The sequence below is a fragment of the Carassius gibelio genome, chromosome A14, assembly GCF_023724105.1.
Source record: "Carassius gibelio isolate Cgi1373 ecotype wild population from Czech Republic chromosome A14, carGib1.2-hapl.c, whole genome shotgun sequence".
NCBI classification, from domain to species: Eukaryota; Metazoa; Chordata; class Actinopteri; order Cypriniformes; family Cyprinidae; genus Carassius; species Carassius gibelio.
Genome location: NC_068384.1, coordinates 23,045,914 through 23,334,271, shown reverse-complemented (window position 1 = coordinate 23,334,271; position 288,358 = coordinate 23,045,914). Strand labels below are relative to the sequence as shown.

At 39.2% G+C, this 288,358-nt stretch overlaps 11 protein-coding genes and 1 long non-coding RNA gene across 17 annotated transcripts; 7 read left to right on the top strand and 5 right to left on the bottom strand.

Annotated features, from left to right (window-relative positions):
• The first annotated feature begins 8,069 nt into the window (after window positions 1-8,069).
• Window positions 8,070-12,824, top strand: LOC128026909 (uncharacterized). The gene is made up of 3 exons (XR_008186561.1): window positions 8,070-8,284; window positions 9,579-9,743; window positions 12,367-12,824. It is a non-coding gene; the product is annotated as an uncharacterized LOC128026909 (long non-coding RNA).
• A 76,990-nt stretch (window positions 12,825-89,814) lies between these two features.
• Window positions 89,815-95,905, top strand: LOC128026887 (palmitoyltransferase ZDHHC15B). 2 transcript variants are annotated; one of them, XM_052614152.1, is made up of 12 exons: window positions 89,815-89,995; window positions 90,373-90,399; window positions 90,604-90,698; window positions 90,892-91,012; window positions 91,101-91,170; window positions 91,275-91,307; window positions 91,419-91,539; window positions 92,107-92,239; window positions 92,384-92,510; window positions 93,390-93,502; window positions 94,093-94,156; window positions 94,336-95,905. In XM_052614152.1, the coding sequence occupies exons 1-11, from the start codon at window positions 89,830-89,832 to the stop codon at window positions 94,131-94,133; spliced, it is 1,047 nt and encodes a 348-aa protein (XP_052470112.1). In that variant the 5' UTR covers window positions 89,815-89,829; the 3' UTR covers window positions 94,134-94,156; window positions 94,336-95,905. The 2 variants fall into 2 exon arrangements, with proteins under 2 accessions (XP_052470112.1, XP_052470111.1); XM_052614151.1 differs by lacking the exons at window positions 94,093-94,156; window positions 94,336-95,905 and having other exon boundaries at window positions 93,390-94,086.
• Window positions 95,906-103,341: 7,436 nt separating this feature from the next.
• On the top strand, window positions 103,342-132,542 carry LOC128026866 (iron-sulfur clusters transporter ABCB7, mitochondrial). The gene is made up of 16 exons (XM_052614114.1): window positions 103,342-103,558; window positions 104,769-104,849; window positions 105,371-105,445; window positions 107,691-107,810; window positions 110,568-110,700; window positions 112,285-112,553; window positions 115,703-115,791; window positions 115,873-115,960; window positions 117,473-117,647; window positions 118,672-118,829; window positions 119,754-119,917; window positions 121,296-121,425; window positions 121,615-121,786; window positions 121,880-121,983; window positions 125,103-125,210; window positions 131,985-132,542. The coding sequence occupies exons 1-16, from the start codon at window positions 103,409-103,411 to the stop codon at window positions 132,204-132,206; spliced, it is 2,238 nt and encodes a 745-aa protein (XP_052470074.1). The 5' UTR covers window positions 103,342-103,408; the 3' UTR covers window positions 132,207-132,542.
• A 4,138-nt stretch (window positions 132,543-136,680) lies between these two features.
• Window positions 136,681-280,799, top strand: LOC128026859 (neurite extension and migration factor-like). Its single transcript, XM_052614102.1, has 4 exons — window positions 136,681-137,170; window positions 180,411-180,517; window positions 186,055-191,983; window positions 280,670-280,799. The coding sequence occupies exon 3, from the start codon at window positions 186,260-186,262 to the stop codon at window positions 189,875-189,877; it is 3,618 nt and encodes a 1,205-aa protein (XP_052470062.1). The 5' UTR covers window positions 136,681-137,170; window positions 180,411-180,517; window positions 186,055-186,259; the 3' UTR covers window positions 189,878-191,983; window positions 280,670-280,799.
• LOC128026876 (nematocyst expressed protein 3-like) lies at window positions 172,615-175,940 on the bottom strand. Of its 3 annotated transcripts, none has more exons than XM_052614131.1 (2): window positions 174,540-175,940; window positions 172,615-174,047 (listed from the first exon to the last, which is right to left on the bottom strand). In XM_052614131.1, the coding sequence occupies exons 1-2, from the start codon at window positions 175,473-175,475 to the stop codon at window positions 173,391-173,393; spliced, it is 1,593 nt and encodes a 530-aa protein (XP_052470091.1). In that variant the 5' UTR covers window positions 175,476-175,940; the 3' UTR covers window positions 172,615-173,390. The 3 variants fall into 3 exon arrangements, with proteins under 3 accessions (XP_052470091.1, XP_052470093.1, XP_052470092.1); XM_052614133.1 differs by having other exon boundaries at window positions 172,615-173,837; XM_052614132.1 differs by having other exon boundaries at window positions 172,615-173,873; window positions 174,552-175,940.
• Window positions 197,382-207,181, top strand: LOC128026872 (E3 ubiquitin-protein ligase RLIM-like). The gene is made up of 4 exons (XM_052614125.1): window positions 197,382-197,546; window positions 198,278-198,456; window positions 203,945-204,049; window positions 204,145-207,181. The coding sequence occupies exons 2-4, from the start codon at window positions 198,303-198,305 to the stop codon at window positions 205,773-205,775; spliced, it is 1,890 nt and encodes a 629-aa protein (XP_052470085.1). The 5' UTR covers window positions 197,382-197,546; window positions 198,278-198,302; the 3' UTR covers window positions 205,776-207,181.
• LOC128026878 (cis-aconitate decarboxylase) lies at window positions 219,665-224,164 on the bottom strand. The gene is made up of 6 exons (XM_052614134.1): window positions 223,999-224,164; window positions 223,551-223,614; window positions 223,129-223,316; window positions 222,818-222,910; window positions 222,100-222,305; window positions 219,665-220,985 (listed from the first exon to the last, which is right to left on the bottom strand). The coding sequence occupies exons 1-6, from the start codon at window positions 224,014-224,016 to the stop codon at window positions 220,058-220,060; spliced, it is 1,497 nt and encodes a 498-aa protein (XP_052470094.1). The 5' UTR covers window positions 224,017-224,164; the 3' UTR covers window positions 219,665-220,057.
• LOC128026864 (uncharacterized) lies at window positions 224,443-232,284 on the top strand. Its single transcript, XM_052614112.1, has 11 exons — window positions 224,443-224,459; window positions 225,288-225,471; window positions 225,648-227,120; window positions 227,221-227,313; window positions 227,401-227,505; window positions 227,616-227,725; window positions 227,835-228,026; window positions 228,122-228,284; window positions 228,435-228,600; window positions 231,481-231,575; window positions 231,667-232,284. Exons 2-11 carry the CDS (start codon window positions 225,315-225,317, stop codon window positions 231,750-231,752), a joined length of 2,640 nt encoding a protein of 879 aa, XP_052470072.1. The 5' UTR covers window positions 224,443-224,459; window positions 225,288-225,314; the 3' UTR covers window positions 231,753-232,284.
• LOC128026865 (uncharacterized) lies at window positions 241,407-246,107 on the bottom strand. The gene is made up of 9 exons (XM_052614113.1): window positions 245,992-246,107; window positions 245,431-245,544; window positions 243,302-244,978; window positions 243,111-243,210; window positions 242,657-242,805; window positions 242,459-242,571; window positions 242,283-242,372; window positions 242,073-242,195; window positions 241,407-241,973 (listed from the first exon to the last, which is right to left on the bottom strand). The coding sequence occupies exons 1-9, from the start codon at window positions 246,050-246,052 to the stop codon at window positions 241,875-241,877; spliced, it is 2,526 nt and encodes an 841-aa protein (XP_052470073.1). The 5' UTR covers window positions 246,053-246,107; the 3' UTR covers window positions 241,407-241,874.
• On the top strand, window positions 246,887-250,064 carry LOC128026894 (glutamine amidotransferase-like class 1 domain-containing protein 3, mitochondrial). 2 transcript variants are annotated; one of them, XM_052614162.1, is made up of 5 exons: window positions 246,887-247,024; window positions 247,472-247,587; window positions 247,744-247,915; window positions 249,339-249,540; window positions 249,653-250,064. In XM_052614162.1, the coding sequence occupies exons 2-5, from the start codon at window positions 247,480-247,482 to the stop codon at window positions 249,843-249,845; spliced, it is 675 nt and encodes a 224-aa protein (XP_052470122.1). In that variant the 5' UTR covers window positions 246,887-247,024; window positions 247,472-247,479; the 3' UTR covers window positions 249,846-250,064. The 2 variants fall into 2 exon arrangements, with proteins under 2 accessions (XP_052470122.1, XP_052470120.1); XM_052614160.1 differs by having other exon boundaries at window positions 246,891-247,024; window positions 247,467-247,587.
• On the bottom strand, window positions 253,415-255,306 carry LOC128026891 (L-threonyl-[L-threonyl-carrier protein] 4-chlorinase-like). Its single transcript, XM_052614157.1, has 6 exons — window positions 254,711-255,306; window positions 254,354-254,627; window positions 254,179-254,270; window positions 253,957-254,096; window positions 253,735-253,839; window positions 253,415-253,633 (listed from the first exon to the last, which is right to left on the bottom strand). The coding sequence occupies exons 1-6, from the start codon at window positions 254,838-254,840 to the stop codon at window positions 253,541-253,543; spliced, it is 834 nt and encodes a 277-aa protein (XP_052470117.1). The 5' UTR covers window positions 254,841-255,306; the 3' UTR covers window positions 253,415-253,540.
• LOC128026886 (TNFAIP3-interacting protein 1-like) lies at window positions 261,388-269,691 on the bottom strand. Of its 2 annotated transcripts, XM_052614149.1 has the most exons (7): window positions 269,434-269,673; window positions 267,221-267,362; window positions 266,005-266,148; window positions 264,139-264,270; window positions 263,840-264,046; window positions 262,767-262,892; window positions 261,388-261,934 (listed from the first exon to the last, which is right to left on the bottom strand). In XM_052614149.1, exons 1-7 carry the CDS (start codon window positions 269,523-269,525, stop codon window positions 261,707-261,709), a joined length of 1,071 nt encoding a protein of 356 aa, XP_052470109.1. In that variant the 5' UTR covers window positions 269,526-269,673; the 3' UTR covers window positions 261,388-261,706. The 2 variants fall into 2 exon arrangements, with proteins under 2 accessions (XP_052470109.1, XP_052470110.1); XM_052614150.1 differs by lacking the exon at window positions 262,767-262,892 and having other exon boundaries at window positions 269,434-269,691.
• Window positions 280,800-288,358: the final 7,559 nt, after the last annotated feature.

The window sequence follows — 288,358 nt, the reverse complement described above, 5'->3', positions numbered from 1 at the left end:
TATACTGTGTTTGGACTCAATGATTGTGAAGTCTTATTTAGATCTGTCTGGCATTTCCGAGCGGTTTCCCTGTGTTTGTTCCTTCCGTGTCTGATCTTGGATTGTTTATACCGACTGTGATTCTCTGCTGCCTGCCCTGACCTCTGCTCGTTACTGGTTCTGATTTTGGATATCCCCTTACATACCTCACAATGTTCTCTGATCATTGTCTGTTTGACCATTCTGTTAATAAATTACTGCATATGGATCCGAACGTCTCTGACTCTATGTTACAGAAGACTTCACCAAACCAGGTATAGAGCCAGCTAAAAGTTAATTCAACCCCGTAAGTGTGCTCTGCTCCATTTTTCAAAATGGCCAACCCGTTGAGCTTTGTGTGGAGGAATTCCTTCGGCATTGCCACCTTATGCCAGGGGATTAAGTAAAGGACTGTTTCTGGAGTGGTCTTGATGCTAATATTAGCTTAAATTTACCAGAGAGAGACCCTAGCTGGATCCTGGAACAGTTTATTGACTTTGTTTTGAGTTTTGTGGCTCTCCCTTAACAGTTGAGGAGGTCACTACTCCGAGGTATCCAGCTCCTTTCCATTCTGTGGTCCCTGTACCAGAGCCACTGCACCAGATGGCTGCCAGCCCAGTGCTGCTACACAAGATGACCACCAGCCCAACGCCACTGCACAGGATGGCCACCAATCCAGCACCCCAGCATTCAATGGCAGCCACAGTTGATCTTCCAGAGTCATGTCAGGTCCCCATTGATCTTCCGGAGTCAAGCCGAGTCCTTTAACTTCCAAAATCAAGCCAAGTCACCATCGATCTTCCAGAATCAAAGTCCAGTCAAGTCACAGCTGACCGTCCAGAGTGAGGTAAAGTCACCATTAACCCCCATGAGTCAAGTAAAACCACAGTTGATCTTCATGAACAAGGTCAAGTCCCCATTGATCTTTGTGAGCAAAGTCAAGTCACTGTTGGTCTTCGTGAGCAAAGTCAAGTCGACACCAATCTTCATGAACTAAATCAAGTCACAGTTGATCTTTATGAGCCCAGTCAAATCACCACGGATCTTTCAAAGCTTTGTCACATCTCAGCAGATCTTCTAGAGATTCAACACGTCTCAACAGTTCTTCCAGAGCTTCATCATACCACAACAGATCATCCAGAGCCCAGTCATATCTTAGCTGATTATCCCAAGTCTCGTCACGTCTCTGCTGAACTTCCAGAGCATCGTCACGTCTCTGCTGAACTTCCAGAGCATCGTCACGTCTCAGCTGAACTTCTAAAGCCTCGTCACGTCTCAGCTGAACTTCCAGAGCATCGTCACATCTCAGCTGATCATCCAGAGCTTCGTCGCATCCTGTCTGTTGCTCCCAGCAGTGTTCTCTCAGCCTGTTGTGTCGCTGTCAAGGAGACTGTTAGTGCTGTAGAACCTCCAGAGGTGGCAGTAACTGCTGTAGAACCTCCAGAGGTGGCAGTAGTAACTGTCTATGAACTCATTGCCTACCCTGTCAGGGCCACAGAGGCCATCCATGAACTCTCGTCCTACCCTGTCACAGCACTGCATATGGATCCGAACATCTCTGACTCCATGTTAAACTTGCATTGGCTGAGTGAAAATGCCCTCTCCAAAGGACAAATGCAGTCCACTACTAGTGAAAGTGAAGTGAAGTGAAAGTGTCATTCAGCCAAGTATGGTCACCCATACTCAGAATTCGTGCTCTGCTTTTAACCCATCCGAAGTGCACACACAGAGCAGTGAACACACACACACACACTGTGAGCACACACCCGGAGCAGTGGGCAGCCATTTATGCTGCGGCGCCCGGGGAGCAGTTGGGGGTTCGATGCCTTGCTCAAGGACACCTAAGTCGTGGTACTGAAGGTGGAGAGAGAACTGTACATGCACTCCCCCCACCCACAATTCCTGCCGGCCCGGGACTAGAACTCACAACCCTTTGATTGTGAGTCAGACTCTCTAACCATTAGGCCACGACTTCCCCAAAGGCCTTCCCCGTTCCTACAAAAGGCCTCATGTACTTTCGTTTTCAAACAGTTAAATTTAAAAATAAAAGCATACATTTCCTTTATATTTTATCGTGACCAGGTTAGGTAATGACTGTCTGATGGCCAGAGGCCAGTGTGAAGAATATTCAGGACAGATCTGACACAGCTCCGAAAGGGTTATTCTCTGTCCTCACAAAACTTCATCACACGTCCTTAGGGCGGTGCAGTGTAACTGGTTTGGTCGCACTGGGCCTCATGCTTGAGGGTCCCCCGTGATCACATTATTAACAAAAATACATTTCTCTTGTTTTTTTTTCTCACTATGTACGGGATAGTTTTATGCTTTTATCAGCATGTTGAAGTAGATTCGTCTCTTGTCATTTCTGAGAGAATATGCACCGTCAGTTTTTGCTTGTTATACTTTCACTCTGTATAAATGACTGAGGTTAAGACGCTCACCAGCAACTCTTGCACAAAGTTTGCACACTGCTTAATATCAGCTTTTATGGTTTAAAACAGAAATATTTCCAATACTGCGATGTAAGTGAAATCGCCCCGCTATCACTCACGGATCGTCTAACTTCATCACGGGAGGTGATCGCGATTGGACCATGTTAAAGTCCTGTAACAAAACAATGTTGTTACGTATACTCGCACCTTCCAAAGACATAGTAATACATGGTTAAATAACCCAACATAATTCAAATGAATGTGTTTAGTAGTTGATACAATGATGAAATGTTGAGAAAACCCTTCTTAATCCTGAAATGTCTCAGTTTTCTGTGTAATTAAATCCACCTGACTAATGACTAGTGGTTGTGTGAATGTCCACAAAACTGCACGACTTTCTGAGAGTATATAAGCAGCAGGCCATTTTAGAAAGTAGAATTTAAAAGATGAGAGATAATGAAAAGATAATGCCACAGTGCTATGACTTATACTGTACATTATAGACAGGATATTTGAGATTCAGGAAACTTAGTATGCAGAGCAAAGGAAGCTTCAAAATTAAGCAAATACGTTGCATTTATTGTTTTTATGGAATATAAGAAAATAATGATACCTGCATTTATTGAAATCTAATTTATTTCAGCTTTCAGCGGTCTTTGCAACCCAGTAAAATACAACTTCGATATATGTAACAGGGCTGACCCCCACACACACAGTTTTTTATTTTATTTTTTTATTTACTTAATTTATTTTACATTTTCGTTTAGCAGGCCAATAACTCACATTCTGACTAACAGCCTTCAGAAAGACCAGCACTGGTGTTTTTTCACACACTCACAGTAAATACTGTGAATCATGTGAAGAAGAAGAAGAAGAAAAGAAAAACTCTGTATAGCTAATTTGAAAGCGTGTGTATTGTGAAAAGCGCTATACAGATTACTTGACTTAACTTGACCCAATAGCAGACAGGACCCAAAAGGACAAGACAGTTATACTGTAGTTGTATTGTCAATGTCAGATCTACCTTCCCCTTAACATCATGTAAAATGATAGAATAATTAATAATATGCACCAGTCTTCATGACTGCCAACTAGATTGTCACTTTCAACACAGTGAGTCTGCACTAAAGATGACCAGTGAATCAGATTTGACCTAAACCAAACAGACACAATAGTAAATGACACCTGCTATGATAAATGGCATATGATTTTCACTGGGGTCATCAAGGGCAATGAGTTACGTAAGAGTCCTCCCTCTCACTCCTGCTATAAAACACTACACAATTATGAATCACTATCCCAGCTGAAGATAGACAGGATTCTCTTTTGGCTCTGTCCATCCAGTAACTGAGGGTAACATGATCAGCCACGGCCTCCCCTCACTACGGATGATTTGGAAACAACAGAGAATGGCCTTTGTTTAAATGCCAAAGTGATTAACAGAATCCTGGAGAAAATTTCATTCCCATGTTTGAGGTGATGTTTATAAAATTCAGATGAAGATGCAATAAGAGATAAGATGATCCAGGGAACTGCAAGGAATGTCGCTGAATTTTCTCAGACATATGTTAAATGCAGTCTGTTCTCACAAAATGCAAAAATCACACACTGATCTCGCAAGGTATATTTACACATTTTTGTCAATCTTCTGTGCACACTATATGAAATTGCAGTCCAATTCAGAGATTCGTTTATATGTGCATTACACGTATTCTGAATGAAACTTAGAAATTCACTATGTTTGTGTTCAGAACTGGAGAAAGCAAACACAATAATATCTTCAGAGCTACACAGAGTACCATGATGATATATCTTAAGAGAAAGCTTAGAAAGTCAGAAAAGCTGTTTCTTGGTAAATAGTCATCCTCCTCCACTTCCAGTTTATAAAAGCTGAGATCTTAATAAACATGTAATGAAGTTTGTCAATCCAATTTGGAAAATAGTTCACTATGTAAGCAGTTGCATTCTTGTTTTTATTACTGATTGAGTGTGGTAGAGACTTTCTGCAGGCACTGGTTTCTCTTCAGCACTATCCAGTGTTATTACAAGCTCAAACATGCGCTAGTGTTACGTATTTGCGATTTCATTTTTCATTTTGTCAGATTGCGTGTAAAATGAAATATGTAGAGATCTCCACATCAAAAAAAAAAAAAAGGCTTTCTTTCCGTTGTTGACTGTTGAAACATCATATGATGTCTGTTGACTGTTGAGTTAGTCTATTTTTAAACCCAAGAACATGCAGTCATTAATCAACTATGATGAAAGGTTAATTTTCCATAATTTGCCAAGCAATGATGTATTCTATAATTAATATTCCATTTGCTTTTTGTCTGGTTTATTATTGCATGAATGCAGCATATTCCAGTCTGTTGTCTATTAATATCTCTTTCCGTGTGTGTAAGAAGCACTCATCAGTATGTCAGAAGCAAGCTTTCATGTGGCCATACCAGCAGTTTTTAAATGTTGTCGTCTATTATATGAGTCATGTTCAATTGAACTAACCCCCTCTCCCCCTTTTCTGTGAAGCCGTTGTCATTTTTCCACCTGTTACCAGTTTTTTTTCTTCTTCTTCCATCTGTTCATTCCATTTCATTTTGTTCTGAGAAACCCAGACCTGATGTTTTGAAGATGTTGGAATGGGGACCAAGTAAAGTTCACCTATTTAATTCACTCCAGGTCGATACAGGGTACGTGGAAACCCTCAGTGTTGAGATTTGCTGGCATATTTGGTACGCAACAATTTGTCAAAGACTCTCACGTCAGTTCCACAGCAAAGTGCAACACACATAAATAAACACAAAGCAGGATTCTCTAATGCCCTTCACCCTTCGTAAGTTCATCAACTCTGCCAAAAGTGCTGAAAATCATCCACTCCTGCAGCTCATAGCTGCGGCTTCACAGCTGTTTCAGAAAGGTGCTATAAATTAATAGGCCTCCGTTACAAAGTACACAATGGGAGCTGCCAGCCACCCCTGCGAGATCGCCGTCAGCCAGCTCTAACTCATGCTTGTCAAAGCTGGCTGACTTGATGGATGAAAAGGAGGAATGTTTATCATGGCCACACATGTATTTTTAGTAGGAGTGTGCTCTTGTCAGCTCGAGAGTTTCACACTGATGTTATTAATGATGTTCCTGACTCCACTGAAAGAGTAGCAGATTTAGTGCACTGCAGACGGTCACCACAAACCATCAGCCAAGCATGGCAGCTCTTCTCAGCTAAGCGCTGCTCTCCAGGAGCACGGTGCTGTAAGTGGCTCTGACAGTGTGCTTGGTACAGGCAGTTATATCAACCTTTCATTCTATTTCTCATATATAAAAGCCTGGTTTAGAATCAATGACACACGCTTTAGCTTAACGACCAATTCTCACAATTAATTAACTACCACTTTTTCCTCAATAAACTCCTAATTTGCTGCTTATTAATAATTAGTAAGGTAGTTGTTAAGTTTAGGTATGGGGTAGGATTAAGGGTTATAAAATATGCTCATGCAGAATAAGGAATTAATATGTGCTTTATAAGTACTGATAAACAGTCAACAAGCTAGTAATATGCATGCTAGTAAGCAACTAGTTTATAGTGAGAATTGGTCCTTAAAATAAAGTGATAATGAATATGTTTTTTCTCCTTACCTACAATGTAACTTTAATACTATGTAAAATCAGTATTTAAACATGAGATAGTTTGACCTTAAGTAATGAATGAGTCAAGGCTGTGACTCCCTGAAAATGCTTTTTTTGTAAATTGTACCGATTAAATTTCAACTTGTTGAAAATAGTATAAATGTTTTTTTAAATCATGTAAAATAAAAATGAATACAATATATATATATATATATATATATATATATATATATATATATATATATATATATATATATATATATATATATATAAATGTATTTCTTTATCATATTTTCCATTTATTTTGTATGTTTTCAATGCATATGCATATTTATTTTTATTGACCCTTTAATATTTATATGAAAGCATATATTTAATATACATGTGCATCACAGAGAAGATTAAACTCTTAGTTTTACTTATTGTACAACTATACCATCCTCTACAGTAATTAGTCGTTTAGTACACTGAAATGATGTTAAGAACACTATAATACAGATCAAGGGCACAATGGTGAGAAATACCCATCCATTCTGGTTTCCAGCACTGAGCATGAGCCACACCGCCACACCACCCCCTGTTCTCTAAATAACATTTCTGTTTTTTTAATGCTATGGCTCTCTTTCTTATTTTCTTCTTTCTGAAGTGTATCACAAACTTACAAGAATAAAGAGTGACTAACTGGTGTGAGCTGGATTGTCCTCAGTGCTCTGGGAAACAACTGTGTTTCTGCAGATCCACGAATGAGCTCACTTTTCCCAGCTGTATCATCTGCGAACGGTCTGGTGCAGATTTGCAGGGGAAATTTCCTTGAATGCCCATAGCAGGTGTCCATCTGAACTGTTCACCTTGAGCTAACATCACTCCTCTCTTATGGATCCAGCGCTATCATGGTTGCTTCAACTGTTGATGCAAGAGTTTTTCTTTGAATCTGCATCCATGTTGTTAACATCTGATAGGAATATTCTCCAGGTCTTCTCTATGGATGAGTGACACCAGGAGTTTGTGGTTTGTGGTCTGTCAGAAGTCTAGAACTTCTTAAGCCAAAATATTTCTCAAAATGTTCCCGAGCCCACACATGTGCATGCCGCTCTGCGTTGTGTTTGTGCATACCTTGTCTACACATCTGTCAGTAGTCTGGAGTAGTGTGAAACAGACGGCTGTGCTCTGCTCTCACTGCTCACGTCAAATGACGGCACGTAAAATGTCTTAGTAGTGATGAGTGACTGACTCTATACCTGATTTTTAGACGTGAATGTATAATAATTTATTGAGAACTTTGGAACCTTTAAACATTTCTCAGTTTGTTTCATAATTCATCCATTGGTGAGAATTTGAAGAGGGATCAGGTGTTTAACTGAAGATAGCAGATGGAGGTGCAGTCATTACAGTCAGTCATTATTTTGCAATTCAATTTGGTGAAGAAATTAGGGTTACACTTTAGTTTAATAGTGCTTTTTAGACATTCTATATAACTATAAGTAACTTTGGTAACACTTAAAGTATTTTGTTTATAATCCATTATAAAGGTATTTGTAATGTACATTTATATCTATAACAATAACCAAAGTTAAAATGCATTATGTTATTTGAAGGTTTGTTTGTTGTGTTTTTATGCTTATTTTAAAGCTGTATTATGAGCAGAATGTTAGTTTAGGATAAGGTTTATGGTTAGTAGAATAAGTTGACTTGTAGTTGCAAAGTTCCTTATAATCAGTTGAATGTCTGTTGGTGGAGCATCAAAATAAAGTTGTAGTAGATATTAAGCAGATGGTCTACTAATACTTGTTACCCTTTTAGTTTTCATCAACACCTTGTTTCTGTGTTTCTTCTGCTTTGTTTTAGTTCCTGTGTGCCCTTATTTGGTTATCCTCCTGGTCTTGTTTAGCTTGATTAGTTTACTTCCATCACCTGTGTTTAGTTAATGATCCTCATCTGTCAATGTATTTAAGTTGCTCCCTTTCAGTCACTCTCGGTTCCTTTACTGTTATAGTATGTTGTGGTTTCCCTTGGTTAGCTGTCTGAGTTTGAGGTCCGTTATTAAACAGAGTTTTTTTACCTGTTGTGTCGTTTGCCTTGCTTCTCAACACAACCCCTGACAGATGACCGAACCACGTAAAATGAACTGGCCTGCGGACAAGCTATTTAACATCCAGCAGGGTGGATGGCCTTTGGAGCTATATGTGGAGGAGTTCCTGAGTGTTTTCCATCTGGTGAGCTGGAGCGATCATAATGGTTAACGCTTGCTTCTGAATGGGACTCTGATAATTTGTTTTGAATCCTTTCTCCTGATGATCGTTATAGACCCATTTCAGATTGTATTTATTACGTCCTGGATTTAACAACTTATATTTCTCTGTAGATTTAGTTAATGAAGATTGTTGTTTGATTCTTCTCTGGAAGCATGTAGGTGCTCTCGCTCACCATAAACCAGCAACCTCCACATACCTCTTCCATGGTCGCTGTGATTTTACCAAATAAGACATGTTCCTGGATCAACATCTTTTGATGATCCTGGATCAACATTATAAATATATAGACTTAACCCAATCCCTACTCCTAAATGTAACCCTACCCATATTTCCTTCCTAAAATCAGTGGGAAATGATAGCTGATTAACAATGGTGTAGAAGCACTTAATCCTGATTGTAAGTATAAAACTGATATTTCCTGAAGAGTTATATCTAAAATCCGATTGGTTGATTGGAATGTTGTTCCAGGATCAACAAGGATGTTGATCCAGGAACATGTTGTACTTGGTGAAATCATGCTCACCCCACACTAATAGTTCCATCCATTCCTATCCATCCGTGTTTCCCTGGGCCAGGAAGGAGGTTTTGAACAGCCTTGACCTGGGCACAAAAGTGGCAGACCCAACATTAACAACTGTGATAACAAGTATGCCTCCCTTCCTCTGTGTCCACCTCTTCAGAGCTCGACCAGGAGCCTACTCATGCCTCAGAGCTCAACCGGGAGCCCAGCCCTCCTAAGTCTCCTGAATCTCAGTGGTTCTGTCCAGCTTTCCTGAGTCTCCTGAATCTATGTTTCTCCTTGCCAGCTTGAATGGGAGAGGGTGGTCTAACAATATCCCATTCCCAACTTCCATCCAGAACAGCATATCTGCACTTTATTCTTATTGACCACCAGTTCAGACTGCACTTGGACTTTCTTGGACTCTGCATCATGTATTTAATTTGCAGGATCTGTGCACAGCCTGTGCACAATGATGCTCGGAGCAGGCTGTAAATATATGGCCCTCAGACAGAACAGGCGGGATGTCAATGAGTGACGGAGCAGAATAAGGATAGAGCAAACAGCAAAGTGTGAATGCACTGTCCTTGAAAGAAGTTCAACTCGGTTTTATTTAGATTTTGCTTAGCCTATAATTTTAAGACCGATTTCATTTTTTTTTCTCTGTGACACTTTACTAATGTGTTAACAGATAGGCCATTGTACAACCCACCCCTTTTTTTTCTCTCTCTCTGCAACTTTTTTTGGTTGAGTCAGGAAACCTGGACAAGACAATGAAGGCACATCCTCCATGGCCCCCTGAAAGACCACCACCACCCTGGAGCCTTCCTGTCCTGTGTTGCTGCACCTAACAATCCTCCAGGGTGTCCACCCTCCTACTCCTCTGGTTGGTGTCTAGCGTGAGGACGTGCTTTATGAAAGGTATATCACCCTTTTAGTTTTCATGGACAACTTGTTGTTTGTGTTTTACCGTCTTGTTGTTTTAGTTCCTGTGTGCCCGTATTTGGTTATGTTTGGGGTTTTGTATGGCATGATTAGTTTACCTCCATCACCTGTGTTTAGTTAATGATCCTCATCAGTCTACTGTATGTATTGAAGTTGCTCCCTTTGTCACTTTTAGTTTGGTCACCATTATACAGGTGAATCTCAAAACATCATGGAAAAGGTATTTTATTTATTTTATTTTTTATAAAAAAACAAAACAAAAAAAACAAAACAGACATTTGTTATTTTACGTTAATTGCAGACAAACTGAAATATTTCAAGAGTTATTTGTTTTAATGCTGATGGTAATGTCTTACAGCTTTGAAAATGACAAATTCACTAATTGAACATTTCATTTTGAGCGTAATTATTTTGAATATAAATACTGGGTTCCTCTTGGGCTAGATTATAACATGCAACCACAATTGGGGGAAAGACTCCTGACTTGACCATTGTCCAGAAGACGATCATCAACACCCTCCACAAGGAGCGTAAGCCACAGAAGGTCACTGCTGAAAGGGCTGGCTGTTCACGGAGTGCTGTATCAAAGTATATTCATAGAAAATTGACTGGAAGGAAAAAAGTGTGCGTTACCTCATATTGAAGTAAATTTGGCTTTTAATTTGGAAATCAAGGTCTGGAGTCTGGAGGAAGACTGGAGAGGCACAGAATCCTAAGTCCAGTGCAAAGTTTCTGAAGTCCGAGATGATTTGGGAAGCTGTGACGTCTGCTGGTGTTGGTCCATTGTGTTTTTTCAAGTCTAAAGTCAATGCAGCCTTCTACCAGGAGATTTTGGAGCACTTTATGCTTCCATCGGCTGACAAGCTTTATGGAGATGCTGATTTCATTTTGCAGAAGGACTTTAGCACCTGCCCACAGTGCCAAAACCACTTCAACGTGGTTTTCTGACCATGATATTACCATGCTTGATTGGCCAGCCAACATGCCTGACCTGAACCTCATAAGTAATATTAGCAGTAATTAGTGCAAAAGGAGCCCCAACTAAGTATTGAGTGCATAATTAAACCTGTTTTGGAGATCTTGAACATTTCTTATTATTTTTTGGATTGATCTTTTGAGAAAATATTCAAATTGTTTTGAGATTCAAATTTTCCTAAGCTGTAAGTCATAACCATCAGAATAAAAAAAAATAATAATAATAAAAACTCTTGAAATATTTCAGTTCGTGTGCAATGAATCAAGAATAAGAAAGTTTGCTTTTTTAGTAAATTACTAAAAATAAAGAACTTTTCCATGATATTCTAATTTTATGAAATGCACTTGTACTATGTTGTGTTTTCCTTTGTTTATCTGTTTAAGGTCCGTTATTGAACTGAGATGGTAGATAGTAATTGAGATAGTTTTGCACTTTACCTGTTGTGTCCTTTGCCTTGATTCGCAACACAACCTGTGACAATACTCTGATGACGGCTAGTTGACATGGAACTATCTCTTGACATGATCATCATCATCATCATCTGTTTTTATTTGGGCATCAGAATTCCACAAAATCAACATAGTAACAACTAACAATCATCAACACAACACAACAGGCGAAACCAAAAAGGATACATGCGCAGATGATCAAGTACATTAAAACAAATAAATAAAACCGTGGATCTGATGCTCAAAAGGAGTAGGCAGAAGCTTAAGCTTATTGACGCCTACCCCATTTTTTTACATTTAAACCATAGGTATCTACTATAATCGATAAGACAGTTGCCACATATTAGTGTTGTCCTATTCCAGTGACAGTACAATCAACAATATTAACTCACAATCATTCTGCTAATTCCAAAAAGAAGAATCTTCAATAAGTACAAAAAAAAACACACACAAAAAAAAAACTCGCTAGTCACCAATCTTTTAATTTGATCTTTTGTTCCTTACTTGTTATGAGTTCAATACATTTACTGGCCACAATTGTTTATAATAATTATATTATCTTGATTAACTTATATTATCTTTTTAGTTTGTCAGTCAAAAAAAATACAACATAAATAGATTGCTCTGCAGCTAATTCCATTTCTACACCTAAGGACATTCTTCTGTCCTGTACTTAGACAGTATAACTTGTTTATACTTTGATTTAAATTGATAAATGAATGGGCACTGCTTGAGTTGGGCTCTCAGGTTATTCCAGAGCCTGGCACCACACACAGACACACACATACTTTAAAGCTACTTAGTGGAGCGTCTATAGTGCTAATGAAATTAGCCACTTCACCTTAACCATTGCTATAAACTTTGATTTCTACATATTTTCAGGTATAGTGTATTATACTGGCTTTGACTAAAAGCATTATAATGCACTATGAGATGGCTCTGAATTTTTCTAGCCTAAAAGGCAGATTTTGTTCTTGCTTTCCACCTCCAGATCTGCTGAATCCATCATCACTTTGTCCAATATGATTATCTTTTTGCTGAACCACTTCATTCAGCTCATGAAGTATCTTCGTTATCAAGCTTTGAAAGATTTCTGTTGCACTCTTCCAGCTGAAACCATATCTCCTGAATGACTTTATAAATATGGTTAATTTTGTTCTCTCTTTTCACAAAGGGATTTGTTAGAAACCACTGGCCAGATCTATGGATGTGAACATCATCACTCTTTTGAAAACATCTACTCCACTGTGGGAAAAACTAACTTCTCATGTCCTAAAGCCTGCATGGTGTTATTTTTTTCAGGTCAACCTTTCTGGAGTGGCCTGATGTCACTTTTATTAAAACAAGCTGAACAGAAAAAGCAATCATGTGAGCTTTATAGCCATTAACTGTAACCTTTCCATGCCTTAAGCTCATGTCTGCTCTCTGTCTCGCTGTTCTGGTCAGAATCGCATATACGACTTTGTTTTCATTCCCAGGTTTAGTCATTAATTTACTTCCTCACTTCTCAGACCTTGAGTTTGTTGCATTTAGAAGCTGCATATGATCTGAGGCAAACTGTAGATTTTATAATGCCACTCATTTGAAGTAATTCAGATTGTGATTTTAGTGCTCACATCAAGTTAATGTTGATATTTCTAATGGGGAAAGAAAAAATAAAATAAATATATATATATGTGTATGTAAAGAGCATTCTTTGCTAACATTGCCACTCTGCTAGGGTGACTTTGAGCTCTGCTTTCCCATGACATATTGCCATAATTCGGTCATTTGCATCATGTTCCACATTAACCTTGTGTCATTAGGTTAAGACAAATTCTTTGTCATTATAAAAAACAGTTCTTAATTCAGATTGAGAATTAATTGCACATCTTTGATGCACATTCTATAGCAATCCACCAAGCTGCTATACTGCTTGTCAACCAAAAAAGTATTCTTATAATAAACAAACCCCTTTACCATGGTACAGTCACTGTGAGTTAGCCATGACTAACCAGGATTTTCTTTTAGGCTGAAACCTGTGAAGGTTTGTTTTACACATCTGCAAGTTGTCATTTCTAAATAAAAATGTGTTGCTTTAATATACTGTAAACACAGGCTGAACTTCTTTCAGTAATTTCCAGCCTGATGTATATTCAGACTACAACAAAGTACTTGACATACTTTCTCAGCAACCTAAGATGAGTTTTTGCAGAAGTGGTTATTGTTTGGAACGGGTCCACACGTCTATTAACATCACAATGAGTCTGCAGTTTTGCTCAAGGGTGATTAAGATTCGCACTGGCGTGCAGGATCACAGAAATTCAGACTGAAGGTTCGTGTTTAGAAACGGTGTTGAGTGAAGTGTGAGGTGCATGTCTGTCTGTTGGCTAGAATGGCAGATAAGGCATGAAAGACAGAGCAGATGTTGAGAGCCATTTCCTAGTGAGCGCTCAATAGATTGTGCAGGTCTGGGCTTTACATGAACCCTCCCCAAACACTTCATCCCCTATTAGACTGTAGAGATACTAGATATTTCTAAATTACGATGTAGATTACAGATGTAGAAACGTTCATGACCTCAAGGTTAGATTATTGTAATGCTTTATTGGGTGGTTGTTCTGCACACTTAGTAAACTACAGCTAGTCCAAAATGCAGCAGCAAGAGTTCTTACTAGAACCAGGAAGTATGACCATATTAGCCCGGTCCTGTCATCGCTGCACTGGCTCTCTATCAAACATCGTATAGATTTTAAAATATTGCTTATTACTTATAAAGCCCTGAATGGTTTAGCTCCTCAGCATTCGAGAGCGCTCATATTGCATTATAGTCCTCCACCTCCGCTACGTTCTCAAAACTCAGGCAATTTGATAATACCTAGAATATCAAAATCAACTGCGGGTGGCAGATCCTTTTCCTATTTGGTGTCTAAACTCTGGAATAACTTACCTAACATTGTTCGGGAGGCAGACACACTCTTGCAGTTTAAATCTAGATTAAAGACCCATCTCTTTAACCTGGTTGACACATAACATACTATTGCATTTCTATAATTCAAATCCATTAAAGTATTTATAGGCTGCATTAATTAGGTCAACTGGAACCGGGAACACTTCCCATAACACCCGATGTACTTGCTATATCATTAGAAGAATGGCATCTACGCTAATATTAGTCTGTTTCATTCTTATTTAGAGGTCACCGTAGCCACCAGATCTGTTCATTATTCAGATCAGAGACAGATCCCCTGCAATGACCTCACCCAAATGAGCCTTTTTTTTTTTCATTTCCGTCACTGATGAAGTTTTGGATCTTTGACACTGTCACCTTTGGCTTGCTTAGTTGGGGACGCTTAATTTATGGCAATATTGTTGCGTTTTATTTTGCTCAGGTACTATTGGAAGAAAGCTGAACTGAATATCATAATCATACGACAGATCCCATAAGAAAAGAACATTTCTTTAATGACTATTGTTTCTCCTTGGTGGCATCCTGCATTGAGATCAAATGCAGTTTGAATCAAATTTTTGTTAAGTCTCCCAGAAGGTTTTTTTTTTTTCTAGAATTTTAGAACAAAAATGTCTCACGCTGTGTCTGCTATCAAAGAAAAGAGATATCAACATCTCTCTCAAAAATCAATTTATTTGAGCTATGATAATCATTTTTTGTATAGCTTTATGTTCTTGCTGTTATTTCATTTCTGTTTATATTTATTTCTATTAAGGAATTTTAAGAGACTTGTTTGAAAAAGCTGATACATAGCTTATAAATTCCCATTTAATTTCCTTTAATTTTCCTCCATTTCATTTCAGCAATATTTCGGGATCATAGTGCTTTTTTCTTGACATAAAATAAAGTTCTTTGATTTTTGCAGGATGAGAATAAACCATAATCGCAGGTATGTTTATTTATTTAAATATGTAAATTACTTGAAACATTGTTTAACCAATACTGAACATCTGTAATTTTTTCATGAAACATAAAAAGCGAACTTTTGAAGAATCCTCATGCAACTCTTTTCCACACAAAAGATCACACATAGTAGAAGTCCATACGTCCCTTGTGCTATATTCCTGTATTTCCATAGTCATATGATAGTCAAAGTCATCAAATAATCTCCCTTTCCATTTCAGCGTTAACATCTCATTCTCTATTCTGCAAACTCTGGCACGTGGTTACTAACTGTGTGAAAAGAGCTGCATGATGATCAGATTCTCTAAGATGTTTATGGTGGGGCACAGATTGTCAAATTTAATCATGTCTTCTATTCCATTCTTGCTCTTTTGTGACCTTTATATTAGAACTTAGCTCATTTGTACATCCTTTTGTTTCTTTGCCAACTTATGTTGTCACTGTCTCACCTGAGCTGACCTTCAGTCCTCCACCCAGCTCATAAAGGGATGTGATGACCACAGCCATTTGCTTTCTTTTACCTCAACCATTGTCAGCGTGTCTACAAGCTTGTTTTATAGTGTCTTCAATTTCCCAGGAAACAGTAAAATCCCTCGATAACGTTGCGATTGGGAAGTTGCACATAGATCAACTGATGCAAGAAAGATGCAAGGTTCTCTATGAGTAATAACTCACAAGTAAAAGAATCATAAGATCAAATGATGTCTAGAAAAACAAGAGTTCTGACAAAAATAAATGACATCATCATCAGGATTTCCCCTAATTTCCACTCTAATATTTATATGGCATTTTGCTCTTATCAGGTTTCATGCGAAGCCGCTAGATGAAGACCTTTTATAATCACTGAACTCGACTTTTTCAAAAGTCTCCACACCCTCCCCATGTTACGATCTTCTGCACATGTTGCTATTTTAACAGCACAATCAAATCAGATCCTGAACAATGATCAGTTGGGTTTTCTTGGCAAGGGATTCATGTGTTGGAAACACCTGTTAATGCTAATGGTTTTCCAAAATATGATCCAATAATGCCATCAGGAATAGATTTCAATGGCATTTGATTGCAAAAAGATCAATATTAGCCTTACTTGTTCTGTGGACCTGATCTGGAAAGAATGCTGAGTGTATTTATGTAATTGTGTGTCTTGTAGTCGATGGGATCCAAGATTATTTTTACATTGTGACATTATAAAATGATTATTTTTATATGTGGGACAAAGTTGTATTATTCTTTGGTCTATTTTATAAGCCAATATTCGGGCTGATGGTTGAAAAAGATATGGGCCTCCATTGTTTGGTTGACATAGAAACGTGCCTTTGTTTATGTGATGCGTGTCTGACATGAAAGTGCTCTTTTTCGTCTTGCATGAGTACTGAAATCCAACCAGTTTCCAACTCTTTGATTAGTGGGAAAATACTGAATAGCTAAAGCATGTAGTTTTTTTTTTTTTTTTTTGAGCTATTCTTGTAGCAATCATCCCTTGAAAGTATGATTTAGAAATTTTTATACAAATGAAAAAATGCTTCAAACTTTTGAAACATGCATTGAATAACACAGATTTGCTGCATGATTCAGTGCTCATCAGTAATGTAATGCATTCTGCACAGTTTGAGGTATCATTCATGCCCGTAGCACAAATTTAGGTTTTGTCATATCGCAACCCCTAAAGGGGCCATGAATTGGATTTTTTTAAATAATGTTCCCTGAGGTCCACTTACAATGTTGCTGATAGTTTTTACACCAAAAACATTCATAAGGTTTAAGTGCACAGTTCTTAACAACTAATAAAAAAAAAAAGAGAATTTTTTTATAATTTTTTTTTTTTACCAAGAAGCCACCAGCCAAGAGTTATTTGCATCACAGTGGATGTTCTGAGGGAGAGAGAAATAAAAGGCATGCTGGGAGAGTGTGTGTCAGCCTCGGTTTACTGCTTCCACTAGGATACAGCTTGTTATGTTCTGGCTTCTTTGCTTACTCAGTGTTTATACTGTCTCCTTAGCTTTCCAAGACAGGCCTAATATCGTCTGTCAGCGAGCCACTTGGAGGTGTTCTCTCACTGTTTTATCTCTTTTGTTCTCGTTTGACAGCTGATACAACTGAGGTTGGGAAAATATTCTTCAAGTCACTAAGAGAGTGTGTTGACAATGCCTTGGGCAAAGCAAGAGAAGGATTCAACTCAAGAACATCAGGCCTCTGGGTTCAAAAACCTGTTACGATGAGATGCTTCAGGGCAGTTTCAGGTAAATGAGCCAGACTGATGTACATCAGAAATACTCACAATCTCAAATGAACTTATTTTTACAGTTATACAGGCCATTACAGTTTTTATGACAGTTAATACAGGCCACATGTTGCAAATTATCAAAGCCGCATGCCAGCTACCTTAAAGTAGTCATGCCATGAAAGGTCTTTGAGCCATTAAAACTTCTTGGTAAAATGTTGTAAACAAAGCCTCTATGTAATATAGCTCCAAAAATGGTTTGTTTGGATATTGTGGGATATTTGTGATGTCACAAGGGCAAAAACATTTGCAAATGACCACCTCCACAGCAAGACATCAATAAACAGTTATACTTTATCACCTAGGGCCCTGCCACTGCCATTTAGCAGCTTAACGGCTGACACTTCCTTCACTGGATGTGAGTGTCACATCTCGTCAAAAGCAAACAGAACTCATTCTTATCACTGACTCGGTCAAGTCACCTTTATTTATATACCATGTTATACAATACAGACCTATAAAAATTAATCTTATTGTTTCTTGATTCTTGTTTGCTATGTAATGATAGTGTGTGCCCCCGGGCGTAGAATGTGAGGGGGATGTGTCCCACTGCACTTTTAATAAATTTTTTTAAATAGAGATTTACAAAGGCAAGTGTCAATAAATATAGATTTAAATGCTATTAGACCCTCTAGCCTTTCCATGACCTGACGTTTTATTTGTATCCAAAATGAGGGGATGTGAACATTACGGAGTTCTAAACACTCTCCTGCAGTGTGTGTTTCATTCATCCTGAAGCCAGAGGGCGCTCTCATGCAGAATGTACAAAATATACTCATAGAAGTAACTTGTTACGTGTTGGGAAACCCTCATATCAGAGATTGTCTTACTATGATGAGAGGGTCTTTATTACTTACTGTTGGAGAAAGTGTAACTGTCAACTTGGCTCACGTGTGCCTAAATATAACCTAAATATAATATATCACATTACAGCCTTGACGTCACTTAATTTCAGTCGTGCAAGTCTCAATCGCTGTTTATGTATACCATAGGAATGAATGAGAAGTGCCACAAGCTGTATTCCACCTGCCCTAAAAAGTCAGTGACTACTCTTATAAAACAGCATTTTTTTTTTTTTTTTTGGTGTAAAACATTCAATCCAAAAGTATTGTTTAGTGTAAAACTTTTTTGTAGATTAGCTGATAGGCTGTCGATTCATTAAACGATAAGCTGTTTCCTCTAAAAAGCTGTTTATTCAGTGTAAACAAGCCTCTGGTCTCTTTTCCCGTTACACTTTTTTGGATAAAGGTTGCAGGCTTGCCTTATAGTGACTTTGCTAATATGGACAAAGGTATCTAGCAATCGTGGCAGCTGAGATGAATATAAAGCAGAAACGTTGGTCTACCTTAAAAAAAAAGTAAGCCAATCTACATTTTCCTACTACATAGTTGCCTAATCACTGTTGTTTATTTGATGTGGTTTATGTGAGCTCTGAGCCAGACTATGACCAAGCACGGTTTTCAATACTGTCCACTATTTTACTACTATAAAATGGCAGAACGATATGCCTGATTGTAACACTGCTCTCATGAGAGGACGGGCAATGGGATTTATTTTATTCCATTTCCTAAACCCAAACAAAACAGAGCAAAATGTCCCTAGGCATTCAACCCAAATCCCAATGAAGATGGATGTCATACTCTCATTATAACCTAATTCAGATAACGAAATAGTTAGATGGGAGCTCGATCAATGCATGAACTGTGACAGGGTCCCTACTTAGAGTTCACTACTCTCTACTCTCTGAGCACAGGAAACCCTTTGAAGAATAATTCACTTTGGAACATTCATTAATTTGTGCTATGCCACTGCCTGCAGCTTCCTCAGACAGAGATGAAAGTTAGTCGATAAGTGTCAAATGTGACATAATATACCTCTATAAATAAATAACAGCTTGTCTTGCACACTTTAATGCACTTTGAATGGAACATATACACTCCCTTCAAACTGTAATCATAGGGAACATCATGTGAATTTCCACTTCACAGAGCACTTACGGTCGATTAGAACGAAAGTCTGAAGTGATAAGAGATACAAACAAAATGTGCAGTGGTAGGGGTCACCAGGACTGCAATTGAAAACCACTGCTCTAGAAAACTAGTTAGAATACATGGTATTATAAACTCCATCAAAGTACTGAAGTACTTATGAATCAAAACCTAATACCTGAATTAATTCGACCTTGTCAGAAAGCCTAAATTAGGCTATGGTTACAATAGATCTTCCAGCATGATAATGATCCAAAGCCCACCTCAAATCAACAACAACACGATTCAGTGACCACAAAATGAAGGTTTTCCGTGGAAAGCAGTCCCTGATCGAAACCCCACAGAAATCCAGGGAAATGAGCTGTGTGTTATCCTGAGCGGACGGCCAGACCATCGCAGGGCTGTTTCCTTTTGGGATGGGCTCCAGCATCTCAGCGACTCTTCATAAAACAAACAGTTGTAAGATATTCCCCCTAGTAATAATGTTATCTTGGTGCTCATCCCTGGGGCCTCTGGGACAGATTTGAAAGCCCCTGTTCTAAAACTAGGATATCTGAAGAGAGACAAGTTTTTATAAATGAAATAAAAAAATGATTTCCAACCCAGCATACAGGACCTTTAAACTTCCACCACGCACAAAATACAATGATGGTAGCATTTAACATCACATCATTAAGAGAGGTGGTGCAAAGAGTAACAATTCATGTCAAAAAGGCTTCCAACCCCTGGTGTAGAATATGGTCCTTTTAAAGTGTTTTAATCATACACAAATCTGCAGCAGTCATTAAAGGTTGTATATCAGTATAACATCACTCAGTTCCTCTGGACCGATGCCTTCTCATCCCACACACCTGCAGTATACATTACTGAGTGGATATACAGGAGCAAGAACTGTGTGTGAAAATGGAAAATCTTTCCAGACACAGTGAAGGAGCACATGAGAGTATAGTTGTGTTCAGTGCATTATTATCTGAGAGCCACAGCAAGCACAGCTTCCAGCTTACTGTCGCAGAGAAGCCTACTGCTGCTAATGCTGACCCATTGTTCCCACCCTTGAGCCATATATTTATGAATACCCAGCTGCCCTGCTGATTTCACAAAGGTACTAGTAGCACACATTAGGTTTAGTCAACTTTTCTGTCTGCGTGTTGCCAATGCAGGGCTGGAGTGACACATCCAAAAGTTAATTGACTCTTGACAGTAGCTGGGTGTATGCAGGCTCACTGCAAGGCTCTAAAATACTGTACCTACATGTTTGAATCACAGCAGTTTCCAGTTGAAATTAACACTAGAGGAAGTAAAACTCAGAAGTTAAAATATTAAAGTTATATTAAAGTTTCACCTTAAAACTGCCACGAAACGTGCAATAGGGTAAACAATATTGATGTTGCAGAAACATCGCCACAAGCACGTATTTTCAGTTAGTCTGGGATGAGCTGTGTCAACTGTGCTATGTTAAAGGGGTCATAAGATGCTAATTTAAAGATCTAACAGAATATGCAGATATGATTTAATGTTAAAAAAACACATTATTTTTCAAATACTGTACATTATTGTAGTTCTTCTGTGCTCCACCTCTTTCAAACTTTTCATTTTCTACAAGGCCCCTCCTTCTGACAAGCACAGTCTGCTCTGATTGGCCAGCTGACCCAGTGCATTGTGATTGGCCACTTCACTTCAAACGAAATCGAAGAAAGAAACGATATGACGTCATTTCGAACAAAATCAGACCGAAACAAAAATCGTTTTGAGTTTGTTTTGGCAGTTCGAAACAGCTGACCAAAGTGAACTTTCTGGGGGAGTTCGTTTCAGCTCCTAAACACCTTTGAGTTTCTATTGGTCTATGGCAGTTACACAATCAGTGGGTGTGTTCTGAAACTCCACCTTCTTTGACGTGCATTTTTTTTTTTCTGGTTCGTTTCTCATTCAAGGGTGGTCAGGCAAGAGAGAACATCATCTCCTAGTCACCAGCAACATGAATACACTGGAGTGTCGAATAGCTGAGCTGAACAGATATATCCGCACCTGTAAGATTGCTCGCGGAGAGACTTTAAAGATTCAAAGAAAGCATTAAATCCTAGAAAGAAATAGCAACAAAGCTTGGTGTTGACGACCCAGAGTTATGTAAAAATTGACGTAAAGAAACATCCGAGACAAGTTTTCCAAAGTCATGACAAGAATGAAAGGAAAGAGTAAAGATAAAAGGTAGCAAGTACCAAATACATGTGTTTCAAATAAATGTTACACCATAGTTTGGTCAAGTCAAGTCACCTTTTTTTTATATAGCGCTTTAAACAAAATACTTTGTGTCAAAGCAACTGAACAACATAGTGTGTCAATAATGCAAAATGACAGTTAAAGGCAGTTCATCATTGAATTCAGTGATGTAATTTCTGTTCAGATCTGTTTGGTGTGTTTCGGGGATACACGCGAGCGTCGCGAGTCATGTTTACATTAATCTACACCCTGCCTACAGCAGAGTGGGGGAGTCTGAATGTTCGGAAACAGTATACCGTCGCTCAGCCTTTTCAAACTTCTTTTTGCCCCCAAACGAAAAATGAAAACTAACTTTTTTGAATAATACCGGGGCCTTAACTGCGGTTACTGAATCCATGCCTTCTTTCTTTGCGTGAACATTTGGACGGCATTACACAAATGTTTCCACATCGTGAAGTAGACATGTTCGGGCATGTTTGAAAAAGGCATTTTAGCCCGGTCTGGATCAGCCCTCTCTTTTAGACAGAATAAATCCTTTTTTGGGAGACTTTGAGCTTTGTATGCCTGCAGATCTTATACATGCATAAATAGCTACATAACACACTAAAGAAAAGGAAAAATAAAAATTGCATCATATGACTCCTTTAATTGAAACCTCAGTACATAACCTGTGAGATAATGCTCTGAAATACTTAAAGCGAAAATGAACAGGTATGGCCTAAGGTAAGTAAGAGTTTTTTCTCCACCTTCTTTGAGGTAAACATGCCTCTTGTTGGATTCAGAAATACTGCGTGACCAAGGCTTGAGTGGAGTCTGAAAATAATTGTTCTTTTTGATGAATATGACGCTTCTGGATGCAACATAGTTACTTGTACAAGTTTTAAGCCATGGATAATAGACAAAAAAGTGATTAACACTGTTTATTAAAGGTTCCATACTTGAAGAAACCTAAAGTTAAGCACATCACGAAATAATTTAACAGATCAGTCCTTGCTGGGCACAAACCAACAGCCAGTTAGTACAGCAGATCAGGACGCAGCTACCTAACAGCTTATTAATTGTTTACATAAATCATCCAGTGATGTGGGACAGACATAAAATGGCAGAAATGAGTGGTACAATAAATGCTGACTTACCCCAAATTAAGCTTTTTTCCCAATCATTTTCTCCAGTTTCATTGAATGACCAAAATTCTCTTGACTTAATGTCACATCTGTGAAGCCCATCATATGAACCTATCCCATTTTTTCCAGGAGTTTCCTATCTGTTTATGAAAAGTCTATCACCATTCACGCTACTTAATCCCTAGGCTTTCATTATTCCTGGGAAGCTTGCAGTCACCATAGAAATCAAGAGAACAAAACAGTAAAACAAAACAAGAAAGGGACAATCATCATAGAAGGGAAAAAGTGGACAAAGCAAAAAAGAAACACAAAGAAGGGAACAATTGGGAACAATCTCCAAAGGTCAAAGTGTTGGTTCAAAGAAGAAAAAAAAGGCAACCATGAAAGTGTCAATGTGTAGTGGGTGACGCACTGCTGAAGCTGGGTTCGCCTGCTGTAGCAAATAGGTCTCAGGGGCTCTTTATTTCTGAAGCTTGACTGCGATTTGGAGAACGAATATAGAGGTCCCTCGCAGTGATGTGCCAAAGTTGACAGCCTTCTGAAGCAGTGATACAGGGGTGGACCTGAGTGCCCCATCCTATGAGTTGATCTCCAGAGGTGTACATCCAACCCGTGCTGCTTGATGTCGCCGCTGCCTGTGTTGGGGGCCCATCCGAGCTGTGTTTAATTGCAGCAACACTCTCTTTCCATCAGCTCAGCTCCGACAGCTGATTTATTCCCAGGCAGGGTCTGGTCCCCATTGATAGACCAGTAAATGCTTTGACAAGAAAAGTGTTTCTAATGAATTGTGGCCATAGAAACCAACAAATCAAAGCAAAGAATGAAAACAAATTGGTTTTGGGGGACATCAAAAAGGATCCAAAGTGCTGAGACAATTCCCCCCAATTGCTATGACTGTTTGGTGCGTAATATGAAACTATTTAACAGAATGGTACCGCAAAATCATAATCTGATTTTTGTAAAGTGTTAATGGGTGAAACACAGGGCAAAATGTGGCATGTTTATGAATCAGCCAACAGCCTTTGTTCCCTTACAGTCATAAACCTTAAGTGACTAAGTGAAAGAGCCACAATTACTCGTCTTTCAAATGTCATGTTGTGAAATGCAGAGCGCTGCTCTAATGAGATAAATGTGTATTTTGTATAAGTTGATTCTTCCCTGGTATCACACGTTCATCTAGTGAAACTAAATAATCTTTTGACCCTTTTGTTTTGAATAAAATGAGTGGAAGGTTACATAAAATAAAGTAAAATAATCACAAAAAGAAAAAAAAATATCACAAAAATAAAACAAGGAATTAAAAAACTTAAATAGGGTAAATAGTAATTTAAAACATGATTTAAAATGAATTTAAGACTGTGCAATCATTTCGGGTTGCATAGCATACAGTGCAATTCATAAAATAAAGTGCAATCAGTTCGGACATCGCTCATTCATTAAATAAACAATGAATGCACAGCTAAACAGATGAGTTTTGAGTCTAGATTAAAAGTGCAATGCAATGTTTTTAAGATGATAGTATGCTGATTTAGTTACTGCTTTGGCATGTCTACTGAAACTAAGGTCTTTTTAAAGAATCACACCAAGACTCTTGACTTGATTTTTAGTTGTTTGAACCCTAGAGTCAAGGAATGCATTCACCTTAAGAACTTCAACTTTGTTTCCAAATGCAATGACTTCAATTTTTTCCTTGTTTAACAAAACTAACACGATAAAAGCGGCCATTTGTTTACATTGTTAAATATTTAAATCCAAAAGCATCTATGTTTTACTAAAATAAGTGATATATTGATCGTAATTAATTAATTTATTAGGCATGAAAATTAGTCACAGAAATAAAGAGTCCATTTCTGTTTATTTGTAGTCACAGTAGCCTGTATACATCACATTTAGAAAGAATGATCATCTCTATATTTTTATAAAAGACACTTGCTGCTTGCTGACAATGAGTTTTGAGCTCAACTTATTTTTTTAAGTTTTTAATGCTGGTGTTATAGCTGTTAGCTTTATGAATTGATCCGCGGCGCTGACACTCTCCAGACGCGGAGAAACTCTGCCTTTGTTCATAACCACTCCTCCAGCCCTGGCTGGCCCACTTTGGTGCAAGATTTTCGTCTGGCCAAAAAACCCTGACCATTGGCCCTGAGGAAGCACCGACGAGTCACGATCAAGCCCTGGAAGTGACAGCGAAAATGTGACTGGCCCTGGCACACACTAGAACACTTTTGGCCTGTCAGTGGAAATGTGGCTAAAGGGGCTATAGTCCTTCGGAGACAAGGCTAGGTAAATCTGGGTATAATCAGCATAGCTGTGATAGGCAATTTGGTTCTTTGTCATTATTTGACTTAGTGGGAGCATATACAGGCTAAACAAGAGCGGTGCAAAAATTGAGCCTTGTGGCACTCCGCATGTCATGGACGTCCACTTAGACTTATGCTCTCCTATACTCACATAATAGCCTCTCCCTTCTAAGTATGACCTGAACCATTTGAGTACCATCCCAGAAAGCCCGACCCAGTTTTCCAGTCTCTCTAGTAGTATGTTATGATCGACAGTGTCAAACGCAGCACTGAGATCTAGCAATACCAGTCAAAATTTAAGCGAATATCATTTATTATCTTAATGAGCGTTGTCTCTGTGCTGTGATGCGGTCGGAAACCAGACTGAAAAATGTCCAGGTATCCATTTGAGTTTAAGTATTTGTTCAGTTGATTAAAAATTATATTTTCTATAATTTTGCCTATAAAATTGTTCCAAAAGGTGGTATCAAGATTGTTCTTTTTCATAAGGGGTTTAACAACTGCAGGGGGGGGGGGGGTTGTCAGTCTCTCAACAGTAGCAAAAAGAGTGCAATTGTTGTTTAAGTTACTGTTTATAAGGGTTGAGAAGAAACTCTGTCTAGCTGTGGATCGTTCCACCTTAAAATCATGAAGGCTGTCTTTATAGATGCTATATTGAATTTCAAATTTTGTCTTCCGCTTCATCCACTCAGCTTTTCTGCAATGTATTTTCACACTCTTGTACTGTTGTTGATTTTCTCAAAAAGCTGATTTCTCTTTGCCAGTCTTCTTACTGACAATTTCAGGAGCAATATCATCAATAACATTCTTAACTTTTGAGTTGAAGGAATCAGGGAGAATATCATCATCGTTGAGTCTGCAGAAATGCTTGGTGTTAAAGATATAGCCTTCATAAATAGTACACTTGTGTTCTCGTTTATGCATCTCCTTCTGACAGAGACAGATCTAGATTCAGTGGTAGCAGAGATCAATATATCAAAGAAAATACAGAAGTGATCAGATAGTGCTACGTCCTTAATAACAATGGATAAAATGTTTAGACCTCTACTGATGATTAAATCTAGCGTATGTCCCTTATTGTGTGTAGGTTTATGCACATGCTGAATCCGGTCAAAAGTGTTTAAAACATTTATTTTGTAGTTTTGTTTTCTGCATTATCTATGTGAATATTAAAATCCCCGGCAATAGCAAAATAGCAAAAGAAGTCAGTGATAACAGTTCTGTAAACTCTTCAACAAAGGCTGGAGAGTATTTTGGAGGCCTGTAAATAATGATAAACAGAATGCATGGAGCACCTTTCAACACAATCCTAAAAGTTAGGAGGGGTTGTTTCATTGAGGACTGTTGCACTGCAGCTGTCTTCTAGCCATGTTTCGTTTAGAAACATAAAATCCAGATTGTTTGTGATTAAGTCTATGATTAAAAATGATTTATTTTTTAGTGAGCAAATGTTTAAAAATGGTAACTTGATCGCAGTGCTTTGTGTCTTTAAGGCATTAGTTTGATGGCCTTAGACTTTCTATCAAGCGATGAAACAGACATAGAGAAAGTTACAGGCACACAGGTTCCCACTTGTTCTGTAAACATTTGTGAATGTTGCTGCTATTATAGCTGGATCCGACCCACATCACTGAGAGCTGTTATTAGTTGTTTTTGGTTTACCTACAGCAGATGGAGTGTTTGGGCCCTGGTGTTGTGGCAGAGGCCGGAGAGATCTCACAGGAGGAGTTGGAAGAGCTGGGCTCACAGGCTTTGGTGGTTGGGGGGCCTGTAGATAGTAGATATTGTCCTTATTAGCTGGCGATCCATCAACGTCGAGCAGTGGTGGCGGTTCCTGAGTCTCATGGTTGGGGTTAGCATCTGGGTGGACGAGTTTGAGTAGCGAAACATGAAGAGACGGAGAGATAAGATAATTAGCAGGAAGCTCTAACTGGTATGTGACCTCATTTATTCTTCTTAGAATCTTGAAAGGGCCAACAAACCAAATGATTATATTGGTCTAAATGAGCTACTCCACCAAACTACTGTTATAAGCATGACCCCCGTCAGACTGGTCGTGGCGGAGGTGTTGCAACAATATATAGTGATATTCTCAATGTTACCCAGAAAACAGGATACAGGTTTAACTCATTCGAAATACTTCTGCTTAATGTTAAACTGTCAGATATGCAAAATAAACATATTGTGTCTCTTGCTCTGGCTACTGTGTATACACCACCAGGGCCATATACAGAATTCCTAAAAGAATTTGCATATTTACAGTACAGTTACAGTTGATAAAGCACTAATCATGGGAGATTTTAATATTCACTTTGATAATACAAATGATGCATTAGGACTTGCGATTACTTACCTAATAAACTCTTTTGGAGTCAAGCAAAATGTCACCGGGCCCACTCATCGTTCTAATCATACACTAGATTTAATTATATCGCATGGAATCGATCTTACTGAGATAGATATCGTATCTCAAAGTGATGATGTTTCAGACCATTTCCTTGTATCGTGCATGCTGCGTATCACTGATATTAACTATATGTCTCAGCGTTACCGTCTCGGGCAGAACTATTGTTCCAGCCACCAAAGAAAGATTCGCAAATAACCTGCCTGATTTATCTCAACTGCTATTTTTTACCCAAAAATACACATGAACTAGACAAAATTACTGGCAACATGGGCACTATTTTCTCCAATGCATTAGTAGCTGTTGCCCCCATCAAATTGAAAAAGGTTAGACAAAATCGTATTGTGCCATGGTTTTACAGTAATACTCACTCTCTCAAGAAAGAAACTCGTAGTCTTGATTGCAAATGGAGAAAAACTTACTTGGAAGTTTTTAGAATTGCATGGAAAAACAGTATGTTCAGCTATAGACAGGCTCTAAAAACTGCCAGGGCCAAGCATATCCATAAACTCATTGAAAATAACCAACACAATCCAAGATTTTTATTTAGCACAATGGCTAAATTAACAAATAATCAGACACTATCTGATTCAAATATTCCATCAACATTTAATAGTAATGACTTTATGAATTTCTTCACTGATAAAGTAGATAACATTAGAAATACAATAGCGAATGTAGATTCTACAGCGTCTAACGCTTCAGTTTCATACATCACACCCAAAGATAAACAGGAAGATAGGACAGGGAGTGCTAAATAAACTTGTCACTGCATCTAAACCAACAACATGTTTTTTAGATCCTGTACCCACTAAATTACAGAAAGAGTTGTTACCTGTAGCTGAAGAACGGCTTCTCAATATTATTAACTCGTCGTTATCTTTAGGTCACGTTCCAAAACTATTTCAGCTGGTGGTTATTGAGCCTCTTATTAAGAAACCAAAACTAGATCCTAGTGAACTGGCAAATTCAATTTGTGAATTTGTTTTTTGAAAAAGTTGTGTCTGCCCAATTGAGCTCCTTCCTGCAAAAAAAAAGATCTGTATGAAGAATTTCAGTCAGGTTTCAGGCCCCACCATAGCACAGAAACTGCACTTGTTAAAATTACAAATGACCTGCTTCTTGCGTCAGATCAAGGCTACATCTCATTGCTAGTTTTACTTGATCTTAGCGCTGCGTTCGACACCATAGATCATGACATACTCATACATTGATTACAAAACTATACAGGTATTCAAGGGCAGGCTCTAAGACGGTTTAGATCCTACCTGTCGCATCGCTACCATTTTGTTTATTTAAATGGGGAGTCATCTCATTTATCACGAGTAAAATGTGGAGTGCCACAAGGATCCATCCTAGGTCCCCTTCTATTTTCAATATACATATTGCCCCTTGGTAATATTATTATAAAATACTGGATTAGTTTCCACTGTTATGCTGATGATACTCAGCTATATATCTCAACGAGACCAGATGAAACTTCTCTAAGCTAACAGAGTGTGTTAAAAATGTAAAAGATTGGATGAGCAATAATTTTCACCTATTAAATTCGGATAAGACAGAGATATTAATTATTGGACCAAAAAAAACAGTAAACAGAATCTAGTAGACCACAGTTTGCAACTGGACAGATGTAATGTTACTTCCTCTATAGTCAAAAATCTGGGTGTATATTAGACAGCAACTTGTCTTTTGAAAACCACATTTCCTTTATTACAAAAACTGCATTCTTCCATCTTAGAAACATTGCCAAACTACGAAACGTTACCTGTTTCTGATGCAGAAAAGCTAGTTAATGCATTCATGACCTCTAGACTGGACTATTGTTATGCACTTCTAGGTGGTTGTCCTGAATCTTCAATAAACAAGATACAGGTATTCTTATTCTTTAGCTTGGGTTAAACTAATTAATTTTACTTTGTTGGAACTGCAGCTATGCTAATGATGTGTCTATTTGTTTCTCTGGATCCAAAACACCTGAATAGAGATGATGCTGACACCCTCAGAGCACCCCAGACGATGCTAACCCTGAATCAACAAACAGAAATTGAGCATCGCGTTAGTTCAGTCAGGCCACGTTAGTCACGCTTGCATCAGCTGACAGTCAGCTGTTCCTGACGTGTACCAATCCAGTCTTGACACCTATCACCTGCGGCCTATTTAAATTCCCATTCTTCAGTGTCTCTTCCATCGCATCGCTGCTTGCAATTAACTCCCTCCTCCAACCCCAACTCCACCAACTGAACCTATAATCCGATCTAACTTTGTTCTTTCTTTACAGTCTCTTTATTGGAAGGAGTCTCTATCACATTTTGTTAACAACTCATGTAATTGTGAATTGTATGTTTATAATTGTTCTTTTCTGTACACCAGGGGGATTTGTCTTGCTGTTATCCCCGCTCTGTCCAAGCATGGCTGCATGGACAGGCATGTGGAGTGTTGCCCAGAACATAACCATACCGCCAACACTAACTGTATGCAATTATAATTTTCATAAATATACTTGACGGAAGTGGCCCTGATTTAACAAATATTGCTACAAGTGTGATTGCATCATATAATAATTGCTGTTAATAATGTTCATCATCTGGCTGACTACGTCTTGTATTAATTTTTCTGAAAAATCCTGTCATATGCACATAAACCGACTTTCATTACTTATAAGCTACTACTAAATATTGTAGAAACGTATTTCTGTAAAGTTGCATTGTAATGATTTGTATTGTAAAAAGCACTATACAAATAAACCTGAATTGAATTTAATCGAACATACCTTGGGATGAGCTTCCTGCTTGGTAGCCGCAACTTGAGGTCCCTCGTGGAGAGCCAGACCCGCTGTCCTGGTTGGTAGGGAGGGTGTGGCCTACGTTGCTGGTTGGCCTGGGGTTCCTGCACTCTCACAGCTCATTGAAGTCGTACATGTGCACTATCCCAAATCCTCTCACTACGCCGAATCCATTTGATGAGTGAGTCAGTTAGTTTTGCGCATATTCTGTCCATGGAAGGTATTCAGACCATCGATGCTGTTCTCGGCTACAGTAGGATCTTGGAAATCTGCCCAGCTCTTAATTTAGTCGTTCAACGTTCGCTTGTACGTTTGCTTGCGGATGATAACCTGACGTGAGGCTAACGTTGATATCAAGGTGCTTGCAGAATGCTCTTCAAACTTGGGATGAGAACTGGGTTCCTCGGTCACTGACGATATCCTCCGGGATGCCATAATTCGTGAAGACATGGTGGAACATTGCTTGTGCGGATTCCATGGTTGTGGGGAGTCCTTTTAAGGGGACCACACATACCAATTCCATACCAATTCTGCTTGTAGGTCAACGATGAGGCTTCTCTGGAACACAGGTTTAAGAGAAACATCATTCCATCAACTCTGAGCAGCGAGCATTCAGAACAAGATGGCACACTCAGCAGCTGTTCTGTTGCTTTGAGACAATTGCAAAAGTTGGGTTGATATATATTTTGTTTGATGGATATTGTTGCACATGCACTTTTTCTACTCCTAAGGTCGATTAAGGCTAGAGGATGAGTGACAACATTCAGTGAATACAACATTAATTCTGGTTTACAACCTCTGTGAGTTCAAAAGGCATTGAATACAAATCTTATAGACTTCTTTAAAATAACTTTTATGACACTCTTGTATTTTTAGAGCTTTACTTCCATAGTTATTTTCCACTTTCATTCCACTTGTTACACTTTATTTTGATAGTCCACTTTAGACATTCTACTAACTATAAGTAACTTTGTAACTACATGTCATCTACATGTCAACTACATATCAACTAAATCTCATTATTTGCAACTACATGTTGTAAAGACGCGGAGGCGGCGTTAGAATCCATGTGCAGTTTAATAACATCCACAGCAGACAAATCCAAACAGTAGGCAGAGAATCGTAATTGTAGAAGGCAGAGAATCATACACAGATAGGCTGTCCAATCCAAACAACAAGACAGTGGGCAAATCCAAAGGCAGAGACGAGGAAACCAGGCAAAGATCATACACAATAAGGCAAACTATGGCAATGGGAAAACGCTTGGTAAGGCAGACAGGCTGGCAATACTTCGCAACGTGATTGTGGTTGCAGCCATGCTTAAATGTCTATCAAACAGGAAGTACAAGAGAAGCAGAGGGAATGGAACACAGTCAGTACTCAGGCGAGGGCTCCCTCTGCTGGCGTGGCGTTACACATGTCTACTAACTCTCAGAGTAGACTGTAGGTTTAGGGTTAGTTGAATAAGTTGGCAAAGAAAGTGATAGAAGATATTAAGCAGACAGTGTACTAATACTTTACTAACTGCTAGTTGACGTAGTTGCAAAGTTACTTACTGACATTAGAATGTCGGTAGCACTTTATTTTACAGTCCTGTTCCTCATGTACATACTATGTACTTATTATAGTAATTACAATAACTATGTAATAACTAGGTACTAACCCTGAACCTACCCCTAAACCTAATCCTACCCCATGTAGTTACCTTGTGTTACCAGAACTTTCTTAGATAAATACACTGTAAGTACACTATAAGTACATGTTAGTACACGTACTGTAAAATAAAGTGCAACCAGAATGTCTAAAGTGGACTATCGAAATAAAGTGTTTCTGTTTTTATTCTTCTTTCAGCAGAGGTGCCATGGAAGCATAATCATAATTAATAATGTTTTACTATCTATTGTAGACGTTTTGACTATTTTAATGTATAAGTGAATTGTTCCTTTAAGGACACAGGTCCCACTTTATATTAGGTGGCCTTAACTACTATGTACTTACATAAAAGAAATAAGTACAATGTACTTATTGTGTTCATATTGTATTGTAAAACACTTTTGCTGCTATTGAGGTGGGATAGGGGTAAGGTAAGGGAAAGGGTTGGAGGTATGGGTAAGTTTAAGGGTGGGATAAGGTGTAAAGTATGGTTCAACAGTGTAATTATAAATGTAATTACAGAAATTAAATACAGATGTAATTACATGTCGTTTTTTTTTTTTTAAATATAAGTACAATGCAAAAACATGTATGTACACAATAAGTACATTGTACTAAATTATTAACTAAAATGTAAGTACATAGTAGTTAAGGCCACTTAATATAAAGTGGGTCCAGGACACATTCACTGAGAGTCTCCCAAACAACTGAAAGAAGTGCTAACAGTAAAGTAAAACACGTAAAGGCGAAAGTGCACACTGTAACACACAGTGGTCCTTTAAATACAGCTGGCCTCAAAACTACAGCTTTTATGTCCATCAAAGACATTATTAAGCTTAAGCTGAACAGAAAACACCCAAAAATATATAACATAACGAAAGCCTTTAAGTTTATGGTCTGTTTTAGTATTGCACATGACTCTAATGTATGACTGAGCCAATGTGAGTACTGCAGGCTCAGGAATTCAAATGAACTTTGAAGTAAACGCAAATGTAATAAATGTGGCCGTATGCCAGGCTGTTAAAATGTGGGAATTGTGGTCAGAAGCAAATTCATGAGGCCCATCAAGCCATCAGAGGTGTGTTCTGACTTATGTTCTGATTCTTAAAATGTTTAAACAGAGTCGGTGGTTGCTAGGTGTGGTTGCTAGGTAGCTGTTTGCTGACCTAGGTCTATAAACTCCCTAAGCCCAAATGGTAACCCTAACTGGGAGCAATGGTAATAGTGATGGTTAGTGTTGGATTATGTTGAAGCGTTGAGTTACAAGTTGTGTAACTTGTGATGTAATGTGTTGTTTTCATAAAAAAAAAAAAAGAAAAGAAAAGAAATTAGCCGCCTTCTGTCAAGTTATGATGTCTGTATCAGTACAGTTGTGTCTACTCCCTCCTCCATACCATAAAAGCATTAAATGGCTCCTAAAGCAGTTTGGACTCCTCTCTGCCTCTTACCCCATTACCAAAATAACGCTTTTTCAATCTGCACAACAGCTGCAGACCTAGTTTCATGAGAATATCTCTTTAGAAATGTGTTCCCGCTTCTTTGTATCAGAAATATAAAATACCCACCCACTTTTGTCATGTTCGATTCGTTCTCCTCCAAGTATGACATGATACACCTCATCTGGTTCTAGTTAGGGTGGGGTACCCTGCGGAGAAGAAATGTTATTACAAAACCTGATAAAGCCGGCACATGCAACAAACAGGCCATGCTGCAACATACCTGCTCAATATGCTGTTACATCAGTTGCAATCTAACAAACAAAAGCCTCCCTCTTTTGCCCACCTCTGTTGTTTCTGGTGTAAAACATATTGCACACATGTCCCCAAAATTGAAGAAAATTGAAAATTGAAGTACTTTTCATAGGCACTCGAATTAAGATAGCTGAGGATAAAGAGGTCCAAAAGGATCTAGCAAGCAGATCTCATAGAAAGATAATTAACAAATTAAATCTCCTTATATTGTTTATCTAGATGTAACTGGTCATTAAAATGATAACCAAATGGATCAGAAGTTCTGGCAGAAAATTTCTAAAAGGTACTTTATTTTGAAACCACTTGGTCCCTGTTGTTATTCCCACTCGTCATCAGAGGGCTCCATCAACTTTTCCCATCACCCAGACTACTTAAGCAGCTCCTGCAACCATGCTCAATGCTAAGTCTTGTTCTGCATTAGCTAACATTTCTCATGTTTATCCTTCTTTCTGGTTCATTGATCTTGGACTGTCTTCACCCGTCATGGATGCCACAGCAGCTGTCATAAACATTGCACCTGAAGCATTTAAGGCAGTACCCAGGAAGTCAAGACTGGTATCCAGTGTGGTGGATCCACTGAGAGATTCTTTTACCTTCCACTGCCCTTCTAATAATGGTGTTCGCCATTGTGTGTGTCAGAAACATTCACACTTCTGAAGCAGCAGGGTCTGGTACAGTCCATGAGTCAACTTCAGAGCCCGTTCCAGTCCATGAGATTGCTCCAGTACATGAATCAGCTTCAGAGATCACTCAAGCCTTAGAGTTCATTCCTGTGCTGGTGCCAGCCTGTGAGTTCCTTGACTGTTCTGTCTTGACCACAGAGGTAATTCAGGAACTGCCTGTCTGCTTCGGTGCAAACAGAGAAGGTTGTTTATGAAGTCTCTGCCAGCCTTGAGATAATCCCTGTTCAATTCTCTGTCTGTCTTGTCAGCCAAAGAGGCCATTCCTGAATCCCTTGTTTGCCCTGTCACAGCCATGGAGGCCATCTCTGAGCTCTCTGCCTGCCCTATCACGGCCAAGGATGCCATCCCTAAATACATTTCCAGTCCTGTTAGGGCCAAGGAGGCTGTCCTGTACCCTCAGCCTGCACTGTCAGGGCCAAAGATGCTGTCTCAGAACTCTCTGCCTACTATGTAGCAACCACAGAGGTAATCTATGAACTGTCTGCCTGTCCTGATACAGCCTAAGAGGCCAATGCAAACCTCTCTGTGCTGTGAGTTTTAGTTTCACCTGATCAGCCGTGATGGTCTCCAGGGCTCCACTCTGGGGCCCTTTGGTCCCGTTTCTTTGGTCCTGTCTGCTCTGCTGATCTGCTCCACCTTGGTGGTCTTTTGCCCTGTCTGCTATGCCATAGTGGTCTACACTGTTGTGGAGGTCTTCTTCTCCACCATGGGGATCTTAAGGTCTTCGTCTCTGCCGGCTCCACCCTGGGTTCCTGCTTCACCAGCACCGGTTCTTCCACTCCATGAACCTGGACCTCCACCCCACTCCCTGGACTGCCTCCCTCCTTAGCAAATGTTTAGGAATGTTTGGAAGCCATTCCTTAGAACTCCAACCACCTCCCCCTTGTCATAAATCTGATCCCTGTTGTTCTTCCCACTCACCATCAGAGGGATCTATTACCTTTTTCTCTTGGACTCCAATTCCCAAAATCTCCCATCTAGGAATGAATTACCCTTGCACGATTTTTCCCATCATCCTGACTAATTAAGCACCTCCTTTACCTTTACCCAATTGCATTACGGTGGCGTGATGAAGACCATTCCAATTCACAATGCATCCTCCGAAAAGCTGTATTCCAAGGCCGATTGCTTCACCGCTGCGCAACGCACAATGCCATAATTTGAACGCGACTTAAAATGCGCCCTTTGTTTCCCCAGCAAATAAAGGATACAAAAGATGGATCCTTCGCAGCCTGCCCTATCCCAGAATTCATAGAGCGCCGAAGGCGATTGGGACTTTTATTCAAACAAAATAGTTGGTGATGGTTCTGTGGCGGCCGACAAATACACTTATAAATGTAAGTATTATGTTTTCATTTACTCAAATAGCTAGCAAAATAAATGTTAAAAGTCAGATGTCTTGAAAATGTCAAGTTAAACTAACAATGTTAGCACTTCATAGATTAATTTGTTAGGTTGTCTGATCGGGGCATAAGTTCTTGTAATTATTAAATTAAAGGCTGAATATGATAATTCCTTGACTGGGGACAAAAACTCTGTCACTTTGGAGGTAAGCTTTTGCCCATTTGTTATATTTCCACTAGGACCATTTGTGTAGACAACAATTAGCCCTCACCCATACAAAGCCTACAACAATAAGACAAGTAGATACTTAAGTAGATAAGCCTTTCACTTGTATTTTTATTTTATTTTATTTTTATTATATTGTAGTGCTGTTATGCAAGATATGTCCACAAATGTTTTAGGCAAACTTGATGATCCAGATATGATTTTTGGACAATTTTATATGCATATCCTGCTGTGTCATATTTTCTAAAATTAAGATTGCAGCCCTGTCCTAAGTCTTTCCCTTTTCTCTACTTTTAGGAAAGTTCTGTAGAAAATGTGGCTGCTGGGAATCTTAAAAATAATATGAATGAAGTTATTATGTACATTAAATTTGTGATTTAAGTTATTTGTAAATGAAGCAAAGTAATTGTTGTGCATTATTTTATTTTTGTATTATAAATTGAAACTTGTAAATAAAAGACAAGTAGTAGTTCTGGAAATTGACAGAAATATTTCGATACTTTTTTTTAAATTAACATTTGTAAATGAAAAAATAATTCTATACTGAAAGTGCTTTTTTTTTTTTTTTTTTTTACAACTAATTACAAAATAATTTCAATTCAGCATCAGAAAAACATAAGAATTTAATTAATACATAAAGCAGATTGGAAAAAATATATTTCATCCAGCTGAGCAGGGAGACCCTGATGGTGCTGTGGGACCTGGACGGGCTGCTACAGTAGAGAGCCTGGTACAGCCTCTGCCAGTGGGACATCATTTGAGCCCGAATTTACAAAACATCTTAAGGCAAAGAAAATCTTGTAAATGTAGAACTCCTACATTTCTGATCTAAGAGTGTTTCACAAAAAAATGTAACACTAAAACTATCTCCTAAATATGTGAAACATTAGGAGTAGTGAAGAGGAATTTTAATTCATTAAGACCAAGCCACAAACTATCCTAAAATGGCTATTGCTGGCAATTTACCTCAGCATATAAACATTTTAGAAATATTTGACGATAATGAACTTTTAAAAAGGTATGACCTTTGGTTTTAGAGGTTTTCCCAACCTCAATTTTTCCTTTGATTATATCCTTGTTTTCATTAACCAGTTGGGCAAGAAGTAACAGCTCTTCTTGCGTCCAGTTCGGTTTTCTTTTTTGTTTGCATGCCTTGCTATCAGCCATGATTATTCTACTATTTTAATTAAAAGACTGGCAATTAGCTGAACATATACTTGTTTAATAAGTGACACATAGCCTGCATTTTAAAATCTTTATTTGAATGTGGCAACATAATATTGCGCTCTTCAATATTTCTATGAATAATGATGCCTTCACGTGCTGGCATAATTATCATAAATATGAGTTTCCTAATAAAAATTATACTGGAACACCTCTCAAGTCATATCTACTACTGGGAAATTTTGGAAATAATTTAGATAACAGAGCAAGTTGGGGGGATAATTATCTTTAAACATGGTGGATGGGAAAACCATTGCTGCTGTCAGTGCTGTTTTTACAACAACTACATTCCTTTTTTTGTTGCTAGTGTATTTATAGGCTAGATAGATCATTCAAAGCATATTATATGTTTTATAAGCAGTGAAATGAGCATGGATGTGACCAAAATTCCAGAAATGTCAGCAAACAGCATGTGTAGCGTGGTGAAATGTTCATGATCGTCAACATTAAGTCCGACTTTAAAGCATTTAATTATGACAAGCTCATAATCACAACTTCCTATGTGGGAAATAAGAAATTTCCAATAGCACGTGAAGGCAGCCTAAATCTCTGACTAAAAGTCAATCACTGTGTTCATAGTATATTAGCATGCTGGCATCATCCATAGCAACGAGGTCAACTCCACCCTTACTCTTAGCTTAAGACTTCACTCTATTCCATAGTAAAAGTTTGTCTAAGCAGCTTTGTGAATAGGTTTTAAGATAAAACTCTTAGCTAATAACTTTTACTACTACTTAGGAGAACTCTTAGTGGTAAGATAAAATGTTTTTGAGTGTTTGAGTAACATTTCCACTGTTCAGCATATTTATCCTGCAGTACAGGGCTCTGGTCTGATTTAAGGAAAGGATGAAAGGACTAATTGTGTAGAGCTATAAAGTAATTGGTGGAAGAAATATTGAGTTACTTTAGTAAATTACTTTCATGCATTTAAAACCTTAAGTAAAATCATTATCTTGCATACTGTAATGTACTTAATTCATGAAGAGTAAAAATAAAGGTATGATATGATGATCTGGCATTAATATTACTGCTGCACTACTTTGCAATTTGCATTTTACTTCTGTATATGTTGAATGTTGTTACATTTAAAATACATTGTGATGAGTGGGGCGGGGCCGAGAGCCGTGGGAACAGGAGCGAGGCCGGTGGAGTGATTGGAAATGAGCGACACCTGCTCGACCCACTGGTCTCGAGTCCCACGGAGGAGATGGAAGGATATAAAACAGGAGCGATGACAGTGACAGACGAGAGAGGACCAGGCCTGGATTTTAATTTTTGTTTGTGTTTTGTTTGTTTGCCCCTCACGGTTGACTGCCGCGGTGTTTTGTGTTTATTTTGATTATTAAAGCGTTATTTGATTGTCCGCCGGTTCCCGCCTCCTTCTTCCCGATGATTATGATGTTTTAATGCGTTACATTGGTGCCGAAGCCCGGGAGAAGGAGGGATGCGCTGCTGAAGATCCTTCGCCGCTGTGGAGCAGGCGGTACAATGCGGTACACACCGAAAAAGTTTTTTGTTGATTATAAAAACATAACAGAAAAAGAAAAGAGCAAGCTAGTGTTAGAGGCCCTTTTTTTGCATTTGTTAATTGTATAATAAAACAATTGTCACACTCAGGTGCACTCAAAACACTCACAAAGATGAAGGTAAAATTCTTTAATATCCCACACAGAAGGTAAATCCACAAGAGGTAGGCTTAGCACGTGAAAGCATAGATGAGATCTGAACAGATAGGAACTTAAATACACAGGCAAATTAAGAAACTAAACACAGGTGAACAGAATTAACCAATCAGACATGAGTAAAAAATTTAAAATATATAAAATCATGCCAAAACAGGAAAACAAGAGGAAAGACAAACAAAACATGATTGTGACACTATTCCCCCCTCTGGCTAGGCTTGATTTTCCAAAAGGAGGGATGGAGGTGACTTAGGAGTGGAGTTGGGATGGTAACAGGGGATAGCAAAGGGCAGGCAGGAAGGAAGAATAATGGTTCATTTTCTAAATGGAAGTGCCTGTAAAAAAAGGTATTAGAGGCGACATGTTAAAATAAGTCCGGTAATATTTTTCAGTAGAATGTATACAGCCAACTGCTTCTTCTACTAAAGTTAAACTTTTAAAGACTTGAGAGAGAGAGATTAAGAGATAGAAATATATAGATATATATACACAATATTGGTGGGCCGTTATCGGCGTTAACGTGCTGCGTTAATGGGAGACTCTTATCAGGCATTAAAAAAAATATCGCCCTTAATCTATTCTCAAAGTTGGGTTGGGAGCTGGCTATGATGACTTTCACCTTGATATTTTATATAAGCGACTGGCTGAGGCCACCCTAAAAAGATGCTCAGGACTGTTGACGGGCCACTGCTGTGCATCGTCATGAAAGCTTATATTTTTCACATGTTTTTAAGCCTTACCGCTTGTCGAATTAAACATTATTTGTAAAAGTATCCAAACACAAGTTGCGGAAAGGCTGTACAGAGCTGGTTACTCAGAGCCGCGTATCATGGACAGCGACACTGAACCGAGCTCTCTTCTGCGAAGTTCTCCTCGAAGTCCCTCCTGCACCTGAACGAACAAATACAAATTGCAGTTTGAACAAACAAAAAGATGTGAAAGAGCCCAATTCAGTACTCGCGGTGTTCTGGTGTTCAGGGCTCACGCAGAAAAAGGCGTCTCAAAACACTTGAACATCGAATTTGCTTATTTTTGCCCTTGTGCAGACAATTGCATACAAAATATTTCAAAATATCCACCTTGGAAATTATGCTCGAAAAAACTGTCAGTTATTTCTTAAGTGAAAGTAAACAGTTGAGGAAAAAAATGGGATGTGTGTTATATTGGATGCATTCATCGTCTCTTAAAGTGACCACGCCTAATTTAGCTACTGGCTGCTGTAATGTTAATCCAAGAAAATGAAAATGAAAATCACTCACTGCTCTTGACTGAATTACGTTGTAGTTTTAACAGTCAAACCAAAAATTATTCAGACACCAGATATAATTATATATATATATATATATATATATATATATATATATATATATATATATATATATATATATGTGTATGTATATATATATATATATATATATATATATATATATATATAGCAAATCTGTAATAATGTGAGAAATGTTGAAGGCCTCTGAATAAATGTAGGTTTGATTGTATATTTCATCTTTACATTGAAGACTATCCAGTGCTATTTTACATTTAAATATTTGGTTTCTGTACCTTGACACCTACTAACTTGAAAAAAACTTAAACATTGTGTAAATAGCACAAATAAATACAAATAAACGAAAAATACAAATTAAACAATTTCAAACAGGGCCCACTGGTACAACCTTCACCGGGCCCCCGCTGACCCCAGTTACGGCCCTCACGCCTGTTTGACACATACTCCGTCTGCAGTGCGTATGCAGTCTGTGTGCGTTATATGCAGAGGTGTCAAGTAACGAAGTACAAATACTTCGTTACTGTACTTAAGTAGAAATTTGGGGTATCTATACTTTACTTGAGTGATTATTTTTCAGCCGACTTTTTACTTCTACTCCTTACATTTTCAGGCAAGTATCTGTACTTTATACTCCTTACATTTTAAAAATAGCTTCGTTACTGATATTTCATTTCGGCTTGTTTTCATTCCGGCTTGTTATCATTCAAAAAAAAAAAAAAAAAAAAAAAAAAAAAACCTATCCAGATAAATCGCGCCATCCAGATGGAGTGAATTTGATTGTGGTTGGATGATAAGTATAAACATATACCATTCCGACACCCTATTGGTCTGTACGCGATCCATCGCACCTGCACGTGACACAAATCACATCACAGTCCAGCCAGGACATAGACAGTTTTGGGTTCGTTTATCAAAAAATATATATCTTAAAAGTAGGGTTGGGTATGGAACCGGTATCCGATCGCCTCAGAGTCAGTCCCCTTAAATTTCACATGAAACCAGCGTCAGACCGGTCTCCTCCCGTCTTTCAGCTCTTCAATCCGCAGAGCGCGAACGGAGCAGCGCATGCGCACTTAAACAAATAGAGGACACAAGGTATGTGTTTATCGATAGATTGTTAGAATATCCATATCTGTGCAGTTCTTTGTCATAAATACAGTTTACAAAAGGTCACGAGGTAGCAGTCGGTTTCTCATCTGTAAAGTTTTCGCTCATCACACCACAGCCAGTTTCCTCCAGCGAAAATCTAGCCCTTAACACATATGAACGAACAAATACTTTAATTAAACTTATTTAAATATACTTAATTTAATCATATGTACTTTATACATATACTACTGTGCAAAAGTCTTAGACACGTTAGTATTTTCACTTAAAAGAATGGTGTTCGGACAGTTATTTATATATTTTGCTGTAGTGTGTCAGTATAAAATATCAGTTTACATTTCCAAACATTCATTTTGATGTTGTCAAACTGCTTGTGCATTCAACATCGCACTAGATTATTATTAAAATTAATGGCAAACTGATATTTCCTACTGACACACTACAGATATAAATAACTGGCTTAAAACCCTTTTTGGGGAGAAAATACTATTTTTTCCATAAGACTTTTGCACAGTACTGTATTTTAAAAACGACATTGTTGCTACTTTATAAAGAATGCATTAATGACCATACAGTAATTCACAGAACTGATTTAAGACAGTGACAGACAGTGCTGTTAACTAAATATCAGAGTGAGTGACAGAGATACAGTAGAAACATTATGTGTGGTTTTGTATTAAATAATGACCCAGATTGTGAAATACATTTATTAGCCTTAGATTAAGGGAAGCACAACTTGCACAACAAGCTATGGATTTATTTTAAATATTTGTAATGTTCTTTAAAGTTATCCATAGTTTTTTTGTGGTTCTTTTTTTTAAAGTATCGGTTCAGGTACCGTTTAGGAGCCGGTACCGTTTTAAAAGTATTGAAAAGGCACTGGACCCTACTTATTATTAGTTATTATTAGTTAGTTATTATTTCTCACTGGCTCATTTACCAAATGGGTCCTTTCTCTTTGTCCTCCACAAATTAAGCTACTGTACGTAGTTCGGTAGCGAGACGTTTTAATAAATTAGCGTTTTCGATTGACGATGCGATTGACAATGTTGTGATAAGTAGGCTATACCAACTTTGTAACTCGTTACCCCCCGAACACTGGACATAGCAGATGTATGTACCAAATACAAGAAGCTATCAATCAAGAAAGTATCAGGATTATGATTTTTTTTTCAGTTTTAGTTTTGATTAATCACTTGGATTAATAATTCATTTTGACAGCACTATAATGTTTATTGTAAATAGACAACCGTACAAGTGTAATTGTTACTAAGCCTGCACCAATGTTCTTGTCCATTGCCCTCGCAGATTCCTGCAGCTAATCTTGGATGTACATTCCATTAAAAGTTATTGATGACAAGCCTCTGAAGTTTGACTTTTTGCACCATAACAATACTTATTGGCAACTAATCATCATATCTCTAGTCCTTTAATGTATTTGCATTGTACTAAAGTGCGTTCATTTTCAATGGGCATATATGCGGCTGAGGAAGACCTGAAGGTCGAAATGTTGCTTGATTAAATTCCTCTGGAGCAGTAGTTTTCAGTGTTCAGACTTCACTTCTTTATTTGTCTATATCATTTAGTTGTCTTGCACCTGCGTCCTAATTGGATGTTTGGGATGTGCACACCATTTTTGTATATTCATATATGCGGCTGAAACAGGAAGCCTAGTGCATCCCAAATTTTTCAACATGAACATTTTAATATAACATTATAGTCATTATGGCCTATGGCCTTTAGAAAAATGTTTTTTGAGGTGGTGGGGTAGTGCACAATAGGCCCCTGTGGTGCGGCCTAAGCTTTTGTTCTTAATGGCATTTTTTTCCCCTTACATTACTTTTACTTTTATACTTTAAGTAGTTTTTTAAACCAGTACTTTTACACTTTTACTTGAGTAAAAATCTTGAGTTGATACTTCAACTTCTACAAAAGTCTTTTTAAACCCTAGTATCTATACTTCTACTTGAGTAATGAATGCCAGTACTTTTGACACCACTGGGTGGTGCAGCACGGACTCGATATGTTTTCACACAGGATGCGTTTGCAACTCGCTTCTCTGTACGTAAACGATCGCTGCACTGCTGCAGACGCACCGCTCCTGGAACGCAACTGGAATCCGTTAACATGGGTGCGTAAAAAAATATGCAACGTATACGCACTGCAGACGGAGTATGTGTGAAACACGCATAAGGTGGAATTAGTTTACAGCTTTTTCAAGCACTTTGTGATGCATTTTGGAAACAGGAGATGAGCCCCTTTTCTAATGCACCACCTGGCTCGATAAACCCCTTCTCAAAGACTTACTGTTTGTCAATTTTATTTGGGTAGCATACATATTCTGAATGCCTTCGGCAGAATTCGAATGAGCAATTTTAATCTAGATTAATCTAGATTAATTTCAAGATCACAGTGAGATTAATCTAGATTGACAAAATTAATCTATGCCCACCACTAATACACACACACATATACATACATGCGTCATAAATATGTAATTGTTAAATTTAAATTGTGAAAAGTCTTTCAGGCTTTATCTAGATATTTGCCTTTTAATTAAGTTAACTAAGGAGGGGTCGAGAAATTAAGATCCTTTTAAGTGAAAAATCCACAAAGATATACATCCCCAAAACAAGAAGGAACCAAGAAAGTATCAGCAGAAACACAGAAGGTAACACTTTTCAACCTATCACACTGACAATGGGCTAGGTGCACAAGATGGCGCCGGTGAGCTTCAGCGACGCGAGTGTGGGCATACTTATTTCCGGTCCTGCGACTCTCGCATTTACTGTAAGGGAAACTTAAATACGAAACTTGGTTAGATGGATATAATTAATGTTTTTCAAATTTAACAGTGAATAGTTGTATATCAAAGACACAAGGAAACATCCTCCCTACATTTTTTGCATACCTCTGTGTGGAAATTCAGCAAGATACAACGCGGAGATTGCTTTATTCGTCTGTTGAATATGCCGATCAGCATCAGGTCAGGTCCACAGGGATTTCTTCATTCAAACACAAACCACTCAAATATGCAATACTTTACATTTTCAGAGAGCTGATTTTGTTCTGACTGTTATCTATAAGATCATGAGGTTCCTGACTGTCAAACGAGATAAAGTATGTATGTTTTTTACTTTATTTTATGTTTATAACTGTGTACAATTTAACGTAATGCTAGGTTTGCATTAATTAAAAGATCGCTGTTTGCATTCATGTGTTTTTTTAACAATGTTCATCTGTTTTGTAAAATATCTACAGCATAAATAATTTTGTCTATAAGCAGCGCATGTATTTTGTTACGAATTCTGCAAAGTTGACTGTCAAATAATAAAATATATTGTGAAAATGATGATGAAACAAACTAATGTATGTGCACAATTGATAAATGTGAAGATAAATCACAGCCCATGTCTCACAAGGTGAATATTTCATTAAACAAAAAAATAATAATCAATGTAGTACAAATATTTACGAGAAATAAGTAATTGTTACATTTACATAATTGGTAAGGTAAAAATAAATTATGTATCTGTGTGTACACACCATGAGTTTAATTTTCATTTCTTTAACAGTAGGGAACATTAGTGTATTTAATTCATTCACCGGACCCAAACATACACAGTTTCAAATGCACTGGCTCAGTTAACATTTATAGAATAGTAATAATACGGTGTGGGATTTCACATATGTTACCCAGCCACCATAAAGGAGTGGATGGGGAGACTTTCCAACTTAACCACTCTCCATCTAAAGGGGAGTGAGGTAGGGCTTGCACAAACGTTCTGGACAATGGCAGTGGGGATGGGGTATAATGATAAGGCCCTGAAGGACCTATTCAATGACTGCCTGAATGACCCTTTGCCTGGGTGGGAGATGAAGGGGCTGGAGATACTGGACTTTTGGGGTTTCGCCAGTTACTTACAGCATCGATCTCGGTGGGATGACTCAGCCACACCTGTTTCTCTCGGTGAGATGGCCGACTCTAGACCGGGGTCTACAGACAGTAGGACCGCCAGCCCAGCGCCACAGCACAAGGTGGTCTCCAGCCCAGCGGTCCGGAGTCATGGCACAAGATGGCCGCTTGTCCTCTATACGGGATGACAGCCCAAGTTGACGCTCCAGAGTCGAATCAGGTTCCCGTTGACCCTCCAGGGTCGAGGCAGGTTCCCGTCGACCCTAAAGGGTCGAGTCAGGTTCCCGTTGACCCTCCAGAGTCGAGTCAGGTTCCCATTAGCCGCATTTCCACTGTCGGGCCAGTGCAAGCCAGGGCTTAAAGCGGCCCGGGCGGGCCTCATAGCCTCGGGCCAGTAGCACCGAGGCCAGAATAGCGTAGGGTTTCCACAGTGGAGCTTGAAGCACCGCTGCACGTCACTAAAACACGCCTCTCAGAACAACGTCATGCAACCTCATTATTTCACTAACAAAGAGAAGTTATCAGAAAACTAAGAAATAAGTCACTGGAACATGCGCGATCACAAAATGAACATGATAAAAGCGGCCGTTTGTTTGCATGCTTTGTTATATATTCAAATTCAAAAGCATCGATGTTTTAACTATAAGTGATACATTGATCATATTGATTTAATTTATCAAGACTCAAAATTAATCACACATAAATATATTTTCTATTTTATTTATTTATTTTTTACGCTTATGAAAATAGCCTGCTTATTCAGTCGAGTCTGTTTCTGTTTATTTGTAGTCAAAGTGGCCTATACGTCACATTAAGAATGAATGATAATATCTTTATTTTTATAAAGGCTCCCGAACAAAATAATTATTATTACATTTTTATGATAGGCTACGCGGAGCTAAACTCTCGAGACGAGGCTTGTGACAGATGATATAAGTTACTAAATAAATACACGATTGTGATAGAGAATAAGAAGCTGTCGTCTGAATTCTTCAAGCGGTCATATTTACCATGTTTAATGTTAATGCCCAGCGTGCATAGTCTTTTACATCGCTTATAAATATTTCTGCCTTGTATGGTGATTATAATCCACATTGAATCAAGTTATTTCAAACACTCGCTGCTGACTGAAAATGAGTTTTGAGCTCGATTTATTTAAAAAAGTGTTTAATGCTGGTGTTATAGCGGTTATCTTTCTGAAATGATCCGTGCTGACGCTCTCCAGACGCTGAGAAACTCCGCCTTTGTTCATAACCCCTCCTCTAGCCCCAGCTGGCCCTCTTTGACCCAAGGATTTCGTCGGGCCGAAAAAATCTGGCCGTTAGGCACGATCATGCCCCGGAAGTGACAGTCGAAACGCGACTGGCCCTGGCACACATTAGCACGCCCGGTTTAAGCTCGGCAGTGGAAACATGGCTATTGACCCTCCATAGTCAAGTCAGGTTCCTGTTGACCCTCCAGGGTCAGTGCAGGTCACCGTTGACCCTCCAGAGTCAGGTCAAGTCACCGTTGACCCTCCAGAGTCAGGTCAAGTCACCATTGACACTCCAGAGTCAGGTCAAGTCACCGTTGACACTCCAGAGTCCGGTCAAGTCACCGTTGACACTCCAGAGTTAAGCACTACCACAGTTAGACCTCAGGAGTCAAGTCAAGTCACTGGTGATCTTCAAAGACAGAGTCAAGTCACCGGTGTTCTTCATGGGCAAATTAAAGTCATCATTGATCTTCATGAACAAAGTCAAGTCATCAATGATCTTCATGGGCAAAATCAAGTCACCAGTGTTCTTAATGGGCAAGGTCAAGTCAACGACAATCTTCATGGGCAAAGGCAAGTCACCATTGATTTTCATGAGCAAATAAATGCAAGTCACCTTTGATCTTCATGAGCAGAGCCAGGTCACCAATGATCTTCATGAGCAGAGTCAGGTAACCATTGATCTTCCTGAATCCAGTATAAACTCTGCAGAACTACCAGAGCTTCTCCACATCTCTGCTAAACTACCAAGGCCTCTCCACATCTCTGCTGAACTACCAGAGCCTCTCCACGTCTCGGCCAAACTCTCTGAGTGCTCTACTGATCCTGTCGTGGCCAGGGAGGCCACCCTTAACTTGTTCATGTTCTCTGTTTCAGACTTGCCTATCCAGACTTGCTCTCATGTATCATCGATCCCACTGTGGTGGTCTTCTGCACAGCCCTGGTGGGCTTGTGTCTCGACCCTACGGCTGTGGTGGTCTTCTGCGCCGCCCTGGTGGGCTTCTGTCTTGACCGCACGGATGGTCTTCTGCGCCGCCCTGGTTAGTAGCAGATGGGTTAAGGCGAGAATGAAACACATGCTTGACCCGAGAAACATGAAAGACTGGGTGGACCCGACCAAGTATGGGAGGTAACTTGAGCTTTACTGCCACTGGACTCAATACTTTGGTGATCTGATATGGCCCCATGAACCTGGGGGCTAACTTGTGAGAAGCCACCCAGAGAGGAAGGTCCTTGATTGACAGCCATATTCTCTGACCACATATGTAGCGGGGAGCAGGAATATGGTGACGGTCAGCCGCTGCTTTGGTTCGTCTGGAAACCCGAGCCAAGGTTTCCTCAGCCCTCCTCCAGGTGCGGCAACACCTGGGCACGAAGGCTAAGGCAGACGGAACAGCAGCATCGGGCTCCTGTGAGGGGAACATAGGAGGTTGAAATCCAATGGAGCACTGGAATGGAGACATACCTGTGGCTGCCCCTGGGAAGGAGTTATGGGCATTTTCAATCCAGGATAACTGTTGGCTCCAAGAACTCGGATTATGGGACGACAGACAGCGGAGAGCTTGTTCCAGAACCTGGTTTGCCCGCTCAGACTGCCCATTAGTCTGAGGGTGAAAACCTGACGACAGACTCGTAGAGGCCCCGATCTGTCGACAGAACTCCTTCCAGAACTGGGAGACAAACTGTTGCCCCCTATCAGAAACCACGTCCCCTGGAAGGCCATGAATCCGGAAGATGTGGTAAACCACCACTTGAGCTGTCTCCTTAGCTAAAGGCAGTTTGGGAAGGGGGATGAAATGGGCTGCCTTTGAGAAGCGATCAACCACCGTCATTACTACGGTGTTACCCCTCGATGGTGGAAGACCAGTGACAAAGCCAAGGGCTATGTGTGACCAGAGGCGGGAGGGGATGGGTAAGGGGTGTAGCAGACCAACAGGAGGCTGATTAGAACTCTTGTTCTGGGCGCAAATTGGACAGGCAAACACAAACTGCCTGACGTCCTGGGCTATGGATGGCCACCAAAATCGCTGGCGGATGGCAGCAAGAGATCTCCGAACCCCAGGATGACAGACTAACTTGGATGAATTCCCCCACTGGAGGACTTCAGGGCGCAGCACAGCTGGCACGAAAAGTCTACCCTCTGGGCACCCCCTTGGCACCTCTCTCTCTCGTAAGGCTTCCAGCACTCTCCTCTCCACATCCCAGAAGAGGGACCCCACCCTAATTTCTCTAGGAATAATGGTTTCAGTTGATGCACCGGTTGTCTTAGTATCCCTGTAAAGATGGGAGTGGGCATCAGGTTTTACATTTTTGGAGCCTGGGCGATACGAGAGAGAGAAGTTGAACTGGCCAAAGCAGAGTGCCCATCGGGCCTGGCGTGAACTCACCCTCTTGGCTGAACGGACGTATTCCAAATTCTCATGGTCCGTCCAAACCAAGAAGGGCTGCGCTGACCCCTCCAACCAGTGACGCCACTCACCCAAGGCCAGTCTGACTGCCAACAGCTCCCGGTTCCCTACGTCATGATTCCGTTCTGCTGGGCTCAGGCGGTAAAAGTAGTAGGCACAGGGATGTACCTTCCCATCTCTGGGGGACCTCTGAGAAAGGACTGCACCTACTCCATTCTCAGAAGCATCCACCTCCACAATAAACTGATGTTCAGGATCTGGAAACGAAAGAACAGGAGCAGAAATGAATTGGGACTTTAGGTCATTAAAGGCCTCCTGAGCCTTCAAATTCCACCTAAACGGTACCATAGTGGAGGTAAGAGCTGTCAAGAGTGCAGCAACCTGACTAAAGTTTCTGATGAAGCACCTGTAGAAGTTGGCGAATCCCAGAAACCGCTGCAGTGCCTTGCGTAAGTCTGGAGGTGGCCACTCGGCTACGGCCCTTACCTTAGCGGGATCTGCTTTGATTCCCTCCGCCGAAATGATATAGCCCAGGAAGGGAACTGACTTGGAGTGGAAAACGCACTTTTCCGCTTTAACATATAGCTGGTTCTCCAGCAGCCGTTGTAGAACCTGGCGCACATGTTGAGTGTGTACCTGAAGTGAAGGAGACAAAATAAGAATGTCATCAAGGTACAAAAAGACAAACTTGTTAACCATGTCTCACAACACGTCATTAACCAGGGCCTAGAAGACAGCTGGGGCATTTGTCAGGCCAAAGGGCAGCACCTGGTACTCATAATGTCCCGAAGGAGTGATGAATGCTGTCTTCCACTCATCCCCCTCTCGAATCCGAACCAGGTGACAAGCATTACTGAGGTCCAACTTACTGAAGACATTGGCTCCCTGCAAAAGTTCAAAGGCAGATGACATTAAGGGCAGGGGGTACCTATTCTTAATGGTAATATCATTCAAACCTCTGTAATCAATTCATGAGAAGTGCCTGGGAGGAGGTTGATGGCACAATCATAAGGCCGGTGAGGAGGCAGGGACACAGCCCGGGACTTGCTGAAGACCTGCAGCAGATCGCAGTACTCCTCCGGCATCCCAGACAGATTAGCATCCTCCACCTGCACGACAGGAAACACAGCACCAGGAAAAGAGACAGAACCCAAACAAGACTCAATACATGACTGCTTCCAAGACAAAACTGAGTTTCTGGCCCATCCACATGAGGGCCGTGCTGCACCAACCACGGGTGTCCCAGAACCAGGGGGGCACTCGGGGAGTCAAGAAGGTACAGCTCGGTTATCTCATGGTGATTGCCCGAAACGATAAGACTTACAGGAGGGGTGAGGTGAGTGATGGTGGTGATAGGGGAATCATCAAGAGACTGAACAGAGATAGGAGTAGAGAGGAGAATTGCAGGAATTCCCCACTGCTTGGCCAGTGCCGTGTCCATGAAACTACCACCAGCCCCAGAATCCACCAGGGCTGAACAGGAGTGACTGGAACCTCCAAACTGGACACCCACGGGATGTAGTGTGCGGGAAGAGTGGGGGAAATTAAGAGGAGATGTGCCCACCAGAATCCCCCTGGCTACTGATGGGCCCTGGCTTTTAGTGGGCATTTTCCGATGAAGTGTCTGACCCTCCCACAGTAGAAACATAAACATAAACATAAGTGAGTCTCTTTTGCTTCTGCTGAGGAGTGAGACGCAGACGTCCCACCTGCATAGGTTCAGGGTCAGCAGGAGATGGCAGAGGGTTGGATTCGCTGGTCAATTCTCCCACCCTCCAAGAAGTGCGAGCAGTCAATTGTTGTTGACGAAGGCGGCTCTCTAGATGGATGGCCAAGTCAACCAGATTATCAAAACTGTGTGGAAGCTCCTGGGTGGCGATCTTGTCTTGGATCCCCTAATCTATTCCAGCACGGAACACAGCTCTGCAAGACCCCTCATTCAAGTCACAGGCCACTGCTAAGGTCTTGAATTCAATGGCAAACTCAGTCACTGAACGGCCTCCTTGCAGTAGCCATGCCAGCTGGGCTGCTGCCTCATTACCCCGAGCAGAACGATCGAATAACTTGACCATCTCCTGTCGAAAGTCCTCAAAAGAAGCACAAAAGGGAGCCCAGGCCTCCCACACTGAAGTTCCCCAGTCACAGGCCCTGCCTGTGAGGAGGGTTAAAACATAAGCCACCTTAGTCTCTTCCTGGGCATACCAGCGGGGCTGGAGGGCAAAGACTAGGGAGCACTGAGACAGGAAGGCTCTGCAGGAGTTAGGGTTCCCATCATAGGGAGGTGGGTTGTTGGCATTAGGCTCAGGGTCATGACGTTTAGAGGAAAGGCTAGTGGGGTCCTCCGATCTGGCAGATGTCTGTCTTCGAAGTTCCTGGAGCTGGGCAGTCAGCTTCGACAACTGGGCATTAAGGAACTCAACCTCCCAGCACGTGGATGTTCGCGGGGAGGCATGCTGGCCCAAGAGAATGCCCTGCTGGGTGACGGCTGATCTGAGGGGATCCATGGTGGTCAGATCGTTCTGTCAAAGCGAGACTGGGACTCAGTTGCAGGTGCTCAAAAAGGTCAGTTTATTAGATGGGCTTTAATTTCAAAGGACAGAAAAAAAAATTAACAAACAAAAACTATCCAGGAACAAGGCAGTCTGGAGCAGATCCAAAAGAGCCTCCTGGACGAATTCCACTTGGAAATCCACTGATACAATGCCCAGATAAACTGCCAGGGAGGCGGGGGCACTGTTGAGGCGGGGAACTGGTGGCGCGCTGCGGCGCGGCGAAGAAGAGGAGTGACAGCGATAGGTGATCGCGAGCACGAAAGGCTGAAGAGTAGTGCTGCCTGAAAGCAGGAGGAAAAGGAAAAAAAAAACCCTAAAGGATGAAAACAAAACGGGCACGATCTCTGTGCAGGCTAAACAAGAGATGTGGACAAAGCTGAGACATGAATGAGAACACACGACAATCTGACAACAGACAGCACACATGAGGAGACTAAATAGAGAAGGAGTGATTATCATGATGCAGAGCAGGTGATGGTGACCAATAACAAGATAATAATAAAACAAGAGGGCGGAAACGAGCACCACGGTGACACAGAAGCACATGGTAAGTGTAAACAACCACACACACTATAGGAAAAACAGACAGATCAGCCCGGGGACATGACAGTAACGAAGTTTATTTAAAGGGTTACAATGAGTACCTTAATGTGGGTGCATGATGAAAACTGCTGGATCCCTTGTTTTGGTGAGTGGTTCTGTTATAAAAGAGCAGAAGTAGGCAGCAGGTCCAAATGCAGCTTAAGATCCTTTCAATGAAAATTCACAAAGATTTACATCCCAAATGCAAGACAGAATCAAGGAAAGATCACCGGTAACCAGTGTTTGGAATAAAGGCGTTTAAAAGAACGGCGTTAGGTAACGACTTTATTTTTTCAGTAACGGGGTAATCTAACTAATTACTTTTCCCGTCATTACAACGCCGTTAATGTTACTGAACGTTAAAAGCGGGGCGTTACTATGCATTGATTTAATAAACTATACATTCCGAACGCACCCCTGGCTCACACAGCGAGTGAGCAGGTGGGTTAATGATGAGATGCGATTATGATTGGCTAAGGCAGAGTCATGTGTTTCATGGTAGCCAATCAGAGCCAGTGTTTATACACACATGCCGGCACATGCCGCTGCGCCAGCGGCGCCAAACACTCACAAACACATGCAACAGCTACACATAGATTCACAGCAGCAGCAGAAATGGCGAGTCATGAGCAATCCGATGAAAAGTTGGCATTTTCAAGGTGGAGATATAAGCACTACTTCAACTTCATTGTGGTCAAAGGCAAGAAAGTGCATGTAATGTGTACATGTGATGTGTGACACGCATCTACAAAGCTAGTGGCCAAAAACACTTTTCTTACAAAGATAATACTTAAAGTGCAGAATAAAACTCTTGTTGACGTGCAATAAATAACGAAAGTTATGTACGAACACCTGTCTGTTCTACTCATTTCAACTGACTTGTGAAAACTGCAAAAAAAATAAATAATACAAATTCTCTGAAAAGGGGGAGAAGACTGAAATAAACTCTGGGTTTAACAAAGAAAACCTGTTCCCGACCAGGTTAGGTTCACAGGGAAATTTGCCATGGTAATTGACTCTGAGTATAAGTTACCTCTCTTTCAGGAACTGGTTTGACTTACCCTGCTTTATTGGGTTTGACAAACCTTACATTCTGAAACGAAAAACCTAAAGTTTCACTCATTCCAGGGTTAACATACTCAGGGTGTTCACTTAACTTCCTTTCTGAAACGGGCCTCAGGTCACTTGCATATGATGCTGGTATCCCAGTCAGGCTCCTTAATTAACTTAACAAGCAAAACTTCCCTGTTCTAGCAGAAATACAGGACTTTTCACACTGTGTTTATCCTCACATTTTCATTGTTATAAAGCTCACTTTTAAAGCACACAATAAAGCAATGTATGATATAATCACAGCACTGCCTCGGTTCATTTAATGTTAGTTTTAATGAACAATAATAGCCATTATTAAAGTATAAGAAGTTTTTACAATAGGTAAGAAAGACAAGGAAACAATACAAATAATAGTTAATGAGATCAAGAATTGCCTGCTAGATATACCAAAAATGAAAGATACAGACAAAATATCTAGCCAATATAAGGCTGCTCTTAACCAGCCAAGTGATTATCATTCGGACCTCACAACTCTGAAAACATTAGAGCATATATTCTAATAAGCATTATTTTAGATTGACCAAAGATTTTAAGTTTAAACCAGTGTTTCTCAAACTTTTTCAGCCCAAGGACCACTTTATCTTCCATTTTTTTTCTGAGGACCACCAAACAGAATCCCACTCTAACACGCCCCCAAAAACCAACAAAATAGGAAGGATAAGCTAAATTTAAGTTTAATATGCAACTGTTTCAAGTCAAAAACTAATTATTCAAACACAAATGCAATGATATGATCAGAAATTATTATATACATTTTTATTTAATTTGAAAAAGTAAATGTGAAATGAGTTGCAGCTTAATATGAACAACAAACTGCACATGTGAAAAAAAAGCCATTCCAAAGAGCCATTAGTTTAAAACTGAGGTGGTGGGTATAGGAAGTCTTTGGTTGTAACTATGGTAACAATAAAATGCTGAAAAGAATGTTCCCCTTAATGTCCAATATCACTGAAATTACTGGGATTTTACACATGAAACAAAAACTAGTACATTACAAAACTAAAAGATCTGTGGATTTTAGATTTTGAGACTTCCATCTAAAACTTAGCGTGAATATCAATGAGACGGGTGGTGCTGCTTATCACACATCAGTTTCTGAATGTCTGGCTCCAAAGAGGAGAGTTTCAGTCTCATACTAGGCTCCAAGTTTAGTCTGTTGCGCTGTTTTGTTTTCAAACCAACCAGTGTGGAAAACCCAACTTCACAGTTGTATGTAGTTGGCAAGGGCATGAGCACTTTGAGGGCAGATTCTGCAAGCTTTGGATGTTCAGCAAGGAGCTGAGCGCAGAAGTCTGTTAAGGGCTGTTGTTTGAATGACATTTTGAGACCTCCATCTGATGCAGTGTCCACAAGACTATTGCCTTCCTGTATTGAGAGCTTGGTACATTGCTCAATGATGTCGCCAAACGGATTTCTGATCCACTCAAAGTCCACATCTAGCTCTGGAAAGTATTTCCCCAGCTGCATGTGAAGGCCTTGTAGATGTTCCCTTATGGCTGTGACGGTGTCGTCACCCAGGGTCTTTTCAGTTTCGAGAAGAAAGTCCGCTAGAGTGGGAAAACAGTCAAATTCACGGCGATCAATACGTGCGCACCAGAGATCTAATTTGGTGCAGGCCCCTTTAATTTTGTCCTGTACAGTGAAGACTGTGACCGTTTTTCCTTGCAGTGCTAAGTTGAGCGTATTGAGCATGCTGAAAATATCTGCAAGATATGCTAGTTTTGAAAGCCACATAAAGTCGATCATACAGTTCATCAGCTTGGTGCAGAAATAATTTTACTCCATCGCGCAGTTCAAAGAGACGAGACAGGACCTTGCCACGGGACAACCAGCGCACTTCAGTGTGGAACAGAAGTTTTGTGTGCTCACTCCCCATTTCTTCACACAGGACTTTAAAAAGACGCGAGTTGAGGGCCTTGCCTTTGATTGAGCTGACTATTTTAACTGCCTCTTCTAAAACAGTTTTAAGGCAATTTGGAATCTTTTTCACCGCGAGCTGTTCTCTGTGAATGCAGCAATGAGTTGACACAGAGGATGGAGCAACATTACGCACACGTGTTACCAGGCCCTTGTGTTTGGCTGTCATCGCAGTTGCACCATCAGTGCAAACTCCAACACAACATTTCTAGTCAATTTTATTATGCACAATGAAGGCATTTAGTGCATCAAAGATCGCTTCTCCTGTGGTGTTCGTTGGAAGGGATTTACAGATGAGAAAATCCTCGTGGACTGAGCGCGCATGGATGTATCTCACAAAACACAGAAGATTTGCCTCGTTACCAATGTCCGTGGACTCGTCCAGCTGAAGAGAAAAGAAGGGACTCTGGTGTAATCGTGTGAGTTTCGGACATTGAAGTTATGCATCGCTGGACAGTGTCATTGGACAGAGGTACTTTGTGCATGTCATCACTAGCTTTCTTCCCTAACATTACGTTTGCCATAACTTCTGCAGCAGGCTTAACTAGAGTCTCTCCAATTGAATGGGGTTTTCCCGTTTTTGCAATGAGTAGAGACACTCTGTATGATGCCTCAGTAGCCTTTGCATTTTCACCGGGCATAAAAAACTGTGAGGTGTTTTTACTCATGTGTCGCTCAAGCTCATCACGTTTTCTCTCAAAAAATGACACTGGTTTATCTGTACAATCTTTGTGCTTGGACTCAAAGTGATGCTTGAGTTTCGATGGTTTCATTGCTTCATTAGCCAATATTTCATAACACAGAACACAGTGAGGTCTAGGATCCTCAAGATCCCCAGTCCAGAAAAATCCAAACTTCATGTACTCATTGTGATATTTTCGCTTAACTTTCTCACATGGTTTTCCACGTTGCGCTAGCTCTGTGGTATGCGGGAGTGTTGTGGCCAATGGCCGTGACTCGGTATCTTCGGTTCCGGCTTCAGTGGGCCTTTGTGGTGCTGTAGTTTTGCTACATTTAGTGGACGCTTGATCTTTTCTTTTGACTCCTCTTTGGTTTAGCCACCGATCCATTTTTACTTTATTAAAACAGAATGGCAAGAACTATTTCGCAAGTACATTAAAAATCTACTTAAATAAGTGAAAATTATATAAACACTTGCCTTGTTTAGGTCATCTTTTCGCGGACCACTAGGGGTCGATGGCGGACCACTAGTGGTCCGTGGACCACACTTTAAGAATTACTGGTTTAAACAATCACATTATATCCTATAAAAAAATTTACATTCAAATACGTTAACAGATCTTTGGTTAATTTGTGAAGCTAGAAACCTTTTTCTGAGATTTTAGATTTTTGGTCGAATGATTTAACTACAGCTGAAATAAAGTCTTTGACTATGTTTACATGGACATCAGTTATCTAATTATTTACCTATCTAAATAATCATTGATCATTGTGGACTTCAAACTGCACTTTCCACATGTACAGCTTAAAAAAAAAAAAAAAAAAAAAAGACGACAAAGTGGAACTTAGTCATTTTCCAAAACCGCTAAGCAAATATATACAGTTTCAGTACATACCACATAGAGAAGCCTTTGCTGATGTTGCTCTTGTTAAATTTCAGCCTCTGGATCTGTGTCACAGCTTCCAGACTCGCTCAACACAAAATCCTACTCGTGCTCGTGATTCTTTAGCTCCGCCCACACGTCACGCCTCTAGGCGCTCGTGTTTTTCCGGGAAAAATCGGTACAGACTATCTTTCTCTTATGAATATAATAAAACTAAAGGCTTTTTGGAGTTATGAAGGATGCAGTACTACTCTATAGGTACTCAAGATTAACAGGATATTGAGTGAAAACGAGCATTTCACCCCCCCTTTAAGAAAGTTCACCTGAGTCCCAATTCTACAGCTTTACCATTGAGAGCATACTCACAAATTGCATCTCAGTATGGTACAGGAATTGCTCTGTATCTGACCACAAAGCACTCCATTGGGTGGTGAAAACTGTTCAACGGACCACAGGCACCCAGTTAACTTCCATTGAGAAACATTTATCATAAGCGCTGCCTGGGCAGGGTAAGAAACCTCATCAAGGATGCCTCTCACCCTAACCATGGACTTTTCACCCTCTTTCCATCCGGCAGGCTTTACAGGAGCCTACTCTCTCGCACTACTAGGCTCAGGAAGAGCTTCTTCCCCGAGGCTGTGACACTTCTGAACATCACACCACCAATCTAACCTCCACCTGCTCTTTTACTGCACTGGTCACAGTACTATACATACATGTATTTGCACTACTCATATTTTGCACAGACTGCACATTGTAAACTGTCTAAAGTTGTTACTGTACAAAGCACAGTAAACTATTTCTATAAAATAGCATTGCACTACTGTTATTTTGCATAGAAAACATTGTTTAATAATACTATTGCACACTCATACAGCAGTTTTTATTACCACTGTTCTCATGTTGCTGCTGTTCATAATGTGTATATATAATCCTACATTGCATTCCTATTTATATTCTGGATATACTCTGCTCAATACTGTATATAGCAACTCCACTGTAAATCATAGCTTCACTTACTCTGCACTTATATGTATATAAAACACTATATTCTTGCACTTCTGGTTAGATGCAACTGCATTTCATTAGCTCTGTACTTGTTCTCTGCATAATGACAATAAAGTTGAATCTATCTATCTATCTATCTATCTTTCTATCTATCTATCTATCTATCTATCTATCTATCTATCTATCTATCTATCTATCTATCTATCTATCTATCTATCTAAAAGCCAATATTGTGATTATGATGTTTACATTATAGTTACATTATGGAGTTGCTTTAAGAATATTCCTTTCAATATTTATGTTCCCGTTTTACATGTTATAGTACATAGTTTGATTAATAGCACACGTCATTACGTCCCCAAGTGATGCCATCCAACGTCCCCTCCAGAATTTCACATATAAACACATAGTTTGTCTTCGTGATGATGCCATGTACAGTTTTGAGTGTTTCATTTTTAGTTTAATGAAAGTGCAGTAATTTTTTTGTACATGCATACAAACGATGGAGGTGTTCAAGCTCTTTTATTTGCCGTCAAATGGTTGAGCACTGCCGTGTGTGTATCCTGTCGCAAAATGCGGCGAAAAGTCCTACAAAAGGGTTATAATGTGACTAATGTGTTTACATGTCTATTCTGCACTTCAGTAATGCGGCTAAAATAGGAATACTTTACGTCTTAATTCATTTTCTGTTTACTTCGATTATGACTTTAACTGGATGAAGGTAATCAAAAATCTCTGTTTATACATGCTAGATTCTTAATCGTATTAAAATCAGAGTATTGTTGTCCATGTAAACGTACTCAGTGCTTTCCAACACTAAGTACATCCTGGCTCATGTGAGAGATGGACTGTGAAACACAAATGGTTAGCATGAGGGTAGACAGGGGTCAATGCTGCCTACAATATATACATTTGCATTTGAGATAAATCCATTACGCCTTTGAGTCAGACACTGATAAAGGCTATTGTTTTTTCTTTGTGCTTAATCTAACAGTTCCGTTTCAGGTGGGGTTATCAGTTTTTAAAACTTAGTGGGCTAACCTTTCCTTCTGCGGTGGAAACAGATGAAGATGTACATCCGGCGTGTTTTTTATTATTTTTTTATCCATGTAGTTTTTTTATACTTGCTGACAATAAGGCATTATCTGAATAGCTGACATTTTCCAACAATCCCTTCTGATTAAGTACATAGGCTAATGAGAGACATCAGACTTGTTTTTCTGTCCTCTAAGTACGCAGGTTCCAACGTGAGATATGTTGTTCCAGCATCTTTTGATGCCAGCAGTGAGCAATCATTCTAATTTGGCCATGGCAATACCGATGAAACGTTCAGAACTGGGAAAAAACACAGGTAATTGAATCAATATCATTAATCACACACATGAATCTCATATTAATTATGTCTGCTTTCTATTAGGGTCCATGCACAAATGGAATTTAGCAAGCTGTCGTTATAATTCACAACGTCTGGGGGGGGGGGGGGGGGGGGTTTGTGGCTAGCCTGTCTTTCCTCTGTGTTCAGTGTATTGACCATACAGCTCTGATTGAATTTAAAATTGGTGGGTCATAACCCAAAGGCTAAAGATATGTCAAGCAGCAGAGGAAAACTTGATAAATGTAAATAATTCATTATTATTTTTATTTATTTATTTTTTGAAATTTTGGAATTTTGGCCAAATTGTAATTAAAGTTATATATATATATATATATATATATATATATATATATATATATATATATATATATATATATATATATATATATATATGTGTGTGTGTGTGTGTGTGTGTGTGTGTGTGTGTGTTACAGATTAATAAACATCCAAACCAATTTAAGATTAACAATTTAATTGAGGTTCAACAAACAAAAAACAGGTGCAATATGGATAAGCAAATGATAAAGCTTGGCATATTGAATATCAGATCCCTTTCTACGAAAACACTTTTTTATCTAGATGTGCTCTGTTTGACAGAAACCTGGCTAAAACCTGATGATTACAATTATTTAAAATGAGTCCACCCCCAAGATTTCTGTAATAAACATGAGACGCATCCAAAAGGCAAAGGGAGAGGTGTTGCTTCAATTTATAACAATGTTTTCAGGATTTCTCAGAGGGCAGGCTTCAAGTATAACTAGAAGAGGTTAAAGTAATGGTGCTTCATATAACATTATCCAGAGAAACAAATGTTAATGATAAATCCCCTGTGATGTTTGTACTGGCTACTGTATACAGGCCACCAGGGCACCATACAGACTTTATTAAAGAGATTGGTGATTTTACATCTGAGTTAGTAATTGGTGTTGATGGTGTTGAAATTATGCAGCCAAGTGATGATATATCAGATCATTATTTAGTTTTGTGCTAACTTCAAATAGGCAAAATTGTAAATTCTACTTCTTGTTACAAGTATGGTAGAAACATCACTTTTACCACAAAAGACTGCTTTTTAAGTTATCTTCCTGATATATCCCAATTCCTTAGCATATCCAAAACCTCAGAACAACTTGAAGATGTAACAAAAACTATGGACTCTCTGTTTTCTAGCATTTTAAATACAGTTGCTCCTTTACACTTAAGGAAGGTTAAGGAAACCAGTCTGACACCATGGTATAATGAGCATACTCGCACCCTAAAGAGAGCAGCCCGGAAAATGGAGCGCAGCTGGAGGAGAACAAAACTAGAGGTATTTCGTATTGCTTGGCGGGAAAGTAACCTATCCTACAGAAAAGCATTAAAAACAGCTAGATCCGATTACTTTTCTTCTCTTTTAAAATAAAGCAAACATAACCCCAGGTATTTATTCAATACAGTGGCTAAATTAATGAAAATAAAGTCTAAACAAGTGTTGAGGCTTTGTGTTCCCAACATCACAGCAGTAATGACTTATCAATTGAACTACTTTACTTCTAAAATCGATACTATTAGAGATAAAATTGTAACTATTCAGCCGTCATCTACAGTATTGCATCAGACAGTGCACTATAAATCCCCTGAGGAACAGTTGTATAAACTTGTTAAATCATCTAAACCAACAACATGTATGTTAGACCCTATACAATCTAAGCTCCTAAAAGAGGTGCTTCCAAAAGTCATAGATCCTCTTCTGACTATTATTAATTCCTCATTGTCATCAGGATATGTCCCCAAAACCTTCAAACTGGCTGTTATTAAGCGTCTCATAAAAAAAAAAAAAAAAAAAAAAACACAACTTGACCCCAAAGAACTAGTTAATTATAGACCAATCTTGAATCTCCCTTTCTGTACAAGATACTAGAAAAGGTGATATCCTCACAATTATATTCCTTCTTAAAGAAAAATGGTATCTGTGAGGATTTCCAGTCAAGATTTAGACCGTATCATAGTACTGAGACTGCTCTCCTTAGTTACAAATGACCTGCTCTTATCATCTGATCGTGGTTGTATTTATATTAGTTTTATTGGATCTTAGTGCTGCGTTTGACACTATTGACCACAACATTCTTTTGCATAGACTAGAACAATTTGTTGGCATTAATGGAATTGCATTAGCATGGTTTAAATCATACTTATATGACTGCCATCAATTCGTAGCAGTGAATGAAGATGTATCATATCGATCACAAGTGCAGTATGGAGTACCTCAAGGCTCAGTACTAGGGCCGCTACTCTTCACTCTTTATATGTTACCCTTGGGAGATATCATCAGGAAACATGGTGTTAGATTTCACTGTTATGCTGATGATACTCAGCTCAATATTTTTTTGCGGCCCGGTGAAAAACTAATGAAATGCATAGTTTATATAAAAAACTGGATGAGGAGTAATTTCTTACCGCTAAATTCTGAAAAATCAGAGGTCTTAATTATAGTACCTAAAAACTCTGCATGTATTAACATAGAACGCTGTCTATGGCTTGATGGCTGCTCTGTCAATTCTTTGTCATCAGTTAGGAACCTATGTGTGCTATTTGATTGCAAATTTTCCTTAGAAAGTCACGTTTCTAGCATTTGTAAAACTGCATTTTTCCATCTTAAAAATATATCTAAATTACGGCCTATGCTCTCAATGTCAAATGCAGAAATGTTAATCCATGCATTTATGACCTCAAGGTTAGATTATTGTAATGCTTTATTGGGTGGTTGTTCTGCACGCTTAGTAAACAAACTACAGCTAAAATCAACTGCGGGCGCCAGATCCTTTTCCTATTTGGTTCCTAAACTCTGGAATAACCTACCTAACATTGTTTCGGGAGACAGGCACACTCTTGCAGTTTAAATCTAGATTAAAGACCCATCTCTTTAACCTGGCTTACACATAACATACTAATATGCTTATAATATCCAAATCCGTTAAAGGATTTTTGGGCTGCATTAATTAGGTAAACCGAAACCGGGAACACTTCCCATAACACCCGATGTACTTGCTACATCATTAGAAGAATGGCATCTACGCTAACATTAGTATGTTTCTCTCTTATTCCAAGGTCAAACAAAGGCCATAGAATCTAGTGAAAGTGCTGGTGGTCGTCCAGCTCACAGCTCTACAAATATCTGTCAGCAAGGCACCACGAGCCAGCGCACTGGAGGATCGACACTTCAAGTAGAGTGAGCTTGCAACTTGAGCGGGCAGGGCACTCTCTGTGCATCTGTGGCTAGCTGTGTGCTAGTGCGTCTGTGCCGAGTGTTCCCTCGGTCAGGGAGTAGATAAACTGGCAGAAAGAGGTTTCTGTAGAGACAAACAGGTTTACCTGAGCAGCTGCGAAATTAATCCAAATCATCTCAACCATCTCATGACAGCTCATCGGCTGATCGGTTGTGCAGACCAGGAATCTGAATGGCACGAAACGACCTCAGATGCTTCTGACTTCAGAGGAGGAGGTGGCTGTTGAGTACCTGCTTGTCTTTGAGATGGATCAGGGATGGATCTGATACCTCACAAGAGGGTTCAGCCTGTTCTATCTGCAGCCCCACTGGATGCATGACTCATCCACGATAGCCACCTCAGCATGCTTACTGGCCAGACACGGGAGGCAGCACTCGTGACCATCACCCAGCACCAGGTAACAACTGCATCTAGAAATGCACGGATGAAAGGGCATCTTTGAAAAGACGCATCTTTAAAAAGACATTCCACCCGTGAATGCTCTTTTAGAACTCATTCTCTTAATGCACTGACGTGCACAGTGGAGATGGCCACATGCAGCACAAACAGGGGGTAGAGCAGCCTAATGTGTGCAACTCACTCGACATGGGAAGAACCACTGCCGCTGAAGTGCCATACCAGCAACACGAGAGCTTCCGAAGAGTGTTTTGTACCCAATCTCAATGCAATGTGTTTATGCAGTCTAAGGTTTAAATAACGCATTATTTTCCACATAATGCACATTATTTATAGCTCTTTCATGCCTCGCCTTTCTGAAATGCATTAATTGCATCAAATTGCATTCCGTATCATGCTGCGTAACCATAAAACAATGTCTGCATTTGTGACCAGAGAAACGACAAACAACAAACACTACTCTACACTGCTTAAAACTTGTGTTTAAATCATCAGTGGCAAATTCTTTAAATATAAAACATATCCTTACATGCTATGAGTCAGAAGCGCCAGACTGTCCTTGCAAAGTTGGAACTGCCCATACTTTATTGAAAAATTTTTGAGTATAGACCCATTGTAGGCTAGTCTGCAGGTTCAGGAACAGTCCTCCATGAAATGCTTCACACAGTGTCACACACTGCAGGCTTGAGTAAGGAATGGTCAATGGTTAGAGAATGGCATGGCTGGCAGATTTGACAAAGGACACATGTGACAACCCTGGGCTGGACTCCGATCTGGTGATCTACAGGGTGAAGTTGATGTATTTCCTCAGTGACCAGCATGGATCAATTCTAGGCATGACGAAGTTGATATCATCCTCTTTTGGAAGACCAAACAAAGTAGTTTCACTTTTACAATGAAACACAGTGTCTCCAAAACATGACGGCAACAACAAAAGGCTTTGTCGTCACATCCGGCTCCTATTAATATCGTAAATTGATATAATTTAATTTGTAAGATTTTACAGACATCTTGGTATTTCTATGCATGATTTTTTTGAATGCAGTATCCCAAAATGTGCATAAAAATATGTGGATGAAGCATAGCAATTGACCAATCAATTGCTGCTTTTTATGTGTTTATTTTTTTTTATATTCCTGTCAATGTCATTTTAATAATTTTGCATATGTTTCCGCCTATGCATACTAACATTAATAAACGTTATATTAATAAATAATAATAATATAATAATAAGAAGAAGAATTCATCACTTGATATTCGTATGAACTGTGGAAGACCCTTGTCTGCACCCCTCATCACAGGGCCTGGGACAACTTACTCAGTCTACACTGAAAGTAAATATTTCATTGATTTAATCTTGTTCTCAGTCAGCATAAGAGAGATATTTCTCATTTGCTTGAATATAAAATGACCAAAGCAATTCATTATAGCCTGAAAATACTGTAAAATGCACCAGTAGAGTAACATTACACAGAAGAAAATCTAGAATGATGGAAATGATATATCTTTTTTGGGGAGGATGAGATTTTATGTGATGAGGTTTTGAACTGACTTTGTCACGGGTGTGTTCTTTCAGACCGTGTGCTTCCTTATGTCCTTTGCTACAGACTTGACACAACATTGATTTTGGAAGTCAGGCCACGCAGCAGTTTATCAGATCCTAAACAGGTGTGGTCATCCTTTCTTTTCATAATCTTTGTGTAAAATGGTTGGGTTCTCACATTTGGGTTGGGTTGTCTTTGAATTGTTGTTTCAGTAGTTTGTATGAGTTATAATGCCTTACATTTTGTCAGGTTTATGTCAAATGTTGACCCAAATGATAACTCATCATTAGGGATGCATTATAAAAACAGGCATATTTTCCTGAATATGGAAGCATCTGATATAGCAACTCTCGCAAATCATCCCCATTTGATAACCCACCCAATTTAATCTCTAATGCAAGAAAATGCTCAGAACCAGAGCCATTGATTATGAAGAATAAATTGAACATGGCAGATTTTGGGTAAGGTGGTGGGAAATTAAACAAAAAGGCTCTTGAACAAACAATTATATGCATGTGTGTTGGCTTGAGAATGGGTGCCCTCGTCCAAAGTGACACGCTAGTCCTATGAGGCAGCAGTACATTCTTGAATGTCTCTGAGCAGATGCCAGGTACAAAGGTGGAGAAGTCATCCAGCGTTCACAATGCCAGTCACTTTGTTTTTCTTGTTTGAATTAATGCTGCCTGAAAAACTCATTCAAGCAGAACATTCTTATGTAAATGCAGCACGAGACACATGACAACTGATCCAGCCAAACTGGCTAGTGTGCTTTGGCCAGGGTCATGTGAACAGGAGCATATACCCACCTTGAAGTCACAATGCTTATGTTCTATTTCCCTTGGATTTTGTACAGAATGGAAAATACAATATAATATCTTTCTCAACATGGCCTAAGAGAACAGGTTTGCTCTTTGGAATGTGAAGGAGCTCTTTGAACATGACATGCTAATACCACTTAATCCCCAACTCAATAAACAGTCTGCTTTAAGATAGGATGAATTCCTCTCAACATGGTGTGGTTCTGCTCTTCACCTTTTCTTCCTTGCCTTTATCTGAAGTCGGTGACATCATCTAAACATAATTTTGCTTGTGCATGAGTCTGAGGTCATGTCAGCCAGCACTAATCCCATACTTGTCATAGCAGGAGAGAAATCACAACATAAACAATGATGGCATTTTTATAACATTGCCCTGCATTGAGAGAGCACGCAAATCAGAGATGCTTAACAAATTAAAATCTTACCTCACATGACAGTGTGCTACAAGATGTTCTCACACAGATGCAAAAACAATGTCAGGTGAAGAGTGACGCATTCCAACTCATTCAGACGTTTGCAGTACAAAGATAGCCAGTGTTAATACCAACAATCAATCTATAGGAAAACTGTGATGATATATAAAGAACTAATTCCCATGAGCAAATATCCATGCTACATAATGCATGGATTATTAGTGTTATGACATAAAAGACATCTGTCCAGTGCTTAGCATTACAGCTTTCTTGTTTGTCATTTCTGTCTCTATCTCACATCTGTTGCACATTAGCATCATAATTTAACATGAAGTGCTGTCCAAAGAAAATACATCAATTCGTAATGAATATCCATCTCTTATGCCATTTCCCATCCATGAATCAAGCCCAAAAGTGTTTGTATTTATACCATAACATCAGTTGCTAAATTTATATGGGCTTTCGGATAAGAGAGCTATGGCTGATCTCTGTTCTGGATGGGAGACTGTGAGGAGCTTCCAATCGCTGAAGAGAGATCAGGTCATGTCATCTGTCTCTTTATCATGTCACAATCAACACAAGAAGCAACAAGAAAGAGTCATGGGAAAAAACTAATCTGCACATTCAGTGACGGCTTGGAAAAAAATACTTAAAGCTGTCAAAAAAAAAAAAAAAAAAAAAAAAAGATGGGTAGAATTACATTAATTATAACAAGCCCTTTATTCCAGTAACACAGTACCACTGTCGACAGCAGGATTAGATCAGATGTTCAAAACACAGTTCTGCAGCCAAGGACACATTACAGAAAAACATGAGTACATTTTTCCACTTCAAGAGTATTTGTTGTGTTACGACCTGCTACAGAAGCATAATGCCTATATTCTAACAGGGCCTTTTTCCTCAGATTTGTAAGCCAAGTAGATTTTAAATGCAAATTCCTGAAAAAAAGAAATGTCAAGCTAACTGGACCATGAAATCCAGCCAGACCTCGCCCCCGATACCAACCACTTCTTCTGCACCTATCAAACTCCAAAAATAAGAACTTAGAAAAGTGGGTTCTTCATTGCACTAGGTAGTACATACTCTGAAATCATAGAAATTTGGATGCAGCTTATAATATGTAACTTGTTTTTCCTGTTGTACACCAGCATGTCAATGGCCTAAAAGCAAACACACATAGACACACAGTAAGTCATAAAACTGTCAGCTTTTTTAGTGGGATGTGTATTGCACCACCTTTGGCACATCTGCTTTGATCCCTTATGTAATGGATATCTGCTTTGATCCCTTATGTAGACAGATTTTGATGCACATCCAAAGTAATTTCCATGGACTTTTGCTTTATACTTCCCAAAAACACTTTAGATTGAGGAACACATCCTCACTATTAACTAAAAATTGGCCCTCAATAAACTCCTAATTTGCTGCATATATATATATATATATATATATATATATATATATATATATATATATATATATATATATATATATATATATATATATATATTTAGGAAGGTAGTTATTATAGTAGTTATGTTTAGGTATTGGGTAGGTTTAATGGGATCTCGAATATTAAATTAACATGTGCTTTATTTATATGTATTAATAAACATCCAATGTGCTAGTAATACTAAAAAGAAACTAGTTAATGTGAATAGTGCTACCTACTTCAAGTTCAAACCACAGTAAATGTCAGGAGGATGTTTTTTTGTGTGTGTGTTTTTTTTTTAACTAGCCCAGGTTAAATAAGCCTACACCACAGTCTTTAAGATATTTTGGTTTCTAGATATTTATCACACAACAGAAGGATGCAGATGCTGATAAGTAGAAATGCAGACTTGAGAGTTGAATATCAATTATGTCATTACGCAGAATGAAGGTAGACTGGTTTATAATGACTCTCTTGTCATTTTCTTTATCCTTTAAGAAAGTCACAGCCAAAAATTTACACATTTATAATAGTTTTATTAGTGTCAGCTCAGCATTATTCCTAAACTGATCTTACCTCTTTGCTTAAAATGTGTCCTCTGACAGATTGGAGTACAATGTTGCAGTAACATACGTGCATTTGAAATGATGTTTCAATTCGCATGTGCATGTGAGTTTTTTGCTGTCTAATATCCTGAACATATCTATTGTTGTTGTTTATGCTATAATGATTGCAATGGTATTTCTCCTCGGCAAAAAAATATTCAAGTCAAAGACATAAGTTGGAAAACAGTCTCCCTTGTGACTCAGTTGTGATCGCTCTTCCAGAGTCTTTATCATTACATCACCATGACTGGATCATCAGGATCAACTGAGGCCTATAACACTCAGCTACGGAAATTCCTTCAGGACGTCAGAGAGCAACAGTCTCGACATTGCTCCTCTCTGTGATAACTATTAAATTTACTACTGTAGATTTTATAAACTATCAAAAATACACAGAGTCAAAATTGTTGCTTCAGATTGTTGCGCATTAACAAAACTCTCTAACTCTTAAAGTGGATGTGTCAAGCATGCATGTGTGTGTCGGAGATCTCTGAATTATGTATCAGTGATGTGTGGGTTGCTTGCCCCTACACAGGCCCTGCCAGAATTCACCCACACCGTCAACAGCAGCTTGCTTGGGGCTCGAATGTCTCCCTGAACGCATCCAGTAACTTGAGTCTGCAGCATGTTGAACCTCTTTAACTGTCTGAGATTCCGCCCTGGGGTCCATCCCTTTCAAGGTGGCTGGGCGACCCCTTTTAGGAGCCAGTGCAGGAACCATCGGCTGACCTATTTCTCCATGAGCTGGTTTAAGTCGATCAACAGAAACTCGTTCTGGGCGGCCTCCGACATCGACCAGGAAAGTTTGGACTCCAGCCTCCAGAACTCGAAACGGGCCATCGTACGGGGGACGCAAAGAATGTTGGTGAGTGTCATGATGGATGAAAACAAAAACACAACCCAGAGAGATCTTTGGACATCCAAGCTGCCGTCAGTCCATACTGAGAAGTAGGGACAGGGTTGAAAGTATTGATTCTGTCCAAGAAGGCAGAGCGTTTAGCAAATGGACTCCAGGGCCTTGTGCTGTCTGGGATGAAATCTCCTGGGACCCGCAGAGCCTGACCATACACCAACTCTGCCTGGGAAGTTTGTAGATCCTCCTTGGGAACCGTTCGCAGGTCTAGGAGGACCAAGGGTAGCTGCTCACTCCATCTGTCATTCGTCAGACTGGCCCTCAGTACAGTTTTGAGAGAGCGATGAAAGCCTTCACACAGCCCATTGGCCTGTGGCTGAAAAGCTGTAGTATGGTGAAGCTGTACACCTAGGATCCGAGCCACCTCCACCAAAAACTCAGATGTAAATTGAGGGCCATGGTAAGAAGATATGTCCAATGGTGTTCTGAAAGACGCAACACAAGTGTTGATGAAAGTACGTGCTACGTCCGGCATTGTTGTTGAGGCCAATGGTACTGCTTCCGGCCACCTGGTGGTTGGATCCACCATAGTCAGAAGGTGAGTAAACCCCCGAGATGGTGGCAGTGGACCAACCAGGTGAAAGTTAACATGGTCAAAAAGACGATCTGGTACCTCAAATGTTTCCAGTGGTGCTTTGATGTGTCTTGCACTTTAGCCCGCTGACATGCCACACATCTTAAAAACCCAGCTCCACATATCCTTTTTCAATCCATGCCTCACAAACTTTGATGAAACTAGTTTCTGTATATCTTTCTGCCCAGGGTGTGACAAACCTTCGAACATGTCGATCAAGGCTCTCCTCCACTGCACAGTTATCACTGGACGAGGATAGCCTCTGTAGACATCACACATCAGCTTAACTCCTGCCTCCGTGAAGCGGACGTCAGCTATTTTTTTAAAATTGAGATTGCTGTCATGTACGCCTGCATATCAGGATCAGATTGCTGGTCAGCTGCTAACTGGATAAAATCTATACTAGTGTTGTTTTTGGCGGCCTGTTTTAATTTAAGTTTTAGTCTAGTCTTTGTGTCAAGCTGTCATTTTAGTTTTTATTAGTTTTAGTCACGTTCATACTCTTTTTAGTCTAGTCTAGTTTTAGTCAACTAAAAATCTGAGCATTTTAGTCTTATTTTAGTCAGAATTATCCATGACTATTTTCGTCTAGTTTTAGTCGACGAAAACTGATGACATTTTTAGTCAAGTTTTAGTCAATGAAAATTGTATTTTAGCCTCTTTTTGGTAATGCAATTCTATTTAACCCAGTCAATATAGTGTAAGTACCTAGTAGTATAGACCAAAATATAAACCAAAATTTTCTTTTAGCCAAACCCATTTCAAACAAAGTTCTAGAATACTTATCTAGAATACGGTATTCAAACTTTCAAAATCATGTTGTTGATGCCAAATTCAGTTCAGAGTGATTGCTATGTGAATTAAAAAAAACTAGCTAAAGTATTTGGCCAACAAGAGATGTCAGTCAGTCAGGTAGGAACTAAGAACCCACTTTACACTCTCTCACATAAACACACACACACACACACACACACTCACAAACAAATACACACACACACACACACACACACACTAGTCACACATGTTTGTCTCAGTCGTTTTCAGCTCCAGTGGCTAACGTCTAAAGCTAACGTTAAAATGAAACACATTAACCACAGCCTCATGAGTTGGCTTGGCATGAGCTTTCTAATATAGAAAGTAACGTTATGTTAATGTCTTTTGACTTACCTCAATTTCATTATGGAATGCCTTGAGATGTCTCTTAAGGTTTGTGGTGTTTTTTCCGGTGATTTTGTGGCCGCATTTCTCCCCATCTTTTTTCACAACACATTCAGTTTTCTATTCTTTTTCTTCCAAAGATGAACCCCGGCTGGCCGGCCATCGGACCCTTTCTCTCTGTCAGACTAATAGACTTAACTTTGTTGTCGTTGACATACACTCACCATGACACTCAACGCAGTCTAAATATCTAAATAATGCCGCGAGTGAGGCTTGAGGAAGTGACGTCGCCTGCGTCTGCGCAGTGCAACCTGATGCAGCCTCCCAAAAGGGAGACACAGCAGGAAACAGAAATTATGCAAAATGCAAAAATACTACGACTAAACGAGACGAAATAAGGTTATAACATTTATATACTCGTTTTGGTCAACGAAAATGAAGAGACATTTTAGCATAGTTTTTATTTTGTAAACCACATTAAGTCTCGTTTTTATTCGTCAACGATAATGCATTATACATTTAATTATAGTTATCGTCACATGATCAGCATTTACATTGCGTCTCCGCTCGTTTTCGTCACGTGATAAAGGTTCGTTGACGAAAGCAACACTAATCTATACCCAAGTGTACTGCCTGCACAGTGGCCCTAGAAAGGCAATCTGTTATGACATTACTTTTTCATCAATGTGCTTGATATCTGTTGTCAAGTCAAGTCAAGTCACCTTTATTTATATAGTGCTTTAAACAAAATACATTGCGTCAAAACAACTGAACAACATTCATTAGGAAAACAGTGTGTCAATAATGCAAAATGATAATTAAAGGCAGTTCATCATTGAATTCAGTGATGTCATCTCTGTTCAGTTTAAATAGTGTCTGTGCATTTATTTGCGATCAAGTCAACGATATCGCTGTAAATGAAGTGTCCCCAACAAGGCAAGCCAGAGGCGACAGCGCCAAGGAACCAAAACTCCATCGGTGACAGAATGGAGAAAAAAACCTTGGGAGAAACCAGGCTCAGTTGGGGGGCAGTTCTCCTCTGACCAGACGAAACCAGTAGTTCAATTCCAGGCTGCAGCAAAGTCAGACTGTGCAGAAGAATCATCTGTTTCCTGTGGTCTTTTCCTGGTGGTCATCTGAGACAAGGTCTTTACAGGGGATCTGTATCTGGGGCTCTAGTTGTCCTGGTCTCCGCTGTCTTCCAGGGATGTAGAGGTCTTTTCTAGGTGCTGATCCACCATCTGGTCTGGATACATACTGGATCCGGATGACTCCAGTGACCCTCTGATCTGGATACAGACTGGATCTGGTGGCTACGGTGACCTCGGAATAAGAGAGAAACAGACTAATATTAGCGTAGATGCAATTCTTCTAATGATGTAGCAAGTGCATCGGGTGGTATGCAGCCTAAAAATCCTTTAATGGATTTGGTTTTTAAAAGCATATTAGTATGTTATGTGTAAGCCAGGTTAAAAATATGGGTCTTTAATCTAGATTTAAACTGCAAGAGTGTGTCTTCCTCGCGAACAATGTTAGGTAGGTTATTCCAGAGTATAGGCGCCAAATAGAAAAAGGATCTGCCGCCCGCAGTTGATTTTGATATTCTAGGTATTATCAAATTGCCTGATTTTGAGAACGTAGCGGACGTAGAGGATTATAATGTAACAGGAGCTCATTCAAATACTGAGGTGCTAAACCATTCAGGGCTTTATGAGCAATAAGCAATATTTTTAAATCTATACGATGTTTGATAGAGAGCCAGTGTAGTGTTGACAGCACCGGGCTAATATGGTCATACTTCCTGGTTCTAGTAAGAACTCTTGCTGCTGCATTTTGGACTAGCTGTAGTTTGTTTACTAAGCGTGCAGAACAACCACCCAATAAAGCATTACAATAATCTAACCTTGAGGTCATAAATGCATGGATTAATATTCCTGCATTTGACATTGAGAGCATAGGCCGTAATTTAGATATATTTTTGAGATCGAAAAATGCTGTTTTATGAATGCTAGAAATGTGGCTTTCTAAGTAAAGATTGCGATCAAATAGCACACCTAGGTTCCTAACTGTTGACAAAGAATTGACAGAGCATCCATCAAGCCTTAGACAGTGAAAGCTAACACCATGTTTCCTGATGATATCTCCCAAGGGTAACATATAAAGCGTGAAGAGTAGCAGCCCTAGTACTGAGCCTTGAGGGACTCCATACTGCACTTGTGATCGAAATTATACATCTTCATTCACTGCTACAAACTGATGGCGGTCATATAAGTACGATTTAAACCATGCTAATGCACTTCCATTAATGCCAACAAAGTGTTCAAGTCTATGCAAAAGAATGTTGTGGTCAATTGTGTCAAACGCAGCACTAAGATCCAATAAAACTAATAGAGAGATACAACCACGATCAGATGATAAGAGCAGGTCATTTGTAACTCTAAGGAGAGCAGTTTCAGTACTATGATACAGTCTAAATCCTGACTGAAAATCCTCACATATACCATTTTCTTCTGAGAAGGAATATAATTGTGAAGATACCACCTTTTCTAGTATGGTGGACAGAAAAGGGAGATTCGAGATTTGTCTATAATTAACTAGTTCTTTGTGGTCAAGTTGTGTGTTTTTTATGAGAGGCTTAATAACAGCCAGTTTGAAGGTTTTGGGGACATATCCTAATGACAATGAGAAATTAATAGTAGTCAGAAGAGGATCTATGTCTTCTGGAAGCATACTGCATAGCATGTTGTGAACTCCGATATAAAGGCCAGGTGACATTGTTGTCGTGATGACCAGGGCTCAGAAACTATGCTATGGACATAGCATAAACCAAGGGTTTGTGATCCACAAATGCTGTGAAAGTACGTCCCTCCAAAAAGAAACAAAAGGTTGCCTGTTCTAAGGTGAGTTCAGCATCCTCAAATGACTTAGTCATCTCCTCTGACCAGCTGATCTGTGTATTCCTGCTGTGTTCTTTGAGGGCCCTGTACAAAGGATACATAAGCTTAGCAGCTCGAGGAATGAAATAATGATAAACTGAAATCTTTTCTTGGAGCTAATGGAGAGAATGTTTGATTGCTAGTTCTTGACACTCTGGGCTTTTCAGTGGCATGTTTTGCATTGGAGTGGATCGTTTTTTTTTTTAGGCAGACCTATCTTGGTTATGTGTGGTCTGTTTTGGTTCTTGTTTAAGTTGTTTGTGTTGTTTTTTTTTGCCACCTTTATTTAATACAACAGACATAAATATCTTTATTTAATTCAATTTTTCAAAGGATTGCACACTCGGGGGGTTTGGCATATAGAGTTACTTTAAGAAGATCTCGTCCTGTGCGGGATTGGATCGCACCATCTTCTGGTCGACCATCTGTTTCCTTGGTGTGTGCTGGAATTGTTGAACACATAACAATGCCACATAACAATGCCACACACATGCATATTCAACACATCTCATTTTAGAGTTAAAGAGTTTTGTTGATGCACTGGTCTGAAGTGAGCAGCAACCTCCTGCTCTCTCTCGTGAAGCCCATACGGAAGTAACTTAAATTCATCAAATGGCCTTTTGAGGCTGACTTCAAAAGGGAGTAAGTCCCATAGGCCCAACTTTACAGCAGAAAAAAAACGTTTACAGCCTGGTGCAAAAAATTATTTTGGTCTATATAGCTAATTTTACCCTTCATGACAGCTGTGAGGGGATTAATTTTTTTTAATAACTCATCCGTTTAAATTATATTAAGCCTTAAAATTCTGCATAATTGAGGGTGTGGCCACTAGAGTGACATGTGGATTGCCGCTGCTGTCACTGCCGCCGCACTAAGCGGGTGTGGCTTCAGCAACCAGCTCCCGCCTTTTTGCCTATTTTTGATTACCCCAGAGTGACGCATGGTGACGTGCTGTCAAGATGGAAATGGCCCGCTATGGCCACTTTTAGTTTCAAAAACTCTCTTCAGAAAACTATGGTTGATGTCACGGACACTACGTCCATGTTTTTATACAGTCTACGGTCTGAAGCAATCTTGATTCCGTGTATTTTTGATTGCTAATAAAAGCTACATTGGTGACCCCGATACTGAAAAAAATACCTTTTTTTCGATGGCGATCAATGCTGTATCTCTGAAGCTGCCCGAGTTTTGGTGCAACAAGCGGCCGTATGGTTCATCCAAGCTGAAGCTCAGTTCGCCTTGCGGGAAATAACCGCGTACGACACAAAATACTATCATGTCGTTGTAGCTCTCAACAGCACCATGGCCATGCAAGCGATCAGCATTCTGGAAATTAATCGCATATCAAATTACTAAAATGTATTACATACACTCTTTTTGGACCATGTGAGTAAATGATGACATAATTGTCATTTTTGGTTGGGTGAACTATAACTTTAACAATTTATTTTCTTAATTTTTTTTATTATTACTTTGAAAATATTGAATTATTTCTTTAATGAAATCATACTATAAATAAAAAGGTAAAACTGCCAGTAGGTGGTCGTAAATGTCTTAATTATCGAGTCATTTATTCATTCGTTTGATTCGTTTAAATGGCTTATTCATTCAGGAGTGAAGAAAATGGTTCTTTATGAATGGTTCATTAAATCATTAGCCTTGGTAGACTTAAGCGGATAATCACCATCAGACCAACCGGTGTGTGACATCAAAGAACCACAAGAGCTTAGAGAGTAGACGACTCCTTGTGCTTTTGAATCACTCCTGTGGTACTTTGATGTCATACAGCGATTGATTTGTGCACCACCCCTTCAAAGCCAACGCAACTATGGCCAATGGTTCAACGCACCAAATGGTTCATCAAATTCATTCAAAATGTGGATTAGGAAATGAAATGCTGTGGGTTGCAGGGGCATTTTGCCTCATATCTTGAATTTTAGGTATATTCTCTAGTCTCCATTGCGCAGTAAGTTGTTGCCCTGCCTCATATTAGTCATCAATCGACTGAATGAAATGGCAGATGATCCACATAGGTCTGGGGCGGGGCAAGTGCATTAAATGTGTTAATAATTTTAACACGTTATTTTTCTTTATAATTAATTCATCTAAATAATGTATTAAATTAACAGCCCTAATAATAACACCTTGCAAAAGATTCAAAATGAAAGTATAACCAAGTTACAATTGCCATTTCTACGGAGCCCCTAAAGGGTCATTCTGGTGGGAAAAAATCAGAGGGAGTGAAAATATTTCGGGTGGGAGGGAAAAAAAATTTTGTAGTTTTTTTTTTTTTTTGCATTCTCTCGCAAAAATGTTGCGTTCCCTCAAGAAACTTTGCGTTTCCCCACAAAACTTTTGCATTCTCTCACAAAACCAGCTGAGTTCAGACAAACACTTCCTGTTTACTACAGCTTGTTGTGGTTCATACAGCTCCATAAGTCCACAATGGAGCGGTTCATTGAGTTTTGTTTTTAACTCAGAGAAATAGTCAGTGCATGCTTAATAATGCATGGTTTTGGGACATAAAACGCTTAATGTAAAACACTGTTTGACGAGAGCCGAGGGAACGGAGCAAGGCCGGTGGAGCACCTGAGCCATTCACCGGTATCGAGTCCCGCAGGAGCTTCGGAGGAGGGACTGATGACAGTGATGGACGAGAGAGGACCAGGCTCTGACTTTATTTTGGGTTTTGATTCTGTTTGTGTGCGACACTCGTCCACACAAAGTGCTGTCGCGCTCTTTTAGGTATATTGTTTTATTAAAGTTTTGTTTGAATGTTCGCCGGTTCCTGCCTCCTCCTTCACGTGACTACGAACGTTTGTTACACACTGGATGACTAAATTCAGTACACACCTTATTAATAAAGCATACAGACAAATAGCCAAGAATAGGAACGTAACCCGGTAAACTGCACTTTAAGCGTAGGCTATCCCTAGAAAGAAAACCCTTTATTAATGGACTAATTAGTCCCTTATAAGACAGTGGACTTATGGAGCTGTATGAACCACTACAAGCTGTAAAGTAAACAGGAAGTGTTTGTCTGAACTCTGGTTTTGCGAGAGAACGCAAAATATCTTTGCGAGAGAACGCAAAAGTTTTGCGAGAGAACGCAAATATCTTTGCGAGAGAACACAAAAATTTTGCGAGAGAACTCCCACCCCAATTTTTTTCACTCACTCTGATTTTTTTCCCACCACAATGACACTTTAGGGGCTCCGTACATTTCTGTAATACTGCAGGTACATTTCTTCATATGTTTGGGGAGTGTCCTATTCTGTTAATAATTTATGGACACATGTAAACCTTGTTTTATCCTAGTTATTATGGACAGATTATATGGTTAAGCCAAGTTTATGTCTCATTAATGTTCAGCAGCACCAATTGATGGGGCTGAGCTGGGTACTTTTGGTGGTTTTTCAGTGTTCTTTTTCTAAATTACTAGATTACATAGAGGATGTTGTTGTTGTTGTTGTTGTTGTTTTTGTGTTTTGTCATGAATGGATGTTGTGACGTTTCTCATTGTATGTATAAAAATAATACTTTTTTTAATAATTTGATCACAAAAAAAAAAAAAAACGCTTACATTTAAATAACATTAAATAACATACTTTAATTTGAGCATTAACAAAAGAATAGAAGAAAAGAAGCTGCGTCTGACATGGCATTTATATTTAATGCTGCCGAAAGGTGGCATACATGTATTTACAAAACAAGTACACAGTGTAAAAGGCCAAAAATATATAGACATAAAAAGAAAATGAAAAAATTAAAATTAAAATATGGGTAGGACTACAATACTATGAATTTTTTTTATTGTTAATTAAAAAAAGTTTTTGTGTCTGTGGAAACAGCATTAAAAACAAAATGGTTATTCAAACTGAGGATATATGATATACACTACAGAAATCAAGCAAAGAACATTCCCCATCATTCTACAGCAAGTTCTGCACTCTCCCCAAATAAAAACTCCTGTTAACATCCCTGAAGCGGTCTACCCTGCAAAATCAATTGCTTGCTTACATTATTTCTACACTGAATTCAGAGTTCAGTCTGTCAGCGTGTGCATTGAACAAAATTGGCCTATTCAGTGGTGACTAATGTAAATGCCTCTGATTGGACATTGCAATCATAAGCTCACCAGAAACTTGTGTGACTGGTTTTAGTGTTTCTGTTAGTGTTTTAGTGAAATCTGATGCCACATTAGTTGATTGGTTGCACTCCCCCTGTAAAACAGACCTTGAATGATCTTTACTCATCTTCCCTACGCACTACACCACCATATCAGAGATCCAATTTCTGTTGGTTGAACTTAAATTATGTTTTCAAATGATGTTGGAAAACATTACAGTAACATTATTATGATGCGATCAGATACCGGATGTCGTATAGCTTTAGCAAAGGAGCGTGTCAATCGATGTGGATAATCTCAGTATTGTGTTATGTTGTGTTCGGGGTTGTCTGAATTGAGAACACCTGCTCTAAATAAATGTATGTGATCTACTATGGTTTACTAATATTTGGTGAAGCTAAAAACCAACATGCAGCACAACAGTTTACCGCATAAATGTATTGTGTATTGTTCGGTCTCCTGAAACAATTACGCTTGTTGTGTTCTGCTAGTTGAAACCTTTTAATGATTTATGACAAAATATACTGTTGCGTATGATGCTTAACATCACATTTTCAAGTAAAGTCACATTTTTATTTTCAATTGGTTCATATTTTTGGCCTTTTCTCTTTCAGCCAAAAAACAATAAACTGATGCCATTTTTAGCTGTATAAATGAGCTTCCCTATGCTTTAACATATTTTAAAATGATGAGCTTTATTTTGATAGTAGGCTCTGAGGTCCATCTTATTTCACCAAGGTCAATTCATTTGAAAATTTCTGGTTTAATTACTAATCTAAATGTAATGCCACAATCGACAATTTCACAAATTTTTGTTTTATTTTAAGTGTGATAGCTGTAATATATTTTTTTTGCCCCTTATCTTTAATTTGAGGGGCGTTTCAGTTAATTTTGGTAGTATTTTTCACCCAAGGCCCCTTTTTGTCTATAAAGTGTCTAGATATGGCTTGAGATCCTCTTTCAGTGTAAATCCATCCATAACCTTGTCTACCAGAAGACAATATATGTAAAATCATTTAATGGTTATAATAAAAATAATAATAACAAATATATTTACAATAAGCTGCCTAATATGACGATACAAATTAAAAAATATAGTTCATATTTGTAGCAAAAAACGCATCAAAATGTGTGTTCGATAAACATTTCCAAATCCCCAACCCCAAGAAACCTCAAGCCAATGCCACTTTGGATTCCTCTTTTGTTCTTTTGCTATTAATAAATGGCTATTGTTTTAGCACCTTTATGACATATCATAGTCTAAGTTGATAGGAAGGACAATGGCTTTTTGCTGTTTTGTCTTTACCATTTTACATGTGCACAATAATGCAAAGCGATATATTCCTATGACTTTAAGAAGACATGCACTTGTAAAGTTCAACATTTGTATATTCTTTCAGGAATGATGTTGATCATGAAGGGTGGCGTTATTTCCTCAATTGTCTTAATCTTCATCATATTCACATTCACATCGTGCGTGTGTCAAGGTCCATCTGAGTGCACGGCTATAATGACTGTACACTAGCTAAGGTCATCCCGTGACGTCAGTGCTGTGGAAACACAGCCGAGCGCAGGCAAGTCACGCTGACGAGTCACAGCACTGACAGACAACAAAAAGGAAAGAGTCTGTGAACCTGCAGTATAATAGCGTTTTCATCCGCCACACCCCTCGTCTCCAGTCCAGCGCCTCACCTACTCATTGCATGATGTATACTTCCTCATCATTCAGCAAAGCTGCGTGTATTACAGATTCCACTGCTATTTATGGAAATGTGATCAAGGTTGATGAAACCATGGTGAATGAGTAGATTGCTCTTTTGTCTCCTCGCACACAAGAGGCACACATATTTAGTCCTTATTTTCCAATTGGCCTTTCCATTTCCAAAGAAATGGTTAAATTTAGACCTAAAGACACAACTGCTGTGTGAACAGGCGTTGGAAAACAAAAATAGCATCAGGGGAAATGCATTTTAATCTACATGATGATGGCTTCATTATTACAGAGTTTGCACATGTGCATTGAAGTCTGGGACTAGTAGAGAAAATGCCTCTATTTTTCCACTCTTATTGAATTTAATACAAACATTTTTATTACAAATTATTGATATTATCAAGAATCTCCATAAAATTAATCCTATAGGCTATATCAATATATGCTGAGAAAATACATATGAAAGTTTATTGTTTTATGTATTTCCTCGTCATTGAACATAAACCAATCAGTGGCATACAGTCCACAGCAATCCACTGTGCAACTGACTGTCAGTCTCTCTGAGGCTGCACTGAAAAAAGTGAAATTTTGTTAATTAAAAGTGCATTTTTATCTTGATGAAAAGTAAGGTTTACGGCTCTACAGAAAATATTTAAAAAATCAATAATATTTTTTTTAAGTCTTAAGTATGAGATATTTATTGTATTTAAAGCTGCAGTAGGGAACTTTTGACGCCCCAGCGGTTAATAAACAGAACTGCTTGCGTCTTGCGGAAGAACATCGTAGCCGGAGCTACTTCTCTCTGTTTATGTCTATGAAGAATCACAAAGGTACTGGGTTACTCCGCCGCGGTACCCCCGAAGCAATCTTAAATAGTCAGAATATAAACACTTATTATAGGTGCACCCTAGTGATTCAGGACAAGCTAAAAACACGGTTTGGAAAATGGATTCATGGTGTATTCGCTTATTATATACATTTTTCTACATTTTGAACACAAACAAAGTTACGGACCGCAGCTCTGATTGGTTGTTTCTTAACGGGAGCTATGTATTTTCTGCAAATGGTAATAGGAGCAATGGGAGGAGCCAGAGGAGATTGATTTTTTTTTACAGATTATCTGTCTCATATTCTACTGTCAGGACATAATGACACTTTGTGGTGAAGTCTGTGTGTTTCGCGTCTGCACTGATTAGTTTGTGGGCGCATCCGTTAATTGTCATCAGCAGCAGCTGTCACTCATTACTCATTCCCTATATATTGGCTTGTCTCACGTCTTGTGTTTGTGAGATCGTTGTTTAATGTCGCTTACCCTGTTTGTTTGGCTTCAGTGTTGTCTGCGTTTGGATGTTCGTGGTTTCCCGGAACCTCATCAACTCTACGCACTTCCACTCAGCCACAAATACTTACCTTCAGCTCTATTCCCCGCAGTTCCTGTGCCATCCTCTCCTGCTGCCTTCTCACCGTCATCATCCGAATTCCTCACCACCTCACCACCATCTTGGATTGTCGTCTTCCCAGCATCATTGTCTTTTCCTGTTTGTTTATTTATTTATTTTCATTAAATCATCTAACTCGCAGAACGATCGTCACAGAACGATCTCACCCATATGGAAGCAGCGAGCAACAACACCCTCACAGACTTTATGCACCAGAGTGTGAAACGAATGGATCAACATCAGGAGAGCATCTCGAACACCGGACGCGCTGTCCAAGCGCTGGTGGCACAGATGTCCGAGCTCACCCAGCAGATCCATCAGCTCACCTCTCCCACTGCGCCCATCGCACCGCCTGCGCCACCTGTCCCCCGGGAGACCCCCCACGATCACTTCGGTCACACGGGGGGGTCACACGATCACTTCGCGCCTGAAAGCTACTCCGGTGAGCCAGCCTTTTGCAGAACTTTCTTGAATAAATGTTCCATGTATTTCGCTTTGCAGCCCCGCACCTTCGCCACCGAGGAATCCCCCATCCATGTCACCACACTCAACAGCCAGGGACTGCCTCACGTCACACACCACACAGAACCCATCACACTAATCACTTCTGGAAATCATCGCGAAATCATATCTTTTTTTCTCATGGACTCCCCTGTTGCTCCCATTGTGTTAGGTCACTCTGGTTAACCAAACATAATCCACGAGTGGAACACAGTCACATTGTGGAGTGCAAGTTGTCATGAGTCTTGTCTGGTTTCTGCTTGTCCTGTTGTACCTGTTTCTGTCTTTCAGAAGGAGAACATGGTTTTGCCAACCGTGCCCGTAGAGTATCTGGACCTGAAGGAAGTGTTCAGTAAGTCCCATGCTGTCTCTCTTCCTCCACATTGTCCCTACGATTGTGCCATAGATTTAGTGTCAGATAAGTCTCCGCCTGAGGGCAAGTTATACTCTTTTTCTATTCCTGAGAAGGAAGCCATGGAAAAATACACTTCTGATTCCTTAGCATCTGGGTTCATCCATCCTTCCTCTTCTCCAGCGGAGGTGGGGTTCTTTTTTGTGGGTAAGAAGGATGGTTCTCTGCGACCTTGCATTAATTACCGAGAGCTGACCAACAAAACGATAAAGAACACCTATCCTTTTACCACTCATGTCTTCAGCTTTCGAGAGGTTGCAGGGAGCATCCGTATCCACAAAATTGGATTTACGTAATGCTTATCATTTGGTCCGCATCAGGAAGGGGGATGAATGGAAACCCGCCTTTAATACCCCTAGAGGGCACTTTGAATACTTGGTGATGCAGTTCGGGCTCTCCAACTCGCACGGGGTTTTCCAAGCACTCGTGAATGACGTGTTGAGAGATATGGTAGATCAGTTTATATATGTTTACCTGGATGACATACTGATTTTTTCTTCATCTCTCCAGGAACACGTTCAACACGTCATACAAGTGCTCCAGAGGTTACTTGAGAATGGGCTTTTTGTCAAGGCGGAGAAATGCGTATTCCATGCACAGTCTGTTCCCTTCCTAGGGTATATCGTCTTGTCCGATGAAATACGTATGGACCCTGACAAGGTTAAGGCTGTGATAGACTGGCCATCTCCAGATTCTCGTAAGTCCCTACAGCAGTTTCTGGGGTTCGCCAATTTCTATCGGCGTTTCATTCGCAATTTCAGCCAACTAGCCTCACCTCTGACAGCCTTGGCCTCTCCCAGTACTCCGTTCAGGTTGTCGGACGCAGCTGAGGCTGCGTTCGCTAACCTCAAAAGCCACTTCGTTTTGGCTCCCATCCTTGTGGCCCCTGATCCCACACGGCAGTTCATGGTGGAGGTCGACGCGTCAGAGGTGGGGGTAGGAGCAGTGTTGTCCCGACATGCTGCTTCAGACGATAAGGTACATCCTTGCGCGTTTTTCTCTCATCGATTATCTCCTGCTGAATGTAATTATGACATTGGCAATAGAGAGTTGTTGGCCATCAAATTAGCGTTAGAGGAGTGGCGTCATTGGCTGGAAGGTTCAGGGGTACCTTTTATTGTTTGGACCGATAATAAGAATTTAGAGTACATTAGAACTGCCAAAAGACTCAATTCCAGGCAGGCTCGGTGGGCACTTTTTTTTCAGTCGCTTTGAGTTTACTTTATCGTACCGCCCGGGTTCCAAAAATGTCAAGCCCGATTCTTTATCACGTCTTTTTGATCCCTCTGCCCGCCCGGTGACTCCCAAGTGTATTTTACCTGAGAAGTTCACCCTACCGTCACACAGAGGTGTGACATGTATTCTTTTTAGCTCATTAAAAATTAATTTTGCTGCCACGTTCTGAATTAATTGTAAAGGTTTGATAGAATTGGCTGGAAGACCTGCCAAGAGGGCATTTCAATAGTCCAACCTGGACAGAACAAGAGCTTGAACAAGGAGTTGTGCAGCATGTTCCGAAAGAAAGGGCTTGATCTTCTTGATGTTGAATAAAGCAAATCTGCAGGATCGGACAGTTTTAGCAATGTGGTCTGAGAAAGTCAGCTGATCATCAATCATAACTTAAAAGGCTTCTAGCTGTTTTTGAAGGAGTTATGGTTGATTCGCCTAACTTGATGGTGAATTTGTGATGAAACGATGGGTTCGCTGGAATCACCAGCAGTTCTGTCTTGGCCAGGTTGAGTTGAAGGTGATAGTCTCTCCAAGATACTTTGAAGGACCAATCTAATAGGTAAGACTCAAGTTAAGTGTGGTCCCTGAGATGCCATTTGCCAGTAGGGTTGATAGGAGGATCTGGTGGTTAACCGTGTCAAAAGCAGCGGACAGATCAAGCAGGATAAGTACTGAAGATTTAGATTCTGCTCTTGCCAGTCTTAGAGCTTCAACAACTGAGAGCAAGGCCGTCTCAGCTGAATGTCCACTTCTGAAGCCAGATTGGTTGCTGTCAAGGAGATTGTTGTGTGTGAGAAATGTAGAGACTTGTTTGAACACAGCTCGTTCAAGTGTTTTTGCAATGAAAGGAATAAGGGAAACTGGTCTGTAGTTCTCTAAAAGAGATGGGTTGAGGTTGGGTTTCTTAAGAAGTGGAGTTATACGTGCCTGTCTAAATGATGAGGGAAAAACACCAGTGTGGAGGGAAGTGTTGATGATGTGAGTGAGTGCAGGTATAACTGCAGGAGAAATGGCTTGAAGGAGATGAGATGGAATAGGATCAAGCGGGCAAGTAGTAGGTTAATTAGGATGAGTTTTGAGACTTCTGCCTCAGAGAGTGAAGAGAAGGATATATATATATATATATATATATATATATATATATATATATATATATATATATTATGGATTATGGGAAATTTTGTGTTTTGTGGTGACAGGTATGGTAAATGGAGATTCTGACAACACCAGAGTGTTGATGTGTTATTTTTCTGTATTATTATTATTATTATTATTATTATTATTATTATTATTTTCAACTGAAAGCTGAAAAACTGATGCATATTTTAAAAAGACATCAAAATTAACATTCAGGTTGTCAACATTCTTTTTTATATTAAGTAAAGAGAAAAAAAGATCTTATCTTTTTTATCTTAAGTAAAAAAAAAATCTTGCACAGAATGTTGTTTCCTGATTTTCACTCTCTGATCGTTTTGTGGAAAATCGGTGCTTGTTCACTTGAGCGACAGTCGCGTAGTGTGTGTTATCAAAGACGCGATCTGAGAGAAGCACCATTGCATTGCTGATCCCTGTCAGATATTTGGCACACTAAATATCTGGAGCTGTTGGCGACTCACAGTCCTGCAGTGAGAAATGTGTTTTGACTGGAAATGACATCATCTAAGTTACTACCAATGAGAGAGCACAAAACAGGGCAAGGGAAAGTTGTTGGGTGGGGGGTGAAGTCATAACAGACCTGCAAAAGAACATCAGCAAGCAGCCATTCTCTCCTTTATATTCATCTTCGTTTCTTTTTTTTTTTCAGCGTACAGACAAGTTACAAGCTTTTTCCAGGCTACCAATTTTGACTCAAATAAATCCATTCTTGCACAAGAGCTCCTGTCTCTCATGTGATCTTCCCGTAACCAATTCTCACGTGTGTTTGGTTGTGAAATTTAATTTGTAGACCAGACGGTTGTTGAATATTTAATTTATATCACTTCATTTTACATCATGTTTCTCTGTTCTAAAGGTTCACATTTAATCTTTATTTCCATGCTTAGATGACTATAACCTTTTTAACTAAGGCTTATTGAGTGACTAATAAGCTTAGAGTGACTAACTCTGCACAGAACCTGAATGTAAAAAGCATAAACAGTGGTTCGTTAAACTAAGAGGTTGACTGACAAAAGTTATAAATAATGATCTTCCGAGCAGCTTGCTTTTGGGGTTTTTCACTTGAGCGTTTATTTAAAACACCTGTCACAGATGCTGTTTGCCCATGTACGGTCACAGGCCAATGAGCGAAAACCTCTGCCTTGCGCTGCAATAATTTACTGCTTTTATTATGCACATATTACCTTTCTAGTGAAATTTAGAAATGTCCCTGATTGTTGAAGACACACTCCACCCTGGAGCAGATTTATTTTCACACATCTGGACGAGGTGTCTGTAGTTTCTCCCCGCCCTGCCGTTGTTTAATTTGCTGTTCAGAGTGAATTTGAACAGAGACCCGGGAGCAGAAAAGTCATTCCTTACAGCTCTCCTGTCCGCTGTGTTTAGAGGGCTGGGAAAAGAAACAGCTTTCCGACAACGTTTGGGGTGGTTTCATTAGAGAATAGTGGTCACTTTGAGATCTGTCAGCCTGGCATGTGTTTGAGCCCATGGGAAAAGGCTGAATTTAATGACAGCTTTAACAGTTATGAAGAATACTTTCCAGGCCCATTAACACATCTCATGTCTTATAATTAACCCTGCCAAGTCATTTTTAAATAACAATAGCCCATATAAAGGAAAATCACAGATGTGTGACGTGAGATTATGGATGTAAGATCATGGAGCGTGTGGCTCTGGTTCGTGTTGATGGAAACGGTACAGTGTGTCTGTGTGTGTGTGTGTGTGTGTTCACTAGGTATCAAGCATCATAGAGAGCAGTAATAGTAATAAATGTATTAATAAATCATAGCAATCAATGAACTGAATAAATGTCTGCCTTAACCCAAGTATTAAATATCAACATTGGAAATCTTCCAGTAAAACATACAAAACTCTGAACTCTGAATAGATCACATAACATTGGTTCTGAACTGGATCAAACCTTCCTTATGTGTTGTTTACACATTTTAGTAATATAACTTTGATCCAAAATCTGGATTTGTCTCGATCCCTGCAGAAGGGTGAATTCAGGCTGGATTTTGGTTACAAAACTGCTATATCTAATCAAATATCTACAAATATCTTAACATTCTTAGATTCTCAGAAAAATCTACAATTTTTTATTAGTTTTTGCTTTAAACAAGAAAAAATAACTTCCAGTTGGGTAAGAAAAATGACCTTGTTTTCACTTTCGGTGAAGATTATTTTAACTTCCTCAATGGCAGATATTTTTCTTATCTTAAGAAAAACGAACTAAATTTTGACTTAAGTTATCTTGCTTCTCAAGTAAATCTATCTGGATACCGAACACAATATGTGATTTTAACTGTTATTCATCACTCTGCATTAATTATCAATGACAATCATCAGAGATAAACCAGTCAAAAGTTCGTTTCTATTTCCATTGCATGTATATTTGTTTGGGATCTGATGATATGTAGTCCCATTCAGAGCACTTGTAGTCTGGTTATCTGGTTTTGGTGATCAGGGTTATCCAATCCAATGCTGCTTTTAAACTCCCTCCAAGAAAAGTCAGATGATCCTGAATAGCAAAACAAGGGATTTCTAAATGTGTGTCTCCCGTGTTTTTCTGTGACAGTCCATTAATGTGATTAAAGAGTTTTGAGAAAAGCCTGTGTCACTAGCTGAGAGGTGCAGTTGATATAATCACAGTATGCACAGATCCTTGTTTCCATTGTGCATTTCTTCAGATCCATGGAGCTGTTTTCTTTCATCACTGTGAAGTCATGCTTTTGTTTTCATGCACCAGTCAGTTTTGTAATTAACTTTTTTTTCTTTTTCTTTTTCATGTGCGACTCCCTTTAACTGGAAGGAAAATAGACATGAAATTCTTGGTCTGCCTGCACAGATCAGTGACTTTGGGCCTGTGATGAATGCAGAGTTTCCAAAATGTATTCCATCCAGACTTCAAAAAGTAGCAACGTTGATGAATTTACTGTCCAGACACTTAAGCATGCAGGGAATGAAATGGGAATGCTATCAAACTCTATACTTCATTTCAGCGTGATTCAAAAAACACCAGTCGAGGACCTGAAACTTTACCATGGAACCAAAATGAGAGACCCACTTAAGAAGACGGACCTGAGAAGCCTGGGAATGCAGTTAACAGACAGACGCATGCAATGCACCCGCTCACCCGCTCATTCACAAACCCTGTTCATCTCACATTAAACCCTGTAATGAATGTAATGAAGCACACATCTGCATTGGATTCTTTTCTGTCTGTTGGTTTTCTCTCTCACATACAAAAAAAAAAAGAATTAACAGATAAAAATTACAGAACTTTAAAAAACCGACAAAATGTTCAGCGCTCATGTCACCTACAATGAAAAGAATAGTAAATAAATTTAACTGATGCATGTGCCTAATTCACATAGCAATTGTAATAACAAATAGTTAAATAAAGGAACGGATAAATAAATGTTTTACAAATGACAGTCATGACTGAGAGTAATGAATATGACAAGCCAGAGGTGACACATTTACGGTAACTGATGCTTTAGTAGACTATAACTCCCGTGTTTGGTATGGGATAGAGCCGGGGGTCGTGACACAGTAGTAAAGTGAAACTCTTTCAGCACATGCAGTAGTGAAGTGAAGCTGATCCTCACACTGTATTCTCCCTGTGCTTCCTCCGCTGTCTCTGCAGGATCTCTGCCAGCGTGCTATGAAGCAGAACCACAAACACGTGAGATCTGCCCCGACCTGCCGACACAAAATGTTTGTGTTTCACTTTCCTGTGTAAATGTTTTGATTGAGAGCTGGTTACTATTATGATAGTCAGGAGCTCTTTGTAGTGGTGCGGCTGCCGATGTGCTGACGGATGTCTGACTGCTTCTAACAGAGAAAGAGAAGCTGTCATCAGCACCGACACTATACAGTCCAGACTACAGGCCAGTGCAGGAGACACACACACACACACACACACACACACACACACAAACACACACACACACTCACACACGCTCACACACACACACACACACACACACACACACACACGCTCACACACACACACACACACACACACCCAGGGCCGCGGGAAGTAATTTTGAACAGGGGGTGCTGTGAATTTTTTTTTTTTTTTTTTTTTTTTTTTTTGGCAAAAAACCTATGAGCCTATATAGGCCTATTTAAAATACATTTTAAAAATAAATACATTGAGATTTACTACTTTTATTGTCATATACACTTCAGTGCACAGCCAGCCAGGGTCTGAAACGTACAGACATCAGTTCTCAGATATGCGCAATGGGTTATTAATCTGAAGCAGAAGCAGAATCAGAAATAATAGTTTAATAATCGAAAGAAAACTAAATAATTACTTTCATTACAATTTCAGATAGCCTATACATACATGCAACATATTAAGATACAACAAATAATATTACAACAAAATATAATATTAATCAAACTTCACAATAACGCTAAAACCATGCAATCGATTTGGTCAGCTGGCTTGAGTCACTGCACGTTTATGTCACGTTTATGTCACACGCAACTCTATTAACTCCAAAATCTTTTTACGCACACCACAAGGAAATAATCTCTGACTATTTAAGCAATTTGTTTATTGAACAGTTCTCCACATCCATTACGCAAAGAACACACGCACAGTATAAAGCTTTCATCTCCAACCTTTTTACACAAACCACAAGGAAATAATCTCCGACTATTTAAACTTTATTTTAACATTTCTCCACAATAATTACGCAAGGAACACACGAACGAAATAATACTCTCCATCCCCACCACCTTACAAAAATACTATAATAGTGTACTACTTACAATAGCTTGGCTAGTCAAAGCTGATCCCACACTTGTTGCCAAAAAAATAAATGTTACAAGCGCGGCAGCACCATGCTCTTACCTGAGCTACATGCAGGTGGGGTGCCCTGGACTGGTTACAGGTGTCCAAATGTCGAGGTGCGCTTTATTATATAAAGATGGATGTATTCTGCATGGAACGAGCGGGAAAGCTCGTTACTCGGCGACCAAACCTGCCTGCCTGACGTCGACAACGTAACTTCCGAACCTGTGTTGATTAGGCCTCAAAATATGAAATTAAAATCCAAAATATACGTAATAGCCTACGTGTTTCAAAATCATTTTCTAAAATATTCATAAGGAATTTATAAATTGTGCAAAATATTTTAATAGGCCTACATTTTTTTTATCTCCCTCTCCTCACTAGGGGGTGCTGCAGCACCCCCAGCACCCCCACTTCCCGCGGCCATGCACACACACGCACACACATACGCTCGCACACACACACACTCACACACGCTCACACACACACACACACATACCTCACACACACGCGCGCGCACACACTCACACACACACAGTGACTTTACTGTAACTTTACAAGTACTATTACATGAGAAGTGTGCAACTATACATCAGGATACCTGCAGAGGTGAAGAACATTACACTGTAATAAAACAAATAGGAAGGTTAAACTATGCAAATATATAATGCAGTGGGGATTTATGTCCATTAGGTGTGTGTGTGTGTGTCCGTGCACCCATAGGTGGCACAAAATATGTCTTAATAGCTAACAGTGAGCGGATGAATCCTGTTAGTTAATATAATGTCCGACAGTCTTGTAGTGACACCTGCTGGACAGCATCAAATCAAAGAAAAATATGCAGAAAGATAATGAAGACTATTTTTTAGAACCACTGCAGTTTATTCATAATTCATATGGATTCCTTTAGTTTCATTCACTCGTTCACACAAGGACTGCAAGGGCTTTTTTGGTTTTGTAAAAAAAAAAAAAAAAAAAAAAAAAAAAAACACAAAACAAAATCACAACACATTACACTTTGGTGAGAGCGGTGAAAATAATATAATAAATAACAGCCTTTTATAAAAGTAGAAGTTTGCATAGTCACCGTTCCTCTAATGTGCTAAATCGTAATAAAGATACGTATTAGTTGATTTTCCAAACGAAGTAGAAAAGTGTGTCATGATATGCCTTGCTTGGAAGATTTGAAGCTTGAAGGTTTGTTGGTGTAATACAGTAGATGGTTAATAATGAATAATAATTTCATCACACAAATTATATGACAAGACGTAGGCTTTATCAGTTCAGTTGTGAAGAACTTGATATATAATGTTTAGAATTGTATCTCCGCTATCATCCGTGTTGAATAATTAGTCATAATTACATAATACAACAATAAGTCAATTTCTTTCTTATTTCAGTCAGTTCAGTTGTATATCTTCAATTTCACACGATGTAAAGTCACATAGATAGATAGACTAGTTTCTCAGTCTCGGATGATGCTGTAGTTCGGGCGAGCAGGCGTACTAGCGGATCCCAGAGCGGATCGTTGTTTGGTAATGCGCCAGGCTTTCTAGCAGATGGAGAGTTTGGATAGGCGTACTAGAGGATCCCAGAGCGGGCTGATCATGTCTCTGTCGAGAGCTCTCAGATGTTGTCAGAGGATTTTCTCCTGGATTCCTGTCATCATCATCTCCTCTGTGGTTCTCTGGTCTTACTACGCGTATGTCTTTGAGCTGTGCTTCGGTAAGATCTCACACTTGATTATTTTCATCAGGGATAATGGCTGTTCGACTGTAATAAGGAAGTGTCGTGTATTGTCTACAGTGGCTCGTCGGTTCAGTTGTATTGTCGCTGTTATGACGCTAAATAAACCGGTTTGAGTCGCCCGACTCTTTTAAAAACCTGTGATATAGTGTTGTTTACATGGGCTGTGTCTCAAACCTAGCGAGTTGCCTGACTATAGACACTGAACAGTGACCACAGCGAGGCCGTGGTGCCTAGCACTTCCTCCGAGCGAGACAAGAGGCAAGGGTTTGAGACACAGCCATGATGTCTGACCACACTGATTCTCTGTTTTCATGATGTCTGACCGCACTGATCCTGGTTATCTTGTTTTTCAGTGACCCTCAGTAATGATCTGGAGAGAGGTGAGTGAGGGATGTACAGTCATCTGTGGCGTATGAGTCTAAAAACATCAGTCATCTCTCAGCTGATGATCAGTTGTGTCATTTTGTGTCGCGCTGCACCATCAAACTGCACAAAACAGACTCACATAACGAGTAAAAACAAGGTTTGCAGCTCTAGTTCTGTGTGACAAACATGACCGGTGATAATGTGTGTTTTCTCCACAGTGGTGTATTTGTTGATCTTTCACGTGTGCTTTATAATGTTCTGCTGGACCTATTGGAAGGCCATCTTTACCCCACCATCTACACCATCTAAAAAGGTGATTTATTGTGACTCTGGAGATTACTGTATATAAGAATCAGAAAGTGGGAGTGATCGCATGTTCTTTGTTTTTCCTTGCATTATCTGCATGACAACTAACCATGTGATATTCATAATAACAAAACACTTCTAAATGATGGTGCTGTTTGTCACCATGCAAAACCAAATTCAATGTTTTCTCTTGGCTCTAGTTCCATTTGTCATACAGTGATAAGGAGAGGTATGAGATGGAAGAAAGGCCGGATGTTCAGAAGCAGATCCTCGCAGATATCGCCAAGAAACTTCCCATCTTCACGCGCGCTCAGTCGGGAGGTCAGTCTGTCATCACTCGTGTCCTCACCTCCTCATTAGCTGTGAATGGCAGTGTTTGGTGTGATCTTCTGTATCTCTGTGTCTTCAGCGATCAGGTTCTGTGATCGCTGTCAGGTGATAAAGCCAGACCGCTGTCACCACTGCTCCGTCTGTGAAACGTAAGTCCAAGCTGTTCCTGAAAACAGATCGCTCGGCTCTACACAAAACCCCTTTAATTAAACTTACAGGATGCAACCCGACCTGTGTTTCTGTGTTTTTACAGATGCATTTTGAAAATGGACCACCACTGTCCGTGGTAAATAATCATTTATTACATTATGATTAAAGCGATCTGATGTATTCGCATTATATTCTGCACGCTCTGAGACGCAGGAGACCTGATGTTTCTGTATGCTGTGCTCTTTAGGGTGAACAACTGTGTGGGTTTCTCCAACTATAAGTTCTTTCTGCTGTTCCTGTCGTACTCCATGATCTACTGCGTGTTCGTCGCATCGACAGTGTTTCAGTACTTCCTCAAGTTCTGGGTGGTGAGTTTCAGCACGCGGTATTGATCAAGCTCGTACTGTTATCTGTTAAAGTTACGTACGGTTATGGAGATTTCGGGAAAATGACAGGTATTATTTCAATGCTTTGAGATATTGTGCAGTCGCAGGCTCTCGTGTTAACTATGAAAAGTTATCGCAGTGTTACTTAGCTGAAGAAAGAGCTATCATGGTTTAGAATACCATTCACTTTTCCTAAACTAACGTCTTAACTCATTAATGTTAGCAAGACAAAGAGCGCAAGCTTTATCACTCAGTTGTGCACATGCATTATGTTCTCTCTCCGTCTCAACACACAACCCAGCTCAGATTTTCATGAGATCGCATTTTCCAAAATCAATGAGAAACAGAAGCTTATGGACTTTGCAGAGCATGCACATAATGCAGTGTTTGTGTAATATCAGTATTCCATGGAGTCCTTCATCCCTTCACGGGTTTGTAGAAGGATATCTGACGCTAGCCACAGTTTGGTGCAGTAAAATGTACTATAGAATAAAAATGTTTAGGGTTTGATCTGTGCATTTCCAAAGTTTCTTTGCATTTCTTTGTTAGGGAGATCTTCCCAATGGTCCTGCGAAATTCCACGTGCTGTTCCTGTTGTTTGTGGCGCTCATGTTTTTTGTGAGTCTCATGTTCCTGTTCGGCTACCACTGTTGGTTGGTGGCTAAAAACAGATCCACGCTAGGTATGGAAATTGCTGAGTTCTCCTTTACCCTTTCATTGTATTTCATCCAGAAGCAGAAATGTCATGCTTCGCTACAGTGTTAACAGAAGTGACACGTATTTCTGGTCTGGACTGTTTCACCTCATGAGCGTTCCTGTTTTTCAGAGGCGTTCTCCGCGCCAGTGTTTCAGAACGGGCCTGACAGGAACGGCTTTAACGTTGGGCTCCGCAGAAACCTCCAGCAGGTGTTTGGAGAGGACAAAAAGCTCTGGTTCATTCCAGTGTTCACAAGGTGAGCTCGTGTCTGAGAGGATGCATTCAGCTGATCTAAACTGACACTAAATTGTGGTAATCGAGTAATTAGATGAGTATTCTGATGATTAATCTGGTCATTTTTATGCAACCCAAGCAAAAGAAAGACTTTAAAATAAATAAAAGCATGTATATAATAGCAATGAGGCGATAATAATTGATTCCAATAACATATAGAATGCAAGCAATTATAAATATATATTGAACAAAGAGATTAAAATGCATGTAATAAAATAATATAAGATGTTATGTGTAAAATGTTTTATTATAAACAATATAATCATAACTTCTCTACATTATCATATCAAATGCCTGCAGATGGCGCTATTGGCTTGACAATTGTTTTTACACTTTACACCGCATCTAATTCTTGTTTAATATTGACTAAACAATGGCACTGTGCTTTATTATGATTATTTTGAAACGGTTTGCATATTTAATGCAACCTTAGAAAACAGTCTAATAATGTTAATCAACACGAAAAAAAAAAAGTGTATGTTTTTATGACAGACCTAGATATTTTTGATGCTACAAACGATTCAGATTTCAAATAAATGCTGTTTATGTACTTTCTATTCATCAGAGAATCCTGAAAAAAAAGTATAAAATTTTCCACAAAAATATAAGGCGCCATTAAATTGTAACAATTGTTACTGTATTTATTACTGTATTTTTTATCACTGTATTTGTTTATAAAATAAATGCAGCCTTGGTGAACAGAAGAGAGTTATTTATCTAAAATAAATTAAAATCATAGTGTTATTGGTAGCTTATAAATGGATATAGGTTTTAAGATAACACAGCGGTGCATGTAAAAGAACACCACCACTATGAGAAAGTGTTGTGTGTTGTGTTCTAGTCAGGGTGATGGGCATTATTTCCCACTGAGGACCCTGCGGGAGTCAGAGAACCCTTTACTGGCCAACGAGGAGAAATGGATGGAGGACGGTGGGTCAGATGAAGAAAGCGCAGGTGAGATTGCCTCCAAGTTGAAATGGAAGTTTAAATGTCATTTACTGGTTTGAAGTACACGGCCAGAGCATTCATCAGTTTGGTCCGAGCCTGTGTGTTTAGATGACGAGTCCTTGATTACACCGGAGAGAAGCGCTCGTATTCACACCACAGCTGTCTCTGAGATTTAAAGCCGTTTGTCACACGCCGCTCTGAAATGCTTGATTCTGATTGGTCAGTTGGGACATTCCGAGGTCTGTAATTCCTCAGTAATGACATCATCAACATCAATACTGATGGCGTGTGTCCCATTTCACATACTCCTGAAAAAGGAAGTGCACTTTAAATATCCAGAGGATGTACTTACTAAACCGAAAAAGAGAAGTGTGGGATTTTTGGACACTTTATGCAATAAACGAACTCAGCTTTAATTACATACTGGAGTGACTAACATAAATATGTTTTGAGCTAAGAAAAATTATATATATATATATACTGTATATGTGCTGGACCTTAACAACACAGGGTTCACAGAAACCTTTGAGATTCACTTATCTGTTTCCAGTTCAGACTGTTCAGATAAATCTCTCTCCAATCCAATCTTATTTCAGATGAAAATGGCCCTTCAGTTGTTATTAGGACGGATTCATAATCAGTGGAGCGGACTGATATTCGGTGAGTCTGGGTTTTAGTGGTGAAGGCAAGCATCACTGTTACTCTTATATCATTTAGGAGTATTTAACTTGGACATGAGTGATGACTCAAACTGAGCGACCCTGGCAACACCACTGCTAATCTAGCGTCGAAGCTTTTCACGTTTCATGCTAACATTGCTTTCTCATTTATTTGACTAGTGGGATCCCGATTGACTTTAGCCTCATGAGTAGTTTCAGAATCAATCCTGGAATGAGACGACTGCATTCCGAATCCTGGATCAAATCCCGGAGTTCCCTGTCATGCTGATTACTTAGGACTTGTGCTGAATGTTATCAAGTATATCGCTCATCTTTTACACGGGACAATCAGGTTCAGATGTCACAGACCTGTTGGACTGTTTATGATCGTGCTTTTATGAGAACAGATGGACATCTCTGATCAAATATGATAATCCAATATCTAGTTGGGGGTATTTCTCGGATGTTTCTGTTACTTTTTTGTTTGTTTTCTTCACATAATGAGATAAATCTGTAAACCCCAACATGTCCAGATCATACTTCACCCCGGAAACAAAGTGAGACTGTATTATATAGCAGGCGTTGCTTTAAATTAGGCCTGTTTACAATATATGATTTATGATCATATTAATTTGAATATTTATATTTCAAAACCTGCAAAAAAGCCAAACCTTTATTTGTAAATTGTGACGTATTTATACTTCTTGGTAGTATTTGCTATCCTGCCTTTAATCTTTAATGAAAAGCAGTACAGTTCAGCAATAAAGAGAATTTAATAAATAGTAATAACCATTGAGAATCAAAATCTCTGGATGCATCACAGTTATGGGAACTGAAGCTTAAAATGCAACCATAAAATTGGTTTCTTCTTTATTATGCACGGTAGAATTAATTTGATGAATTTCCTTTTTCTTTTGATTTTGGGGTGAAATGTGACATGGACATGTGTGATGACATTCACCCAGAGCTCTTCCTCTCTGTGTGTGTGTGTGTGTGTGTTACCACCATTAATACACGTTTTCATATTGAGTTGGTAAGACGTCAATCCTATGCATTTATCCACTATACAGTATATCACTGACTTGAGCTGACATTTTATTGAGCTTTGAGTTTTAATTCTTAATGACTGATTCAGACTGAGACTTGTTTTCTGTGCTCAATAGAGAGCAGTCTGGATTTTCCTTCTTTCTTTTCCATTGTGATGCAATATAAATCATTTTGATACCTCTCTCTGTATATATTTAGGAGTATAGTTTAGGACATGTAAAACCTAATACGAGATCTGTTTAATGTATTACTGTAAATCCCATGAACACATGAGGATGATGTCAGACGATAGGACTGTCCTGTGAAAACTATTGACTCGTTTTCCTCTAGTGCAAAAGAAGTAGGTATGGCTTTGCAGTATGGTGTTGTATTCTAAGTGGGTGAGTAATTCTTTTGAGTTTAAAGTTAGTCTGTTTGAAAGGTATGTTTGGGTCCTGTTTGCGTGAAATTGTAATTGATCTGCCTGTCATACGGTTCTCACTCATGAGGATCCTTATTATTAGCCAATGCTTCTCGTTTGATTTGCACTGACCTTAATCTGAGGGAGATCTTTGCCTCCTTTGACTGTGTATGCGCTCTAACTTCTCTTTAACTCCATATCCACTACATCGAAGTCATTACATGCCAATGTTTTTCCCAATGGTGCAAAATATTGTATTGTTTGTAAGTTCTGTCTGATGATTCAATAAAATAAATAAATAAATGCTTTACTTGTTTAGTGATTTCATATGAAGGTCATATGATTGTTGTCCTTTATTTGTCTTTCAGAAATTTTTGGGTAACAGTCTCAAATAGCAAAGATTATCACACCACATACACTCACCTAAAGGATTATTAGGAACACCATACTTAAACTGTGTTTGACCCCCTTTCATCTTCAGAACTGCCTCAATTCTACATGGCACTGATTCAACAAGGTGCTGAAAGCATTCTTTAGAGATGTTGGCCCCATATTGATAGGATCGCATCTTGCAGTTAATGGAGATTTGTGGGATGCACATCCAGGGCACGAAGCCCCCGTTCCACCACATCCCAAAGATGCTCTATTGGGTTGAGATCTGGTGACTGTGGGGGCCATTTTAGTACAGTGAACTCATTGTCATGTTCAAGAAACCAATTTGAAATGATTCGAGCTTTGTGACATGGTGCATTATCCTGCTGGAAGTAGCCATCAGAGGATGGGGACATGGTGGTCATAAAGGGATGGACATGGTCAGAAACAATGCTCAGGTAGACCGTGGCATTCAAACGATGCCCAATTGGAACTAAGGGGCCTAACGTGTGCCAATAACACATCCCACATTACACCACCACCACCAGCAGCCTGCACAGTGGTAACAAGACATGATGGATCCATGTTCTCATTCTGTTTACACCAAATTCTGACTCTACCATCTGAATGTCTCTACAGAAATCATCACAGACTCATCAGACCAGGCAACATTTTTCCAGTCTTCAACTGTCCAATTTTGGTGAGCTCATGCAAATTTTAGCCTCTTTTTCCTATTTGTAGTGGAGATGAGTGGTACCCGGTGGGGTCTTCTGCTGTTGTAGCCCATCCGCCTCAAGGTTGTGTGTGTTGTGGCTTCACAAATGCTTTGCTGCATACCTCGGTTGTAACAAGTGGTTATTTCAGTCAAAGTTGCTCTTCTATCAGCTTGAATCAGTCGGCCCATTCTCCTCTGACCTCTAGCATCAACAAGGCATTTTCGCCCACAGGACTGACACATACTGGATGTTTTTCACTTTTCACACTATTCTTTTTAAACCCTACAAATAGTTGCACGTGAAAATCCCAGTAACTGAGCAGATTGTGAAATACTCAGACCTGCCTGTCTGGCACCAACAACCATGCCACATATATATTGTGACACGTGTCCCGTGCTCTCGTCAGCGTCGCCCTGGAAACCGAACAGTCACACCTGCACCTGCTCGTCATGGGCTGGGCAGCCAAACCTGTGGCCCATCAAGCTCTGGTTACATAAACCCAGCAAACAAACGCAGAGGTGAGAGATGTCTCCACAAGACTCGGCTAACCCCCATGTTCTGTTGTTTCTGCAGAGAGCAGTGTGTGACCACCAGCCCCACCGCACACTGGAGAGCACAGACCCACACCGCACAGCGCACCAAAAGGAGAGGAAGCGTAGCACCAAACCGCCTCACACCACCACTTTACCCCTTATAAAATCCATCCTCGCGTCGTGTCCTTTTCACCCTGCCACTATATATCAGTTCAAAAACGTGATAAACAGCATTTTTTAAAAAAAGAAATTGAGTTTCCACCAAAATCAGTATTGTATCTGGTCTGTACTAAAAAGTCACTTTTAAAATTTAAGCAAAATGCAATATTCGCAGAGTTTTTAGGTCATGTTTTCTCCTTTTTTTTCGAACCACGAAACAAAAGCAAGTCTCCTTTTTTGCAGAATGCGATATCCACTCAACCAATCACAGCGCACCATTCCAAGTACTGTAAACGGTAACAACCAATCACAGTGCACCATTCCACATACTGTAAACAGTAACAACCAATCACAGTGCACCATTCCACATACTGTAAACGGTAACAACCAATCACAGCGCACCATTCCACGTACTGTAAACGGTAACAACCAATCACATCGCACCATTCCACATACTGTAAACAGTAACAACCAATCACAGTGCACCATTCCACGCACTGTAAACAGTAACAACCAATCACAGCACACCATTCCACGTACTGTAAACAGTAACAACCAATCACAGCACACCATTCCACGTACTGTAAACAGTAACAACCAATCACAGCGCACCATTCCACGTACTGTAAATGGTAACAACCAATCACAGCGAACCATTCCACGTACTATAAACGGTAACAACCAATCACAGCGCACCATTCCACGTACTGTAAACGGTAACAACCGATCACAGCACACCATTCCACGTACTGTAAACGGTAACAACCAATCACAGCGCACCATTCCACGTACTGTAAACGGTAACAACCAATCACAGCGCACCATTCCACATACTGTAAACAGTAACAAACAATCACAGCACACCATTCCACGTACTGTAAACAGTAACAACCAATCACAGCACACCATTCCACGTACTGTAAATGGTAACAACCAATCACAGCGCACCATTCCACGTACTGTAAACAGTAACAACCAATCACAGCACACCATTCCACATACTGTAAACAGTAACAACCAATCACAGTGCACCATTCCACGTACTGTAAACAGTAACAACCAATCACAGCGCACCATTCCACGTACTGTAAACAGTAACAACCAATCACAGCACACCATTGCCATTGCATGGACTTTAGACAGTAATAGCTTTGCTTTGAATTCAACCGGCATCCTAGTTTTCCTCATCTACTTTGTGATAAACAAACATTGATTCCATGATTTTATAGCATTTTGGGGAGAATATATATATATATTTTTTTATAATAAATCTTTTAAAATCAAAACCTAGTTTTGAGTTTGTGTTATTATAACCTAAAGATTCTATGTGAAAGTTTGAAACAAAAATTTTCTGTTTGCCATTTTCTTGGTAAAGAAAATAAATTGTTATTCAAATCAATAAAAATGGATTTATTGCATTTTGGAATCAAACTCTAATTTCATTTATACCTTATATATATAATTACTTTAATATTACTTTTATTTTATATTTTCTGCATGTATTTAGCAAATGAAAGTCTCTGATCCTTGGGTACACAGCAGAAGATAATCTGGCTTATTTTGTGCTGATTTCGCCCCTGGGTGGTTCTAACGATTATTTTATCAGATTTTCCTGTGGTGTGAGGTGTGTTAAGAGTGACTGAATCTACTTGGGTGAACGTCGGAGGCGCCCCGATCACGAATTGTAAATATTGCATATGTTGTTCAACATCAGAAATCGTTATGTGCGAGGACAAATGCTCGTACGATCTGGAGATTATCACATGAAATGAAACAATATGGGGCTGAAATGCCGTTTGTTCATGCACCTACACAAGCGTTAACAAATCAGGCTTCAGTACTCTGAGAAAAACGGTTTTCCCCTAGCATAGTAAATACAATGCTCAATCCTGTTATCTCAGAGAACTGAGGTTATGTTATGTTATTAATCACTATTAACTGAGTTTTTTTTTTTTTTAAGGAAAAGCTGAAAGACTTTCACATTTAATCTTCACAGAATTATTAGGTGTAAGAATGCCAGCCGTGAAATGTCCATTATTGTGCTATTTTGGAAGACTCATCTTTGTGCCATTCAACACTTGGCTATCTACCAAGCACTGTAATTTCCCTAGGAGGTCTACAATTATCACTGATGGCTGGATGTTGAATGAATTAAAAATGCTGAACAGAATGCGAAGGTCAGCTGGAACAGAACAGAGAGATGGCAGCTTTCCGATTCCACATTTATAATGGCAGGTAATATCTTGAATTTTAAGCAGGCCACAATGTACAGAATATTCATTGAAGACAATAAGGACGTTCTCTTTTTCAACGCAAAGCATGATAAGAACATTCTCAGACCTGCCATACTGCTCAGAATGTAACTCATGCAATCATAACTTATAGGCCTAAGTACTTAACAGACTGTATTAACATTAATTTAATTAAATATAGTATGTTGTTTATTTTTTTTGTGAGATTGTTGTCCTCTATAGATGAGAGGGGAAACTGTTAAAATGATGTGCCACCCCTGACAGGACGGGGGCGCTGGTGTGAGAGCAAACAGTAATTATGCAGTAAACTAAACTATAATTATAGGTTAATTTGGTTCATACGAAGTAAAGAAATCAGTCCGCAATGAATCACATTTGTTACATTGTGAGATTTTTATTTTGCCGCCTGTCGGTCAAAACACATGTGAACACAAAGCTATATTTAAACGTTGTCATGTGACAGAGGTGTTTTAAAATAAATCATACTTTGGAGCAGTGTTTGGAAACATCTACGCTTCGAAACATCAGTTTCACCTCAGCAATCCATAATTCATCATTATTTTGATTAAATTAAATTAAGTCATGGATTTAAGCCATAAACAGGTCTCCGGATCTATTTATGCTATTTTTATATTCAACAGGATATACTTAGTTATCATGTTTATGCAAAGTGTCCCACATTTGGTTTTTGACATCTGAAAATTACTACAGTTTCTGTTTCAACAATTTACTCCTGGAGTCATATTAAGATCCAAAATATATCTAGGAATAAACCATATAGAGTCTGAAGATGCCAAACCAAAAGTTTGATAAGACACAATATCTAAAAGGGCTTTAATATATCATTAATACTTCTTGAGTTACAGGTATCCTGCTTTACAGGTTTTCACATTGTTTTGTAGAAACTGCTGCAGTGGAACAGAAAACTTGGAATTCATGGAAGAACTGGACACAGTTGCCAGTATCAGGAGCATTTCTCACAAGCTCCCATACAAGCTCAGAGAGAGGTGGCATACAAAAGAGTTCGAGTTACAGGAAAAGAGGAGTAACATGTTAATGATGGTAGATCTACACTGAAAAACAATCTTGCAATGTCCCAAACCCAATATTAAAGACTGCACAAGGTCCCTGGAGAGGATTGTGAAACAAAACCCAATCAAAAATGTGGGGGAGACTCACAAAGAGTGGACTGCAGCTGGAGTCAGTGCTTCAAGAACCACTACACACAGACGTATACAAGACATGGGTTTCAGCTTCGCATTCCTTGTGTCAAGAGACTCTTGAACAACAGACAGCGTCAGAAGCGTCTCGCTTCAGAAAGGACTGGACTGCTGCTGATTGGTCCAAAGTTATGTTTTCTGATGAAGGTAATTTAGCATTTCCTTTGGAAATCAGGGTCCCAGAGTCTGGAGGAAGAGAGGAGAGGCACACAATACACGTTGCTTGAGGTCCAGTGTAAAGTTTCCACAGTCAGTGATGGTTAGTGGTGCCATGTCATCTGCTGTTGTTGGTCCACTGTGTTTTCCGAGGTCAAAGGTCAACGCAGCCGTATACCAGGAAGTTTTAGAGCACTTTAGCTTCCTGCTGCTGACCAACTTTATGGAGATGCAGATTTCATTTTCCATCAGGACTTGGCACCTTCACACAGTGCCAGAGCTACCAATACCTGGTTTAAGGACCATGGTATCCCTGTTCTTAATCGTCCAGCAAACTCGCCTGACCTTAATGCCATAGAAAATCTATGGGGTATTGGAAGAGGAAGATGTGATATGCCAGACCCAACAATGCAGAAGAGCTGAAGGCCACTATCAGATTAACCTGGGCTCTCATAACACCTGAGCAGTGCCACAGACTGATCCACTCCATCCCACGCCGCATTGATCATCAGTGAGAGGTCAAGAGAAGACACAACTGAAGTGTCCGTAGAATACAAATGATTCATCAATATTGCAGAATGGTCAATAAAAAGTTGAAAGATTAATGACACTTTAATCAGACTTAAGCTCTTTGCACTAAAATCATTATATCTGCACTGTTTATTTACCTCACTGGTTTGCACTCTATCTGCCATGCTGCTTTTCTTATCTTTCTTTTTATATGACCTCTTTGTACTTTGTATTTTATCTGTATTTAATGTTCTACTGTTAGTGTTATCTGTGTGCACCAAGGGTCTGAGAGTAACACGATTTCAATTCTCTTTATGCATGTGCTGTACATGTGGGAGAATTGACGATAAAGCAGACTTGACTTGATTTGAAAGATGGACATTACATCAGCCCTTCAGGGAAAACGACTCCGTGTTGCTTAAAAATTACCAAGTAGCAAAAAAGTGACTTCAAAGTTTGAAAAACAATAAAAGCAAGTTCAATAATACTCACTATAAGGCTGTATTATATTTCATGTTTATTCGTTTATGTTTCTAGGTGAAATGATTGCTGTTGCTCAGGCATTATCGAGCACTGCATGAGCTTGCACAGACTACTAACAATCTTTATCAATCAAATCAATATTTATCCAAAGTGAATCTCACAAGATCTGAGGATCCACTAGTATATTGGGCTCAACATAAACATCTGTATCCTCATTTAAACCAGCTGGCACTGACATTCCTCTGTTCCATGCGAAAGGATCTTTTCCAAGGCCGGAGAGGTTCTGTCCAAAAGGAGGAATCGTCTAAGCCCCAACACACCTGAAAAAATTCTGTTCCTCAATAAAAATAATGTGTGATCCTTCCTTCACCCACCCCAAAGTGCAGTGTGGCAGTTTGTTCCTCTAAATCAATAGTCCCATAAGCACAACACTGCACTAAAACTAGTAAAAGTTTAATGCACAAAAAACAACAGAAACAATTCTTAACCTTTCCCACCCCACACTTTACGGTTGCAATTTGCGTTATTACACTCCCTCCACCATAAGAACTACACTCAACACAGTCTCGCTTTTGTTGTTCCTACTGTCACTATCTGTGTGTGACAGTTGTCTCTGCACGAATAAATTCAGACAGAGAGAGAAACATATTTTATTTGATACCCAGGCAATGGACAAATGTCTGCTCAGGTCATTGATCCAGTATTAATTTATTGGTCTGCTATTTCTTTGCACAGTAGCTAGGTGTCACTAGTGAGCAATAATGTATGAAGCTTCGAGTAATGAACCTTTCGATGCGAGCGGTCTCAGCTTTCTTTTACTGTCTATGGGTCTCAGTGGCTCAGGAAGCCTCATTTATCATTCATTACTGATTGTCACCATATTCTAATTTATTGAGATTGTGAATTGGTGGGTTTTGGTTCAATGTGAGCCAAAATCATCACAATAAAAAGAACTAAAGACTTAAATCACTTTAGTCTGTGTGGACTGAATTAATTTAATACACGAGTTTCACAGTTTGAGTTAAATTACTGAAATAAATGAAATTTTCCTCAACATTCAAATTTCTCTCTCTCTCTCTCTCTCTCTCTCTCTCTCTCTCTCTCTCTCTCTCTCTCTCTCTCTCTCTCTCTCTCTCTATATATATATATATATATATATATATATATATATATATATATATATATATATATATATATAAAATTGTGAAAAAATTGTGCTTATATATAAATGTCCATGCTGGCAGGGTTTTTTTCTGGTTTCACAACATACACTCAATGTCGCCCTTCAGTGCTGGAGTTGCATAAAAGCATCACGAACAAAAGCTTATCTCTATTGGCCACCGCAGGCGCATGCGCGGAAGTGACGTGGCGCGTGACGTTCGCTCACTCAGCCCGTCGGTTCAGCATGGCGCCGCTCTCGGTCTCTCTGAAGTGCGGATTTCACTTGCAAAGGCGTAGATTGTCCCTGTTGCTCCAGCAGAGCAGCGCCGTTCACGGGTGGAGCTGTCGCGAGCACCGAGCGGCGGATAACCGGAGACAGTGGAGCACTTCCCAGGTAACGTGACAGTCACCTCTGTCACACACACACACGCACACACACACACACTCCAGGACTCAAACTTCACACACTCACTAGAGTTCACTAATCTGTGACAGTTCAGCTGCTTGTATCGCTGTGTGCATGCTCCTCTTTATTCTGTCCGGTGTTTACTGTGGCAGGAAGTTGTCATGGTCCTTCGTGACTAATGAAACCGTGACTCCTCTGTTGTGTAAACGTGAATCTCTCTGTTAGTCAATCTTAGGATCTTTCGCTGTTATAGTCAACGCGTTTACACTATATCCTGGTATATAACATCAGCGGATTGGTTGATTCGAGTATGTACACTACTGTGTCTGTTGTAGATCGTTTCAGATTTAATTGGTAACCTCTGGTTCGGAGTTAACTCCTTCCCTCCCGTGGGTCATGTGGTATGAACATGTGTGCTCAGATAAGACTGATCTCTCCCTCTCTTCAGCTCATATCAGTGTAACACGAGACCGAGCCCTGTTTACACTCACAAACCCCTTTGTGATGTTGTGACCGAACTATCTTTTCTCTCTCTGACACCTGTCAGAGTCCTTGTGACATTGACAGCTGACATTGTTATTGAAAAGTTGGTATGATTCATTAGGGTCTTCATGAAACGTCCTCAACATATTTTGGTGAAAATTCCCCAGTGGTCATGTAATAAAAAAAAAAACCTTGTCAGCAACTGCGACCCATTTTGGTGCATGTCTCTTTAAATGCTAATGAGCTCTACTGACCCCGCCTCTCGGCATCTAAAATAGCATTCAGATGTATTTACACAGTTAATGACGTCACTTTGCCAGGAATCTGTGAACGCTGAAAATGAGTGATAGCTCACAGTGCATTCTGTATAATGTGATCATAATTGAACTTACTTAATAAGTAGCATCAATGCCAGTGACCAGTAATATATTAATTGTTCAGAAGCATGAGGTTAATTAGCTCCATGGCCAGAACTAGATTAGATTTACTGATGCATTTTGCTGTAGTGTACACCAGTCGTTACATATCACATAAAAATCATACGTCATATTTCACCAAATATGCCCCCAATGGAGCCAGCTGAAATGTGAACTTATCTTTAAGAGTAGGTTTTTATGTATAATGCAACTTTGGAAACAAGTTAAACTATGGACCTGATACTAAAGTAGTCCAGTGAAAATGTTAATGTGTTTGATATTTCATGTATTTCATTCAGCTGTCAAGTCAAAGCCGAGCATCTTCAGTATGGGCCAACAGCAGACGTCCCAACAGCCAACAGATCCTAGAAACAGTGAAAGTGAGTGGAAAATACAAGACACTGATATGTGTGTGTGTGTATGGGTCAAAAATGTTAAGATGTACGCATCAAAATAAATGGACAGAAGGGATTTTATGTCCATAGAAAGGACATTAAATGCAAGTAAAGTGTCTACTTTTAAAGAATCAAAAAGTTTTTGGAGAATAAAATGTCAAAATTTGGTTGAAATATTGTTACGTTATCATTCAGTGTAACACAATATTTATGTAGGAATTCAGACTTCATTCTTATTCTGATTTGTGCACAGTAAAATATGTAAAAGAATAAGGGGGATATTCAATTTGATTGTGTTTCAAATGAGTTAAACGCGTTGAGTTGTCTCGGCCACTGTACCAATTCATATTTGTGTTGAAAGTAATTAGTCTTTTAATAAGCCAACGATTGACAGGGCAACAATTGAAAGATTATTGTTTTTAATGCATAAACCATTATTTGTATAAAAATAAATAAAAAATGCAGAATGCAGTGGGAAGTGTAATGCGTGGCTTGGTGTGTTTTAGTGTTTACAGATCTCAGAGAGACCGTGCTGGCACGGAAATGCAGGTGCAGGACTCAGTGCAGACCCCAAAAATGTGGTAAGGCTTTTTTTTTTTCTTGCTTCTATGTAATTGAGCTTAAATATTGATTTTTTTTTACACAAAACATGACACTTATATTAACCGATGACAGCATAGTGCAGTGTTTTCCATTGATTTACACACTGACCAGCCACCACTGCCTTCAGCTCCCACATCTCACAGACATGACCATGACTTTAGCACTATATTCAGCAACTCTCAGACCCCTTTAGAGACCTTTATTCCAGAAAAGGTACATAGTGACAAACCTAGGGCCATTTTTGGATGAAGCTTAGCTTTCATTCAGTTGTAATATGTCACCAGAACTGCCCCGCGAGCACGAGGTCTGACTTTGTGCACTCCCAGATCCACTACATGCATACGATGTATGTCTCAACGCAAACACCACACAGTAACTTCAGTTAATGAATCAATTAAATTAATTTATAAAAGTGTTATTGTAAATGGTGAAATGATTCAATGGGTTAATAAAATGTATTATAAATAAATGAATAAATAATACATTCATATGAAAGTATAACACAACACAAATGAGTGATTGCTCTCTTGAAGCAAGACACACACAGATCCTTCACATCTTGTAATGATTATATTATATTATATTCTGTATTGATTATACATCAGCAATCACAGAATCTGTTGTAGTTTCATGTTTAACACTGGATGTGAGAAACTCAAAGGTCTTCACAACATCAAAGTTTGATTAAACTTGAAAATTAATGACATATTAATCTATAGTGTAATTTACTTATAATAATGATACTATAATGTATTAAAACATTTATCACACAATCAAGAGATTTTTTTTCTGACAAAATTATAAATTAAACATTAATAAAACACATTATTTGACAAAAATGCAAGGTTTTGTTCTAAAAGAACTGATGTGTTTTTATTTGATAACTTTTTAAAAGGTTAATCTAATTGCAAATTAATTTGTTAACCACAGTTTCTGCAGATCTGTATTAAATTATAAAACACATTTTCAACTTTTGAAAAAATAAATAAAAATAATTATAATAATTCATAAGGTCCTGGTATTGTCAAAATTTTTAGGTAGTTAATTAAACATATTTTTTTTTCAATATTATTATTATTTTAATTCATTAAAATGTGACTCATTAAATGAATGGTGTTGGTCTGCTCATCTAGTCTCTCCTCAGATCTGGTCCCCACTGCAGAGAGGTGTTTGATTATATATGAGCCTCATTATTAGTAATGTTTAATGTTTCTGTTCATGATGGATCTGAGCTGGAGTCAGATTACTGCTCTCTTTCTGCATACATCAACACATCATAATGCACACTCAAACCAAACATCATTCAGAGACCAGATATCATTTTTGATATCATTTTACTAGTGGTTGCAGGACACTATACAGTAGGTCATTTATATACGTGAGGATTGCAAAATAAAGGAAACTGACTTAAAGCTGCAGTAGGTAACTTTTGACGCTCTAGTGGTTAATAAACAGAACTGCTTGCGTGTTGCGGAAGAACATCGTAGCCGGAACTACTTCTCTCTGTTTATGTCTAATGAAGAATCACAAAGGTACTGGGTTACTCCGCCGCGGTATCCCCGAAGCAATCTAAAATAGTCTGAATATATACACTTATTATAGGTGCACCCTAGTGATTCAGGACAAGCTAAAAACACGGTTTGGAAAATGGATTCATGGTGTACTCGCTTATTATATACATTTTTCTACATTTTGAACACAAACAAAGTTACGGACCGCAGCTCTGATTGGTTATTTTTTACCGGGAGCGATGTATTTCTGCAAATGGCAATAGGACACTGGGAGGAGCCAGAGGAGCTTGATTTTTTTCACAGATTATCCGTCTCATATTCTACTGTCAGGACATAATGACAGGTTTAACAAATATGTAAAAAATATTTTTTTTACAAAAGTTCCCTACAGCACCTTTAATATAGTAGACTACCAGTAAAATTGATTACAATTTGGGAACAAGATTATTCCAAAACTTTGACCTGAACATGTTTAGCTTAAGATGAAGTTGTTCTGACATGGTTTAACCCTTGAGTTCTTGTCATATTGTATAACCATTATAGCAAATAATGTGTGACATGTTGGTGTCTGAATACTTTTTACAACTTGATAATTTGTTGGGATGCTCCTATTTAAACATTCTGTTTTGGCTTTAATGAGCATGTCTTAAGAGAATGAAAGGTAATTGTGTGCTTTTTAAACTGAGAAGTGCTCTATTTCTGCTTGTTGCAGATGAAGGAAGTGAACTCGTCGAAGATCCTTGCAGCCATGCTGATGTATGTTTGGCCCAAGGACAGACCGGACCTGCGCGCTCGAGTGGTCTTATCACTGGGTCTCCTCGCTGGAGCCAAGGTGCGTTTCTTTATTATACCATCATTTATTCTCTTCTTATACAGTTCTAGTCCTGTGACAGAATAAACATAGAGGCTGTTTGTATTTTGATATGTTGTGATTGATAAAATAGTTGTGGTCGACCGATATGTGTTTTTTGACCGCCGATATCTTAGAAAGTAGGGGGGCAGATAGCCTTTATTATTATTTTTATTATTATTATTATTAATATTCAAGAAATTTGAAATCCTTTAAATAAAATAAATAAAGCAGAAAAACTTTGGCCGATATTTAACAAATTGCCAAATATCGGCCGATATATCGGTCAACCACTATAACAAAGTGAGGGATGTGCAGTTCTAAAGAAATGAAATCAATAAAAGTAACACACACACTAAAACACACTAACTAACACCAACCAAACTCTAAACTAAACAAAAGAAATATTAACATGAATTCATCAGTTTCAGCCGCTCATAACCTAGTGTGCTTGAACAACTTCACTCTGCGTGCTGTAAAGATGTAAGTCACGTCACATACTAACCTGGTCCCATCGCTATGTATGGAGAAAGGACATTATAGATGTTCAGATTTAATCCTAAGCTTCAGCAAAAAGCATTCAAATAATCAGTCATGCATGGGAAATGTAAACTGTTTAGACTGTTTCTGTTCTTTAAGGTTTGTGCCTGTACAACTTCCTTGAATAAACTCTGGTAGACGGAGAGTCGAGTCACATCATAAACTCAGTAGAACAACACTATGATGAGTAAAGTTTCAACAGAAGCAAACTCTAACACAGAGAAACTCTGAATTGGAAAAACCAAGTAAGAGCCAATGCAGGAAACGCAAACACTCCTCCCACACTCGTGTCACATCTGGGTCTTTAAACACGCCTCCTAGCGTCTGATTGGCTCTGGCAGATCATCGTCCAATCACAAGACCTGTGAGATGAGACGGTGAACACCCCTCCCAAAACAACACTGGATGTAACTAGGGCCTTATGAAATCGGTTTTATTTTTATGTTATGTATAATTTTTTGCAAATTTCATTTTTTACGTTTACATTTTTCTTGATTCCGTTTTTTTCCCCATTTAGTTTTCCTGGACTCCTTTTTAATTGTTAAATTATAAATTGATAAAGACTGCCAAGGGCTTCATAAATGCATAACTCCCTTTAATTATTAGCTTGTCCTGACCGCTGACATCTTGTCGTCCCGTGGTGCAGAATTCAACGTGGAGAAAACCGTACTCTGTTATTGAGCAAGAAAGTAATAAAAGCTTGACAAACCTTCATCTCTGTTACAGAAAGGTTTTGTTTGACTCGTGCAGTATGTTTGAGACAGCTATAGAGTGGTCCTGTTAGTAACTAAACCCGATTCAGAGCAACTTGCCTCCTGACTCTGTCCTCTTGGAAAAGGGCATTGCTATGTTTTATAGTGATATTATCTCTGAGGTGTTGGTCCACAGATGAGGCTTCAGTGCAGTAATTAGTACATTACACATCCCTGCTTTGCAGTGACATTGCTCTCTGTAAAAGCAAACCTCCATGACTTGCTTTTTTGTCTGCAGAAAACACAAAATAATTTATTTTAAAATGTCTGAGTTTTTTTTTTGTCCTTAAAAGGAAAGTTAGTAGAGCCCAGTGTGTTTTGGACCCCAACATTTATCATGTTATCTTTGTGTTGCGCAGAAGAAAGTCAGATCATACAGATTTGGAGCAACATGAGGTTTAGTAGATTCATTCAGACAGCTCTCACACATTGATGATTCTCAGTATATTTTATTAAACATATCATTGTACAATTGAATTGAATTTAAAACCACATAAATAAACGTCAGTACAACGAAATGAACTATAATCAACAATTCGGGTGATTTTAATGTTAAGTCTTACATCGGTTCATTTTATTTTCTAAATTAACTTTGTTCTTTCTCAAGAAATGTACCAAGCAGCCTTATTTGTATGTTTAATTTCTTTACAGTGTATATATGATATCAATAGTTTTTGCATCATAGTCGTTTGGGAATTGGGGTAGGGGAAAAAAACTAAACATAAAATTGCTTTCTTTTAATATTAGGCAGTAGTTTACTGAACAAATATCTCTCTTTTTTTTACCTTTTTGTATTACTATTTTTAAACATTGCATTGTTTTTTTTTTTGTCTCAATTATTTATTTTTCTTTATTATTAAAAATAAAGTATTTTTGTGTGTGTGTTTGTTTTTGTACGTGTATGGATGTCTACAAATTGGGGGTACTTGATGTGCAATTTTCAGATAAATGTTTATGTTCTATATTTTGGTTACATTTGTTAGTTAATAAAAATGTAATATCATAATATTGATTGATATACCCCTGAATCGAATCCTGTTGAATTGTAATTTTTTTTTTTTTTATATTGCATTGCTGGCTATGAGAATTAATATCAGACTGTGTCGTGATGAACCATCCAAATGAACACCCCTACACGTTCGCAAAAGGCTCCATGAGAAACACTCAAGATTCGTCATCGTGTGGCATAGAAATGTGCCATTCAGCTCAAATGTGTCATACGTAGAAAGGGGTGAGGGCCAGTTTCAAGAGAGATGTCGCCCGTCTAATGTGCTGCTGTTTATTGGCACGACCCAGCAGCTGTCCGCAAGCTTTTAATTAGCTTTAATAACCATTTCAGTTCCATTAGTGGATGCATCAAGCGACTGTTAAAGCCTCTGTCCATCAGTGCACTCAGGAACACTTGGCGTGCTCACTTCAACCTCTCCTTTTTCTGCTTGTCCTCCAGATAACCAACGTGATGGTGCCCTTCATGTTTAAATATGCGGTGGACGGCCTGAACCAGATGTCGGGACACATGCTGAACCTGAGCGACGCGCCGAACACGGTGGCCACCATGGCAACGGCCGTTCTGATTGGCTGTGAGTCCGGCCTGCTCCTGTCTTGGCAGGTGTTTGGCTTCATTTTGGGAAGCGTGCTGCATATTAAGCGCCAACTGACCTTTCCCCAAAAGTTTTGTCAATATTGCTTTTTAGATTTATTGTAATGTGTCTTGTCATGCATGCATCTGCTCTGGGTGCAAATGCAATTTGGAAGTTTGCTTCAGATGCTGCTCTCTTTGACAGCATTGACCTCAAATTTCTGGCTACAATACCACTTTATTAGCAGAGAGAAATGATTATTCACCCCAATGGTTTCTTAAACAATTACCCATCGCCATGAGATATTGCTTCAGCTGCCAAAAGACCAATAAGGGTCGACTACAACTGTAATGTAACAATTTTTTTTGGTATTTGTATGAAGAAATATTAGTATAAATGCATAGATGCTATAGCTTTATCACACAAAATACTGCGATTCCATTACTACTTTAATGCATTTATAACTTGTCTATAATAATTGATCACAAACATTTCCTGTCAAGGAGTTTGACCATACAGAGTAATTAATTATCTTAATTTATCCAAGTCTTAGTTGGCTTTTGTTGGAGATGTCAGTATGCAGTCTGTGCCATCCAGTGGAGCCCAAGTGCATGTTTGAATAAAGATAAAAGACAATAATGAATGATGGTAACTAACCACTTAGTGAATCATTGTGTCTTAAAGTCAAATTCACTTTCTTCCCATAACTGCATATATTAATGAGAGCCATTAGGTCCTGTGCACACAGACCATTAAATGCTTCTCTGCTTCTGCTGCTGCTTGTGTGATTTGTGTGCGCTACAAGGCACAGATTATCTGCAGAATTTGTGTTGATTGATATTGTATTGAAGGCACTAGAATTTGATGCATTAAGAGCAGGTTTGTCTCCCTCGAACAGATTAAACCTAAATGGGATGTTCATGTCAAGACAATGGCAAAATTTTGCAATTAGAAGATATAAGCATTCAAAACTGACAGTCTCTCACTTCAGCCAATACGGATCAACAGTTTTGATGACATTAACCTTTACTTTAGCTTCTCCCTTTTGACCGTTTTGGAGTTATGAGTTATTATTTTTGTGCATCACTCTGAAAAAACAACACCTTCAGGGAGGCACAAATGCCTTCAGGGCTTAAAGGGTTAAAGTATATCCACCCTTAACAAGGCGCTTGTTACCTAGATGGTGTTAATGTTGGAAAGCAGCTCTACAGTGAGTCAGATCTGTTCATGGGTCAAGAAGAGTTTAAACGCGCTGGTTTAATGAGCTTTAGGTGCTCTCGTGTGAAGAGGAAGACGTCACCGTACTCTGTTGTCATGCAGTCGAATGTGTTTCCTGCCTCTGACTGTGAATATTCCCTGAAGCTTGTTAACATTCATGCATATGCACATCCCAATAATGTGTAGTGTGCTGCTGTGACTGTCTCCAATAACGCCTAATTTATTGGAAGTTGTCATCGCCGCACAGAATCACTCCCTTTGTTTCTCCAGCAGCTATGTAAATGAGGTGGCACACACTTCATCTAATTTTAGTTTTCTGTGCTTTTGAGTTTGTGTTGTGTTGACGGTGCACGCGTGTGTTTTCAGACGGTGTTTCCCGCGCCGGAGCCGCTCTCTTCAATGAGCTGAGGAACGCAGTGTTCGGGAAGGTGGCTCAGAGCTCCATCAGGAGGATCGCCAAGAACGTCTTTCTCCATCTTCACAACCTGGACCTGGGCTTCCACCTGAGCAGGCAGACAGGAGCGCTGTCCAAAACCATCGACCGTGGCACTCGAGGAATCAGCTTCGTGCTCAGTGCTCTGGTCTTTAACCTGGGGCCTACAATCTTTGAAATGATGTTAGTCAGCGGCATTTTGGTAAGTCAGAATGATGTCCTCATGTTAGTATGTTTACAAAGACTGTAAAGGCTGTTCATTGGGACAACATGAAGAGTGCCAAAACCTCTCTCTAACTGTGGTAAAATAACTGTAAAGGTGCAATCACTTTAGTGAAATGGTAGCAAAATATGTCATGTAGGGATGTACCGATATGGCAATTTTGACCTATACCGATAACCGATAATTCTTTGTATGTTGGCCGATAACCGATATTTTGGCTTATAAATCTAAATTTTGTGATCGTTTTTGAGAGTCTGACTAAAATATAGTCTCGCCATTAAAAACCATGTCCCAAACACTTCAACATAAATAAAACATAATTAGTACAGCAACCTATTTTGAACCGGTGTAAGTTTTACAATTATTTTTTACTCTCCTTTCACAAACTTTCTTTAACAAAAAAAGAAAAAGCCTGATAAATAAAATAATGCTTAATGCAAACAAGTCAATGGACAACATTAGTTATGTGTAAAGAATCAAAATACATGTGCCATGGATGAATCAAATGCAATAGCCTCCACACAGACAAAAATGAAATAGTTTTAATTAAACCATATTGTTGATGGAAAATAATACAATAAAAAGTTAAGTGTTGGTTATAACTTATTAATAATTCATCAGTGATGTTGAAAAAGTAACAAATTAATGCAAATGTTTCAAATAGCAGCGTAGCTGAAGAGCTAATTAAGCTGAAACTCTTTGTTAGTGGGTTAATTAGGCTATATTTGAATCCGATATTTCTACAACATAAACATATTACTAATTATCTGCTAAATAAGTTGCAAATGCACAAGTGATCTTGAACTATGTTGCGTGCTGGTCAGATGTGTAGTGGATGTGCTCTTGGCTCCTCCCACAATAATGCACTGTAACACAGCAAATAAGCCCAAAGAGTTCACAACTTTTTATTACCGTACTGTTCTCTTTATGTCATGTATATGACTGTCCCAATTATAGTTATTAATGTTGTGCATTGCTGTTGGAGCTGTGTGCGCTGAAGCTGAAGAGCTGGATGAACACCAGTAAACTGAAATGCTTTGCTAGCTGCTCATTTAACTCAAGTAAATGATTGGAGTTTGCACGCAATATTTCACAGGGCAGCAGTAAATGTGAACGCGCATAAAAGATGGCTTGGACTGGCTTTTTGCTTTTAATAATACAATAACAATGAGATAAATGAGAACAATGTTCAGTAAGTGCATTGAATTAATTTTGTAGCTGCTACTGATAGTGATCAAATTAATAATAATAAGAAAAATTAATCGATTCCTCCTGAAAGCAAATGAAGTGCATTAGCCCAACTGTACACTGGCTGTTTACAAGACATAGCAATGTACAGAAAAATCCACTGATGCACTGGAACGGCCTTGCATACAGTTTACCCAACAAAATATTGAGTCAAATCGGTTTTATAAAGTTCATTTTGCTACAGTTGTTGCAGTTAATGAGTCTTTAAAACAGAGTTGTTGTTTTTGTTGGAGATCATCAGCAGGACAGCATTTCACTGCCTGTGCTATGAATGTGGCATAAAACACTTTGAGTTTGTGTTAACAAGCAGGCTGTCTGTAACTGCAGCAACAGATGCTAAGATACAGTCAAATACAGATTTTATGGTGATTACGCAGTGTCTTTTCATCAGTGGATCTTCCTACACTAAATGAGTTTTATATGGCAATTACTATTGTTTATACTGAGATTCACCAGACCAGGCGCACATAACATGGCATAGCATAGCATAGCATGAAATAACATGACATAACATAGCATAGCATAGCATAGCACAACATAACATAGCATAGCATAGCATAGCATAGCATAACATAACATGGTATAACATAACATGACATAGCATAGCACAACATAGCATAGCACAACATAACATAGCACAACATAACAACATAGCACAACATAACATGAAATGACATGACAACATGACATAGCATAGCATGACATGACATAACATGACATAGCATAGCACAACATAGCATAGCACAACATAACATAGCACAACATAACAACATAGCACAACATAACATGAAATGACATGACAACATGACATAGCATAGCATGACATGACATGACATGACATAGCATAGCATAACATAGCACAAAATAACATGACATAGCATAGCACAACATAACATAGCATAACATAACATGAAATGACATGACAACATGACATAGCATAGCATAACATGACATGACAGCATTACATAACATAACATGACATAGCATAGCATAGCACAGCATAACTTAGCATAACATAACATATCATAACATAGCATAACATGACAACATAACATAGCATGACAGCATAGCATAGCATAACATGACATGACATGGCAACATAACATAGCATGGCATAGCATAGCATAACATACCATGACATAGCATAGCATAGCATAACATAACATAGCATAACATGACATAGCATAACATAGCATAACAGCATAACATAGCATAACAGCATAGCATAACATAACATAGCATGACATGACATGACAACATAACATAGCATGACATAACAGAGAATATATGGAATAAAATAGTTCTTTATTCCTCAGGCTAATGTGGGACATCATTAGTAAAGTGACGCTCTTGAGTGTAACACATCATTAGTGCATGTGGCACTTTTGTTGTGTTCAAGAATGAGCTGAAATCTCACACAATGGCTTTTTGTAAAGGTTAGAGCATAAGAAGTAATTTTATTCACTAATAATCAATGACGTGTTCACTTGTGAGTCCATACAGAAACCAGATTGAACCTGACATCTGCAGGACTCCTAACATCACACGCATCCGAAGTTCAGCTCACAGATGTAAAGTCATGGACGGGATGTAGTCAGAGGCTCAATGAAATACAGGAGATGTTAACACTAATAGTCTCGAGTTGTGCTTTCCCTAATGTGCCTAATATTCACCTCCACTGCTCGATTAATCCAAATCCAACCGTTCGTTTCTCCATTCGTCACACTCCATTACAGTAGATTGTGAAACGGTGAAAATGCAGGATGAAATGAATATGAGTGTGGGTTGTTTAGATAAATGATGCATCTCGTCTCATGTCATGCATATGAAGACATGTGGCTCTTTCAGTTCCTCACAGATGTTTTTCTGTTTCTCTGCAGTATTATAAATGTGGCGGTCAGTTTGCTCTGGCCGCTCTGGGGACGCTCTCGGCGTACACCGCTTTCACCATCGCTGTGACACAGTGGAGGTACTGTACGAGTCTGACAGATAGCAGTCATTGTTGTGTTGATCACCGCTGTATTATAAATCACTGTCTGTGTCTGATCAGGACGCGCTTCAGGATCCAGATGAATAAGGCTGATAATGAGGCTGGAAACGCTGCTATCGATTCTCTCCTCAATTATGAAACCGTTAAGGTGGGTCAAATGAAAAACTACATTGTCGTTGCAACTTCTTTGTGTTTTTGCATTGTATACTGAACACACACAAATCAGAAAGCACAACCTTGTTTCCAGCGAAGCTCGGCTGTGTGCATGATCGATAGATTTTCGATAGATGGATAGAAAATTATAAGAGGATTATAAAATGATCTTCATTAGTGTTCAAGTTAATAGAAATGTAATGTATGGAATTACAAATGTGCAATTCGAAAAGTAAGTAAAGTAGCAAGGTTCCCCTACATTATGCAGTCACTCAGTAGAAACTCGATCGTACCGAGTGATTGCATGATTCATCTGAAACGGGGAAATTATGTTGTGAAATTCATCAATTATGAAACCAATTCAGTTACATCATCTGTGTCAACATATAAATGTTGTGATTGCAAAACAAACAGGAAAAGGCATGCCATCAGATTTTATTCAACAGTCACCAGTGGCAATCTCAGCAAAAATGTCACTCTTAATAATATCTTTGGTGGTAAATGCTAGCGTTTTAGTCACAGTCTGGAGCCCTGTATTATCTAACAAGCTGTTTCTGTCTCGAGTCTCAGATCTTCTGCTCTTCAGCTCAATCTGCTGTGCGTTCTTGCTAAGAGCAGATGTATTTCGTGCCGAGCTTTGTTTCCTGTCACTGGTGTGTCAATGCATGTGGATTTAGGATGTGTGCTCGCATAATGAGATCTCCCCCCACTCCAGATCCGTTACACCAGCTCATACACCCCAGTGTGTGTCGGTTTCTCTCTTTAAAGCGGCCTCACTCACACAACAATCCTCCGTACATCCTCCACCACAGTTTGATGAGCTCTAATGAAATGTTCAGAGTGTCACGACAGTGCAGGAGTGTTAAAAAAGCTGATGAGATTATTAGACTACTGATCTTTCTCAGTGGCACCATGGTATATCAGCACAACTTTATGGCATTTACACTGCCGCTCGAAATTTGGGATCAGTACAAAGTTTCTTCTGCTCATCAAACTATATTTATTTGTTCAAAGATATAGAAAAAAACAGTGCAAATTGTGATAAATTATTACAATATGTTTTTGTTTGATATAAATATCAAGCACTGCTCTTCTGCTACAAACAGAAGTGGTGTTTTTAATTTTAAATGAATCTTCGGAGTGAAATTTATATATCAGATTTATAGATATGTCAGGCCATATATTAATGTTTTGAAAAAGCATAGTGCTCAAGTTCTGATAATATTTTCTTCATGTCTTCTGCTCTTTACAATCCTGTCACTGTCCTCCACGCTGTTTATCACCTCACCACAGTTTGTCAGATTTCAGAGCTAATTAATTGTGTCGCTCTTGTGTTTCACTCCCATCATCCTCTCTGCTGGAGAGTTTGTGAAGGCATTAGACTGTGGTTTACTCAGCTGCTGCTCTTCAGAGAGATGCCATTGTAGCTTTAATAACGTCTGAATGTGTGATTGAGGCATCGCCAGCTCGTGTTAATAGCTTGATTTCACATTTCTCTCTCTTTCAGTACTTCAACAATGAGAAGTATGAGGCCGAGCGTTACGATGGTTTCCTGAAGGTGTACGAGTCGTCCTCTCTGAAGACCACCTCGACTCTGGCCATGCTCAACTTCGGTCAGAGCGCCATCTTCAGCGTCGGCCTCACCGCCATCATGGTGATGGCAAGCAAAGGCATAATGGCAGGTGAACATGACACATTTCATCTCGAATTACTCAAAAGTAGCGTTAGGGGCCAGTTGCATTAACTGCTTAGACCAGTTAGTGAAGCTAGAGGTTGGTGAAACTAGTTCTTAAAGGATTAGTTCATTTTTCTCCATATAATGGACTTCAATGGGGACTGATGGACTGAAGGTTAAACATGCAGATTCAGTGCAGCTTCAAAGAGCTCTACACGATCCCAGCCCAGGAATAAGAGTCCTGTCTAGAAAAACGATTGGTCATTTTCCACAGATGCTGGTCTTGCACTAGCTGGACTTCACGCATGATGAAATCCTGTTGGATAGGACAAACGTAGTTAGCTTTTCTTCTGTGTGCTTTTTGTTATTTTGTATTTTTATTCTTTTTTTAAATGACCAATCGTTTTTCTAGACAGGACTCTTATTCCTGGGCTGGGATCGTGTAGAGCTCTTTGAAGCTGCATTTGTAACCTTCAGTCCGTCCGTCCCCATTGAAGTCCATTATATGGAGAAAAATCCTGAATTTGTTTCCTTAAAAACCTTAATTTCTTTGCGACTGAAGACAGAAAGACATGAAGATGACACCGAGGCGAGTACATTACCTAGAAACTCTTATTCTGGAAGTGAACTACTCCTTCAAGACAAATAGTGGCTATGTGTCAAAATAAAAGTGCGGTTTATCTTGAAGAACTTATGACAGAATATAGTAATATGTAGCGTATTAGTTTTAAGGAACTATCATACAACCATTACATTCTTGAATCCCTGTTTTAATTTATAGCGTTCTTTTGTGCAGCGTCTTATTTGATAAAATAACAAAATCAAACGCAATGTTTTTTGTAAATACATTTATTTGAATACTTTTTAAAAAGCTTTGATTCCGCTGGAAGTGCAATGGGTTTCATGGGGCCTTGAATTAAAAGTTTAATCGTGAACAAACAATCGTTCTCAAGGCCTGACAAACACAGAAAGCTCTTCGTGTGGTGAATGAAAACCTTGATAAATATGAGTATTGTGTGTTTTGGCTGCAGGCACTCTGACTGTGGGTGATCTGGTGATGGTGAACGGACTGCTCTTCCAGCTCTCCATGCCGCTCAACTTCCTGGGCACCGTGTACAGAGAGACCCGACAGGCCCTCATCGACATGAACACGCTCTTCACTCTGCTCAGCGTCGACCCCAAAATAAAGGTGCGCGCCGCCTTTACTGTGTGGAGGACAAAACTACTTCAATTTGTATTGTGTACGTTTGAATTATTGACACATTAGTGATTTTTTTAACTTGAATACTGAACATTTGAAACTTAAAACAACTTAATTTTTTTATAGCAGAGTTTTAAAGACGTATTTTTTAAACTGCATTTTTTTTTTAATCTTGCTTCAATTTTCCAACGTGAAGAGGAAATTCGGAACATCACATTTAATATTCAAAAATTCAATATTCAGAAATTTTGATTGTATTATATTCTCATCTATAAAAGTCTGCTGTAAAAATAAAATAAAATCTAATTTCAAATGTTCAATATTTGACATAAAATAAAATTCAGAACTATGTTAAATGCCAAATAATATTCCGTTTTGATAAATGCCACTCAAATGTATACAATACAAAATCAAATCGTTTTGTCAGATTATAAGCTTTATTATAAGAATACCTGTGAATCGTGTTTTATTATTTGCTCCAGCTGTTTTATCATTTAAAATACAGCTTTAAAAGAGTTTCCTGTCAAATTGTTGAATATTACAAAAGTGTGTAATTTGCCGTAGTATTTGTTTTAAATCCCAGATACATTTGAGTGTTTCCTGTCTTTCATAGCGTTAGCTTGACGAAGCTCATTCTTCATTTGGCTAATTTGGTATGCAGCCTGAAATTAGCGTGAATGAAATCTGTCCGGTTGTTGGCAGTGGTCAGTAATGGTTTTCACCGCAGGACAGCGCTGCCCATCAAGCCATTGCTGTGGGACCCTAATATGATTTCTCAATTTAGTGTAAAACTACTATTGTCTTGATGGCGTCATTCCAATGGATTGTCGTAGAACTGGGTTTCAATTCCTGTTTCAAGCCTCTAAATGTACGTTTGCTAAATGTGTTTTTTTGACCCTTTGTGTCCTGAAGGAGAAAGACATGGCCCCGCCGCTGCTCGTTCCACCCCAGGAAGCCACCATCAGGTTCGAGGATGTGTATTTTGAGTACTTGGAGGGCCAAAAGGTGCTTAACGGGGTTTCATTTGAAGTGCCTGCTGGGAAAAAGGTGGCCATTGTTGGTGGCAGTGGATCTGGGTAAGTGCTCCGGGAAAGACACACTTATGTTATATTACCTTCAGGTTACACTGAACTTGGCACAGTAGAGTTTCAATTGGAGCTGAATAACTTTGAGAAACACAGCAGCAAAGCCTTAAATTCTTTGGAGTGAGAACTATTAGATTAGTATTGGATTATTAGCATTTAAGATTGTGATAAGAGACTAAAGGGCCATCATTTGAGCCCCGTTTACAGCCAAACAGTAAATTAACTCATGCTCAGACATTTAACCCCAGAGCTCCTGTGAAACGAATTAAAACCACTTTAATTTGTAGGAAATAAGGTAACCAACATTTTAAGGCCCTGGTATGCTTTTTTAAAAACGTAATATTCTTTTTTTTTTACGTTTCCAGCCAGAAGATTTTGAACAGTAGGATTTTTATATTTTTAAAGAAGTCTCTTCTGCTCATCAAGTCTGCGTTTATTTGATCCAAAATACAGCAAAAGCTGTAAAATTGTGAAATATTTTTACTGTTTAAAACAGCTGTTTTCTATGTGAAAATATTTTAAGCTGTAATTTATTTCTGTGATGCTCCGCTGTATTTTCAGCATCATTCCTCCAGTCTTCAGTGTCACATGATCTTCAGAAATCAGAATAATATGATGATTTACTGCTCAAGAAACATTTATTATTATTAATATTAATATAAAAAATAGTGGAATCATTTTCTTTCAGGATTCTTCAATGAATGGAAAGATGTGAAGATAAGCTTTTATCTAAAAATGAAAAGATTTTTTGTAACCTTATACAAAGCTTGGAGTCAGTATCATTATTTTTTATTTATTTGGGAAAGTAATTAATGAAATTAATCTTTTTATTTAGCAATGATGCTTCAAAATGATCAAAAGTGATAATAAAAACATTTATAATGCTGCAAAATATTTCTGTTTCAGATAACTGCTGTTCTTTTGAACTTCCTATTCATCAAAGGAACCATGAAAATTAAGTAAAGTACCAAGAAAAGTAAATCATCAGATTAGAATGATTTCTGAAAGATCATGTGACACTGAAGGCTGAAATAATGATGCTGAAAATACAGCTTTGATTACAGAAATAAATTACATTTTAAAACATATTCAAATAGAAAGCAGTTATATTAAATAGTATAAATATTTTACTGTATTTTGCCGTATTTTGCTGTATTTTGGATCAAATAAACGCAGGCTTGGTGAGCAGAAGAGATTTCTTTAAAAACATTAAATATATATATATTTTTTTTTTGGGTCAATATTTTCTTCTTAAACATGTATAGTGATGAAAGACAAATGTCAAAAATGTTCCTCTCCTCACCCTGACACTTTGTTGAAATACAAATACAACCACAGAAAACCGAATTTGACTTTCTTTTTCTCCTAGGAAGAGCACGATCGTCCGGTTGCTCTATCGTTTCTACGAGCCCCAGCAGGGCAACATCTTCATCTCGGGCCAGAACATCCGTGACGTTAGTCTGGAGAGTTTGAGGAAAGCTGTGGGCGTCGTGCCGCAGGTGAGGCTCTGCAGATCTAATTATCACCTCCTCAGGGAACATTTGTGTTTCTTACTCTTTAAAAATAAGTATCTGATATAAACTAGTGGGAAGGTACCATGGGAACCATAATTAGACTTAATTTAAGGCTATGAAAAAAAAGAGACTTATTTCATCTTCTGAGAAATCAAAATGTAAATATAATTTCAGGACGCCGTGCTTTTCCACAATACCATATTTTACAACCTGCTCTATGGGAACATCAACGCCACGGCGGAGGACGTGTACCGCGTGGCCAGACTGGCTGGGATCCACGACGCCATCCTCAGGATGCCTCATGGGTACGACACGCAGGTCGGAGAGCGCGGCCTGAAGCTCTCAGGTAACTTTCTGAAGGGAGTGAAGAGCTCCTTTGTTTTAGAGGAACAGGATGGTTTCTTCTGGAGTGATCTAGAGCGTGTTTTTCCTGTGACAGGTGGAGAGAAGCAGCGTGTGGCCATCGCACGCGCCATCCTTAAAAACCCTCCCATTTTGCTGTATGACGAAGCCACATCTTCACTAGACTCGATCACTGAAGAGGTGAGAGCCTTTGACTTGTGTGCCAGTGAAACAGTAGATTCCTCGATGACGGGTATGAAATGGGCATGAAAACTGAATTGCACAGAGCTGTCTGTACACATGAAGACACAGGAAGCTGGGAGTTCGCCGTCAAGATAAATAGCTTCTTTTTTGTGTCACATTCAGAAAGGAATCTGCCGAAATGTACCACTCAGATCACTAAGAACAGACTGAACGTTTGTTGTGGATGAAATTAAACGCCTGGCGCTGGTTTTTAATCGTGTGGATATTTGCTGTTAGTTTACTCATTCTCAGGCCATTCAAGATTCTTCAGATTCATTTCTTCAGTAGATCAGTAAAGAAGATTTTAGCAGAAACCGTGGTTCTTGCTAAATTCATTGAATGACATTCACCAGCTGCCCCTCTTCTGAGAATTAAAAAAACAAACATATCTAAAGCACAAACTTAACACCCATGGCTCCTGATGAGGGCTTATGAAGTGAAGCGATCGGTCTGATCATTATTTATGACAGTATTACTGTAATCCTCAGACAAACAGGGAAATCTGATTATTTTCTTTGAACTGATTCTTTAAGATGGTTTGTTTTAGTGGACTGGTTCAGTTAACTAGTTTATGCAGACATGCAATGAAATGTATGCAGTTATATTATTAAAGCACCCCCTGTGTAGCCCCGCCCACCAATTTTACATCACTGCCTGTTTAGCCCCGCCTACAGATTAGACATCTCCGCCTGTTTAGCACCGCCCACCGATTCTACATCTCCGCCTGTTTAGCCCCATCCACCGATTCTACATCTCCGCCTGTTTAGCCCTATCCACCGATTCTACATCTCCGCTTGTTTAGCCCCATTGTTTAGCCCCATCCACCGATTCTACATCTCCGCCTGTTTAGCCCCATCCACCGATTCTACATCTCCGCCTGTTTAGCCCCGCCCACCGATTCTAGATCTCTGCCTGTTTAGCCCCGCCCACCGATTCTACGTCACCGCCTGTTTAGCCCCATCCACCGATTCTACATCTCCGCCTGTTTAGCCCTATCCACCGATTCTACATCTCCGCCTGTTTAGCCCTATCCACCGATTCTACATCTCCGCCTGTTTAGCCCCGCCCACCGATTCTAGATCTCTGCCTGTTTAGCCCCGCCCACCGATTCTACGTCACCGCCTGTTTAGCCCCGCCCACCGATTCTACGTCACCGCCTGTTTAGCCCCATCCACCGATTCTACGTCTCCGCCTGTTTAGCCCTATCCACCGATTCTACATCTCCGCCTGTTTAGCCCTATCCACCGATTCTACATCTCCGCCTGTTTAGCCCCATCCACCGATTCTACATCTCCGCCTGTTTAGCCCCTTCCACCGATTCTACATCTCCGCCTGTTTAGCCCCGCCCACCGATTTTACGTCACCGCCTGTTTAACCCCGCCCACCGATTCTACATCACCGCCTGTTTAGCCCTATCCACCGATTCTACGTCTCCGCCTGTTTAGCCCCATCCACCGATTCTACGTCACCGCCTGTTTAGCCCCATCCACCGATTCTACGTCACCGCCTGTTTAGCCCCATCCACCGATTCTACGTCACCGCCTGTTTAGCCCCATCCACCGATTCTACATCTCCGCCTGTTTAGCCCCATCCACCGATTCTACGTCACCGCCTGTTTAGCCCCATCCACCGATTCTACGTCACCGCCTGTTTAGCCCCATCCACCGATTCTACGTCACCGCCTGTTTAGCCCCATCCACCGATTCTACATCTCCGCCTGTTTAGCCCCATCCACCGATTCTACGTCACCGCCTGTTTAGCCCCATCCACCGATTCTACGTCACCGCCTGTTTAGCCCCATCCACCGATTCTACGTCACCGCCTGTTTAGCCCCATCCACCGATTCTACGTCTCCGCCTGTTTAGCCCCATCCACCGATTCTACGTCACCGCCTGTTTAGCCCCATCCACCGATTCTACGTCACCGCCTGTTTAGCTCCGCCCACCGATTCTACATCTCCGCCTGTTTAGCCCCATCCACCGATTCTACATCTCCGCCTGTTTAGCCCCATCCACCGATTCTACGTCACCGCCTGTTTAGCCCCATCCACCGATTCTACGTCACCGCCTGTTTAGCTCCACCCACCGATTCTACATCTCCGCCTGTTTAGCCCCATCCACCGATTCTACATCTCCGCCTGTTTAGCCCCGCCCACCGATTTTACGTCACCGCCTGTTTAACCCCGCCCACCGATTCTACATCACCGCCTGTTTAGCCCCGCCCACCGATTCTACATCACGTAATAGTGTGGCTAAACCCCGCCTCTGCAGATTATCATTGCCTGCTATTACATCACTGCCTGTTTAACCCCGCCCACTGTTTCACACGTGTTCATAACAAGAGGCAAACACAGGTCTACACAGAAACCAAACAATAAAGATGCTTCAAAAACAACAAGATGCCATTGCAAACAAGGCAGAGTTCAACACAGGAATTTCAGAAAGATTGAAACTAAAAGACGATGCTTTTTGATTATATAGAGTGTTTTTATAACATGATCACTATTGCTTTGTCTGTTATTACAGATCGTTTGATGATGCTTTTGATGAAAACATCTTGATAACATTATAAGTAGACCTTAGAGAACCAAACAAAATAATAAAAAAGCAGTTCATGACCACTTTAAGCCAGCCAGTGAAACTGGAGTTTGCCAGACTGAGAAGGGTTTTGTGTGCTAAAAGACCAAACCTATTTGGCTTATCTGTCTAGTTTTTGAACTGTTTGGCTGTGTAGATCTAACCACCATCACGAACAGATCTTTAGAGATTGAATTACCTCTGGTTTTCCCCTGATGCTTTGGGAACACTTTTCATTTGATATTTACACTAAGCTTTTTTATTTTCATGAGGCTTTATGTCTTATTATAGTTAAAGAAGTGTCTGCTCTGTTGGCTTTCGACAGCGTTTTAATGTATCTTATTTTCAGAGGGTCTTCATATAAATCCTGTCAATCAGATCAACGCTTGTTATTGCAGGGAACCGCAGACGGCTTCTTAATCAAACATCTCAAAAACATCAGCAAAGCTTTTTCCAGCCTTGCGGATTCATTCAGATCTCTCTCTCTCATTTTCTTTCCAGAATATTCTGACTTCCGTGAAGGCGATGGTGAGGGACAGAACATCTGTCTTTATTGCACACCGGCTGTCCACCATTGTGGATGCAGATGAGATTATTGTACTAAATCAGGTAAGCTCTTCTGAATCTGTAAATGTGTGTGACAGCAGCTGAAACCTCCAGAAATCATGCATGGAAGCCAATGCTTAATTCTCATCTCCTCTTAAGAAACAAAAAAACTACCAATCCCCACAACTATAATGATTCAAATTAATGTTTTGCAGTGTATTCAACTTTCAGGTCAATGATCTCTTAAAGGTGTCTCTGAAGTCCTGAAGTCCCCCAGAGTGTGTATATGAAGTTTTAGCTCAAAATACCCCACATATTATTTTTATAGCTTGTTGAAATCGGCGCTTTTAGAGTATGAGCCGAAATGCAACGTTTTTGTGTTTGTCCCTTTAAATGCAAATGAGCTGGTGCTCCACCCTCCCTTTTCAGAAGAGGGCGGGGCTTCAAGAGCTCATGCTCCATCATACCATCAACAATAAAACAGGACAGTCTCATGCAATCTGATTTTTTCCTGCTTTCACCATGTGTACAGTCTCAAACCCAGTGCATCAGTTAGGGAATGCATTCGACAAGTGGACTTGACCACTAGATGCCTTGACAAAGACGTATCAAACACTCCCCTCGTTCTTGCTTCCTAGCAACCTCGTCAATGGCCTTCCTGTGATGCTCTCTGTTCTGTGTTTCACGTGGAGGTCAAAGTCGTGCATGACTCTCGTGTTGAAGCCCTAACGTGAGTCATGTGAAAGGGACCTATAGGGAAACATTAGCATCCTTCCCATATAGAGAGGTTCAGGTGTTTTTGTGATAGTATAGTGATTGTGGGATTGCCACATTGAAACAAAAGTGTGTGAGTTTAGTTTCAGATGTGTAGATGGGATAAAAGCATTGATGTGAATGTCTCTTGTGTTTCTTTCATTGCAATGATGAAGAAAGCTCTCAGTGCTGTCCTTGTGTATCCTTCTGCTATTGAGATCCAGGCTTTTGGTAGAAAAGAGCTTGTGAAATGATGACTATTCTCCAGAGTTGCCCTTGACATGGGTGCGGAGCTTGTCAGTGATGCACTGCATTATGGCTTGTGTCTTGTTGTTCAGCATTAATGCATTCATGGGAAATGAAAGACCTCACTTGAGTTTGTTGCTCCGGTTTGCATAATGTCTGAACTGCACAGTAGGGACTGGTTATGTGTTATCAGATTCCCCCCAAAATTAAGTGCTTGTTTATTATATTACAGTATTTCCGGGAAAAAAAAAATATTGCATTGTCTAGATAGAAACTAGGGGTGTTACGGTTCACAAAATTCACGGTTCGATTTGATACGATACACTGGTGTCACGGTTCGGTACGTTTTAGATACAGCAAAAAGAAAAAATTGGCAGATAAATTTCCTTGATTTTTTTTTTTTTTTTTTTACAATGTTTTATTTATTTAAAACTAACAATGTTTTTATTTTATTTATTTTTTTATATTGAACTGATGGAGCTATTCTTTACCCATCTTCTATGGTGTTTTCTTAGCAGCATACTGTATAAAACAAAAGCAGCTCCTTATAAAAAAAAAATGAAAATGTTATATTGTTGTAGTAGTTATGAACAAATAAAAAGATGTAACTTTTTATATGGAACTCTATAACTCTATATATTGAGTGTGTTTTTACTCAATTGGTTCTGTATTTTGGAACAAAGCAGTAATTACGTTCTGGCTGAAATGGGATCTTGAAGGAATATTGTAACGGGGCTCAATTACGCATGTTCTTAAAACCTGTGTTTTCCGCTACAGAGTAATGCGCACTCTCACTCAGTACGCGCTGAAGGCTCGTTGCAAAATGGCTAATGCGTTTAACAGAGCAGAAATAGAAGATCCTCCAATAACCAATAGTTCTGGTGTTTGGGTGCACTTTGGATTCCCTGTGAGCTATAATGGTGATGACAGAATGAATGGTAAATAGTAAGGTCTCATATTCGCGGTTATAATAAAAATGTACCGTAAAACGAAGCCTACCAATCGCCGCGGTGATGTCTTTTGCCCTGTTTGAATCTGTTGGAAATGTCTGTTTAAATGCTGAGGGGATAGTTTTTGCTTGTATATTTCTCCTTTTTTACGTCTTTTCCCAGATACTGACACACTAAGGTGATGTCGGCGTCAATGAGTTGACATGTTTCAAGTATTCCCGCTGGTGTTTTTTTTTTTTCTTTTTTTTTCGCTGGTGTAACCTATTGTCATGTAGCAGATGCGACCGTTGTTTTTTTATCCACCACTCTCTTGTCATCACCATTATAGCTTAAAGGGAATCCAAAGTGCACCCAAACACCAGACCTGTTGGTTACTGAAGGATCTTCTATTTCTGGTCTGTTAAACGCATTAGCCATTTAGCAACGAGCCTTCAGCGCGTACTGAGTAGCCTAACATAAACACATAAGTTGGTGTTTTTTTCTTCTTCGGGGGTGTCAGGGGCGTTGCCTGTTACGTCGTTTGGGTTATTGGGCTACCTTGTTGAACGCATATCATTATATTTCACACACTTTTTTTATTTTCCAAATATAATTAATTAGTCCAACGAACCGTTCGGTACATAATGCGTACCGCGTACCGAACCGAAATCCTCGTACCGAACGGTTCAATACGAATACGCGTATCGTTACACCCCTAATAGAAACCTACCTACAAAGTCACGGTACTCTGAAAAGCTTTAGGCACGTGTGTAAAAATGCTGTATTTATTAGGCTTACTTGATTTAATTGATCAATTAACCTCTATTAACTGAATTAAATCCACATTTGGTGCACCCACCCTTTGCATTTAAAACCGCTTTTGTCTGAGGTACACTTGCACATTGTTTTTAGGTAGCTTTCAGGTAGGCTTCTACAAATGTCTTGGAGACAAACTAATAATAATGCATTTACATAAAATGTGAAATTTTATGTTTTACATTTAATATGTAAAATATTCTACCAGGTAATATTATCATGATGCAAACAATAAAATGCATAAAGTACTGTCTATGACAGAAATGTGCGCTGTCATTATCTAATTTAATGTGTTTGTATTGTGTAGTGATTTCTTGACGTAATTATGCAAGGCGACAGTGTATAAATTGAAGAACAAATGATCTCTGAGATTACACATACTTTAGAATTGAATCTAGATTAAACTCTTACCATCTCTTGTTTTTTTGATATCAAACACTTTTACTTGCATAAAAATACAAAGAGGAAGAAAATAAGTTAATTTATAAAAAAACAAAGACAAACACAAAGTGTGTCGCACATTACTAGTTTTTTTTCTTTTTTTTTTGGTTATCTGATTACTTAATCCAAATGACATAAAATCTGTTACATCCCAGCACTAATCAGGCCATTGATGTCTTATTACTGAATAGCCAGCATGTTTAGCATCCCTGTTATCGTCCCTTCCTTTAGTCTGTAGAAGAAACATGCGAGTTGATGCACACTCCTGATGCTAGCGTGTGCATGTGCTCATACTCCTGATCTTCAGCTGTGTGAGAGCGGAGGGCAGCGTGCGGGGGCTGGACCATTTGATTTTTAGCTCATTAGCAGTGGAAATACCTTTTGCTCAGTGACACCTTTTGTTTGTCTCCCATGTGTGGAGACCCTTTCAATCCGGATGCGTGTGGGGGGCGGAAAAGAAACTGAAGCAAATATTGTTGTGAGATCTTGTGTTTTCCTGCCAGTATCAAAAATGGGTCATAATACAGTGATCCAAGCTGTAAATGACACCGCTGCTAAAAATACGATCAGTGTTTGAGTCTTGCTTGGCAAAAGTGGCGTCGTAATTGATGCAAGTAACTAGCAAACAGCCGAGAGACTGGTTGATCTGTGATTGTGAAAGCTGTGTTGCTGGCAGTCTTTTAAGAGGCGATGCTGCATGTACGCCCACACCGCTGCATCCCTGCTCCGAGTCTCAGCTCTCTGTAGACCTTTCTCAAATATTACACACTGTCTCTCTGTCAGTGCCCCTTCAAGGCTCCAAATCTCTTGTTTTGCCCAGTTCGTCCAATTTGGATGCAGCTGCACAGTCGTTCTGCCTGCAGGCGTCTTTATGCTGCTGAATATCAAGGCGTCAATAAAAGAAACCGAGCTTAAATGCTAAATAACAGCCTCTGGCCTCCTGAAACAATCCCAAGGCAAAGCCTGCCTAAACACTCAGGGTTTTTTCTTCTTGTGTGTGTTCATGGGATGGTTGCTGTGCATCGGTGCTGTTCTCCCACGACGACCCTTGCAGAAAAATAGATAATAGTTGTCTTAACCTTGCATGATCTTGCATGGTTTGATGATTTTTCTGAGGTCGAAACATGTTAAGATGCATGCATCTGTGACATGCTACCGATTACATGATGTGACTCTCTGTTTGTACAACAAAGACATTTTTCATTGATAGTGGGCCATTGCACTGCATTCAATACAGACTGCAAACTCAAGGCTGAATTTTTTCACAATTTAAAAAAAAGTATGCAATGGGACATTCACATTATTATTAATTTTTTGAAAACAAAAAAGTCCAAAAGGTTTATTTATTATATTTTTTGTATATATGTTTCTGTCAAGACTGAATTTATTATATTTGAATCAATTATATTTCAAATGTATTATTGTGTAACCTGAAAAAAAGTTCTGTATAATGCAGGGCTTTTAAGTATAAACAAGTCTGAAATACACCAGGACTCTTATTTTGTAATGTTTACACTGTACTACTTCCAGTTGCTCATGCAGATAGCTGAGTGAGATGGTATGTGCACTTTTACATCTGTCTACATCATAGTACAATACAAAACAACCTAAAGCTAACACTGTCAGAATTCATCAGCAGTAGATCATAAAGGTGCAGTATTTATTGATTGTGAACCGCTCTGAAACCACTTGTAGAACACACAGCAGCGACATGCTTTTACTTTGTGCATTTATTTCAAGAAATCATAGCCTTGTTCTAGTTTTCCAGCCTCAAAATTAAGATGACCTCTCAACCGTCTCGTGCTTTTGGGTCACTTTTGGATTGATTTAAAATCACAGCTTCATCGGAATGGCACGAAACTTGACACTTATGGCATTTGGAATGTGAACACAAACATTGAGTCCATGATTCGAGCAGACTAAGTGGTCGTAAAAAAAAAAAAAAAAAAGTCACACTTGATAATTTTTGTGTGTACAATCTACAAATCTGACACAATGCAGAAAAAAAATGACACCGCAGTGAAAGGGTTATACGCTAAAACATTTAGAGTCCAAAACAGACACATCCTCACACACACACACAGTTATACACACTCAAATGAATTGGTATGGCTATAACCATATATCCAAAACGAGTCAGAAAACTGAAAAAAAAAATCTGTTCATTTTTGTTACATTTTTTAATATACATTTTAAGGTTTTTATAACAAAATGCTTTCTCTGTGTTTAGGTTTGACTGTAGTAATTATAATTTAAAAACTGATGCTTCAAATCAACATTTCAAACAAACAAACAAACAAACAAAAAAATCTAAACCTTGACAAAAAGTTGTTTTTAAGAATGTCCAAATTAGGGCCGGGACTTTAACGCGTTAACTAAGATTAATTAATTACAGAAAAAAAAAATCCCGCATTTTTAATAACTTATTTTTGCACCGCGGAACGTTTCTCACTGGATTTGTTTCGGTGGACCGATTATACTGAAGCACCAACTAGCGTTCGCTTCTCATATCACTGCAGCACATCGAGCCTCAAGTATCACCTCAACGCAAAACATATAGCAGCTAGCGTGGACTTTACACTTTATGTTGAACTATGTATTATTTTGTTGGTGCAACAGTTTATGTTGAACTCTTTATTGTTTTGGCCAAGGTTATTGAGAGTTGGACTTAGTATGTTATGGCCTCTGAAGCAACAGAGAGATGTTTTCTAATAGTCAGTGTTTCCAATGTTCTGAATGTAATTGACAGTATTGTGTTTTACTTAAAAAAAAAACACCTTACAGAAGGTTCCAGCACCTATAAGCTTCCTGAATTTCTGAAATGTACTATTTCTAAATTGTTTCTAAATATGCTATTGCTACACTTCATGGCAAAAATTGCACTGGTCTGCTAGACTTGGTTGAACAAAAATAAACAATATTTTGTTGCTTAAGCTTATGTATTCAGTCATTATTTAATGGTATACTATAAATTCATGTGAAAAAAAAATTACTTCTCACTGTTCTCAGGTCAAATATTTATATGCGATTAAAATGCGATTTAATTTTGATTAATTAATTACAAAGCCTATAATTAATTAGATAAAAATTTTTAATCGAGTCCCGGCCCTAGTCTAAATATATATCCAAACTCACAACAAAATAAAAAAGTATTTATATCTAATTCATAAGCCTTTTATATAGAGAATATATAGAGAATCTATGGGCTAAACCATGGAGTTACAGATGTTTTTCTTATTTTGGTCCCACCAGGTGTCACTAATCTGGCTTCAAAAATTAGATTTTAAAGGCATCGACTCTAGAAATTTGTCATAATTATTGCATAATATTAGTTAGTGGCATAAAATTATCTTAAAATAAAAATAAAATAGCAAAAAGTTACATTTTACAACTGTGAAGATCACAGCGTCACCCCCAATTGAAACTAACACTTTAGTGACATCCAATGCAGAACTGTATTTAAGGATCAGAAACGTATAATCAGAAAGGTTTCCCGCTCAGGTGATGATGCTCTGCTGTAATCGCTTTATAGGAGGAACAGACTAACATTCAAGTCAGGATCAGCAGGATCTCTTCTCCTCGATTGTCAAACTGTGTTTACACACTGAAGGTGTCTCTCTCTCACGTTTTGCGGTCTCTTGTTGTGCCGCAGGGAAAGGTGGTGGAGCGCGGCAGCCATCGGGCTCTGCTGGAGACGCCGGGCAGTCTGTACGCAGACCTGTGGAACACACAGAACAGCAGAAACACCAGCAGCAGCGGCAGCGGCGGGCCCGAGCCCATCCCCGAGCGACTCTCGCAGAAAGAGCAGGAGCGCAAGAAGCTCCAGGACGAGATCCTGAACAGTGTGAAGGGCTGTGGGAACTGCTCCTGCTGAGTCTGAGCCTTCACCTGAGCGTCTGGACCACAGCCAGGGCCTTTATTGTCACGTGCTATCAAGATGATCTGAAGAAACCTTTTATGTCAGCTGGAACTCTTCTAAGTTGTTTTTATAATGGGTGTGTACATATTATATATGAGATGCGCTGAGAAGTGCGTTGTATAGAGTGCACATATCACCGAATAGATATTCTGTCTGTTGAATTACATTTGATATGTCTGGACCGTTTTGGAGCTTTCTCTATGAACGTTGTCTCTATGTATTTAACCAACTCTGAATCTGAGTTGCAAGTACATTTAACAAGTTTGTATTAAATAAATATCCTTCTTCGAGTGTCTGGGAGCAAGTGTTTCTTTCAGCGAATCTTTCAAATGAAGATGAAGCCAAATGAAGCTTTTCATTGTGTCGTCCAAGGGCTTTATACGCTCCAGGATGTCCATGAAATCACTCGAAGTCATTGTGTGAGGAGCCTGAATGTAGAGTATAGAGGAGTTTCTAAAAGATGTAAATGTGTGTCGCTCCATCACTGAATCATCTGAGGGGCGCTGGGTCAATGTCTGTCAATGTAACTCTGCTGTTTTATGAAATCTCTTTTACTGCAGTTATATATTTTACTTTTTTATTTTCTAAATCAGAAGTGTCAAGGTGGTGTTGATTGATGTTTAAGAATGAGTAGTGATGCAGTTTTTTTTTAAGTGTTTTAAGAGAGATGCAGGTAAAGTGGGACATTTTTAAATTACTAAAAATTTATTAATTATGGATTGACATGATGTTCTTGTAATACCATGGGATATATTATGGAAGTATTTTCTTATATAATAATAATAAAAAAACATAAAATATACACACTGTTATTTTTTATATAAAAGGAATTCAGATTTTCCCGCCTTTTATTTAATTACATTTTTTGGACCCATTCAGTGTATGATTACTAAAGCGTGTCCAGCAGCAGAAAACAAAGACAGCCGAAGAAAAAAAGGAGGATCATGCCATTACAGCAGTCTGGGGAGATACTGAACGTGACATTATTGTAATCAAATCTAAAATGTAATAAGAAAATATTTTTATTGTCATTATCTGATTCGATTCACAAATGCAAATTTTAAAAGCACTCGATCTCCCTCAGCTCGTTATGGATCCCTCAGGGATCGTTATTTGATTAGTAATGATGCTTGCACCAGGTTTTTATTTCTATCTACATTTTTAAATAAACATTTTGTTTTCATTCTTTCATTATGTAGCACGATAAAAACTCAAATTACAAATCGTATTTTAAGCTGGAGTGTGTCTGTGACTGGATGGATTTCTGTATGATCTCAGTTAATGATTGATTGAGCCAGAGTGAGCTGTGATTGGTGCAGATGTTCAGCGTTCAATCAAAGTGACCGGCTGGAATCCATATGTTTACAGAACAAAGAGAAAAAACCTGCTCTTCATATAGCGAGAGCATTCTAATAAAGTCTGATGATAGGGTAAACAGCTTTAAATGCAAATATTGGCAAGGGTTCTTGTACATCGTATTATAATTACAGGCCTTATTTTCTAGTCGGTCATCCGTTGTTCTGATTTGAGTTAATTATGTAAGCTTCTTTCATGGAGCTCTTTCTTAAATGCACAGCGGCCCGTTTGGATGCACCGGTGCATTCACTTGTTTTGCATAAATGGAATCTGCAGGTTTTCCATTGTGGTGTCTCCAGGCACATAAAAGCCCCCCTCTCAGCCTTTGTGTGAGCAGCACAAATAACACGTCCTGCTTTACGTGTGTTCAAGCTGTTCCTCACCCCAGCACACAACCTGTGTCTGAAACACCAGCCGACCAACACCTGAACACAGAGCGCAGGACAGATGACATGCATATTCAGATTTAGATCGCATATCCTTGGCAAATTTCAGCATTAGCACCTGAGATTTCCTGACATTCTGGGGCCACTCGAGTGCGTTCTTTGAGTTCCACTTAGACGTCTTCGCCTGGGCGAGCTTTTATGCTGTTTGAAAGGAAATAAGAGGCTCTCAGCATCTACAAGTGCTTTAACTAGAGCGGCCTTCCTCCAGTCCTGCTGCACTCAGCTGGACGCGACCAAGGCTGAGACTAATGTGCTTCAGCACCGCAGTCGCTTTTGACGTTTCTTTAAAAACAAGAAGAATGCTCGGCTTTCAGATTTCAGGGCATGCAGAAGGCTGCTTTAGAAGATATCGTTGCTTATCATAATCAAGTGCTATTCAAATATCCAGCTGTATTTTATGCATGCGTGGAATTTCCAATTACTTTTACAGAGTAGCCATGCAAGAGCTTGTTTTTTTAAATAAAGAAAACAGAAAGCGTTATAGGATGCAAGCCTAAATGGATTCAAAGCTGGCGGTAGCCATTGACTTCCATAGTCAATGGCTACCACAGTTTGGTTACCAACATTCTTCCAAATATCTTCTGTTTTGTTCAACAGAATATGGTTTGCTGTTACGACGTCACGTGTTAAAGTCGGAAACATTATAACATGAAACAGTGGCCTAAATGTTGCTTTGCAATTACAATGTTGTGCAACTAATTTATGTTTATCTGTCCTTCTTGTCTGGTCAGTGATACACTAGCACAACATCTGATAAATATGTTCTTAGGATCAACAGAGATAACGCAGAAGGAGAACCTGCGATCTACTGATTTCTTACTGGTTTCATCATTAACCCTTTAGGACCTGCTATCTCAAGTTATAACCTTTATCTCTATAGCTGATGTTCTCTAGACTCTACTGACTCTTAATGAAAGTGTGTTTATCCCAAATGATTTAATGTTGTTTTCATAGTGACTGGAGAAAGGTCTCGACTTCAAATAAATATTTAATAACTAATAAAATACGATAAGTACAACTGAAGATAATTTATCATCATTAATATTTCAAAATAGAGACTATTGCCATTAATTATGGAAAGTTTTTTTATTTTATTTTTATAGACAATGATTTATTTAGTCTTTATTTGTTTACATTTTTATGTACTAGTTGTTGTTTATATTTGTCAAATTTAAAGAAGAAGAACAGAAAAGCTAAACTGATTTTCCAAGCAGAAACTGGTTTTGTACGTTCTGTTTGCTGACTAACAGCTGTATTCTGAGACTGTGTCCGAATCACTCAATAAAAAAACTTTAAAAAGTATTCATATGTGCAAGTCATTTAGACTTTGTCTTTGATATTTGATTTATTTTGTCTGTTCATATACCCCTGTATCTTTTTTTCTTTAATATTTTTTTCTTGTGTTTCATCTTTAACCATTTACGTTGTTCTCAAAAAGAAGCAGAAAGTGCAAGTAGTCTACAATGATATAATATCTTACTGTATTTACTAAACTAATGCATGCAAGGACTGTATTTGACTGTTTACCAGGGTAACGTCTCCATGTTTGCTGGGAGTCACACAAAGGATAAGGAGATAGCAGGAGGCCATCACTTACATTATTTTTCATTAAATAAATGGTGAGCATGTAGAAAACATCTTTCAAAAACATTTGAAATCGGAATTAGCTTCATTATGGTCTTTAGTGAAAAAGTGTTGCTAAGGCTGTATCAGTTATTAACCTCTGAGCTCTCACTAAAACCTTTATGTTATTATATGCAAATATACAGAGCTGCACTGATTGCATATAATCTGGATCCAGTAATCAGATCCTGAAAATGAAGTGTTTTTAAAAGCAGACTAGTTATTTTTATTGATTACATGGGTAAGACTTTACACTAAGGTTCCATTAGATCATGTTTGTTGTGTTCACAAACAATGAACAATACATTTATTGCAGTATTTATTAATCGTTGTTAATGTTAATGAAAATGCACAAGGCACAACTTTTGATTTTAAAAATGTATTAGTAAATGCTGAAATTAACATGAACTGAGATTAATAAACGCTATGGAGGTGTTGTTCATTCTTAGTTCATGTTAACATCAAATAATGAACCTTACTTTAAAGTGTTACTGATATATGATTGAATATTATTCACACAATAGCAATACATTATTTTTCTTTTTCATCTTTTAAATGTTCCTTTCTACAATAGACATTCACAGAAACACCAGTCATTAGATTGATATAATTACACAGAACAGCATTAAACACTGCATTGACAAAAAAAAAAAAAAAAAAAATCAATGCAATAGTGTTTTCTCAACATTTCAGTATTGCATCGATAACTGATGCACTCATTAATCTTTATATGAATTATCACTCAGTGGGTAATTTAAGCCCAGTTTGGGAAACCTTGGTGTAATGTAATATAATGTTTAATGCACTTCATTATAACAATGAACATATATATAATTTTTTTTATATCAATATGGTATGAGATTATCCTATTTAAATAATGCAAAAAAAAAAAAGGTTTAGGTCAAAAGTAATCTAAAAGTTGACTGATTAGATTATCTAAAATGTGTAAGGTAATTGATTGCGTTAGGAACTAATTTTTTTTTTCATGCAGTTAGCACCGCAAATCTAATCAGATGAAGAATACTTTGCAGATTTTAGAAATATGAACGAGCAAAGTCACAATAAATGTTATTTTGATGTATTGTGTGTCTGGTGAAAGAAAACTTTTTGGCCTTTTCACCTGTAGCACCTCCCCTTCGCGCACACGTCACGAGCCTCGAGCACCGAGTTCGCGCGCACTCACTCGCTCGCTCGCTCTCACGAGCCGGAGACTGCGCCCATCATCACACCGACTCCGAGAGCCAGCAGCAGGCGGAACAATGGCAGCATCCAGCAGCTGATCCGCGGATGGAGATCTGAGCATCATCACAGATGGAGCGATCGAGGAGCGCGAATCAGCGGGCTGTTCTCCATCACTGACGGGAGGCCCGGGATGCGCGAGGACATGCACAAGTGCCTCTGATCAAGGAGATTATTTACACATATGAGCTGCTTTGTGGCGTTTAAAGCTCTCGGCGTTCAGAAATAAACACAATCTGGCGGCGTAAGGAACGGGTAAGTCATGTGACGCGCTGTTCTGCGCGAGACGCGGATGAAAACGCACCACTTTATCAATATGCATGCGCTGCATCACTGTTTCAGTACAGTGCACACAGTGGTATTGTGAGATATGATGATGAGGCGGTGTTCATAGCGTGTGTAGTAATGTTTCTTTGGGCTTGATGAAAGCATGCTCACTTCGGACACTTGTCTCCAAACCAAGCGTTTTGGGCACGTTTCCTTGTGAGTTGTGTGCATGGACTCTGTTTCTGGGCACCATAGCCTTTTGGACCATCTTCCTCTCAATATAGCTGCCTACATTAATGTTGTTAATCACTATAGTATCAAAAAAACTAATGAGAATCCTACCCTCAAATCCTTTTTGGACATTATAGTGCAAAACAGTAAGTGTTGCCTCCTAGACAGCATTTTTTTTATTTTATTTTTTTTGTGCATTGCATGGACTCATTGGTTTTTTTGCTTGATTAGACGTCATGTTGGGATATCATTCGTTTTTTAGTCTACCTACCTAGACAGCATTTTTGTCTGTCAAAGGCACAGTCTCATATTAGCCCAAAGTTGCTGTTCTCTTGTTCACCTCAAAGGCACAAAGTGTTCTTTAGCCTTATACTTTTTTATTGTCTTCTGCCAGAAAACAAACAACTATTAGATCATTTTCAAAAGAAGAACGGTGAATACTAATACGTCCCTTTGAGATGCATGTTTGGTATTATCATCATCATCATTTGTCTTATCAACCTCTGATTCTTTAGGTTTCAAGAACAGTTTCATATCTGGCCATTAACTAATGACTGATTTAGGCAACGTTTGTGGACATGATGGTCTCAAAACCCAGGGATCGCTCCTGACCATCAGTGACTGTCCGGAGAGGGGGTCAGTAGATTTGGGGACACTATAGGATGCGTCAAAGATGCTTGATCCAGGATGCATTTGATTAATTGTACAGCGGGCCTGAAATCTGGTGTTGTGCAGATCTGATCATCTGTGACGACTGTGTTTGTTTGTAGTCTTATAAAAGAACTGAATCCATTGGCAGGTTGAGCTCTCTGTCAGCCCAATCTGTGCCGCTCACTCACTGAGTCACAAGTCTATCAATGGACTAGTGTTTCTCTTTCCAGAGTTTAGTCAGAACGCCTGCTGCTTTTCTCCTCTATGGTCATCACAACAATGCCCTCATGATGCCTGTGAGGAGGAATGGTTTTTATGGGAACTAGATGGCATCATGAAGTATTTAAACCCGAAGTCAAAGTGAGATTCATGATGAGAAAATTGCATCCATTTATCTTTTTTTTCCCCATGTTGTATTTGTTCTTTATCATTTTTGATTCCATGACATTCCGTTTCTGGCTTCTGGATTCTGATTTATCGCTCACTTGCATTCCACTCATTATTTCCTTTGGTTTTTTCCACGCGTCTCTTTATGAAAGCGCTCACTTGCATTGATTCGAGTTGAACTCCAAGCGTTGTCGCTGTTGTTGTGAGTGTATTGTTTTGTGCGTTTAATTGAAAGACCTCGGCCTGAGGGATTTCTGAAAGCTACTGTACTACCGCAGGAGCAGAAATCCCTCGTTAGCCACATTACAACAACAGTTTTGCTAAGTGATTATGTAGCTAGAACCTACCTAGACGAGTCACGGGAAACTGAGTGTGTCAATTAGAGAGATCGAGGAGTGTTAAGCGGCTGTTATTTGGTCAACGTTAAAACATTTATGTGGCCATTGAATCAACATTGTGTCAGTTCCAAAAACTACCAATAGGCTCAACTACTATCACAGTTTCTGTTTTATATACAATGTGGCATAAATATTGTGCAAAATGCATGCAGATTTAAATGCAATCGTTTTTTGTATATCTTCGCTATCATTTATCAGTTCCTTTCTAGTTATTAAAATCATCATTGGCCATTAGAAAACCCATGTATTCCCACCAATCATTATTTGAGTTGTCCACACTACATATATGATGTGTCATATCCTAGCACTGGGTCGCTACGTTTCATTTCCAGCAGCTGTGATTTTCTTTGACTCGTATATTCTTGGGCCGAGGATGAGCTCAGGGAGAGCCGACGCTGTAATTAAACAGCGAGGTGAGGTCCATGGGAGATTGTTCAGCGTCTTGATTGCTTTTCATGGCCGGAGGGGGAGAGAGCTCAGGCTGTTCCTGAGGGACAGAGACACAGCGTCTTTCGTGCTTTCCTGAGATCTCCACACACTGATCGCTACACACACTATCTGCTCACCCGCGGCTGAAGCTCATCAGCTGTCAATCAAATCACACTGAAATTAATATGAATTAATGTTTTGCCTGTTTGAAATATATTCTTTTAGATGGGGTATTGTCCTCTAATGGACAATGCTGATATGTTAGCTGGTTTCTCTAGTAGTTTTGGTGTTTGCCGTGCATTTGTCATGGTGTCTGTTGCAGTGTAAGTGAACCCTTCAGTAATGCTGCCTAATGGACAGGATTTTGGGTCATTGTGGTTTTTAAACCTAGTAAGCTGGCACTTTTAAACATTGTGTTCTCAGGATCCAGTTAGGTCCTTCCTAGATGCCTTTTAGTGTAAAACACCATGTAAGCTGAAAACCTAGTGAGGTACCTACCTAGACTGCATTGTTCAGCTCTATAGTCTCTATAGTCTAAGTTTAGAGAGCTGCCTATCTATACAGCGCTCTTGTTTGGTTTTATGACACAAAGTTTTAGATAATTCTTTCTAATACTAAGTAGACAGCTTTTTTGGCCATCATAGACACAGTCCTATATTTTCCGAAGATGCTTTCTAGGTAAGAAGCTTGTTTGGTTTTTAGACAAAAAGTCTTAGACCTTTCTTGTCTAATATTATCTTAGTCTTGTGTCAAAAAGCACACCAAAAGAAACAAATATATGATCCTTTTCAAAATGATGCATACCCTTTGAGATGCATATTCGGTTGCAGTACGGAAATGCAGCATTTGTGTTATCAGAGCTTCAGCAGCCAACATAGAAAGCATTTTGGGGCAATATATAGTTGTATCATATAGTCATAAAGTCTGGAGCTGCCTGCCTAGATGACATTCTTGTGCATGATGGTTTCAATATCAAATGAGCTGTATATGCAGATGGCATCTTTAGGGTCTCAAAACATAAAGAGCTGTCTGTGTGAAGCACATTTTGACCTGGATGTGTTTAGAGAAGGGCTCCTTTGGTGTTTTTAGCCATGCTCTTATTCCAGTGTAAGGAAACCCATCAGGGAAGCTGTCTACTTCCTCTTTCTGGCACACAGCACATTTTCCTACTCAGTCTTGGCACACACTAAAGTGCACGTCTTTGTTTCCCTCATGTTTAAAAGCGTATTATAATGCCATGGAACACACTGTATCTGGTTTAACTATACAGTACTATAATGTACAGAGCACACTGGTCTTTCTGTCTGATGTGATCATTTATTGTGGAAGTGCACATCTGAATAAGCAGAGCTGTTCGGCACAAGTAGCTCTCGATGGAGCTGGGGGTTTTCTTCAATGTGAATGGCGTGGTGGTTTTACGCTTCATGTAAATCGCAGGGCTGGAGTGGCTCTGGTCAAGAGCTCGGTGATGAAGTCATATTCCAGGCGTGTGTGACTCGGAGAGTGGTCAACGGTGTGCTGGCTCACACAGAGATGACTGCAGGTGCAGCGCAACACTCGATTTCATCAAATCAGGAGGAAAATCACCGCTGTCTGAAAGGGAATGGTCTTCTCCTGATGATCTTTGTAATTGCATTTTTTTGAGGTTCAAACAGTCATCCAAAGACAATCTTAGTCTGATTCCTAACACCACTAGAGAGCACTTTCTTGAAGTTAAGCCACCAAAGCAAAACTCACTTAAACAATAGCTTACAAATGAAAGGTTAATGGCTAGTCGGAATATTTATGACCAATACAATACAGTTAATTTACACACTTGCATATGTTTTGTTGGTAATACATTCATGTAATTCTCATATTAAGAGAGAATTAGGACCTTTTTTTAATTAATAGTTGTATCTAACAGATTAGTATGAAATCATGTGATCAACATCAGTAGTCGAGATTTGATTCGAATTATAAAAAAATAAAAATCAGCTACAGAGAATGTTTTTTTTTTAGTGGAAATTAACTCTCTTCACACAAACTATGATTGCAGGGGCAGAATCTACATTAATAAACTCTTAATTTTCATGTGGTTCATTGAACAATGTTTTGATTTGCATCACATAACCAGATCCATGCGTATGGCTTTTCTGACGTAGTAAACTTGCTTGGCAGCACACCCGGTGCACTTGTGATGTGAGGAGCTTTGGTCAACACTATCAGCTGGGTTTAGGGTCAGGTTTAGTGGAGGTGGGATGTGGGTTTAAAGACCTTTTAGCACCGCTCTCTGGTCATTTCATTTCCAAACTGACAAATATCTACAGTAACCAATGAAAAAAAAACATCGGCAGATTCATGTTCATTTGTTTTGGATTAAACTGAAGATGCTTTTAGTGCCGCTGACTAGACGGTCCACAGAAGGTTTGCTCGGTTGCTCATATGATATGGCTTTACGCTGACATTTCTCTGTGAAAGTGTGCAAGCAGCAACGTAATATTTTGCAGAAATGTCACCACAGGTATCTTTTTCCACTGAGCCTGGTTTGGAATAGAAATGCACTGTGATGGACGGTAGCTGGGGTAAAAATCATTTAAGGAAACAGAATACAAATTTCATTGTTTATTAGAATGAGTGTCGGATGCCTTCATAATACAATAAAATCAATGCATAATACATAGAGGCTTGGCAGAAGGCATTCCTGCTTTATCTCGGGCGTTTTAATTGTGTGCTGGCTGGCGTTTTCATTACCCAGCCCCCCATCATCAGTAACCTGCAGTGACACTAGAGTCTTTGTGTGTCGGCCTCCTCTTGGGCTGGCAGCTCTGGTTTCAGGATCTGCCGCCGGAGCAGAGGAGCGCTTTAAACACCACCAAATGAGCAGCAAATAAAGACGCACAGTCTTTTGTGCTCCACTCTTTCATCCAGTTTTGCAAAGGTTGCTATCATGGTGTAATGGTTAAAGATCTGGGCTGTTAACTCAGGGGTACTAGGATCAAACCCCTGTAGGGTGAGTTAGATTTCATGTGTCATTAGGTGTCAAGCATAAAGAAGAAATGGGAAATATTGTTCATTTAGGGTTTATTTAGGTAGATTTTCAATGCATTTTAAAGTATGATTTGTGAAAGACCAAAAACAGTCAAAACCTTTACTCATAAAAAGATAGAAGATCAGAAAGATGCAAGGTTTTATTAGACGTTTTCTTGTAGCTGCATTATGTAAGGAAAATCCTATATACTTTTTCCTTTTTTTATTGTTGTAATGATTTTTATACACACTCAGAAAAAAAGGTACAAAAGCTGTCCCTGGGGATGTTACGCTTTCAAAAGGTTGTAACATGCATTATTTAGGTATTTCGGTACTATAGGTATTACTATGGACCTTTCAGGTTATATACATCTTTTAAGGGTAAATCGTGCTTAATTTTTTGAGTGTATGTGACTTGCAAATGACCAGAAGAAAACAAAATTACCTGTAATTACCTGTTACAGGAATTTTTATTTGTTTTAAATAATTACAATTTACAAGATCGTATATTCTGCTGTATGTATAAAGTAAAATATATATTGTGTGAGTGTGAGTGTGTGTGTGTGTGTATACATATATGTCAACACACAATATATATAATATGTGTGTATATATATGTATATAGTCATGCAAATTGTTTTAGTGTAATAATTAATATTGTATAGGTATAATTGAATTGCAGTATGAAGTCAGTCATTGGACTGTGGAGCAGTAGGCGAGTGTTTTCGTCTGTTTAAAGTGGTGTGGTTGTCAGATGATAAGCTTTAAACTCCTTTATTCTCAGAGAGGTTTGCAGTGTCATGTTTTGAAGTCCTTCGACTCAAATGATTTCAGTAGTTCAGAACAGAGAATTATGAATGATGTTTGGATTTCTATGAGGTTCATCCCTATATCATTAGAAACTCTTTCAGCGCAAGACATGCTCTGTACTGCATTGTTTATATATATATATTTTTTATCACAGCTTCCAATGACAATTGCATTGAGAAAAGTTCTTACTGGCCGTGAATCTGTGCATGCATTGTAATGCATTATTTTTGTATTTTTATACTTCGTACTGCCTGATTCTCTTGGCATGTTTGGCACAAACATTATCATATTTGAAATGAGACAATCCGTGTCTCTTAGTGAAACTGCACCTGTCACTAAAACATATGATTTGCTTCCTCATATTTGCTGATATTTCACGTGTCCCAGGAAGTTCTGGAGAAAACAGTGCATTCATTTCTGATTGCACTGTATGTGGTCATATGTCCCAGTCCTACAGGCAACCTTTCCTGTAAACCGTGTCTCATCTCTCAGTGTAGGCAACAAGACTTTCACCTGTTTGTAGACTCATTCTTGGCCAGGAAGCTTGAGCCAGCTGGCAGACAGGGCTGTCATCAGCATGCGGTGGCATGCTGGGAGCTGTCAAGGGTTTGTTTCTCCAGCTCCCTGGGACAATCTCACTGGACTCAAGACATTTCAAACACAGCACCAGATCCAAACAGGGTTTTCTGAGCGGAAGAGAAGGAAGGAAAACTCCTTTTTATTCATTATCAATCCACATATCTGCTCCGAAACCTTCAGCACCACCTATTAATGTTCTATTAAAGTCTAAATTTGCTTAATTTCTTCATGTGTAGAGCACACTCTTTGTTTGATGAATCAGAAGGACATAAAAACACTAAGAGATGGCATATTTAATCATAATTGTATTAATAACAACACTCAGTTCTTGTTCCTCGTAGTTAGTCTGACTCACACATTAACCCGTGTTCATTCACACCGACTGATTCAGCAGCGCTAGCGAAGACAATAGTTCTGGCTGAAACCCTAGTGAGACGCCTACCTAGACAGCATTTTTAGGCATCTAAGGCAGTTTTGTAAATCTAGAGAGATGGTGAATAAAACTATATATTCAGTTATTTACTGAAAATTATTCCAATAAATTAATTAAATTAAAAGCTAAACTCACTATTTTACACAGTTTTTTAATCATTTTTTTTTTGTCTTTGTAAATTTAGATCCAAGTAGAGATAGACCGATATGGGTTTTTCTATAGCCGATGCCGATGGCTGATATGTGCTGCTGATTTTCAGGGCCGATATCTTGAGGTTTTCCCCTTCATTTGCATGCTAAAATGTCACACTAATAATAAGTGTATGCACAACATTTCTAAACTTATCATCATTTATTGAGCACTGACTTGAACCATCTCTCTGCACGGTATTAAAATAAAAAATGTATCCAAAGTTAACCAAACAAATCAATAAACTGACCAAGTATTAAATATATAAAACAGGTAATATATATATATATCAATCAGTAAATCATTTACATAAAAGTTTTAGAGCATTTATCAAGCAGAATTTGGTGTTGGAACATAAATGTAAACTTAAATATAGATTTAAATAAAATATGGAAACATTTGGATATGTGCAGAATGAGATGTGAGCAATAACCTCCAAATAAATCTAGTCAAACCTGCGCATGCAAGCATGTCACAATCTAATACACTGTAATTGCTGGATTTTTTTAAACAAATAGGCCTAGCGGAACGCAAAAATTCAAAATCAAACATTTTGCAGAACAGGATCAAATAAAGTACTGGTCATAATACTTGCATAAAATGTTTGATGTGATAAAAGCGGTTCACTGACTCCACAGCACAGCCACAAGAGCCACAGTTACATTTGGGACCTTTTTATTTTTAATATTAAGTGTCATCTGAAAACATTGCAATTGTATTTTAAAATACAACAATGAGCACCACAAAACCATTTAAAGAGACACATTCAGCGGTCTCCTTGATGGGGAAACAGTCAACAAAGTAAAATGATCTAAAACGTATGGCGCGCTCTCTTCATTTTATCAATTGATCACAATCACATCTATTCATTTTACAGTCCTGCTACTAGCATTTTATTCAGACTAAAACCCCTTTAATAAATTTCCAAGTAGCTTTTGCACATAATAATAATACCGCTGCAGACACATTTTGCAGCATTAAGGTTATTAATTGATCGTTAATTTAAATGACGATTGATCATGGAAATCATCGAATATTGACATCCCTAAATACAAGTGAGTTTGATGGAAACCTGGTTATTGTCTGCATCAAACCATGCTTCCGAACAAATGTCTTTCATGGTTCTGGGCAGCTCCATGACAGATGTCTCCGAGCACGGTGTTGTCTGTGAGCGGGGCAGAGTAACGCTGCAGTGTTTGTTAGAGCTGCCAACTTCTCCACTCCATTTACAGAGTGAAATTCTCTGACTACCTTTATCTCCCAGGTCTGTTGTTGAATCTTCCAAACGTTTTGGCTTGGGGTCTTTCACATGTGGCAGCAGCACTTTCCACCACACCAATAACAACGGGGTTGCTCGCTGACGTGCCTGACTTTAAATCGGCGCTACTAAACACGGATATCGGCCGATATATATATATATATAAAAATGAAAATATCGGCCCGATATATCGGTCAACCTCTAGATCCAAGTGAACAATATACTTTAGAATGCCTTATATTGCATAGATAATAACAATGAGTCAGTGATAATTGGTTCAAATAAAATATCAAAAACAAAATAATCCTATTGTGTCTTGATAACAGAAGAGGATGACATGATGGTGATGGTCTTAATTTAGAAGCAGTTAAATGCAGGTGAATAGGTAATTCATAGAATAACATGGAAGAGTCTTTATGTTAATGGTACAGACAGAAGAACAGGCTGAAGACTGGGGCTGAAGACAGGCTGTTCACAGGTAAGTATCCAAGGTGAGTGGATGGGCAAGGTCTTCTGTAGGAAACAACGTAGGTAAGCAGTTCTTAGGCAAATACAATATAACAGTCCTAGATAACTGTCCCTTTGTGCCACCTGGTAAACAACTTTACATTTATTTACATTTATGCATTTAGCAGATTCTTTAATCCAAAGTGACTTACAGTGCATTAAGGTTACAGTTTTATATATTTTTTAACAGTATGATTGAGTGCTTTAACGCACGACTGATGTGCAGTTATTGCCGTGGCCCTGCGGCGGCGGTACATGCAGCAGTAATAGGCATTTTGGTTGGCCACGTACTGCATGTATAAAGCATATAATAAACCTGCAGCGCATATATTTATTTAACTGAATCGCTGACTTTGTGAACTCACAATAGCACTCTACTTAATTATGATTTTTTAAAATGGTTTTAATATTTTAGTGCAGCCTTAGTAAACAGTATAGTAATGCTTTTTATGGATTCTTGTCTGTGGAATGCATCACTTCAGCTATTTTTCCGGTTAATCGAAATAGACAAAAAGCAGTCTTGGATTAATTTTTTTTTTTTTTTATCAAGTTCTCGAATTAAAGAAATCGTGACAGCCCTTTTGTGGACTATTTATTTATTGTGCTTATTAGAACATCACTTCGTTAGCTTAGCAACATAGTTAAACTCTATTGATCACTTATGAGTAGAATTGGCCGGTTTGACACACACGCTTTACCAGGTAAACAGTGTTGCAGATGTAAATAGTTTTGTTTATTTTAATTGGAATTTTTCGGTTTAAATGCATTGTGTCTCTACTTTATGTACAATGTATAAATACAGATGCATGTGCATACATCAAAATGTATATTTTCCTAATTATTGAGGACATATATTGTAAATACATGTTCCAATATAAATGTGAATATAAATGGTACATGTAGTGTGTTTGTGTGTGTGTGTGTGGAAACATACTTGAACATACAAGTACATCTATATATTATGGTAGTGATCTGTTTTATGCATTGCTTTAGTGGTTATGCACATGCTCTAGAAACAAGCCTCAGTGTTCATGCAGACGTTTGACCCACATCATGTGCTAATCCCGTTCTTTCCCATTGAAAAAGTATTTATTTATTTATTGCAAAGCAAATTGTTTATTTCATGAGAAAGTATGAATTTGCGAAGTAAAATCAATCCAGCTTGATCCAGGGAATTGTTTTTCAAGGTTTGGTCTTGAATTTTGGCTGTAATTATGTTTTCAAAACCACAAGCACCAAAACAAGAACTGCTCGCAACATCATTCTGTTCGTCTCTTCTCTGATGTAAGGCTTTGCGTAATCACATTTTTAATACAGCCTGAGTCTTAATTGTAATTTTCATAGAGCTGCGTTTTTACAGTCATTTCCGCTGCGATGAGCTCGACTTTTCTCTGGAGACCGTGGCTTCCCCCTTCACATTTGAAATCAATTACATCTCATTCTCTCCGGCCTATCTCACTTTCTCACTTTGCCTGGTCTCTCTTAATTTCAGGATCTTCCTTCTATGGCACATTTTAAAGCCATTCTAGGGGCAATTTGCGATAAATAATTAACTCTCCAGAGACTCTAATATCCATACAGTATGTGCCTTCTGTGTGCTATTGACTCTAGTTTAATACTTCCGTAGAGATTCATACTGTTGTGTCTTTCTGCTGTCGAACGTAACGAACAAGTCTCATACATATTGTAGAAAGATTCTTGTACAGAAAACATATGGATCAACGTCTTGGCCCTCTGTGATGCACTAGCCATTAGGAGATTGAAGAGCATGCTAGTTGTGCGTGCTGCCTCAACACAATGTAACGATGGTGCACACGCTTTCATGCACACAGAATCAACATATATGTTTTTGACGGCTCCTGCCTATTTTAGAACATTCCAGGTAGGCGGCTAACTTGAACTGCGGAGGATCTCTGTGCAGCGAAAACTGCGTCTAATTAGTTTGTCTAATTATGTCTTTGTGCTGGAAATTTCTCAAATTAGTGCTATGGCACAGAATGTGAGGCTGCTCGTTAGGGTTGTCATGAGAAATGTGAGGATGGTGGCTGTGGTCGCCTCACAGCAGGAGATGCATGCAGGCAGTGGCTCTTGATTAACCTGTTGAAATTTCCCATTACCTGTGCTAAATGAGATGTTTACATGCTACATGTAATGGCCATGTGCAGCACAGGCTGCTTTAAAAAAAATGTCTTTAAAAAAAAATGTTTACTGGTGTTTTTTTAATCTTTCTTTTCACCTGAGCATTATTTGTAGCAAACCATGCATCAAATTGTTTTGCTGTTGATATCTAGGAATATGAATCTTAAGGAATTAGTGATCCTTGTTTGAGTCCATGTAAAGATTCTGGGTCATTAATGATTCTATTAACAGTTGAAACAATAATTGCTTTTATGAGTCTTGGCAGCTCGTTGTGAATTAATGAGATTTCAAAAGAACAGAGTTGACAAATCAAAACTAAATCCAGTACATTTCTTTCATAAGGTATTTACATTTCACTAACCTGTCAGAGATTGGTCTTAAAGGAATCATTCAAGCAAAAAAGCATATTCTGTCATCATTTACTCTTGTCAATCCAAACCTGTCTGACTTTCTGTCTTCTGCAGAACACAGAAGGATATGTTAGACAGATGACAGTCTCGTTCACTTTCATTGTACTGAAAAAAGACTGTGACAGAATTTTTGGGTGATCTATGAAAAATGCTGGTATGTAACACCATAAAAAAAAAAACAATACCACTGATTACTAAAAAAATAAAAATAAATAAAAGTGTATCTTTAACAACACATTTTTATACACATTAAGTCCATAAATATGGTATCACATTACAATAAGTTGTCATTTTTTCACTATATTGGATGCATTAATTAACATGGACAATAAATTTGTTATTAATTTGTTAATTTTTAGTCCATGTTGGCTCAGGTTCATCAATTAACATTAATAGATACAACTTTTCATTTTAATAATGTAATAGTAAATGTTGGAATCAACATTAAAGTAATAGTACACCCAAAAATTTACATTTTCCCTGACGAACACGGATGTGACTACCATGGGAGCCCAGAGGAGAGAGCTAAGCAAAACACTGCTCATGAATAAGAAGTATAAAACAAGGATGACAGGTTTTTGATCACAAGACTTATTCTCATTTACTACAAGCAAGCAATGCAATATTGCGTTCATAATTGCAGGCGATTCATCTGCAATTATGAATGTGATATTGCATAGCTTGTCAGTGAACCATGGCTCTGTAGTAAACGCTGCTCCATCTCACGATGGAGATTTACTACTAATCACAGAACCGGCTTTACTGATGAGATGCGCATGACAATCGTATGTGATTTAATATGCAGCCCTAGTGTGTGCCAGGTTGAAGAGATGGGTCTTTATTCTAGATTTAAACTGACAGAGTGTGTCTGCGTCCTGAAATATGCTAGGTAGATTGTTCCAGAGTTTGGGTGCTAAATAGGAAAAGGACCTGCCAAACATTATCAAATGGTTATTATCAAAATGATATCAAAAGGTTTTGGTCCAAAAATTAACACCTCTGATTTTTCAGAATTTAGATTTAAGAAATTACTAGTCACCCTGTTTTAATATCATCTATACATTTCATTTGTTTTACAAATCGCAATTTATCATCAGGCCATGAAGAAATATAGAGCTGAGTTTCATCAGCATAACAGTGAAAGTTAACACCATGTTTCCTGATTATAGCTCCAAAGGGTAACATATAAAGCGTGAAAAGCAGAGGTCCTAGTACTGAGCCTTGTGGTACTTCATACTGTACTTGTGATTGATATGATACCTCTTCATTCACTGCTACGAATTGACAGTCTGATAAGTAAAATTTGAACCATGCCAATGTAATTTCACTAATGCCAACATAATTTAGTATTTTACTGAAAAGAATGTTGTGGTCAAACGCAGCACTAAAATCTAGTAGCACTAATAGGGAAATTCAACCACGATCAGATGATAAAAGCAGGTCATTTTTCTCAGTACTATGATATGGTCAAAATATTGACAGGAAATCCTCGCAGATAACATTTCTTTCTAAGAGGGAACATAGTTGAGAGTATACTGCCTTTTCAGTTCAGGTTTGAGGATTTTATATATATATATAAAGTAGTACATCCTACTTTACCTGCATACATACAGTATGCTCAAGTAAAGCAAAATGTCTCAAAATGAAAACAGAATTATTGCACAGCTTAATCTACAGACATACTGTATAATGGATTATAATGATATATGTACAATTTTTTTAAAAAGCAATATTCAAGTTGTTGTTTTTTTGGTATCCATGTATAAAAAAAGACCAAAACAGCTCAGTCTTCCAGCTTCTCGTCAAGGAAAGAAAATTTTAGTTGTTTTGTTTTGTAGTGTCCTTTCTCACTGAAGCTTTCCCAGCAGCCATCTCTCTCTCTCTCTCTCTCTCTCTCTCTCTCTATGTGTCTTACTGTAAAGGCAGCAATGATATAGCAGACTTTAGCCAACCCCCCACATCCCCCCAGTAATTGGTATTCAGAGGGGCAGCTGGGAGCCACATAGACATTTTAGTCTGAGTGCAAATTCTCAATACAGTGGTTCATTAGAGCACTGAGTCACTGCAAGCTGCCTCATTTGTTTGTGTTTGTCCAATACTTGCGCTTAAGAAGCACCCGCTGCCCACTGACATGAGAGACCTGACAAAAGTATGGCTCTGCTTCATAGTCACGTCATTCTTGTGGTCAGTTGAATATTATCACTCCACTCGGATGGAAGTGACAAGCATATTTTGTGATTATTGTCACATTTATTGCGTTACCGTGAGCTAAGTATTAAAGGGAACGTGTTTCAGGGATGTACACTCTAGGGCTGGGACAATAAATCTATGCATCGCGATTCTTTCTCGAATAGATTCTGAGCTAAACTTTGAACAGCAGATGGCACTCTAGGCTCGTTTTTAACCGCACACTCAAATGCTCATGAAGAAGAGTGCTTGTTTGTGCGGCTGAGTAATATAAAAATGTACTTGGACATAGGATTTTATGCCTTTATGATGCGAGAGTAATGTAAACATAGCCCTTGTAATTAGTTGAAACCTTTTTTAACTTTATGAATGATTATTTTAGGTTCAAGTGGTGCTTCTTTAAGGAACTGGAAGCAAGCAGAATACGGCTACTTCTAAAGCATGCAGTGCCATCTGCTGTTAATAACTAAGCTCAATATCGATTCAAGAGAGAATTGTGATACCTTCAGAAAAACTCAGAAACGAGGCAGAATAATTTCTTGATTTGTGATGCATCGATTTATTGTTCCAGCCCTAGCACACTCGCTATTAAGATTGACTTGAAATGCATCCTGAAATCGCTGCAAATAGAGGGGTCCTGTTGCTAGATCGGACGATGGTTTTGAGGAAGTGAGACTTTATGTTTGGCTCGGAGCAGCTTGTTTGTTCCAGGAGCTTTCAGTCGTACACATGGACCAGCGTGACCCTCATTATGGTTGCTTGGGAGAGCGTGTAAATGGGGTAGATTTCACCACAACTCCAAAGGGCAGCTGAGTAGAGGCGCCTAACCTTTCCGACTCATAGAAGACGTCAACCATACAAATAACTCATTAACCTTATCCACTTAATGGGATGCCCGCACCCCCCACCCACTGCACCGGACTCTTTTAATTGGCCATTGCTAAGCCTAAAATGGCACGTCCCTTTACGAGCTGGTAGAGTCACGGGCCATGGTGGGAGTGGGAATTGGCCCCTATTGGGTTGTGCTCTTAGCGAGGGGGTTGTTTTGGGGGTTGTATGCGATCACAGAGGGACATTGATTGGGTGAGCTAAATAAGAAGCTGCTTTTCATCACCTCATTCAGAAGTGGGATTGTCTTAGAGGCTGCCAGAATAAACGCCTCTAATGACCCAAAGGATATGTGTGCTCCCTTCTCTCACACAAAGACCTCTAGAAGCATCTACACCCACCGATCAATACACTTGATTACTTCAGGCCAAATAACTAGAGCCTGCCGCTTTCCTTTTGAAGAACTGCCCAGAATCCTTTTCGCCCAAAGCACTTTCTTTGTCTATAATGCTGTGGACAGATACAGCGTAATTTCTCATCTTATTATAATGATCTTCATTGTCTGTAGGTATTGATTAACATTGGCTGGTTAAGCTTGCAGATCCATGACTGCTGCTCTGCTATGATCATATGGCCAGAAATATGCTCTTCTCAAACTTGGCCAGTGCATTGTAGATGTTGTAGGTACTCTGTATGGACGCAAATGTCTATACTGTGTTATTGTTCAGCTCACTTGTTTTAATTAAAGGGGGGGGGGATGCTATTTCATGCATACTGAGTTTTTTACACTGTTAAAGAGTTGGATTCCCATGCTAAACATGGACAAAGTTTCAAAAATAATGTTGTACGTTTGAAGGAGTATTTTTGTTCCAAAAAAACCTCTTCCGGTTTGACACAAGTTTCGGAAAGTTTTTTTCGAGTATGGGTCTGTGTGCCGTTAAATGGAGCGGAATTTCCTTATATGGGTCCTGAGGCACTTCTGCCGGAAGAGCACGCTCCCGTATAGCAGAGCACTGAGAGCACAACAGACTTCACTGATCAGAGCGAAAGCGTCGCGAAATGTCACAAAAGAAGTGTGTTTTTGGTTGCCAGGGCAAGACAACCCTGCACAGATTACCAAAAGAGAAACAGCATTAAGGGACCAGTGGATGGAGTTTATTTTTACAGAGCATCAACGGAGTTGTGCAAGTGTTTGTGTTTGTTCCCTGCATTTCGAAGATGCTTGTTTTACAAACAAAGCCCAGTTTGACGCCGGATTTGCACATCGTTTATTTCTTAAGGATAATGCAGTCCCAACGAAAAAGGGTCACGATTGTGTGTTGGAACCGCAGGCGGTGAGTAAAACTGCTTAAAATATCTCTGTGTTGTTAACTTAGCTATCGGCGCGTAAACACATCAAGTAAACAACATGCGATGTTGTCATCAAACTGCACTTTCCACATGTACAGCTTAAAAAAAAAAAATTGTCCAAAAATTTTTTCCAAAACCGCTAAGCAAATATATACAGTTTCAGTACATACCACATAGAGACGTCGTTGCTGATGCTGCTCTTGTTAAATTTCAGCCTCTGGATCTGTGTCACAACTTCCAAATGCTCTCAACGCAAAAGCCTACTGGTGCTCGTGATTCTTTAGCTCCGCCCACACGTCACGCCTCCAGCCGGTCGTGTTTTTCCGGGAAAAATCGGTACAGACTATCTTTCTCTTATAAATATAATAAAAATAAAGACTTTTTGTAGTTATGAAGGATGCAGTACTACTCTGTAGGTACTCAAGATTAACAGGAGATTGAGTGAAAACGAGCATTTCACCCCCCCCTTTAAACTTAACTTGACAGTGCTTGGCCTGATGTGTGTGTATTTATACATACATAATAAATATACACAATACACACACATCTTTTATGTAAACAAAAACTTATGTTTTGGATGTGATTAATTGCGATTAATCGTTTGACAGCACAAGTGGAAACAGTGAAAATGAGAGTGATGATATAAAGTGTAGAGTACAATTGTAGAATTGAGGCCCTGCTCCTACCCTTTTTTTAGTTGACTGGATCCAAATAATTAATTACATTAATAACTGTTATTAATTCCTGCCATGATCCCTGCCTGTGTTCCCGTCATGTCTTTTACTCTTACTTTGAATAATACTCCAGTATTTCTGTGTTCACTCCTGTTTGCCTTTGGTTCTACGGCTGTCTTGTTGGTTACCATGACAGTTCATTAGCTCCACCCCCTCGTTACCTCGTTACACTGTGTATATAAACTCATGTGATTCAGTGCTTGTTTGTCAGTTGTAGCTCCCTGTAGAAGTTCTTGTCTTGGTTTTCTTTGTTCTCCTGCTCTGTGATTTCTTTTTTTACCCATTTTTTGTTTTGTTCTTTGTAGTATTAAACCTTATTTTGCATTTGGACCTGCCTGTTCTCGCCTTCATCCTGCCTAGCATAACAATTCTGATGTAACATTAATAGCTAAATACCCCGGAAATATGAAAGGATTCTGTATTAGCTAATACTGCTCTGCCTTTTTGGGTAATTTTGTCTTTCTTGCCTTTTTTTTTTTTTTTAAACAGACAGCCTTGGATACATTCATACTTTTTTTTTTTTTTTTTCACACCAAGAACGATAATTATAACAAACTATGTCATCCACACCAACACACAAAAACCTTTTGTTTATTATAAGTGCATGCTTCAGTTTTGTTGAAAATACTTTAAAGCAGGAGACTTTCTGATTGGCTGTTTTATTGTCCGTTAGCTAGAAAAATTATTTTAAATGATTCAGAGGATATGATTCCTTGGTAGGGTTGGGTATCGATATGTTTTTTTTACGATATCGGTGCCATTTCGATACTTTTAAAATGGTACCGGTGCCTAAATGGTGCCTGAAACAATACTGAAATAAAAAATTGCACAAAAAAAACAATGGAAAACATTACAAATATTTCAAATAAATCCAAAGCATTCACACACTCCTTGGATGCTCTGATTTCCCAAGTTGTGCTTCCCTTACTCTAAGCCATTGTTTAATACAAAACCACACATACTGTTCTTACTGTGTCTCTGTCAATCTCTATGATATTTAGTTAAGATGAGTGCTGTCTGTCACTGTCTTTAATCAGTTCTGTGAATTACTGTATGCTCATTCTTTATAAAGTAGCAACAATGTCATTTGTAAAGTACAGTACTGTGCAAAAGTCTTAGGCACATTAGTATTTTCACCCCCTGAAATGGTTTTAAGATTAGATGGAAATGTAAACTGATATTTCCTACTGACACACTACAGCCAAAGATATAAATAACTGGCCGAACACCATTCTTTGGGGTGAAAATACTAACTTGCCTAAGACTTTTGCACAATTGGCCCTAAAAAGTGGGAACCTGCAACTGTTACATTTGAGAGCTATTTATACCTGATTTTGTTGGTATAAATGAATGTATTTCGGTCGATTAGTGACGTTAAACAATGCAATAAACCAGTTAATGTAGAATTTTCAGTGCTGAGAAATAAAAAGACCAGGTAGCTGAATAAAATAAGGTCAGATTTAGATGAAGAAGACTCACTCAGCCATATTTTATTGTTCCTTCTTGAAAACCATGTGGGTTATTTGCTGTTTGAGTCAGATCTCAAAAAATAATCACAGTAGACGCGTAAAGGCATGTCAGCGACAGAGCGGTGACGCGAGTGGCTACTGGTTTTTCATGGATTTCTCAATAACACTGCTTTCACACCCTACAGCATATGCACTTGAGACAGGTGACACAGCACATCTACAGTGCTCCAGTTTGAGTCCTGATGCATGCTGGGCGTTTAGATATGGTCTTGAGAGAAAACGGCTGTCGAGCGATGTTCTTGGTGGGTATCAAATCAAAGCAGTCTCTGTTAGCTGTAGCTCAGGACGCTGAACCCGGGTCAAAAGCAGAAGTGTCTTGTGATTTTAATTAAATGCTTTTAATTGTCTGTGGAGCATGACTTAGCAGAAAAAGAAAAGAAGTCTTGCATAATGGAGTGTGGCCGCAGACAGCACTGCCCGCAAGACACAAATTAAACAGAGCTTGTTCATGATGGATGGCATTAGTTTGAATCATGTGTCCTGGATTTTTATCTTCTACTTTATTTGTGTTATAATGCGAGTCGTTTGGAGGGTAATTGAGGCTCTTGACCCAATGTATGTGCACAGTGAAAACATTTTGACACTCGGTAAACACAATTACAAGATTGGCTTGTGCTTACATTACATACCAGAAATTGCAAAATTAATGAAAACGAAACCTTTCTTTAAATTATGAATATTGAGGATAAAGTCAGATCTAATTCAGCTTTTTAATGAAAACTGTGATTTAATCAATGTTAGAGAAGCATCTTTGATTAAATGAATAACAAGAAAACTAATCTCACATTTTCTCATATTAAAATGATTCATGTCATCACTTGAATGAACTTCAGTCGTATATCAACTCTCTTGAGTGCAGTTGTTGTGGATTTCCAGTCATTATGTAGCTGGTTGGTGGTCTCAGAAAAACAGTGTGGGGTGATATTTGTACTTTTTTTTGTATGCATCAGTATTCTAGTTTTCAACAAAGTCATGAACATTTTGCATAAAAAAAAAAATCTATGTAAATGTCATAAATATCTCCAACTGTAAAATCACAAGTGTCCTTATACTAAAAATGAGGTTAAGTTTACAAATATCATTCCACACTCATGTTTATCCAGACACGCACTGTAAAACCTAACAGTGAAATTAATTAGATGAAATTAGTAAATGTCAATGAAATAATAATGAAAGTTCATTGGACTTAATTGAAATATGATATATATAAAAAATATAAAAAACGATTGCATTTTCTAGTTCCCAGCATGCTTTGCATCAGACATCAAGGAAAATAAATGTAGAAATGAAGTGTTATTTTGTGTTTTTTTACACAAGATGAACATAAAGAGACATGAGTTAGTACGTAAAAGTTGTGTAATGTTAGGATTAACATTATAAGTTTCTTTTATGTTGGTTTTGTAGTGTTACCGTTGCGGTGAAGAGTACAGCCTGTGGTTAGCTTGAGGATGGACAGCAATACTTAAAGACTACAAATACTGCATGTTGTTTGACTATTTACATGCAAGTATTGTCTTTTTGGTCTTTTTAAAGTCTTTTTGGTGACCACATTAGTACATGCCAGTGTGCTGTTGCTAATTAGCACTTATCTATAAAGTTCTGAATGAATGTGCTGTTAATGGAAGTAAGTTGAATATAATTATCATTATGATGTGTGGGGTGGGATCATTGGCTCCCATGGCTCTCAGCCCCAACCCACTTCGATTTAAGAAAAAAGCTGTAATTGGGGGATTTAAACACTTGAAATCTGGCAACCGCAAACATGGACTCTTTTGGAGGCTTGTAACCTGTGCAAGGTAATGCAAATGTCACATTAAAAATCTTTTCAAAGATAATAACCAGGCAGCTAAAATTTCAGACTATTATGCTTAAATTGAGAGAAGCAGAAATAATGAATACAATTACAATCTGGTTTATTGTGCAGGCCTAACATATAAGGACATTTCATAGTTCAGTGGTCAAAATATCATTGAAATCTCACTTGAGAAAAGAAACAATTGTTGTGGTTTCTATGTATTAAAATTTTTTTGAGGATCAAACTTACCCTAGTTTATTAATAGGCCTACAATTTACAAAAAAATACACTATGAAAAGTAAACAGTAATTACTGCAAATAGTAAACAGATCAAAATAGGAATATAACAAAATTATGACTTTACAAAAACATATAAAAAAATAACAATAAATATGACAACATATTATTAATAAAACATACTTTTCTTTAAAGTTAACTTTTAAAAAAAATAAAAATAAATGGAAATGGAAATCTTTAGAGATCTTTGGAGATTGTCCCTTATCAGGCTTATTATTTTAGATTTATTCTCATTTTGTCAAGTCAAGTCAACTTTATTTATATAGCACTTTAAACAAAATACATTGCGTCAAAGCAACTGAACAACATTAATTAGGAAAACAGGGTCAACAGGGTAATGCAAAATGATAGTTAAAGGCAGGTCATCATTGAATTCAGTGATGTCATCTCAGTTCAGTTTAAATAGTGTCTGTGCATTTATTTGCAATCAAGTCAATGATATCTCTGTAGATGAAGTGACCCCAACTAAGCAAGCCAGAGGCGACAGCGGCAAGGAACCGAAACTCCATCGGTGACAGAATGGAGAATGGAAAGTATGTGCTTTATGCAAATATAATTGTACAGTTTATATGTTATAAAGTGCACACAAACAGCATTACTTTGTTTTAACATGTATAGTTAGTATGTGACTACCTTGAAACCAATAACAGTGTCTCTTTTGATAATTGATGATAATAGTGCTTGGCTGACGTTCATGGCTCCAGTAGCGGTGCGCGGCTAGTAATCAGTAAAGCTCACAGCGCCTTTGCTGCTGAAAGTAATCATTGTTTTGAACATGCTGTAAAACAGGGACATTTCCATGGACAGCCACAGTCCGGACAGGACACCAAAAACTAGGTATGTCCCTAGAAAACAGGGGTGTCTGGTCATCCTTTCAAACATTGTAATCTGTCATAATTTCAAATGTCTTTCCCAAACACTAAAGAATCAGTTCATGAATATTTTTCATAATTTTCATTTTTCAAGTCTTCTGATGGCAGAATGTTAGAATATTTATTTTCATGTGTGAGCGTGCATTAACTCAAAATTGACTGTCCCTCGAATTGGTCCAAACCTGTAAGAGTTCCTTTATTTTTTTATGATAATTTAAAGAGTGTTGGTTGCCAAACAGTTTCTGGTCCCTGTTGACTTGCATAGTATGGGAAAAATAACATTTAAGTTAATGGTGACCAGCGGAAGAAAGAAATTCATACAGGCTTAGAATAACCTGAAGGTGAGGAAAAGACAGAATTACAATGTTTGGGTGAACTGTCCCTTTCAGGTGTGATCAAGCAGGTCGGTCTGGTTTACCTGAACGTCTTCCCGTGTCAGTATGTGGTTGTAGGAGGTAGCTGAGCTTTTGTTTGTGTGCTCACACGCTCAGCATCCCCCAGCGTTTGCAATGCCTTCCTCTCTCTGTCTGCGGCAGCACTCCTCCCACATCAGTGACTTAAACATCTGCATCTGCCCAAACTGATCACAACGATTTACTACCTGGAAATGTACTGTCACATTGCCTTCTTATAATCTGAGATAGATCATTTGCTGATTCAATTTGGGAAAACTGGCATTAGTAAACATACAACACTGGATGTATGGAGAATATACCACAGTTGTGACCCTGGACTACTAAACCAGGCATAAGGGTCAATTTTTTGAAATTGAGATTTATACATGATCTGAAAGCTGAATAAACAAGCTTCCCACTGATGTGTGGTTTGTTAGGAGGACAATATTTGAAAATCTGAAATCTGAGGGTGCAAAATAATCTAAATATTGAGAAAATCATAGTGAAAAGTTGCTTCACTAGTTCACGCTTACATATAATTAGCTGAGGTATGGTATGTGTATTTGGCGTACTGTCCGGAGAAGTGCTCAGAGCTTGGGAATGGCCCGAACCTAGAGTACCCCCCTTCCCCGTCTGTTTATGAAGTGAACTCGAAGTGAGGAGATGGGGTGGAGGAGGGATGCTGATAAACCGTCAATGGATAGTGGTAATTCAGCGATATTTATACTATGGGATTGATTACTTGATTATGGTCCACCTGTGTTGATTAGGCTAAGTATCTGACGTGCTCCTCCCGAATCTTATTAATAAATTACATTTAAATTAAGTTCTTAGCAGTGCATACTACTAATCGAAAATTAAGTTTGGATATATTTACAGTAGGAAATGTACAAAATATCTTCATGGAACATGATCTTTACGTAATATCCTAATGATTTTTGGCATAAAAGGAAAATCTATAATTTTACACATACATGTATATTTGGCTATTGCTACAAATATGACCCAGAGACTTAAGACTGCTTTTGTGCTCCAGGGACACATCTATTACAGTAAATACAGGACATTAGGGTAAAAGCTCAGTCTGAAAGCCTAGTAATCCGCTAACAGCTAACAGCTAACAGCTAAATGAAAACATGACTGAAGAGCACAGCAGACTTGAATCCGGTGGTGTTTGACATTAGCATGTTGCTAAGCTAATGACATGATTCTCTAATAAGCTTCAAAAAGCACACCCAAACCTGGCTAAAATAGTCTGTTTGTTAATAGATGTTTACAAATGGATGACAATCATTATGATCTATATACGATATATTCACTGTTGGTCAAAAGTTTGGAATCGTTAAGATGTTTTAATATTTTTGAAAGACATTCCTTATGCTCATCCAGGCTGCATTTGATAGAAATATAATAAAAATGCATTATTGTGAAATATTATTTCAATTTAAAATATCCATTTTGTATTTGAATACATTTAAAAAGTGTAATTTATTTCTGTGATGCTCCGCTGCATTTTCAGCATCATTACTCCAGTCTTCAGTGTCACGTGATCTTCAGAAAAAAGAATAATATTTACTGCTTAAGAAATGTTTCTGGTTATTGTTTTTGATGGAAACAGTTTTTGCTGATTAATACTGAAAAATCACTCTGAACTTGACCAGTGGCGATTATCTATAAAGATTTCTCTCGCCTTACGTTCTTTCACAAAGCTAGTTGCAGTGCATTCTGGGATTGCCTTTGCTGTAAAGGATTCTTGTGGCCAAATATTATCATCTCTAAAGCTAGAATAATATTGCTGTCTACTTTTTGGATGGGCCTTGACACTGGGAGTGTGCTGACAATGCCTTAAAATACTCCGTTCTGAGACGATCTAAATAGGCTGTGTTCTCCTTGAAAATGCACATCATTCAGGTCAGACTGAAGAGAAAGCATTCTCCAAAACGGTGAACCCGATGTTTTTATCAGCTGTCTGTCTCAGGTCTGGCAGCACAGGAGAGGAGGCGAGAAGAGTCAAACATGGACACTGCTCTGGAAACCAGACGCACAAGTGTGTGTTCAACACACACCGATTGTTCAGCTAAACCGTAGAGAACAGAAAGCACAAGCATTACGCTGACTCAATTCATATAACAATGCATGTATGAATACTGCATATAAATACAACTGAACTCAAAAAATATATTTTTATTTTATTATTTATTTAGTATTTGTTTTTGTTCTGCTTGTTCACATTCACTTACAGGAAATTAACAATAAAAAAAAATTCTCCCATGTAGGTCTAAAACTTGATGACTTTCTTCTGCAGAACTCACAAAAACATATTTTAGCAACACTTAAACACACTAGCTAACATTAACTTACAATGAGCAATACATTGACAGTTTTTATTCATCTTTGTTTACAATTGTTCATTGTTAGTTCATGTTAGCTCCGGTCCATTAAATATTTAACAGATGCAGCTTTCGATTTTAATGGTGTATTAGTAAATGTTTAAATGAGATGAACTAATGCAGTTACAAAATGTTTACGAATGGAATCTTATTGTAAAGTGTTACTGTATTTTGTTTTAATTTTTATATATGTGACCCTAGATCACAAAAGCACAAAGTCTCTGGGTCATATTTGTAGCAATATCCAAATATGTATGTATGGGTCAAAATTATCGATTTTTCTTTTATGCCAAAAATCAGAAGGATATTAATTAAAGATCATGTTCCTTGAAGATAGTTATCAGATTTCTACTGTAAATATATCCAAACATAATTTTCGATTAGTGATATGCATTGCTAAGAACTTCATTTAGACAAATTTAAAGATGATTTTCTCAATATTTAGATTTTTTTTGCACCCTCAGATTTTCAAATAGTTGTATCTCAGCCAAATATTATCCTCGTAACAAACCATACATCAATGGAAAGATGATTTTTTTATTTATGTACAGTATTGTTCAAAATAATAGCAGTACAATGTGACTAACCAGAATAATCAAGGTTTTTAGTATATTTTTTATTGCTACGTGGCAAACAAGTTACCAGTAGGTTCAGTAGGTTGTCAGAAAACAAACAAGACCCAGCATTCATGATATGCACGCTCTTAAGGCTGTGCAATTGGGCAATTAGTTGAAAGGGGTGTGTTCAAAAAAATAGCAGTGGCTACCTTTGACTGTACAAACTCAAAACTATTTTGTATAAACATTTTTTTTTTTTTCTGGGATTTAGCAATCCTGTGAATCACTAAACTAATATTTAGTTGTATGACCACAGTTTTTTAAAACTGCTTGACATCTGTGTGGCATGGAGTCAACCAACTTGTGGCACCTCTCAGCTGTTATTCCACTCCATGATTATTTAACAACATTCCACAATTCATTCACATTTCTTGGTTTTGCTTCAGAAACAGCATTTTTGATATCACCCCACAAGTTCTCAATTGGATTAAGGTCTGGAGATTGGGCTGGCCACTCCATAACATTAATTTTGTTGGTTTGGAACCAAGACTTTGCCCGTTTACTAGTGTGTTTTGGGTCATTGTCTTGTTGAAACAACCATTTCAAGGGCATGTCCTCTTCAGCATAGGGCAACATGACCTCTTCAAGTATTTTAACATATGCAAACTGATCCATGATCCCTGGTATGCGATAAATAGGCCCAACACCATAGTAGGAGAAACATGCCCATATCATGATGCTTGCACCTCCATGCTTCACTGTCTTCACTGTGTACTGTGGCTTGAATTCAGAGTTTGGGGGTCGTCTCACAAACTGCCTGTGGCCCTTGGACCCAAAAAGAACAATTTTACTCTCATCAGTCCACAAAATGTTCCTCCATTTCTCTTTAGGCCAGTTGATGTGTTCTTTGGCAAATTGTAACCTCTTCTGCACATGCCTTTTTTTTAACAGAGGGACTTTGCGGGGGATTCTTGAAAATAGATTAGCTTCACACAGACGTCTTCTAACTGTCACAGTACTTACAGGTAACTCCAGACTGTCTTTGATCATCCTGGAGGTGATCATTGGCTGAGCCTTTGCCATTCTGGTTATTCTTCTATCCATTTTGATGGTTGTCTTCCGTTTTCTTCCACGTCTCTCTGGTTTTGCTCTCAATTTTAAGGCATTGGAGATCATTTTAGCTGAACAGCCTATCATTTTTTGCACCTCTTTATAGGTTTTCCCCTCTCTAATCAACTTTTTAATCAAAGTACGCTGTTCTTCTGAACAATGTCTTGAACGACCCATTTTCCTCAGCTTTCAAATGCATGTTCAACAAGTGTTGGCTTCATCCTTAAATAGGGGCCACCTGATTCACACCTGTTTCTTCACAAAATTGATGACCTCAGTGATTGAATGCCACACTGCTATTTTTTTGAACACACCCCTTTCAACTAATTCAACTAATTGCCCAATTGCACAGCCTTAAGAGCGTGCATATCATGAATGCTGGGTCTCATTTGTTTTCTGAGAATCTACTGAACCTACTGGTAACTTGTTTGCCACGTAGCAATAAAAAAATATACGAAAAACCTTGATTATTCTGGTTAGTCACATTGTACTGCTATTATTTTGAACAATACTGTATAAATCCCAATTTCGAAAAAGTGACACTTGTGCTCCAGGGCCACATATACTGAAACAGCATTGGACCTCAGAGTTTATCCCAGTGTTTTTAGTTCAAATGTTGCTTTGGACCCCATTGACTTTCATTGTATGGACAAAAACACTAAGACCGTTTCCTCAATATCTTTTGTTCCACAGAACAAAGAAAGTCATGCAGGTTTGGAATGACATCATGATGAGTAAATGAGGACTGTCCCTTCAATACAAAACAACTGTATTTACACAAATCTGGTCACGGTGGGCCGTTTCATTAATTGCATTTGCCTGTTTACATACAGAGTCCTGAACTGAGAGAGAACTCGCTGCCACACAGGAAGACTTCTGTGATTAGGATTGACTTAAAACTGAAGTAACAGCACTTTAACTGTAACACAAGATGTGTCAAACCAGCCATGGATTCTCACGCCATTAAGGCTTTATAAAAGATCACTGAGAAGTAAGTGTGCATCAAACGTTGGTAATCCAGATATTGGTGGTAATGTTCATTTCTCCGTGCGTGTATGGCACAGAAGGAGAAGGTTTTGGATTCACACATCTCTCCGTTTCACACACACACATTCACATACTCGCTTTATCTCTTTATTCTACACACACATGTACATACTGATTAAATTACAATCGATTCTGAGTATACTGTAACTCAAATCTGCCTGCTTTACATTTGGACCGATAAGCTTGCTTCTAAATTCAGAGGCTTGGATTTTAAAAGAGGTTGCCACATTAAAGCATGTGAAATGGAGTATTTTTCAGTATCTTAATTGATCTGTTGTGCTGCAGTGGTGGAGAAGCTCAAATAGCTCTCATTGATACCATTGATTTTCATTAGAGGAGCTTTCTGAACTGAAAGCCTGTGTCTGTGTAAGCAGATCGGTCAGAGGATGTGTACAGCACTGAGAGGGACATTTCATTCACTCAGCGGTTGCTCTTTCATTTTTCAGTTATGTTTAGTGTTTTTCCGTCTGCTCTGAACGAGACACCACTGTTGACATACAGTAAGAGTAATGAACTATGAAATGAATTTGTATGGCATAGAGTGGATCATTTGTTCTTGGTAGAATCGGATGAAAAAAAAAAGTTTGACTTTATATTGAGTCTCTCTTGTATTTGTAGTCTGTGGGCGGAGCTAAAGAGGCAGTGATGTAAAAGTAGGCGTTGACGTCAAACTGAGAAAATATGAAACAAATCGTTTTTGCACCTTGGATTTAATAAAAGCTTTTTTTTGGACTAACAAGGAAGTTTTGAGTTCTGAAACTTAGGAGGTTTTTTGTAGTACATGGCTTACCTTGTAACCACTTAAACAAAAGGATTAGCCGACCAGTCAGAAAATAATCAGTAAGATTAATCGTGTAAAAATCGATAGATTAATCGATCTGAAAAAGGTTGGTTGCAGCCTTATTTCTCACTGCTGTCCAAGTCTTTACAGAGATCTCATTTATTGCCTGAGGGTGATATCCAGCAATGTTGCATCAGAAATGATTCAGAATTGCAATGTACAATGTTTAGGCCCAATAAAACAGTTGTCCCCTAAATTCTGTTCGATTTACCCCAATTTTAAGATTTGTTCAGAGTTGCCCTTCATGATATCTGACTTCTACCACTTATGCAGTGATCTCGTTTCCTGGCTGTCTTTCTATTGGCTGTTTCAGATGCTCATGTCACATGGTGTCATGATAATTAAATAATATTTTGCTGAGTGTATTTTTGAGATGACACTTTGGCTGGTTTAGATCATTGAAGTCCCTGACTAAATGAGCCATTCATTGAATCACTCATTAAAACGATTTGGCCAAAACACCTGATTCATTCAGAAAGAAGCAAGTGGCTCTCTTTACGAATTGATCACTGAATCATTGACTCAATGATTCATTCAAAATAGATTTGTTCGGGAACGAAACACTACAGTGTTGCTCCGAGATGCACAAATGTCCTGCTCTCCAGCTTTGATTGGATCTCTTTCATTGCAGAAATGTAATTCAGTCAATTAACACCTCGTTTGTTAAACTATTGTATAATCAGTATTACATTTGTGACTGATATTTGGCAAAACTTTATCAAAACTATATCAAATCTTATACATTTAAAAAAATAAAACCTAGGGATATTTTTGCTTCCATTACTTGAATTATAGGGCCATTCTAATTGGATGCATGTAATATGTAGTCTTTTAGATACTGTATGCAGTGTTAAGAAATAAAGCTTGACCATGATGTGGATTCTGCTGTAGATGTCAAGACCTCATGCTTTTCATGCTTTAAAGTCCTTAAGGCATGAGGCCTTGAGATCTACAGCCAATCAAGAACCAGTAATCTCATGAAAAATGTCTAGATTGTGTGTCATTCAAATGTTTTAGCATGTTATAAAACAGGTGATTCAAGCAAGATGTCCTGAAAAAAATGATCAGTTCTCAGAGGAATTCCGAAACAATCATTTATGAGAATCTGGTCGACTCTTTTCTTTTAAAATGCATAGGCAATTAGTGCTTGGCTAATAATAATAATTATATATCGGAATCATACATTTTAACAGTCGTTGTGATGCATCGCTTTCATTCAGTTTAAAAAAATGAGACGGCTTAATCCCCCCGCCACTGGAAACCCCGCGCTCGCAAGATGACCTGCATGTGTGGCACAGTAAAGCCACGGTAAAGCTGTTTTTTGACTCCGTCTGCTCTCTGATGCCATCCAAGTATCCGAAGGCAAGGCCTGCATTATCACACTCCATCAGCAGTGTTTCCCAGGCCTGCCAGCTTCTTTGTGGCAAATCTCGCTCCGACAAGTAGGCGATTGGCAGGAAACCAGAGGCGAGTGACAACGGGCCGTAGCGGAGATGCATTCAGAGGTGCCAAGTCTATTCTTCTGCATGGAGAACCGGCGCCAAGTAGAGCTCACCTCCCCATCCATAACGCATGCATACTCACGCTATGTGAGAAACACCGTTTTTCACTTGTTAATTGTCTTCAATGATTTTACGTGTGCCAGCTCGGCCTGATTATCTGCCCCCTGGTTGCTTATGGGAATTAAAGGATGTAGCAATAGATGCACGCTGCTGTAACCAGCAACTCTGTCGTGTAAAAACAGCTCTTCCATTTCGATCAATCCGGTGTCACATTCTTGAGGAAACAGCAATTTTCTTCCTATGAAAAGCAAATGATCTTCCCCCTCCCCCTGGCTGTGTGTCACGGATTCTGGGAAAACCTTTGTAATGCTAATATAATATCAAACCATGCAGCGAGAGCTTAGCAGCACATTTCGTGCACCGAACACCCTCTTCCATTGAGTGATTTAACTGGAGTCGGATGAAGAAATGGCCACCCTTGGACCTGAATGAAAAGCCGGTGTTGTGAGTGGGCTGTTTCACACAACATAACATGCAAAGGCCTGATTCCCCTCATTGCTAAGTGCAGTTAATTAATGTCAGCGCAGGATATGTGCCACAATGCGTAAATGCGTCAGCTTGACATTTTAAAAACATGTTTCTTAAAGGAATGCTCGGGGGTTCAAAACAAATTAAACTCTCCCGGCAACATCTGTGACACGCAATCAAAGAATTTCGACTCCCGATTTGTAAAAACAAATACTTTTTTTTTTTTTACAGAAATGCACTTGTTTTCTTGCCTCATAATCTTTACACTAGCAGTTTCACAGATTTGCAGGCAACTACTTCAACTACTAGTTATTGTTGTCCCAAGCTATCAATTATTGGAGCGTGCATTAACCGTAGTGAGCATTTAATGAACAGACCCGGTTCTATGTGGGTGCTAGAGGGTGCTAAAACAAAAACAAGCAGGAGATCTCCAAGTTGAAGCTGTAATAATAGCAGATTGGCAAACTATTGCATATTTGTGTTTGCACTCTGGAGAGTGTTTACGGCATGTTTTTGCAGCGCTGAGCAAAGTAACCAATCACAGACAGACAGAGGTGTTTTGGTTGGCCTAAATCTAAATTTGGCAAAATCATATCTTGCTGACCCTAGAACTAGTATCAAGATTGAAACAAGGCAAAGATCAAGCCTGCATGCATTCATGTCCATGCAATTGTTTGACATAATGCAGACCAGTGAGCCCAAGACCTGCGTCAGGAGGATAATCTCAGGAATAGATTGTGATCTTGTTTTTTCGAACCTGTTTTGTGAAGATCTAAATGATGTGAGTACAGATCTGTTATTGCATGCACATATGTTTCCATGTGAAAGATTACAATGTTGTATGTATTTTGTACATCTTAAATACAAAATTTTAAGTCTTTTGTATGTGTTTTTGTTTTGTAACTTCAAAATTCGACAGTAAAAGCCTTTGCATTTCTCCATAGTTTGGTATTTAGCTGATTTTGAACGTGTTGATGTTTGGGTGGCCTGTTGGAGCCTCCCACGTACCAGCCATACCTTCCCTGTTTCTCCTCGTCACTTTCGATGAGTTCAAAAGATAATGAGGAAAGCCATTAGAGCGGAGCGTTAGAAGTGCTGCGCGGAAAAAAAGAAAAATGGAAGAAGTTGTGAGGGCCTTGTCAGCAGCAGCAGGTAAACACTGCTTCATCTCATGTGCCACGTCACTTTAAGATCACTCATATAGCCAGAGACGTGCTCCGTCAGACACCTGCAGGTACTGCATTACTCAGGGGTTGTTTCTTTTCCTGCTATCTGAATCATGAGGTGGCTTTCACAGCCTTGCAGGATGAAGCCTATTGCCTGCCGGTGTAATAGTGCATGCTGGATTACGAGCTTATTTCCCTGGAGTGCAGATATGAGAGAGCATGTCACTCATCTGATCTGTCACTCTCATGCCGTCTCTGGCTCCAGTGTTTCCAGGGAGCCTCCTTCCACCAGGATTTCCACGGCAGAGAACAGGATGAAATATGCCATTTGGAGAACTGTTGTTATTCCAGTCACACTTCAGACGCGGCGAGCTCCAATGAAAATCCCTCTAATTGGCAGGCCGCGGACAGGGCTACTCCAGCACTGGTGGGGTTCATTCATTTCTTTAATTAGCAACTCTAATATGTGTGCTAATCAGAACAGAGCTCTGATTGAAAGAGCCACAGATTGCAAATGTCAGGATTAAGATAACACATTTTATGTACCTTTTTATTAAAAAAATTAAAAAATCTGTGCTTTCTTCACCTTATCTGTGTTTCTTCTGAAGTTATTATAAATATAGACGCATAGTAAGTAGTTAAGCAGTGCATGAACATTTCACTTTTATCCCAAAATAATCTTTTTTTTTTTACATTGTAATTGCATCAAGTTATTAATACTTGCAAATCAAATGCACATAGATGCATATTAAGACAGAGATCAATCAATTTATTTAGCCTTCATAGAAACACTATCAAATTCATCCGAATTATTTCTTTCTGACTGAAACAAAAGGTGTCCATTTAAACGTTGCTTAATTGATTTACCAAGACGAAACGAGAATGTACTTCTGGACCATGATGCATCAGTCAAGCAGATACAAAACAAAAAGTCGAGGGTTCTGCCAGATCAAAAGATAAAATAAAATAAAAAAGCTGCAGGTTAAAAAAAAATCTTTTCTCTTGAGACAAGATGATAGATTCAAGTCTTTATTGTCTCGAGACAGTTATGAACGGAGCTGACCGGTACGCTTGACGGAGAAATTGGCACGTTATTTTTTCAGAGAGGATTTCATCACTGTCACAAGCTTTCAGACCTGACACACGGAAGATCCCTGGAGAACATGGATGTTAGCTGAACATTACAGTGATTGCAACACCCTGATTTATCTGGGCTCATTTACTATAATGAGTTATTGTCTAATCTATACAGTCTGGCATTGCACATAAAAGTGAAACATGCCTGAGTGACAAAACTGTGCTCTCCATCAACACATCTCATCTCCATCAAGTCCATCAGTTTCACCCCAAAACAACAAAACAGTATTTAAAACCATGCTTTACATTTTACCAAGCGTGATGCTTGCCTGAAACTGACAAGCACCAAGCTAGGGGATCCTGGGATTGCAATGCAGATGCTAAGGTGTATATGATAGTGTGATGCTAGGCTAGGACTCTTATTAGTGGCCGTTCACACAGAATGCGTTTAGCTACTTTTCCACGATATCTGGTCTCTACATCTCGAGCCGTGATTTAGTATTACTACTGATGCTTGACTTAGCAAACACAGCTTTCCAACTGTTGCAAAGGGCGAAGAGAAAGACAACCGAACTGATGACACTGAGCTGTAGTGTGTGGCTGAACGCACTCGTGTGACATTAGCGATCGATCGCTGCAGGTTTAATTGTCCTGTCTATTATTCCCTATGAATTCCCTCAAACAAACACCAGGACTGTATGTATGATGACAACATCCCAGGTAGCTGACCTTTTTATCACACAGATGTTGTTGTAAGCGCTGATATCACCAGAGGTTTGGATCTAACTGGTACTTGCTCTACTAGCTGTTTCCTCTCAATAATCTTACTATCTATGTCTTTTTTTGTCAATTAGTGCATTTGTCGCTACAGCGATTCTTCTCCGGGCCCTTATGACCAATGCGCCGGGCCTCCGTTAAGTAAATAGAGCAGGATTTGGCTCATTAAGCCCATGACTGCAGTCCTCTGGGATAGTGACAGCTTCGGTTATATGACCTTTAGACACCTAATCAACTTTTAACACCTCACTGGGTCTCCTCAGCAGAGAGAGCGAGAGGAAGATGACCGGGCGGCTGAAATCACCCAATCTGCTCGATACGAGTGCGTCGGTGTCGCTTCAGCCGGAGAAATCTGTTCTGCAGCAATCTCTGTGAAGCTAGAGGCTTTTTATAGGAGATGAGACGAACAACAACTAAACAGACAAATAAAGTCCTGGGTGCCAGCACGATTCATCAAGATCTAATCGCTTCTGTACGAACTCTTCTGGTCAGTGCGCGCTCTTAGCGTTTGCGTTCGCTGGCGTATATAAACCTATTGTTAGTACGTGTCAGTTTCTTAACGTCTCATTAATTGCTTGTCAGAATCTTTCCTCACAATGTTTTAGAAGTAATGTCATATATAGACTTTGAAAAATGTATAATTTTTCAAGTAGGCGCTCTTCTTTTCCAGGGATGAATTGACATGACAGCAGTGTAACATGGTATATATATAATCTAAAACTATTTTAAACGTTATTATTTTTTATAATAATCATTCAAGATGTTTTTCATGAAATTCCCATGCAAGCTGCATTACTGTAATGTGTCAAGATAGTTTTGTTTGTTTGTTTACATGTGATTATTATTTTTGTTTTCATCTGGATTTTTCGTACTACCAGTTAAACTGTAATTTTAACTCTTTCCCCGCCTGTGTTTTTGATCATTTTCACAAAAGTTTAATGGCACACAGAATATTTTGTTGCATGATTATCTAAAGTAGCACGCCAAAATAAAGAACAGAGCCCCTGCTTTTAAACAAACTAAAAATATTATCAACATTTGAATGTTGTGTCATAAAAAACAACATTTTTAACAAAAAGCTGAGAAAATCTAGTTTTGTCAAAGACTACGTCTGGATCAGATTCAGAATAATGATCAAAACAGATGGAATAGATAACTTCCATTAACACTTGCACAGTCCTTTACCAGTAACTGAGTCAAAACTGCAGTCGGTAGGGTTAGGCATTTTTCATTCATACTGTATGTTGTTTAATGCTTGATGATCGCATTATTTTACATATGCATCTGCTTATATAAGCACTCACTTGTTTCTGCTTCTTCTTTGCCATGTTTTGAGTTTTTAAAACTATTTCAGTAGATGTGTAATAGCGCCTCCTACCATACACCAGTGAAAACACAGAAAGCCATACAATTCTGTCAACGGCAGGGAAAGAGTTAATTTTTTAATGCAGTATTTTATACAGTATGTTATTTAGTTTAAATGAGCATGAAAGCAGTACATAAAAACTGTACTACAATGATGCATAAACACTATTTGTTTTTATTTAACATTGTAATAATGAGATTTCTTGCATTATGATATTGAAAATGTTATGACGAAATGGAAAAATTAATTTACAAATAATAATGTCTCTCACTTGCTCTTTGTTTCTAAATAAGTACATTGACATAAATGTAAAAATACAACATCTACCTATTGCCAATCCTACTTACATAATATGGGAAATAATAGGACATTTGGGGGGAAATGTACCATTTAGTTCTCAAACACATAAGCCGTTGGTTTTATTGACCTTCTGAAGAACAATGGACTAATTCTTTTGCTCTAAATCATGTGCAGTGTTTTTAAGACGCACATGTGAAGGCTCCTCTCTGAATGAGGCAGTAAGCGTCAGCAGAGGAATAATGAGAGGTATATGAGAACAGATGGTTAATTCAATCCTTCCTGTCCGCCTGCCTCCAGCTCTCACATGCACAGATTCACAGCTTTGACTCCGCAGTGAAACACAACAACAGCTTTTCTGTTCAGACCTTATTATTTATGTATGATCCTTCTAGAATAGAAGCTCAAGTGTAGTGGCTGGCAACATCTACTATCACCATTCCAGTAAATTGATATCACAATAACAATATATATGGCAATATGGAACTAAATTATAACAGGATTAGAATACAGGAGGATAGTGTAAAAATAATATTAAGTAAAATGAAAAAGTCAAAGACTTCTTGCACTGGATAACCTGGTTTCAGCCTCTTTGCCATTGCTAATGAACTCACCTTCATTGAAAGTAGCCTTATTGACAAGATTGGGTGAGTTAGGGCAAAGCACACAAGATATAGTACTTCAGTGCCTTGTAGATATCACTTCTTTTGAAGCTGAAATAAACTGCTGCAGAAAAAGCCATAGGTGCAATGCAAATGTAACAGTCAATACAAGTGTAGTGGAGTAAAGAGTAGATACTTATTCAAACTTGTAGTGAAGTAGAGAGTCAAAGTTGCTAATAGTAAAATATCCAAACTACAGAATATCCAAAAAGATAATCAAGTACAGTTATTAATTACATTCACTCAAATACGTTACACCTCTGAGGTATTGTGAGTGTGAAGGTCAATCTGAAAGTGTGTTGAGAGAAAGTGTTTGTGTACGCTTGAGAACTCTGTACCCGAATGCTGTCCGTCAGTGTGAGTCGGTGACAAGCCTGAATAGACAAAAAACACAATCTAAAGCCGACAACGCCTTGATGTGTAAAGCTAGCATGAACTCTGAGGCTGTTCACTGATGAGATATGCCTTCAAACATTGTAAAATAGTGCCATGATTTTACAGGATTGAAGAGTTTTATTTTAAATGGTAAAAAATTTAGAAATAAGGGTCGTTCAAATAGAATGTGTTTCCATTCAACTGTGCTACTTTTCCATTGATTTCTATGTAAACTTGTGAGAGATGGATCTGTTTGACAGTTGCATTCACGCTAGGGCTGTCACGATAGGTATTGGGGAAAAACACAAAGAGAGGGTAGATCCAAATGCAGGTAAGGGTTTTATTTAAACAGAGGGGTAAATACAAAATAAACAGTCATGAGAGACAAATCAAACAAAAAGGGAACCGGATGAAACGGGGAACTCGGAAGAACGGAAAGGTAGAGGAAGTCTGGTGGAACGAGAGAATGAGACACATAGGGTAAGACAAAGCAAGACTGATGGACCTGAAACACAATGACATCAGACAAGGACTCCGTAACATAGACTAAGACAGACTGGGTATTTATACACAGAAGGATAATTGGGAAACAGGAGACAGGTGGGGTGAACAATCAATCACATAACAAGGAGGAAGGTGACCATATAAGGGAACAGGAAGTGATCTGGGACAGACACCGTGAGAAGGAGGACATCTAGTGGAACCCCGGGGAACAACAACCCAGACACTGTGACAGTACCCCCCCTCTACGGAGCGGCTACCAGACGCTTAAAGACAAAACATGACACAGAGACCAGGAGGGAGGCGGACAGGTGGAGGCTCAGGGGGAGGGACGGAGGGCCAGAAAAGGAACACAAGGGGAACAAACACCAGAAATGATACATAAAACCGGGAGACCAGGAGGGAGGAGGACCGGAGGAGGTACAGGGGGAGGGACGGAGGGCCAGACTAAACAAAAAGGAACAGACAGAAACAGAACTCAAAAAACACAAAACATAAGTCCATGAAGGACATGTTGAGGCGTCCACTAGGACGGAGCAGATGACCACCACCGCCGTGTGGTCAAGGCCAGAGCCCTCCAGGGCGGAGCGGAAGATCACCATGGCCTTGTGGTCAAAGTCAAAACCCTCCAGGGCGGAGCGGAAGACCACCACGTCTCTGTGGTCGAGGCCGGAGTCCACCAGGGCGGAGCAGAAGACCACCATGTCCTCATGGTCATCACCAGAGTCCCCCAGGGTGGAGCGGACGACCACCACGTCCTCGTGGTCACCGCCAGAGTCCCCCAGGGCGGAGCGGATGACCACCACGTCCTCGTGGTCACCGCCAGAGTCTCCCAGGGCGGAGCCGAAGACCACCACGGCCTTGTGGTCACCGCCTCGGGAACTGTAACGGACACCGCCTCGGGAACAACATCGGGCACCGCCTCGGGAACAACCTCGGGCACCGCCTCGGGAACAGCATCGGGCACCGCCTCGGGAACAGCATCGGGCACCGCCTCGGGAACAGCATCGGGCTCCGCCTCGGGAACTGCATCGGGCTCCGCCTCGGGAACTGCATCGGGCACCGCCTCGGGAACGACCTCGGCCTCGGGAACAGCATCGGGCACCGCCTCGGGAACTGCATCGGGCTCCGCCTCGGGAACAGCATCGGGCACCGCCTCGGGAACTGCATCGGGCTCCGCCTCGGGAACAGCATCGGGCTCCGCCTCGGGAACAGCATCGGGCTCCGCCTCGGGAACTGCATCGGGCACCGCCTCGGGAACTGCATCGGGCACCGCCTCGGGAACTGCATCGAGCACCGCCTCGGGAACTGCATCGAGCACCGCCTCGGGAACTGCATCGGGCTCCGCCTCGGGAACTGCATAGGGCACCGCCTCGGAAACAGCATCGGGCACCGCCTCGGGAACTGCATCGGGAACTGCATCGGGCTTCGCCTCGGGAACTGCATCGGGCACCGCCTCGGGAACTGCATCGGGCTCCGCCTCGGGAACTGCCTCGGGCTCCGCCTCGGGAACTGCCTCGGGCACCGCCTCGGGAACTGCCTCGGGCACCGCCTCGGAAACAGCATCGGGCACCGCCTCGGGAACTGCATCGGGCTCCGCCTCGGGAACTGCATCGGGCTCCGCCTCGGGAACTGCATCGGGCACCGCCTCGGAAACAGCATCGGGCACCGCCTCGGGAACAGCATCGGGCACCGCCTCGGGAACTGCATCGGGCTTCGCCTCGGGAACAGCATCGGGCACCACCTCGGGAACGACCTCGGCCTCGGGAACAGCATCGGGCACCGCCTCGGGAACTGCATCGGGCTCCGCCTCGGGAACAGCATCGGGCTCCGCCTCGGGAACAGCATCGGGCACCGCCTCGGGAACTGCATCGGGCACCGCCTCGGAAACTGCATCGGGCACCGCCTCGGGAACTGCATCGAGCACCGCCTCGGAAACTGCATCGGGCACCGCCTCGGAAACTGCATCGAGCACCGCCTCGGGAACTGCATCGAGCACCGCCTCGGAAACAGCATCGGGCACCGCCTCGGGAACTGCATCGGGAACTGCATCGGGCTTCGCCTCGGGAACTGCATCGGGCACCGCCTCGGGAACTGCCTCGGGCTCCGCCTCGGGAACAGCAGCTGCCTGTCTCCTCCTCCGCCCTCTACGATGGGGAGTCGGTGGCGTTGAGTCGGCCATCTTGTGCTGTGGTGCTGGGCTGGCGGCCATCTTGGGCTGTGACGCTAGGTTGGCGGCCATCTTGGGCTGTGGGGCTGGGTTGGTGGCCATCTTGGGTTGTGGGGCTGGGTTGGCGGCCATCCTGTGCTGTGGGGTTGGGCTGGCGCCCATCTTGTGCTGTGGGGCTGAGCTGGCAGCCTTGTCTGGACACTCTGGTGTGGTTGTTGCATCCCACTGGGCACGATGGTGCAGGTAATTGGTAAACCCCCAAAAGTCCAGTATCTCTAACCCCTTCATCTCCCATGAAGGTAAAGGATCATCCAGGCAATTATTAAATAAATCCTTTAGTGCTGCATCATTGTAACCTAGCCCGACTGCCATAGTCCAAAACAATTGCGCCAGGCCACCCACCTCACTTCCCTCTTGATGAAGGGTGATTAAGTTCTGGTATCTCCCCCTCCGTTCCTCCATGGTGGCTGGGGAACCGATTCGAAATCCCACACCGCTGGATCTAGGCATGACGGAGTCCTTCTGTCACGATAGGTATTGGGGAAAAACACAAAGAGAGGGTAGATCCAAATGCAGGTAAGGGTTTTATTTAAACAGAGGGGTAAATACAAAATAAACAGTCATGAGAGACAAATCAAACAAAAAGGGAACCGGATGAAACGGGGAACTCGGAAGAACGGAAAGGTAGAGGAAGTCTGGTGGAACGAGAGAATGAGACACATAGGGTAAGACAAAGCAAGACTGATGGACCTGAAACACAATGACATCAGACAAGGACTCCGTAACATAGACTAAGACAGACTGGGTATTTATACACAGAAGGATAATTGGGAAACAGGAGACAGGTGGGGTGAACAATCAATCACATAACAAGGAGGAAGGTGACCATATAAGGGAACAGGAAGTGATCTGGGACAGACACCGTGAGAAGGAGGACATCTAGTGGAACCCCGGGGAACAACAACCCAGACACTGTGACAAGGGCTGCACGATATTGGGAAAAAATGACATTGCAATATTTTTTTTTTCTGTGATGTATATTGCGATATTAAATCTAATATAATTTTATCTTACAAACAAAAATGGGGTGAGCACACTTACATTCTCATTTTAAATTATTTAAACATTGACACCATCGTGTCAATTGATTAATATGCGCGAGGGAGAGAGAGCAACTCTCTCTCACTCTCTCTCGCTCTCTCTCTCTCACTCTCTCTCGCTCTCTCTCTCTCACTCTCTCTCGCTCTCTCTCTCTCACTCACTCTCTCTCTCTCTCTCTCTCTCTCTCTCTCTCTCTCTCTCTCTCACGCTCTCTCTCTCTCTCTCTCTGCCCTGTTAAACTGGCAGGACTTAACACATGCAAATGAAACTTAACTCTACATTCGTCAAGGGCCGGGGAGCAGCTGGCCCGTACAGTTAATGAATAACGGATCAACTACGACAGCCTACATCTCACATCCTGCGATGTGACTATTATGGATTCGTACATCGCAATATCAATGCTTAAACAACACATCGTGCGGCCCTAATTCATGCTGTTTTTAAGTTTTAAGTTTAAACTGAGTTTAAACTTAAAAAAATTAAAAAGTCCCAAGACCTTGCTTTTTCTTCCCCGTTCCACTGCCCACGATTTTTTCAAAGCAAAGATGCGTTCTCTGTGAACCGGCCATTGGATTGTTCGAAATACAGATCCATGCATATATCAACAGCTAAGATCACCCACAATCCATTGGGCTTTCGATGAGGATTCGGTTCAGAACTATATACACAAAAAGGGGGTAAAGAAACAAACAAAAACTACTAGGCACGTTGATAGGATTCATCTAACTATTTGACAGTGATATCTGTTTTGAAGTAATAGTATGTCTAATGCTTGCCTACTATTCTGCTACACACTTAAAAAAAAAATAATTTACAAAATAGTACATTATACTTGTATGGCATAGTATAAGTGGGCAAATTGAGACACAGCAAGTGTTACCATCGATTAATAACCATGACAAAAGAGCTCAGAAGTGACTGCTCTTTATACTCATAATCATAATCATAATCATAACTTACAGTTAGACAAGTTTTGATGTAAAGTAGTACAAAATATCACAAAACGGATAGTTCCGGTCCTTGATTCTGATTGGCTGAGCCGTGTTCTAAACTGTTGTAAATTATTCTACAAACACACACCTTTGTTTACTTCTTTGTGTTGCTCTGCAACTACTTTCCTGCAACCACAACTGATTCTGAGAAATTATATTGGTGGAAGAATACTGTTTTTATTTAGATCAAAATAGATTTTAAACTTTATTTGATCCGTTTTATTTTGTGAAACCATACTACATATATGGAATAACCGTTTTATAAAAGCAATAAGCCCCGTAAAGTGGTTTACACTGAATTTATGATGCAAAGTGGAGTGCCTAACAACGCCCCTTTGCTGTTATAAACTCACTGTAAACCATGGCTTCTTGGGGCTTATTGCAAAGGACAAGCGTAAACCAGCAAAAGGACCAGCATAAACCAGCAAAAGGACCAGCAAAGGACCAGCATAAACCAGCAAAAGGACCAGCAAAAGCCAGCAAAGGACCAGCATAAACCAGCAAAAGGACCAGCAAAGGACCAGCATAAACCAGCAAAAGGACCAGCAAAAGCCAGCAAAGAACCAGCATAAACCAGCAAAATGACTAGCGCAAACCTGTGTAGCAGAAATGAGTCAAATCAGACAAATCAAAGAGTCTATCAGAGCTGTGTGCATTGAAACATGAGCTGAATTCCTCAGGAAGTCATAAATCAGTTCTAGTGCCACAAGAACCAAGCAAGATAACCAACCAACCAACTTGTTCACACAACAGCTTTCAACATTAACACCAATAGAACAATTATTGACAATTTTAATTCGAAGAAGAGATTGTCAAATTTATTGTTCGTGATTGGAATGCAACACTGGACATCACATGTAAGCCCATGAGATCGAGTTAAATACTTGCATTGACTTCCCCCCCCAGCCAGTGAAACCAGACTGAAATTCCTAAGGGGGAAGGGCTTTAAACCTTTGTCTTCACAGAAAAGTCCTTTGCCAGAGAATGGCAAAGAAACTGCTTTTTATACATTATATATGGACCAGAATGAACTCAAAAAAGACTTATGAATGAATCATTCCATTGCTTAACTCCATATTCATTTATGTGTAACCCACACATTTGACTATCATGTATAATCATTTATTGTGTATGTCTTTTGATAACTATAGGATACCTAGTCATGTCTAGTATTCAAATAATCGCATTTTCTTGCTTGATATTGTCCTGACAATCATTTATTTGTAAAATATATCATAATCATGTTATAGGAATCATGTCCAACATTAGACCCTGTGAGGCAAGAACCACATGCTTGGTAAGATAAACAAATGATTTATGATACCCACCCCAAGAACATATCTGATTGGTCAAGGCAACATTTGAGGGGTGGCCAAAAAGGAAGTTTTAAATACTTTGGATCCCATGAAATTTTGCTTTTAGTCTGCTTTTAGTTCTAGTCTAGCTGCTGCTATTAGCCATGTCGGCTTTTAGCTCCAGCCTTGCTCGTGCTATCAGTCATGCCAGCTTTTAGCTTGTAGCTTTAGCTTGTAGCTTTGCTATCTAGCTTTAGCTATAAGCATCTAGCCATGCGGTTAGTCGTCATTGTTCTTTGAGCGCGGTTCCAGCGTGCCTGCCTACTGCTTCTATGCTACTATGAGAAGGAACACAACCTAGTCTCGTCAAACTTTATTTCTTTTCTTTTCCGTTTGAGAGTTTCGTGTTCTGAGTTAAGTTTTGTAACGTCCATTCAACTTCAACCAGCGAACACGACTCTGCACTTTCAGCCAACGCCCAACAACCACGGGCTTCCCAAGACGTCACTTCAGAGACTGAACTTCCAGCCAATCAACGACCTCGGGATAGCCCTTTCACCGAGGCTCCTTCTTCACAGGAGATGCAAGTAACTTTACCTCCAGACTGTGACCTTTACTGGTGTATCTAATATAATTTTAACCTCATTGAGGAACTCAATGCGAGCGCTAATTACGTGATTGATGGTTGTTCATGTTTATGCAATTTAACGTATTGCTGTTAACTTGGGATTCCATATTTCCATTCTCTTAAACTCATCTTTCCCTAACTTTCGACCTTCCTGCAACTTGTGTGAATGTGTGTGTGCGTGCGTTTATGTGTTAGATTAGTTTATATGTCTTAGATTTATCTAATAAAGCCTTATTCATATTGAAAAGAGAAGTATCTTGTGTTTTGTGCTTACAAGTTAATGTCTTAAACTGTCGATCTTGTTACTGTGCTAATTGATAGTGTTTCACTATAGTTTGGATATTAGTATCCAGCGCAGATTTGATGTTAAACGGCTCGTTCACTGAACCGCAGGCGCGTCTCCGTGAACAGCCGTGAAACAGTGATTCTGTTCAAATTCCCTTTAAAATCTTAAATGATTCCCTTTGAGCTAAATTGACCTGTTTCCCTTACACCTGCAAAGGACAAGCGTAAACCAGCAAAAGGACCAGCATAAACCAGCAAAAGGACCAGCATAAACCAGCAAAAGGACCAGCATAAACCAGCAAAAGGACCAGCATAAACCAGCAAGAGGACCAGCATAAACCAGCAAAAGGACCAGCGACCAGCAAAAGGACCAGCATAAACCAGCAACCCTGAGTCAAAACATACCTAACCAAACATATGCTGGTTTTTTCAGCAAGGAAGAAATTCAGTTATATTTTTAAACTAATGTTAACATAACTTCATTAACAAATAGCTATTTCTCGTGGTTAATGTTAATATTTACTAATGAGACCTTAAGTGAGACCTATTGTTCTTGAATTATTTTGCACTTTAATCTGTTTTTAAACATTTGTTTACTTTTAACATTTAAATACAATAGAACAAACTCAAAACATGTATAAAAAGTTTTTAGGCTTCTTATAGCAGCATGTCAGAACTTACACGGTCATTCTGCGCCGTACAATATTGTTACTCCATTGTATTGTTATCTTTGTTCATGCGAGTTGTTTCAGTCTCAGAAGTCTTTTCACCCAGTTCTTTTTGCCTGCAGTGAATAAATCGTGACGGCTTGAAGTAATTATCATAAACAAATATGTTGAGTGCTAGATATATATACAAAGCTTCCAGGGGTTAACAACTGTCCTATGGGTGTTAAATTGAGCCTAGAATAGTAAATTGTTGCATGCAGTTGCTGTGGTGATGGAAGCTCTGTTTCTTTATTTACATCTTGTCTTGTGGCTTTCGGGTTCAGACTGTTGTAAATGTCTTGGTTACAATTAGTTTAATAGAGAGAAATCATTAGTCCTTGTTTCATCTTATTAGTGAATCCTTGTAAGCTTATCATTTAACATTACTGACTAATATATAAACTTGACGTCAAACATCATTGTGTTTGTCTGTGTAGGCTGGAGTGATATAACGAAGCCCCACTCGAGCAGGACATACTCTCATTGATGGACACCAAACAGACCAGGATCAGCTCAACAGAGACCAATGAACTGGACCAGACGGGTAAGAAAAGCAACCGTGGTATTTCACTGTAAAATAGCTTATTTTCTTCTTTATATTGTCATGTCACTTTTGGTTATGTTCTTATAGCAGCAAAAGTAAAGAGACCAAGCACAGTTTGTTTTTCTTCTTGCCACTGGGGTTATCTGAAGAAGCTAATACAACAATAATAGACCAGTGTGGAGAAGAAAAGAATAATAGTAATAATAATGATTCAGAAACGTGTTTAGACTGTTTGATCACAATTTCTGTCAAAAAAAAAAAAATATGTATATATATATATATATATATATATATATATATATATATATATATATATATATATATATATATATATATATATATATATATATATATATAATTGCAGACATAAAAAGTGAGGTTTAATTGTTGCTCAGTGTTCCAACCAAATACTTTTTCAAATTCACCCAAAAATGCTCATTTGCTGTAATTATTTCTCTTTTTTTTTCTTTAAAAGAATATCACCTTACATGGTTTGCTTGCAGACTGGCTGTAATATACTTTCATTTGAGCACACTGTAAGAAAACATAAACATAAAAAATTGGGTTAAATAAGGGTTAAAGGCCTTTAAGAAGTAAATTAAGGTAAATATTCTAATTTACATCCTACATTTCAGTGATTTGGTGCAGATATTCAAGCATTAAGCTATATATATATATATATATATATATATACACATATATATATATATATATATATATATATATATATATATATATATTATTATTATTATTATTATTATTATTATTTATAAATGAAATAAATGTAATGCAGATTGTGGGAAGATGTGTTTTCTTTAAAAAGACTTTATTGATGTATAGTGTTCCCTTCAGTTCATTCATTAATTACATTTTTTACTTGGTCTTAAGTTTAACCTCATAAATCCTGCAGAATCCCTGAAAGCTTCTGTTCTGTGACTCAGGCCTGTCAGCGGCACTGCAAGCTTTAGTTTATCATACCCACACTCCTCTCAGTTCCAGCTCAGGGAACTGGGGCAATCACACAGATCAGTACTGAAAGAAGGCCCACTCTCAGGGACTGAAAAACAGCCTCCTTCAGCTCTCGGTTTCGATAGAGGGCCAATAAATCATCCAATGTTTCTTTTGCTCTCATTTAGTGTTGTCAACGGTACCAAAATTTCAGTATTCGGTACCAATACCAGTGAAAATCCAGGTTGACCGGGTACTTGGTACCACCGGTACTTAAGAAAAATCTGGTATCATAACATTTTCATTTTTTTTTAGTGCCGACTTGGTACCAAAGGACCAGTCTTTAACAACACTACTCTCATTACCAGCATCCAGTGCAGATAAACTGATCCTTTGCCTCTATTCACAAATAAAAGAGACTACTGGACTTATGACTGTAAGCTGATGGATCTCCTATTATGCTGTTTTCCACACCTCAGGTATTTAAGTGCCTCATTGAGATGAGAGAGTGGAAAAGGACAAAATAAGTTTTCTAGTCAGATGCAGGACTACACAATTCATTGAAATATGAAAGGTGCTGTGTGTAAGATTTTGACTCCACTAAAGCATAAAATACCATAATATGTTTCCAGATATTTAAGAAAAATGCTTAGTTAATATACTTATGTATCTGAAAAACAATGCTACAGTCAGTTATTCTTCTTTGAAAATGTGTGCTCAGGGCCGAATTGTCTGTCGATGTCTTGGTTTGTGAAACCCTCCCACTAGCAGTTTACCCAATTGTGTTTCGGCACCTTGCTTTGCCAGTTGGTGGAAAACACAGTGTATTTCATTTAATTCATCCTCAAGTGTCAATCTGGCAACCTGTGTGTGTGTCAAGTCTGAGGAGGAGGGGCCGGGTGAAGAAAAAACCCTCTCCAATATTTTGAATTTGGACTGCAATATCTAGTTCAACCACTCGGTGTCAAATCCTACACACAGCACCTTTAAGCAATTTGGCTTAGTGTGGATTTCAAATTGAAAAGGCTGCAATTAAAATGAATATATGCACAGTGCGTTTGAGAGTGAAGCAAGGCACTATGTTCATTTACACGTGATGCGTCTGTGCTTCTCTCGGCACCAGCTATTTTCACAAACTAATAACAAGAAGCGCTTCTCAATTAAAGAGAATATTCAGTGGCTCTGCAGTTAATTTCTTTGTGTTCAAAAGTTTAACCATCAAACTTTTATTTTGATAGTTTAGTGTTTGATATTGGAAATTAAGATTCATTTTTAGAATTATAAATACTATTTCATATTTGAGTTATATTATAAATCATTATTAGGGGCCAAGCACCGAAGGTGCGTAGGCACCTATTGTAATCGTTGGCGTTATTATTCTTCTTCTTCCGCCGTAAGTCTATGGCAGCCCATAGAACCGATTGCGGGAAAGTTGTATAATTTGGCACACTGATAGAGGACAGTCCCAACATTAACTATAGCAAATATGAAGTCTCTAACTCCTACTCTCTAGCGCCACCACTTGTCCAAACTTTCAATGTTTGTATGCTAATAACTTTTGAACCGTAAGCCAGAAAATGGAAATTCTTTTTCCTCTGAATCCATCCTCTGAAATCGTAAGGTTTAGTTTTTTCGCTATTTTCGATTGTTCGAAAAACCTACTTTTTCGAACTCGTCCTAGACGGTTTGTCCGATTTTCACGAAAATTGGCTCAGATCGTCTTCAGACCATGCTGGCTAAAAGTTATGGAATTCAAGTTGATTCGTCCAACCATTCTCGAATGACACGTGATAAAAACATGACGAAAAGCACGCAAAAATACACGTGAGGCTATATCTCAGCAACGGTTTGGCATATTGAGACCAAACTTGGTGTTTGTTATAAGAACCATGACCTGAGACTACCTGCAGTGTTTCGACACAGCGCCACCTAGTGGTCAGGAGATATGAAAAATGCATATTTTGGCTTATAACTTCTGAATGGTTTGGCCAAAAAACACAAAATCATTAATGCCTTTTGTTTCAAGTTTAGTTTTTTTTAGTAATAATAATAATAATAATAATAATAAAAATTAAATAATACATAATTCTAATAGTATTTTTATTAAAATCGTAGAGACATACTGATATAATATCAGAAATGTCCACAAGTGTGGATTTTTTTTTTCTCTCCCTGCAATTGCATTTATTTATTTATTTTTTCAGAAAAAAAATAAAACAAAAAAACAAAACCACAATTAGATTTTTCCCCCAAATCATGCAGCCCTATATTGGCTACACTGTCATTTTGGCAAAAATCACATAGACTGTGTGCTGTTGATATGTGATGTTATCTTTTGTTTGAGGATGAGAAAAAAAAATCATATTGTGCTTTTGTTAATTTACATTCAATTTTTGAAAGCTTCTTATTTCTGTGATTTAAGAAACTATAAAAGCAGACACCTTTTGTTTCTACCAGTCACACATGCAAGCCAAGACAAGTTCTTTATTGTCATGTCTTTGTAGTGCAGGAGATCATGTTTCGTATGTGTGAAGACTTTGTTTCGAGAACAGTGGGATCTTGGATTGGAGGAGAAGTCATTTTCACGTGATGAGATGTCATTGTATGGGGTAGGCTGTGGGGAGTCTGGTAGTCTTGGATCTGTCAGATCAGTGGAATCAATAGATTATGATTCCAAGGATGACGGCAGGAACGGTTCGTGATGATGCTGACCGTCTTGTAGCAGATGTCTAGCAGGGGTAGTAGAGCTATAACAGTGGTGGTCTGTGGCGCTCTAGAGCAATTACCGTAACATATAATGAGTTTGCTCTCGAGGATGTTCAAATAATAAGACCATCGTTCCATTCAGAAGTAATAAGTATTGATTAGTTCACAGTCATAACTGAAATATACCACATATATATATACCGCTGGCCTTGAGGATACCATGTGCAAACAAAACTCTTGAATATCTTTGTCAAATCCAGCAGCTAGTTCTTCCTCAGAAGTGCTCATTTGTAGCAGACAGTAAATATGTTTTTGTCCCAGCAGGCTGATAAGAACCTGTGCTTCCGGACTCTGAATATTGTGTAAAGCAGAGAATGAGAGAAGGTTCTGTCTGTTTTTGTGTGTAGCAGCAGACAGAGTGTATCACAGCACACATTAAAGTCTTGTCATCATCAAATCTGTCATTGTGGACCCTGACAGTCAGAGACATTGACATCTCCACAGACAGTTAGCTTCTTTCTTCCTCAGAAGATGTCCAAGATCTGTGGCTTTCATATTTGAAAAGCAAAACTAGCTTATAGTCATATTCATGTTCCAATGTCACCATCTGTGTTCCTCTTACAGTAGCCCAAGGCCACATGTGTGGATAATCTAGCACCCAAGAGCTGAAGCTTCAGTAAACAGGAATCCCATTTGGGCATATTTTCCCCTCTTCTCTAGTGCAAGTAAACCCTAGTCCTAATGCTGCAGAATAGCAGACGATGTTCATTAAGTCTGGCAGAGGTTAGGTGTGCTGACACCTGCCAAAAGACCATATGCTGTCCTGTACTTCCCCATGTGGGTTTGTGGGTTTATGTGATCTGGTCAGCTGTCAGCTGATCTGAAACATTATCCTAGAAGAGGATAACAAGATTTCACAGCAAATCCTCAGAGATTCCACATTTATTCTTCATACGTGCTGGCTGATTGTTGAACTCCCTGATAATTCATAGCAAAGAGAAAATTGGTTTCCCGTCCGGTGTCAGAAGCAGTTATGTGAGCTTACAACAGCTCCCCATAATGCACTTGTACGAGAGCTTAGAGCAGATCTGTTGAACAGCTGAGGATTCTGGACCAACACATAATCACCATTAGCACTTTCTCTAAGCGGTGCACGTTCAGATGTCACAACTGTGCAGAAAAAAACCTAATAAAATGTGTTAGGAAATAATTGCAGTGTTCAGGTCAACCGCTACAAAGTTATCACCATATAGTAGATTATAAAACATTTCTTGAAATAATATAATAGATCTGTTTACATGCTTCAATTTGCTGTCTGGATTTAGATAAGGAAATACTCAAGATTTAAGGAGTATGTGAATGTGCTGGAGTCAAAAATAATATTTCATTGGACTACCTTTAAATGTGACCACAAAACCAGGCATTCAAAATTGAGATTTATATATCATCTAAAAGCTGAATAAATAAGCTTTCTCAAGTGAGCACAAAATCTAGAAAACTAGCCTCATATCTCTAATACGTTAAATTAATATCAGTTGATTTAAAAAAAGTAAAAAAGCGAATCCTATATACCTTCTTCATTAATTGCGTGATTCATCTGTGAATGTTTTTTTACAAAAAAAATTTATATAATCTTTCATCTAAATGTAATGACTTTCTCCTAAAGCCTCATCTGCAGTAAAACTAATATTTTACAATTATATCAACAGCCATGATCCAATCAAATTCGGATGGTACTTCTTTACATCTGTTTCAATTATGTTGCATCACAACAAATGTAAATGCATTACAGTGGTCTTTATTATTATTGTATATGCAATGGGTTATTGTGGTATTTAATAATATTATAAATTATTAATATTGTGCTTGTTTTTTTTTTTTAGGAGGCGACTCATTCTGCCATAATTCTATTGCTAAATTGGCCTTAAAGAAGCACCACTCACCACGACCACTGTCAACATGAGCTCCTTCAGATGACCACCCAACTGATGAGTCCTCAAACCACACGATATCTCTCACACCCCATGCTGCCAAGGGCTTGAGCCCACAAGGCATTTCCAAGAAGAACGCAGTCAGCGTCATTTCACCATGATTGAACCCACGAGCGTTCCTGGGCTCACGCAGGACTGTTTGGTTCAGCAGAGTCGCACCTGTCCCAGCTGCTTCATTGAGACCAAGGATATGTCAAATATAGAGGCCAGTATCAACCTCAAAATGGCTGACATGAACCGAGACTACAGCCCTTGCCCTGTCTCTGATATTAATATGCAATGCATGAGCATGAGTGAGACGGGAAGTTATGGAGACCAGCTCCTCTCGGATCAGCTTTTGAGCTTTCCTGTCCCTAAAACTCAGCTAGTGGAGAAGAAGGACATGGCGAAAACAGACTTGGATGATGTGGCCTCCAAAAACCTGTATGATGGCCTGCTGTTAGACAAGTGCAATGGAGAGGATGGTTTGCTAACGAATTCAAATCAGGACTGGGGCTACTTCGAGTCCTTCATTAACGAGAGTAAGATGGAACTGCTGGATCTCTGCTCCAAGAACGAGCTCTCCGTAAATCTCTTCTCTGAGGAGGACGTGGACAATTACATGTTTGATGACGATGATGACTCCACTCTGAGCAGCGACGTGTGCTCGCTGAAGATCCGCTACGAGTCCTTCCAGGACAACATGAGGGACAAAACCAATGTTCTGCAAGAAGAAACCCAGTTCAGCTTTTTCCCGAGTGTCTTGGTAAATTGCACAAAGAAAGAGGGGTGTGTGGTAAAACGAGTTATGGATGAGCTACCACCTAAATCAGAGGAGCTTGGATTTCAAAATGACATTAAAGAGGATGCAAATGACTGCTCCATAGAGCAGACACCTGATTACAGCCCCAAAATGAACTACTTCATTGATTCCAGCAACTCAGCTGATGACTCAGGGGACTATAGTGATGACAGCTCCTCCACCGTTTCCTCGTTTGACACCTTACAAGACAACAGGCCTAAAAACTTGCTCTCACGAAAAAACGCAAGCTGCTCCAACCATCTGAACTACGGATTGCGGTCTAAGAGAAAAGTTAGGTTTAGTGATGACTACTTGTATTATGTTGAGTCCACCGAAGGAGAAAGAAACATTGAAAAGCAAGAGAAACCACTGATTGGTCCAAAGCATGAAGAGGATCTTGACTGGTGCCCTAAAAAGAGACGAAAATACTCTCGCAAGGATCCACCTGTTATAATCAAATACGTTATCGTCAACAGGTTCAAAGGAGAGAAATGCATGGCTGTGAAGCTGGGCAGAATCAATTCAGCCAACACGACCGTAAGCTTAAATGAGGATACAATCAACAAATATGAGAAGCTTGCACCTCTAAAAGATTTCTGGCAGGAGAAACAGAGAGAAAGAGAGGAACAGCTTAAGCTGGCAGCAGGAGATAAACACAGTTCTCACCAGCATGCCTTTAGTTCCAGTCCCTCCAAAAGGAAACACAAGCTAGCACACAGGATCAGAATTCAGCGGATTCAAACTGTGGAGCAATCACCCAACACGCAGGGCCCCTTTGCCTCTGATCCCAGGCAGGAGACTGCTTCTACAGATGAAGCTGCCTCCATGGGAATGCCATTAACAATAGCCACCAGCTGTGCAAGCACATTAGACCCAGATGACATCATAGACACTGCAGCCCGGAAGAGCAGATCACAAGAGAGAGAGGAAAGGAGAATAGGGAATAAAATATTCAGAATACAGAAATTCAGAAGTGAAGCCAGACTTAGGAGCAAGAAAATGAGAGACCTTGTGGAGAATAGCAAGAGCGTGACAGACCTGACAGAAGTTTGCTCGCTGCAGAAAAATATGGACGCAGTAGGAGGTGCTGAAGATACAAACGTCAGCCCAGCTGCACACAGTCCCCATTTGTGTGAGAGTCAAGCGGCTAATGCCACTGAAAAATTTGCTTTTGTGTCTACCACCTGCTCCCCTAACAAAGAGGCACCGTCTGAGAATGTGGCAGTTATCCCGGGGGGCTATCTGCAAACATTGCTAGATGCCTCTGATTCTTCAGGTAGCACTGGTATCCCGTTTTTCTCCCAGCAGACCCAACACTCTCTGGACCTCTCTTTGGAAAAGCAGCAATTCACCTCAATTCAGCTAGCGCAAAGTTGTGTCCTTTCCCCACCATCAGAATCAGAGCTCCAGCAGTCACCCCAGAATTGTCTGACTCTTACCCAGATGTGGCATCCCCAGCTTAGTCCAAACCAGCAGTTCGCCGCTGCAGATATTGCTGAATCTGCCATCCAACCCAACAGCTTCACTGGAGAGTTGGCTATGCCATTGTCTGAGAGTCTGACCATGTCAGGCTACAGCCAGCTGAGTCTGGAGAGCAACAGAATGCTTTATGAAAAGAGTTACATGACTGAGCAGCCGTTGCCTTCTGACGCTGAGTTTCAGGCTCTTCAGGGGCAGCCACAGTTTCAAAGAGCCACACTGCACACCAACAATGGCCAGCTCATCAGTTTCGACTCAGTTGGCTCACTGTCAGCTAGTAATAACAATTACAGCTCTCTGAGGCTTAAGTCCTGCGAGAAAGATGGCGAGGATGATGTGAACGGGAACTTTCTATCCCTCTGCAGTCCCAAACTGGTGATTCAGCAAAGTATTGATGCAGTCACCCCACTAAGGGAGTCCACGGACTTGCTGGATATCTCCAACTTCACTCCAGATAAATTCAGACACACATCATTGTCAGAGCTCTCTCCCCCAGAGACGCCTAATTTATCCCCTCAAGTTGTGGGCCATGAGATGAAGATAGTTGGGAAGCCTGCTGATTTCCAGGATGGAGCCAAGATGCCATGCACCAAAGACATGGATTGGAACTGCAAAATGATCGAGCAGCAAGATCTGGATAGATATACAGTAGATGGTCACGATTATCAATTGCACATTTTTAATGGTGAAGACAACTTAAGCCTGGGGACGAAAGAGGAGAATCTAGCTTTTGATGATGATTTGATTAGTGAAATCAAGGGGACCAAGGGAAAGAGGAAAAATAGCAACAAACAAACTACAGGACAAGGTACCAAAAAAAGCAAAGCCCCAAGAGCTCCAAAAACAGAGAAGGGGAAAGTTCCACGGCAGACTTCGCGAGCATCTAAAAAGTTAAAGGCATTACTGGATGAGAAGGGTGGCAGAGGCCAGACTGAGGGCATTGCTCATCTGCTGAAGGACAGCGGCTCTGAGGAATGGACAGGAATGGGTTGTTCAGAGAGCACATGTCAAGTCCACGATGACCAGCGAGAGTTTGAAGAGCCATCCAACATCTTGTCAAATATTGTTTCAGGGATGGCTGAAGTACAGAGATTCATGATGGCCTCTGTTGAGCCATTATGGGGCCCTGCAGCAAATATCTGCCTGCCCTCAGAGGCAAACAGCCTCAAGTTAAAGACTCTCAAAATCCTAGCAGGAACTTCACCTGACCCCAAGAAGAAAGGCAGTTTGGCAACTGGGGGCACAAAAGGCAGAAAAGTTGGGACGAAAGGTGGCAAAAAACAGGCAAAGTTCAATGCCTCCTTACCTTTATTCCCTCAGTTGGCTTTGGGTTGTAACATGTTGGAAAAGCCTAATCTTGGTGTTCCTGGTATAAATGGGCCTGCGCACAAAAAGATGTACCGTCACAAAGCCAGTGCAAAATTCCCTCGGATTGAAAATCTAAAGGAAACATGACCTGAACAAGACCTAGATAAAGATATATCATTAATGGCTTCTTTTGAGAAACTGAGGTAATATTTTATATCTAGCTGCTGATGCACGTTCCTCACTTTCCCACTTCCTCCTCATTTCTTGACATACCTACACGGACTCTAGACCAGAGATGCATGGAATTACGTCATCCTTTAGTATCCCCTCCTTGTTTTTGCTCCCGAAGAGGATATTGATCTTGCATGAGAAACTTCTTGTACTCGCAAACTACCTATTGATTGATTGTGTAAGGCTTGATTGAGATTTTAAATGACCATGGCTGCATTTTTATTCTGCATTCTTGTTTTTGCTGTTTTTCTTTTCCTTGCAGTTGCTGAATAGTTTTTGTCTGAAGAAAATGAAAAACTTGGATAAGTGCAAATTTTCTTTTTGGACCCTTTTTGTTAATTTATCGGTGAATCTTGCTGCCCTTATGTAATTATATTACTCTCTTCAAAGATGTAGCTATTTTAAAGTGTCTTTGTGTGAAATAAGCTCCCCCTTTTGATTATGTGTGCTGAAACAGATGCCCTCTTCTCTTTTTATCCATTTACTGCCTGACTTTTAAAGTGTGAAATGCTCAGCCCTTTGTTTAGGATAACAACACCCTTGGTAGATCCCTAAACATGAACAGCACACAATGGGACAGTTTTGTATTGAAGACATATCAGATTAATGTTGTTCGAATTTCTTACTGTTGGAATGTACTTATGATTTTCTCTTATCTACTATGCTTTTTACAGGAGTTGTACTGGAAATTGTCTTAGAGGGACATTTCAAATGCCATGGAAATCCCAAAACGCCTTTTTTATGCTTCCATTTATTATAATAATAATGATAATAATGATATTGATTATTGACTGAAATAATATATTGCTACTGACAGATTATTATTATTATTATTAGTATTATTATTTAGTATCACTGTACAGAAATGCACTGTTCAAAGCAAAACATTAATTCTATCTATGTGCCAAATGTAAACTCCGTGCACATTAATACTCTGTATGAATACTGGCTGTTTAATTTACTTTCCTGATGAATGCTGGCTGTCCTCTTTCAAGACTTAACAAGTTTTGGGTGAGTAGTTTTGTTTTCTTTGGGGACCCTACCGTTTGAAGAGCACCTGCAGCTGACAGTGGTACAACCACTTTACCTTAACAACTCCACGCAGAATTTTGTCACCTTATTCACCAAATTCAATGCACCTCAGTATTACTTCTGCTTAAAACCATAAATAAAAGCAAAGTGTACTCTTCTAGACATTGACGGAAGAAAGGTGGACACGGATCATGTTAATTGAGGATGACATATTTCTTGTATTGGTCAGCAAGCAATCATTTCACAATCTGCTGTAACAGGAACTGTGTCCACAATGTTTCAGATTTTGTATATTTGTTCAGTGGTGTATTTTTGGTGGTTAAGAAACTGTAAAGAGTGTCCATTTTACTTTAGCCCACTTTTACACATTTTCCTTGCCGACAATTACATCTGAAAACATTCTGTTGTGAAACAAAAGTTTTTCAGGGAACATAGTGTTTTGTTTAATTTGTTTTATTCAACCCAGGCTCATTGAAAAAACAAGCTGGTGGCGAAAGTCAAGTCACCTTTATTTATGTAGCGCTTTTAACAATAGATTGTAACAAAGCAACTGAACAGTATTAGGAAAAATAGTGTGTCAATAAAGCAAAAAGGCAGTTCATCATTGAATTCAATGATGTCATCATCCAGCTCAGTTCAGTTTAAATAGTATCTGTGCAATAAAGTCAATGAAATTGCTGGTAATGAAGTGTCCCAACTAAGCAAGCCAGAGGCGACAGCGGCAAGGAACCGATACTCCATCGGTGACAGAATGGAGAAAAAAACCTTGGGAGAAACCAGGCTCAGTTGGGGGCCAGTTCTCCTCTGACCAGACGAAACCAGTAGTTCAATTCCAGACTGCAGCAAAGTCAGATTGTGCAGAAGAATCATCTGTTTCCTGTGGTCTTGTCCTGGTGCTCCTCTGAGACAAGGTCTTTACAGGGGATCTGTATCTGGGCTCTAGTTGTCCTGGTCTCCGCTGTCTTTCAGGGATGTAGAGGTCCTTTCTAGGTGCTGATCCACCATCTGGTCTGGATACGTACTGGATCTGGTGGCTAGGGTGACCTCGAAATAAGAGAGAAAGAGACTAATATTAGTGTAGATGCCATTCTTCTAATGATGTAGCAAGTACATCTAATGGATTGCGAAGTTTCTGCAATGCAACCTTATTGTGTGTTTCGCAGCAGTTTCAAAGTGAAATATCCAGTGAGTTATGCTAAAATCCACGATTAATATGTGCCTGTGATATGTTTTTATCGTATTACGGCAGTTCAGATTTAAAATGTCCGGGAAGTGTTGCTGTAAGGTTAATGCTCTGTTTTGTTGGAAAATAACAAACCCCCCTACACTAAACCCAACTCTAAACCTACCCAAATGCAAAAGTGATATAAAAACCCATTCATTGACTCATAGTAGTTTCATAGGATTCGTATTGGAGCGGTTGACCTCACAAGTGCAATGCCATATCACGTGAGCTACCAAGCAAATCTACGGAGTTAGAAAACCCAAACATACGAAGCTGGATACGAGGTGCTAATATTAAAAAGTGTCCGTTTTCAAATCTCGCAGCTTGTTAAAATACATTTTAAGTCATAATACAATATTGTGCAAGGAATTTGTGCAAAAACTAAGCTTTCTTAATCAAAACTCTGGCCCTGTAAATATAATACAAGTTGTCAGTTTTACTGCCTCTAGTGTTCATTTTAACTGGAAGCTGCAGCAGAAATGTAGCTAGAGGCAAAGTATTTCCAATGAGCCTGAGTACATTTTATTAGTGGCACATTAGTGAATTAGCGCCCCCTAGGTTTCGCTCACAAATGTCATCTTAATTAATTGTAGCTTGAAAAACCTGAAACCAAATTTGTCCTTTCAAAAGCACTGAATCCATTGGCATATACCACATATAGATGAATAGATGCTACCTTTGATTTAAAAGAGTTGTTCTTGGAGGATATCTCAGGTAAAGTAATGCCTTACCTATAGCTTTTACCTTCGGAAGATTTCACTCCGTCCGTCCCCTTCTGCCTCCTGCTGGCCATGTTTAGCAGCAGGATGATCCCAATGAGGGAACTGCACATGGGCCGCTCGCTCGTCTAGCCTGCCTTCTCTCATTTCTGCCTGTTGTCAACTGAATGTACTTCAAGATTTTTACAACGTGCCACTGTTAAGCTGCCTCCTCCTACTGGTGCTAAGAGGGTAACTGTATTCAGCCAGTAACTATGACACAAGGATTATAAGAAATGAAACCCTACTCCTCTCTTTATGAATGTACAACATATGGTTCTGTTTGATGTATTCACAACACAATTATTTGTCATTAACTGGAATTGCTTTTGCCTTTTGTTGGAGAAATTATTGAGCTTTATAAATATTGTCTAGAGTTGTTACCAGAGGGATTCTTAATTAACTCTCGACATCACAAAAATATTGTATATTTTTCTCTGTGCCAATTTGTACGATATTTTGTAAGTGTATATTTTTCTTAGAAAGTGCTGTGAAGTATTAGTATGTATGTATGTGTGTGTGTGTGTGTGTGTGTGTGTGTGAGTAACCTTTTTTGTGCCTCTGCGGGCAGTGAAAAGGATGTATAATGACAAGCTTTTGGTTTTAAAAACCAAAATATTAAGAAAAAAAAAAAACACTAAATTGTGTTGCAAGTTTTTTAAGAGGAATCTTGTTGTGAGAGTGTTGTGGTATTGTTGAAAACACATATAGGCAAAAAAGTGCAGACAAAAATTGTGAACTATTCGCTGTTTTATAGATTTTCATGTAAATTATTCTTGTATTATTTTATGTTGTATCTGTTGCAAAGGTTTTAAATATTTGTGAACATGCCTGTATGGTGAAATGTAATATTGGTAACTCGCTAAGTTTTGTAATAATGTTTATGGAGTACATATACAAATTAAAAGAAGATTTTGAATGCTGCCTTTTGAATGTCGTCACATTTCTTCTATCAGTTTATACAGTTAATGCCTGAATTAAATGTGCACAAAGATGATAGTAGCTGATGACTTTTACTACATGACTAGTGCTATTAAGGAAGTATATTTATTAACTGTTTATATCCACACTTTAATGTGTCTTTCTATGTGCTACATATCCACACACACACACGTTTACTCAGCTATCCAAATGGGGACATCCCATAGACGTAATGGTTTTTATACTGTACAGACCTTATATTATTTTGCCCTACACCTAACAGAAAACATTGTGCATTTTTAACTTTAAAAAAAAGAAAAAACTTTGTTTACTTCATTTTTAAACCAGTTTTACAAATGAGGACATGCCCAAAGGGAGGTTTTGTCAGGTTTAGCTCACTTTTGGGTACAGATTTGTCCCCAAAATATGGTAAAGTAGGTTTCAAACACACACACACACACACACACACACATGCATTTAATGCCTGAATGGTAAATATGACAACTTTGTAATCTCATCTGTCATCATGACTGTAGTAGAACGAATGACTTAGTGACTGAAACTGGTTGTTATATAGTAGTTTTGTAAGACTTGAAGAACCTCAGACACAACTCTTTTCTCAACTTCCTCACATTTGTTTCTTTTCATAAACCTCCCTCCTTTGCACTTAAAGGCATATAATGATCTACATGAATACAAGTGATATTCACAGTCATGTCTGGTGTCATCTGAATTGTCTCAGGCCAAATGGTCTCATCGTACAAGAAGTAGACTAAAAGATATTTCAGTAGCGTCCATACACTCCATTTCTTTTTTTACTCTTAGATTTATTTTTGAGAATCTGATTTATTGATTATCTCTGATTTGACTTTAATAAGCATGGTTTGGCATACTTTATAGTGCTAGCCACAACCTCTGGTTCTTGTCTCAGCTTCATTCAAGTTGTTATATAATGAGATTAGCTATAGGGGGCTAGATAGAAATATAATTGAAGTATAGGCAAGCGTGGGGTGGGATATTTCATAGTGCAAGCCATATCCTCTGATAACAAACTATGTCGTTTCATAGGTGAATGCAGGGGGCTAAACAGAACAACTATTTAAAGAATGGCAAGCATGAGGTGGCCTATTAAACAGTAGCCATATCCTCTGACTAATGATCGGACTCGAGAGTTTGTGACCTTGAGGTCCGTGTAAAACACAGATGCGAGACACAGATTCCTAATGAACGAGTAAAATATAAAGTAAAGAGTTAACTAGAATAATCAGATGTCAGAAGAATTAGAAATGGACAAACAAACAATTTGCGTTTTAAATTTGTGGTCAAAATAAAATGTCAGATTTATGGAAAGCTTCAGCGCTCTGAATTCATCTCTGTGGGAGTCAGTCAATCACATTAACAGGTGCTTCATTAACCCTTTAAGCTCTCCTAGTAAATCTTAAATCCACATGCACTGACAAAGATACTGCCTCTAACTTTCCTGCACATTCCTTTGAGCCATTAGTTTGATTGGACACGCAGCCCTTTTTTGTTATTCTAAAATGCAAAATTATGATATTATTTGAATCTTCTGATTTGTATTTTTTTTTTGTCTGATTTCTGACCCACAGATCTGCAACCAATGTTAAGATGTGTCACAACCCACCAGATGAGAAGCCCTGACACACTCAAAAAAATAACTCTTTGAACGAACATAAAAAAATCATGGAAAGGATTTCCACATGATTAATTTGCTTTATTTCAGCATTATGCAACTCTGTTACTTCAATTTAATGTACTTACGTTGGGTCAACTTAATTTATTAAGGTTGATTCAACTTATTTACTATGGGCAAAGCTTAATTTAATAGTGTGAGCCCAACTAATCTGCAATGTTTTGGACAATGTTTTTAATAATTAAGTTCATTTTACAAAATAAGTTTAAGTAAACTTAACAACCCTTAATAGAGTCAACAAACAACAAATGAGTTAATTGTACCTGAAAATGTTAAATAGTGATGACATAAAATTTGAATAATGCCATTTTAGGAATGCCACCCCCTTGCATTAGGATCATGAGCAGCCGATTAATATTACTTTTCATTCAAACCTTTCTATAATTACAGCTTATCAAGTATATCACAAACATATTTAAATTACAAAGCAACATTTCAAACTGTTTGTTTCTTTGTTTGTTTTGTTCTAAAACTTATCAGAACAACTTCAATGCTTTAAATTGTATTACTCATCTACCTATCTAATGGTGCTACACTTCTCCAAGAGGGTGACAGAATAACAATTACCCATAATACACTGCAGAAATCCTCAACCAATGAGATGCAAGTCTGTGTTGGTTTCACTAATATGTTACCTTTACTCAAAAATGTTATTTTGGCTGAACAAATAATTTTTAAGTAAAGCTGACAATACACACTTTTTTGTTGAATGAACTAGATTAAATCAAGTTCACATTGTTAAATAATTTTTTTTAAGTAATCATAACATGAACGGATTAAGTAAAATTAGCAAAGGTGAAAGTACATTTTTTTGAGTGCATAGATAGATAGATAGATAGATAGATAGATAGATAGATAGATAGATAGATAGATAGATAGATAGATAGATACTGTGATATTATTGCCCTGATTATCTGCATGACAACCATCCTGAGTCCCCAAGAGATGACCCTCTACTGTCCTCTATGGTTTAGTCTATTCGTTGAACAGAGAATATACAGCCTATGTGTGTGAGTTATTTATAATTCATATAAATTAATTGCTTCTTGTGAATTTTAATTGATCATGTTTGGATTTTTCTTTGTTGATATTTTAAAGATTGTAGACTTTGAACATGGATTCTTCCATAAGTTCTGATGAAATTCTTACAAATGATGACATCTGGCAATCAGGTAAGTTATCTGGTGTTTATAACAATTCCTTGATGAGTAATAAAGAGAAAATCATTCCCCACAGCATTGTTTAAGAATTATGTTTTGCAGGAAAGGTGAAATGTGGTGAAGATTAACGAGTTATTTTATTTTTTATTTTTATTATTGATTATCTTGCCGAATTACCACAGGGTGACATTCATAAGAGAGAAATGTTAGGTCTAAAAAATGAATAAAACGTTTAGAATTAATTTACAAAGTATGTTAACCTCACAGTAAATATGTCCGTGAGTTATTATTTTCATTCACAAGCCACTTTTGTTTCTTCCGGCGTCTCTAGCACAATTACAAAATAAAAGTTCAGCTCTTTTCATTTTAAAACCAACCATAAATTACAGTTCATCAACGTGCGCACTTAAAACTCTGTGTTGACATTTCAGTGTTGTTTTTTGTAATATTTCATATTGTAAGAGGGGTAAAAACTTACCTTTCAGTTTAACCTCTTTTACTGTGATTTACATATGCTAAAATGTAAATATATTTATATTCCCTGCAGAGCCTTGTCGCACACACACAGCCTACCTGTTAAACGCTAAACGCGACTGTTCAGACTTTTAAGTTGTATTTCGTTTCCGCACATTTCCTCACACCGGAAGTAGAGTCGACGCCGAGGAGACGTCTGAGAAAATGAACTCCTGAATTACTGTCAAGATTAACATTAAAAAAACATCAACGAAGCGGATACGGAACGGTTACTAGACACTGCTTCGACATATTTATTGAGGTATTCTTCTGTAATTTCCTCGTTAGAGATTCGCTGACTTATGGCTGTTTTTATCTCACAGCCGTGCTAATGCTAACGTTAGCTTCGCCTTAGCTTAGCATGAGCGCGATCGCTGTTTCTCCATCTAACCCAAGCCCAATTTGAGCTCAGGCTACAGCTAACGTTAGCCTTCACCCTTCTCTTCAGTCCGTACTTGCGAGAGGTTTGTCGTCACACATTGAGAAATACACCTTTGATGTGATATTATTAGTGATACTGCTTTGATGATTTTAGCTTCGACTTCTATTGGTGACTGTAATGCGTTTATTGTGCTGACTGTGTGGGATCAAGGACATACGGAAAGGTTGTTTTTCTTGAAAAGATTGAGCTTTAGCCTGTTTAGCTCGCTGATGCCATTTTGTTTTCAGTCTCTCTGATTGTAGGCAGGTAATTATATTTGAACAGACTCGAAAGATCTCATAATTTTATTCTTTAATGGCTTAAAATGATCATATTAGTCAGCGAGCGCTTTCAGGTTTGAGCCAGTTTCACTAGCTTCAGGAAACATCAGAAACACGCGTGTATTTACATGCAGGGATACCGGTATTATCATCTGATAGTGTTGGCATCATGCTATGCTCAGTTATTACAGTCACATGTCGTGTACAGCTGAACACAATGGATCTCCTCTCAGTCTGTGTGTTTGGACTGATTGACACTAACCTGATGTTTTTCTGCTTCTGTGTTTGTAGTTGTATCTGACAGCTGGACGCAGTGATGGAGGCTCAGGATAATGCAGATCAGTCTGAAACACAGCGCAGAAGACAGCTGGACCGTTTGGACCGAGAAGAGGCCTTCTACCAGTTCGTCAACAATCTCAGCGAGGAAGACTATCGGCTCATGAGAGACAACAACCTGCTTGGCACACCTGGTAAATCCTTTGGTTTTGTATGTTTTTATCAAGAATGTAAAACATGAAAAAATTTAAAAGTTCTTTACCGAGGCATTTCGGTTATTGCATGTGGAATAACAGAGCTGTGTTTGATTATTGGTAATATTCGTATTGTGTTCTTAGACCTAGACATAAATGATAATTGTGTGCACTGCAGTTAAAGTTATTGTTGCTGTTGGGTTTCAGTCAACTGAAAGTAACATGACTGTGCTTGAGATGAGGTGATTATTCGAGGAAATATACAGGCGGCATGTGATGCTAGTGAAATGATCAGATGCTCATTCTTGATGTTTTGGATTTCAGCCATTAGGTTTCTTTCACTCTGCAGCGTTTCATGTCCCTCAGGTGTTACTGAAGGATGAATGACAGGCTTCGCAAAATCGCCGGCCCAAATAGGGCTGTGCTGGTAGACGATAGTATCATGATTTTTCATGGCCGATACCGATTTGTTTACAAGCAAACTGGCCCATTCTGATACCGATACCGATATTTTTTTTTATCTTTAAGCAACAGACAAGAAAGAAGTAGTTTGCATAAACAAAATGCTTATTTGGTATTTTATAGGCCAAACTGGCTTTTAGCTATTGTAAACAATAACTGTAACCATCTGAAATTAATACCAGTAACTGCACAGTATAGTAGCCTAGATTCAATACAAACATAGATGGTACAGACATCAAAATTTAGCTTTTGTTTTTGAATTGGGGTTTAAATTGTAAACAAGGTCTTTACCAGTGAGACTAAATAAAAGTATGCTATATAAATATTATTCCAAAATGTTAAAATCAAATAATGTTGGTGCGAATAAAACAAAGATGCAAAGTGTTTCATTCGTTCAATAAAAAAAAAAATAGGGTAATGATTCACATCTATATTTTTTTACTTGAGACAGTGAAACATAAAAAACTATTGTCTCAAGTTAAAAATATAGATGTGAATCATTACCCTAAAATGTTTTAATTGGATGAATGAAACACTTTTTTTTCAGTGTGCTACACAGTCCCTCCAGAAAAACGTGATTATGCGATCGCGTGATTTAATGCATAATCAGCCAAGGGCCGCATATTTATGCGGGGGTCACATTTGTTCAAATACGCCACACTTTCGCCGCATAAATTTCCAATTTCAGGAAGCAAAATATGCGGAGGTAGCATGATTTCATAATAATAATAATTTTCGTTGCAAAAAAGTCACATATATCTTAGCAGAAAGTTGAAAAATGTTGCGTTTACTTCACACAGGTAAATCGCCATCATTTCCCAATGGGAACCTTATGAAGTGACGTAATTGCGCGACGTGAACATCATCTGTGAAGCCCGCGGTGAAACCAGGGTGAAGCAAGCAAATCATTATCATCTGCCAACAAAAATAAGCGCAAAAGACCGCGTGAAGCAGTTACCCGGTGTGTTACATGACAGTGGGGGCAAATTATTTTGAGACAGGGATGAGGATGGCGAATGATCAGTCCCTTCAGAAAAATGCGATTATTCGATCGCCTGATTTAATGCATAATCAGCCAAAGGTAGCCATGGGAACCTTATGAAGTGACGTAATTACGTGACTTGAACATCATCTGCAAACCCCGCGGTGAAACTTGAAGCGCGCAAATCATTCTTATTTGCCAACAAAAATAAGCACAAAAGAACACGCAAAGCAGTTTCCCGATTTGTTACATGACAGTGGATCCAAACTATATTGCGAGAACTTGCGAAAATGGCGGTTTGATGAAATAGAGAAAAAAAAGGTGTTTTCCCCAACACCCCCTTCTCACTAGGCTACTAACACTGTTGTAGTTTTATTCAGAAGTTTACAGTTGTAAGATTGCACTTTTTTGTTACAGAACAGTACCCAAAAACTTACAGTTGTAATTATATTAGTAGTATGTAAAATAATTAACGTTGCAGTAAGAGATTGCAACTTAAATATTCTGTGATTTAGTATACTCGCTCATCATGGGAAGTAATAAGAAATTACTCTTTACATTAAGGTAGTAGCCTAGTGAGAAAAGGGTGTTGGGGAGCTTTTTTTCTCTTTTTCATCAAACCGCAGTTTTTGCAAGTTCACGCAATTTCATTGCATAAAATTGCTAAAATATCCCGCATATTCCATCGCATTTTTTAAGAAAACGTGCCACATAATCAAGTATTTTTGCCCGCAACAATCACAAAAAAAATCTGCGTTTTTCTGGAGGGACTGGCTACAGCAGGTGATTTTAAAATCAAATTCAGTCAATATAATTTTAAGGTAAAATAAAAATAATCATCCTATACAGAACTGACGTTTACTTCTGGCTTTTCAAAAGGGTATGCAAGTTCTACTTTACAAAAAAAACTAAAAAACATTTTCGTAAGTTACAAAACGTTTCGTTTCTCATCCAACACATGAGAAGTTGAGCTGAACATCCTTCACTGTCTTAACTTCACTTCACTGCAAATGATTGCAATGTAGTCTGTGCCCGTGGGCACACTACCAGAAAAATTTTCCGAAAAAAAAGACCAAAAAACGGCCGATTGACAATCGCGTATTTTAAGCAAAAACCGCCCGGTTCCGATTTTATGGCCGGTCAACGGTGCATCCCTAGTGACTGTCAGAAAATGTGTTTTTATGACAATTTATGTAAACGTACATTAAATAATGAAGATGTCACTAACTGGTGAATGCATTATATTACATATTAATTTTATTTTTTTGCATGTAACTTTATGTGCATGACTGAGTAATTACATGATGAGCGATTACATGAGACCTGATTAACTGTTTCGTTCAATACCACCCGATGTTCATTACGGTTTATATTGGGTAACAACTAGTAGTGAACTAGTAGATATGACCGTTTGCTGATACAGCAATAAAAAGCAATTAAAAAAACCTGCATTATTTTCGAATTCATGATCAAATTGACAGAATTGGAAAGCTGAGACCACATTGAGTTTTACCACATTGTGTGAATGATGTAGATGCTGATGCCATCAAAATGAGCCAATGGAAAAGCACTTAATTAAACAGTACTGTTTCAGTCATTTAAATCAGTGGCAAAATTAATTTTTAATTTTATTTTTTGTTTGCGGTTTTAGTCCAATATTTTTGCCAAAATCATTAAACACAGCAGAACATCTTTTCCAATTTTGTACTCAACACAATCCATGTTGACATTTTAAGCTCCAGAACAAGTAAATCTCTTTGTTCTCTTGTAAGCAATTCCAATTTAGCTTTTTGCATTTAATTTTCAAGGTTTGCCTTTTGTTTCTGTGCTAAGAAACAATTGAACAAACATAACACAAACTTATGAAGACACCCAATCCTTTTATGTCCCAGGACAGTGGAAAGGAATGTTATTTTGGAGCGTCCTTTAGCCGTGCGCCCTGCCAGGAGATGGCATTGAATGGACATTTCTTGTCCTGGTAAGTCCGGTGGTTTTCAGGACTGTCCTGTTCTGTTGCTGTTTAACGCGAGTCTTTCTGGACAGCTACTGAATAAAGACTAGACTACATTTAGTGTGTTCTTGATGGCCAAATTCTGCATATCCAACTTCGTCAGAAGAAGCCATGGAAAAATGCATACTACTGCTGCAAAAAACCATGCCATTTTTGATGGGCTGAGACAATAAAATACAGTAATTATTTACCATATAATTATTTCACAGATCGCATTTGCAAATCTTGTTTCTGATATTTCTCTTCCCAAAGAAAGCACTTAAAAAAAAGTCTTCCTTTGTCTTCACTTGTGATACATATTACTGTAACGTTGCTTTAATATTCATTATCGTGAGTGGTTCATTAGAAGAAACATGCGTTTATTCAGTCAGTGACACTGATATATGCAAATATGAACGTTAACCTGGGGTTTAGGAATGTACAGTGAAACGTCAGCTTATGTATATACAGAATTACTCATATTTTAATGAGTGGAGCTTTCGACGGCACATTTATTGAAATGTTATCTTACAATACTCCGTTGTATTAATACTCCTTCGTGAATAATTTAGTATTTTTCCATTTGACATTTTAATTATCTTAAAGGGATCGTTCACCCAAAAGTGAAAATTCTGTCATTAATTACTCGCCCTGTTCATCTTCGTAACACAAATCAAGATATTTTTTATGAAATCCGAGAGCTTTCGGACTCTGCGTAGACTGCAATGCAACTGAAACGTTCAAGGACCAGAAAGGTAATAAGGACACTGTTATAATAGTCCGTGTAAGATCAGTGATTGAACTGTAATGTTATGAAGCTACGAGGATACTTTTTGTGCACAAAGAAAACTTAAAACCTCTCTGGGCCTTGAAAGCTGTACCTGCATTGCTGTCTATGGAGGGTCGGAAAGCTCTCGGATTTCATCAAAAATATCTTAAATTGTGTCCTGAAGATGAACAAAGGTCTTACAGGTTTGGAATGACATATGGGTGAGTAATTAATGACAGAATTTTCATTTTTGGGGTGAACCAGCCCTTTAATTAATACTTTCTTCATAACACGAAGTTTTTATTTTATTTATGTTTTTACATACTATAGTAAACATTTGATCTGTTATAATACATCCATGCTATTTCCAACCTGTTTCATCACTGTTTCAACTCAGACATTCATGATAACTTACTGCAGTCGGATATGCAGTGTTTTGCTTAAAAAATGTAAGTTTATCAGGATGTTTTGTTTTGCAAGCCATGCAATTATTAAAATAATTTGAACTTTGTTGCTTTGATTTTACATTTTACCCTGTCAGCCATCACTGGTTGAAAAGCTCACTTGTTATTTTGTGTTGACATATTTCCTCTCGACACTTTGAAGTCTGGATGCAACTAGGGCTGTGCAATTATCACATGCGATTATGCGCATCTCGTCAGTAAATGAAGTTCCGTGATTAGTAGTAAATCACCATCACGTGCTTTCAGGTGGAGCTGCATTTACTACACAGTCATAGTTAACTGACAATCAGGCAATATCAGGTAAATTATCGCAGACGAGATGTGCATGTGATTAATTGCATAGCCCTACTTTTAACTTTGTCATAGACTTCCTCGCGCCATTGAACTGTGATTTTCAGTTTGATTTTGCTAGTTAGAGGCAGGTGGTATTAAAGGGAAATGGTTCTAGAGAGCAATATATTGGATAAGCATTTGGGACTTCCCCTCAGTGCATCAGATTTTGGACCTTTTTGTCCAAAGAACAAGACTGTAAATTTAAAAGTTGCTTAGCTTCTGAAAGTTAATTTTGTTGATTCACCTTTAGGAGTAAACTGGATTATAGATGACCTCAAACTAAAAGCCACAGAATTTGTATTTCATGCGAAGAGAAGGTCAAACGGGAGACACATTGAAAATTTGCATGCATGTAATATTTTGGATATGACCACAGTGATCAATGCATTTGATTGGTTGGCCTGGCTTTACCAAAGCTTAGATGTTCCTGCAAAATCCCCACTCTTTCTCTTGCAACTTAATTCTAACCCATTTGTTTTCTTGCTCAGGTGAAATTACGGCAGATGAACTGTCAAGTCGCCTTCGGCAGGTCAAGGACGGCCCTGAGTCGCCTAGTAATGGCTCCACTGAGGAGAGAAGTGAATTGCCTGCTGGTAAGTTACAATCCCCCTTTTTGTATAGTATCCATATCATCCAGGTGACTTTACCTGTAATAATTTCTTTAAAATCATGTTCTTGTTATTCTCAGCGACAGAGATTGAGGGCACTGAAGAAAACCCCAGTGGGGAGAGCCTTCTTGACTGGCTCAACACCGTACGACAGACGGGGAATACAACGAGGAGCGGTAACAGGGGTAACCAGTCATGGCGGGCCGTGAGCCAAACCAATCCCAACAGCGGTGATTTCCGTTTCAGTTTGGAGATAAATGTCAATCGCAACATAGCTGAGCAGCAAACGCAGACAGAAAGGCTGGAAGGTGGCCAGGAAAGACCAGATGTCCCTGTGTCTGAGCCGGAGAGTCTCATGGAGACGGCAGAGGTGGTTGAGGAACCAGTGGTGGAGGAGCTTGCGGTTATAGTAGAGCCAGAGCTACCAGTTCCTATCACCCTGTCTCAAAATATGGAAGTAATTGCACCAAGTCCACCAACTTCACCTCCCCCAGCCTCGCCCCCAGTAGAGCAACCACGCAGGGGTCAAATTAGGGCTCGCAGTAGAAGTCCAGAGCAGCGACGAACAAGGGCTCGCACCACAAGAGGTCGCTCGCCGCTCAACCTCGAAAGATTGGACGGACTTCCGCCTACTCAGCACGGCCTGCCTTCTCACAGTCCTGAGATCCTTCCAGAGCCCCAGGTCGAGGGAAGCTCAAGGACTCGCCAGTTGTTTTTGTCTAGACCGAGCACTGTAGAAACGGAAAGTCAAGAACCGGAAGCCGCTCCCGAGTTACCCGGAGCACTGCAGGAGAGAGAGGCATCTGCTGGAGAAGCAGGAGCCTCAGGACGTCGTCCTCCAACCATAATGCTGGATTTACAGGTGCGCAGGGTGCGTCCCGGAGAGTACCGTCAGAGAGACAGCATCGCTAACCGAACCAGGTCTCGTTCGCAGACCTCCAACAACACTTTACTGTACGAGACTGAGCGCGGGGGTTTCCGCCGGACCTTCTCCCGCTCGGAGCGGGCAGGAGTGAGAACGTACGTCAGCACTATCCGCATTCCCATTCGCAGGATCTCAGACACTGGACTCGGGGAAGCCACATCTATGGCTCTACAGTCTATGATTCGGCAGATCATGACTGGCTTCGGTGAACTTAGCTACTTTATGGACTCGGACTATCCAGACTCGAACCGTGAAGACAGCCCAGCGGCAGACCTCGCTGATGGACTGGGTAACCCTGATGCTTCCACCGGAGCCGCTGCAGGGGAACCCGACTCCTACCTTCCCGGGAATGGAGGCTCTAACCAGAGTGGTGTAGAGGCACGGACAGAGGAGAGGGAAGTGGATGGTGGAGGATCTGGTTCTAACAGTCCTCGAGAGAACCGAGGCAGACAACGGGCGCCCATTAACCTGGATGAAACTGGATCTCTGCCCTTTCTGCGACTCGCGCACTTCTTCTTGCTCAACGAGGAAGACGACGACCAGCCCAGAGGTCTCACCAAAGAGCAGATCGACAACCTGTCCATGCGAAACTTTGGCGAAAGCGATGCATTCAAAACCTGCAGCGTCTGCATCACGGAGTACGCCGAAGGCAACAAGTTACGGAAGCTGCCCTGCTCTCACGAATACCACGTGCACTGTATCGACCGCTGGCTTTCAGAGAACTCGACCTGCCCTATTTGCCGCAGGGCGGTTCTGGTTTCCACCAACCGCGAGAGTGTCGTCTAGCCAAAGTTGGTTTTGTGACACTTTGACATCACTTCCTCCCTTCCCTTTACATTTATTACCTAGTCATGTGAGAACTCGTGCTGAGATTTTCCCATACATCCTATATGAAGCCATCGTTAAGTTTTATCAGATTTGCTAGTGCCAATATTTTTTCCCCAAACTACACGCCAGTGTATTTTGACCCATCTTACAATGAAATAAATATTGGTGCATGACGCAACCGATGAAGACCATGCTGCAAGCCCTGATCATTTATTGTCTTGAACCTCACCTTTCAACAAAATTTTTTGATGAGGGGCAATGTAGAGATCCTTTAGAGTGGTACATACACTTTCATGCTAAAAGAGAGATTTGAGTTGTAATTTTTAAGCAAGTATTCCATATCAGATTTGAACAAAGATTGCTTTTTAATAAAAGTTAATAATTTGAGTAACAAAAATAACATTAATGATATACTCAAATACAGTTTAGTCAGAAAATGCATTGAAACTGTCACACTTTGCTGCATCTTAAACCAGTTCGGTTTCATACTGTGTTGGTATGAAGGCATAGTGTGTGTTGTACCGGTTACACCATTATCACAACTGACTAAAAGCAGATAAATTGTAGTAAATTTCACGTAGTGATTCTGAGTGAGTTTGTCATCCTGTATAGAATAGGTTTTGATTTGGCTGTTGAAAGTGTTGGGTAATACTGGTTTTGAAAACAAATGGCCAGACACTTTTTACACAAACGAACAGAAGAGGCTGTAAATATGCTACGTGGAGACTTCAGGTCGTGTTTTTCGCCTGTCTTCCCAAATGACGATGATGCATCAGTTGGCTGATTCAAACGTACTTCATATATATTAAGAAACAAACTTGGCTACATGTAGGCAATGTCGTGCAATGCTAATAAGGAAAATGTCAAGGACGTTTTGACAAATAGACTTGTATGTTGTAGTCTGTAAATATATACATTTAAAATGAAGACTTAAATGGAAGTTTTTCTAACAGTTCTGTACATTGAGAATAGCTTCATTTATCTTACTCTGAGGAGGAAATTATTTTTCTCATTATGTAATGGTTGCTTCATATGGGAGCTTAGGTTTTTATTCCCGTGCTAGAAAAACAAGTGCAGTGTTATTTAGAAACAATAGATGAGTCTTTATTGTTTCTGTGTTGACTTGGGATACTAACCCTAAGCATAATGTTCTCCACCATGATTTACATCATCATTTCATGTATCATAAGCAAGCCAACCATTGTTAAATTCATATTCTTGTTCAGAGGTCATGTATTATAAGAGCGAGTTACTTGATAGAATTTCTTTTGTCAGCATCCTATTTATAGCTTATATTTTGAGTCATCTTTTGATTCGCTTCCAGTTTGCTGTGTTTAAAATGAATAAAATGATTTCCTCTCTTACTCATCGTTTCTCTGTGGCCTTACAGTCAATCTCACAGTCCAGTTCAGCAATGCATACCATGTAAAATGCTTTAAAAGTTTTGTTGGTTCTTGCACATTCCGGTTCAAGGTTTGTATTTATCAATAATATTGATTTTCCACAAATGTTCAGTGCTTTTTTTTAATACCTTTGGAGGCTTTAGGAGACATTTGCTTGTATCACACCAGCAGTTTTTACAGCACACAGATGCTGCACACCTTCTGCTTGGATGAGGGACGACAATGTTATCATGTTCTTTCTACATGACAAAAAAAAAAAAAAAGTTTCTTTTTTGTGTGTGTTTTGACTCTTTATTTGTGTTTTTAGTAATACACTTTACAATTTTTGCAAACACTAATATGATGCAATTTATTTCCTTGATAACATTTAAAAACTTTTAAAAAAGGTTTTTCAATTGTGTAGATATAGTAAACATAAATGTTGGATGATTTGTCCATTGAGCTAAATTATCTGTTCACATCAAAGTATTGGCATTTTGAAATGCAGCTTACGCACGATGATATAATGCACAGTTTTATGGAAACTGCTTAACATTACATATTTAGATCATGCAACTTTGAGGATAAGATCCACTGAGAGCAGATACCATGGAGCATGAAACAGCTGGACTTCACTCTCTAATAGAAGTGATATTTCATCATCAATCTTTATCGCACACTATGGTTTCTATGGTCCTAAATACTACTTTTCCGCTCCATATTTTCTGATCTTGCATTACTGTATGTATTCAAGCCAAATACAAAGTCTCTTAATCTTTTAATTCATGAAAGAAAGATTTGACGCATTGCAAAAATGTTATTTTATAGAAAAGTGACTACCCGCAGGTTAATTGTGCCTCGTTACTGTAAAATGTGAGAGATATTTCCTGGAAGCGAATTTATGAATCGTACTGGGATGACGGCTTGGCTCATTAATATTAATTAGGGAACGTGACGCTCGGCCACTGATTGGCTCAAAGGCGGACGTTAGTCAGTTCACGTTTATTTGAATAGCACTTTTCACAATTCTAATCATTCACATAAGATGCTTCAAAATATTACAACCAAGAAGACATAAGTGACCGTGTGAAAGGCCTTCCTTATTAATGTTACATGCGAGTAGAGGTATGAATGTTGATTAATTAATATTCATAACATAAATATCCTGGAAAAAGATGATTGGCAGTGGTACGCACAGCTTTCCAAACAAATCAAGAACAGATTACCAGAGAAAGATATTTTGATGTTTTTGGAACAAGTCTCTTACGTTTAGCAATGCTGCATTTGTAATCACAAACACAGCAAAACAGTAATATTGTTAAATAACTGAAAATAATTGTATATTTTAATAAATTGAAAAAAATAATTTATTTCTGTCAATTTTCAGGATCATTTCTCCAGTCTTTAGTATTACGTGATCCTTCAGAAATCATATTTCTTATTATTATCGATGTTGAAAATTGCTTGTTTCTTATTATTATCAATGTTGAAAATTGCTTGTTGTTGTTTTGATGATTAGAAAACTCTTAGAAAAATGTGAAATATAAATCTTTCTAACTTTATAAATATATTTACTTTAGCTTTTGATCAATAATTCAATGAATTCTTAATGAATAAAAATATTTAAATTATATTTTGAATGGTAGTGTATATCAGGATTTCCTCAGAAATATTTGGCAGCGCAGTTGTTTTAACATTGATGATAATAATAACAAATGTTTCTTGAGCAGTAAATCATGATATAAGAATGATTTCTGAAGATCATGTGACACTGAAGACTGGAGGAATGATGCTGAAATTAAAACAATTCTAAACATAGAAAAATAAATAAACATTCTATACTTTTGGCTGGCAGTGTTCGGCCTTCTATGTTTAATATAAGTTATTTCGTTTGTATCACTTGTCTGTGCAGTTCAACAAGTGATCATATGCAGGTTTTTTTTTTTTTTTTTTTTTTTTTTGCTATTCATTTTTTCCATGGGGTTTTTAGAAGAGTATTTATTAGCATCAGCATGAAATGGAAATTGCTAATTTTATGTAACAAAATGTTTCACTTGCAGTCAGTTCTTGGTGGACTCTCATCCGTCCGGTTCAAAAGTTCCTGTCCAGTCACCTGGACCACCTGGTGCTCACGGTTTGGGACCTGAACAGAACCACACACTTCTACTCCAAGGTTTTGGGGATGGAGGTCATCACTTCTAAGGTAGAATGTCACTCCATTCATAAACACACTGCAAACAAAACCAGATGGTGGCAGCAGAGTATAAGTATTCTGTGTCTCTTCCACACTGTGTGTTTCAGGGGGACCATAAAGCTCAACCTTCAACAGCCTGGGAAGGAGTTTGAGCCCAATGCCAAAACCCCAACACCAGGATCTGCTCACCTGTGCCTGATTACCAAAACCCATCTCAAGGTCACCTATGTCTTGTTCTGACAGAACTGGCCCTTCAGTTCAGGAGATGGAATTTGATTCGAATTTGAATTGGAATGAAATTGCAATTACAAATTTACTCAACAGATACATTTATTAAGAAGGATTTTTTTTTTTATGAATTAACTTTTGAATGCTGCCAATCAAAATTAACAGCCAAAAAACATTGTTAAATAAAGTGAAAGTCAAATATAATACATTACATTTGAATACATATTTCAATAGATGACATTTCAGTCATTACTAATGTCTCCCAACCGTTTCTAAAATATCCTGAATGTTTTGGATAGTCCATGCTGAAAATAAAAAGTTTAATTAAAACTTGCACACACAGTACAGCAATAAATGGATTTATTTCCTTATTTCCTTTCTAAATTCAGTTCTGAATGGTTGACATCCCTGGTTTTTGAGAACAAAACACTGAAGCATAACAGTTTTCATCACATGCTAATGTGGTATTGGAAGGCATTTGGAGTGACATTAGAAGTGAGTCCCATTGACAGGATGGGATTTTCGTGATCCTGATAAAAACTTGATTGAAGTCTCCAACTACCAACAGTAGACAGCAGGGGCGCTGTAGCACTGCCTTATGGTGAATATGGACACGCACTTAGATGCCTTCTCAAAGATGCTTTAAATGTAATATAAAGATAATAAATAACAACAAGGTTTTAATTGCTTTAACTTGTGTTTTCTGCTGAGCTTACATTTGCTTATTTTTATAACTTACTTATGTGGTTGCCTCAATATCAAGCTATTTTGGTCCAAGCACAAATCCTGCATACTGAGACTCTGTGCATGATTTTAAACTGTAATTACGCTGTGGGGTAAATTCATTTGAAGGCATTAAGATCTGGAAAATTCTGGCCAGAATCACTTTGGAAGCTCTTATATCCAAAGGGACCTTTTATCCAAAACCATTTTACCCGTTCTGTCTTCCACTGTCCTTGGGTATTACAATGTTGTAGGATTTGTTTAAGTGAATTGTAGGATCTGATAGAGCCTTTGGACTTGGAAACGTAACTGGATACAATGAAATAAAAAGACAATAATGGCAAAACCTTTGTGCAACTCCGTGAACCACACCTGAAGGGATTCTCGTGAAGAGTTTAACTCTTTGCTTTATTTGACAGAAAGATCTCGGCCACCTTTGGGAAGTCCATAAAGGGAAATTCCCTCTGTAGTTTATGCTCTGAATGAGAAGAAAAGCATTGTTATAAAGAGCTCATCAGGTGTCTGGAAGTTTGGAGATTTAACCAAAATGCAAACGTTTGTCCATCGAAATTAAAAAGAGTGAAGCCGCATTGCATTTACAGGATCAATACCAGTTTTGCTGCTTCTGCCTGAAAATGTCAAAGAAACAAATAAATGAATAGCCTACATCCTGACTCATCATGTGATTTATAATAATACTCCAGTCATCAATCTGTTGGTGAACAAGACTTTAATTGCCACGTAAAGTCCAAACTAAAACTCTGAATGGCTGTTTTTTGAATCCTTGCGTCACGGTTATTAATGATAAAATCATGTGTTTAGTGAAACACTAACCAATTACCTCATACTGTGAGATTCATGATGGCCATGAGGGACAGTGATGCGTTACTTATAATATGTGACATCATTGTTTCCTCAGTCCTCTTCTGCAATATATACAGGAAACTGTCAGCATGAAACAGTTTCCTCGTTCTGCTCACATGAACGTTTAATCTGTTTCAGAAGATTTTTTTTTTTTTTGGTTTTTGGTTTGTTACTGTTTTGCCCCTATCGTCCTATAATACACATAATGTTGGCAGTGATTCTGCTGATGGAGGTCTCATGTGGAGAATGACACGGCTATTGCAGCAGCAAATGCAGCATATTGTTTCCCACATTATAAATACTAACAACTTAAATTTGCTGACTTAAGTTTTCTTTATTCTCACACTGTAAAAAATTTCCACATTGTTCTTTACGGTGCCAAAAATGGAGAAGCCAACCTCTATGTAATTTGACTGTGAGCACAATTTTATAAAAAATTATCTCCTTCAGCAATGAAGATCATCTCCTGAAGAAGGAAGAAGCTTATTTCCTGTGATGTTGTTGCAAATGTTGCGCTGTGAGTCATGCTCGATGCAGGCTATGCTCACTAGGACAGCATGCTCTCATTGTAAGAGCATGAGTCTCTGCTCGTGGATCACCTTCTTTAATGAAGGTGGTCCTCCCTGCTCTGCTTTCATACTTCCTCTCTCCTCTAGGAGAAAGAAACTGTGGAGAATTGGGGTTTTAACACCGGGCTCATGTGAACTCACAATGGCACAACCCCTGCATGCCTCACTCTGTCGTTTATGACTCCATGTCATTAAAGGTTTCAGATGCTGAATCGTGTTCTGGCGAAGAGCCAGACAACCTCTGATGCAGACAACACATCTCAGGGAGGAAAGCGAGCTGACCCGCATTCTATCTAAGGCTGTGGAGGATCTCGGCCTGGCTTGGTCGGTCCAGCCCGCCCACGGCCTCCTTGATGAGTGGTACCTGAAGGAATGATGTCAACATTCCTCCCGCCAAGGGCCCACTCGCCAGGATGTGGCCAGCCCCTACTCAGCCGAATTGCATAGATGGGCCCCTTTCCCCTTTGAGACAGATGGGAATCTGTATTTGTAACTGTCGCAAAGATTGTCTGGTTTTAGCAAGGTCAGAACCGGAACTCATTGTTCATAGCTGTACCCGGAGTACCATGAGTTAAGAATCATTTTACCCAAGAGCTCTTTGTCTCAGCCATTGAGTGTTCTTTCTGAGGACAGTTATAAATTCTATAGATTACACAGGAACACTCTCTGACAATGTCAGAGTCATTCAAATTAGGGACTTCCATCATCCCCTCAGGGCATTCCAGAGGATGCTCGGCCTCATGTCGGCCGCTCCCTATGTGATTCCTCTTGGACTGCTCAACATGCGGCCCCTTCAGTATTGGCTCAAAGCCCATGTGCAGTCAGGGTAACCCACTGCTGCGTCAGACCTGTGGCCCCTTGAAAAACCAATTCTGGTATGGGAGCTCTGTATGAGGACAGACCAGCATCCGGCTTCTGGTTAAACGTTGAGCAGCACTTACACATCAACTGCCTAGATGATAGCTGTTTTTCTAGCCCTGAAAACCTTCCTGCCAGCCTAGTAAAAATATCCCAGTAAAATATAAACCATTAAGACTTTTGAAATCATAAAGAAATCATATTTTCTGTATATGACAGTTTATATAACATTTCTTTGTCTAAGAATGTGAGAAAAATTACTGATTACTTAACATAACATGATTACTTGATTACTCTATTTAAAAGGTACAAAGGTGATGGTACTCAACACTATTATGAAACCAAAATCCCTTAATCCTGTCGTTCTATTGTTTTTCCACAGAAGTAAAAAAACAAAGACTTACTTTCATTTTACAATTGACTGTTCACATACATCAATAGACTATCATGGGTGTCATGTCACCTAACTAAAATTGCCTATAGCCTGCACCATAATGGTATACTGTATCCAATATAAACAAAATATTTGTTAGGGAATATTGAAAGATGAGGATCTTGATGAAGGTTGAGGATCTGAATGAAAGCAAACAATAAGAAAACTGAGGTATTGTCCACACAAAATCGAAAGGCAGCTTTTGTTCAGCTAACCCATGTCCTTATCCACATTTCGAGTAATTAGTCATTTAGCATAACACTTGTATTCAAAATGGCTACAGTATGTCCTGAAAGTGTTCTCCACTCCTTTTAGAGCTTAAACTCCTTTTAAGTCAATTCAGATGGTGAGCAGTGTCCCAGTCCACTTTGCCCAGTTCAGGCTCTTATAGTGCATGTTGAGTGCTCTGGCCTGTTGAGGCGCTCAGAGCAGCACTGGATAGTGGATACTGTAGCTTTGGTTTAAGCCTTAGCAGGCTTGCAGTGCCCTATAAGTGTGAGAGCCCACTTCACTAGAAGAATTGCCTCCTCCTGGGCTTGGTCCAGTTGCTGCTGGTTGATCGTTTCCATCTACCGTCACCATGTTTTATATGGTAACCTTGACATCCCTGCCCTGCAGGCATTGATTTTGTCTGCTTAATTCTACTTATCTCCTTATAAGTGGAGAGGGTTGAGTTATGTAGTCCTCATCCTAAATGGCTTTGGTCTCATTTTTGTCTCACTGGCCCTGTATGACGTAATGAAGGTCGAAATTCCTTTTATGTGCACTTCTCCTGGAAGAGCACGTCGCATCAACCAGAGCAAGAGCAAAAACACCCATCAGTGTGCTTCATTCGGATTACAGATAACCTTGTTCAGCTTCCTAAATAGCCCAGCATTACGTGAACAATGGATGCAGTTTGTTTCTCTTTAGCGCCAATTCTCCACACCGCAGACTGAGGAAAACTTCACAATGACCGATGCACACTCTTTATCCTCCTTCTCCCCACTCTCAGAGATGGACGTCTCCAAAATTCTCATGTCCAATCATCCTACTACTTGTCCACTTGATCCTATCCCCACTCACCTCCTTCAAGCGATCTCTTCTTCAGTCATACCTTCACTTACTCACATTATCAACTCTTCTCTTCAATCTGGAATATTTCCCTTAGCATTCAAGCAGGCTCGGGTAAGCCCACTGCTCAAGAAACCATCTCTAAATCCAGCGCTTCTTGAAAACTACAGACCGGTATCCCTGCTTCCATTCATTGCAAAGACACTTGAGCGGGCTGTGTTCAACCAGCTTTCTATGTTCCTTGGACAGAACAACCTCCTGGACAGCAACCAATCTGGCTTCAAAAGTGGCCACTCAACTGAGACTGCTCTGCTCTCGGTTACTGAAGCCCTGCGACTAGCAAGAGCAGCTTCAAAATCCTCGGTACTCATCTTACTGGACCTGTCTGCTGCTTTTGACACTGTTAATCACAAGATTCTCCTGTCCACCCTCAGAAAGATGGGAATCTCTGGAACTGCTCTCCTGTGGGTTAAGTCCTACCTCTCTGACAGATCATTCAGTGTGTCTTGGAGGGGTGATGTTTCAAAGTCACACCACCTTGCTACTGGGGTTCCTCAAGGCTCAGTACTTGGACCACTTCTCTTCTCCATCTACATGACATCTTTAGGATCTGTCATTCAGAAGCATGGCTTTTCTTATCACTGCTATGCTGATGACACCCAACTCTACTTCTCATTCCAGCCTGATGACCCGACGGTAGCTGCTCGCATTTCAGCCTGTCTGAGTGACATTTCTAGCTGGATGAATGACCATCACCTTCAGCTTAACCTTACAAAGACTGAACTACTGGTGATTCCAGCTAACCAATTGATTCATCACAACTTCTCTATACAGCTGGGCTCGTCAACCATAACTCCTTCGAGGACAGCCAGAAACCTAGGAGTTGTGATGGATCATCAATTAAGCTTCACTGACCACATTGCTACAACGACCCGGTCCTGCAGGTTTGCCTTATACAACATTAGGAAGATTAGACCCTTCCTGTCAGAGCAAGCAACCCAACTTCTTGTCCAAGCTCTTGTTCTCTCCAGACTGGACTATTGTAATGGTCTCCTGGCGGGCCTTCCTGCATGTACTGTCAAGCCCCTGCAAATGATCCAGAATGCAGCAGCGAGGGTTGTCTTCAATGAGCCAAAAAAAGCTCATGTTACTCCTCTCCTCATCAGGTTACACTGGCTACCAGTAGCTGCTCGCATCAAATTCAAGGTACTGATGCTTGCCTACAAGACGACCACTGGCACGGCACCAACTTACCTAAACTCACTGGTTAAATCCTATGTGCCCTCAAGAAGTTTGCGTTCTGCAAGTGAACAACGCCTTGTGGTGCCATCCCAAAGAAATTCAAAATCACTCTCACGGACCTTTTCCTGGACTGTGCCCAGCTGGTGGAATGACCTTCCAATCTCAATTCGTACAGCTGAGTCTTTACTCATTTTCAAGAAACATCTAAAAACTCATCTTTTTCGCCTGCACCTAACCTACTAACACCAGTACTTTTCCTTTTCTTGTCTCTTTTTTCATTTAATAAAAAAAAAAAAAAAAAAAAAAACTAACAAACAAAAAAAAAAATTATATATACCTGGCTCTACGTTCTATACTAGACTAACTGAGACTTGTCATGGCACTTGTATTCTGTTGTTGTTCTCTTGTTGACCTGACTGCTTCTATTGTTCTCATTTGTAAGTCGCTTTGGATAAAAGCGTCTGCTAAATGATTAAATGTAAATGTAAATGTAGCTCCACCCACAGCATACCTTCAGGAGCTTGACTATTTTCAGAGAGAATCGTAAAGCTGTATCTTTCTTTCATAAATCTGATAAAGCTTAAGACTCTTCGGAGATATGAAGGATGTAATACTATAAAGTTACTCAAAATGAATATGAGATTGTGCTAAGTGTGTTATGTCCCCCTTAATTCGATAAATATAAATGTTGTCCATAATGACAGATCTTCAGTGAATTTTTACAATGATTTCACATTATATAACTGATTATATAACTGCTCATCCAGGAACCCCCTGTCTGTTATGACGTTTATCATCATACACTCCATTTCTCCAAACTGTATAAGCTTTACTGTAACTGACAGCTTAATGACTCAGTAAATCTATCAGCTCTATATGGGTCTTATTTTACATTAGGTCTGATTAAGTAACTCCTATCTTCTTATCTGTTTGTTTTATTTCTATGGACAACACTGATATCAAATCAAAGAGAGTCATTGTCTGAAGTTTACAGCATTTACTGCAAACTTAATGGATGAGGTCATGATAAGACAAAGAATTAAAGGCCTATTATCAACTTTGTAGACACTCTTTCTGTGAAACATAGGCTACAATTACGAAGTTCAGAATTGCTTAAGTATTTCCCAAAACCTCTTTAAACCATGTTAGAACAAGCTGAAACATTTACTTTAATTTATGGGAAAACACAGTTTTTTAGCTCTTCAACAGTAGATTATTGTAAGTTTGTCTAGTTTTAGAAATATTTTGATAATTCATCAGTTAATAATTGTAATTGTGTGATTGCAAATGTTAAAGGGTTAGTTCACCATAGAATGAAAATTCGTCCATCTTCTACTCACCCTCGAAGCATCCTAGATGAATGTGACTTTCTTCTTTCAGATGAATCCAATGGAAGATTTAAATTAAAATTTGTCCTTGCTCTTCCAAGCTTTTCAATGGGGGTGAGCGGGTGTTTGTTGTCAGCAGTTTAGAAGACGTGAAATAAAGTGAACGCATCTGTAATAAATCGTCCCTCACACTACTCCTGGGGATGAATAAAGGCCCCCTGTAGCGAATCCATACATTTTTGTAAGATAAATATCCAGATTTCAAACATAATAAACCCTTTTTTTCTCACTTCTGCTGACTGTGTAGGCAGAAGATGGAAGCCTTACGTGTCGCGCACGCTCCTCTGGGAAATGTAGGAGCAGCGTTTTGTTTTGTCTTCTCTCCTTGCTCTTCACTAACCATGCAGCGCTGATGTATTATAACATCCGCCCGCACGTCTTCCGGTTCCCCACAGTCAGCAGAATTGAGAAAAAAGTGTTTATTACGTTTGAAATCTGGATATTTATCTTACAAGGGGCCTTTATTCATCCCATGAAGCACACTTTATTTCACGTCTTCTGAACTGTTGACAACAAACACCCACTTACCCCCAATGAAAGGCTTGGTAGAGCAAGGAAATGTTTAATATAACTTTGACCGGATTATTCTAAAAGAAGAAAGTGACACCTAGGATGCTTCGAGGGTGAGTAGAAGATGGACAAATGTTCATTCTCAGGTGAATTAACCCTTTAATTTGAGCTGCCACCTGACACCGAATTGAATTTGAGTTGCTGTATAGTTACTGTGAAGGCCAGATTTATTTATTTTTTATGACTTGTGATATCTTAGGATGACTTCAGGTATTATGATGTCTAATCAGGTTTCTTCATATCTCGTAGCACGCATTCAAAAGTTTCAGTCTTTCCTTTATCTTTAGGACAAATCTTATAAGCAAAGTATGCCCTATGTCATTAGGCTTTTGAGAAATTGTAAACCTCCAGTTTACCGGACTTCCTTCCCTCAAATTAATGAGTTTCCTTCCTTTTTTGTTTGTTTGTCTGGTCATTCCTCAATGTTATTTATTTGGTTATTTAACACTCTTAATCCATTCTCTGTTTATATTGGATAAACTTTTTTTGATGTAAATCTCCTTTGTCTAAGAATGTGAGAAAACGATTCCTGATAATTACGCTATAACATGATTACTTGATTACTTTATAACAGGCACAAATGTGATGATACGTGACACTATTATGAAAGCACAATCCCTTATTCCTGTCATTCTGTCGTTTATGGTTTCTTTAAAAAAACAAAGACTTCACAATTGAAAGTTCACATACATCATTAGACTATCATGGGTGTTATGTCACCTAACTAGCACCGTAATGGTATGATGTATCCAAAATAAACTAAATATTGGTGAGGGAATAGTGAAAGATGAGGATTTAATGAAGGTTCTGAATGAAAGCAAAAAAAAAGAAAACTTTATTGCAGTCATCATCAGGTAACTGCCAAATGAAACAGCCAAGTAGCCCTAAAGAGCACACTAGTGAGTGTTCAACAGTGTACAATGAATATTGAAATTGTGCAAACCTATACATATTTAGCTGACATTGTCCTCACAAAATCAAAAGGCAGCGTTTGTTCAGCTAACCCATGTCCTCATCCACGTTTCGAGTAAGTAGTCATTTAGCACGACACTTGTATCCAAAGTACACTTATTACAGGAACAGTATCCCTGGCTCACGCTACCGTTGAGTGCCTTTCTCAAAAGCTCATGACTCATTTCTTTCAAGTATATTTAACAACAGCCTTGATCTTCAACCTCACCGCACTATCCTCCACTGCTGGATTAATATAAAACATAGGATTTCTGTCGATTCAGCTGGTTCAACTTTCTCCTTCAAGAACACCATAATAGGAGAATATTGACTTCCCAAGAAACTGGTCACCCTTTTGGTCTTTGTTTCTTCAGACGTGGAATTCAACTCAAATCAATTCAAGTTTATGTGTATAGCGCTATTCACAATACAAATCACTACAAAGCAACTTTACACAAAATTACGTTTCTGCAATATTTAGTAGTAACTTTTTAGTGGTGACTGTCAGTTCATGTGTATATGACAGAAATTTTCAGAAAAATTAATACAAGACATACTCAACCAGATGATGAACATTATTAACAGCAATTATTATATGAGGCAGTAGCAATATTTGTTAGTTCTGTTTGTTGATTCAGGGTTAGCATCATCTCTTCTCATGTGTTCTGCTCCAGACTGGAGCTTGTGTAAATCTAGTTACCACGGGATGTAAATCAAGAAGGAACAGAGAAACAAATAGACATAATTAGCATAGCTGCTGATCAAACCAAGTAAAATTAATTAGTTTAACCCAACCTAAAGAATAATAATGCGCATTTGTTCAGTTACAACTGCAGTCACAAATTATGAGATGCATTATTTGAATGCTTGGCGAAAGAGATGCTTTTTTAATCTAGATTTAATGAAATAAATCAACTTTTAGATTACATTCTAATTATTTGACTAGCACCAGTATTTTTATTGAAAATAAAATATAATTTCTTGCCTTTGCGAAGAAAATGCCAAATTTGTCCAGCACTTTCTGTTCAATCTCATTATGCTGAGGCTTCCAGACACCATATTTGTCATCTTCAATGTCTTTTTGACCTTAAACCCCGTGTCATTCACCCCAAATCATTTTTGAATGAAAAAGCAGGCAGTTTAAAGCTAGCAATGGCTTAACCTGCTGATCTCTGATGTACAGCCCAACTCTCCAAGGAGCTGTCAAATTTGTGTTAACAGCTATTTTAATTTTTTAGTAGTATATGCTTGATCGCTTTGATTGAAGACTTAGATTACAGTCTGTAGCACAGACTCAACTATTAAACTACTGGAATGATGAAAGAAGATGATGACCACTTTTATTTTGTCCTTTGTATGTGTTAAATATGTAGTGTGTCTGTGTGTGTATAAAAATATGTGGTGAATAAGCCATGTTGTATAGCAAAACAATTTATTAAGTTTCATTGTAAACATGTTACATAATGCAAACAGAAGTCATTACGAAGATTTCATTACACAATATTTTAAAAGAGCTTTCATTTATATTTACAAACATACTTTTAGGCATTTTGAGACATATTGTACACAAATATTGTGTACATTCTTTTGAAAACAGACACAAGCAGGAAATGAGACAGTTCAGTACAGTTACTCTAAAGTATATACATCGAGAGAGAAAGAGAGAGACTGTAACATGTTTGAATAGTACTTCTATTTAAATAAATCCTACAAGTAGTTGTGTTTCCCCCCAAAAAATCAAGATTAATTTTGCATTACTGATGTCATAATAAAGCACCATGCTGTTTACTGCAGTTGAGCCAGTAGTGGTTTACAGTTGTCTAAATGATCCAGGCCTTCGACTGCTTCGATCAGCCTCTCCACCCTCTCGTTGGACAGAACGGTGCCTGCATTGCTACGGAACTTCTTCTGAAGGCTTTCTTGGCTGAGTGGGTTCCTCCAGTGACCATAGAAGGTGTCACAGCGCCCCCGGAGGACGTCTCCACTTACCAAGGTAACCTCCACCTCACCGTACATGATGTTGAAATTGGCAGGGTTGTCGTGGGGGTGCTCCAGACGGACGCGGGAGAGGAGAGCATGAAGCTCTGGCCGCAGGAGGGCGTCTGGTTGGAAGGACTCCACCGTGACTTCTCCATCCAGCAGAGCGGTGCAGGCGTTGAACTGGAAGGAGTGGCGCGCCTGGTGCTCCGTCTCCGGGAATGGACGGTTGATGTACTTGGACAGTGGCACCTTAAGCAGGATATCCTGCACCAAGTTTGGAGAAATGCTGCCTCCTTTCATGCCGACTAGGATCTTGTGCACGACGGCGGCAGCATCGGCGATCCAGTGCATGCCGAGGTGTGCAGGAAAGCGCTTGAAAGCGATGTCTTGCGTTTCTATGAGGAAGCTGTGCTGATCCTCCTCTAGGGAACTGATGGGGTGCGGGGCATAGTCTTCATAGAAAGCACTTAACCCGGCTACACCGGGTACTGCATCCAAGACTAGAGGACTTGCCTCCAACCCACGGGACGCCAGCAGGGCGGCTTCGAGACCTAGGCGCGAGGCGTTACCGATGTGAAGAGGTTTGGATTGCGTTGCAGCATTAGCCATTGGTGCACCTGCCAGAGATGCAGCGATGGCCAAGGCATTACTGCACTGATGGCGATCCAGAGACAGGAGACGAGCACAAGCCGCCGCACTGCCCAAAGTGCCCACCACGCTGGGAGGATGGAACCTGACCGGAAAGACAGAAGAAAGAGACTGGTCATTATTTTACCAAGTTAGAGTTAATCAGCTCTCCACAGCTGTTCTAGTGTGAATCATCAATGAACTGACTTTAGCCAGAAAATAATTACTCTTCATTATTGTTCTCTTGCATTATTGACAAACTATTTTCCTGTTTGACTCTGTAAAGCTGCTTTGAGACAATCAATGTTTGTATAAAGTGCTATACAAATAAAGGTGACTTGACTCTTATCTAAAGCTTAAATTGTTCTTCAGTTCTAGGGACAGCTGAACACGTGGCTTTTAAAGTATAATTCATCTGACACTGGTATTTTGTTTGTGTCCAATATCCATTGGTTTTGCTTTTGCAATAAAATATGTTTTTATACTTGTCCAAACTACAGTCGCAAGTTTCTCTTAATCCTGCCACCATAAGGGTTTCTATTGTTGTTGTGTCTCCAGTAGTTATTAGGAACTTCATTTATAAAATGTGGCATAGAAACTGTACCTACATTGATTGATTGTAATTCAGATCCAAATCTTTCCCTTGAGAATGGTGAGTTGCAAGAACTCTTTAAATTTCCAAATACCTGCAGTTCTCGGACACCAGAAAATGCATTCATCTGCATAGACCCCTGAGGTCATGTTAAGAACTTTTCCACGTCAAAGACGTATAAATTTGACCGATGGTCCGGATTTTAGTTTAACACAATCTAAGATCAAATCTGTCCGCACCCAAATGAGGCCACAGGTCTCTAAATATTACTCCCTCCCTCCTTCAAAATTAGTATGTCTAATATTTACACTTTCTTTTTACTGTTTGCCATGTGAAAGCCCTGTAAAAGCTTTGGACATATTTCCAGAACCCAGATGGATTCTGTTTTCACAGCACTCAGGAAATAACAAATTAGAGGTGTCTCGGAGCACAAACAGAGCTGCTCTGCAAAAACAGCTGTCTAAAGAAGCTTTGTGAACTTCCACATGGCATCTGAGATGCTCCGACCCACCCAGCTGCGCATGTTTTACCTCACAGAATACCCATGCTGTTATTCAGGCTGTGCTGTACTTAGACATGTAATTATTGCTCTCGCTCACTTAAATTGAGACAACAAATGGACTCTAACCTCTTAGGGATGTTGTAAGCCTTGTTGGAGAATCTCATCAGTCGGCCTTGGATTTCGATGCCCACATTGAAGGCGGTTAGGAAGTCAAGACCACTTGGTTTGCTGTTGTTGTGCAACATGTCGCTTATCGCCAGGAGGGCAGGTAGTACTGCTCCTGAGGGGTGGGTCGCGGGATGCCAAGTGTCGTCAAAGTCCATCGAATGAGCCTGTGGAAAACCGATAGGTCAATCGAGGACTAAAGTGGCAGTTCTGGGATGATGGTTTGTGTTTCTACATATTGGCCACATCTACATCTTCTCTAACATAGTCAAAACACTACAGGGGAAAGGAAAAGCCTCTGCATGACTGTCGGCAGTATGAGTAAGATCCAATAACATAGCCTGTCTAGTTTCTATTTGAAACACTTCCTGAAGTGTTATTGGTTAAACACACTCAATTTAGCGGGTCCACAGCAGACTTTCCATGGATGTTACCGTACTCCATGAAAGTTTCACATTACTGAGGTTTCATGACTTGAGATGTTTATTTTTACAATACCACAACTGGCTGCCAAAAATGCTACAATGAAAGTTTAGAATTCAATCCTTCATTGACTGTCTTGTCTGGATGCTAATTTCAGGCTTGCAGAACAGGTGTTTTTGGGGAAACACTGCATATGTGACCAGGATGTTGAATCACACAAGTTCAGTTACGACTCAATGCACGTGATGACACTTACTGCTACTCCATTGACAAAAGCTGCGAGGGTTGGAGAGAGCTTCATGCCTTGGCGGCCGTAGACGAAGCTGACATCATCAGGAGCATACATGTGCTTGGGGAAAAGGATAGATGACTCATTCACATATCAGCATATCAGAAATGGCCAACATTACTGTTCGAACATGGACTTTGTTTGTACACCACGACTTCTAGTTGCCATTATATTTTGCAATATCACTAAATTCTACTGAAAACTGCATCTCTTAATGATGGGAAAACACAGGCTGATTTCTCGAAAGTTTACTATATACTATCAGGACCGTTCCCTACCTGGCAGTGCTGAAGGGCCAGATCAAACACATCAGTGGTGCTCCCCAAAAGCCCAACACCGATGCTGTCTAAAACCATGCGCTTGCTGCGCTGCAACACGGTTGGTGACAGATGCCTTGGCTGGACGCTCTGAATGAACCTGCCAAAACTGCTGGTCACTGTTTCCTCAGGGGCAGGACGCTCTGCCACTAAAAACAGATGAGAGAAAGTGTAAACTAACACTGAAGCACTTGACATTGCTGGATAGCACCCATCCTTCTGAGTGCCAGTCACTATTCTAGATTAGTCAATTAGTCGTTCTGTATAAATGTTAATTTACAGACCCTAACAAAAGCTTAGACTTTCAATTCTTTTCTTTTCCATCAAGAGTTAACAAACAGCAGTTTACTGAAATTAAAGCAGTGAGAGTAGAGCTTGCTCACCATCTAGTGCAGACTTATGGAGTCCTCGAGCAGCAGAAACAGCAGACCAGTATCTGGTGGATCTCTGTGGAAAAACATTTATGTTTGAGTGACTCAGCTGTACATTTAGTATATGAAGTTGGTATATGAAGTGTATGATTTGTTCTCTTTTGTGCGTACCAGTTAAAAAAGCTGAAAAGCTTTAATATCAAATGCCTTTAATTTGCTAACATTTTATTATGTGATACTAGTTTTCCCTTCTATAAAACATAAAAACCCCAATAACACTTCTTTTAAGACTTGAAGTTTGGCTTCAATAAGACACTTCAAAATAAATAAATAAAAAATAACGAATTAGTTAATAATAATAAAACAAATACCGTATTTTTCTTTAAATATCAAGCAAACATACATAAATCTATAAACTGCTCAACTATGTCAGAACATGACAGAATAACATTTTCTCTACCTGTAAAGTTGAAAGCATGTTGTCAATCTTTGTTCAGGATATGAAGATGCTTGATATCTTGATTTACAATGATGTAAAGTTGAAGAAATGTTCAATGTCTTGTTCTCCCTGCATAGAGCTTAAATGATTGTAGGTAGAAGATGCTGATGTGCTAGAGTCAAGTGTGTCTGCATATCCTTTTTATATAGTACTGGACCACAAAGGACAATGGTACACCCACGAAACCCAAAGATTAACCAGGGCTGGATTTCCCGAAGTAATGTTATTTTCAGATTAATAGGAGGGATTTTTCAGCAGGAAACAAACTGTCTTGTTGAAGGGATCAGTGATGTCATCCCTGATGAGGACATGGGTTGGTTGACATCACTGTAACTCCTCCCAGCTCAGCTGAGTTTGTTTCTATAAACTTAAAGCATTCTTTAGAAGCATCACATTCATGAAACATCAAGGATCTTCACAAGGTAAGTGTATTATTTCTGTAATTATTTTCTTCCATGTTAACATAAATATACAAAACAACACTAACATGTTACTGCCTATTTAGTTTTAAATTAAGTGTAATCTGGATATATTATCAAGTTGACATAAAAGTCTGCATAAACTCACTGTTAGTGTATCCTCAAGCCTTGTCCAGACAGCTGTCTGGTTTGAGATGAAACAGATAAAATCTCTGCAGTTGTCACTGAAACACCACATAGACTGTAATGTAATATTATCATTGTTCAGCTGAAAGTCTTCAGACATCTGTGTTAGAAAGACAGTTTGAGTTTTAACCCCTAAAGGCTAAAACATCCATTCTGCAGAAAGTGTTTGGCTGCTGCTCAGGAGTTTTCTGAAGCAGACACCTGTGCTGCTAACCTACGGAGGGCAAAGAGAATGTGAAACTAAACACACCCATGAATAGGCTGTTTAGTGCACACTCAAGATATGAGAAGACTTTTGGCACGTAGAATTATGAGACACATTTTAACTCGGCTTTGACTGGTTCATTTTATGAAGCTGTTTAATGGTCCTTTATGATACATTAGATTTGTTTGTAGAGATGTTTGTAGAAGTATGCATATACCCACCACTAAAAGTGCAGAATGCTTTAGCATGCTGATTATCTCGCTGATATGCATCAGTTTTAAGTTACTTTAACCTAGTTAAATCAACTACTTTGGACTGATCAAATCTGGTACATTTATTTAAGCATGCTGTGAATTATTGAGATGATTTGACTGATAGAAGTATTGCATAACCTTTACTGTCTATCGTGATGTGCTATTTACCCAACTTAATCTTATCAGCAGAAAGATCATTTTAAAGTGAAGTTCATGGCATCAGCAAGTGGCTTTCCGGCAAGTTTTTATGGAGAGCCGGGTGTGCTTGGGCTCCTGGCCAATGGCATCAGTGCTTTCCTTGTCCTACTGCAGAACTTCCATGGGGCCAGGACTGGCGTTCCTGCAGAGGGAGTGGAAAACATATTAGCAGGTCTTAGCAGATCATTGTTCTGTCATTTTAATTAAGCAAACAAACTTGCAAGAATTATACCTTTTATATGCTAAAATCTGAAAATATTCTGCATGGTGAATTTTTGTTAGTTCGGTTTAGCGCAGTACATCTACATCATGCATCCTTTTCTTTGCATCTTTTGTTTATTTACACAGGTGTCCATCTCATTCTAATTGGTGGAGTGTGTCAGCTAGTGGCAGGCCTGCTGTCTTTCCGAAAATATGACCATCTGAGTGGGACATCCTTTGTAGGATACGCAGCGCTGTGGGGCAGTTATGGGGCCACAAGAATTTTCATAGGTGCCAACCAACAAAGTCCAAACCTGTTCAATGAATCAACATTGATAAATAACACCATTCAAGATCTGTTCGCAGACACTAGTATTAACACAACCGACATTTCAATGTTCATCAAAGAGTCTGCCATTGCTGGGCTGGTGCCTTACATCCTGCTTTCCTTTCTGCTGGCCTTCTGTTCAGCAACTGTAAACTACATCATGCCCTTTGTGTTTGGGGCCATCACCCTGACACTGGTATTTGAGGCTGTGGGTCTGGTGGCAGGGTGGGCTCTGGTGGTCTCTGGGGTGCTGGAGCTCATAATCCTGCTCTTTGCTATGTATGGCTCATCAGCCCTGCTAATCAAGGGCCTGGCCCAACGCTACGTGCTAAAGGGTTTTGGAAACCCTCTCTTTAACGTACTGCTACTAGGAACCACTAACGCAAGTAGCTCCCAAAGCTTGGGTCAAGAGAAGAAGAAGAACACGAAGTATGCTGAACCGATGGCCTTGGGGTTCTTCTGTGACACAGTCTCGCCATTTATCTTGGCCTTCTATGCCTTTAATTACTTCCCGTCGGTCTCAGTAGCTGCCATCTGGATAACTATAAATTCTGCTGCTCAGCTTCTATCTAGCTATTACGCATACCTGCGTCAAGACTGCTACCATGCATCCAAGTTTGGCCTGCACTGTATGTTTTGGTTGGTGAAGACCTGGGAAGAGCATGTGGTGTCAGTAACCATTGGCCGGACCGAAGCTGGTGAAGTAAGGCACGCCATGGTTGGCAACTGGTTCTTTGTGTCTGCTGCCTTGGTGCTTTGCATTGCAAGTCTACACAAAGACACTCTTGAGCTAGTCCACAACTCATTTTTTGTCCTGGTGACAATATCAACCATCTCCCAGATTCCCATTGACTGGTACTACATCTTTTTTGGAGTGACCTGCTCCCTCTTCACGCTCCTGTCCTACTATGGCACCTTTGCTCGCCTCATCAACACCATTGCCGAAAAGTCCTTGATCCCAGTTGGACCCCAGCCTGTTTCCACCGAATCCCTACAGAAATATCTCAGTTACCTCAAAAGATCCAAAATAGATGAGTGTGAGGATAAAGGTGCACTGCTCCCCGATGCTTTATTCTATCTTTCCAATGGAGTGGCCGCACTCTCATCCATCCATAGCAGTCAGCCCGGCCTGGCCTTTTTCGACCTAACTGTGCCCTGGGTACTCATCCCAGGAGCAATCACTCAGGCCTACGTCAGTCGACTACAGGTACAAGGTGGCCAGAGATTTGGCTCTGTGATTCCATCCTTTTATGTGGCTATTTGGGCAACTTGGAGCTGGTTTAGGTTTGCAGGTATGAAAATGTATTAATTCATAGAAAGAATAATAATAAAAAAAAAAAAAAACTTGGCTACAATTTTGAGTAGAAATCTAAGATCTTTTTTTTCCTGCAGGACATCGTTTGCAAATATCCACAGAGTCAGGAAACGGATTTGCAGCTGGGGCAATAGCATTCCTGGTCATTAACGCTTTCTTGATTCTAGTTGGTAGGTCTGTTTACAAATACATATCATAGACTCTCACAACTGACTCTGAATTTTTAAGCATTGCGAATTGGACTCTTTTCTTTTCAGCGGCCTACAGAAATCTTGTTCTTTTGGCATTGACCACTGTCATGGAGGTCATCATAGTTTGTTTTCTCCTCTCTACTCTTGGGCAACTGCCCTATCAGCTAGAAGGTATTATACACAAATAAAATTTGTAAGAAAACATATTGTGAAGATGAAGATGAAACTACATGAGTAATGTGTAAAACCTACCTAGCACTGTTTTGAAACTCTTTCTTTAGTTGCCATGCTAGCAATTTTCGCCATCATATGTTTGTATGGCATGCTAGCATCCCTTGTGAACAGTATCTTCTCCAATACCCTGATTCCAGTTGGACCTTCCCTTATCAAGGTATTAGTTAAATTATAACAAAATGCTTATGAAGTTAACGTTATAAAGTTAATGCATTCATAGTCAGAAAGAAAAAACTTCCTTGACTAATTGATCTTCGTTATCCAAGAACAAGAAAAAGAAGGAATCTGAGACCACAAATCCATGCTTCATCGCCAATTCTCGGGAAACCAGTGGTCTCCTCAAGATTGCCAAATCGTTGGAAAACAGTGGAGTGTGTGGCATTCCTACAGATACGGTCTATGCCTTGGCTGCTTCATGCAAGAACCCCAGTGCAATTGAGAAGATCTACTCTATCAAAGTACATGCCTGCAGAAAAGCAACACAATATTCTCTTACAAATCATCAAATGCCTATGCTCTTGTCAACTGACCCTCAAACTTTTCTCTCTGGTAGGACCGTCCTGCAGAAAAGCCAATTTGCATTTGTATCTCAAGTGTGGAGCAACTTGTGGCCGCCAAACCTCCTTTCAGCTCTCTGCTCTGGGAGTTCATGAGAAACGTCTACCCCGGAGGCATTAGTTGCATTGTCCCAAAGGGTGAATGGCTACTCAAACTAGGTAAGGTTATTATCAGATATACTATTCTGTATTTTCACATAACTTTATTCTCAAAAATGGGACATGAACAAACCAAAAGAAAATTTTACACAGCAAAATCTGTGATTCTCTATCATCTCCAGTCATTTTCACTGCTTATATTGTTTGCAGGTGTGGGTCCTGCATATGACCGTGTGGGTACCAAAGATAGCATTATGATTAGAGTACCTGACCACACCATCACTGTTCACCTGTGTGAATTCACTGGCCCATTGGCCATTACATCAGCCAATCCCAGTGGAGAAGCTGACAGTACCCACCATGATATGGTCATCAAGTAAGTTTATAAAGGCCCTAACAAGCGATAGAGGCTAAGTTCTGCAAGTGAATATGAACTCCGCCAAACAAGTGCACTGTATATGAAATTATTTATCGAGGGGTTTAAAGGTTGAGATTTTACATAATCCAAGTTGTTCTGTTACCTTCAAAAATACCTGACCAGGAACAAACCACAACACTCTATTGTAAGGTGCACTGATTCATTCACTTAATTAAAGCAGAGTGCTCTCTAATTAAAGGTTTTCCTCTTATATTAAAGTATACCTCTTCTGAAGCCAACTTTATTATTTGTCAGGGATTGGTAAGGGAGGAACTCAAGTGCAGACAGGATTCTCAACACAAAAGGGTTTATTTACAAAAAGGGAAAACAAAAACCCACGAGGGGGAAAACAAGGACTAGGGCAGATACAAAAATAACTAAACAGGACTGATTAGGCAAGATAAACAAAGAGTCAAAAGTAGAGAACACTAACTACAAATAACACTCACGGTTATACAGGATACAATATCTCACAGGGGAATACTCTTTCACAAGGCTGACAGGTAGGAACACATATGAGGAACACAATGAACCGACGCAAGACAGAGCACACTAGGAAAGCTAAATAGGGGAACAATTAAGACACGACAGGTGGCACAGATAGCAATCACGACACGACTAGGTTAACAAGGGGGGCGGGGCAAGGGAACGAGACAACACAAGCACATGGCCCAAAGGCAAGGCCATGTGCTTGTACACAAAACACGGGTCTGTCATGATCCTGCCTCAAGACTAGGAAAAATCAAGGACACGAGGGCAGAATCATGACAGAACCCCTCCCTTAAGGAGCGGCTTCCAGACGCTCCTCAAGGGAACATCAAACACGGGACATGACTGACATGACAGACTGGGACACAGACACAAACCAACAAGACATGACAAATAACAACAAAGGCAAACATGAGTACACAACGGCAGGGTTAGGGTGACAAATAAAAAAAAACAAACAGGGAAGGGGAGGGGGCGGGACCACAAAGTTCATGGGGGACAGACCAGGGCGGGTGGGTGGGGTAGGAATCTTAGGAGGACAGGACGAAGGCTGACGACGGGGGGTACGGGCAGGTCTGGGTGGTGAGGGGCGGGGAGGGGTCTCGGGACAACTGACAGAGGACATGACAGGAGGGGTCACAGGACGAGGGACGACAACAGCTGGACGAGGGACGACAACAGCTGGACGAGGGACGACTATATCAACGGGACGGGGGGGGACAACAGGACACATGACAACATCAGCTGGGCACGGGGGGACAACAGGACACGGGGAGACAACATCTACTGGGCACGGGGGGACAACATCTACTGGACACGGGGGGACAACAGGACACGGGACACCTACGGGACACGGGGCAACATTAACGGGACACGGGGCCACATCAGCAGGACACGGGGCAACACAGGACGAGGGACGACAACAGCTGGACGCTCGGGACTTCTGGGGACAGGGTCTGGGGACAAGACAGGACTGACGGGGACTTCTAGGATCTGGACAAGACTAGACAAATAATCGGAGAAGGCTTTAGCAGCTAGGATAATTGGCATCTCCTTACGAGATGAGACACACTGTACTAGAGTCTTTGCTGCAGAGTCGGCCGCGGCACTCTCCTCCGCTCTCACGACTGCAGACTTGCATACAGCTCTCTTCTTTGCTGGCTCGGGCACGCCAGCGCTCACCGCTGCTGGCTCGGGCACGCTCACCGCTGCTGGCTCGGGCACGCTCACCGCTGCTGGCTCGGGCACGCTCACCGCTGCTGGCTCGGGCACGCTCACCGCTGCTGGCTCGGGCACGCCAGCGCTCTCCGCTGCTGGCTCGGGCATGCTCACCGCTGCTGGCCCGGGCACGCCAGCGCTCACCGCTGCTGGCACGGGCACGCCAGCTCTCTCCGCTGCTGGCACGGGCACGCCAGCGCTCACCGCTGCTGGCTCGGGCACGCCAGCTCTCACCGCTGCTGGCTCGGGCACGCTCACCGCTGCAGGAGGCGACAGAGTCGCAGGACCGGGAGACCCCTTCTTCCTCCTCTTCCTTCTAGGCTGCGGTGCAGAGGTCACCGCTGGGACAGAGACGGGTTGGGGAAGTTCGGTCTCGGGCAGGGCAGACTCTGACGCCTCCGAGGCTGACTCCCACGACAATCGTCTCCCTCCATCATGGGGAGACTGCAGGCTGTGGAAGGCGCCTCAGGGCTCTGGGGGGGACTTGCCTGATCCCCCAGGGTTGCCACGGCCAGGACACGACCCTCTGGAATCGTTGGCAGGTGGGTAGGTGGAGGGGACCTCTGTGGCTCCTCCTCTCGACCGCTTGCTCCGGAGCGACCTCCCCTGGTCCCCCGGAACACCACTAGGCGAGAGCCCTCAAAACCATCCCGCTTGCTGGCTGATGACATCCAGCATTGCCTCCTGTCTGCTGAGTTCCTTGGTGGTCGGTTCATTGAGATTTGTACCCTAAGATTTGTGACTGTGATTTGTGATTGTTTCCTCGTCTGAGATTGTTCCACAATTGTGATTGTCATCCCTGAAGAAGTCTTTGTAATACCGTGAGTGTTTGTTTATAGTTAGTGTTAAGTGTCTTTATCTTGTCTGCCCAGTCTTGTTTTGTTATTTAGTCTTTTCCCTAGCTATTGTTTTCCCCCTCGTGGGTTTTGTTTTCCCCTTTTGTAAATAAACCCTTTTGTGTTGAGAATCCTGTCTGCACTTGAGTTCCTCCCTTACCAATCCCTGACAATTATTAGGAAGAGTTCTCAGCTTGTCTTGTCATTTTATATTAAAGCAATAACTAATTTGCTACACTAAACGTCTTCGCTTTGGCAGTAAGCATAATCAAAGTTTTCTTTTGTCCTGAAACAGCCGTCTTGGTTGTAAGATTGCCGGAGTCCTGTGTGATGGTGAATCTAATGAGTTGGTGGCATCAACTGTAGTGAACTGCCTCAAAATTGATGAAGGTGAGCTGATATCCCGAACATCTGATATCCTGTTATCATTACATATTTATTCCATTATTAATAATAATAATAATGTTTTGTTAATTTTCAGGAACTATCAGCATTGTTCGTGAAGGTTGTGTGCCTGCACTGAAAGTGAGGCAGATTTTTGAAAGAGTAAAAAGTAACATGGTGTAGGATAACTACCAACATCAGCATTGACGGCACTTTTACTTACCTTGTTTAATTTGAAGGATGTTTCACTTTGCTTTTGAAGAGAAACCGTAACTAACTTGACGTATATAAAGCAATTTGGATATCACTTACTATATTATCAGTTATTGTGAATATCAACGGAAAACATGTTAGCATTGTGGAGTGAGCATTGTTGAAGCTTATATTAAGTGGGAATTTGCTGCATAAACCTGTTACTGTTGTGTTAATGTATTATATTTTTGCCAATGCTTTTGAAGGTTGAAAAGTGTTCATTGTAATTTTTTATTAATTTATTGCAATTTATGTATTCTTTCAGTGGATCATACCTTTGTTGATCATGATTAAACTAAACAGAAGCACTTAGAAATCTATGAGCAATTCCACCAGAGAATGTCGAAATGTATTTCAAAATTATCTTCATGCTTGAATTTGTATTTTGAACTGAGAAACTGTATGCATGAGATTTATTTTTCAAATGTGCTTTATTATCTGACTAATAAAATATTGACATGAATAATTATGTCATGAAACTCAAAGCTTATTGAGCTTATATTAAAATGCTTTTCCCAGCAAGCTATCAAGCTTCAATTCTATAAAACCATTTAAGACAACAAATACAGAACACACAACACACAAGGAACAAAATAATACAAAATAAACACAAAGAAAGATATTTAAGAATTTGCTGAAAATATGCAATGCACTACATGCAGTAAATATCCAGCAATATGTGCAGACCATGTACAAAAAAGAAAAGAAAAAAGGAAACAATAAATAAAAGTTTGCAGATGATGGTTGTATAAATACGGTTGCAATCAAAATTATTCAACCCCTTTGACCTGTATATCATAAAAACAGTTAAACCAAAGAATCAGTAAACTATTAAAGAAAGTTTATTAATACACATTTGAGTGTTTATGAAAAGTGACAAAAAATAATATTGTCTCTAAAAATTCCAGTTCAAAGTATTCAAGAGTTGCATTGTTGTGCAGAATCTTTTATTCTTTCTAACCTCCAATAAACCTTTGGTTTACATGTTTCCAATGGCTTCTTCAAATCTCACTGAAGATCTTTCTAAAGATGTATTCTGGAGGCTGAACAGTCCACTCAAGACTAATCTACGACTGACCCCTGAACCAAGCATCTGTAGATTTGGATGTGTACTTTGGGATGATTGTCCTGCAAGAGAGTCCACTTTTTTGCCCTTCAAACAGACAAGATTTAAGATTTAACACTCTAAGATATGATTATTTGCCACTATCCACCTTATTCCTGATGTGCCCACTGCGTTTTAAATTAGGGGTGGCATTTCTGGTCTGGAGAACTTCCATTCAAAGAGACTAAAACCAGTCATTTTAAATCATAAGGTTCTCCTACAAATAAAGCCATCGATTTTCCTTCATGTTTTATTTTCAGACATCATGAGAATAACATAACACTCGGTATTTTAATGTGATGTTATAACAAGAATGTCTATGGCAAAAGCTCTTTTCAGTAACTCCATTCTTCTCCTCATGAGTGTTTTCTTTTTTACCTTTGCATTCCGCTTTAATAGTATGAAAGAAGACAACATATACTGCACATCTTTGGTCTGTTCTCCTAATTTAATTTACAATATATTCCATCAATAATTCACTGGAATGCACAAAGAATCTCCATTTTTTCTCCTCACACAATGCAAAGTAATATTTAAAAATAAAGTAAATGAACACTTTTGATTAAAGCAACGTGTGGAAAGAACGGGTTTTTTCGTGGTCTGTTGAAAGTACCTTGTTTATGCTTTTACACATTTAAATATCATTTTCATGTATAAAATGTATAATAGCATTCATAGAGCGTTGCTGATGTTTGCTGATTAGATTGTATCAAAACTTTATATGACTCTGTTTTATTTCCTTTTTCCTTACTAAATAAAGCTTTTAGTCATTACACAAAACGATACCTGCTAATGTGTAGCACCTGAACGTGAAGTGTTGACATATTTAACATGTTTTCATAACCATCACTATGCTCTCTGTTTTAAAATAATTTTAAAAGCATTTCGAAGACTTTCTTTGCAATAATAAAAAAATAAAGATACAGACAATGCAACTAATAGGAAAACAATTACCCTTACAAAATATAAGTAAACCTCGAGTAATAAGCTTAAGCAAAGTTTAAATACATTTTAAGCATATCTGTAGTAAGTATACTAATATCAATGTACTATAGATGTATACTTGTAAGTGTACTATTTCAATGCTACAGGGGACTAAACTGAAAGTATTCTTCTTATTGTTAGTTTACAAGAAGTATATTAATAATACTCTTGATTAAATCGCTAGTTAAAGAATGAAGATGATTGGAATTGAACACGCTGAGAGGTAAATGATGGGCTATTTAGAAAATTAAGGATTGGATATCTATCATACTCATACATAATGGTCTTCTACAGTATTTTGTCAGGGGCATGAAAGTGGTTTGAAACAGAATTAGTTATTTAAAGTTGAGTCAGAGTTATAAACAAATTAAAAACAGGGGAAAATAGCATGCTACATCTTCATCCTGTTAGTAATGAGTGTTATTTTCTCATGCAGGTGTAGTGAAAGGAAAATATTGGTTTATACTTTATTTTAAGGTTGAAGTGTGACTAATTATACAAATAAGTACTGAGTAATATTAATTAACTACATGTAATACCTGAAGTTTTTTTGACAATCCTGCTTGTTAATTTAGGTAATGTAATACTAGAACACAATAATACTCAAATACACTGTTATCATTCGGTTTCTGTCCAGAAATGTGTTCGCTACGATTACGTGTCACGTTAAAGATCATGTTGAAATGTTCCATTTGACTATTTCCTTCTTCCTCACTAATAATAGAGAGATTTCAAAGTTTCGGGTAATCAAACAAGACAAAACCTGCTGTGATCTGAAAGTCTGATGCATCAGTTTTGTGAGGTTTCAGGTGTTTTCCGTAATAAAGTGTGAGATTAATATATATTTTTTTCTTCTTTAAAGAAACCGATTATACTAGCATGGTAAATGTCCACAGGTTTTGTTTTGTTTTTCTTTTTTTGTTAACTGTAAAGTTTTTCTACGTTAATCATTGATTTATTGGTCTCTTTTGAACCTGAGTCAGATTTGAGCTCTTATAATGTCATTATACTGTATGTAATACACTGATTTACCAGACTGAACTGTATTGTTGTGCATCATAATCAAATATCAGTAATGGCTTCTGAGCTTTTTACTTTACCTTTTGTCATTGTGGTGCTGATTGCAGATGTATTATGTTAAAGGCATTGATGTTATACGTTTAAAACAGCAATCATTTTCTGGTCTATGAAATATTTGGAGTCTCAAGTACTATGAAGTGCAATTATTTGTTTATTTATTATTTTTTTTAATCAATTCAATCAATTATTGCCCCAACAAATCAAAAACAGTCTAAAACAAAGAATTTAATGTTGCTGTTTTTGACTTGTTTCTTTGTCATTTTTGTTATTAATTAATTATTAGTGGTGATGTAAGAAGTTCATCTTTTTATACTTGCTGCTTGTCACAGGTTTGTGTGGCGAGTTGTAAAGCCAATGTTCAAACATGTACAATATATCCTGGATATCTTTGCTTTGTAGGATGATTGTTTATTCTCAAACAAAGATAGCAGTTCACTGCATGTATGAAATGTCCAATAAAATTATATTTTCAGCTATCAAAACAATAAATGAAAGAGTTGAGTTACTAAATGAAACATTTCTGAGCAATCTACTCAAACTTACTTTTTCGAACTCGTCCTAGACTGTTTGTCCGATTTTCAAGAAAATTGGCTCAGATCATCTTCAGACCATACTGGCAAAAAGTTATGGAATTCAAGTTGATTCATCCAACCGTTCTCGAATGACACGTGAAAAAATATGACGAAAAGCACGCAAAAATACACGTGAGGCTATATCTCGGCAACGGTCTGGCGTATTGAGACCAAACTTGGTTTGTGTTATAATCAGCATGACCTGAGCCTACCTGCAATGTTTCGACACAGCGCCACCTAGTGGTCAGGAGATATGAAAAATGCATATTTTGGCTTATAACTTCTGAATGGTTTGGCCAAAAATCCCAAAACTGGTCTCTGTAGATTCAGTGCGTCATGTCGAATCGAATGATATCCAATTTTTCCGTGTCGGCCATTTTAGGCGTCGGCCATTTTGAATTATGTTTCAAAATGCTGTATTTTTTGAACGCAGCATTGTATCGTTTCGCAAATAATTACAAAAATATTCGGCTCCATGCCCTGAAGGTACTCAAAAAGTTTGGTGGCAGCGCCACCTTGTGGCCAATAGTTATAATGAAATATCACATAAATGCTAATAACTTTTGAATAAATTAGACTATTACAATTAAAATGGTCTCACTACATTCCGTGGGTCAATCTGAGAGCGTTGATACCAATTATGCGAAAATTGGCCATACTTCCTGTCCGCCATTTTTATTAATGTTGAAAACCAACTTTTTCGAACTCCTCCTAGACCGTTAGTCCGATTTTCACCTAATTTGACGTGAATCATCTTCAGACCTTGCTGGCAAAAAGTTATGAATTTCGTGTCGATAAACGAAACGGTTCTCATTTAGCGCATCAACGAATTTGCTGGAAGGGTGCCAAAATGCATTTGAGGCTGTATCTCTACAACGCTTTGACATATTTGCACCAAACTTTGTATGTGTTATCGCCACCTCACACTGACCGTGCCACATAAATTTGGTAACAGCGCCACCTATTGGTCAAGAGTAATAAACCATTTATTAACCATGAATAATTACACTTTTAAAAATGCTAATAACTTTTTATTGCATTAGCCTATTTGAATGAAAATTCCCTGGCTTATGCCGATAACATAGATACCAAATATGCCAGTGTTTGCTGAACTTCCGGTACGCCGTTTTGATTTATGTTGAAAACCTACTTTTGCGAACTCCTCATCAACTGTTAGTCCGATATTCACCAAAATTGAATCAGATCATCTTTAGACTGTGCTGACAAAATGTTATGGATTTTGTGTCGATAGATAAAACCGTTCTCGTATACCACCGCAATGAATTTGAGGCACAATGCCAAAATGACACTTCAGGCTGTATCTCTGCAATGCTTTAGCATATTGACACTAATCTTTTTGTGTGTTATTGTCATCACTGACAGAACACACCAATATGATTTAATTACAGCGCCACCTGTTGGTCAAGAGTGATAGGCCATTTAGTCTTATTACTAGTGGTTGTATTTATGATTTTTCAGCCATTTTAATTACAATCATCCTAAAATTGCTGTAACTGCTCACTGTTGCATTTGATGTGGTCCTCCATGCCATGCTTACCTCATAAATTTGCAGTTGGAGTGCTTGGCCCCGTAATTGCTGCTTGCAGCTATATTTATTATTATTTTCACTATAATTTATTTTTCACAGTGTATCCACCCAAAATACATGCTCTAAAATGATCCTTCACACACACATACCTGTCTACAGTAAGTTCACATTCACCATTATTAATCTACTAAAATATCTAAATATCTACTACAATCTGAAAGTATGAGTCATGTTTATTTTTTTTTAGTCAGCTGTTATTCCAGAGTGAAGTGTGATTCACGATATTACCATGACACAATGGCACAATGTCCAAAAGCATCATATTGCTATATAATATATATGGCCCTTTTCTATCATTTACCTCTTACTGTACAAATCATGCATGCTTTATTCTATTTGAATAAAGACTTTACTCATTGATAGATTCTACCTCTCATAACTTCAAAATTGCTTGCAATTAGAGCTTTTTCAGTATTTAGAACTACAACTTCTGCCATTGTCAGAACGTCCCATCCATGGGATCTCCAGCCAAATGTACTTTTGTTAATTATTCTCAATCCTTTAAGGCTAAATAAAAGGTATGTATGCTCAATAGATACAGGTTTGATTCTAGAAGGAAATTTGGTAATTGAAAAATTGCTCATATATAAAAATTGCTCACGATATGAGCTGAGTCCATGAAAGGGTTGAAAATAAGAATGAAGGCATTGTACCACCCAAACTGCACCTTTGGCAAGTTTTAGGTTTCATGTGGCTGTAAACAGGATGCCCTGGGATGTCCTGCCAGCTGCGTGACACATCATGAAACAGTCTGAGAATTCAAAGAGCAGGTTGTGCCCATCGTAGACGGGCAGGCAAATAAAGTAAACTGACAGGGCTGGGTCATTGGTTCACTTGCCCAAATAAGCACACAAAAACACATTCATATAGCCTGACACACCAGAGTCTTACTATCGTTCAGATTTCCTGGAAAGAAACACATCTTGCAATAGAAACTGTTGGAAGCCACTCCTATTACCGCTGTCATTCTGCTTCTTCACGTATTTTCCCGTAGAAAACAATAGGCCTTTGAGTGTCCATTTAATGTTTAACTTGAAAAAGTCCCTCTTATGTTCTTTCTTCAGTTTAAATCAGGCTGGGATTTATTTGCAGTTCCTATCAGTAAACCTGTAAATGAGTACAAATCAAATTGAAACAAATCTATAGGCCGACAAGACGTTGTTACCATTCGTCTATAATTACCTTCACTACTTCCTCGTTTTCTCTAAGCTGTCTGAGAAATCTGATTATAAGACTCCGAAAGCCATGATAGTAAATTAAAAAGAAAAATATATTCTTCCAAAAATATAGCCTAAATAAATCCAGATTAAATTCTTCTGTAACACTTTTTTTAAGAGCCAATTCTCACTATTAACATGAATACTGGCTGTTTATTATTACGTATGAAGCAGATATTAATGCCTTATTCTGCATGACCGTATTTTAGATCCCTTGATCTGACTACATACCTAAACTTAACAGCTACCTTAATAACTATTTATAAGCAGCAAATTAGGAGTATATTGAGACAATAGTTAATAGTGACAACTGGTCCCCAAACTAAAGTGTGTCCAATTCTCCTTCCATGGTTGAAACTACATGCAAAACGGTTTTATAACATTGTGTTTTCAAGGAATTGTAGCTTCAAGAAACTCACAGTTTTAGCTTTAAATTAAGGTGCCAGTGTGTAAAGTGGCATTGTAGTTTTATATATATATATATATATATATATATATATATATATATATATATATATATATATATATATATATATATATTTTTTTTTTACTTCTGTTTTTACTTTATTTATATATTTACTTATTTATTTATTTCAGAGAATCTGTCTGTTGAATAAAACTATTTCAAATACTGTATGAATGGACATATATTCATGTTCAGTGATGAGAAATCAAATCATTTAGGAAGTAAATGAAAAGGAAGAAAGAAATCCTAATGACCTGCTCCATGTGTTTTATGTGAAAGCATGATGTGTCTGGTTTAACAGAGCAAGCATAATGATCGAACCTTGACTGCATTTGCCTCCTTCTTCACTGCTGAATAATTAATTTGATTTAAACAGGTTTATCTTTTTTTCTTATTTTGACCAGCTGATTTGATAGGGATTTGAGATAAATTTTGTCTGTAGTTTTTTATATATATATATATATATATATATATATATATATATAAAAGTTCAATTTACTCAAACACATCCCTTTTGTCATTTTTTTTTTTAAAGAAAAACAGAGTGGAAAACACACATGGTCAAGATATTGTACCTCTGTTTAAGTCATTTATAAATTACAAAATCATTTCAGATACTATCAGAATAAAATCACGTGATTAAAAATGACTGGGTTACATTTGATCTCGCTTAGAGAGACCCATCTACTTTGAGTGTAAACTAAACAAGTCTAATGCAAATTGGCATGTGATTATTGCATCCAGGTGCCGCTGATTACAGTCTGAGCATAAAAAGGCAGCAGGTGCATTTACCGCACCTAAAAGAGCATTTCCCTTAAAGAGCCTATGTCTCTAAAAGAGTTTACAAAAGTGTGTCTTTGTAAAGACGACCAATCGTTTTTTTTAAAGATGCCGTTTCACCCATGCGTTTCTGGATGCAGTCGTTACCTTGTGCCAAGTGATGGAAACGATCACTGCCTCATGTATCTAGGCGTTAAACACGCTGAAGTGGCGTTCGTGGATGAGTCATGTTCCTATTGCGGTAAGTGGACCATCTCGGAGCTGCAGGCCAGGATTTGTTTCCTCAAAGGGGGCGAAGTTCCAAATGCCTCTCCCGCGATCTAATTACTATGTACTTACATTTTAATTAATAATTTAGTACAATGTACTTATTGTGTACATACATGTTTTTACACTGTACTTATATTTAAAAAAAACACATGTAATTACATCTGTATTTAATTTCTGTAATTACATTTATAATTACACTGTTGACCCATACTTTACACCTTAACCCACCCTTAAACTTACCCATACCTCCAACCCTCTCCCTAACCTTACCCCATCCCACCTCAATAGCAGCACAAGTGTTTTACAATACAATATGAACACAATAAGTACATTGTACTTATTTTTTTATGCAAGTACATAGTAGTTAAGGCCACCTAATATAAATCTTTTTTTTTTAAGTCCCAAAATGAAAACATGTCCTGCTTCATGTGTTTTATGTGAAAGCATGATGTGTCTGGTTTAACAGAGCAAGCATAATGATCGAACCTTGACTGCATTTGCCTCCTTCTTCACTGCTGAATAATTAATTTGACGCAAAGCAGAGACAGACTCTCATAATGCTCAATAACAATATACTAAAAAATAATAATAATAATAACTGACAAACTGATGATAAACAGATGATAATTAATTGTTTATTATATTGTATAATAAACACTCTCTCTCACCCTTAACAGAATAAGAAAAGAGTTAAAAAAGAGAAACAACTGGCAGTAAACAAATTTTACTGTCAGGCAAACATTATTATCAAATTTTAAACGGAGAAACAGAGTGAAAAAGACACGTTTTGGTCAAATTAGTATACCTCTGATTAAGCGATTTATAAAATACAAAATCATATACTATCAGAATACCATCACATTTGATTTTTTTTTTTTACTTGTATTTCATCTGATTAAAGCAATACTTAATTGACCAGTAGGTGGCTCCTGTAAACGTATATGGTTCTCTTATGGCATTTTGCCATGGTCTCAATTTATTTTTTAATGCCAAAATGTTATCAAGCCATAACCTAACTTTCTCTCTGAGGTTTTTGGCATTAAAACAATTGGTATGTTACAGGAAAACAGTTTGCAATATTAACAATCTTTTAAGCAATCTTTTTTTTTATCTCAACATGATCTGAATGTTTGCTGGAGGATGAGTGTGCTTATAAGATCGTAAATGAAAAAGAAAATATTTCCTTCCAGAAATATAGCCTAAATAAAGCAAGTCCTCTGCGCATGCTTGAAACAACATGCAAAGCGGTTTTATAGCAATGTGTTTTCAAGGACACTCCTGCTTTCAGCTTTAAATTAAGGCAGTATTAGAAAAGTGTTTTTGCACTCTGTATATCCCAAAGAGATCAGTCAATATTGAGACAATGATTTTCAAAATGATAGACTTAAGATGGTGTAAGATTTTTACATTTCCCAATAATGACAAATATGTATAAATATGCAGTGGTGCCGCTATAGGTTCTGGGCCCTCTGAACAGCATAATGACCCGGGTTTTCAGTAGACCGCCCATATTTATTTAATTTTCAATATCTTTTACAACTTCTTTTACAAATATTAAACCACACACGAATACTTTATACAATGTTACATTTTAATATGTCATAACATTAATAAATAAATAGAAAAGGGTTTAAAATGAATGGAAAGACAATGATAAGCACACTAATATGGTAAAGTACACCAAACACATTAAAAATGTCTATTTGCAATATTTAGGCCTATTACCATCTTTATTCATTCCTATAATTTTCATTTTATTGATTCCTACCCCATCTGTCCAAAATACCTGATGGTAACTCACTAAAAGTCTGTACTGTACACGTTCAATAATTAAAGTGGCTAATACATTCAGTGTTCGGCAGTATCTATAAAGTCTGGTCTTCTTCTTCATGATGCTCATGCTGGTGAGGTTCAGAGAGCTCTATGAGTTGGCAGGGGTCACACGACCAATCTCAGAGTCTAGCTCAGAGTCAAGTTTGTCTGAGAGACTGTGAGATGTCCTTCTCAAAAGCTCCATTCATCTGACCGTGCATGTGCTTCTTCTGAATCTCCTCGAAGATCTGAAGAACCTTTGGAAAATCACAATAAAACAGATATACCGTTAACTCCAGACAACTGAATAATTTTTGGAATAGAGAGCCATCCCTGCTGGAATGACCACTTGTTACCTTAGATTTAGGAATAAGACCGACACGGAAAAATCCAATCTGGCCACTCTCGATTTTGGTGCAGTCTACCACTGTGGAGGCGATATTCTCTGGCGATGGTCCATCACACAGCACACCATCTACCTGCAGGATATACGCCAGTGACATTTAAGTCTTGAATGGGTAATACATATGAATCGTCAAGAAAGAAAAAAAAACCCTTCTCTGTACCTTGTCACCAAGTTTTGCATAAACTTGGTTATGATGGGTAGTATCTGCCTCACCAGTGGGATTAGCAGAAGTGACTGCAATGGGACCAACCTGGCCAAACAGGAAAGCATGGTTTGTACAGTAGAGGTCTATTATAAAGTCCAACATTCCCATCAGAAGAAGATGACAACACATACTGCATTTATGAGGTGTGTAGCCACAGTACAATCTGGATTTCTTATAGCTATGCTTTGCGGTGTGCCGATATATTTAGACGAGTCGCCCAATCCAAAGAATTCCATCCATGGTGCTAAATGTATTGGAGAGGTTTGGATTAAATGTAACAAAATTTGCTACACAATCCAGGTACACTGCAGATATCAGAAAAACCCCACCTCTAGCTATAACTAAGCTAATGGATGATGGCCAAGCAGCTTCCATAAAGTCCCAGAGAAGAGGGCTGATCTGGTCCCTGACTGGCTCCAACTGCTTAATAGACGAAATCCATAAGGACATGGGTCGTTCTTTAGCCTGTTTCTTTACCCTATAGAGGTGTGATCACATGGTTAGGATACACTGGTGGAGCAGAAACCAAACTATTAACTACAACATTTTCCTCAGTTATTACTAATCACTGCTTATTAATAGTTAGTAAGGTAGTTGTTAAGGTAAGGTGTAAGACTAAGGGATGTAGAATATTCTCATGCATAAATTGTGCTTTATATGTACTAATAAACAGCAAAAGCTAGTAAAATGCATGCTAGTTAAAAGTGAGAATCAATCCTCGAACTAAAGTGTCAACAGAGTCTTCTTTTTAAGCTTAGTCTATCAGTGAGGAATGTAACTGACCTATATGCCTTTTCAACAGCTTGTGGGCGATTGCACGCTGCCACAAGCACATAGACGGTGTCTGTGGGCATTCCACATATGCCCCCGTTCTTCATGATCTCTGTCATAAAAGAAAGGAAAATATAATTGGTATGTACACGTATGCATTCGTGTAATGCCAGTACATAGCCTTGTTTGCTATAATGACTCACCTGCAATTTGCTGAACGGATGAGGACTTCCTGGCTGGAAGGTGAGGACAGCTGTCTTTACCTCCTCCAAAGCCGCTCAACTTGATGAAAGGATCACCGAAAGGCATTTGTGGACTTTTAAAGGTGCAGTTGAAAATGCTGGCCAGGAACATGTAGAAGCTGACCAGCCCGAGGATAATGGTCACGCCGATGTCGTAGCCGTAGGGCAGCACGTCTAATGCATCCAATAAGAAGCTAATGAGGATGAGTTGGAAGGTAAAGGTGTAGATGAACCAAGCCTTGTTGAGAAACAGGGCTCCAGCTGTAACTAACACATTGAAGAGCATGAAACTGATGATCCCCACAGCTAGGTGTAGGCCACGCACATCTCCATAGAGGCCTCCGAAGCGCGTCAGTCCCCACACTGTCCACATGATACCATAAAGAACGAAAGTCGTACTCTCTAGGGTCTTTCCTCGAGCAAATGCAACAGAGCCAGATATCAGGTGCAGCACACCACCAGAAACCACTGCCCAAGGCAGGATCAGAATAGCCAAGGGGTTTCCACTAGTAAGCGAGGCTGTGATCGAAAATGCGGCCAGGACACTGCAGCCGTGGCCCAACACCTCAGCATCTGCATATTTAGAGTAGCCCAGGTAGGGAGCGTGTAGCTCTTTACCATTGGTTTGTAAGACAAATCTATTACTGCGGGCCAACAGGTTCTTGAGGAAGCCTGCACCTGTAGGGATCTTGTTTGAGGAAGCCATGTTATAAAGGGTTATAAAGAGCACAAAAGCGGAGGCAACAAATATGGCGGCCTGTACGCCTTGTGTTCCCCTCTGAAAGAAGCTTTGGGGTTCAGATGCGATTGCGATACAGTATGCCACAAAAAACAGCTGGTAGATGCTATTCACAAACCCTCCCTGCAAGTTAAACAAGGCCAGGATGAAAAACAACACTGAGAATACAACTGGGAACGGCACTGGGGAATAGGGCACTTGGTTTGTGAAGTGAACCACTAGCGTGGCGTAGCCTTCAGTGAACCTCAGGATGGATGTGAAACCATAGAAAGTGGCTGCCAGGGTGTCCATAGATCTGTAGCTCTTAACACACACACCCAGCTGGAAGACACCAGCGGTCCACAGCCAGGGCACATGGCCAGAGAAGAGCTTGGGGACAACACCAAGCAGAGGACAAGCTAGCACACTAGCTGACAACAAGTTCATGATCACTCCGACTGCCACAACATCATTAGCCTCTTGATGGCGTGTTGGTTTCATGCTATCTTTGTTAAATGTTCCAGGTAGCACGATCTTTCTCTGTGTGATGTAAGACAACAAACGGCCGCTTCCGAAGTAAGCACCCACAAAACAGACCATGAGGTAGCAGACGGCGGTGGATGAGTGTCCGAAGGCCGAATCTGCCAGACCTGCAATCCGGTGGGCGCACGCTAGACATAAGCTTAGGGCGATGAATGAGAGGACAACCTCGTGACATAAAACAGCCACGATGCAGATGACAAGCAGTGCCAGAGTGAAAGCTGCAAGGCCTGGCACCATGGCATCTCGCAGACCTCTGCTGCTATTTATTATGTTTTCACCTGCAAGTATGTGCACTAAACCTGAACCACACCAAAGAGCAGAGACTGTCAGACACAGACTACCAAAGAGGACATTGTGGGACTGGCTGCGTCGAACACCTGGATTAAAGGACAGTGAGATGAAGAATGAAAGATGGGTGATGAAAAAGATATGTGAACTTTTTTTTTTAAACAATGTTAATTTATATATTCACAGTTAGACCACATTTAGAGGTGAAATGTGTAATGTATAGTATAATATACTTATATATATAATAATAACTTATTTCAAATAAGTTTTTTGATAAAATAAGTTCCATGCTCCAATTGGTCGGCCAAACAGACAGCTCCGCCCCAAAATCACAACATTGAAAGAGCCAATGTTGCCATGTTAGACTGCTCAACAACATTTTGTCAGTCTTGGGCTTCTCTTGGTCAGCCTATACAAATACTTTACTTTGAGATATATATATATCACGCTATATGTTAATGTGCAGTACATTTGTTTTTCATTAAAGCTAGAGGAAACACATAAATAAAATTAAACAAATATTTATGTGAGCAATACATACCCGAATAAGCCAAGAGAGCAGCGAATATGAGGAGCAGAACTCCTAAAGCAGTGTCTGTGATCAGAGGATCCTCTGGAGAGCTCGCGTAGTCATTCACCAGAAGCAACAAAGAACCTGTTAATAAGACATTATTATTATTATGAGAAATACTCCTTTTTATTATTATTAATATTGTTATTATTTTTTTCCCCTTTAGAAGGGGAAAGATTACCAACGATGCACATAATCTATCAAGGTTTATATTCCATCACACAGTACCCTACACGTTAGTTATGCCATCTACTGGCGTTAGGGAAATAATAAAAAAAAATCTCTAAATAATAAACACAATATTAAAATCACACGTAAGAGTATTATATTTAGCCTGTCAATAAACATTTACAATAAATATCCATAATGCCAATAATTTTTAATTTTAAAAGTTTTTATTTTCCACATTTTTTGTTTACTTTTATTTATTTTAAACATCGAGGTAAACAACAGAGATAATCATTTTAATAAGCATATTCGTTAATAATCTTTAAGATCTAAAAGGTCTTTCTTCGGTGTTCTGCAGCCTACCCCCGGAGATGCCCAGGACTCCGATGGAGAAGTGCAGTGACTCGGACTCCGCCATTCTCATTCAGACGCGCTCTTCTCGCACGCGCTCGGCTTTATACGCGCGCGTGACGACATGCGCGCTGATGTCAGTGTCCTCATCTTTCATACCTCTGCTTCCATCTTTTACACTTACTCCAATTATTATAATACAAAGCAAAATTCAATCATATAGTCATATAACGTTTATTTGCTCGCTTAAGTAATTATTTTGCAATATCAGCCTTTTGTTTAAATAATATAACTGTAAATTTTATGCACAGTTAATGTGGATTTTGTATGAATGGGAAGTTTCTTTCTTTTTTTTCTTCTTATTTTAATCACATTTCAAAAACATTTTACAAAATGTTACATTTAAAGATTAATATCTCCATTGATCATTTCAAATTTATGCACGAAATAATAGATTTAGAGCTCAAAATGAAGATGGGTATTAGGTTGTCAGATAATTAATATGATATACTCCTGCGGTTAGTCACCTGTGTGAATCCGAGGAGAACTGACTCGATGCATCCACAAAAAAAAATAAAAAAAATAAAAAAAATAAAGAAAAAAATATTTGCTGCTGGGAAATACGTGTGATGCATTTATCCCCAGATAACATCTTTGATAGACTACTTTCTTTTCAAATGAGCATATAAAGATATATAGGCTACTAAAGTTTATAACCTAATATACTCTACAGTGCTCCAAACTGCCCTCTTTTATCGAAGCTTATCAGTGCAGGTTAATATGGCACCAGCATAAATACAGTACAGGTGAGCTCAGAAAGAAAGAAAGGTAGGCATGACTCAGCACAGCCTATACGGGAAAACCGAGATAAGAGTTTTATTTTCCTTCCAGGAAGCAATGGTCAGTGTGTTACCCGCCTTCATGGGAGGGACTGGGACTGTGAATATAAGCTGCAGCTGTCCGCATGTCTTTCCATGCTCAAGCGAAACACTCAGCAGGAACGCACTTCACTTCACTTCACTGTCATCTCAACTCCTCTAGCAAGGTAGGCTGTCGGATGCTTTTAAACAACTGCAAGTGTAGATTTAGTGAAAACTGTAAGACAGTTGAACTTTGAAACATCTGAAACATGTCATGGTGTTTAAACAGTCTTCTCTGTATTAACGTTCAGAGATTTCTTAAGGTTGCTGTTTAATGCTGCAAGCACTATTGCACCAATAGCACTTATGTAACCAACGTTTTGTAATAAAGGAATATTTCCTGAATACAGTCACTGTTCAGTGTGTGTTTACACTGACTCCCTGGAAACGGATCTTGCGTTACCTGGGCAGGACTCTCTATGGGTGCCAGTGCTATAAATAGTTAATTCTGCCAGTGGAATTGGCACCTGCTGCTTACCTGCGATATCTTTTCTCAGTGCCAACAGTGAATACTTGAATACTTGCAGTAACAGCCAGCATTAATAGTTCATTTCCGTGTTTATTAAGTGCAGCAGGCAAGATGGCCAAGCGCGTGGCGGTGATTCTGTCCGGCTGTGGAGTGTATGACGGCACAGAGGTTCACGAGGCGTCCGCTGTGCTGGTGCACCTCAGTCGAGCAGGTGCCAAGGTAATGCACGTACATGCACACAAATAAAGCAACACGAGCCAAAACCTAAACAGGGCTTTGAAAAAAGAACACACTGAAAAGCTGGGTTTTCCTGGAGATAAACAGAAAAGTAACAAAGTCAAGTGAAAATGAAAACCTGCTCGCTTTGCTTTGTAGGTCCAGATGTTTGCGCCTGATGTTGAGATGATGCATGTAGTTAACCACTGTGAAGGAAAGCCCGGGACGGACAAGAGGAACGTGCTGCAGGAGAGCGCGCGCATCGCCCGGGGTGACGTCACTGACCTGGTCAAGCTGGATGTCGGCGCCTTTGATGCTCTCATTATTCCAGGTGATTCAAGCAGCTGCATCATCACACTGTAGCACAGAGCAATTACAGTACCCACACAACACTTGTACGTCTGCAGGTATGGCGTTATTTTACTCACAAATGTCAAGAGCACATTATGGTTAATACACAAATATGCGCAAATCTTATCGCAGACAACGGAATTACATATATATAAGCTATTATATCACTGTAGCCATTTAAGTGCCATTGAATGTATAGCTAAGATTAAGTGGATTTTCATGAAAAAAAAAAAAAAAAATCAAACCTGAAACCAAACACTGGATTAAAATAGGTAGTAATTATAATAATAATACATAATAATAATAATAATAATAATAATAATAATTATAATAATTAAACAGTTATGCTTTTTGACATTTGTTGTTGATTTGTGTTGTTATTTATTATCGCCGTCATACCAACTGATAATTTATTGCTATGCTTTTAAATTCAGTTGAGGTATCTATCTGACACATTATGACATAACATTGATGTTTTATATAAAGTCTTTAGGGCCATAGGCTATAATATGTTGTTTTTAGATAAATTGCTCAGAGACCAACAGTATTTTCATCAGTCAGTTTTTTGAGGTCTGATTGGTTAAATCTTTATTTGTAGTATAACTTTTAAAACCGTGTTAAAAAAGTAGCCTATTTCACAGAGAGATGCTTATGTGCAAAGAAAAGATCAAAATACCAGAGATATAAAACAAAGTAGCCACAATAACCATTTTATGTTAAAACAAAATACAACAATAAATTAAAAATAAATAAATAAATAAAGGAAAGGCCCTGCACAAATCTGTTTTGAGACTACTTTTTAAAAGTGCATAATGATAACCTTTGACAATGTTTAATTCAGGTGTGAAAATAATTTATATCTTTAGCGCATGAGCCCACAGATATTTGAGCGTGCAGGAGGAGGGACACGTTTTAAGTAAGCGCACTCTTTCCGGGCTAGAGCAGTGTATCTGAGCGGAGAGATTCGCGCTAGCGCATTGTATCAATGTACTTTCACGCTACAATAATGAGCTCTCGATATTTAACGCCATATACAAGCGGTCTATTAAAGATCAATTCAGCTGGAAAGCATCTTCTGTGTACAAACATCTGATGGATGTCTTTAAGATATCAATTTTACATGCATTTTAAATCTTAAACATCTTAAAGACATTTTCTACACGTTTATTTGACATTTGATAGGAAACATCCTACAGTCGTATTGCAGATGAGCAAGCACTCTGAAACAAACGTTTAGCAGATATCTTTTTTTTTTTTTTTTTTGCAAGTTTTGATCCTGAACCCATGACAGCATATTTTTTTAATTGTATAGTGACATTTTACGTGTGGAAAGTTCAAGGAAAATTTGATTACTCATTTCATGACCCCTTTAATAGTGAATTGACTCTTAATGTGCCATACAGGTGGTTTTGGAGTGGCTAAAAACCTGAGTGACTGGGCCACCAAAGGCAAGGATTACTCAATCAAACCTGAGGTTGATAAGATCATTAAAGCTTTCCATAAAGCGAAGAAACCCATGGGCATGTGTTGCATCTCTCCTGTGCTGGCAGCCAAAGCTATTCCAGGATGTGAGCTGACCGTCGGCCACGACTCAGAGTGTGAGAAGTGAGTTTGGGCAGATTTAAGCCCTAGAGTTATTAAAACCTGACCCTGATGAGATCACTGAGTTAGAGGTGTTTTGGTTCTGAACTGAGTGTTGTCTTTCTTGTGACCGCAGGTGGCCGTACGCTCAGGTGGCTAAAGCCATGGCCGAACTGGGCTGCAAACACTTGAATAAGAATGTCGGCGAGGTGCATATTGATTCCAAGAACAAACTGGTGACTACGAGTGCGTTCATGTGCAACGCTCCTATCCATGAGGTCTTTGATGGTCTGGGTATCATGGTCAAAGAAGTTCTCAAACTAGCCTAACTTTGCCATTTCACTTTCTCAAAGTTATTACATCAATAAATATGTATATTTATTTATAAAAGAATAAAGATGTTATCGACTAACCCCAGAAAAAGTTGAATAACGGTCACGAGTTTACGTATATATCAGAAACCTGGTGAGACCAGTTAATTTTCAGTAAAACTGGACACACTTTTTTGTTGTAACCTATTATCAATAAAATTGAACTGATTTCAAAGATTTGCTTGCTCATTGGTTTGTTAATGTGCAGTTTTTTTATGTCATGATAGACAAGCTCATTAATTATTTTAAGGTTTAAATTACACTTGTTCTTTCTTTCATTAAGATTGGCATACTCTCCAAAACACTAGCATTACTAAATTGAAAAAAAAAAAAAGTATATAATATATATATATATATACCTCGGAATAAGAAAGAAACAAACTAATACTAGCATAGATGCCATTCTTCTAATGATGACGTGTTATGGGAAGTGTTCCCGGTTCCAGTTTTCCTAATTAATGCAACCTATAAATCTTTTAACCGATTTGGATATTAGAAGTGTATTAGTGTGTTATGTGTAAACCAGGTTAAAGAGGTGGGTTGTTAATCTAGATTTAAACTGAAGAGTGTGTCTGCCTCCCGAAGAATGTTAGATAGGTTATTCCAGAGTTTGGAAGCTAAGTAGGAAAAGGCAGTTGATATTCTAAGTATTATCAAGTTGCAATGGGTTTTGAAAACACAGCGGACGTGAAGGACTATAATGTAACAGTGCTAAACCATTGAGCAAGATTTTTAAATCTATACAATGTTAGATAAGGAGCCAGTGCAGTATTCGCAGGACCGGGCTAATATGGTCATACTTCCTGGTTCTAGTAAGATCTCTAGCTGCTGCATTTTGGACTAGCAGGAGTTTGTTTATTAAGCGTGCAGAACAACCACCCAATAAAGAATTACAATAATCTAACCTTGAGGAGAAGTAGAAGAGTAGCGGCCCTAGTACTGAGCCTTGAGGTACTCCATACTGCACTTGTGATCGATATGATACCTCTTCATTCACTGCTACGAATTGATGGCGGTCATATAAGTATGATTTAAACCATGCTAATGCACTTCCATTAATGCTAACAAAGTGTACAAGTCTATGCAAAAGAATGTTGTGGTCAATTGTGTCAAACGCAGCACTAAGATCAAATAAAACTAATAGAGAGATACACCCACGATCAGATGATAAGAGCAAATCATTTGTAACTCTAAGGAGAGCAGTCTCAGTACTATGATACGGTCTAAATCCTGACTGGAAATCCTCACATATACCATTTTTCTCTAAGAAGGAATATAATTGTGAGGATACTACCTTTTCTAGTATCTTGGACAGAAAAGGAAGATTCGAGATTGGTCTGTAATTAACTAGTTCTTACAGGTGTTTATGACTCTCGTTTCTCAGATGTTTCCAGTCAGAGTTATTAATAAAAAATGTCTTTGATCTTTTATGTTGTTTTATGGCACTCAGCGGGCATTTGCAAGCTTTATTCCAAAACAAGTTAAATAAAAAGCACCCATCCCTAAAAAGCAAAGTGTCTCACACTGCTCTGGGGGTGAAGAAAGGCCTCCTGTAGCGAATTTTGGGGTTTTTGTAAGAAAAATGTCCATATTCAAAATATAATAATCACTTTTATATAACTTGTGCCAACAGCTGTACAGAGAAAGCAGCTCCGGAGTGATGACGTACTGTATGAGGTCAGCATTGCAAAAAAAAAAAAAAAAAAAGATCCAGAGCAAGTCACAAAGTAATGAGACCTAAACACTGACCAAGACCATGTCTTTATGTGGTCTATAGAGGTTTCAAGGCCAAGTGCCAGATTTATTAACGGCTTGCATTAGTGCAAACCCTCTTTTGACTTAAATTGTTTTGCATTATTGAGACACTGTTTTCCAAATGAATGTTGTTCAGTGCTTTGACGCAATGTATTTTGTTTAAAGCACTATATAAATAAAGGTGATTGATTGATTGATTAAATAAAAATACTGTCAGGATTAACTAAAGAAATACAGTTAAAAATTAGTGATGAAAAGGAGAGTGTGTCTGAACCCCGAACATTATCAGGAAGGCTATTCCAGAGTTTGGGAGCCAAATGCGAAAAAGCTCTACCTCCTTTAGTGGACTTTGCTATCCTAGGAACTACCAAAAGTCCAGCGTTTTCTTTATGTGAGGAGAGTATTTAACGGATCATGCAAAAAATATTCACTAAAGTTTCCAGTAGTAATTATTTTAGTGGTATTTGTGAAATTACTTAAACCACATTGCACTGGATGTGGCTGACAGTTCCAGTTCTAGACATTTGTAGGCCCTAGGCAAATGTTAGAAATGGTTGTGCTGCTTAACATTTGTTTTATTCCGGGATTCTGTTCCTGCACACACATAGACAGTTGTTGTGGTAGTGAACACCACAGCAGCCACTTGCTAGTACCGGGTTGGACTTCAGGACTGCCTTAATTCTTCGTGGCATAGATTCAACAAGGTGTTGGAAAAATTCCTCAGAGATTTTGCTCCATATTGAAATGATAGCATCACACAGTTGCTGCAGATTTGTCAGTTGCACATCCATGATGCCAATCTCCCGTTCCACCACATCCCAAAGCTGCTCTATTGGATTGAGATCTGGTGACTGTGGTGGCCATTTGAGTAAAGTGAACTCATTGTCATGTTCAAGAAACCAGTCTGAGATTATTTGAGCTTTGTGACATGGTGCATTATCCTGCTGGAAGTAGCCATCAGAAGATGGATACACTGTAGTCATAAAGGGATGGAAATGGTCAGCAATGATACTCAGGTAGGCTGTGGTGTTTAAACAATGCTCACTTGGTACTAAGGAGTCCAAATTGTGCCAAAAAATATCCCCCACACCATTACACCACCACCATCAGACTTAACCAAAAGGCAGGATGGATCCATGCTTTCATGTTCTTAATGCCAAATTCTGACCCCACCATCTGAATGTCGCAGCAGAAATCAAGACTCATCAGACCAGGCAAGGTTTTCCAATCTTCTATTGTCCAATTTTGGTGACCTCGTGTGAATTATATCCTCCGTTTCCTGTTCTTAGCTGACAGGAGCGGCACCCGGTGTATTCTTCTACTTTAGGGTTCGACGTGTTGTGCATTCAGAGATGGTATTCTGCATACCTTGGTTGTAATTAGTGGTTATTTGAGCTGAACCAGCTAATAAAAGTATTACTATGTATACTGGAAATGTCCAGGCAGGTGTGTTGAGGAAAGTTCGCCCCTCCAGGACCAAATTTGGAGACACCTGGCTGGCTGTATGTGATGCTCATTTGTGGACCATTATGTGGTGTTGTTGTGGCTCTGTCCTTTCTCTGTTTGTTGAATCAGTTGCAAATGACTTAAACAGCCAGGGGGAATAATGATACATTTATTAAATATTGCAGATTAGTTACATATTCAGTCAAAAGACACATCAGATCATACAGCTTTATACACATGATTTCCTGAAAGATACATACTATCCATCTTATCACTATGTATTTTATATATATATATATATATATATATATATATATATATATATATATATATATATATATATATATATATATATATATAAAAAAAGATTATATACTACTGTTTCATTTTACACAAACACTGTTAGAGTGTTAAGGACCCATGTCTTAAATAAAGAGGTCAGCATAATCCGGTCACAGTTTGGAGGTTTTGTTGGAGAAATGGTTGTATTTGTCAAAACCGCTGACCAGCACTGTGGCAGGAAAAGTCCTTGGACGCTCAGGGTCCTGTCAGGAAAACACACACACATTTATATGCTTTTCCAGCTAAACATCTGCAGACACATATGTTAAATGTCATCCTTTTGTAAACTGAGCAAGATATTTACCTGGATTGGATAAGTGCATGTAGGGACATATCGGATGACATAGCCACAGCGCCTTCTATTAGATGTGTTGGGATCGCTGGCATGGACCAGAAGTCCATCATGGATCTGAATAGAATTTAGACAAAGAATGCTTTGAAAATGCAAGATTTTTTTGAGTCGTTCCATGGTTTTGATTGGTAGTCTGTTTTCTCAGACATTGTCATGGCAAGCATTCATACTCACAGACATCTGACCAGCTTGAAGAGGGCATAAGATGGCCTTCTCCGTCTCCACCAGCTCCTCTGGGATCTCTTGATTGACACTCAGCATATTGCCAGATCGCTTTGACTGGTGATGGGGCAGGAGACCAGAGTGGTGACTTCCTGTTGGAAAATAAATAAGGACAGTTTAGACATCTTACAAACCAGACACAGTCAATCCTGCAGACAGAGACCGTGTTCATACCTGGAATAACCTGCAGTGCTCCATTGTCCTCAAGTGAGTCATCCAGAGCGAGCCAGACTGACAGAACAGGACCTCCATCAAAGCCCCAGTACCTGAAGTTCAACACATGATGAATGCAACACTTGGAATGGATTCATGAGCCAATAGAAAGCTGAAACACTTCAGTTGTGCTTACTTCATATCCTGGTGCCAGGCCACAAATGGCAATCCATCTGTCTCCTCAGTGCGGTCCTTTTCTTTAGAACAGGTATTGTTCAGTTGGATTTCCTGTGTTTTAGCAGGCTTGTTACACACTGGATATTTACAAATGAATCTGGAGTCCAGCAGGATGATGTCAGGCCCCAGAACCGCTGTGACCACCTCCAGAAGCTTAGGGTGCTTGGCCAGGGCCATCACCCAGTCACACTCCGTGTGGATATTATGAAGGCTGTAAGCAGTGTAATCTTCACCTGTAGATGAATAACAGCATTATTTCATCTCCAAACTCAATTCAGAGGCTTATATGTAAAGTCAGCAGCACCAAAGCTCTCACCATGTTTTCTCTCCAGCTCAGCAAAGGCATCTCGGGCCTTCTGCAGTTCTTCTGGACTGAGGATAGGAAGAGCAGACAGGTAGCCCTGCTGCTCGTACAGGTCCTGGATCTCAGCCGCATCTCTCTTCATGTCTGAAAATGCAATGAAACTTCTGCTTGTCTGCTGGAGATGTGCAAAGCTTACTTTGCTTCTCAAGGGCTAAGACTCAGCTGGGCAAACTCCACAGGGAAGGAGAAGCTGTTTTTATAACCCAGAGAGAAAGATGGCAAATACAACTTGTGCCCAGTTTCAGTCTGACTTAGGCATTTCCCTTTTTGACCTCTGAAAACCTCCTTGTTTTAGCTCCCCACTTATTCATAGCAATTTTATTCTGGGTTGTTTATGCAGGAACAGAGAGTTCTGTAGTGACTGGAAGCAATGGTCCATGAGAAAATAAACAGGAAGTACCTGCTGATATTAAGTGCATAAGGGTGGAGGTGAGCCACAAGAAGCAGCCAGATTGCATACTCAGGCATTTGCCTCTGTTTATTAGGCTCTTTTTCATTGCTAAAGTTCACTGAGTGTATGCAGTGCAACCAAGAAAAAAACACTCCTGAGTCAGAAAGATGCTGATTTCTTTGTTCTGAGTCTTGGACAAGCTGAAAACAAGATTGAAAGATCAATATAAAACAATTATGAATCTATGGAGGAAAGTATGGACAATGGATCATATCTAATTCAAGCGATACCTGGTCTCTGCTCTTCAGGCTGTTTCCTCTTGAGATGTCTTGCTTCTCACTGTCAAACTGTGTGTATATATAATAAGTTAAGGATTAGGCTCCTCCTCCAAGGTGACATCATACTAGCATAGTTTACCATTTTAGACTCTAGGGGAAAAAAAACGAAATATTTTTGTCCGCCCTTTCAAACATGATTGGGTTTGTAGGTATTGTGTGGTCAATGTCGCAATATGCTGAGCTAGACATATATATATATATATATATATATATATATATATATATATATATATATATATATATATATATATATATATATATATATATATATACTCATTATTAAAATTAAATATTAAAAAGTTTGTCTCTAAAATTTTCTATTTTTTCTATTCAACTACTATTCTATTTCTATTTTTCTGCTAAAATTATGTGTAATTTTAATCATATTTCAGTTTATAAAGACATTTTTGTTTAAATGCTGCTGTTTTTGATTGTGTTGATAGCATTACTGACAGATAAAATAATTTTTTCTTTATTTTTGCCTTAACGAATGTTGTATCATATCAGCAGTAAACTGTCAAATAACCAATAACCTTTAATTACTGTCAGATTCAGTGCCTGTGATGCGTTGCCAGATATTGCTATAAAAACTATAATAATTAATATAAAATTATTTGCAAATAGGATAAAGATATCTCTTACCCTAAAATTAACTTTAACTTTTTAAAATGTTAAATTAAGTGGAAAAGAAATGTCCAAGGACACGTATAACAACTGGATCTGGCAACACAGTGGAGGAAAATTAGTTATTCGGAGAACAAATGCTATTTTTTAACATGAAACATTAACCAAGGTCTGGACCTTTTAGCTGTTAATGGTCATGCATGTCATGTCAAATTAGAATTAAAATAATCTAGCATGAAATCCTATGTGTACCACAACTTGTTTAAATGGTTACATGTCATATGATGTAATATATAATACGTATATCATGGTACACACACACATGCTCTCTCTGTCTCTCTCTCTCTTTCACACACACACACACACAATCTCTTTCTCTCTCTCTCTCTCTCTCACACACACACACACACACATTTATTTGTATGTTATATATGTTCATTACAGTTTTTTCTGAATGCTTAAGCGCTAATCGTGATTTTTGTAGCACAATTTCTAAAACTATTAATACGTATAGCAAAACCACTCACTGAGTTTGCAAAACTAAAAGCACAAACACTGCTTTGCACTCAGTTTGCAATTTTGTAACACACTTTGCAAAACTGTAGGCACAATTCACTGTTTACACTCAATTACCGAATTTACAACACATCCATCCATCCATCCATCATCTTCCGCTTATCCGGGGCCGGGTCGCGGGGGCAACAGTCTAAGCAGAGACGCCCAGACTTCCCTCTTCCTAGCCACTTCTTCCAGCTCTTCCGGGAGGACCCCGAGGCGTTCCAAGGCCAGCCGGGAGACATAGTCCCTCCAGCGTGTCCTAGGTCTTCCCCGGGGCCTCCTCCCGGTGAGACGTGCCTGGAACACCTCCCTGGGAAGGCGTCCAGGAGGCATCCGAAATAGATGCCCGAGCCACCTCAGCTGGCTCCTCTCGATGTGGAGGAGCAACGGCTCTACTCTGAGCTCCTCCCGAGTGACTGAGCTTCTCACCCTATCTCTAAGGGAGCGCCCAGCCACCCGACGGAGAAAGCTCATTTCGGCCGCCTGTATCCGGGATCTTGTCCTTTCGGTCATGACCCACAGCTCATGACCATAGGTGAGAGTAGGAACGTAGATTGACCGGTAAATCGAGAGCTTTGCCTTACAGCTCAGCTCCTTCTTCACCACGACAGACCGGTACAGCGACCGCATTACTGCAGAAGCTGCACCGATCCGTCTGTCAATCTCACGTTCCATCCTTCCCTCACTCGTGAACAAGACCCCAAGATACCTGAACTCCTCCACTTGAGGCAGGAACTCTCCACCAACCTGAAGTGAGCAATCCACCCTTTTCCGACTGAGAACCATGGCCTTGGACTTGGAGGTGCTGATTATCATCCCAGCCGATTCACACTCGACTGCAAACCGTCCCAGTGCACGCTGAAGGTCCTGGTCTGAGGAGGCCAACACGACAACATCATCCGCAAAAAGCAGCGACGAAATCGTATGGTCCCCAAACTGGACACTCTCCGGCCCTTGGCTGCGCCTAGAAATTCTGTCCATAAAAATTATGAACAGAACCGGTGACAAAGGGCAGCCCTGCCGGAGTCCAACATGCACCGGGAACAGGTCTGACTTACTGCCGGCAATGCGAACCAAGCTCTTGCTCCGGTCGTACAGGGACCGAACAGCCCTAAGTAGGGAGCCGCCGACCCCATACTCCCGGAGCACCCTCCACAGGATGTCGCGAGGAACACGATCGAATGCCTTCTCCAAGTCCACAAAACACATGTGGACTGGTTGGGCAAACTAGGGTATAGAGCTGGTCCAGTGTTCTACGACCGGGACGAAAACCACACTGTTCCTCCTCAATCCGAGGTTCCACTATCGGCCGAATTCTCCTCTACAGTAGCCTGGCATAGACTTTCCCAGGGAGGCTGAGAAGTGTGATCCCCCTATAGTTGGAACACACTCTCCGGTCCCCATTCTTGAAAAGAGGGACCACCACCCCGGTCTGCCAGTCCAGAGGTACTGTCCCCAACCGCCATGCGATGTTGCAGAGACATGTCAGCCAAGACAGCCCCACAACATCCAGCGACTTGAGGTACTCGGGGCGGATCTCATCCACCCCCGGTGCCTTGCCACCAAGGAGCTTTTTAACTACCTTGATGACTTAAGCCCGGAACCTCTCCTTGAATTTACAACACACTCCTAGCAAAATTATACACATGTATGGCTATCATTAACACTATTTTGCCAACTGTCTGGCACACTTTCACATGTGAAAACTGTTTTAGATAATTAGTTCACTTTGCAATCAGCCTAAGCACTATGTGTGGAGTAGGAGTGAGTAGGAGTGAGAAGAGTGAGAATCAGAGGAGGCAGAGGGAGAGGACGTGGAGGTGAAGAAGTGAGAGGGTTAGAGGAAGAGGACAAGGAGGAGCAAGAAGAGGACGAAGAGGGTAAAGAGAAAGGGTAAGAAGAGTAAGAAATAGAATAACTGATGACATCAGAGCTACAATAGTGGACCATGTCATCAACCATGTGATGACCCTGAGGGATGCTGGCCAACGGGTTCAGCCTAATTTGAGCCGCTACACTGTGGCAAGCATCATTAGGACATTTCGAAATGAGAATCGGTAAGTACTTTGTAGCACTGCCATACTCTAATCAATCAATCACCTTTATTTATATAGTGCTTTAAACAAAATACATTGCGCCAAAGCACTGAACAACATTCATTTGGAAAACAGTGTCTCAATAATGCAAAATGATAGTTAAAGGCAGTTCATCATTGAATTCATTGATGTCATCTCTGTTCAGTTGAAATAGTGTCTGTTTTAATTTGCAATCAAGTCAACGATATCGCTGTAGATGAAGTGACCCCAACTAAGCAAGCCAGAGGCGACAGCGGCAAGGAACCGAAACTCCATCGGTGACAGAATGGAGAAAAAAACCTTGGGAGAAACCAGGCTCAGTTGGGGGGCCAGTTCTCCTCTGACCAGACGAAACCAGTAGTTCAATTCCAGGCTGCAGCAAAGTCAGATTGTGCAGAAGAATCATCTGTTTCCTGTGGTCTTGTCCTGGTGCTCCTCTGAGACAAGGTCTTTACAGGGGATCTGTATCTGGGGCTCTAGTTGTCCTGGTCTCCGCTGTCTTTCAGGTCAGTAGAGGTCCTTTCTAGGTGCTGATCCACCATCTGGTCTGGATACGTACTGGATCCGGGTGACTGCAGTGACCCTCTGATCTGGACACAGACTGGATCTGGTGGCCACGGTGACCTCGGAACAAGAGAGAAACAGACAAATATTAGCGTAGATGCCATTCTTCTAATGATGTAGAAAGTACGGTGTTATGTGAAGTGTTCCGGTTCCAGTTTACCTAATTAATGCAGCCTAAAAATCCTTTAACGGATTTGGATATTAAAAGCATATTAGTATGTTATGTGTATGCCAGGTTAAAGAGATGGGTCTTTAATCTAGATTTAAACTGCAAGAGTGTGTCTGCCTCCCGAACAATGTTAGGTAGGTTATTCCAGAGTTTAGGCGCCAAATAGGAAAAGGATCTGCCGCCCGCAGTCTAATGAGAAACACCACAGTACCATACATGCAAAAATACTGAAATTGTTACTTTACACAATTGCTAGACGTCCAGATGTTGGGGGCAGAGGAAGAATGTTCACTCCAGAGCAAGAGACCCATATAGTGAACATGGTGATTGCCAATAATGCAATAAGACAGCGAAATACAGCAGCGCATAATTGATGATGACACCATCTTTCAAAATATACACAGAGTAAGCATTTCTACAATAAGTCGTGTACCACAGAATAAGAATGAAGCAAATTTACAGAGTTCCTTTTGAGAGAAACACAGAACGTGTAAAGCAACTGTGATATGACTATGTGCAGATAAGCTATAGTGTCATTGGGTCTGAATTTGGAAGTGCATACTGTAGTGCTGTGCATGTGCCTGGTGTGTTGCATTTGTTTTGTCTTGTCCAGAGAGTGATGGAACTAGAAGCAGATGCTATGGGACATGAGCTACTTTTTGTAGATGAGGCCGGTTTTAACCTCAGTAAAACTAGGAGACGTGGCAGGAACATTACTGGACTGTAAAGAAATCTCTTCTGCTCAGCAAATGATCTTCCATTATTAATATATGTGACCTGTGTTTGCAAACTGAGTCACAATGAGCTAATTTTCAAAAATGAGTTATTTTTATGTTCACAATATCTTCAGAATGATGGATGATTTGTTGGGATGTGATGAAAAATGACTGAGCCACACCTGTTTAAAGTCGATAGAGTCAGCAAAGTCAATCTTGAGAAACATCGAGTTACACTTTTCTGAAGCTTCAAAAGCAAAATCACAAAGCAGCGTTGCATCTTTTTCTCCAGTTCTTCTCTTAATAATAATATTGGGAATCACAATATAACTATTTTGTATTTATTAATTTTTATTTTTATTTTGTCTTTGTTATTATAAATAAAAAAATATTATAAACAAACAACAACAGAACAAAGAACAGAATAAATATAAGAAGCAGATTTTCTTAGACTTTTTAAATTTTACATATACACAAATCCTTGTAAGAAAACAAGTAATCAAAATAATCCCTTTAGTGTGTTCATAAATAAATTGATTACTAAAACTAGAAAAGCAGTTCAATCAAGAGCAGCAAGTGTTTCAATCTTTTCTTTTATTCTTAGATTAACATTAATGAGGCGGCCATTTAAAATCATTATTTGGAGCATTGAGATCTCTTGATGAGGGATAAATGAACTCATTTCTGTGAAAACCTCTTGTTTGTTTTTTTGGCTTTTTTTGCCTGTAGCTCAAAATTAGTCTGTGTGCATTCTGACTCATTTTATCAGCACGTATCACATATATTTAATTACATCTGAAGAGCCACTATACAGTTTTATCTATCTCCATATAGAACTATATAATAAAACAGATATGTATACACACACACACACACACACAAACACACACACAGGCATAATTGTTCTCATGAGTATTCAAAGAATTTGGATGACAAACATCTATGTTGTTAATATATTTTATTGAAACAATGTAGTTGAACTTTAATTGAAGTATTTATAAGGACATTTTTAATGCATAATAATAATGATAATAAAAACCTGACCTATATAACATGGACAATGTAGAGTGAGAGCACAACTGAGCAAATTTCCTGGGAAAACTAAACAAACATAACAGTTAGTCATTACTAGTGACTAGGGTTTTTTTTTTTTTTTGGTGCAGAAACTTCTTAAATCGTTTCCTCATAGTATAGTTTTTGTTTTTTTGACACCTTGACAAGGCCAAATATACTGTCTTTTAAAGACTCCATTATTTACTGTCTGACACGGATTGTTTGAGTTTCATGTTTTCAGGCAGTGAAGTGCTTCAGACTGATTTATACAGAGACAAAAGTGCACAGTTTACACACACTGTACAAACAACAATCCTTTCAACAAATTGAAAGAATAAAATAATAAAAAAAGTTCCTCATATAAATAAAGCTGTTAAAAAGTAACTGTTTTAAAGATACAATCTAGCTTGTGTATATTTCATTTATATGCTGAATGAATGTGTTGTGTCTCTGTCTGTGTTCAGGGGAAGTCCGGCTGGCCGTGATGCTCACAGTGTTTGGGACAGACGTATCCTCCGCGCTGCTCTTCTCTGGGCTTCCTCCGGTCTGATCTGGGCCGGTCCTGCTCGTTGTTGCAGCGGTGCACCAGAACCGGGTCTTTCTCGGCTGGAGATTTCTTCATCAGCAGTCTCTGGAGAATGCGTTTGTCTGAGCGCTCCTTCTGGAAATCATCCTCGTACACCTTCAGCTGAGAAAACAAACAAGACTTCAGCGTATAAAACATGTGAGCTATCTGATTGACAATGCATCTGATACAATGGAAGTGGGCAGTTGATACCTGTTCTGCTTCTGATTCATTGGAAATTAGAAATGAATTCACAAATAATGATTAAGATCAATGTGCACATCAGTTTGTCAGTCCATAGAGACTGATAAGAGAGTATAATTATCAGGATTCCTGTGAAACACGGTCTATTTTAAGTGTGTAAGATGCATCATCTCTTAAGACATATTCAACATCATGACACCATGTCAACACAAGCCTCAATTCATTTGCTTAGATACATTTCCTCATAGCAAATATTAATAGCATTTTTTTTTTTCATTGAGTGAACTGCGTGTCTGATATTCTACTTCTGTGTTCAATCATCTTTACATTAGTTCAATGGGTAGCTGTTAAAAGCAATGTGTGTTACCCGGTCAAGTGATGCAAGCAAACGGCTGTCTGCCATTGGTCAGTCAAACACTAACTCAGCACCTTGAGTCAATACTTGATGATGAAACAATCATTTGACAGTGTCACAGCTAGTGTTTACCTTCTGTTAACACTGTATTTCAATAGTCACTGTAGATTTAATTTGCATCTACATGTAAACTAACTCTCATTAGAGTATTAGTAGACTGTTAGGGATAGGGTGAGTAGAATAAGATGACAAATACTTGCAAAGTTACTTCTAGTCAGTATGAGCAGATATTAAGCTAGAAATACTTATACTAAAGTTAAACGTTAGCACAGGTTTGGTAGGAGGAAGCTGTGTTTGAGAGGATCCAGTGATGATCTAGTGTGATGTGATGCTCACCTGCTCCTGCAGCAGCATCATCTGCTGACGCATGTCCGCCTCTCTGCGCCGCAGACGCTTGTTCTCCTGCAGCATGCGCTCGTGGTCCTTCTGCTCCGTTTTATAATCAGCCTCGTAGATTTGAGTCTGTGGAGGGATGAAGTCAAATCTATTACACCTACAACAGAGGTCTGACTATTTTACTGAGCTACTGTATTATGAAGCGGACTTTTTTAAATATATAAAATGGTAAAGAAATGCAAATTATATTACTTACATTAAACTTATACTTATTTTGAATTACTTATACCCCAGCATTAACATTTGTCCTCATTTGTGAGTTGCTTTGAATAAAAGCATCTGCTAAATTATTAAATGTAAATATTTTTTACCTTCTGTTTACCTCTATAAAGCCAACTAGGTCATATTTGATATAATGCACATTTCTAAAGGATTTAAATGATCATCATGACAAAACCTGTTGCACACAGTGCACACCTTCTGTCATCTGATTAATAGCTCATACTTTTTATTTGAAGGAAAAATACAATTATAAAAACTGTTACTTTGATCTCATGGTGTCAGGTAAACAGAAGAATAACTTTTATAATGTTAGTCATATTTCCAGATGAACACTTACTGGACAGAGTCAGCGTGGCTTTACTTGATTATACATGAATCAATATTTTTTTTTTTTTTTTTTGAGGAGCGTTTATTTTTTCATCTCTCAATCATCATTGGATTGCATTGCATTATATGTTTTGATCATTTAAATCATCTTACTAAGACATATTATTGGGAGATATAGAGTGATTTATAATAAATATCTAAAAGCAATCAGAATTTCATCTTACTTTTTGGCCATATAAATATCTGCAACTGCAGCAAATCACATTTTTCTTGGCTCAGTTTGAGTCTCTAAATTTGGATGAATATATAAAAAGCATGATTTCCTTATTATACTATATGAACCATAAAAGTCTGATCTGAATATGTCATATGCATTTTTTTCTTCTTTACACAGTTAATGTAGGCATATTTGTATCTCTCCTTTCGAAAATGACATTGAATATTATGATCACACATGAACTCACCTGACACCGCAGCGCCTCCAGCTGTTCTTTAAGATCTCGAACCTCTCTCATAGGGTCAGACTGCGTCTCCAGTCCCATCCCAGCCAGTCTGAGACTGGACTTTGTGCCCAGTGATGGAGGAAGTGCTGCAATCGACCGTATGTCCAGGGACAGCTTTGACGAGTTCTGCACTAGCTGGGAGTCTGAGGAGCTACTGATATCTGAGGTCTTCCAATTAAAAAAAAAAAAAGGTCAAAAAAGATGTTAAAGGATAGTCACATAAGATACAGTAACTGGTCTGACTGATGCTGTGAGCTCACCTGAGATTCTCTCGTCCACTGCTGGAGATCTGTTTGGTGCAGTCGGCTCTCCAGCAGTCTGACATACTCCTGCAGATGCTGGTTTTTCTTCAGCTCCTGCATCAGTGTCTGTTCATAATATTCCCTCTTGTTCTGCACACACAAACACAAACATGAGAAGGTCTCAGTGACTGAATCTTCTTCTGAGACAGAGCGACCAATAGCAAAACATCAGTCACATCACACAGAAAACATCAAACCTGCCACATTTTTAGAAAGTAAATGCTCTATTTAGAACCAAATCACTTTAGAACTGTAAACTTTTTTAAGTTGTACAAAGAAAATTCTGTCATCTTTTAGTCACAATGACGTTATTCCAACACCCAAAAATCTGTTTAGCAGAATCTTCATGCTGCATTTTGTCATATATCAGATGCATACCAAAAATGCACAAAAAAGCACAGTAGAAGTACCATAACTAATTTGTTTTCTCGAATTATAAACCGTGTGCATGATTTAGCTAATCGAGGGAATTAATTAGTAAATTTTGCGCTCAATTTATAAATTAGGGCACACGATTTAGCCTACTATATTTTTCCTGCATGCCATGTGCGGGTCTCTGTACATTTCAGAGCTTCTCAGCTTGTTCCTTTATGCATTCATTATATGGAAAAGACCAGTGAGAATGTTCTACAGAAAAAGTTTGCAATGATGTGTTGGCGATTGAATGGCAGATTTAATTATGAGGTAACATAACATTTAAAAGATTCAATAGTCCTGAAGATCTCACGTATGTGATAAATCAGGTGCTCTTTTAAATCTACCAAAATAGACATAGCCAATAGATTAAAACTTTACAACCAAAAATGGCCTTTGATAAGAAGAATTTTTTGTTGAACCAGAGGTTCAGAGTAAGACCTCCATGACCTCTTGCATTCAATAACTTGTAACTGACAAACTGACTTCCAAACTTGGGTTAAAATGACCAAGTCTTGGCTAATCTGCAGATGAGATCTGTCCACTAGCAGACCACGAGGGCCTTGTCATAAATCCACCCTCAGATTTCTTTAGCAGTGTGTTATTGAGCTTTAATGTCCTGGAGCATGTGAGCTTCATAAGGGATCAGGGTAAGTCTGCAAAACAGCCTCATCTTCCTGCCTCTCGACCATGAAGAGCAATCATCTGAACTAATTACTCCAATATCCTCTGGCTTTCTTCAAATATCAAGCAGTCCAGATGAAAGAAATCAGCTGAGAGGTGACTCATCACACATATTGAACCAGGGTTTGTGCACCTTACATCAGGTTATGCAGTTTTAAATGTGGCTCCACATGATCTCTAAACCATTACTCCATAAACGACCAAAACCTTATCCTAAAGTCTGATTGGCTAATGGGAATGCTGCTGCAGGGACCAGGACCAGGTGGCATAGATGCATTATGGACTTATATTTGATCTCGTTTAGAAAATGCCACTATTCTATTTATAACTGCATTTTATAATAACGTGTGTTTTTGAGACAGATGCACAACATTTCTTAGCTACATCCTTTTAGTTTTTAAAAATTGCACATGAAAGTAAACTTACAACCAGACTGTGATTGAGCATTCATTTCTTCAATTTGTGATTTCATTTCTTTCACCTTTGGATTTATCATTGTCAGCTTTCAAAACAAAACAATTACAAATATTTTGCAAGAAATTGTATTTGATATGACTGAATCAATCAGATTATTCTAGTGAAGAGCCAGCCTTTGGCAGACTGTGTTTCTAGGTAAACTCACAAAATTCCCAATTCTGTTTAATAACAGTAGACACTAGAAATACAGACTTGGGATTGAAAGCAGCTGTGCCGTAACAGTTTGAGAGCGTATTTCTACCCACATACCTGTTCATGTTCTACTTTGAGCAGCAGTCGGCTGTTGAGCTGTTTGAGGGCCCTGTTCTCCTCCTCGAGAGCCGCCACACGCTGCTGGAGCCCCACACTCGTGCTGTGATAGATGTGATCCCACTCCTCGTTCAGCTTCATCAGCTGACACACACACACACACACACACATGTTTGTTTTTGTGAAAAGTGGGGACATTCCATTGGCGTAATGGTTTTTATACTGTAGAAACTGTATATTCTATTGCCCTTCACCAACCCTACACCTAACCCTAACGCTCACAGGCAACTTTGTTTTTTTTTACTTTCTCAAAAAAAACTCATTCTGTATGATTTATAAGCGTTTTGAAAAATGGGGACATGGGTTATGTCCTCATAAGTCACCCTCTCCTTGTAATATCTGTGTCATACCCATGTCATTATACAGAGTTGTGTCCTGATATGTCACAAAAACATGCCCACACACACACACACACACACACACACGCGCGCTGCAGCTTTATATCAGTGTGGGGACTTTCAACTGACTTTGTTGTTTTCAAACTGAGCTAATTGTATTTGCCTTTTCCTAGACTTCCCCTAAACTCATACAGAAATCTTTCTGCATTTCAAAATTTAAGTCCCTTTAGTCCATTAAGGGTCGTTGTCTAACTGTACTTTCATTGTAGGGACATTTGATCCCCACAAACACAGCAAAATCTGAACTAACTACACAAAACACTTGAATAGATTATGTTTGCAAAAACTACACCTTACTTTCTTGACAGAAAAACCGGCTATGGATACAGTAAAAGGACCCTTAATTAAAAACCATTTAACATGCAAATTCGATTTTTTTTTTTCTCCAGAAGGTGTCACATTTAGACCACATACTTTTGACTGGCATTTAAATATCATGCTTCATGAATATGGTAATTAATTACTACCACTGTATGTGTCACCTAATTGCCAAATATATACAAAATGTAAAAAAAAAAAAAATGAATTTATAGTAAAATGGTTTAATAGTTTATAATAATACAGTTTTTTTTTGTTTATAGTTTGACTATTAAAAAAGATGAAACAACCTAAAACATGTTTGTGTTCCAGTTGATCTAAATCTATCTCTTTTGCAACTCTTTTTTTTTCCCTTTTTTTTCACAGTATTATAAACTGGACACACTAAAAATTGATTGACACATGAGTTGTGTTGTGATGTCACAGCCGTTGGTTTATACCTCTTTGTTGAGTCTCCGGAGCTCAGTGTTTTTGTTGAGGAGCTGAAGCTTCTCCTCATCAGAGGAAGTGATGGACATGCTCTCTGTGATGAGGGTTAAGTGCTCCTCGCCAGAGAGGACTAGTGCCGCCTCCTCCACCTGCCTACAACACACACACACACACACGCACACACACACACACACACACACGCACACACACACACACACACACACACACGCACACACACACACACACGCACACACACACACGCACGCACACACACACACACACACACACACACACACACACACACACACACACACACGCACGCACACACACACACACACACACACACACACACACACGCACACACACACACACACACACACACAAACCCACACTTTTAAGATCTCACATCATCATCATTACCATTATTATCATCAACAATGTTATTATAACTGCCTCTCATTCTACCTTTTACAGTCAAATTTAGGCATGTTTATTAATATTGGCACCCTACTTTGAATTTATTTATTTTTTCCCACAAGGTTCCTGTTGTGTAGGTTCCTTTTACTCTAGACTAACAATAACCTTTAAATATTGCTTTTGGCATGTTTAAGACTGAAATAAAACATTATCAATAGCTTTTCTGACATTATCTTTCTCATATGGACATTTGCACATTGAATGCTTTTTGGATTTTGTCAAGTTTTTTTTAAAAATTTTTTTTAAATTATTATTCTTGTGAAGATCCTCTTGAGAACAGCATAATTAGCGTCCTTACATGACACGGGCCAAACCACAGATATTACATGTTAATAAAAAGTAATTACTGCAGTAATTACAATAACAACGTGTGAAGCTGCTCCACAACATAATTACAAATTAAATACATAATATTCATTATCAATACCAAACACCTGGGTAATTACAGTGTAACATGAGAGTTTGAATGGAAAAGAAGCTAATCCAGATAAACCGTTAAAGCTAAAACCTCTTTTTCCAGACAGCCTTGTTCTTTCATAGCCATAGGGAACAACAGTGTGCTGTCATTACAATACAGTAATGGGCAGATGGAGAATCTGAAGCAGCACAAATAAAGTCTTAGATGGGATGCAAACGTTCCCAAAATTCATTACAGCCTCATGATGAATGACTCATGCTAAGCTGTGACAAAGTATGAACTGAACTTTACACAAACACATCACCAGCCCTATAAAAAGAAAATGAAAATGACTATAAAATCTCTGGGAAGGTTGAGCTGGGGTGTTTCTGTTACAAATAAGAGACTCATTTTTATTTTATTTGTTTCATTTCCCCTCAGGACGTCCCACAGATATATCAAAATATGGTCACACTTTATTTTAAGGACAGATTCTCACTATAGTTGCTTATTAAAATGCATACTACAAGCAGATTGGCAGTTTATTAGTACTTATAAAACACATATTAGCGTGTATTAATTCTGCATGACCATATTTTAGATCCCTTGATCCACCTCATACATAAACATAACAAATACTTGGGAGTTTTATTAGACAAAAATCATAGTTAACAGTTAGTTAATACTGAGAATTGGTCCCCAAACTGGTGTGCCTCAAAATACATTCTGAATTAACGGTCACCAAGACAGATCAAGTCATATATGTATACAGTGTAAAAAATACATGGTCTCTACTGAGAAAATGAAAATCACAGGAGGTTATGTGTGTGCTAAAAAAAGTACTTTTGAGTATCATAAATAAATATCACAGTTTACGAATATCTATCTCAAGTATCTAATTTAACTGCCAGACTTGTCCTTCTTTGGAACAAGATCACATACTGTACTGCTGTACAAAAAAATAAAAAAATAATAAAAATAATAAAATAAATAACCCTTCTGATAGGTAAACTATTATAGATTCCCTACTTCCTGTTTACATGTCTTCTATAAAATCATTTTCTATTTCTAACTGTTTTAAATTCATTTTAAATAAGTCAATTTTTAAATAATTTTCAAAGTTTTAAAATTGTCTTATTTTTGTTCTTCTTGATTATTTTGCTTTCTTTTATGTAAAGCACTTTGAATTACCATTGTATACGAAATGTGCTTTATAAATAAACTTGCCTTGCCTATAACAAACTGACTGTACTGTCAGAGCACTGCAAACACACACCTTATAACTCTATTAATCGCTGTTGCTGAAGTCCATTTAAAACTACAAATGAAAGACAGTAAAATAATACACACTCAGACTGAAGGTCATTCTCCTCCTCAGGTAAAGAGCGCTCTTTGCTTGAAGAGTCCTCTTCTGACAGTGACGACTGTAAACTACCTTCCATCACTCTTTTAAATCTGAATTCAACTGAGTAATAGCTGGAGTTTGAATCCCCTTATAGTCTTTCACTTCTAGATCCAGGCGATGTAATGTGTACAGCAGTGTGCTAATGTGATGTTATTCACTGGAGGGGAAGTTCAAATATAAACCCCTTCACTGACATGCAAGACATCACAGAGTAGGAAGTGATGCTCAGTGTGCCACAATAATAATCATGTCCTAACTGTATTACCTTTACAAACAAATTATTCCTAGCTGTAGAGTGTGATTTATTGTGTATTATTTGAAAGGGTGATTTTAAGACGGTAAAGTACGTTGGAAGCGTTACTAGATTGAGAAACAAAATGAGGAAGTGATTTGATAGTAGGCAGCAGGGAATTTCCGCTTCAGAATCATCTGCTCTCTGTGGGCTGTGAAAGACTGCTAAAAGCAGTACTATTAAAAACCAAACCACAATGTCTCGCTGTTAACACATGAGTGAAAGGACACTGGGGGGTTGTGTTTCACTTCCAGAATATCTGTTTACTTGTTCTGTTAACTAATGTACCATGGTAACCATACTTTCCAGCAAAATGCTTTACAGCAGTATCTGTTACTACAGTAGTAGTGTTAGAAATTCATATGGGAAGTCATATACATTTTTTTTGTTATTTTTATTTTTATGACTTCGTACTGGAAAATATAAAAATGTTTATGGATAGTTATGTTTTTACATCAAAATGCCTGGATAATACAGTGTTCCCTATGGCAATTTATAGTTTTCAACACACTACAGGCCCATTCACACAAAGAACGAATAACTTCAAGCAGCAATTATGGGGACAAGCACTCCACCAGCAAATTGAGGAGCTAAGCATAGCATGAAGCATCACACCGAATGCAACATTGAGCAGTTAAAGACATTTTAGGATGATTGAAATTGAAATGGTAGAAAAATAATAAATACAACCAGTAGTAATATGATTAAATGGCTTATCACTTTTGACCAATAGGTGGCGCTGTTATCAAATCAATTTGGTGTACTCTGTGTGACTTGTCAACGACACACACAAATTTTGGTGTCAATATTCCAAATCATTGGAGAGATAAAGCCTCAAGCCTCATTTTGGCATCATGCCTAAAATTCGTCGCTGTGGTATGTGAAAACGGTTTTGTGTATGGATACAAAATCCATAACATTTTGTCAGCACAGTCTGAAGATCATTTGACTCAATTTTGGTGAAAATCGGACCAACGGTTGATGAGGAGTTTGAAAAAGTAGATTTTCAACATAAATCAAAATGGCGGACAGGAAGTTCAACTTACTCTAGCACATTGGATATCTATGTTGTTGGCATAAGCCAGGGAATATTTTTAGACCAGTTTCATTGCAATAGCCTGATGCAATTAAAAGTTATTAGCATTTTTATAAGTGTAATTATTAATGGTTAATTATTGGTTTATTACTCTTGACCAATAGGTGGCGTTGTTACAAAATAGATGTGGCATGGTCAGCGTGAGGTGACAATGACACATTCAATGTCAAAGCTTTGCTGAGATACAGCCTCAAATGCATTTTGGCATCCTTCCAGCAAATACGTTGATGCGCTAAATGAGAACCATTTTGTAAATCAACACGAGATCCTTAACTTTTAGTTGGCTCAGTCTGGAGATGATATGATTCGATTTTGGTGAAAATCTGACAAACTAGGAGGGAGGAGTTCTAGGAGGAGTTCGACAAAGTAGGTTTTGACTGAAAATCAAGATGGCGGACAGGAAGTTCGGCCAAATAAGGAAAACTTGGTATCTATGTTCTCGGCTTGACCCAAGGAATCTATTAAGACCAGCGGCATTTCAATAGCCAGATTTATTCAAAAGTTATTAGCCTTTTTGGAAATTTTGTCATTATTTTTTCTAAATATTTTGAGTACCTTCAGGGGATGGTGTTGTTGGCACATTCTGAGTTTTGTAATATTACACCAATGCATTTGTTTAGTATAGCATTTTATTTCACAAAACTGTATAGAAGTCAATGGGAATTTCAAGTTTTGTTCTATTATAGCGCCACCAAGAGGCTCAGTCCCACCAATTTTTATGTGTCCTCAGAGAGAGCGCATACATATGTGTGTCAATTTTGGTGAAAATATCTCAATTTACTTCAGAGTTATAGACATTTATATGTAAAAACACGTAAAAAATGACTGACTCGTGACTTTGATTGAATTTTACTAACCCTTACTATCAATATTTTCGCATTTGGGCATAGTTACTTAGATATTAGTGGTTTTGTCTCGACCGGACAAGCGGTTTCAAAGATATAACCAAATGTTTTTAAGCGCTAAATCACAACGCTACACAAACCGTAAGGCGAAACCTAGAATGTTTGGTATCGTAGGACTCTGTAAGGTTTCAGGAGTCTAATTAGATGAGTCTCATGAAAATAAGTTGACGAATCAATTTGAATTCCATAACTTTTTGTCAGCACTGCCAGCAGATTATCTGGTTAAAATTTCGTGTAAATCGGACAAACCGTCTAGGACGAGTTCGAAAAAGTAAGTTTTTCAAAAAATTCAAAATGGTAGAGGAAACCGTAATTATAAATTTTGTATGTACTAAAGCACAAAAAATAACAATACAGCACAAAAATGAAGTGAACTTTAAGGGTCAGTGAAAGAGTGTGCAGACTGTGCACATCTTCTCACAGCTTTTACACCGTCACAATGTTTATGCTGCATGTGAATGGTGTGACATGACAGAACTAAATTTGTTTATTGTAATAAGCAAAGCACTACAAGTATGCAAAGTGAAGAGAGGTGTACTGATTGGAACAGTGTTGAAACAATGACCATGTATGTTCACACTACTACAATACGCTTATTATTTATTTTGTTTCCCCTCTTGGTGCGGACCTTTTTGGCAGGTGTGAATACAGCAATCGCACTCGGGTGCGGACCAAACAACCGAACTGAGACCCAGCTGAACATTTATAAAATTGAAATGTTTAAATTAGATCTCCATGATTTGCCTGTTTTACACTTCCTGTTTTCCCTGCTTGAGATCTTCTCTCCAATGTATGGACAAACTTAGCACACGTGTGGTTTTGTTTACTATTTCTGGTCCACTTGCAAAAATGGGCAGTGTGAAATTTACATTTGTGAAATTTTAATTTTGCACCCCCAAAAAATTAAATAAATAATAATAATTTGTCTGGACCAAAGCAAGTGAAATAACGGAAGATTCCACAACTAGATCCAGGTGAACTGGAAAATTACAGACCCATTTAAAATCTTCTGTTTATGCCAATTTTTTTTTTATTTTTTATGGTTGTGTCTGTTCAATTGTGCTTCTTCCTGTAAAAATAAAAATAAAATAATAATTATATATATCTATTATATAGAACAACTTCAAGGCCCCATCATAGCACAGAAACTGCATTTGTTCAAATTAAAAATGACTTGCTGTTGTATCTCATTACTAGTTTTACTTGATCTTAGTGCTACATTCGCAGCATAGATCATGACATACTCATTGATCAGTTACAAAACTACATGGGTATTCAAGTGCTGGCTTAAGATGGTTTAGAGCCTACCTGTTTGACCACTATCACTTTGTTTATTTAAACAGGGAATCATCTCAATTAACTGCACTAAAGTATGGAGTGCCACAAGGATCTCTCTTAGGCCGGTGACACAATGCAGTAGCAAATATTAAGAAATATGTTGTGCTAACAATTAACATTACAGTTAATACTTACAAATTTTGAAGATTTTGAATACTGAAGTTACATTTGTAATGGTGTATTTTCATTTAGATGTGGTATTATTATATGTGCAGTAAGATTAATTACTACATAAATTAAGATTATTAAGTAATAAATTAATTTTTAAGACAGCATGGAATATATTGTATAATATGCTGTTATAACAGCATATTATATAAACTATTCCATGCTATCTTGGAATAAAACCAGTTTTTTTTTTTTTTTTTTTTTTTTTTTTTTTTTTTTTTTTTTATTCATTCCATCGATTGTTTATTGAGGTTGAGTTTAGACCAAGAGCAGAGAAAGACACCCACTCCAGCTCAACATCTAGTCACCGTCAGTGCTATTGCTTTAATTTGAATGGTATAGTATCATGAGCCGCAATTAAAGTCTTGTGACACTCATGTCAGGCGTTATTGTTGTTGTTGTCGAGTTTACACGCGCCGATTGCTGTGGGCTGGGCCTAGTCAAAGTCCAGGGCCGTTTTTAAGTCCCAGTCCGTCCCTGCATACGCCTGTCCATACCATAACCTCACCGCTACCATGGGCCACTGGATCCACAACACTGACATCAGCATACCGCTGACTCACACGACACCATACGCAGTCTGCCATCTGCCCTGTACAGTGAAAACTGGTATTCATCTTTGAAGATTTTACATCCTTGAAGCATTTGCCCACTCAAGTCGGTTACGATGACGCAGTCAGGTCGAGATCCCGATGAGGATGACTAGCAGCAGATAAGCTTCTCTGAGATGGTTTCTGACAGTTTGTGCAGAAATACTTTGGTTATCAAACCGATTGTTGCAGCATCTGTCATCAGCTGGTCTCGGACGAGGAGGTGAAGATGCTGGATGTGGAGGTCCTGGGCTGGTGTTGGATGTACTGCCCTATTCTCTGAAATGCCTTCGGAGACACCTTATGGTAGAGAAATGAACATTCAATTCACGGGCAACAGCTCTGGTGGACATTCCTGTAGTCAGCATGCCAATTGCACACTCCCTAAAACTTATGACATCTGTGGCATTGTGCTGTGTGATAAAACTGCACATTTTAGAGTGTCCTTTTATTGTGTCTAGCCTAAGGCACACCTGTGCAATAATCATACTGTCTAATCATCATCTTGAAATGCCACACCTGTAATGTGGATGGATTATCTCGGCAAAGGAGAAGTGCTCACTAACACAAATTTAGACAGATTTGTGAACAATATTGAGAGAAATTTTGTGTACATAGAAAAAGTCTTAGATCTTTGAGTTCAGCTCATGAAACATGGGGACAAAAACAAAAGTGTTGCATTTATAATTTTTTTATACTTCGTTACTTTTGAATCATAATTCGTTACTGAGTACGCCCACAATTTGAATTGATATTCAAACTTTTGACAGCACATCAGTAGCCAATAAAAATATCAGATCGTGAAGGGACTAATCAAAGCGCTGATATCTGAACCGGGGAAAGATCAGACAGAGATGGATCTCAGCGTCATTTATGGACTCGGAGCTTGGAGAAACAAACTACATGGTAGTGTTATAATAAATATCTAAATTTTGGTACCGATACTGAAATATCTGACACGCTTCCATTACTCATTTTCCTCTGTATCTGAATATACACAGGTTGAATTGAATTGAATTTAAATTTATTTGACAAGTTTATAAAACTGTACAAAATCCAAGTATTCCATACACTTTAGAAAAACTGTCGAGGATAAAAACACAATAAAGCCCATGGCTTATTTCCATTGCGGCCCTCGATGTTAATATAAAGGTTATGTGTGCGTGTAGAACAGACAAAGCAACAGTAACTCCTAATCATAATTAAAGCTGCAGTAGGGAATTTTTGACGCTCTAGCGATTAATAAACAGAACTGCTTGCGTCTTGCGGAAGAACATCGTAGCCGGAGCTACTTCTCTCTGTTTATGTCTATGAAGAATCACAAAGGTACTGGGTTACTCCGCCGCGGTATCCCAGAAGCAATCTAAAATAGTCCGAATATAAACACTTATTATAGGTGCACCTTAGTGATTCAGGACAAGCTAAAAACACGGTTTGGAAAGTGGATTCATGGTGTACTCGCTTATTATATAAATGTTTCTACATTTTGAACACAAACAAAGTTACGGACCGCAGCTCTGATTGGTTATTTTTTACCGGGAGCGATGTATTTCTGCAAATGGCAATAGGACACTGGGAGGAGCCAGAGGAGCTTGATTTTTTTTCACAGATTATCTGTCTCATATTCTACTGTCAAGACATAATGACAGGTTTAACAAACATGTAAAAAATATATATTTACAAAAGTTACCTACTGCAGCTTTAATCACATTTATAAAAATCTAATTTTTATCAATATAGTAGAGATAATTCACCAAAAATACAAATCACAACTGACAATAAACACACCACTAAATCACACAATTTACAATAAAATCACCACGAAACACACTAACTACCCTCACCAAACAGCCATCGTTTTACCAATCTTTTCCTCAAAAAATCTTTTACTCCCTTTATTGAAACTGGTAATTTATTCCATGCTATAGCACTAGTATATAAAAAATAAATTTTCCCCACCAAACTCTTAAATTTACATGGACAAATATACAAAAATTTCTACCCCTAGTTTTATAGGAATGCTGCTGACTCACCATATAAAAATATATTTTTTTAATAACTTGGAACCACATTATTGACAATTCTATGTGTCATACCCATTTTTTCAATATCACCCTTTTTTCCACAGTCAATATTCCCAACTCCTTAAAACTTTCACTATGTAAATGTGCTCTAGAATGTACTCTTAAAAATATCCAAACTAATTTATTTTGAGCCTTTTGCAATTTATTCTTCATAACTTGGGAACAACTACCATACCAAAAGGAGGACGCATAATCAAAATGAGGTTGAATCAAGGCACCTACTAATCATTTTACAGAGTGAATGTCTAACAAACCGGCTTGCCTTTCTAAAAACGTAATTTTACCACATATATTTTAAATGCCTTTCTAGCCATAAAATCACCCGTTCATTTATTGTCTATTAAACAACCCCTATAGTTTACTACAGCTTTTACCTCTAAGGCCTTACCATTTATCTTAATCAAAAAGGTATCATCCTTATTTAACATCATTTTAGCTGCAAAAAGAATGGCCTCAGACATCACCTGTAGCTGCAAAGTCATCTTTTCTTCTATTACCCCCTTATCCTGATGAGATATTAAAACTGCTAATGTGGCCAGGGCTTTATTGTAAAATGAGAACACTGTCATGTAATCGCAGAAAACTGGATGTGAGCTCTCAAATAGGCCTAACTTATACAAATAAACTGCTTGTGAGAAGACTGTGTGCAGTCGGGATCTCTCCGTGCTTTTAAAGTACAAATTATTTATCTTTGCTCCTGGATTAAATTTTGAATAGATCCACACCTGACCGATGAAAATCCTTCTAGAAATGTTATTGGTTGTAAGTGAAATGCACCAGAAAGTCTTTAAACAAAGATGGAACTTAAACAGTCTTAAACAAAGATCCTCGTCCGTGATTATCATTCGTTAGCACACACCCCATAATTGTAACAGAATCACGGACCGAAACAGTATAGTTTGTTTAGCGCCGTTTTTTCTTTCTTTTTGGTCTTTTATTTTCCTCCCTCTCCTGGAATGGCCATTCCAGCAGTCTGTCTCCTATGCCTGGAGCAACTGGACCGTTCGCTGGAGAACCATACCAGAGACTTTCTAGATCTGGCGTGCCTTATCCACTTCCCCAACTGCTCGCTCTCTAACTTCTTCTACATCGGCCTGTACTACCAGCGAACGGTCCCCGAGAGGATTTCGCCGCTTTCGTGGAGTGGGTGCTGGAGAAAAATGGATCTTCATGGACCATCTGTACCGCCGAAGAGCCCCACTCCCGACCCAGAGACCAGCCAGCCACCATCCCGCCGCACGGAGCCCGAGCCAATCACTGACAGGGTGCAGGACCTCGAGAGCGCGACTGACCAGGTGTGTGAGCCGGCAACACCTTGCGTCGTGGGAGTCTTAGTGGAGATCGAGGGCGTGGAGGGAAGCCCTGCCCACACTTCCACGACTGAGGGTGAGCTGTATTCCGTCTCGGGAAATGATATGGAGCAACTTATGGACCTTATGGACTGGTGTATGGAGGTATTTCCTGTATCCCCTGTTCCTACGCTGGTTCCATCCAGCCCTAATTTTCCTGTTTCTCCGCTGGTTCCGCCCAGCCCTGAATTTTCTGTGTCTCCGCTGGTTCCGCCCAGCTCTGAATTTTTTTGTTTCTCTTTTGGTTCCGCCCAGCTCTGAATTTTCTGTGTCTCTGTTGGTTCCGCCCAGCTCTGAATTTTCTGTGTCTCTGCTGGTTCCGCCCAGCCCTGAATTTTCTGTTTCTCTGCTGGTTCCGCCCAGCTCTGAATTTTTTTGTTTCTCTTTTGGTTCCGCCCAGCTCTGAATTTTCTGTGTCTCTGTTGGTTCCGCCCAGCTCTGAATTTTCTGTTTCTCCGCTGGTTCCGCCCAGCTCTGAAGCCCTGGACTCCTCCTCGGTCCTTCGACCCAGCGGCTCCGCCTCTGCTCTTAGCTCCCTCATCTCCACCGTGGCCTGGCATCCCACCTGCTCCACCGGGCTCCCTCGTCCCTCCGGCTCCACCTCTTCACCTGCTCCTTGCCTGCTCCTCTTGCGGTGCGAGGACGCACCGTTCTGGGAGGGGGCGAACTGTTACGTTCATGGATTTCTGTTCCCTTATTTGGTCACCTTCCTTTTCTTATTTTGGTTAATTGATCATTCCCCAGCTGTCTTCAGTTCCCTCATTACCTCTTGTGTTTAAATACCCGGTCTGTTCAGTTCCTCCTCATCTGTGATTGTCCTACGTTAACACACACCCCCTAATTGTAACAGTATACAGTATGTGGTAGTTTTGCTAATGGTATTGAAAATGATTGTACATTATGAAATCAAAATAACCCTATTAGCTTTTTTAGTGCCGGTACTAGTATTGTAGCAAACCATCCCAGTCAATACACTGGGAACAAAATAGCTTGCGGTTGCTTCCGTTTGATGGCTTGGGAGAATCCTCTTGTATGACATAAGGACTGCTGTTTCCGGGTCCAATCCTCTACTCATTTCACTTGAGAATACTATCTCAGCAGCCATTTATTAACACTATTTCATTAATATTACGTATTTAAGCTAAGCGTAATTTGCTGTGCACACTACAGTCTCCGTGCTCACAGTGTCTCAGATACTAATATTTTAGCTGAATCCATTTGTTTTTTGGGGGGGGTGTCTGGCAGAGCATTAGGTCCCAGAAGAGGTGAAGGATGATGTCAGACGTAACAAGCAGATATTCTTAATGGGGTCCTATTATGCTTTTACACTTTTTGAATTTTAGTCAGTGTGTAGTGTGTATTTTTTTAGAAGCATCAAGCATGAGAGCATGTTCTAGTACACCCCCAAAACAAATTCAAGACATTGTTAAAGAGCATAGCAGGACCCCTTTAACCACTCCTATCCAACCAAGGTATTGAAGTTAGCAATCCCTTTATCTTGACCACTAATTAACATACTTTGTCAATAAGAATACGTCATCAACTTACTGCAACTCCATATGGATATCACCTTGACATAGTCACCACAGATAAGCTACTCCTAAATATAATGTAGAAACTTTAATTTTCTGTGAAGCTGGTTTGCAACAATTTGAATTGTGAAAAGTGCTATATACATAAATGTGATGTTCCGAAGTGAGGTAAACTTCAACAGATTTACCCTGCTCAGGGAGTAGGGAGCAATGAACAATGGGAACACAGTTCATGCACGGAGCTCATTGCAAGTGTGGTGTCAGGACTTGTTAGCTTTTCTTTTCACATTGGTTTTGTTTTTTTTCCCTTCTTGCTGGCTGCACACAATTGATTGCCTTCGGCTATAAGCAGAGTAACTCATTGGCTTTGCACTTGTTCTCTTTTTTTTTTCTAATTTTCATTCGCTTTATATCTAGACTTGCTCTGCACCTCTTCAGTGTCAGGGTGTTTTACATGTTGTCACCTGCTCTCTGTCTCACAGTCGGTTAAAATCCCTGTGTGTAAAATTACCTGTGTCCAGAGCTCATGCAATCTCTCTGCCCAGTTTGCTGGATACTGTTTTTGCAGACCTTATAGTGGATGCTCTGGTTGCAGAGGTCTCTGAACGCTCTGGCTATGAACTCCAGTTTGATCAGGATTATGGTTCTGGTGATGGCCTAGTGAGTCTCTGCCAGAGGTGGGTAGTAACGAGTTACATTTACTTTGTTACATTTACTAGATTTTTTTGGCGGGTAACTAATCATTTTAGAGTATATTTAAAGATGGGTTATTTTACTCTTTTACTCTGTACATTTTTAGTGAAAGTATTGTACTTTTCCTTCGTTACTGTGGGCCACACTCCTCTCGTTACTTTATCTTAATCCAATACAAGTTATAAATGCTTCAGTTTATTCCAAACGCACGTCTCCTTTTCTCTGGGCAATGAGCGATGCCAATTCGCAAATTATTCATTCTTTTGAGTCAGTTCTGTTCAAAAGCTTGATCAAACCAGTTGGAAAACCAGTGACCAGTGAATTGGTTCGTGAATCAGATTGAATGATTCGTTCAGTTCCCTGTCACACGCTGAACCGTCTGACTCTGAAGTGGTTCTCACTGAGTTGTAACAGAAAGTTTAAGAACAAAAAGAGCATTGACGATGTGGCTTTGGATCTACAGTCAACTGAAAGAAAATCTTTAAATGTTATTGTTTGCTAGCGATGAAGATCTTTATTAGATGAACACAGCATGTGCTGTCTACGGTTCAACAGTTATAAATAGGCTACTTTCAATTACAGTACACGATACCACTAAGATGTTACCATTTTGTTGTCAATCAATCAATCACCTTTATTTATATAGTGCTTTAAACAAAATACATTGCGCCAAAGCACTGAACAACATTCATTTGGAAAACAGTGTCTCAATAATGCAAAATGATAGTTAAAGGCAGTTCATCATTGAATTCATTGATGTCATCTCTGTTCAGTTGAAATAGTGTCTGTTTTAATTTGCAATCAAGTCAACGATATCGCTGTAGATGAAGTGACCCCAACTAAGCAAGCCAGAGGCGACAGCGGCAAGGAACCGAAACTCCATCGGTGACAGAATGGAGAAAAAAACCTTGGGAGAAACCAGGCTCAGTTGGGGGGCCAGTTCTCCTCTGACCAGACGAAACCAGTAGTTCAATTCCAGGCTGCAGCAAAGTCAGATTGTGCAGAAGAATCATCTGTTTCCTGTGGTCTTGTCCTGGTGCTCCTCTGAGACAAGGTCTTTACAGGGGATCTGTATCTGGGGCTCTAGTTGTCCTGGTCTCCGCTGTCTTTCAGGGCAGTAGAGGTCCTTTCTAGGTGCTGATCCACCATCTGGTCTGGATACGTACTGGATCCGGGTGACTGCAGTGACCCTCTGATCTGGACACAGACTGGATCTGGTGGCCACGGTGACCTCGGAACAAGAGAGAAACAGACAAATATTAGCGTATATGCCGTTCTTCTAATGATGTAGAAAGTACGGTGTTATGTGAAGTGTTCCGGTTCCAGTTTACCTAATTAATGCAGCCTAAAAATCCTTTAACGCATTTGGATATTAAAAGCATATTAGTATGTTATGTGTATGCCAGGTTAAAGAGATGGGTCTTTAATCTAGATTTAAACTGCAAGAGTGTGTCTGCCTCCCGAACAATGTTAGGTAGGTTATTCCAGAGTTTAGGCGCCAAATAGGAAAAGGATCTGCCGCCCGCAGTTGATTTTGATATTCTAGGTATTATCAAATTGCCTGAGTTTTGAGAACGTAGCGGACGTAGAGGAGTATAATGTAAAAGGAGCTCATTCAAATACTGAGGTGCTAAACCATTCAGGGCTTTATAAGTAATAAGCAATATTTTAAAATCTATACGATGTTTGATAGGGAGCCAGTGCAGTGTGGACAGGACCGGGCTAATATGGTCATACTTCCTGGTTCTAGTAAGAACTCTTGCTGCTGCATTTTGGACTAGCTGTAGTTTGTTTACCAAGCGTGCAGAACAACCACCCAATAAAGCATTACAGTAGTCTAACCTTGAAGTCATAAATGCATGGATTAACATTTCTGCATTTGACATTGAGAGCATAGGCCGTAATTTAGATATATTTTTGAGATGGAAAAATGCAGTTTTACAAATGCTAGAAACGTGGCTTTCTAAGGAAAGATTGCGATCAAGTAGCACACCTAGGTTCCTAACTGATGACGAAGAATTGACAGAGCAACCATCAAGTCTTAGACAGTGTTCTAGGTTATTACAAGTAGAGTTTTTAGGCCCTATGATTAACACCTCTGTTTTTTCTGAATTTAGCAGTAAGAAATTACTCGTCATCCAATTTTTTATATCGACTATGCATTCCATTAGTTTTTCAAATTGGTGTGTTTCACCGGGCTGCGAGGAAATATAGAGCTGCGTATCATCAGCATAACAGTGAAAGCTAACACCATGTTTCCTGATGATATCTCCCAAGGGTAACATATAAAGCGTGAAGAGTAGCGGCCCTAGAACTGAGCCTTGAGGTACTCCATACTGCACTTGTGATCGATATGATACATCTTCATTCACTGCTACGAACTGATGGCGGTCATATAAGTACGATTTAAACCATGCTAATGCACTTCCACTGATGCCAACAAAGTGTTCAAGTCTATGCAAAAGAATGTTGTGGTCAATTGTGTCAAACGCAGCACTAAGATCCAATAAAACTAATAGAGAGATACACCCACGATCAGATGATAAGAGCAGATCATTTGTAACTCTAAGGAGAGCAGTTTCAGTACTATGATACGGTCTAAATCCTGACTGGAAATCCTCACATATACCATTTTTCTCTAAGAAGGAATATAATTGTGAGGATACCACCTTTTCTAGTATCTTGGACAGAAAAGGGAGATTCGAGATTGGTCTATAATTAACTAGTTCTCTGGGGTCAAGTTGTGGCTTTTTTATGAGAGGCTTAATAACAGCCAGTTTGAAGGTTTTGGGGACATGTCCTAATAACAATGAGGAATTAATAATAGTCAGAAGAGGACCTATGACTTCTGGAAGCACCTCTTTTAAGAGCTTAGATGGTATAGGGTCTAACATACATGTTGTAAGTTTAGATGATTTAACAAGTTTATACAATTCTTCCTCTCCTATAGTAGAGAATGAGTGGAACTGTTCCTCAGGGGGTCTATAGTGCACTGTCTGATGCGAAACTGTAGCTGACGGCTGAATGGTTGCAATTTTATCTCTAATAGTATCGATTTTAGAAGTAAAGTAGTTCATAAAGTCATTACTGCTGTGGTGTTGGGAAATGTCAACACTTGTTGAGGCTTTATTTTTCGTTAATTTAGCCACTGTATTGAATAAATACCTGGGGTTATGTTTGTTTTCTTCTAAAAGAGAAGAAAAATAATCAGATCTAGCAGTTTTTAATGCTTTTCGGTAGGATATGCTACTTTCCCGCCAAGCAATACGAAATACCTCTAGTTTTGTTTTCCTCCAGCTGCGCTCCATTTTTCGGGCTGCTCTCTTTAGGGTGCGAGTATGCTCATTATACCATGGTGTCAAACTGTTTTCCTTAACCTTTCTTAAGCGTAAAGGAGCAACTGTATTTAAAGTGCTAGAAAAGAGAGAGTCCATAGTTTCTGTTACATCATCAAGTTGTTCTGAGGTTTTGGATATGCTAAGGAATTCGGATACATCAGGAAGATAACTTAAAAAGCTGTCTTTTGTGGTAGAAGTGATGGTTCTTCGATACTTGTAACAAGAAGTAGAATTTACAATTTTGGCTATATGAAGTTTACACAGAACTAAATAATGATCTGAGATATCATCACTTGGCTGAATAATTTCAACACTATCAACATCAATTCCATGTGACAGTATTAAATCTAGAGTATGATTTCGACAATGAGTAGGTCCTGAAACGTGTTGTCTAACACCAATAGAGTTCAGAATGTCTATAAATGCTGATCCCAATACATCTTTTTCATTATCGACATGGATATTAAAATCACCAACTATTAAGACTTTATCTGCAGCCAGAACTAACTCGGATGTAAAATCACCAAACTCTTTAATAAAGTCTGTATGGTGCCCTGGTGGCCTGTATACAGTAGCCAGTACAAACATAACAGGGGATTTATCATTAACATTGGTTTCTCTGGATAATGTTATATGAAGCACCATTACTTCAAACGAGTTATACTTGAAGCCTGCCCTCTGAGAAATCCTGAAAACGTTATTATAAATTGAAGCAACACCTCCCCCTTTGCCTTTTAGACGCGGCTCGTGTTTATAACAATAATCTTGGGGGGTGGACTCATTTAAAATAATGTAATCATCAGGTTTTAGCCAGGTTTCTGTCAAGCAGAGCACATCTATATTATGATCAGTTATCATATTATTTACAAAAAGTGTTTTCGTAGAAATGGGTCTGATATTCAATAAGCCAATCTTTATCATTTGTTTATCCATATTGCATTTGTTTTTTATTTGTTGAACTTCAATTAAATTGTTAACCTTAACTTGGTTTGGACGTTTTTTGTATTTTCTAGTTCGTGGAACAGACACAGTCTCTATAGTGTGATATCTAGGTGAAAGAGTCTCTATGTGCTGAGAATTAACTGACCTCTGTGGCGGGAGGCAGCTAGCAGACGGTCGGTTTAGCCAGTCTGTCTGCTTCCTGACCTGGGCCCCAGTTAGTCAAGTATAAACACTAAGACTATTTGCCATATTTCTAGACAGAAGAGTGGCGCCACCCCAGGAGGGATGAAGACCATCTCTTTTAAACAGGTCAGGTCTGCCCCAAAAGCTCGTCCAATTGTCTATATAACCTATGTTATTCTGTGGGCACCACTTAGACATCCAGCCATTGAGTGATGACAATCTGCTATGCATCTCATCACCACGGTAAGCAGGGAGGGGACCAGAGCATATTACAGTGTCTGACATCGTGCTTGCAAGTTCACACACCTCTTTAAAGTTATTTTTAGTGATCTCCGACTGGCGAAGTCGAACATCATTAGCGCCGGCATGAATAACAATCTTACTGTATTTACGTTTAGCATTAGCCAGCACTTTTAAATTTGCCAAGATGTCAGGCGCTCTGGCTCCCGGTAAACATTTGACTATGGTGGCTGGTGTCTCTATATTCACGTTCCGTACAATAGAATCGCCAATAACTAGAGCACTTTCATCAGGTTTCTCAGTGGGTGCATCACTGAGTGGGGAGAACCTGTTTAATGTTTTGATCGGAACAGAAGAGCGGTGTTTTGACCCACGACTACGCTGCCTCACCGTCACCCAGTTGCCCTGCTGCAGGGGCTCTGCTGGAACCGGACAATGTACAGGAATCCCTGAGCTAGACGCATCCAAAGCCATATCTAGAGCCCTAACATTCTTACTGTCCTCAATTAAAGTTTGGATGCGTGTCTCTAATTCTGAAATCTTCTCTGTCAGCCTAACTGTTTCCCTGCATTTATCACATGTGAATCCCTCATCAGCGACAGAGATAGATAAACTGTACATGTGGCAAGAGGTGCAAATAACAATTGTAGGAGAAGCCATTACTCACCGTGCTTGATGAAATATTCTTACTGCGGTTGTTTGATGAACTTGTGGAAAACTGCAGCGTGAGAGAGGAGAGGAGAGGAGAAAAGAAAACGCTAATGACAAGCTAACGAGTGCTAACGCTTTGCAGGTGTGCTGTAGTCACGGAAGAGTGAACGATCAAAGTTAATCTGATAAGATTGATCGGTAATATCAGAAATATGGTGTGAATTAAGTTATATTTTACAATTAAAAAAACAAACAAACAGACAGTCCTGTTGTATGTTACGTGTAACTTATACATGAAATACAATGTATAATTTTTTACATTAAATAAGCTGTCACAGAGTATGAAATGAATGTAAAATAGCACTGGATAGTCTTCAATGTAAAAATGAAATATACAATAAAACCTACATTTATTCAGACACCTTCAGCATTTCTCACATTATTACAGTTTTGCTATACATATATATATATATATATATATATATATATTAGGGGTGTAACGATACGCGTATTCGTATTGAACCGTTCGGTACGACGCTTTCGGTTCGGTACGCGGTACGCATTATGTATACCGAACGGTTCGTTGGAGTAATTAATTATATTTGAAAAAAAAAAAAAAGAGAGAGAAAGAAATATAATGATATGCGTTCAACAAGGTAGCCCAATAACCCAAACAACGTAACAGGCAACGCCCCTGACACTCCCGAAGAAGAAAAAAACACCATCTTATATGTTTATGTTAGGCTACTCAGCAGGCGCTCGCTCACTCAGTACGCGCTGAAGGCTCGTTGCAAAATAGCCAATGCGTTTAACAGACTAGAAATGAGAAGATCCTCCAATAACCAACAGGTCTGGTGTTTGGGTGCACTTTGGATTCCCTTTAAGCTATAATGGTGATGGCAAGAGAGTGGTGGATAAAAAAACAACGGTATGTCGCATCTGCAACATGACAGGGTACACCAGCGGGATTACAAAAAAAAAAAAAAAAAAAAAACAGCGGGAATATCTGGGATATATGCGTCAGTACTATCTGGGAAAAGACGAAAAAAAGGAGAAACATGCACGCAGCAAACTATCCCTGCAGCATTTAGACACTATAGCTTACAGGTAAAAAACCAACCCAAACACCAGACCTGTTGGTTATTTTAGGATCTTATATTTCTGGTCTGTTAAATGCATTAGACATTTTGCAACGAGCCTTCAGCGCGTGCTGAGTGAGCGAGCGCCTTAGGGGCCGTTCACATATCGTGCCTAAAAACGCATGGAAAACGCTAAGCGCGTCTTTCTCCTCCTTTCCAAAGCGCTCGGGCAGAAGCGCTCATGAGGCGTCTGTCTTTGCTAAGCAACAATGACGTGCTCTCTCCATGAGACGCGGAAATTTCAGCGAAGGATAAATGGATTTGCAGCTCTAAAAATCGCTTGCAGTAGCTCTGCTACTAAATTTATTTCAAAATTGCAATCCATATACAACTATGATCAGCTGTTCCTTCATCTTGGCTGAGCTCTCAACGTTGTTACGGGAAAGGATGAAGCTGATTGGTTGGTTCTTGTCACATGACCCGCGGTGCGCTTGCGGCATTCTGAAAAGTTGAGATGTTTTTACATTTTGCTGTATCTAAAACGTATCGAACCGAACCGAACCGAACCGTGACATCAGTGTATCGTATCGAACCGAACCGTGAATTTTGTGAACCGTTACACCCCTAATATATATATATCAAAAAATTATATCTGATGTCTGAATAATTTTTGGTTTGACTGTTAAAACCACAAAGCAATTCAGTCAAGAGCAGTGAGTGATTTTCATTGTCATTTTCTTGGATTAACATTACAGCAGCCAGTAGCTAAATTAGGCGCGGTCACTTTAAGAGAAGATGAACGCATCCAATATAATACACATCCCATTCAACTGTTTACTTTCACTAAAGAAATAACTGACAGTTTTTTCAAGCATAATTTCCAAGGTGGATATTTTGACATATTTTGTATGTATTTGTCGGCACAGGAGCAAAAATAAGCAAATTCGATCTTCAAGTGTTTTGAGACGCCTTTCTCTGCGTGAGCCCTGAACAGAGGAATACCGCGAGTACTAAATTGGGCTCTTTCACATCTTTTTGTTTGTTCAAACTGCGATTTGTATTTGTTCATTCAGGTGCAGGAGGGACTTCGGGGGGAACTTCTCAGAAGAGATCTCGGTTCAGTGTCGCTGTCCGTGATACGCAGCTCTCGATCTCTCTCGTGCGCACCGAACACAGTGCGCGAGTAACCAGCAACTCTGTTAAACTTTTCCGCATCTTGTTTTTGGATGCTTTAATGTTTAATTCGAGAAGCGGTAAGGCTTAAAAACACGTGAAAAATATACGCTTTCGTGACGATGCGCAGCAGTGGCCCGTCAACTGTCCTGAGCATCTTTTTAGGCTGGCCTCAGCCAGTCGCTTATATAAAATATCAAGGTGAAAGTTATCATAGCTTGCTTTGTATAGACCCAGCTCCCAACCCAAATCGAGCGCAGCGTCAGTTTAGTCAGGCCACGGAGGCAAGGCTGTGAACAGCTGATGCGGTCAGCTGTCAAATCGCTCAAATCACCACATCTCTCCTATTAGACACGGGACATATATATACGTGCCACTACTGCTCGGTAAGTATGCTCAACGACTCGCAACCCTCCCTCCCTCCCCATTATATGCATAAGCACATTACTGGGCACCTTCTGGCTGTTGTCTTGTTTGTTTCAGATCTCTAAGGCTTCCAAAAATCTTAGCTGGCATGGACCTCTTTGCGGAGAGACACCCATCTTCATAACCAGGCTACAGGATAGACGTACCACTGCCACATCTACATGATTGTCACCGTTTGCTTTAAAGACTTTATAAAAGTCTTAATTATTATGTATTTCTAAATTCATGGTTCCGAGGGTTAATGTTAAAGCTCTTGTATGTTCAATTATTCTGGGAGCAAGAACCCCCATAAGGAACCATACCGCCAAAGATAAATTGTGTTCAATAAACTCAAGTAAACTTGCCAAAGTGGTTCCTGTCTGAACTATGAGAATAGATTAACAGCAATATTTTTTTTATCGCCAAGGGTTGTTCTTTGTGAAAAAAGAAGGACAGCTCTTTGCACCCTGCAACAATTATTGCAGGCTTTAATATACATGTGGCTGTTGCCATTTGTCTCCTACGGAGCAAAATTAAGATATCTGCAACTAGAAGCTTTTTCACTGGTATAGCAGCATCATTATGGCTAGCTTAGGCTGCGGTTCCTTTCTTGGTGTGGGCAGACCACCGGAACTTCCCATACATCAGATCTGCTAAGAGGCTGAACTGCTAACAGGCTCGATAGCCATTGTTCTTCAGTGCTTTGGCTTCATCCTGTCTTAGCAGCCAGATTCCAATAACGGTAAGCCTGGTGTCTTATTATGCTGCATCGCTGCCTTGATCAGTGTTCCTCTCACCATTATCATCTTGCT

Excerpts from the sequence above, each read along its gene's own strand:
- LOC128026891 (XM_052614157.1), bottom strand. The coding sequence starts at position 254,840 with ATGAAGAGAGATGCGGCTGAGATCCAGGACCTGTACGAGCAGCAGGGC. Across the intron at positions 254,097-254,178 it reads AGCACTGCAGGTTATTCCAG|GAAGTCACCACTCTGGTCTC; the intron begins GTATGAACACGG and ends ATTTTCCAACAG. Across the intron at positions 253,840-253,956 it reads TTCAAGCTGGTCAGATGTCT|ATCCATGATGGACTTCTGGT; the intron begins GTGAGTATGAAT and ends AATTCTATTCAG.
- LOC128026859 (XM_052614102.1), top strand. The coding sequence starts at position 186,260 with ATGATTGAACCCACGAGCGTTCCTGGGCTCACGCAGGACTGTTTGGTT.
- LOC128026872 (XM_052614125.1), top strand. The coding sequence starts at position 198,303 with ATGGAGGCTCAGGATAATGCAGATCAGTCTGAAACACAGCGCAGAAGA. Across the intron at positions 198,457-203,944 it reads CAACCTGCTTGGCACACCTG|GTGAAATTACGGCAGATGAA; the intron begins GTAAATCCTTTG and ends TTTCTTGCTCAG. Across the intron at positions 204,050-204,144 it reads GAGAAGTGAATTGCCTGCTG|CGACAGAGATTGAGGGCACT; the intron begins GTAAGTTACAAT and ends TGTTATTCTCAG.
- LOC128026866 (XM_052614114.1), top strand. The coding sequence starts at position 103,409 with ATGGCGCCGCTCTCGGTCTCTCTGAAGTGCGGATTTCACTTGCAAAGG. Across the intron at positions 105,446-107,690 it reads GTGCAGACCCCAAAAATGTG|ATGAAGGAAGTGAACTCGTC; the intron begins GTAAGGCTTTTT and ends TGCTTGTTGCAG. Across the intron at positions 107,811-110,567 it reads GTCTCCTCGCTGGAGCCAAG|ATAACCAACGTGATGGTGCC; the intron begins GTGCGTTTCTTT and ends CTTGTCCTCCAG.
- LOC128026878 (XM_052614134.1), bottom strand. Across the intron at positions 222,911-223,128 it reads TGGCCCTTCAGCACTGCCAG|CACATGTATGCTCCTGATGA; the intron begins GTAGGGAACGGT and ends CTTTTCCCCAAG. Across the intron at positions 222,306-222,817 it reads CTTTTGTCAATGGAGTAGCA|GCTCATTCGATGGACTTTGA; the intron begins GTAAGTGTCATC and ends GGTTTTCCACAG.
- LOC128026865 (XM_052614113.1), bottom strand. The coding sequence starts at position 246,052 with ATGAGAATGGCGGAGTCCGAGTCACTGCACTTCTCCATCGGAGTCCTG. Across the intron at positions 244,979-245,430 it reads TGCTCTCTTGGCTTATTCGG|GTGTTCGACGCAGCCAGTCC; the intron begins GTATGTATTGCT and ends CCTTTAATCCAG. Across the intron at positions 243,211-243,301 it reads ATCCGTTCAGCAAATTGCAG|AGATCATGAAGAACGGGGGC; the intron begins GTGAGTCATTAT and ends CTTTTATGACAG.
- LOC128026887 (XM_052614151.1), top strand. The coding sequence starts at position 89,830 with ATGGAGAGTTTGGATAGGCGTACTAGAGGATCCCAGAGCGGGCTGATC. Across the intron at positions 89,996-90,372 it reads TGTCTTTGAGCTGTGCTTCG|TGACCCTCAGTAATGATCTG; the intron begins GTAAGATCTCAC and ends CTTGTTTTTCAG. Across the intron at positions 90,699-90,891 it reads CATCTACACCATCTAAAAAG|TTCCATTTGTCATACAGTGA; the intron begins GTGATTTATTGT and ends TCTTGGCTCTAG.
- LOC128026894 (XM_052614160.1), top strand. The coding sequence starts at position 246,954 with ATGCTCAAGCGAAACACTCAGCAGGAACGCACTTCACTTCACTTCACT. Across the intron at positions 247,025-247,466 it reads ATCTCAACTCCTCTAGCAAG|TGCAGCAGGCAAGATGGCCA; the intron begins GTAGGCTGTCGG and ends GTGTTTATTAAG. Across the intron at positions 249,541-249,652 it reads CACGACTCAGAGTGTGAGAA|GTGGCCGTACGCTCAGGTGG; the intron begins GTGAGTTTGGGC and ends TTGTGACCGCAG.
- LOC128026864 (XM_052614112.1), top strand. The coding sequence starts at position 225,315 with ATGGCATCAGCAAGTGGCTTTCCGGCAAGTTTTTATGGAGAGCCGGGT. Across the intron at positions 227,121-227,220 it reads GAGCTGGTTTAGGTTTGCAG|GACATCGTTTGCAAATATCC; the intron begins GTATGAAAATGT and ends TTTTTCCTGCAG. Across the intron at positions 228,285-228,434 it reads TGAATGGCTACTCAAACTAG|GTGTGGGTCCTGCATATGAC; the intron begins GTAAGGTTATTA and ends TATTGTTTGCAG.
- LOC128026886 (XM_052614149.1), bottom strand. The coding sequence starts at position 269,525 with ATGGAAGGTAGTTTACAGTCGTCACTGTCAGAAGAGGACTCTTCAAGC. Across the intron at positions 264,271-266,004 it reads TCAAAGTAGAACATGAACAG|AACAAGAGGGAATATTATGA; the intron begins GTATGTGGGTAG and ends TTGTGTGTGCAG. Across the intron at positions 261,935-262,766 it reads TGATGCTGCTGCAGGAGCAG|CTGAAGGTGTACGAGGATGA; the intron begins GTGAGCATCACA and ends TTGTTTTCTCAG.
- LOC128026876 (XM_052614131.1), bottom strand. The coding sequence starts at position 175,475 with ATGCCTAGATCCAGCGGTGTGGGATTTCGAATCGGTTCCCCAGCCACC. Across the intron at positions 174,048-174,539 it reads AGGCCGAGGTCGTTCCCGAG|GCGGTGCCCGATGCAGTTCC; the intron begins GTGGTGCCCGAT and ends GCAGTTCCCGAG.